The sequence below is a fragment of the Astatotilapia calliptera genome, chromosome 7 (genome assembly GCF_964374335.1).
Source record: "Astatotilapia calliptera chromosome 7, fAstCal68.1, whole genome shotgun sequence".
NCBI lineage: Eukaryota > Metazoa > Chordata > Actinopteri > Cichliformes > Cichlidae > Astatotilapia > Astatotilapia calliptera.
Genome location: NC_137428.1, coordinates 16,780,642 through 17,066,611, shown reverse-complemented (window position 1 = coordinate 17,066,611; position 285,970 = coordinate 16,780,642). Strand labels below are relative to the sequence as shown.

Below are 285,970 nucleotides of genomic sequence, written 5' to 3'. Positions count from 1 at the left end.
GATTATTCAGAAATGGAAGACATACAAAATGACAATGAATCACCTTTGGTGTGGAGCTCCATGCAAGATCTTGCTTCATGCGGTGAAGATCATCATGAGAAAGGTGGGGGATCAGCCCAAAATTACAAGGGAGGAGTTTGTTAATGATCTGAACAATCACAGAGAACACCATTGGTAACTCAGTAAGGACTGAATGGATGTAATCGATTGAAATCCTGCAGTGATCATATGGTCCCTGTACATGAAGACAGGTGTACAGGCCCATCTTAAGTTTGCCAATGATCATTAAATGATTCAGTGAAGGATTGTGAGGAAACGCTGTGGTCACTCGACCCGCCATGTTTAGAGGAAGAGAAATGCTGAGTATAATCTAAAGAACACCCTTCCCACAGTCAAGCATGGAGGTAGAAGCATCATGCTTTTGGGTTGTTTTTCTAATAAGGATACAGGATGACTTCACCATTCAGCCAGAACACTGAAGCTGGATCACGGATATGTCTTCCAGCACGACGGTGACCCAAAACATGTCATAAAATCAACAAAGGATCGGCTAAAGAAGAAGCGCATTGATGTTATCAGTTTAGTTTCCAGAAGATTCTAGTTTATTCTGCCACAATAGGCAGGCCGTCATGGCAGCTGCGTTTTTAATAGTTTCTCTGCTTTTACTTTTGTATTGTGTAAGTCAAAAGCACACTACATTATTGTGACATCAGGTTTCTGACTTGGCCTTTTAACAATATTCCGTTTTTTTCTTTCTTTGACTTAAAAAGAAGGTTTTTTCACACTATGTTTTGGGATAGCACCTAAATGTACAGTATGCTTTGCATCACGAACCTACCTTTCTGTTTAAAAAGAAAGACACCAAACTTTGACCAGTATGTAAATTATACCTTATTATTCTATTATCTAGATTATGTGAATGTGTTTACAGCCTAAAGTGAAGTGTGTGAATTTACATACAACTTGCCATCGGGTATTTTTGCTTACTCATTTCTAACTGACGTGCTTGGCCGCTAAAGTTAGTGCTAAACAAGAACAACAGGTTTTACTGTGTATCTTTGACAGCCCACATGACAGGGTAATCTAAAAAACCGTAACATAACTAGCTCTTTGCATGCTTATTCGTCCATTAATTACTTTTAAACACAAGAACCCCAAACTGAAAGAATAATATGCAGATTGGAGCATTTATTTAACTCACAAATGATAAAAATATAGGCAGACACTTTGGGTAAAACAGTATTTGCATTGTCATTTGGTCATTTTAACTCATCACTGATGCTTCCTTTCAACATCTACTAACCACAGTGTTATTCAGCTGTGTGAGGCCAATGTTTTTTTGTTTCTCATGTCATATAAAGTATTTTATGCCATTGGATTGATGGCTTTGCTCCTAAATATGGCACATCATTTTGTTATCTATATATGAATCGACAAATAACAGTATGATCCCTGCTTTAAAGAAATTGGTGTATAGTATTCAGAATACCATTTTACTACAATTAGAATAGACAAATAAATCTACCAAACACCACATGGACTTGATCAATACACTATGTAGTTGAATATCTACCACTTGTAACCACTTGTATAATGGCATACCAATAATTAGAGGTATGCCATCATACAACATAGCATACCACTTTATCTATCCATGAAGCCAGATAGGACACAACAATTAGTTAAACTGCAGTTGTCTTAAAGACATAAACACCATGGATGGCCTCTAATTTTCTGCTTCTAAATTCACATAAAACTGAGGTTATTGTACTCAGCCCTAAAAATTGTAGAAATATGGTATTTAACCGGATACTTATTCTGGATGGCATTACGGTGGCCTCCAGTAACACTGTGAGGAACCTTGGCGTCATTTTTGACCAGGACATGTTCTTTAATGGACATATTAAACAAATATGTGGTACTGCTTTTTTGTATTACCGTTATATCTTTGAAATTATGAATATCCCGTCTCAGGATGACGCTGAAAAACTAGTTCATGCATTTATTGCTTCTAGGCTGGACTATTGTAATTCATTATTATCAGGATGTCCAAAAAACTCCATGAAAAGCCTTCAGTTGATCCAAAATCAAGAGTACTGGCAGGGACTAGAAAGAGAAAGCATATTTTGCCTATATTGGCTTCCCTTCATTGGCTCCCTGTTAAATCCAGAATCAAATTCAAAATCCTGCTCCACATATAAAGTCTTGAATAATCAGGTCCCATCTTATCTGAATGACCTCATAGGGCTGTATCACCTCATTGGGGCACTTTGCTCTCAGACTGCAGGCTTACTTGTGGTTCCTAGAGTATTTAAAAGTAGAACGGGAGTCAGAGCCTTCAGCTTTCAGGGCTCTCTTCTGTGGAACCAGCTTCCAATTTTGTATTAGGGAGACAGACATCCTCTCTACTTTGAAAATGTTAGGGCAGGATCAGGTGAGCCTGAATCCTCCCATAGTTACGCTGCAATAGCTGCTGGGGGATTCCCATGATGCACCTTTTCCACTCACCATGTCTTTATACACCTCTCTGCATTGAATCATTAGTTATTATTAATCTCTCACAGCAAGAGGATTCTGTGTTGGAATCCGCTGGAGTACCAGGAGTTCTCTCCAGGTTAGTGTATGTATTATCAACTTATAGAAAGTACAGTAAAGGGATATCACGTTAGCTTGGACCTCTGACCTCTTCTTCAAGGTCATACAAGGTCAAATTTTCATAAAAGTGTTGAGAATGAGCTGCTTAGTTAGGAATATACTGTAATATAAAGTTATTCAGTTATCCATTGTCTACTCCTATATAATGTTTGTATAATAAAGAAAACATATGTCATGCTACATTTACCTGATTTTTACTGCACTACAAACTTCTTACAAGTGAGCAAAGAAACAATACAAAAACCTGTTTGTCTGCTAGTCTGCTGTTGACAATAATTAATTATTTGACAATAATAATTATTGGCAAATATATTAAATTGTCATTATTTGGCGACAATTATGCTGCCAAATAAAGTAGCATCCTGCACATAACAGGCCTACTTGCATGACTTTGCCCACTAGGTGTCTCTCTTGCCATACACAAAGTCCATGTTAGAGCGCAAAGACGTTTCTCTTCAACACTTTTCAGAGTGTACTTCCCTGGTGAACAGTATGCTGCGTTATCCTCAGCATAAACCGATTGTTCGGTTTTCATCAACAGTCGATGGGAAAGGGAACTGGGCGTGAGTTCTCAACAGCTCTGTGGCCACCACACTGCACATCAAAAACAAACAAACCAAACAGCAACATCACAGCCTCGAGGATCCTCTGAAGAGTTTAGTCACAGCCAAATGCACCGTCAACGAGCACCGCAGATGTGACTCACACAAGATGCTCACAGATAAAATTGGACTTCCCGTTCCCAGCTCTCCCCCCTTTTACTAAAAACCACAGAGACCTTTGTAATCCTATAGGACCTGACACTGGCTCAATGTGACTCAGTCAGACTTTGTGGCATTTCCTATATGTTATTGTTTCACAATGTCTTGGAGTGGCTGTTTAAAGTCTTGAGTCCACAAAGCACAACACCGGAACAATACCTTTAATTTTCTCTTGACTCTTCTGTCACAATGCTGGGTGGATCCTGTTTGGTCTTCTGAGGAACCACTAAACCATTACGTGGACTGCTGCGACGCAGATCCTGCACACTGTATCAGAATTTTACTAAAGCATTTGCCTTTCAAACCAAGTTAAGCACCACTCCTATCCACGCAGCCTGCTTAGTAGTTACTTTGTAGAAAGATTTAGAAACATATATATATATATATACAGATACGTTAATCATATTAATGATTACGTTAATCATGCATTAGACTCCTCTAATGCATACTTTATTAAGAGTCTGAACGGTCAGAAAGTCCTTAAAAAAGAAAAAAGAAAACTTTAACTGAACTCATCTTTAGCGATTACTTGGTAATTATCTTACACAGTGGGATGGTATGGTACATGTTCTCTTTCCTTCGCTCGGTTTCGGACACACCCACTTGTTTCAGTGAGAGAGAAGTGGGAGCGCAGGAGAAGGAGGAGGACACATAGGATTCAGTCACAAAGCAGCAGCAGCTTTAGAGGAGCTCATCCAAACATCTCCGCTCATCCTTCACATCACAGCTACCATCTATTGATACCCGGCTGCCCAGAGGTCCATTGAAGCCTCGGTAAACTACCTGTAACTCACAATCGGCGTGGATCTCGACTTAGTATTCCGTGACCTTTCGGATATAAATCCCACGGAGTTGCACTCCCCGAGCGTAAGGCTTGCATCGTGGCTCTTGTAGAAGTGGCATGTTCGAGGGAAACTCCGGGCACAATTGAACTCCTGCTTTCACCCAAAGAGGTAAAACAAAACAAAGCATAATAATAATACTGATTATAATAATGATGATACTAATAATGCTAAACCACCTCACTGCATCATGTTAAAGCGTGTGGCTCGATTGTTACATAGTAACTACGAATGCATCCCCCTTCTGCTCCAGGATGGAGCATTAGGAAGCGCAACAATGTTTACATTCGCTGATCACGTTCAGGTTCATTTTATTGATTTATTGATTTATCGATAGCTGATCTCCCCTCGGTCGTCTGCGTTCATGTCCTCAGCTGTTTCCTTGCACATTCGTGCATGCTGGGGATGTTTTGCTTGTTTAAAATGCGACGTCAGGTGTGACACGCTCTTCTCGACGTTACAAAGCCATGATTTTAATTTATTTAATTAGGTTTTTTTGTTTGTTTTTTCAATTGTACGGCGTTTGTTTGTGCATTTAGACTTGAGATCGTACATTTCGATCTTCAACACTGAAGAAGCAGGCGAACACATCTATAGCTCGTTGCTCTTTCCTCTTGTTTTGCATCTTGCTTCAATTACCGCCCCCACTCACCGAGTGGCAGATGTACAGAACGAGGTCCACATAAGCTCCGGTGTTTACTTTTGAAGTGACTCCCCTCCCATCCCTCTTCCTGAGTCCATGGTTGACTGTGAACACCTGGCAATGATTTTTAAACAGGCTGTAGTCAGCCAGGCCCTGGCTCGAGTCCAGTGGCTGCATGTGCATGTCCTTTAACTGTGTGCTTTCTGAGTGAGGCGTGTAGTGTGGGCTTTCTGGGCTGTGTGCTCGGTGTGTGGATCTGATTTCTGTGAGGGGTGGGATGAGGAAGACATCTCTCCCTCTCTCAGCCACTGAGCCAACCACACATCTTGGCACTGCTGGCATTTCTTCCTGTCTGGACCCTTTGGTGTACTGACTGTGGTATTATAATAGAGGGAAGTCCTCCAGAGCAGCGTGGAAACCTCAATGCTGATAAGCTGTCACAAATTATTATTTTAGTCTAGTTGTTTGTATTAACTTGTGCAACAGAGATATTTGCTTTATTATACCACAAGCTGTCACATATTGTAATGGTCATCAAAGGGTTTGTGTTTGAAATTAGGCTGCATTATCTGCACATTTGCGGTAAATTGGGCACCACCTTTGCAACTGTGAGTCTTTCTCTCCACTGTCCTTAAAAATAAACTATAAAAATGACCACTTTGTAAAAGAAATAGAAATATTAATGGCACAGCAGAACTTCTCAGTACTCACAGCAATGGCTTTTATTCTTTCTGACCAACAGTACAAAACCTTCAGGAATTTTCTCACCAATTTGGTTTGAATGGAGGCAGGGCGGGGACTTAAACTACTTGAGGTTGAACCTCTTTGTAGGTTATGTTAATAAAGTTTCATTAACCTAAAAATCTTTGCTACTTTGCTTTGTCATGAAGCTATGAATAAGTAGGAGGAAGAATGTTGCGCAAAGAAAAAAGAGTCAGAAACATCAGATAATCAGATAAATTATGGTATGAAAAACTTGAGTCACCAAAGAGGGAAGTGCATGTTTCCCAACATGTTATGTAAATGTTGTCATTTGCTTATTATTATTATTATTATTTTTACTTTGAAATTGATTATATTTTCCTATATTCTCATGGAAAATGATTGCGTCTGCAGATGTGAAGATGTGTCCAGGAGTTTGTTCTCATTTAGAGCAGGAGTAAGACAGCCTGCATTAGTTCATAGCCGAAAAGGGTTTGTCAGTTTAATCCTAGCTTTGAAATAGTTTTCCTTTTGTAACTTCCATGTAATTTACAGTTTCCAGACAGCTGTCAGGAATTTTTACAGACTTGTCACACTCGTGATGTTTGAATGCGCTCTGTGCCTGTGCCCTGTGGATGATGAGATTAAGCAAATTTAAACAGTGATACGAGTTATCTAATTTCCTCTGTAATCAGTGCTTAAGATCAAAACAAGAGAAACGTGCTTATGTTTCAGAGGTTAGTCTAAGTTTAAGCTTATAATCAGGAAGCAAATCCAACACTTTTAAGCGTAAGTGCAGTCTTCAATTATTCTTTCTCGTTGCATTGTCTAAGATTTGTATAAAACTTTCTTTGTTTTGTTTTATTTATTTCTATTTTGAATCTAGCCGTGCTTGTATATGTCACAGACGGGTTTCGGGACCAGCTGCTTGAGCTGGTAATCCAGGCTTTACCCTTTAATATGCAAATAGTTGAGGCATGTGGTTTACTGATCTTTTCATTGTTCACCTTTCCCGCACTCCCCAGTATGCGGGCGTGAGTGAGCACTTTCGTTTGACAACAGGGAAAATGAAGATTGTGCAAACAGATCACCTTTGGTAATTGTGCTGGCCACCAGTGTTGTTTGGAGGAATGAGTGCATTGCAGTGAGATTAAATGGAAAAGCTGTGTTATGCTTTGCTATTTTATTGCCACTAAATGATTTGTTTGGCAAAAGAACAGAGACGGTTAGCAGCTCAGCTAAGTGTCTATCATTTACTGGTAGACTATAATTAGCTTGTAATCATTTTGCTACCTAGTATGAAGCTAAATTATTGGACTAACTGAAGTGTTTATCTGCCAGCTCCAGTGCCTGAGAGTACCAATGGTTCTATTTATTAATATGCCAATGATTAACAAGTGTGAAACCTCTTCATTTTAGCGCCTGACTTATAAGGATCACATATTTAAATCGAGTCACTTACAACCTCCAGTTAGAAACCCTGAGCTGCAATGTGTCCGTGTGTGTGTGTAGCATGTGACGTGTGCAAGGAGATTAGGTGAGGATGTTCTCCTTACAGATGAGCCAGAGGCCAGGAGTTGACAGGTTGCCAGTTTTGTCACTGCAGGAATGCAGTAAATCCTGTTCAACCGGTGGCGGTTGGTTTTGGGTTTCATTAACTTGTGATAAATAAGATTCTTCCTCTTTATACAAAGACGTGGAATGGCTGTCCTTTGAGCTGTGCGCTGACATCCCTGTGCGAACATGTTCAAAGGGACAAAGCCCAGAATCATTAGGATTCATCCTCTGAGCACCCTGAATGCCAAAAAAATAAAATCAAAATTCATAGCTGTTCATTCAGTATGCATTGAGATATTAAGCCCAAGGTATGAGTGCCACTGCTCACCAGAAATCCCCACTGGACTTGCATTTATACCTGCAGGGATTGGGCTTGATTTCCTATTCATGAGACTGCATTCTGAGGATTTTGGAACAGATGATGCAACTTAGCGAAAATGGAAACTGTCCTTAGCTCTCTGTAGCTTTCTGTTTTTTGAAGAGGAGTCATTTATGACAGCAAGGAACTTTTGAACTCTTTCACTCTTGAAGTGAAAATCCTATCATTCGAACATCAAATGCTCGCCACCTCAGAATCAGAATCAGAATCAGAATACTTTATTGATCCCTGGGGGAAATTATTTTTTGTTACAGTGCTCCATTTTAAACCAACATTAAGACAAGACAGACAATACGCTAACTAAGAATAGTACAATATATACATATATATACATACATACATACATAAGTCACTTATAAATAAATAGTTGGAAAAGAAACATGTGTAGTTGTAGCAGCAAACAGTGTGTTAAGTGGATGCGTTGTACAGGGAGATGGCCACAGGCAGGAATGATTTCCTGTGTCGTTCAGTGGTGCTTTTCGGTAATCTCAGTCTCTCACTGAACGAGCTCCTGTGACTGACCAACATGTCATGGAGTGGGTGGGAGGTGTTATCCAACATTGTCTTTATCTTGGACAGCATCCGCCTCTCCGACACCACCTTGAGGGAGGTGTTTTACAAACCTGTAGGTTTGTAAAACATTTGCTTGCTGACAGAGCTTGACCCCTTTCAGCTACAATAGATTTCACTTCAGGAGAGCCTTTGAAATGCAGAAAAGTGTATATATATATATATATATATATATATATATATATATATATATATATATATGTATGTATACACATCTGTTTTATACCTAGCATATAAATGGAAGTCTGTTCCTTCTTCTGAAGCATTTTATTGATGTTTTTTTTTTCTTATTGAGCCATCAGAACTTTTTAATCATTATAATTTACAGCAGCTGTCAGGTTGTGGAGCTATTTGCAGTCAAGAATGAAATTACAAAACCATTAGAAACAAGCCCAGTCCTGTTTTTGTACTAAAACCTACCCTTACTACTAGGATTAACCAGCCTTCTATCAAATTCTATCAAGACCGATAGACTTAGGGGCAGGCTGACAACTTAAAATGTCTGTCAGCTGTGGATTTACTGGGTCAGACAGAGACTTGGTCCCTCTGTAAATAGAGTGCAGAAGGCACTAGACATGTCTAGAAATTGGTTGGAATAAAAGCGAGCTGTGAGCGAGCACAGGGCGAAGACAGTGAAGATGGGAGCTGTGATTTTCTGGAAGGAGAGTGCATTTCTCAGAGGCTTAAAAGAGCCCCACTGTCTCTTTCTTTTTCCCTTTTCATGAAGAATCCTCTGCAAAGGGAAACTTCATTGTTAATCGTGGCATCTCTGAAAGAGGAGGATTAGCATTGCTCAGAGCTGCAAGGCCTTGCAGTCTCTGCAAGAACACAATTGTTATCTACTCGACCTTCAGAACCCTCAGGTTTATGCTGTTTTGTAATTTGTAATCACTTGATCTCTTTCTGAATATCTTGATCTCTTGGGAATGATTGAGATTCCTCCTCCAAAAATACATTTTACGTTTTTGTTTTTTTATCTCATTGTGGATATCAGTGCCCAACAATGTAATATATCAGCATCAACATCACCACATAGTGCATCCACTGTATTCACTTCACTAAACCTACATTTTTATGACTAATTGTACAGGACAAACAGTTTGTTTGCACTGTAAAGCTCCTGATTAATAGCTACTACATGCCCCATTTTTCAACATAAATTGCATCTAGCTTTAAATTTTAGTGGATGTGTTTAAAAGGTTAAGATACACCATATTACAGACTATTTGAAGACGGAAGATACACGTTGTGGGAAATGTTGAATTGGTGAATAATAATTATGTGTAGTGGGCTTCAAATGTGCAGTGCATTGATGAGAGATTTTTCTTTATCTCTTTCATTTTAGGATTCAATGAAAATGTCCGTGTGCGTCCATGAGAACCGAAAATCGCGAGCCAGCACCGGCTCCATGAACATCTACCTTTTTCACAAGTCCTCCTATGCCGACAGCGTCCTTATGCACCTCAACTCGCTGCGGCAGCAAAGGCTTTTCACCGACGTCTTGCTCCATGCTGGCAGCCGCTCCTTTCCCTGCCACCGCGCAGTGCTGGCTGCCTGCAGTCGCTACTTTGAGGCCATGTTCAGCGGTGGCCTGAGGGAAAGTCAGGCCAGTGAGGTTGACTTCCATGATTCGATCCACCCGGAGGTTTTGGAGCTCCTGCTGGATTACGCTTATTCATCACGGGTGGTCATCAATGAGGAGAATGCAGAGTCGTTGTTGGAGGCTGGGGACATGTTGGAATTTCAGGACATCCGGGATGCCTGCGCAGAATTCTTAGAGAGAAACCTTCACCCATCCAACTGCCTTGGCATGCTTCTGTTGTCAGATGCCCATCAGTGTACCAAGCTGTCAGAGCTCTCCTGGGGCATGTGCCTCAGCAACTTTCCTGCTATTTGCAAGACGGAGGACTTCCTCCAACTGCCCAAAGATATGGTGGTGCAGCTTTTATCACATGAGGAGCTAGAGACAGAAGACGAGAGACTGGTTTACGAAGCTGCTCTTAACTGGATCAACTACGACTTGGAAAGGAGGCACTGCCATCTCCCGGAGCTCCTGAGAACGGTTCGCCTTGCGCTATTGCCTGCCATCTTTTTAATGGAGAACGTCTCTACCGAAGAGCTAATTAACTCCCAGGCCAAGAGCAAGGAGCTGGTGGATGAAGCTATTCGCTGTAAGCTGAAAATCCTGCAGAACGATGGCGTTGTTAACAGCCCATGTGCTCGACCCAGAAAAACCAGCCATGCCCTGTTTCTTCTGGGTGGCCAGACTTTCATGTGTGACAAGTTGTACCTTGTGGACCAGAAAGCCAAAGAGATCATCCCAAAGGCTGACATCCCCAGTCCACGGAAGGAGTTTAGTGCCTGTGCAATTGGATGTAAGGTGTACATCACTGGTGGCAGAGGCTCAGAAAATGGCGTGTCCAAAGATGTTTGGGTCTATGACACTGTCCACGAGGAATGGTCAAAGGCGGCACCCATGCTGATTGCCAGGTTCGGCCACGGGTCTGCAGAGCTGAAACACTGTCTCTACGTCGTAGGTGGTCACACCGCAGCGACAGGCTGCCTTCCAGCTTCTCCATCAGTGTCTCTCAAACAGGTGGAGCAGTTTGACCCCGTGGCAAACAAGTGGACAATGGTAGCTCCTCTGAGAGAGGGTGTGAGCAACGCAGCAGTAGTTAGCGTCAAACTCAAACTCTTTGCTTTCGGAGGAACCAGCGTCACCCACGACAAGCTGCCCAAGGTGCAGTGCTACGATCCGCAGGAGAACCGATGGACCGTGCCTGCATCCTGCCCTCAGCCATGGCGCTACACAGCCGCCGCTGTCCTGGGAAACCAGATCTTCGTCATGGGCGGAGACACAGAGTTCTCAGCATGCTCAGCATACAAGTTCAGCAGCGAGAGCTACCAGTGGACAAAAGTGGGTGATGTGACTGCCAAGAGGATGAGCTGCCAGGCTGTGGCATCAGGGAACAAACTCTATGTGGTGGGTGGGTACTTTGGCACACAGAGGTGTAAAACTCTGGACTGCTATGACCCCACACTGGATGCATGGAACAGCATAACTACAGTGCCATACTCACTCATTCCTACTGCTTTTGTCAGCACCTGGAAACATCTACCTGCTTGAGTTCAGAACCCTCTACATGCACCCTTTCCATTAGGTAAGATCGTGCTCCTGATGCCTTTGATTTTACGTGCCTTGTGGAGTACTGGTATTATGCGATATATGAGAACAGTTGTATGAAGCAGGTTTTTTTTGTTTCAGTTGGAGCTGTAAAAAAATCCAATAAATTGCCTGAAGTAACTGGAAATTTAACTAGAAATACGAAAAAAAAAAAAACCCACCTCAGCAGTACACTTCCCTTCTGTTTGAGACTAGCACCTCGAGGCTATGTTAGCCACTGCTATAAGACACCTGACTCTTTGACAGCTCTGTCAGCATTCGTGTTTGATCTAGGGCAGTCCAAGAGTCGGGTTTTCCCAAGGGAAATCATACAATTTGATCCTTTTTTAAGAACCCTCTATCACAAATCTGACAGTGCTACACTAGAGCGATTCTTTGAAGCAACCTTTGAAGGGTTTGACAGTTTTTGGTAGTATAAACACTCAGTATTGAATTGCATTATTAATGTTTTACCCCCGTATAGATGTATGTCTATGTGAATTGCATTTAGAGTTTGAAGTATCATGATTTTAAAGTTAAAAAGAATTCAGGCCTGTAACATGATGCAATTTTTCACTCTGTTAGGCTTTTAGATTTTCACAATAAGAGTTATACTGGCACGATAAGTGGAGTGGAGGGCAGACCAGTGGGGGATTGATAGGGCTTGTGTGCTTTAGTTAAGTGAGTTATGCGGCTGCGGGGATGGGCCGAAGGACAGAGAGGGTAATTGAAAGAGAATAGGATACTTTTATTGCTCCTGTGGGGGAAATCTCTCTAAGAGGGAAAAAGGGGTCTGCCAATTAGACAAGCTCCACACCAGCAGGCTGCAACACCCCAGCGCGGATAATCCACTCTCAGTTGCCTTCCTTTGATGAGGTTATGGTCTTTACACTGGGTGAGAGGGAGGTGGCCGGCGACTCACGCAGTGTCGGAAACCATTCATCATCAGCTACAAGATGAGGCGACTGCGAGAAGTGGCAGCGAGGGACATGAGGAGGCGTTGTAAAGCTAGACGGCGTGAGACCTACCCCTCAGCCCACTCAAACACACACCATCCTTCATAGTAGTGGCCTCGCTCTGAAAATTTACGGTCTCTTCCGGTTCCGTCTGTGCCTTCCTGGTCTTATTTTTAACTACGGTCTCCGGCTCTGATGGTAAATAGGCTGGACGTATGTGGAGCATGGGTAGTGAGCTGGCAAACCTGATCTTTCTGCGCACTGCAGGCTGGAGGGTCATGATCACATCACATCAGACAATCACTGCAACCTACTCCGATGCCCACGCACACATAGCCTTGCAGACAGTCTTTCATTTTTCTCTATTTTTTTCTGAAATGGCTAGCAGGTATGAATGCAAAGTACTGACACACACAAACGGTGTCCCACTTGATAATCCCAGGAAACTGCTCGGAGTGGCATCACTGCTATAAGGCTGTGATGTTCCTCTTCTTTACTGGATGAAATATTTTGCATTGTTTCTTTTTTTGTGTGTGACTTGTCTCTGAAAGAGAGACTGAAGGCCTGAACTATCTGTAAGCCAGCGCAATAAAATGCTCAGTGAAGTGAATAATCCTGCCACTAATTTAATAGAGAATTTGTTTTTTTTCTGTGTCTGCCTGTCATGGCAACTGACAGTCTACTCAATGAACGCGGTGAAAAGATGAAATGTGGAGGAATGGAAAAGAAGGCTGACTGTTTAGGAATAAAAGGAGAATGAAGGATGTTAGACCTCACAGGAGGAGATTGTAGCTGTGAGGGGAAAAAACGAAGTTTGCAGTCTTTTTCTCCCAGGGGAAAATTCCTAACTCCTCTTTGAGTTCTCCTTTTTTATTTTCTCAGAAAGCTGTTAGCAGGGGGAAATGGTTGAAGAATTACCACCAAAATGCCTAATGTGAGGCATAACAGAATCATTTTAGGCCTCAGTCTTTGTATGGGTGAAGCGAATATAATGGTTGATGGCTTTTGTTAGCATCAGATGAAGCCACGCTAGCTTTTTCTCAATTTTCCACAGTTAGCTGCTAAGCTAAACTAAGATAAGATAAGCTAAGCTAATAATCCCATCTTTTAGAACATGTCAGAGTAATCAGGCTTCAAACAACAAACTATTGACATAAAAGTAAACAAATGGAGATCACACAGTATCCACTGCTTTAAATACTCTAGCAAATCTGTGTTAATCTCTGGACTAAAACAAAACTCAGGACTCCAGTTTTCAGACTACTAATAATTTTGAACAGAAATCCAGTACTTAAATAGGTTTCTGGATCTGAAGGTACACAACAGCACTACCCATACGGGGAGAGTGTAACACAGACATATACTCATATGCACTTCACTCATCTCTTTTCACTCTCTATGTGTTTATGCACTACTTTGCATTTAGTCACGAGTTATTATTATTAGTTTCTTCCTGTTAAAAGGGGGAGTTTTTCCTTCCCACTGTTGCCAAGTGCTTGCTCATAGAGGGTTGTCTGACTGTTGTGGTTTTCTCTGTATTATTGTAGTGTCTTTACCTTACAGTATATAGCACCTCGAGATGACTATTGTTGTGGTTTGGCGCAATGTATAAACAAAATGGAATTTAATTAAACTGAATATACTGCTAACAGAAGGAAACTTGTAACCAACATGTGAGGCACGCTCACCCAAATGACACCAAACACTACACTTCTCTCACTGTGGTTCCCAGCAATACATTCACTGAGTTTGAATTAGATTCACTGATTCTGCAGTAAAACACAACCTGTGGACTGTTCATACTCCTAAATTGTTGTTTAGATCATGTGCATCACTCATGTCTGTCATGATTATTAAGTGAATTAAACACAATCCAATACTGCTCATGTAAAGACAAATACACGTCTCCAAAAAGCTGACTCAACAGCAGGGATACAGTCCACTAGGCAGGAGTTTGGTTTTATTTTGTGCACCCTGACTCTTTAGACAGAAAAAAAATCTTTTATTCCTAATCCATCTTCTGTACTGTTTTGATTAATTAAAAGGTCACCTTTAAACTGTTTAGCACTGTTTGCTTTCAGGCATTTTCACCTTATTAGCCTGCCTAATGAGTCTTTCTTTTCTCTCTCCCTTAGATTTCCCTGTTTTGCATCATCTACTGGTCTCCCAACTGTGAAGAAGCACACATTCTTTTTCTCCAAAAGAGACACTGAGCAGTGATGTACAGACGCCCGCATTCATTTTGATGTTGCAAAGAGGCAAAAAAAGAAAGAAGAAAAAAAATCAGAGGCATGGACAGATGGACGCTTTCACTAGAACGATGCCATCTCTCGTTTTGTGAGATGGAAGCTGAGGCGTACAGTAAAAAGAAGTTCACGCAAACAAACCAAACAAACTGCTGCTTGGCACAAACTCCCACTCTGCGTGGGGCATTTTACACTTGTGCTTTCATGCTGCCACTGGCGTGCTGAAAACATATCACACTACCTGCATTTCTTTCCCCCCGTTCAGTCATGAAATGCTTGTTAGGACTTTATTGTTGTTTTTAAATATTAAGAGAAAAAGAAGAAAAAAATGTATAGCATGACAGATGCCCTGTTTAGATTGCTGGAGGTGGAACACGAGGATAGGTTAAAGTTTGACTGAACATAGATGATTTATAAAAGGCAGAATGAAGGAGCAAACACCCCCTCAGTCCTCTAATAAGCTCTTCCGTTTGTATCTTCTTTTGCGTCGTTTCAAGCTTGTGCGTCTAACAGCTGTGACACAGAAACAAACCAGGCAGTGACAGGGCACTGCCTGGTTTGTGAGGTTTTGATGGCCAACACAAGCTGAGTTGGAAGAGGTTGGAGGGGTAGATCTGTGCATGGCCAAGGAGTGGGATGGGGTGAAGGTGCCTTGAGGTCATGACCTTACATGTTTGCATGTGACGCTCGCTGAACCAACCCACTGTACACAGGGCTGGGCGGATTTCGGCAGGCTCGGAAGGAACGCCGTAACACTTCATGCTGTAAAAGACTGGCTTTGCTTCTGACAAACGCAGCGGCTCGCTCGCCTGAGTCGTAGCTGAACCCTTTTTTGAGCATGTTTGTGGTGATTCGCTAAGAAAACAAACAAAAGATAACAAAAAAACTGGCATGGACTCTCGTCACCTTAAACGCAAACTGAGAAGTTATCAGTTTCTTCTTAAACTTGCTGCAATGTAGTCTTAATTTATATGGCAATGAATACTCTTGTTATGTTAAGATGTTTTAATCGTATTTATTTTCTTCTCTGCCTGTGTTCATTATGTGAATGTATGTTTGGGTTATGTTGTGCATGGTTGTTGTGTTTTAATTTCATCGCAGTTGGGGCGGGCGGCTGTATTTTGGACAGTCCAGTTTTTTGCGTGAGGTACTTGGTTCTTTTAAGAGAAACCTCTCCCAGGGTTTCATGGATGCAAGAGGCAGAATGACTCACACTACGGATAATGTAAAGCAGTCATTAGCAAGACTATAGAGTCCCTTACACTATAGAAGACTGAACAGCTTTGAAAGAAATGTTGTTTTAATTCTCTTTAAGCTCTAATCTGGGTCCAAACTTGCCTTAAATCAGCCTAAATAGGAGACCAAATGAAGTGGGTTAGATGAACCATAAAACAGAAAAGGCTGGCAGATCGGTGCAGTATATGACCCAGTACCAACAAGGGAGAGTAACCCTGACATGGCTAAGATTGTGACAGCTGGACGACTGTCACATGTGCTAACTTGGCTTCTCGTGAGTCTTTGTAATCATTAGGTTAAGAACTCCAGTAAGCTGTGCATTGTTAAGGGCAGACACCACAGTGCTTTTCACCATAGTGTCATTCATACACATTAAAAAAAAGAAGAAAAAAAAAAAGAGGTATCCGAAGACCAAAACATGTGTCATTAAACACTTTCATATGAAACACTTGGCAACATTAATCAGCGTTTTTCATCTGTGTGTCTGTCTGTGTGACCTGAACATTGGCGTTTTACATTTGAATATTAATGGTATCATTGAATTTCAATGTAAGAGGTAATGTTTTGGTGGAATATGTATGTAATTTTTTTAAAACTTCTATGTGCACTCAAATTAAATCAACAGGGGATTAACAGCCCAGTAAATTCTGCTTCAGCGCCCCAAGCCACCCAAAAGTTCCCTTTTATTGTCAATTTCAGGACAAACCATTGTGGCTCCATAAGTTTGACCTCATCCAACCACGGAACACGGAGCCTCCGGCCCCGCCAATCAGACGGGAGTACTTCTTTCCCTGTAGAACACAAGTTTCCCTGGCAACAAGAGAGTAATGAATGCCCCTTCAATTTGCACCTAATTGCTGAGTGGCATTTCCCATTTCAGCTCTTTGCCCTCCTTTATCCTCTTGTTTTATCTGGAAATCCAGCCGGCTCAGAATCGGATGCAGTATCTTGCTTTCATGTGTTGATGTAAATTAAGCCACCGTCGGTGTGCATCGGTTCCTTTCGTCATGTAAGAGTTTTAATTTCTATTTTTATGGCATTATTTTGTACATGTGATTTTTTTCACAATGTGAAATTCATGGCTAAATAAACATGAGAGTTTTTTCCTCTTGACTGTAAAGTGTTGTGTCTTTCTTCTCAGTGCCAAAAACCATTTGTCCATTGGCTTGTTTTAACGCGGTGGTGGTGGTGGTGTGTATTTTAAAGGGCGCAAGGCAGCTTCAGCACAGCATAGGAGACTTTCTGCACTGCTGCATGTTTCACATATTTCGGCAGCTTTGGGGTGAACGCAGCAGCCAGAGCGTCCTGAGGTATTTAAGGCAGTATATCATGCGTACGGCTTTTGTTCTGTGGAGGAGGGACTGAAATCATCTTATCTGTGCCCCTGGCTTCTGAGCTTCCTGCACAAGAACAGCCAGATACTTTCCCTTTCTCTGTCAAGTCACCTTGGCAACAGCAACCTTTTTTTTTCCCTGCCAACTGTGGGGGCTGGAAGACATCATGAAATCTTAAAAAGCACCTCCCCAGCCCTGACTCCCCCTCTCACTTTTTACACCCCCTCCCCCTCCTCTATCTTCCAATGAAATGCATTGCAAAGCAGCACGCTAGTAGTGAAGTCCTTGCTGCTTTAGGACGTCCCCAGGTTTTAACAAGTAACAAGTTTTAACATCCCATCAGCCCGCGACCGCAGAGCGCACCGCCACCGGCTGAGTTCCTCCAGCTCCAGCTCTGCTGACTCTGTTTACATTCTTCGCCCTGACACAACTCCTGACCGGTGACATGTGGTTGAGAAACACCAGTTCTACTGGATCCCCGACCCTCATGCAAGCAAAAACACGCTGGAGGGGAGGGGATGGTGGCTTGAGAAATAAACAAGTGTTTTTTCTGACTGTGTCAGCATGTGCTGAGATGTTGTGAAAAAACAAAAAAAGCTGTGAAAAATCGTACCGGCACCATTTTCACTTTTCTTACAAGAATGTTTTTCTCAAGCACTCTGAGATCCGGGGGAAAAAAACAACATCAAGCTGACACTGAAGGTTAAATGCGAGGGCTTTGTGTGTGGGAGGCCCCTCTGTGCCTCAACAGTCCCTTCATTAATCAAGACAGGAAGTTGGGCTTCCTGTCCGCCAGGATGTCGGCCTTACCCCCACCTCCCTGCGCCTCCCAGACCATACCGAGGGTGGCTCGACCCTTTAACACTGTGAATCCTTTGGGTGCTGTAAGCTTATGCAGAACTTGGCTTGAACAGACTAAAAGTCTAGGATTTTGTGTGGGCAGTCTGTATGTGTGGCCGAGTGTGATAAAAACAATGTACCTACATGTCACCGTCGCCTGGCAACGCAGGCATTAGGCTTGACTCAGTAATGTGCACACACGCACACGCGCACACAGACAAAAACATTTCAGATGTTTTTCCAGTAAAATATAAAAACTGCACATTTGTTGTGTCTTTACCACCACTCTGTGTTTTGTAAATGTCAGCAGATGATCTGGAACATGAATGAAAGATGAATGAAAAAGTATCAAAGGTCTTATTGATTTATTTATACAAATTTTGAGATGGGGCACAAAAATGTTCCTGAACAATTAAATATAATTACGTGGCTATATGGTATCATTATATTTTATTCATCTTGCATTAGAAGGCCAAAACAAACAGTGCATAAGTCTCAGTGCTGGTTTGTCTGGGGTACTGAACTCCAAGATCTTTGGTTCCTATAGAAAATACAAATACATATACAGATATTTAGTTTCATTTTATTTGTAGATTCTTCCATTTCTCAAAACTGATGGGCACTGTAGTTTTTAACTTTACTGCTACTCAAGCATGAGTCAGAGTGCATTTTATGTCGGTGACTTTTTACAGTTGTTTACGAGTACACATGTGATGCACTGATGAGTACTTCCAGCATTGGCACTGTGTATGTGAGATGGCCCCAGAATGAGGGCGAACATTTGGCAAATGATGTTTTTAATTGCCTTTGGAAACAATAAAGCTCCATGGTACAAAGAAATTACAGCATACAATATCAGATTAGTACTATGCTCACAGTAGGGGGAAGGCTTCTGAGAGTTAAATGTGCATATTCTCTTCAACCTAAAGCCATAAATTCAATATCAGGATGACATGCCACAGAGCGGCAGTGTCAGACATGAGGCCTAGGGGGCCAGTATCGACCCGGCAAAGACTCAATTAGCCCAGTGGATGGCTTTGGAAAATAGGAAGGATTTCTATACTACATGAAAGCAATAAATTGATCTAAAATTTATTATTAGCACAGAGGAAGCATACTAAAAAAGAGGACGTTTTCTGTAAATTAACGAAACCCTAATATTTGTTTGATTTTATAACTACAGGACACTCTGTGCTACCAGAACTTTGTGTGCAATTTTACACACATTATCATGTCATTTCACTGGTCAAGCCCACAGTACATTTGCATAATGACTGAAACCAGCCCACTGAAGGAGCAATGGGCTGGGAGGTCAGTTCCTTAATCTTAATTATGCAAATTCTCATGACCATTGATCAACACCACTGACCAAAATCCACTGATCAAAGCCCCCCCAAGGATCGGGTCCCCTGACACAAACAGAGTAACGTAGTGTTTGCTGTCAAGTGCCAGGAGGATTGCCAGGATTTATACATCGGGGAAACCAAACAACCTCTGGCGAAGCGGATGGAACAACACAGAAGAGCCACCTCATCAGGCCAGGACTCTGCAGTCTATTTACACCTACAGGCCAGTGGATACTCTTTCAAGGATGAGGATGTGCACATCTTGGACATGGAGGAATGCTGGTTTGAGCGCGGAGTCAAGGAGGTCATTTATGTGAAAAGGGAAAGACCATCAATGAATCGAGGAGGGGGCCTAAGGGTACATCTTTCGCCATCTTACAATGCTGTGATTGCAGCCATTGCCCAACTCTCTGTGAATGGTACTCATGGCCATTGATCAGTGAGTTTTAGTCAGTGGTTGCTGATCAATGGTCATGAGAATTTGCATAATTAAGATTAAGGAACTGACCTCCCAGCCCATTGTTCCTTCAGTGGGCTGGTTTCAGCCATTATGCAAATGTACTGTTTATAAGATTGGGGAAACCTGCAGTCAGCTGAGACTGAAGAAGTCACTTGGATGAGTGACGAAACGTTTCTCCCACAAAACGCTACGTCCAGATGAACAGAATCAACTTTTGGAGACAGCTGTGCAGAGGTTCAGGTACATGGACACAAAGCTGGAAGCTTCTTTGGTTTTGCCCAACCACGAAATTTTCATGCCATTCAGGGTGGAGCTGGTTCAAACCACCCCAGACAGACACTGTGATCATGCCAGGAATGTTTTCGAAATGAGAGAGCCTTCCACTGGGCTGTGCTCGCTCTGACCTATGAGTTACATCAGCATTCAGGCAGGCAGCTGAAAACCAATCTGCCTCAGGCAAGGGTACTGTGTCAGGGGCCAGTGTGCCACTGTCACATGTCCCAAAATGAAGCTTATAGCAGAAAAAAAATCCACATGATAAAGTTAATCTTTCACTTAAAAATTTAAAAAGTTTTCAAAGTACTCTCTAAAATAACTTCATAGCACAAGTACACCAGGTTTCCCTTTGAAATATTATATTACATTTTCTAGATTGCTTGAAAATGCAATGGTGACATTGAAATGTTTTGGTATTTCTTTTGAACCTTGTTGTTTTCTGTGTCCTTCAGTGAAGTTTAATTTACTTTCAAAAGCCCTTCAGCATATGCTGCTTATCTAGACCACAAAGCAGACTCAGGAGATAACATAACGGGCAGGAAAAAAAGAAAAATGATAAACTGCTAAAGAAAAGGCCATGCAAGGCTCAGGTCACAGAAGACTTTCAAAACCTTCCTCTAACCTTTATCAAGGCTTCCTTTTAACTGCAGACAGGAATGTCTGCAGAGATGTTCTATGGTTTTGGCTTATTGCTGTTTGTCTCTACCAATTTAAATTTCCATTACATGTTTGTTTTTGCTTCTTTCTTTTTTTTAAACGAGTTTATTCCAGTTCATTTAAAACACCTTTGTTCGTTTTATTTATCCTCCACAGCACGGCTCTTGCATTGTTGTGAGAAAGCTGAATGAAAATGGATGGGCAGAAAATAAGTCTGAGGAAGTCTCTCCTGATCCACAATGACTCTGTTTCTTATTCTTTTATTTATCTTTGCCCTGTGCTTTTGTCTCTTGCTTGTGTCATTAATGTAGCCTCCCCCAAGGATAATCCTACTGACCCTGTCCTTCAAATTTTGTGGGTATCCCTGGAAAGACATCCTGCTGATTATGGTGCTTTGCAGCCACAAGCTAATTTACTGCTTTACATCACCTGAAGTGAGATGAGGACATTAAGAAAAGTGCTTTAATTAAAAGAACACAAGGGAGCTACTAATGCATGACTGACCTTGGTTTTGTTCACCTCTCAGTCCAAGTGCAAATTTAGACAGCAAACTTAGTTTGTTAAAGTTTTGCTTCATAAAAAAAGAAGGGAAGGTGCCTGTTGTTGTTGTGCCTGTCGATAAACACGTGAGGTGAGCACCATGACTCACAGGAAGAAGAAGTTGTTGTTAATGACTTGTTCAATAAAGTAGTGTTCAGCAAGAGCTTTCCTGCTCCTGGTTTTGTTTGATTTTGGAAGACTTTAGAACTAGGTTACTATTAAATGTGTTAATTAGTGGGCTTCAGAGGTGCTGTCTGTGTTTTTATTTTATTTTATTTTATTTTATGGACAGAGGCAGGCTAGCATTTTCATCTTGTTTTCTATCTTTTTGCTAAGTTCAGTTACTGACTACCAGCTAGCTTATCTTATCTTAGCACAGCACAACACAGCACAGTGCAGCACATCCATTCATCCATTCATCCATTCATCCATCCATTGTCTTAGCCCCAGAAATGGTTAATGGATTGTCACTTATATATATGAGGACTCAAAGCATGTTCTTCACATAAGTGTGCACCTTGACTAGTAGTCGCACTTACACTCTGATGGCTGCATCTGCAGAAACTCGTCCCAAACTGGTTGAGGATGGAACCATTGGTAGAGACAGTGAGCCCCACCTTCCTATAGTGTCTCTCCGTGTAAAAACTGACACAGACAGCCACTCGCCCACCACATTTGCGCCTGTAGCCATTTCAGAATCAACAATTAGTTCCGATACCTGACTTGAAGGATGCCCCATTTATACACTGATTTATACACAATACACACAATTATTAATCAGATTTATGGTTATGCCTGGTTTATAGTTTTGCCTACACATTCATATGACTTTCAGTGGTTTTAAATCCCTACTGTTGGCTGCTTAGTGAAAATGCACATAACTTACACCGAGTCTTTAGACAAATTGTTACGGCTGGTACGTTGAATGACAATGTTAACATATAGCAGGTTTAATATTTCCAGTCATTTGACCATAAATCACTGGACAAAAAATAAGAATTCACCTGGAGGGGGCATACACTCAATAACATAAATGTCAACCTCGTGGTGCTGCAAAGGGAAAGGTCAGGGGATCCATTCATCCATTTTTTTAACCGCTTATCCAATTTCGGGGTCATGAGGTGTCAGTTGCCGGAGCTTATTTGAGTGCAAAAGGCTGGACATGAAAGGGCCAGCACAGAGAGAACAACGACCGCACGCTCACCCATCCACACCTACAGCCTATTAGAATCACTTATTAACTTAACATGCACATCTTTGAACTGTGGAGGGAAAGGCCAAACCTTCTGTTCTGTGACACGACAATGCTAAGCAGTCCTTTTGGATCCCCTAAATGGCACATATACATTTTGATTCAGGAGTTGCTAGGGTTTTTTAGTGTGGACACACCACCTAATCAATATTTGGCACGGTCTTAACAGGACCTATCCTCCGTACAATATCATTTTCCAGTCCAAGACTTCCACCAGCTAACATTCCTGCACGTGATGAAATAAAATCACCTTTTCTAGACTTTCCAAATGTTATTGGATCGAGTGGTTTGTGATGCTACACAAGATTCATCATTGCACAGCTGCTGCTGTTCCAATGACTGTGTATGGGAGAAAATGCCTTCTGGGACAGAGCACATGTATCATGTGTAATGACACACTCACTTGCATCTCCCATAGGAGCTTGAGAACAACTGAGCAACCAATCTACGGGAATCTTATCTGAATTGTCACTGAGACACCATACCTCTTGACAGAAGCACCCGTGACCCTTCTTAAATCCTCCTCTGCTGGATTTTAAACACTTCACGCTGCTTCAAAGCTGTGAGACAGAAGCAATTTAGATGGTGTAGATGGTGAAAACACAAGGCTTTTTAGTTATGGTTTAATGGTTTTGAAAAGAACACAATCAGGAGATGAAGTTGTACTTAGGTGAGGCCGTAGATAAGACTGTGTTTCTACCACAGCTCAATAACTGCATGTTGCAAGTGTCATGAATACCTACACTCCTTTTTTTCTGACAGCTGCAGATTTACGAGCCTACGAATCAAAACACCACTTCACCCTCTGGTTATGCTGGCGCTTTATCAGGCTTTTTTATGTTGATAAGATGTGTTTGGGAGTCATTAGTACATACTTATTAACCACTCAGGGATGCTTTTAAGGCCACTTAGCTTACCTCAGCTTTCTCAGGCTTATCTCAGTGCTGAAAACCACAGAAAGATGAAATGCCGAACTACTTCATAAGATGTAATAACAGTGGGGTGAGTTACTGCAGGCAGCGTGCTCCTAACATTGTTTATGTCGTCTTTGAAATGGGGTTGGTGGGTCTTTTAATCAGTGTGGCTCAAAGGCATTTGCCCTGCAATTTCTGCTGTTATATGGATTTTCACTCGGGTGTGGTTTGAGGTTGGGAAAGGAAGGGGTGGGGGGGAGTAGTTGAAGAAGGGCCTGGTGGTTTAGGTGGGTTGATGGGGTAAAAGCGCTTAACTTTAAAGTAGCATAGCTCAGGCTGAAGTCTGTAAACATTATTCCCTTGTGACGTGAATGAGAAGCCAAAACAATCAATTAACTCTTGCCTTCTAATTAAGGGAGGGAACAGGGGCGGTGGGGTCTAAATGTGCCCTGTTTGCATCTTCCACTCCTCGTCAGCTGCCCTTTTCAAACAGACAACATTAGGAACAAGTATGGTGGCATGTCACTGTTGACCTATATCAATCTGACAAGATGTATAGCTGCAGAAATCATTCAGAATAATCAGTTATGGGGGCGCTTCATGGCTTAATGGTAAAGAGCACATGTCACAAAACCACTAGCTTGACCTTTGCTGTATGTCTCTATCCTTTCCTACAGTTCCTGTCTGTACCTCCAGTATCACTGTCAATACAGGGACAAGCTAAAAAAAGCTACTTTGAAAGCAGACTTTGAATGTGGCATGGTTGTTGGTGCAGGAAGGATTCATCTGAGTGTTTCAGGAACTGTTTAGTGTAGTGACAGGAAAGCTACTGTCATGGTCCTGGGCCATGTGGGCCCAGTATTCTTAGTTTTCATGTATTTTTGTATTTTGTTCTTTATTTAGGCCATGCTTCCTGGGTTGATCTGTTACGTTGTTCCTTATGTGTTTTCCCTTCGTGACTCTTACACCCTGTGTGCCCCTCTGTGTATTTATGAGCCCTCGTCTCTCTTTGTGCTTTATTCTATGTTTTCCCCAGCCCGTTATGTCTGCGTTCTCCCCGTGCTCTCTCTCCTCCTGTTTGAACCTCTGTGTACTTCCTGCTTTACTTTGCCCATCTCCCATCAGTGTTACGTTCACTCCTGCCGTGTCTTGTTATGATTATCAGTGTCACCTGTGTTCCCCGTGTGCATCCACTTCCCCTGATCATCCCTCATGCTGTGTGTGATTCCCCTGTGTTCCTTGGTGAGCTTTATGTTAGTTTTTCCCAGTTTAGTTTTGTATTGTTTCTCGTGGCCAGCAATAAAGCTGTGTTTTTGAGTTCATCCCCGTGTGTGTGAGTTTTGCGATTGGGTCCTCATCCTGCCTGCCACACAGCCGAAACATGACAGAAGAACGCGACCACAACATGGACCCAGCAGTTCACAACCCCTCCACGGACCTCCAGGACGACACGACCATGTCGGACTCAGCGGACATTTCAGAGGAGGTAGGGGAGGAGCTGAACCGGCTCTGCCGCATTATGGATCGCATCATCGGATGCGCGGATCCAAGTGTGGTTTCCACAGGATTGGCGGCCGTGGACGCCGTTTTGTTGCGGGAGCCACGGTTGCGACAGCTCCCCCACCTCGTCGAGGTGTTTGACTCCCTGGGCCCCCTTAAGGAGGAGCTTCGTGCCCGTGCGCTGGCCCAGAGGGTCCTGAATGCCGCCTCAGCACCCACACCTCCGTCCCGTGAACGGGTGTCATCGCCGCTGTCTCAGGAGCCGGAAGCAGTTGCGGTTGGAACGGTGAGGCTCGCCACCGACACACCCTCCGCTCGCGCCCTGTCGGCTTCCGCGTCTTCACCGCGGTCTGGCCGCACGGCGTGGCACACGTAGACGACGTAGGCCATAGACTTTGGCGAGGAAGAGCGGCAGCAGGTGTTACGGTCTTATCGGGAGGACGAGCTCCGGTGGAAGCCCTGGCTCATCCCGGAGGAGGACCTCTCACCTGCTGCACAGCCTACCAGCCGCTCGCCGTCTCCAATCCGCTTAGACTTTACTTCGCCTGCCTCATTTCTGGCAAGGATGTGGGCGGACGACCGGGAGATCGCCGCTACATCACCCCCTGCATTGGTACCATCAGCGCCCATCGCGCCAGCTACCAGAAGGGGGCGGCGCCGGCGCCGCCGTGGCACCGCATTAACTCCGGTGAGTGACTGCGTTTTCGTGCCTCACGTCCCCTCTATGAAGCAGAGTGAGATGAGCATTGATTTGCCGGGGCCGGACACTATGACTGAATCGTGTTCGGAAACTGACAGTACAGTGTTTAGTTGTTTAGAAAGACCTACTAAGGAAATCATGGAGTCCGGTCTCTGTGAGCAGCAGCAAGCAGCTTGCACCCACGTAGAGGAGGAGCTCCGGGGAAAGCCGTGGCCTACCCCCGATTGTCAGCACATCTTTCGGGGAACACGCCTGGCTCTCGGGGGCCCTCGGAGCCACCAGGGTCCGCAGCCCTTCACAGTTCAGTTAGCTCCCTCGCAGCCACCCTCAGTTCAGTTAGCTCCCTCGCAGCCACCCTCAGTTCAGTTAGCTCCCTCGCAGCCACCCTCAGTTCAGTTAGCTCCCTCGCAGCCACCCTCAGTTCAGTCTCCCGTGCCGCCTGTAGCGCAGGCCCCAGTAGCTCCCGTGCCGCCTGTAGCGCAGGCCCCAGTAGCTCCCGTGCCGCCTGTAGCGCAGGCCCCAGTAGCTCCTGTAGCCCAGTCCCCGATAGCAGTACGGTCCGCTGGTCAGCTTAACATTCAGCCAGGGGTCTCAAGTCTCTCTGGCTCTGCATCAGCTCCTGCTGGGAGCTCGGATGAGCTCATCCAGGACTCCGCGGCTCCCACGCCGCCACCTACCTCGTCAGCTGGAGGGTCTGAGGGGCCCGTTCAGCCTCCTGTCTCCGCTGGAGGGTCCGAGGGGCCCGTTCAGCCTCCTGTCTCCGCTGGAGGGTCCGAGGGGCCCGTTCAGCAACCTTCCTCGTCAGCTGGGGGTTCTGGAGAACCGCACCAGCCTCATGCCACGTCAGCTGGAGGGTCCGAGGGGCCCGTTCAGCCTTCTGTCTCCGCTGGAGGGTCCGAGGGGCCCGTTCAGCCTCCTGTCTCAGCTGGAGGGCCCGAGGAGCCCGTCCGGCCTCACGCCTCGTCTGCTGGAGGGCCCGAGGAGCCCATCCAGCCACCTTCTGCTACGCCTGGTCCGGCCTGTGCTTCGTCTGCTGCAGCTCCGGCCTGTGCTTCGTCTGCTGCAGCTCCGGCCTGTGCTTCGTCTGCTGCAGCCTCAGAGTCTTCGTCTGCTGCAGCCTCAGAGTCTTCGTCTGCTGCAGCCTCAGCCGGTGCTTCGCCTGGTCCCGCCTCAGCCGGTCCTGTGCCCACCGGGCCTCGGCCAGTACGCCTGACACTGGAGAGCCGCCGCCGCCGCCTTGCGCACTGCCGGCCCCCTGAACTGCTTCGCCGCCGCCTTGCGCACTGCCGGCCCCCTGAACTGCTTCGCCGCCGCCTTGCGCACTGCCGGCCCCCTGAACTGCTTCGCCGCCGCCTTGCGCACTGCCGGCCCCCTGAACTGTTCTGTCACCGTGGCCACCTTTCCCGTGGCCGGCCTCCGGATCTGTTCTGTCACCGTGGCCACCTTTCCCGTGGCCGGCCTCCGGAACGGTTGGACTGGACTTTTGTGTTGTCGCCTCTCGGGTTGGCCTTCGAGCCTCTTTGGACATTCGCCTTCCTGTTCTGGACTCTTTTGTGTATTTGTGGACTCAGTTTTGTTCTCGTGCTCCTTGTTTTTGGTTCGTTTTGTTCCCTCCGTCCTGGTCCCCCGCCTCCCGCCCTGGGTGGGGTGTTTTCTGTTTCGCTTGTGTTTTGTTTCTCGGGTTTGGGCTGTCGGGAGCCAGCCCTTTAGGGGGGGGGTGGTGTCATGGTCCTGGGCCATGTGGGCCCAGTATTCTTAGTTTTCATGTATTTTTGTATTTTGTTCTTTATTTAGGCCATGCTTCCTGGGTTGATCTGTTACGTTGTTCCTTATGTGTTTTCCCTTCGTGACTCTTACCCCCTGTGTGCCCCTCTGTGTATTTATGAGCCCTCGTCTCTCTTTGTGCTTTATTCTATGTTTTCCCCAGCCCGTTATGTCTGCGTTCTCCCCGTGCTCTCTCTCCTCCTGTTTGAACCTCTGTGTACTTCCTGCTTTACTTTGCCCATCTCCCATCAGTGTTACGTTCACTCCTGCCGTGTCTTGTTATGATTATCAGTGTCACCTGTGTTCCCCGTGTGCATCCACTTCCCCTGATCATCCCTCATGCTGTGTGTGATTCCCCTGTGTTCCTTGGTGAGCTTTATGTTAGTTTTTCCCAGTTTAGTTTTGTATTGTTTCTCGTGGCCAGCAATAAAGCTGTGTTTTTGAGTTCATCCCCGTGTGTGTGAGTTTTGCGATTGGGTCCTCATCCTGCCTGCCACACAGCCGAAACATGACAGCTACAGTAACTCAATTAACCACTCTTTACTACAAAAGTATGCAGAATACCATCTCTGAATGCTCTTCAGTAGCAGAAGACCCACAGGTGCCACTCCTGTCAGCTTACAACAAGGCTGTGTGGTGCCAGGCGAATGGCACCATTAGACAAAGTTACACCAAATGAACGTCACATCCACTGTCGCAAGATGCCATTTGTGCCGGTCGTGCATCTTTCAACCATGTCAGTTTTTAACACAGTTTCAATGGCACATCAGCACAGAGATTCACAGATTATACAGAGGGAGATGATGTGGAGGAATGTTTTAACTTGCAACACCTACTGTTCAGGAGAATATTGCAGTGGCTAGTTAATGCCAAGCATGAATGAATGTTACTGTGTTGACATTACTGGCATGCAAAGTGACTACTGTGGTATACTGTGGCCTTAAAACTATTGCATGATGCTATCACAAGGAATTATTTCAAGACCTTGCTGAATCTGTCCACCTGGTACCAGCAAGATGTATGTTGCAAAGTGGCTGGTGAGTGAACGTCATACTTTAAATAAATCACTTGCATCCTCTTTTAGGGACAAAAGCAACACCCCATGACATAATTGATTACATTTTAGTATGAAGATTGAGTATAAGGTAATTAGGGGTGCAACGATACACAAAATTCACGGTTCGGTTCGGTTCGATACTTTGGTGTCACGGTTCGATATTTTTTCGATACAAAAAAATGTTCATGCACTTTTAATTTGTCATTTATTAAAATTATAAATATATATTTTAACTCAAAAGTACAGTTTTTAAATTTAACCCTAACCCTTGTGCGTGTTTTTTTATTTTGACAGCGAATGCGCACCTGCGGACCACTTATGTGCAGCCCTGGTTATTTAGCTCGTCATATTGCAGCCACAGAAATTATTTTGTCCAAAGCTGCACTTTCTTTTTGCCTTATAGTCTGATTTGTCATAACTTCTCCGTTTTGTGGTAAGCTTTTCTTTGGCTGTCACTTCTTCACCCTGACCTGTCTTATTTGGCTCAGCAGAACTGAAATGCTTTTACACATGCACTCACATAAGCTCAGCGATTCTCTGCGCGATCAACCTCTCACATGTTTAAGCTTGCTGCGGGAGATTTCACTTGTCATGTTTGCATAGTAAGCTAACGATTAATAAGACGATGTCAGAGGAATTGGTGCACAAATTATCATCACTCACAGATCAGTGCTGTCGCTCTCTATACACAGTTCGCACGATTGCAAAGTGAAAGCAAAAAAACAAGCGCAAATTCAAACGCGACTTCAATATGTCACATATTGACAGTGGCTCACCGATGCCAATGACATAATTACCCAGCTACATTTCTGAAAGAATGCAAAAGCATTGACATATATTTTTCCTACAATAGCCCGACGGGCAGGGAAGAGATAGATTTTGGTAGCCCGACTGAAAAAATCTCTAGCCCCGGGACGTCAGGCTAGCGATATTGCGAGCCCTGTATCTGATTGAGGAATCACTCATCTTTGGAAAAGAGAGTTTATTACAGAGAAATGTCTCTTTCCAAAATAAAAGCTATACTATCCGCTTCTTCTGGGCTATATTCTCAGCAGCATAAGGAGAATCATGTGCTAACAGCTGTCTAAATGACTCGGCTAAAGTTAGTAGCATGCTTGCTTTTTTTTGTCTGCTTCCACTTGTCTTTGCACTAGGATGATGTCAGCGTAAATGTGCAGTCATATTCGTTGTGTTCCCACTAGTGCTTTCAGGTTAATCTCGTTGAAATGACCTTAACGCCACAACACGGCAAATCTCCGTTAACGAGCTACCACCGATCGCCCTGTGCATGGGGCTAGACGGCCAACACGTTAACGAGCTAACTGCGCTAACACACTAGTTCCCACCCATGTAATTGAGCATTGCATGGCACATCCAACATACTGTTTTACTTTAGTCCATGACTCGCTTACCTTCAGGGTCATACGTCACATGAAAACCAAAATAATTCCAAACGCCAGATCTGAATGAGGTTCAATTTGCCTGTTGCAAGGAGAGCTTAACTTCTGTCTCGCTAGCTTGCCCTGCGCTCTTCCTTCTGACTATGCTGTCTGTGTTGAGCGCTCAGTGGATCTGCGCTGGACAGTGCAGCCTAGGCGGAGTAGTCGAACACAGATTCACTGAGTGCTCAACACAGACAGCATCGTCAGAAGGAAAATTGATAAAATAAATTACAAATGTTGTATTGTTCGATACATATGCGTACCGAACCGAAAGCACTGTATCGAACGGTTCAATATCGATACGAATATCGTTGCACCCCTAAAGGTAATATATGGTTAGGTTTGGGTTAAGAGGTTAGGGTACAATGGCATGTTTAGAGGTAAAATTAATTAACTCTTTAATTTAGGCCCCTCAATCCAAAATGGTGCAAATCCCTCGTTTCACTTTTAAGAATATTTTGAATTTTCTGTTTACCTCTGCAATTAAAGTGAAGTAAGTTTTGCATAAAATTGAAAAGTAGCTCAAAACTGTTTACTCTCAGGGACTTAAAACAGTGCACCTCTAGCTTTCCTGATTAACCAAACGACTGGAATTCTGCAATCTTCAAGGACGGACATGATGTGAACTCATTATTACCCACCGTTCTCTGGGGACAGACTTTCCCTGATCCTTTGAAACTACCTGTCAGATAAAGGTCAGCGCTGCTTTTACTCTGACAGACATGTCGGTACAAACAACTCCGGGCTAAGACCTTAATCTGCAAACCAAAACAACCTGACTAAGAGGGAAAAATACATATATATCAAGACAACAATGAAAAGAAAACATAGCTGAAGGAAAAGAAAACAGTGTTTACTGAGGTTTGCTCACAATGAGCTTGATAAATGAATGTTTGCTGATGTAAGGTAGCTTAGCCGCAGCTAATGAATGAGTGTGAGCGGTGTGCAGAGCTGCAATTTCTCAGGCATTTTTATAAGCACTTGAAGTCAGACTGCAGGTTTGAAGCATTTCTCATTAATTAGGAAAGTCTCCTTAATTAAATGCCACGCTTACAGATGGAGCAGAGGTGAGGCTGGGACAGCCGAGGGTGTTGGAGGTGGTCGCAGGGGGGGGATCTGGAAACCCACAGAGTTTGTAATTAGCAGAGTAATGCAGGACGCCTGACAGCTGGTTAGGATTTTGACTGTTTTATCCGTTGCTTGGCTTCCATCATGGCAGGTTGTTATCTGAGCCTTAGAGGGATTTCATTGGCTTCCACTGGCTTCCCTGATGAGGCTATGAAGCTTTATCTCAGGGCCCCAACAGTGGGGGACACCTAAACTTTTAGTCTTAATCGCACAAAAGGATTCCTCGCTTGACTCGGGCATGTGGTCCCCATTGGGGTATCAACAAGCACGCGAGAAGATGAAAGCCTGCCTCTCTTTCCCGTTCCGAATGTGCTCTGCGCACGCCAACCCCGCCGATGAGTGTCCGCTTTTGTTCTGCACCGGACCACACACGCACACATGAACATAAACACTGCAAGCCGCACATGCGCCCGAGCACACTTCCAAACACCCACAGACACACTCTGCTGGCCGCAGTCGCTCACACACCCAGTCCCCAATGCCCCAATGTGCAGTGAAAACTTTTCGAAACACCCAAAGCTCTGCGTCAGAAACGATGAAAAGCGTCTGGCATTTCGGAGGAGCTTTATCACACGGCTTTACTGACAGCTTTAGTGGCCACATCAAACTTTACTTTGGGTCGGCTCCTTAAACATGTTTCCCTCTCCAGCATTTTGCTTCATTTAGTCTAAGCAAAGGAGATAAAGACGGGCAGAAAAGGACCAACATGAAAAAGCCATCTTTTCAGAGCAGATCAATGGCAACAACATAAACTTAAAGCACTGGATTGATCTTTAGAGGACTAAGTGTCCCATTTTCATCACAATTTTTTTTAAAATCCCACTTTTAAACGTGCACACTGGATGTATTTGACAATATATGTGTGATCGGGCTTAATCACATTGGCCGAGCAGAATGTGTATTTCAGCAAAGTAGATCAACATATGGAATATGTTAGGAAAAATTACTGGCTTAAGCAGGGTAAGCTGCTCTTTGCCAGCAACCTGTTTATAGTCTGGAAGCGTGGCCACAACAATGCAACCATTAGGCTGAAAGGAGCAAGATGAAACATTTAGTTAGCATAACCTTGCAGAAAATGTCACACTCTGAATACAACCCATCTCGAATCCTTTCACAGGATTTAATCGCTGCGCCTTTATGAATAATGAGCCTGTGCTGTTTTTAGAAGATTTCGGCAGTTGGGAGAGACATGGACAGCGGTGCTGTGGTCCATGTGGAGCTTTTAAGGTACAGTCGCTGGCAAAATTATGAGCTAAATAACAATTTTGGAGCAGAGCAGATCCAAACACGAGCCCTCTATGGATTAGCCACAGTCCACTTTTTGTTCGAACAGTAATTATAATTGGCCTATGCCAGCTACCACTCAATCCTCAGACCTTGTCATCTTAATCTCCACTAATCCTCCTTTGTGTTTGCAGAAATTAGTTCTTGAAGTGGCCTCAATCTAGGTCAATCCTTTGGGCACTTTGGAAAGAGTCTGATGGGGGTTTTGTAGATGTGTGTGTGTGTGTGTGTGTGTGTGTGTGTGTGTGTGTGTGTGTCCCTGTGACAGATTTGATGTGAGGTTGGAAGAAGGGAGGATGGAGCTGGGGTGCAGTGGTGAGCACTGAGTTGGGCAAACACCTATTATCGCCATTTTAATTGGAGATTAGTGTGAGGATTTAGCTGTAGTCTGTAGGGAGGCAGACAGCAACGGGTGCTGGCAGCACTCTCTGTGGGCATGACTTTGCGCTCTCTACATAAGCCTGCAAATCTGTTTATGCTCAATGTGGAGGGAAATGTCTCTTTGGGGAATAGTGAGAAGACTCTTCCTTGCTTTTTTGTCTTCCCTCGTTCTTTCCTCTGAGAAGAAAAATAACTTAAATGTGATGGAGTGAAGTGACAATTTCAATTATAGTGCCAAATGAGTTTGCCCTTCGACAACGAGAGAAGCAATATTCTTTCAGTGGATTCCCGAGACAGTAATGGAAATGGGTCATGCTGTATCATGAGCAGAAAAATAACACTGAATGTAAAATGGACGACACAATGAGGTTAGAATAGTTTGTAAGTGGCAACACATGATAGGAGTACAACCTAATATATTCTGGCTTTTGATTAATAATTTAAGATATAAATTATTGTCTCCAACACCTCACCCCAACCTGTCGCGACAGAGGTTTCTTCCTGTTAAAACCGAGTTTTTCTTTCCCACTGTCTCCAAGTGCTTGCTCACAGGGGGTCATCTGATTGTTGGAGTTTTCTCTATATCATTGTAGGGTCTTTACCTTACAGTATAAAGCACCTTGAAGCAACTTTTGTTGCGGTTTGGAGTGGCTGTAGCTCAGGCGGTAGAGCAGGTCATCACCTATCGAAAGGTTGGTGGTTCGATTCCTAGTCTGCGTGCCAAATATCCTTGGGCAAGATACTTAACCCCAAATTGCTCTCCAATGCATCCATCGGAGTGTGAATGTTAGTTAGAAAGCACTAAGAAAATGTGCTTATGCGAATGGGTGAAAGTACAAGCTGTGTAAAGCGCTTTGAGTGCTCAGAAGAGTAGAAAAGCTCTATATAAGAACCAGTCCATTTACCCTTTACTATAAAACTGAATTGAATTGAATGTGTATCATCAATAGATGGCTAGGCATCAATCAGTGTGCTTATCCATCATTCCATATTGGATTCTAGTCAATGGATGTTGACCTATGGATATGGATAGATGGAGGATATCCATACTCATTAATAGATTCTTGATTGAGCCACATTTAAAATCTGCATAAATGTTGGAAGAAGACTGTGTATCAAACATTAAAAAAAAGAGTTGTGTTTGTGCGATGTGTTATGTATGACGGTTGTTCTGTGGAGAGCTCTTTTGGCCAACACTATTTTATGGTTTCAGGTTTCAAAACTATGCTATGATTAAAGCAACAAGAATGATCTTAAGATTAATATAAAGCTAGATTTGGTGTGCAAAGGTGGACACATGGTACCATGGTTGTGTTGGGTTGTTTGTATTTGGCTATGCGGAGTGAAGAATTATGGAATGCAACCTAAGCAGATGTGGTTGCGTGTAGTCCCCCCAAAAAGCCACAGAGCCTGACAGGGATGACACAACCTGAATGCTGACTGGTTAAAAACGGGCCTCAAAAGGAAAGGGAGCATCAGCGGAGTTCACCACAGCATGAAAAGCGCAGATAATGCAAAGGGTAGTTTGCATTGTTTCAAACAACCTGTGCCACTTTAGCTCTTTGTATGTTATAACTTACCTTCTCTTCTGACTGATGAACCAACAACAGCACATGGAAAAAGAGTCCACAGACCATTTGTTCCACATATTTCTGACACTGCAACTTGCTTGTAGACAACAGTGCAAAGAATGTATGCATAGGGTCTTTGTAAGAGCAACAGGTCCATAATTGTAAAACAGGCTTTATAAAGAATGTTATTTTCATTCTGCATAGATACTATTATATGAAATCCAAACATATTGAAAGTCTCAAGAAAGTAATACTACACCATCTCCTGTTGGAGCATTCACTGATTGACTCTGTGTGACTACATAATAGTACCTTACATTTAACTCCGTGTTAGAAGCAGCCCTGCAAACCCCTACTGAAGTTATTTACTGACCTGTCGACCGGCCCAGTGAGAGGAGCTAAGCCTTAATTATACTCTTTTAAACCTTGATCATACTCTGTTGCGGACACGGACAGCTGGAGACACCATGGTCGAGTAATCATTCCTGTTATACTTCTTTTAAGTTGGTTTGAAGTCAGCCGCCTGAGGTGCATGCATAGTTGGTGTTTAATTACATGAAATTTCCATGGACAAGTCTGCACGGTAGCGAAAAACTAGCAGATGAAAAAAACTGGACAGATGCTCACACTCTGAAATGAAATCTGTGTTACTTGGACCTAAGTAAACTTGGAGATACGGAAAGGCAAGGCCTCGGGAAGGGTTCACATTTAGGTGTTGCTTCAGTGACAGGTGTGCTTGACATTTGAAGATATTATCACAGCGATAACAGTCACTGTAATGCTGAAATCATCATTCAGCAGTGATAGTGTGCTGGGAGTCCATGGGCAGCCCATCTACTTGAGAGCGTCTGTTAACGATGGTACAAAGTATGCAGTACAATCGGTGTATGATCTACTCTTGCTTACACTGCGACCAGCTGTGAACCGTTATAACATACAAGTGTTATAAACAATGAACACTGCAATCAGTCACTTGTTTTCATGCTATATCCTTTGATTTTTGATGTTGGTTCATTCGATCTCAAATCAACATGGGCCTTTTGCTCAAGCCTTTTGCTTCATACTTTAAAGTATGAAAAAAAAAGCCCAGTACTCCTGCAAAGTCCTATATTTGAGTGTAAACTAATAAGAAACTGCATTCTATTACTACATAATTGTATTGCCACTAGCTGTCTTTTGCAATGTGAAGTTTCTCATTAGTGTAAAATACTGGATTCTGTAGGACAGCATGAATTCTTTTTTGATCTGTCCAAAATTACAGATTCTGGTTTAATTTGATGACGAGAACCACCAGTGAAAAATTTAGGCTTTCATCTTTTAATAGTTTTTGAGACATTCCTGTTAAAACATTACCTCATCCACATCTAGTAACGTGCACCTACAGCGAACGTCTGCTGTCTGTATGGAAATCTGCATGCAAATGTACACACATCAGTTTGCATGTTCAGGTAACACAGGATAATTACTCAACATAGTGATCAACTTCTCCTTTATTTGATGTCAGATTACGGGCTGAAATAATAATATGATTAGACTGACTAGTGGCAGCAGTGGATCACTTAAATAAATGTGGTTTTATTGACTTCCAAATATAAGCGTTTCTCAGCTCTTCAGCACAAACAAACTGAAGGAGCAGATTGGTCCAATACAACAACACATGACGTCACCTTTTTTTCAAGGTAAACAGGATGGAAGATCGCTGAAACCTGAAAGGTGTGCCTCGGAATGTGGCGTTGCTGAAATACAACACACTTCACACTGAAATCAGGTACATTAGGTCAAAAAAGGCGAGGGGCAAATAAGCAAATTTTCCTTTTTAAAAAAATAAACATTTCAAACAATAATGCCGTAGTAAATGAGTTTAAAAGAGTTTAAAAGCAAAGGGTGCAAAAGCACAGCCTCTTTTAAAGTCAAGTCAGCATATTCAGATTGGTGAAAGGACACGACAGATCGGAAATGTCCTCAGGGGTTTCCCTGTGCTGAGCCTGATGAGTAATAACCACAATTTTAGATTTAATTCTAAATTCTGCTGGCAGCCAGAGCTAGAATAATGGCTTCCTGTACTTTATTATTTGTGTCTTGTCATGTTTCAAAAGCATGGCATAATTGCCCTCGATTTTTTTCATGCCAACAGAGAAATCCAGAGACGAGTCAAATGTGACAAAGTGCAAGGAGCGGATTTGTTTTGTGACTCAAAACAAATCCATTTGCACAGCAAATGATTAATATATTTGGTGATAAAACATGAGCGTGAAAAGCCTTTGCACAAGAAATCTTTGAGGGAGAAGAGAACTGTCACTATCAAGGTGAGTTTTGGAAACAAGATTGCCATCGCTATTAAGATTACAATGCTGAGAGAAACTGCAGTGTATTTCTACTTACATTTCATTTAAGGCACAATTAAATTTTACTACCTCTTGGATTCACACCTTCAGATTTATCACCAAGTTCTATATCTATACAACAAACAAGCTGTAGGTTGTAGTCAAGTTACTTTTAGTCAGCATCAGATTAAACTGTCATTCAGAAGACTCAATCACACATTTGTAAACCATAAACTCTTCAATATTTAAAAAACCACACCTCCAACAAACAAAGGATCAAGATTTAAGTAGCTCGAAACGGTCAATAGTGCTGAGACTGAGCACAAACAGGCTGAATCAGCAGCCATAGTGCAGGTGCTCATTGATAAGAGTTTTACGATTACGGTTATCTCACACAGCACAGCACCTTCAGGTGTTACCTTCTGACTACTGTCATATGTCTCCACAGAAAAGTGGACTGTGTTTAATCTTGGGTGTTTAAACTGCAGGAAAATGTGCTGCCATAAAATATGCAGGGGTATAACCTTGGCCAGAGTGTGTTGGGGTGTGATAACACATATGGCCCTCAGCGCTAATAGGCAGAAGAGCTGAGGGGGATCTAACATGATATACTGCAGCTTAACGCAGTTAATGTGCTTGAAAGAATGTCTTGTTATCTTGCTTATTTTGCTTGTTTCCCACAAATTTATCTTCTCCGGCGCTGTATCCGCCACTCTGCCTCTCATTTCTCACTGTCCGCCCAACCATTTCTTCCTCAGCTGTAATTTTCCTCATGTGCGATATATTTAAGCTGGTTGAAGATCACAGAATGAGAAAACCCTCCACTCCACCTTCACACCCCACTTTAGACGGCCAAATTAAAGACTATTGTACATTTGTTTAATTAATAACACTCTTGTATGTGTGCTATAAAAATGTAGCTACAGCTAGCTTAGCTAATTAGCTTAGTTAGCATCAAGGGAATAAAGTGGGGAGGTTCAGCTAGCTTGCTGGATAAGCTATTGGAGATAAAACAGAGAGTTAAAAACTTCAAATTTCTCCCAGGATGCAAAGCTGCTTAAAAATGTTCTTTACAAAAAGATTTTGTAAACTCATGTGAAAATCTCCTTAGCTGTTTCATGCTTTGACTTTTTCGTGTCTCCCTGCAGTCACTGTTTAGCAGTTCACAGTGAGACTAAATATGGGTAAATGATGAGCAAATATCTGTATTTTACCCTATCCTCCTCAGATTCAGATGTGATCCCTATTTCTTTCTGCACTTAAATCTCAAGAGACACTGGCCCACTTTTCAACTTTAAACTCATCTCGACTTTTCTGTGAAAGCAGCAGCAGTAAATCTCCATCTATTACATTACATGCAGGGAGCACAACCCCCCTACTCCCTTATGACTAATCAGCTGGAACAATTCTTCCCAAAGCACTGCATACCATCCTCTCCCACACAGACTGTAAACTCTTGACCTCACCTCACACCATTTGCAAATCACCAGTTTTACCCTGAAAAAATAAATGAAAAAAACAAAACAAGCAAACAAAAAACTATCATGCTGAAATAATTACTGGGCTAATTAAATACCTCAGTCTTTCAGAAAAAGAAATGAAGTGTTAACTGAATGTATTTTCAAACTGATAGAAACTGACATGAATAATAAAAAGTATTGCAAGGTATTAAGGTATAAGGTCAATTAAAATGAAAAATTAATATAAAAAAAGTAGACAAAACACCTGTTTTTAATTCCATTATATTTTGCTAGGATAATGGGAAATAAGTGCAAAGATTTATTGTAACATGTGCAAACATACTTGGTTGTATGTTTGCACATAAAATCTGTTTCCAAGTATTTTCATTGCAGTCTTCTGTAATTTGGCACACCTCAGCCTGTTCTTCCTGTTACCCTTCCATAAGAATACCTTCTTGACAGCTACCCTTCCACTAAGACCATTTCTGATGAGCTTCAGTGAGGAGTAGATGTATCAGCTGAAGGGGCCGATGCATCTCTCAGGTCCTGTGTCACGCCTTTGATGGATATTTTCCTGTTTCTTAAGGACATGTCTTTCAGACCCTAACCCTACCATACAGCTCATCTGCTGTAGATGGGTAGCCTATAACACATGGGAAAAACATGACAGAAAGGATGACAAAATACCTTATTACTGTAATCATAATAGCCAGTCACAATCTAAGCTCTCCTCTCCTCTCCATTAGCAAACTTTAAGTAATGCTGACCTGCTAATAAGTCACCACTTTGGTCCTCTTTGGCACTGGCTATGCAGTGGACCATTAGTGATAGAGCTGCTTCACTGTCTTCCAGATCACTCAAGGTCACTGTTCAATACTTATATGGCTGTTCCCTCAGGCAGCTCATTTACTGTGAGGTTTTTCCTTTCCTGTATCTGAGCACAGAGAGAAATTATTTTTTTGTGTCATCGGATGTCCTGGAGCCAAAACCTGAAGGCTGTAATCCTCATAGGTTTTTATCATCAGGTTGTGAAACCATTTTAAAACACCATGGCTGGTATGTTACACCAAAATGAAAGCCACTTCCTGTGAAGCCACACTGGAATTTTAATTGACCTTGAAATCAGAGCCTTTCCTATTTTGCTTCTGCTGCAGAAATGAACACATTACGCTGTACACAGTACATTTCATCTGACCAGCTTACCTTTATTCAGGCATGAACTAAAACTGAAGCTCATGGAAGCTAATATAAACTAAAATATTGCTTCACTTAGAATCAACACATTTCATCACAAATATGTTGAATGTAATGCATTTAGGCACATAACAATAAATACATTTAGGTCCTGTCATAAATGCTGAAACCTGAAAAAATATTTAGCAGTATTTTAAGTATTAACATATCGATGGTTGCATTAAAAACCACAAATATCTTTGTTAAAGCCCTCTTTCTAGTGTCACAAAGCAGGTCACATATCAAGATTTAACGCTACTTTTTTGGCATACGATTAATCAGACCAGGCCACCTTCTTCCATTACTGTGGTCTAGTTCTGATGCTCATGGGCCCATTGTTGGCACCTTTGGTGATTGACAGAGGCCTGCGTGACACCCTGACTTGTCTGCAGCTATTCAGCCCAATACGCAACATACTGCAATGCTCTGTGTATTCTGACCTTTACCTCTACCTCACTATGTTATAAGAGTAAAATTTATACAATTAAAATGATTCTGAATTATTTATAATTACATAGTAACTATCCTTTCTGCGGATGGCTCTTGTACTGGCTGATAGTATAAGCAGTTGTTTCTACTTTCCAGGCTCTTAAGCTGGATCTAGCATGGCACACTTTCTCTACCACACTTCGATTACAGTCACTTTGTTGTTTGAGCTACCAGCTAACTGGCCTGACGGATTTAAATATGCATCACGTTCAGGATAGTTTCCTGAACATGTTGGACAAATCACAGGAATGATGGTACACAACTGACCCAAATATAAATCAGTGTTTATCTGTTACACACAGTCACCTGCCAATGTGCCTCAGGCTGCTGGCTTGTCCAGTCTTGGAAATACCAGCAGTCATGTCTAATGCAAATCAGCTTGTATAGTTGCATCTGAAAGGGCCACGTAAGACCACAGGTTACAGTTTAACCCTGCTTGTTAAAGCAGTCAGGTAGCGGCACTACTGTTTGCCAACCTATTTCTCCTCCCACCCCACCCCCGCGCTCGATTTCCACACTAAAATCCTAACAAGCCTATTGCGATTCAGGAGAAGGCGTTTAATTTGCCCCGGAGCCAACATTTTTTCCAGCATGTGTACACTGTAATGAGATTTCCACTGCATTTCCCTGAGCTTTGAAACCATTCTCACCACATTTGAATACAGAGAAACTACTGCAATTCTCCCCAGAAATAAAAACTCAACGGTGAATAACAATAAGCACAGTTGGTTTTTGCATCACTCTGCTGTGCCTGGGACTCAAGCCTCTGAGAAAAGACCCAGTAACATAATGCCTTGTTTACTCATTACTGGAAGTCTTCTGCTGAGAAGAAATAATGGTCTAAAATGACTCATCCTGCAGCACTGTGGGTTGAGCAGCTTATTGTCATTTGTTTTTAATTCGTTGTTTGGTGTTGAAATTATTACTAATTTCTGCTCGCAATTACAAAAAATACAGGATACCAAGTGAAATTAAATAAAAGTGTACTGCAGTGCACGAGTACGGGAGGATCATTTATAACACAAATTAAATGGTATTACTATGAAAAGTTTGCAAACATATATGAAGATAATATCACATCAACAGTGTCGTACAGCATGTGGTTATTTATCAAACTGACTGCAAAAGGAAAAGTGCCGCTGCTGGGCAGACAATCAATACTGGAACAAAGAGAGCCACAAATTGGCATTGTATACAAATTCATACGCGTCAACAGTTTATGAGTTATAATAGAATACAATGTTTATTCAGTTTAGAAAGAAAAACTTGTCATGCCACGAGTCTACTCAGAGACAAATGTGCGATTTGCATTTCCCCCCCTGCAAAATGTTGGCCAAGTTGTCAAAAGTTTTGATGTAAGACGAGCCCGAACTCATCATCGTTTCTGTGAAAAATTCAAATTGATGACATTTTTTTTTATCTGCAGGAGGTTAAAAAAACAAACAAACCCATTAGGTGTAAATCAAGAGGAACAAATGCAGACATTAAATCAAACACAGGAACATTTTGTGGTGGTGGTGGAGCGGTGGGGGGGTGTGTGTGAATAAAATCACAAGAAATCCATCCATACATAAACAGTGAGAAAATACCGAAATGCAGACGTGGAGATGTGATCTTATGCTAAGCTAACCATCAGAAGACTGCCAGCTGTTCTTTTTCCTGTTGGCTAAGAGTAAAAAAAACAAATCTCTTGGCTGCAGCCAATTCATATTACAGAACCAGATATCTCATTTACACTCTTAGCTAATAAATGTATTTTCATACATTACCGCGCTTCTCATTTAAAGTAGTAATACTGTCACTGTCACAGTGAGGAAGATTCTGTTGGGATATTTTAATCAGATAATCACAAAAAAACAAACAAAACAAAAACCCTGAGAATTACAGATAACAATGGTTCTGAACAGTGTTTCAGCAGGAATGTGTTTACTTGTAAAGATTCATAGATCACTGATGTTAAAAAACAAACAAACAAACATCTGTGTCTCGCAGAAACGCCTATAAGTAGGACTGTAAAGCATAACAAAGATAGCATGGGGGCGACTAAGAGAGAAATACACTGTAAGAGCTGATCTGTTATCAACAAAATAGACTCCCAGAACTGAATTAGTCACACCAATACATCAGCTACAAAACATTATGAATCATATTTGAACCAGCTTCTCTACAACCTGACTTCACTGCACTACATCATTTTTCTCCAATCCCCATGCGTTGCCCCGTCTGACAAAAATCAGTTACATATGTCTGAAAGGCTTTAGGGCTGTCTTCCAAAAGGCACCAAAACATACGCAACCTCTTCAGATAAGCCGCCATACAAGAGACACAAGAGGCCTACCATGATGCGTCATGGCTTAAAGAAACAGAGCCTGAAGGGACAAAGGGTGGATCTGACTGTGAAGGGACTGACTGATGACTTGTGTTTGAGGAATTTACTGATTAGTTACCTGGTGAGCAACTACCTATCAATCAAGCTCGGCCCACCCATAACAATGCATAATCAATTTAACTGTGTGAATTCTAAAAATAAAAAAAAGATCCCACGCAGAGCCAGGTCATCAGAGTCATCAGAGGTCACAGAGCAAGAGAGCCAAGGGTTGTTTTTCCATGGACTTCTATGCAATCATAAGTCTATTGCAACCAGAGGAGTTGGCTTTAACAAGAATACAGATTTAAGACAGAAGGTAGTGTGTCCTTGGCAGTGTTGGGGAGTAACGGAATACATGTACCGCCGTTACGTATTTAAAATACAAAATATGAGTAACTGTATTCCGTTACAGTTACCGTTTAAAAAGGTGGTATTCAGAATACAGTTACTTTGTTGAAATAAATGGATTACACTGCGGTACTTTCCTGTTTCATTTTGTCGCGGGTCAGGACTGTTTGGGTTTTGTTTGACAGCTACCTTCTGTTGTTCCAGGCGGCAGCGCTACGGTTGCCATGGTTACAGGGCGACGCTCTCTCTCTCTCTCTGCGACTGTGTGTTTCCTGGGTGAGAGAGCGCCTTTTCGTTGTTGTTGTTGTTGTTGTTGTGCTAAGCTAACAGGCAGAATGCTACAAGCATAGCTCTAAAGAATGTAGCATCATGGCCAGTGTAGTCCGTGCTGCAGGGAGAATGGACTGCCATACACATTATGGGTCTGTGAGCGCGAGGAGGGAGAGAGAAAAAGGGGAGTGGAAAGGTTGGAGTTGTCATCGAGGAAAAACGGGAGCTGGAAGCATGTAAATATAATAATAACCACTTCAGCCAAGAAGAGTGCCTGACGAGCCCAGTTGTAAGTAAGCTATTAAGACTCGACTGTACACCGTGTTCGTGTTTTCCTCCGAAAACAATAAGTTCCGTTGGAGCAGTCTTTCAACGTCTCTCTCTGTCTCTCGCAAGAAAAGTTGACCCACACAACAAAGTAAAGCTATTTTTCGGCTATGAGCCGACAGGGACCCCGCCGTATTAGTCAGAGGTCCCTTTACTACAGCTCGGAGTCGCGGACCTTCAGTAATAGTAATAAATCACACAGCAATAGTACATTCACGTTGTTGTAAAAAGCATGATAATATATTAAGTAATCCAAAGTATTCAGAATACGTTACTGTCATTGAGTAACGTAACGGAATACGTTACAGAATACATTTTGGGGCATGTATTCTGTATTCTGTAACGGAATACATTTTAAAAGTAACCTTCCCAACACTGGTCCTTGGGCAAGACACTTGACCCGTTGCCTACTGGTGGTGGTGCCAGTGTCCGTCAGTCTCGCCTCTGTCAGTGCGCCCCAGGGTGGCTGTGGCTACAATGTAGCTTGCCATCACCAGTGTGTGAATGGGTGGATGACTGGATGTGTAAAGCGCTTTGGGGTCCTTAGGGACTAGTAAAGCGCTATACAAAATACAGGCCATGTCCATCTGTTTTATTGTCTTTGGGACTGATGTAATTTTGGGACCAAACTATAGCGGATATTTGGGAACTGAGATTTTTGCTCTTTTTTACTCAAAACTTTCCATTTGCCTCAAAATGTGTTATATTCATAAAAATGGAAGGTCAACAAGTATGTTCTATATAGAGATAGATTCAATTCAATTAAATTCAATTTTATTTATATAGCGCCAAATCACAACAAAAGTCGCCTCAAGGTGCTTCATAGATGCAGAGAAAAACCCAACAATCATATGACCCCCTATGAGCAAGCACTTTGGTGACAGTGGGAAGGAAAAACTCCCTTTTAACAGGAAGAAACCTCCAGCAGAACCAGGCTCAGGGAGGGGCGGGGCCATCTGCTGCGACCGGTTGGGGTGAGAGAAGGAAAACAGGATAAAAGACATGCTGTGGAAGAGAGACAGAGGTTAATAACAGATATGATTCAATGCAGAGAGGTCTGTTAATACATAGTGAGTGAGAAAGGTGACTGGAAAGGAAAAACTCAATGCATCATGGGAATCCCCCGGCAGCCTACGTCTATTGCAGCATAACTAAGGGAGGATTCAGGGTCACCTGGTCCAGCCCTAACTATATGCTTTAGCAAAAAGGAAAGTTTTAAGCCTAATCTTAAAAGTAGAGATAGTGTCTGTCTCCTGAATCCAAACTGGAAGCTGGTTCCACAGAAGAGGGGCCTGAAAACTGAAGGATCTCCCTCCCATTCTACTTTTAAATACTCTAGGAACAACAAGTAGGCCTGCAGAGCGAGAGCGAAGTGCTCTAATAGGGTGATATGGTACTACAAGGTCATTAAGATAAGATGGGGCCTGATTATTTAAGACCTTGTATGTGAGGAGCAGGATTTTGAATTCAATTCTGGATTTAACAGGAAGCCAATGAAGGGAAGCCAAAACAGGAGAAATATGCTCTCTCTTTCTAGTCCCTGTCAGCACTCTTGCTGCAACATTTTGGATCAACTGAAGGCTTTTCAGTGAGTTTTTTGGACATCCTGATAATAATGAGTTACAGTAGTCCAGCCTGGAAGTAATAAATACATGAACTAGTTTTTCAGCGTCACTCTGAGACAGGATATTTCTAACTTTAGAGATGTTGTACAAATGGAAGAAAGCAGTCTTACATATTTGTTTAATATGTGCGTTGAAGGACATATTCTGGTCAAAAATGACTCCAAGGTTCCTCACAGCGTTACTGGAGGCCAAGGTAATGCCATCCAGAGTAAGAATCTGCTTAGATACCATATTTCTAAGATTTTCAGGGCCGAGTACAATAACCTCAGTTTTATCTGAATTAAGAAGCAGAAAGTTAGCGGCCATCCAGGTCTTTATGTCTTTAAGGCATTCCTGCAGTTTAACTAATTGGTGTGTGTTAGATAAATTTCACATTTCAGCTTTGTGTATGCACAGTTTTCCAGATTCTTGGAGTATCATTTTATATTATCCAATGCGATGCACGAAGATTAAGCTGAACTGAAACGAAAAAAAAGAAGATGAAAAAAACCTGCTGACTGTATATTTGTATGAAACAACCAGCTACTTCAGAGAGGTCCCTGGCAACTGCTGCCACTTAATTGGAAGTGGTTGAGTGTTTTGTTTGCGGTGCTCACACCCTAGCACTCTCCCACCTCTTCTCTCCCTGATATATCTCTCCCCTTAACTTCTTCACCCATTCGCCTTTGTTACTGCTGGTGTCACCTGCTGGGACAGAGTGTCATCTACTTGTTAGCTTCTCACCAGGTTGCCCATTTGGAGGAGTAAAGAAAAAAAAAACCCTAAAGTGTGGGGGGGATGGTACGCTGAGGTAGCTTTTTCCAATTTAGAAAGCTCTTCAAGGGGTTGGATGAGTGTGATTTGAGGTGAGAACCTCACATCTCTGTCTTTGTCTGTAGTGAGGCGAAATACCACACCCATAGAGACCACTGTTTTCCTTTATCTCTGTGTCCTGTGAATTTCTATAGCAGAATTATTTGGGATGTGGAGAGTAGTTCTACACACACATGTATCTGCACCTATCTACACAGATATGTCCTACAGTTTAACATGGGTGCAAAGAGTTTACTGCTTGGCAATCTGTTTAATTAGCATTCAGCCCAGTAACAGGTAGACTGTACATGGAAATACGAGGACTTTTTAGTTGCTAGATCCTTTTGTCCCGTCTCCCTCTCCTCAACCCTAACCAGTCATGGCGGATGGTTGCCCCTCTGTAAGTCTTGTTTGCGCCAGATGTTTCTTCCTGTTAAAAGGGAGTTTTTCCTTCCCACTTTCGGCAAGTGCTCATAGTGGGTTGTCTGATTATTTGGTTCTCTGTATTATTGTACAGTTTTTACTTTACTGTTACGATTTAGCGCTATATAAATACAACTGAACAGCTTTTGGTGAGATCGTTGAATGATTGGAGAGAGTCAAGGCACAACGGTGACCCTGGGATCAGATTCAAGATTTCAAGGTGCACACATCTTCCTTGCTTTTGTTGAGCATAAGCCAAAACTGGTAACAGAGATAGACGTGCTAGGAAAGAGAAAAGAAATAAATTGCTAATGCTGTTCGAATATCTCACCCACGATTAGAAAACACTGTCAAAATGAATGCCTGATAACACATACGTCAGAGTAAACAGACAGCGAGTTTAGTTTAGTCTATTCAAACCTAATTAAAGTCGTATTGTATAAAATGAGCATTTGCATTAAAGACAATAGGCTATGCTCATACAGTGCAATTGATCGTGCCATCTGTTGACATCTAATTAATGTGCTGACTAGAATTAATTGTCATAGTTAACACCAACTTGCCAAAATTATGCTATGGTTTCATTAAACAAATAAACAAATAGGAGAATGGTATGTTTTGCAGTAAGCTATGGTCAGAGATGATTGTTTCTATTCCTGTTTGTAGGGTATCATCATAGATATACACACTTTGGCCTGCTGATGTTACAGTTGCTACATTAATCACATTAAATCCTCAAACTTAACAACATTTTGCTGTATCGTGTCCACTGTGCTCTACAAATACTGTTCTTTGTTACTGAGGTTTGGCAGGTGGTGTTTTGAAAAACTAGGCTAGCAGAACCATAGTCCTGAAAATATGGTTTCCAGTACTGTAAGAATCACTCTAAAAGTCCAAACTGTGATAGAATTGGTTAAGAAATGAATGTATTAAGATACTCCTCCCTTTCTGGCAATCCCCTCTACTCCTTTCAGAGGAACAGCAATATATTCCCATGCTTGTCAGAAGACACAACATCTCCATCATGGTCTCCTCCAGCTTCACTTGTATATTCAGCTCTCTCTTCACTCCAGCAGACCGGTACAGTTACAGTCGTGTCTTCAATCTTGGAAGAGGAGACTCACTCTCTTCTTCAGCACACTGACTCAGACCCAGCAGACAGAGTGGTGGCTGCAGCTATATCTACTCCGTATCTTTCAACCTAAAGAGCTAGCCGCGGCTCCTTCCATGTTCCAGGAACTCATCCTCTGACCGCTGTTTGATCCACACCAGACCCCATAGCTCTTTTGCCATGGATCTGTCTAGTGGCTTGGCCATCATAGTAGTCATTTTATCCATTTGCAGGCTTGACTCCAGTGTGAGTCCCCAGTAACCCAGTCCTGAGACAAGTCATAGTCACAGTCATTTTTTTTTTCATGGTGATCTTTTAATCAGACTTTTTGTTTTTTTTGCCACTTTTGCTCAGGGAGATCCTACCAGGCTTCCCAGCTCACCTGGGTGCACAACTCACAATACTCTTTTTTTCTGTGTCCAGTGAGAGACAACATTTTTGGTGTTTTTTGTGTTTGAATGGTAAGAAAGACAAGTGGTCATAACACTTAAATGCCCATGGAACTAGTATTCTTCTGGTACGATGATGATGCAGTTATGTCTGACTTCAGTAAAGCGTATGTGAGTGCAGACAGTATCATCACAAATGCCTATCACCCGCTGTAAGTGTGCATCACTGGTTTTAAATGTATAACTGCTGAAGAGCTTCAATAATTCACTGCACTGTATGTGTCAAAGTTCTGTTGTGTGCAGGGAGGACTTGTGGGCGTTAATATTTGATGTCCTCCTTTCTAACTGTGAGCTGGTGCAGAGCTGATGGATGACCCCTGATGTTTGCGCGTGTCAGTGTTATTCATCAAAATAATGTGGGAGAAGGAAAGAAAGAGATGGAGACTCATCCAGGCCGTCTCAGGTCACAAGTTTTTCTTACATTTTCTTTCACTTTAGCAGCTAGAGTATTCAATTCTTAACAGACCCATCCTACAGATAGATCATGAATAATTTATTGCAAATCTTTCCCTCACCTCTACAAAAACTGTGTCACTCAAGCCAAGCTTTCAATTTACAAATGAAAAACAATGAAAGAAAAACAACAAATAATACACAAGATGAAACTTAAGTGCTCCCACAGTGAAGCTGAGCACATAAACAATGTCAGACAACCTTAAAGCAAAAAACCAGAACCTCTTAGTTCTGGATGGGGATTAATCTTTGTCCAAGCTTGTATATGCGGCTTGTAGCCTATGCATTTAAATGATCCATGGTGAGTACTTTCTGTGAGGTGTTAGTACTGTGATTGTTCTATAAAGTCAGTAGTAACAAATTATATTAAAGTTGTGTTTTGTCCTGATTGGCACGCACTCCTGATTTTTTTCTGGTGTGACCCAGAGCAGCTTTCAGCTGCTAACCCAGTTACGGTTCCCTCACAGAATTAGATCAAACAGGAGGGAAATCTTTCTTGGGACTTCGGTGGGAAACATGTTCTTGCTAAAGACAATAATAGAGTTGACTAATTCTAGTCAAAATTGAGATATTTCAAGTTATGGCGAAGCTTCTGAGGAAACATCAGATTTGAAAGGAACCCTTAAAAATATCCACTTTGACATAATAAGAGAAATGAGCTACTAAACATAAAGTTTGAGGTCAGGTCAAGTGGTATCAAACTAATCGGGGCAGGAATGAGGACACGTTCTTTTTCAAACGCGAGTGCTACAAACCAAAGATATGAGGAAAGGAAAACAAGGTGAATCTTGTGCGAGACAGACACAAGTAGAGGACTTTTTACAACCTTCACCACTGTAGGGTAGCTGATCACCTTTACACTTTTCCACTCGCTAACGCTCTACCTGATATGTAAAAAAAATCCTTCTCATGTGTGTTGTGTACTTTTATTTTACACAGTATTTGAACAATTATACATTTTTAAAATCATTTTACCAGTAATGCAGCAGTCAGTATGTGATTAAAGTGCAGTCTTTCAGCTATCATTCCAGGGGTTCAACACAATTATTGCATTAACTGTTTTTGAATTAAAGGCCTTTTCAGGAGCTCAAAAGTAACTGGACAAACTATCATAAAAACGTTTTTTTTTTTGTTTGTTTGTTTTGTTTTTTACAGTCAATGCTGCCTGAGCTCATGGATATCAGCAAATGTAATTTACTCTTTTGAGATGCGTCGGGCATTTACTGCAGCGTCTCTCAGTTGCTGTTTGTTTGTGGGTCTCACTGCCTTCAGTTTTGGCTTCAGTAACCAAAAACCATGCAATACTAGACAGAGATCGAGTGACTGTCTTGGCCTTTGAAGAATATCCAATTTCTTTGCTTTGAGAAACTATTGGGTTGCTTTTGCAGTAGGCTTTGGGTTATCCATTTGCTCTGTGATGTGCTGTCTGAGCAGTTTTGCATCATTTAGCTAAATGTGTACATTATTCATCTTCTTATGCTCGATCAACCGTCACTAGTCATTAAACCCCAGTTTTATTGGGGCCTTACATGCCAGTGTCATAACACTCCCTCCACCATGTTAGACAGATGATGATATATTTTATTCTAGCAAAATATAATCAGGTTTTCCTTTCCTTTAGTGTAATCCACGGCATACACCTCGTTATAAACCATCTGTCTTCAAATTCACACATACACACATCCTGTTCCATTGTTTTCCAGGCATTTTGGTGATGCTGAGTTGCCCTGTTAATCCCTTCCTTTCAAAAATGTAGCAGATTTATGTTAGCCAACATGGCCTCATTCACTCACACCAACATTTCTTTGACTCTGATATTGAGAACTCGGTTAACAGATACCAAATACGAGCCATTTAACATTTGCAGTCAACTTGAGAGATCTTATCATCTTCATTTGTAACAACTTGTTTGAAAATATGGGACTATGCATAAATATGGTTTCAATTCCAGCTGCAGAGACCAAAACAATTCACAAGAATCACTAGACCTCCTAGAGTACTGGTTGTACTTGTTGCACAAAATGATCAGTTGTGTCCTACAGATGCTGCTAACCAAGAATGCTAATGTTAGCAGCAAGTTGTGTCTTGCAGCTATATCTAGTAATCTATTAGTCCATTTAATACAATCAGGCTAAACATGATTAATTATTCTGTCTATTAATATTCAAAATGTTGCACCGTAATTTATGTTTTCAAGCAGCTTGAGATTGTGGATTGTTAGTGGTTGAGCAGGTAACCACATGTAACAGCCCGAGTTCATTCTAACACAAGGCCCTTTGCTGCATGCTTACTTCTCTCTCTTTGTCCCTGTCTGTTTCCTGTCTCCTCTTTATTAAAAATCCATTTCTTAAAGGTGGGAAAAGTCCTAATTGATATTTTTTGAAAAAAGGTTCAGTTATGATTACTGTGCTCCCAAAATTTTAGAAAAATGTTACCAAGAAAAGAAAAAAAAAAAACGGTATTACCAAATGTACTGAAATAAAACCACAAGTGTATTGTACCTAGAATTTCAAGGCTCCTTTGTTTTCAAAACAGCTTAGTGAAACTTACTGCTGGCTTGTCAAATGTAATTTATTACTGCAAATGAGACTGTTGAGAAGTTGCTGCTGACTAATTTCCTGGCAAGATCCAGAGTTAAGACACAGTGAGAAAACACCTAAAAAATTTCCATGAATTGTTTTATTTAAAACGACCAATCAGTTGTCTCAGCATAGTAATTTTTTCAGCTTTTTTCTAAAGGTAGTTAAAGCCCTGCAGCAACTGTATCTTAATTGTGTTTACTTCATGTTGGCATGTGTGATTGTTTTCACCCGTAGAAGTAAAGCCATGGAGAGAAAACATTTTGAAGTCTAATAAATTGAGACAAAAGGCAGCTGGAGTTACAGTGAAATATTTTATGGGGAAGTGAACAAGGCAGCATTTATTAGACATTTAAAGCTTCGTATTTTCAGCCTTGTGTTTGCTCTTAACACCTTCACAACAAACAAATACAAATGTGAACAAAATGCCAAAAAGTGTAAAGCACTGTGTTATTTTGTGAGAACTGCAATACTAAAAAAAAGAAAAAGTAGAACCCTTAATTCAATATATGCCTGCTTGTAAGTGAGCCTGTGTTTTGTTAGAGGGAGAGAATTCTTGCTTCTTGGCACTCCATTAAGTTTTAACTTGTGTTTACTCATTTTGTGTAGCCAATCTGAGATAACAAGCTCTAATTAGGCATTGCTAATTCATCATTTGAGCCAAAAGACTCCCAGCACAAACAGTAGGATTCATTCTGTAATATCCCACATACCTGGCAGTTGTATTGCATCAAATCATTTCTTCTTTGCAGTTGTTGTTGTTTTGGTCTTGTGGCTCTTTGCTACAGAAGAAAAATTGTTCAGACTGTGCCTGGCTTTTGCCCATAAAGGCAGACTGAGAAATGTAATCAGACTTTATTATGTACTTCGCAATTTTTAAATACGCAACTAAAGAAACATAATCCAACCCGAATAAAGTTCAACATAATGAGGAAATAATTTTCTTCTTTTTATGAAGAAAATGAGAACATTGCTAGCACTGACAATTCTCTGGACTTGTGATAAAAATGTAAACCGTCTTATGCTACAGTCACACGAGGGAAAACAGTTGTTGGACACTGTGGCACAAATTACTGTGAACGTACACAATGAACTTGTAATCTGGTTACATTTGTTGCTTTGAAGAACAGTTGCCTCATGGTGAATTGTAAGGTAAAAGACCCTACAATGATACAGAGAATACAGAGAAAAGTCCAACAATCATATGAACTCCTATGAGCAAGCAATCTGGCAACACAGGGAAGGAAAAACTCCCTTTTAAAAAGAAGAAACCTCCTGTGGATCCAGGCTCAACAGTAACATAATGAATATTATTTAAGTAAAGCAATGCAATGCATTACTAATCAGAGAGACTTCATTAATCTCAGAGCAGCAATCCCTGCAAATATACCACAAACATTAAGCACTCATATAAAATGAGTGTAGAAACAGAGATATTGGTAGATAAATATTAAGATAAACAGATAAATATAGAGATATAGGTATAAATATACATATACATATACATATAAATATGAAAGGACAACAATGTGTGCAAATATATGTCATGGAGTACAAGTAATGTGTAATGAATTTCCTTTTTGAGTAATGACGAGGGAATTGCCAGTCTGTCTCATGCTAGCCTAAATCTAATGTCTCAGACACTTTACTAAAAGGCAGCTTTGTGTAATTTGTAGATTTCAGCAGCTCTAAAAAATTGTAGTATTTGATAGTTGTAGTTAGTATTTGATGGTCTGGGAGTATCCACAGGCTGGGTAGACTGAAGGTCATTGGATCAGGTTGAGCACGAGAAGCTGATTATGCTAGCTAGCTAGCATCCCATTTCCAAAGCCATAACTAAAAAACTAAAAAGCAGCTGAGAGTAGGTACCAGTTTTTATGATACAAACAATTAAACAAGTGACAGACAGACAGAGCTGTATGAAAGACAAAGTTACAACACTGAAAACAATTAATTTCAAGAGTTTTTTCTGTATGCTAGTTTTGCTAGTTATGTCTTGTCTTGTCCATGAAATTAATGAGGAAGGCCTATGTGTAAGTAGTTTTTGCTTAATGTGTCATTACTCAGCCCAAATGCCAACTGTCCAGCTGACTCAAACACTGTGACTTATATTTAGTTCTGTACCTAAATTTACTCATGCACATGACAGGATGACATGGTAAGCGTGCAGGAAAAAATTAGACATGCATCTCTGACACTCATTTCTTTTGCGTGAAAACAGACTTAGAATAGATGAGAATGTTTGAATGCCACAATACATGATCATAATTTAGAGTTTCAGTTTCTTTATAATTATTTTGTTGAATGATGAACGCTGAAACCTGAGACCACTGGAACTGTATCAGGAAACTGTGGCGATACAGTGCAAATCAAGTCAATTTGCAAAGAGAAATTATTATTTTTGTGCTCAGGCTTACATATATTTAGTGGTTGTAGAAGGCAGTGTTGAACCTGTGTCAGGGGCCTCATTCTGATTGCCGTAAATGTTTTAAAAAAAACCTAGTCAAGTCTCCCACCCAGAGCGAAACTTCTCTCAGGAACAAGGACTCCAGATGTTTCTCACTGTTTGATCAACCTGCACCATTCATATATCTTCCAAGGCTATGTAGGTCAGCTCTTTGTTGTAATTGGCCTTAGAGTGAGTATAACAGCAGCACACAGCACTATAAGGTTGACATAATGAGAGCAGACCGCTCCAAGTTTCAGTCCCTTCAGTACCCGCCACCCCCATTATGTTTCCAGCGCAGCAATGAGCTTCAGGTTTCCAAGAGTTCATCATTAAGTCCATGGGATGTAAATCGTAAGCGTACTTTTTGGTGAACCGCTGTGGAATATGAAATATGGCAGGTATGTGAACGCCTCTGCCGTGGTAGTTTATATACTACGTCAACCAGAGTCACTTGACATAGGATCACATATGTGCTTTTTGTAGCTTAAAGGATGATAAAAGGATGATACATGGATGTTACACCATGCAAGAACAGAAAAAGAGTTTATGGCAAGCTGTAAAAATGGGTAAATCTAAGTTACACCTCTTAACACACTGATAATGTTATATAAGCTGTCCATTTTCAGTACATCGTTGTGGGTGTCTATAATCCAAGTTTCACAAGATGTAATCAGCCAGAGTAGGTTTTATTAGTAGCAGACAAAAGCCCTCGGCTCATATAGAAGGTGTTATGTCTCAGCGTTAACACATCTCAACAATGTGAATGGAGAGAAAGAGGAGGAAGAGCACGTGACTTGTTATCCACAAAGGAATCCTTTACTGCTTCTGTTACTGTGCACACAATAAAACACATCCAGTGCAGCAAATTTCACGGTAAAAGAAGATATTGAAAGAGGACGTTGTCAGGAGGCAGGATGACAAAGCAAAGCCTGAGCAGGGGAAGGGGTGTTCATTTCATAGCCAAACAGAGAAAGAGAATCCCTATAGAACTTAGATTCATTCCACAAATTACTTTCCATCACGTTGTTTGAAGTGAAAGTATAATTCTATAACACGCATTACATGAAATAGATGAAAACTGGGCTGCTCCACAATGAAGTGACATAAGGGGCAAATCTTTTTATGTAGTGAGTTATCATCTAACTATGCCCTTTTTCTGCCTTTCCCCATCATGCTAGTACCATTACGTAATAGATGTCAACATTTCCCTACCTACTCTAGTTGTTTATGCATAGTGTCCATGATATAACATTTGTGGCAGATGTTAAGAACACTGGAGACAGTCTGTCTGTGAAGGTTCTCAGTCATCCAGGTCATCGTAGTCTAAGGAGCTTGGAAAGAAAAGTGTCTGGACTTCTTTAAGTTGCTTGAAGACATTTTATCTCTCATCCGAGAAGCTTCTTCAGTTCTAAGTTAAATTCTTCTTCAGTTCAGTTCTAAGCAAACAATGGAGACAGTCAGAGTTAACTGTGTAATTATCTCTGAAAGGCTCACAAACACACACTTCCTGTTTTGAAAATGAAATAATACAGCTATTAAACAGTAGTGAAGCCAGTACACCGTTAAACCTGTTTTATTTAGAGCATCTAGAGCATAAATCAATGCACACACACACACACACACACACACACACACACACACACACACACACACACACACACAAAAAAACAAAAAAACATTAACTTGTATTACTTGTATGATAAGACACAAGGCAAGCGGTAAGTGTTAGTAAGTGTTTTTGTTTTCTTGGGAAAAACACAAGAACAAGCAGCAGACCAAAGACTGTTTAACTGACCGTTCCCTTAATCATAGTGAAACCATAGCAACATGCAAAATGCATAAGCAGGTTAGAAAGTCTTTAGACTTCACCAGCATCTTCCCAAAACCAGAAACACCAAAGTAAGAAATGTGTGGAACAGACAGAACACATTTACATTTAACATTTTTGTGACAAAGACCTTTTGTGTGTGATTTTGCCTGTGTACACTTCCAGCTGAGTTTAAATTGGACTAATAGGATTTGATAGATATGCTAACTTCAGCTTCAAATCGAGGGATTTACCAAAGTATCACATTACCTGTTTAGGAATTACAAGCAAAAACTAACAAGCAGTTTAAAGGCATAGCGAGGCCTCCTCTGTATGCTGTAGTGCTGAACTTTGGTCTAAAGGTTTAGACCTCACATAAGGGTTAGGCTGAAAAACTGAAATGAACCTATCTGAGAAATAGCAAAAACCTTAGGAGTGGCTAAATGAACAATGTGGTATATTTTTAAACAGCAATGCACTGATGAGCTCAGCAACACCAAAAGGCCAGAGAAGACTACTAAAACCTCTGTATGAAAACATCTGATTGATTATAAATAAATACCTTGCACAACAAAGTGCAAACCACTGGTTACACTCAAGAACAAGAAGGCCAGATTACATGTTGGCAGAAATCATTTAAAAGAGCTAACAGATCTTTTAAAAAAAAAAAACCCAACAACTTTGGATGAATGAAACCAAGATTATTTTGTACCAGAATGATTGGAAGCAAAAAGTGTAGAGAAAGAAATTATTCAGATTCAGCCAAATGAAGCCAAAATGATCAGACAGTGCTCTGCGATGCAAATGAATAATAACTCAAAGCCTATTGTAAAACCAATACAAGTGTTTCTCAAGACAAACAGATGGGATGTTTTTAAATGGGCAAGTCATTCATCTGATTTCAGTAGAGTATGGTTTCTAGTTATTAAATATAAAACTGTTTGTACAATTACTTTTGAGCATGTAAGAACTTGAAACATTGTAGTCTGTAATTCCGAAACAATACAATAGTTAAATGCATTTCAATCAAATCTGAAAATTTGCACTTCAGTCACATTGTTTGATTGTTTTTTTCCACTGCCGTGGTGCACATAGACAGAATTACAAACGAATGTGCCACTGTGCATGGACTTACAGACCTAACTGTAAAAACAAGCATGTTTAGCTTGCTAACTTACAAGCAGCTATTTTTCCAAAGCCAATTCCTTTTGTAGGTAACGATCCCTGCCTTTCAAAACTAGCATCTTGATTGTTTAACATTCATTTGCTGGTCAGTTATCATTCATATCAAGGTGTAAATCTAAAACTAAAAGACCGTATTTCACATCTAACAGGATGTTGCTTCCTGAGATTGCTATTGAAATGTAGTCCTTACCACAGCGTCCCTGCTCCTTCTGTCAGCGCGAGAGAGTGACACAGATTAATGAATGAGCTGAATCGAAGCTGCCAGAGAAAAAAGGTGAAAAGGGGCAGAGAGGGAAATCAGAGGTGAGAGTGAGAGAAACGCAAAAAGGGATGCTATGCAATTCCTCAGCTTGGTGGTTGTCGAGTTGAATTCTCCTTTGGGAGATCCACTGGCATCCAAGAAGGATCGTGCCATAAAAATGACAGAGCGTCAGGAGTGTGGTCATGGCCAGGGGAATATACATTACATTGTACATATCCCTGCTTTCATTAGGCCTCAGCCTGCACACAGCTCAGTCTCCTTTTCTCATCTGCATCCCCTTTATTGCCTCCATTCCTCACACAGAGAATTCATTAGAAACTGACCGCGTGACAAGTGTGCAGAGCTTAATAAACCGCTTAACGGATGCAGAAGATAATGGATACTGGCCTTTGTGTGTGGAAGCGTGAGAGAGACAGCTGAGAGGGTGTGTATGTGTCTGCAAACAGTGTTGCCTCTCCAGTGGAACAGTGATGTTTTTTTTTCCATTAATGTATATCACTTCCTTGTGTGAGGTTGACTTTCTTAGCAATCTGAAGGTGCAGAGTCTGAGACGCACCTGCTTGTAATGAAATATGGACTGATAAGAACTTTTTCTCCCCCTGCGCACTCACCTTATCGTAGGGCTGCCGGGCAACTGTGTGTGTTTACCTGTCACACCAAATGCATGTCAAAAGCAGATCATGAAGTTTGGCACTGGGGAGGTGGTGGATGGGGGGGCATCGTCGACTGCAGCTTGCAAGCTCTATTTGCTTTCATACTTGCAGGTTTGAAAGGAATGACTGTTGTATGAAAGGAAACCTTGCCCGCTTGCTCACGCACTGTTTCGCATTAAAGGGCCGGTGGCATGAAAACATGATTAAAACAGGAAATGAGGCAATGTGTAAAGAAAGGCTACGACTGAATGCTTCTTGGAGGTAAATAGGGGTTGTCTCCAAAGCATTTTTTAGAAATTATAAGCAAACTGGTGGAAGTCAAGCATACAGATGACAATCGGGTATCAGATGCTCATAGGGATTGGTGAATTCTGCTTATTTTTGCTATAAAAAGCTCAAGATGAATATCTCCTCACTTCAACAATGCCATAGTCTTGGAGATAAAATGTAAGCGGGTCCCTCGCTTCAGATGAACAATGTAACTAGATAAAATTCCCAGGAGCATGATTCACTCTGCTGCAATCTGATTTCTTCAATAACTTGAACTTGCATAATTTCTTTGGGTGTGAGGTATCTTAAATAAAGCACTATATTGTCATGATGCATACTTATATTGTTTCACCGTTGTGCACTGTAATCAAATTGTCTCAAGCTGGCAGATATATTGCTTTTAAACAGTCAAGCTCTGATATGTTAGCTGTGTTATTTGTGATGCTTACAGGGATAAAATAATCAGATGTTGGCCTTTACAAAGTCAAAAAAAAGACAGTATTTGGCAAGCACTCCTGCAATCTTCAATGTGAAATTACTCTGGTGAGTATGCATTCTCAAAGTTTACAGCAGTGCACTCGGACTCAGGCCCGAGTGATGCTGTGAGAACAATGAATTGTCTGGAGAGTGAGATCATTCCTTAAGGACAGGGTGGAGTCAGCGATAGTGATGGCAGATGGATTTAACCCAGACTGACATTGTTATAACAGCTTGGATAGACTCTGGTAGGTCATAATTCACTCGCACACATATGAGCCAGTGAAAGCGTATCTAAGGTATACATGCACACACATACATAAAAGTGTTTAGCCAATCCGGCTCGAACTGAGTGGGGCCTCAGGCAGAGATGCTTATCTCTGAAAATGCCACACACGAGTTAAACACACTATACTTTCCCCTGCAGTGCTCATCCTTGCTAAAGAAAGCGGGAGGAGAGACTTGTGTTTGCCTAAGCGGGCCACCCAGCCTGACCTCTTCTGGCATGCAGCCAGGGTGGAGACATTTGACTTAATCCAACATGATGAAGTGGTGAGGCTATGCAGTCACACTGGGCCCCAGCACAGAGGCATTCGACATGAGACAATGAAACGAAATCATGGATAGTAATAACGGATCACCTAGGGTTGCTGACTCTTATTGGACAGTACAGAGATGGGAGGGCATGTCAGGTATTCATGAGCCAGAGAAGTCTAAAAAGAACTAGGAGTTAAATTGAGAGATTCTCCATCATGATGCTATTTTTCTGATTCAAGCACAGCATGTGGAAGACGCAAATGTGATTCATAATAGTGCATCAGAGATCCAGAATGTTATAAAGTTTAATAAAAGAAACTTTAGAGCAGATTTTATAAGATTTTGCTGAGGGCAAAGACACGAATACTAACAACACATTCATTACGTAGGGCACGAGTGGATGAAACCTCTTCTCGCTATTCCAATTAACACGTTATGGTATATATAGAAAATTAGTCACAGAGTTTTGACAGGGAGCCATACACAGTTTGACTTATTTGTCCTCTTATGGTAGAGGATAACAACTTTCCACCCCAAACTCTTGCACCAAGCTAGCACCAGCTGGAAGGAAAGCAGAGACCGAACTGATTAACCCTCCGTCAAAGTAGCATTACTGCAGCAGACAAGCTAAGCCCAAAATGTCAAAGGATTGTTACTGAGATCAGTTAGAGCGCGTGTTACAATGTGCTACTTACCAGCAGCACATGAAAGTCAATCCAAGAAACTCACACAAAAGGTTACAAATAAAAGGAAATAACCTAATCCTCGACTCTAAGAGGCACGCCATAATTTCAGAGTCCTTGAATATGCTAGGGTGCCACTTGGGTCCGAGTGATGTCAATTTTGTCACCAGATGGTGAGCGCAACGCTACATGCAGATGTTTGCGTGCGCTCAATTTTTTTGTGACTCCTGGAACTCATCCACCAAAACATTTCACCAACTACGCATGTGCCCTGCAGGCAGACTTGAGTGGGACTTCAAAGAAATATAACAGGAAAGACTACTCATCAGTGGTGTGTTCGACTGTCTGCAGTATTATCCCTCTGTTATTATGCTTTGAGGGATGTATTTATGAGAGTGGAAGTGGTCTCTTCTTGGATGAGGGCATAAAGCTTCACTCAGTGCTTTAATGAGCATGAAAATATGGTGAGTCACATGCAAAGACCTTTAGAGACACCAGATCTTAACCCAACTAATTATCTACGTTTTGGACAAAAGCAACACTCTTTATCATCCTCATTAAAACATCAAATGAGAGAAAAACCCTTAGAAAAATGGTATTCCATCCTTCAAACAGTATTCCTGTGAGTGAAAAATCAATCAGCACTGAAGCTATTCTAGCAGACGTACACTGAGGAACACTTTTAATCAGAGAATAGCATCAGGGGAACTAAACTACTGAGATATTGATTTGGTCAGGTAAGTCGCAGAGAGGGTTGTTAATCAGTTTCAGCTGCTTTGGTGTTAATGAAATTAACAGGTGCGTGAGGGGAACAACAAAAAGACAACCCCCAGCACAAGAATGGTTTTACAGGTGGAGACAACTTGCAATTCTTTCCTCCAAATCTTTTCTGTCTTTTTTTTTTTTTTTTACTCGTTTTGCATTTGGCTAGGGTCAGTGTCCCTACCGGCACCACAAGGAGATTCCTGGACCCTACAGAGGTTGCGCAGGTAGTCCAACTCCTTCAGAATGGCACAATGGCATGGCCCATTGCCAGAAGGTTTGCTGTGAATCCCAGCACAGTGTCAAAAGAATGGAGGAGATTTCAGTTCTTGCAGAGCTGGACAGGGCTGTAGAAGGTCCTGCAGGACTGCTACTTCGTGCATGGGGGAATAGGATGAGCACTGCCAGAGCTACAAAATGACCAGGTCGCTGGGATATATGTCTCTGACCAGATAATCAGAAACAGACTTCATGAAGGTGGCCTGAAGGCCTGATGCCATCTAGTGGGTCCTGTGCACTGTACTGCTCAACTGGAATTTGCCATAGAATACCAGAATTGTTATGCCCAGTACTGCCTCCATGTGCTTTTCACAGATGAGACCCTGTTCCCCCTGAGCACATGCGACAGATGTAAAGGGTATTAAGAAGCTGTGGAAAACGTTATGCTGCTTGTAACATTGTTCAGCACGATCAGTTTGGTGGTGGGTTAGTGATGGTCTGGGGAGGCATATCCATGGAGGGACACACAGACTCTACAGGCTAGGCCAGGGGACCCTGGTGCAATCTGTTCTCGGTACCTCCTGGTGCACGACAAGCTTCATGTGGGAAGGCAGTTCCTTGAGGATGAAGGAATTGATACCACTGACTGGACCCCACATTCGCCTCACCTAAATCCAGTAGAACACCTCTGGAACATTATGTTTGTGCCTATTTTGCAAAAATGAGATTTCTGCAAAATGTACTGTACAAGCCAACATCATTTTTTCACTTAGGTTTTTAGGGTGTCTTTGAATTCAGCCCCCTGTTGATAAATCATTTTTATTTCCATGAAACAATGTAGCATCTTTTCATTCCTAACACATCACCCAGTCCATATCAGTACAGATACCCAGCATTTCCTTTCCCCTGTTAAGATATGATCCATTTTCAAAGTGTTCCTTTCATTTTTTTGAGCAGCCTGCATGTATACTATTATGTTGGTTTTTCCTGAAATTTGTCATTGCTGTAGTCTTTCTCTGTGACACGAAAAGCGCTTTATGATATTTTATTCTTCCTTTCCCCCCTTTTTTCTGTTGCTTCGGTTCATGCAACAGTTTATTCTGTAGTCAAACTGGCATCTTGTTCTACAAATCTTGAGTCAAAGATAGAGATCATGCTTGTCAGGTCCCCGTGTGCAAGTCAGCTCATTTCTATTCAGGCCACGCGTTCAGCCAAGTCAACAGTGTTTTCCTCTGTCTCCTATGGATTCCATGCCTCCGTTGGCCTCGCAAATAGTTTCTCAGTAAAACCCTGTGATGATAGATGGTGACTACATGTAAGAGTTTAGTTTTGCTTTAATTCTTAGCCCTCATCCTGACAATTGCATTCAGTCTTTACAATGTGAAACAAATCACAAGAAAGTTTTGTGAAAAAAAATCAGCTACCTTCATTGCGGTATATCATCGGGCATGTGAAAGGATTTGTATGTTGTAATCACACCAGTCCACCTCTGGTACATACAAACACACAACTCGGCACTCAAGTACAACTACGATGTGATTTATGAGGCCAATGTCAGCTGCAGCTTTGCAGGGTAATCCATTAAAGCTCTTATCTGCCTCTCCAGTAGAAGGCAGCCCTCATATCATTTAGGAGAGGAGAACAGCCCAATAAACCATTGCCACAAGAGATCCATACACCCACAGAGCTGCAGAGAGAGAGAAGGAGCACAACAAAAATATTTTCTTATTGATGGAAAGCCGGTTTGGCTGAGAGCAGTAGGTGGGAGCAGTGTTTGAAGTGTTTGAAACGCAGAGTTAAGTCAGAGAACAGAGGGTGAACTGTTAAAAAATTGCATACATGTGTTCTGGAAGGAAATGCGATATGAAAGGTTACTGAAAAATTCAAAGGCTAAAAACTGCCTTATCTGTACTGCAGAATCTTTGAGGATGGTTTGTGTCTTCAAAGACAGCTGCAAAACACAGCCTGTCTGATTTGGTCTAATAAGCTCTTCCATCATCCTTGCACGCTGGTCTTCTCAGAGTGAGGTGTTGGTTGAATAGTAAAAAAACCACAGAGGCAGCTGAGAGGAAACACAATCAGGTTCACTGGAACATTTTACTATCAGTAAAGCGGATCCGATGTTTGTGTGCAGGCATCAGGGCTATAGAGTACAAAGAAAAGACCCGAGTTTCTAGAACAAGATACCAAAAGCTGCTTGGAGGAGACAGTTTTCTGTGAGTTATGCCTTGATCCGATCACTGCAACAAATCCAAATAAAGGAGAGATTTATATTGTCTTTAAGTCTTCCTGAGTCTTTTAAAGCTGCTGTAACTGAGCTTTTTATAACAGTATATCAAGTGACAGTGAGAACGGTGTTGTTTTTTATTTTTATGTGAAACCTCTGCTTCCCCCCAGCTTTATGAAGCTTTATAAAAGCTGACAGTTCAGCGATCCAACTTGCAACGTTACTGTCAGGGGCTCATGTTTTCTACAAAAACCTGAAACTGTAATCGAGATACTGCGGAGTTTGAATTCTGGGAGTAAACACTGTGAATATCACCATTTCAACCACATGTGGACGGGAGGGTTAGAGCTGTGGAGTCATCAGCTAATGCTTAAACTTACCTGTCTTGGTTAGACTGAACACTGAACATGAAACAATTATGGGGTCACACCTCTAATAATGACATCCATTCCAATAGCTTTAAAGTTATTTTACTATAAAGTACTTCAACAGGTTTGTTGTGCAGTGAAAATAAGTGCAAAGGGAAGGTTATACGCCCTTGTGAAACCCATTTAAAAATAGTTCACATCATTTTAAATATAATAAATTTTTTCAATTGTTTTTATTTATGCTAATATAGTACACATGAAGCATTTATTTCATTATTTAGTAAAAGTAGTTTAAATGCCTATTTTGTTTTTTAAAAGAAACATTTTTTTATTCAGAAACTGTACAAATTGTTCAAACTCAAATTGTTATATATAAACGGTTACATCCTGTTGCTATGACGTACATAACAAAGTCATAATTTTCCCCAATATAAACAAAGGCAGTAGGGCATAGTTTTAAAGATTACAGATCTTTTATTAACGTTTGGCCTTATTTGATCTTGAAGAAGCGGTCCAAAGTAATCGGATATGTAAAACACAAACAATGGCAGCAAGAAACATTTTTATGTATAGACCAGAGATCAGACGTTAATTTTTGAATCTGTATATGGTCATTTCTATATGTTGGCAATAAACGCCACCCTTGTAAGAATCATGGTTTATAAGTTATAGGGATTTTGGTCAGTTTTTAACCAATGAATCATTAAGTTGTAATAATAATAATAATAATAATAATAATAATAATAATAATAATAATAATAATAATAATAATAATAATAATAATAATACAGATTCCTACATAGGATTCTTATATATACAAAAAAGAAAAACTCAATAAGCATATAATAGGGATATCTTGATTAATCCTATCAATCCTTCTTTTTTGTCTCAAATAACAACTTAAAAAAGAAAAAAACTAGCAAAGACCCTGTGCAGTCATTAGAAAAAAGAAGGGAGATGAGGGCGGTTTTCCCACAGACTTCTATAAAACTGGAAGCAAAGCAAAGCATGAAATTCCCCCCACTGGTTATTGCAAAGAACAGGTATAGGGAACTTCACTTTTCAGACACTAATTCTAATTTTTGTGCTTTCAGTGTATTACAGTCAGAAGAAACCTGAAGTGAAGATTAAGGCTCCAGTCACACAGGGATAGAGACCAGTTGGTGACTGCCAGCAAAGCACCAGTTGCTAGGAAAAAATAAGTATTCCCCTGCCAAATGCGAATGGTTGCTGGAAGTGGATAGTACAGTAATTGCTTTTAAATCAACTCCTAAAGGCCCCTCCAAATGCTTAGAAACCAGTCTGTGCACCCCTGGAAACCACAGGTCGCTAGGGAATAACATGTATGCAGTAGTAAGGGAAGACTGTTACTTTGAAGGCAAACAGTCTCTGTTTCTGGCTCATGTGTGACTTTTCAAGTTTCACCACCACTCGGTGCTTAGTTAGCAAGTGTCTGTAGACATATTTGCATCTTCCATGTGAAATATCTGCAAGCCAGCAAAGCAGTCACAACCCACTTTTGGTGCAGCACCCTGTTTGTGACTGATTTCGTCTAGTGACAGCCAGCAGCATCCAGCAAGCACTCGCCAGCTAGTCAGGCAATGCTTCCCTAGTGATCAGAGGTTACCAGAGGGTCTACACCTGTGTGACTGAGGCAAACAGGAGTGGTTGGATAGAGATTCAAACATTAACAAAATCAGATATTTTGTTTTCTGGTGAACAGTTTTAACTAGGCATGAATACACAGCTGACAGAGAAGCACACTCCCACCTTCAGATGGGAGTTTTTCTGCAACTTTCAAAGTTGCAGAAAAACTGCAACTTTGAAACTTGTGTCATGTGTAGCCAGTATTGTGTGACAGATGCCAGGCACCATGTTTGTTCATTGATTTGTGAAAAAAAGAGACTGATACGATATTTAAAAAAATGCTTACAATATGTTTCTTTAACAAATTTTGCTTCAGTGTTCAAAACTCATCGTGTCTTCTTTTGTTTTCTCTCCATAAATTTTGTTCACGTTTAACCCTTCTTCATTTCCCGTCTCTGTGTACATCGCACTACATTTACTGGTGAGTTTGTACACATCCACACACAGATAAAAACCTATAATTAGAGTCCTCCAAATTTCTCATATATGTCCCTCAGGTACAGCAGAGAGGTTGATCTGCTATCTAAAGGCCCCTGCAGGTTTGGAGTGTAGACTTCTCCGTGACCTAAATGTGCTGGCTGGAAATGAAGCAGATAACTCCAGATGGTTGACCGTACCTCTCTCCTCTATCTGTGTAAACACAGACTGAGCAGATGCACGCTGCCCTCCCATGAAATCTACTGTTACTGAAATAGATCCAGGCTTAGGCAATATAGTCTCACAGAGTAGCAGACACGTGAGAGGTGCAACATTGTGCACAAGCAACAGTAGTACAAACAGAAGTAAATGCTTCCTTAGACATGGAAGAGTTAGAAGGTGTACAACAATCTTCTTTTGACAGTAGACCGGACTGAACTGAATTTTACGCATTAACAGTGGAAAAAGTGAGAACAGCTGATTTAAATCAGTGATCAGCATATGGAGCGCTGAGGGCAACCTGCTGCTGTGACCCAAGACAACAGGTCACATTGAAAGAGAGAACATCCGGGTTTTGAAATAATAATCTTTGGTCAATATTTAATATTAATGATGATCATTGATCAAGATGATGATGCACTTCATGCGTTTTCATCTGGAAATACATTTCTGCAGTGTGTTTCTGGGCTCTGCATTTTCTGCCAGGAGCTCAAATGCTTGCAATAGCATGCGGGGATTTAACTAGCTTTGAATGTCTGCACACCCTTTGTGGTGAGTCACGTTCATGTGACCGAGCTATGCTTGGAATTTAGGTTTCATTTGTGTTCTTGTTTAGGCCTCTTTTTTCCCCCCTCAGGTCCACCCAGTTCACAGGTTGACTGATTATAGAAAAGCATATGACCGTCTAACAAAGGCCTTTTTCCATCACTGCTGCCAAAACGCTTACACAGCAGCACATTTCACTGGCTGCAAGTGCAAATGAGACACTCATAGCAAAATAAATAAGTTAATTAATTAAAACAAATAGATAATAAAAATGTATCATAATATAACAAATAATAAAAGCAGTGTGATCACATAATCTATGCATATTTTTTTTCTAAAACTGTCTGGATAAAACAACTGAAAAGGGAAGTAAGTAAGTAATCCAGGTGCTTCTGAGCATGTCGGTTATCATTGGATAATAAAAGTGATCAAAGACCTTAAAACATAACATGATGACAAATTGAAATTGTTGGGCCGGATTATTAGAAGTAATTGAACATGATTTATTGATATACATAATTCAATTAAGGTGTTTGGCGATTAGACGCCGATGGCCCGTCACAGCAGAACGTAATCCCAGCAGTGAGGTAGTAGAGATGAGGATGGAGGAGCCTTAGTAACAAGGTGGAGGTGGAGATGGAGAGGATGTAAGTTGCATGTAGGGAGAATGACAGATGAACAGTGAGATTCAAAGTATGTGGAGTGGAGGCTGATTAGCTTAAAGGAGAAAGATGATTGGACTACACCAGTGATGTCACAATGAGCTTGAAAGCTTAGATTAGCAGACAGGGAAGCAGACAGATGTGTGACTGCAAATCTTCCTCACTGAGCTTACACATAAGCTTCACTACATAATGCTAATGTTCATGACATTGTAACACCATTGCTTCGTGTTTGGAAAACAACTACACCATGCAGCATTGCAGTAACACTATAGAACAACATAATCATGATGTATTTTATTAATGGGACTGTACAGTTGTATCAGAGTAGGGGTCATTTTATAATCCGGAACAGAAGTGTAACGTATACGCAACCCTATTTCACATGTTTAACGTTGCCACAAAGGAGCCCTGGTGTTACTTATTTTTAAATGTTTTTTGACCACTACAAAAAAAGACCAATAAACCAACAGAGGGTGCCCACATTGCATTGCCCCAAATATACTTTATTTGTAATGTTCATGAGCATCATTGACAAATTATATTTTGCTATTTATGAATATTCCCACACCAATATTTTTATTTTTGTTCCCTGCTAGGGTACCTCAGCATGTGTCACAGATCAAACGTTCATATAATGGGTTCATATAATTGGTTTAAGAGGTTTTGAGGACCGACTGAAGACTATTCTCTCTTTAATACTTGATCAGCAGGTGGGTGGAGCCGAAACTCCTGAATGCTGCTGTTTTACATCTAATCCCCGACGGGTCACGGGTCTTTTGGCAGCAAGAAGGAAACCTACACAGCATTAAGCATGTGGTTTTAATGCTGCGGCTGACTGGTGTCACTGTTCACACTGTTCCCTCTTGTGCATAATGATTTCATTATGCATTCACACAAAGGCACTCACCAAAAAACAAAACAAAACAATGAAGCCTCCTTGCAAGAGCTGGATGAGGTGATACTTCTGCAATACTAGAACTGATGAAATAAACATGAAGGACTCCCACAGGACACCAAAGAGAGTCTGAGGCAACAGCATCTGTTCGACAGGCACACAACATGAATACTCACGGAGACACACAAACACACTAGAGATTGACAAATGCTAACAGGCTCAAATAAAACATCAACTCCTGCTGCTCACTAACCTGTAATAGTAACCGGGTAGTCAGTAAATTTTGATGTGAATATTGTACACTTTCAATACAACTGCATGAGTTTAAAATACCAAGGATGGGTGAGGAGCGAGCGTAATGCATGCCTAACTCACCAAATGCCTTTATTTCTATTATCTTTTTTTTATGCTGAAGTTTTGCTGTGTCTGAAAGTGACCAGGACTTTAACGGTGTCTCCTTTAATGAATTGTGCAGGTGAAACAGGAGACTCACAACTATCACCTTACTACCATCACCCACTGGAATACAGTTTCAGACGTGCTTTTTTAAATTTTAACCTTGCATGAAAAAACAACACTGGTAGAATATCACTTACTATAAATGAGGTCCTTCACTTGGCACTTATGCAATATCAGTACAAAAGCACAAAAAACAAAAAAAACCCCACTGAAAAACCAACATTTTTAATGTGGCAAAAAGAAACAAGCACACAGATAAAACTGTTATTGCTGCAGAGACGTTTGATCTTTTGACTGAATAGCAATCCAGCCCATGCTCATCGAAAGGCGTGAAAACAGCAGCTGTTGAAGTCAAAACAGAGGAATGACATGTGAGATGTTGACAAGTCGTGCTGTTTGCCATGTGACCCACTTTTCTATTTGCCACAGGTGATTTATTCATCCTTCATTTCAAGTCCAAGTCTTTACATGAGGAGTTTGCATTATATTATCTACACCCCTCCCCTCTAAATCTTAATGAAGTCAGGCTTTCTTCTCGGTTGGCCACGTCTCACATTAATCAACTTTCCGTGCTGCTTATAAATACAGCCACTGTGCACGACAGCCTCCAGAATTTAATCTACAGCGAAGCAGTAAATGAAATGCCCTTCACAGCCGGTGTGACAGCGCCGTCTGCTATACGTGTTGCGCTCCTTGCCTTGAACTGCGGAGCCCTGAGAAGCGTCACTCAGCTGGAATGGGTATGCTGGGACAAGGTCACAAGATCAAACAAGCACATCTTGTCGAATGGCCACACGTTAAAGTGCTTCAAGTGAGAGCCAGAGGCTGATGAGAGTTTGAGAAAGTCATGGAGGCAAGTGCCTCCTTCCGCCTCCTGGTTCTTGCAAACTGCCTCAGCAGAAGTGCACCTAATGCAGGTGTTGTCGACCCATTTAAAAATAAGGAAACAGCCAAGGGCAAAGAGTGACCACGCCGTGGGCAGCCATTATTGTAAATTTGCTCTGAATTATACTGTCAATCTCTTGGTTTACTTTGTCAGCCAGGGTGTCAGACTACTCTGTAAGTGAAGTAGGTTGTGTTTGAACCTAATTTGTCCTCAGGAGAACTGCAACGAGCTCAGTTTGGTTAGTGGGACTCTCTCCATCACCATATCTCACCTTGCTGTAGAGTCAATTATAGCACTAGTCTGCCTGGCTGCCTGTAATTATTTACTGATCTGGTCAGCTGAGCCTTCAAGTTAAAATGGGCATGTGTAAAAGGGGACTTTAAGTATAGGAAGCGTAGAGCTGAGCAGAGGTTATTCCTGGGGTTATTATTGGAGAGGAAGGTCATGTGTCTTTGGAGCTCATTGTGCTGCATGCCCTAAGGTTTCAGATAGTGCTGTGAAATACTACAAATTTTTGTATCCAATTCCCAGTTTGAATAAAAAGCCAGCATTGCTAATACCAATACTTTTAAGCTATAAAGTAGTGTGATTTTTACTCGCCAGATAATTACAAAAAACCTCCACACTTTACAGTTTTTTATGCATTTTGAATCTTTTCTAATATCAGTGTTTGTATCGATGCTATCGATATTCGGGTCGATCTACTCGCCTCTACTTCCAGCTGCAAAAATCAGACCATCAGAGATGCGCTGAAAATTTGATAACAGGGCAGTGAAGAGCAATGATTTGTTTCCTCTGGGAGACCTAAAGAAATCCACTGTCATGTCATTTGCAGGACTTTGGTAAAAGAAATTGATTTTGGCAACATCAAAAGCCTAAATGAAGGCAGACACATTCATCCACACAGTAACCGCCCTCTGGTCAGGCTGTCAGCATCAGTCACTGAATGCAGTATTTTCATAGGCTGCGGTATGTATAGCCAATAATCTAGAGACCGCTGACATCCTGTTGGCAGACAGTCAGGTGGGTTCCCCTCTCAAAAACTCTCTCTCCCCACTTATTCCGCCTCACTCGCTCGCTCATTACAGCTTTATCACAACTATTAATCTCACACAAGTACTTCACTCAGCAAGTCTTATTGTGAGAACCACCTGCACAGAAGCGTGTGTGTGTGTGTGTGTGTGTGTGTGTGTGTGGCTGAACGCAAAGATGGCTCTCTCTCCATTCGAGGAATCAACACTGCCCTATTTTCTTCTTTTTTTGGACCCTTTTCCATTTTCGCCAGTTTTCCCCTGTGCTCTTAACTTTTGTTGACACAGATGTTTGCGCTCTTGCATGTTATGTCCTATTCATGCTTCACCAGCTACCCTTGTAACCTGATAAGTTTGCAAATCTTTGTTAACTGATATGTCGGCGTGAGAGTCTGATAGCGTCTGGCCAGCTGACATTACTTTTCATAACAATCTTTTTCATTGGACGTGCGGACGAGTGATGAAACAAGATATTGCAGTTATTAAACAAACTATCGCTGAGCGTCATCCTTCCATTTAAAATTTAATACCTGACAGCAGCTTTTCTATTTCCTGTCTGCATGAAGAATCCTATGTTTATGTTTTTTGTGCATGCTGGATCTGTGTCTGTTTTTTTTCTTCTTTTAGGTCTATGTTCTTTTTTTTATGATTAACATTTTATTGATTTAAAACGTGATTTAACACGGATAAGACATCGTATCCAGAATGATTCCATACAAATGTCAGGACTGAACCATTGCTTTGTAATAGTCTTCTTTGCGGATGTGAATGCGGCGAACAACATTTTGCATTGTATTTGTTCTAAGGAGATTTTAGGTCTATGTTCTTCATCCAATTTTTGTTTGGAGGAACACTTTTTAAGATTCCAGCCTTTTTAGGAATAAAGAAAAGCTGTCTTGGTTTAAGTGTGACCAGCATAATTCCTGATTCATCCAGTGGGTTTTCAAAGAGTTTTATAAGACTGAATGTAGCACAGGTTTCTCAAGCCTGGGACGAGCGTGCGATTCTTCAGATTTCGGTTGAAACGCTGAAGTCTGCACTCACATGTTCACAGAACACTTTTGCTGAAGAGACCTTTTTTTAATCAACGCTTGTTTACGCCTACACAGTTTCTTCATGGTTTTCTGCAGAGCCACTTATGCATATGTGAGTTACATTTCACATGCAGAGATAATCAGAAAATATGCTAATGTATGGATGAACGCAAAGCTAAGAGGAAATAAATATGCAGACTGGGATAACATGTACACATGCAGCAATGAGCAGCGTCAAGGCGGCCTATGGTAAAGGTCTGTGTGCATTGAGTGCTGACCCCCCCCCCCCCCCCCCCCCCCCCCCCCCGTTTCCAAAAAGGGGAAAAAGTTCGACTTTTTGTTGAGTTTCAGGGAGACGACACAGAGGCCGAAGGTGCTTTAAGCTGCATCAGCTCACAGATGATAGTTGAGTGGCTGTTGCATCAGATTAAGTCTACTTTGTGCCACTCACTGTTGGCGGGCTTTAGTCAGCGTGTTACACCAGCATGTTAATGCTGCATGAGTAACGGTGTTTGAAAAACCTATCCATACAGACCTGCTGAAAGAACACTTCTACACACAGGTAGCTGCACTCTTTTGTCCAGTGACCTTATGTTAACCGTCTAAATTGTTATTAAAGTGAAGCACCCAGACACAAAGCAAGAACCTCATCATATCATATTTTTTTGTTTCACAGCTTCACTCATTTGACAAAAGTTTAATTTTGTTCACAAATACATTACAGTTACAATTATGTCTCTTCAAAGGTTCTTCAGTTATTGGTTAACCAGGCGAATAAAAAGAACAAAAAAACATCAAATAAACCTGCTGTTTTCTTGTGGTACTTGCGCTACAGTCAGCTGATTCACTTTGAGTGGTCTACAGCAGTGATATGGACATTACTTTGACTTTTATTCAACAAAAGAACAAGATAGTGATGGCAAAGTGCAAAAAGCATCCAGGACATAAACACTGGGATTAAACTACTAACACAACTTTGCACAACAACTCTTTGCAAACATCTTCACAGACAGCATGCTAATGGAAAGCGAGCCAAAACGCCAGAATGATGTTAAAGCGGAGTGTGTGGCGACCTCAGCCCAGCAGCCAGACCCTGAACTTCAACAGGTAACAAAGGCAGTGAAAAGCAGTCAGGCTGCAGACTGGGCCTGTGTGTACTTGGTATTGGATCAACATTTGCAGTATTGCACAGCACTAGAAACCTGACCAGACACTAGGGCTGGGTATCGTCACTGTTTTCTAGAATCGATTCGATTCCGATTTACAAGGTCCCGAATCGATTCGATCCACGATTCAATTCTATTTGATTCAATTCGATTTAAATCTGGGAAATTTTGCCTCAGACAGTCAGGAAAATTATAATTCAGATCAGAACATTTACATATTTTTGTATCTATAACAAGGAAGCTGACACTCGCAAGACTTTATCAAAGGTGTGAGCATCACAGCAGATGCTTCTGTGTCAAAGTAGCTGAAGATAAAACACAGAAAAACATGAAGGTGATTTTCCTGGCCTGGGATTTTATAAAAATATTCTGCAGTACATCAAAAACAAAAGTAAACCATTAATCAACATATGAACATTACCTCTGAAGTTACAGCGGTTTTATTAGAGACACGGCTAAGCATTTTGCATTTTGCATAATTTTAAAAAGTTTACATTTGTTCAGAAGCCCATTGAACAGCAGAAATGAGGTTTTCTTTTCGGAAGTAAAAGGAAAGAAACAGCAGCCGACAGCGCTGTAAACAATGGTAGACTTGTGGGTAACAAGCAAGCAAATAATGCAGAAAACAGATTTTTAGACGGGAAACTGTTCTTGAAGTACAGAGAGAGAGAGAGAGCTGTGCATGAAGTGTGGTGGAAGCAAAACAGCAAAAGTCAGAGGGAATTCATGACAATGTTTATGTGAAGAGTAGTTTGGATCTTCTTTTGCTGCTGGTTCGGTCAATATTGTTTGGAGAGAGATCAAAACTAACAGCTTTAGAATCAGCGCAAAAGGGGCGTAAACACAAAGCGCGGCCAAAAACATCAGAATCAGCGAGCTGTCGGCTTTCAGCCCCGACCGTGTCCGTGCCGTCGGGTGAGAAAGGCGACATCTCACTGATTCTGATCCGTCGGCAGGTCCGCACTTTGTGTTTACGTCTTTGTGCAGAATCCGTGTTCCTGCTCTCATTTACTGTTTTAGCTGTTTGGTGGTTGTTGAGATTTTGTGAGGTTTCACCTGAGATTCTGGTGTTTCGGGCAAAATCGATTCAGGATTTTAATGAATCGATATCACGTTATCCAAGCCAGAATCAATTTTAATCGATAAATCGATTATCAAAACCCACCCCTACTAGACACTTATGCACTGATAAGTAGTGAATTCTGCTAATGATATCATAATGACTTGTGTGCTGTAGTAATTGAAATTCTTTCTGTGTGTGTGTGTGTGTGTGTTTCTTGTTTCTAATTTTCTGGTTTTGAATACACCTCTAGCTCAGACATTTGCACATTTAAATGAAATCCACTGACAATGACACGGCACAACACTAACTAGAAAAAAATACATAAATCAGGAACGGGCACCACTGAGATTTGTCTCATTACTGACCAAGTATAAAACTTCATGCACACATCCACCTGTGCATTCCTGTTTGTGTGTCTTTCAATCCACCAGCAGACGTTTAAATCTGATCCTTACACTGCTGCTGTTTGAGCGCACTCCGTGACCCCCTGTCCCACGCTAGGCACCCTGTCGGTGGGACAAAGAGCACGTTGTTATATGCGAGGCTTTAGATCTGTAATTACCCCAATCTACTCTGTAGGAAGCTCCATAAACACACAAACACATACCTATCTGCACCTGAGAGGAAAAGCCAGCACATAAAAATGGGTGATAGCAAAATCTAAGTAAACTATCTGCAAGTACAGAAGTTCTTAGGAGACAAGAAACAAAGTTTTTTTTTTCCAGTTACATGCAAATTATGTGCTTCATTAATTCTTAACTCATGAGAAGATCTATTCTCAGGAATTAAACTGCTCCCACTGAGGAATCTAGGTTATAATTGTGTGCCTGCTGGCTGTAGGATCCTGATATTTGCCTTGAAATTTACATATTGAGCATTCCATGAAAATTGGTGACCTTTTCCTTTTTGACCCTCAGGGTAATAGTTTACGTTTGAAATTCACATATGAGAGGAAGGGCAATGTGGGGTAAGAGGGAGAAAGCAGGTGTAAGAATAACATTTAAAGAGTGGTGGGTGTGCAGTAAAACTGCCACAGCAATAAATCACTGCTTTAGTGGAAATAATTGATGATAGCTATTTGTGTGTGTGTGTGTGTGGCTTTTTTTTCACACGGTGATTAACACACAAAGGTTTAGTGCGGCATTAAATAACCAGTAGGATCTTTAAAAAGAAAGAACTTGTGCTGCTTAACAAAGAAAACATGATGATGAACGAAGCGTGGGAGACGAAACCTAATTCACATAAAGACACGTCGTCTAAATGAGCAGTCTGACAAAGCTGGATCAACCAGTTGATATTGGCATCAAACGAGTTGCCAAACGTTAACACACCAAGACGGAACAAAACAACAACCGCATTCACACACATACGTGACATAGCTTATTTTCAGAGCATTCAGAACAGATGATTGTTGTTGCCGAAACATGCTCTCACATGCACGAAAATACTTATGACCTCTGGGAAGGATTTGCATTGAAGAGATCAAGGTTTCAAGACACAGCCTGGCGCACAAGGATTTTCTCAGTTCCAAGCTCTCATTCTTCTCTAATCATTTCTTTCACACTCTGCTTTATGTGTGGGCTCGGACAGTGTAAATCATGCTACATGTATTTTAACTGGTTTAAAAAACAGAGCTTAGGGAAGGAAGATTATAGGTTTTGAATATAATTGTGTCACATACTGTGAACTGTTCTGAAAACTGAATTTAGCAATGCTAATATTAATGCATTTTATTTGAGATTTGGCCAAACTAATTGTTAAAAGGCCTGATTATCATTATTACTATTAATACTCTTGTTCACAGTGTGGAAGAGAGTGGGTCTTTCTTCCTCTCCTCACCCCCAGCCGGTCACCGCAGATGTCCCTGAGCCTGGTTCTGCCAGAGGTTTCTTCCTGTTAAAAGACAGATTTTTCTTCCCACTGTCACCAACTGCTTAGTCATAGTAGGACATCTAATAGGTGGGATTTTCTTTGTAGTATTATAGGGTCTTTACCTATATCTTTACAATATGAAGCACGTTGAGGCGACTGTTGCGATGAGGTACTATATAAAAAACATTTAACTGAATTGAAATACAGACAGTTGTGTCTTTTCAGCTATTTGGATACAAAACTGAACAATAGCTGTCAAGATATGATACCGAAATGCAAAACTGTTACCAAGAGCATACTTACTGGCCACTTTATTAGGTACACCTGTTCAACTTCATGTTAATACAAACATCTAATCAGCCTATCACGTGGCAGAAACTCAGTACACACCTGCTTAAGTCCGCGGCAAGCATCAGAATCGGGGAGAAAGGTGATTTTGAGTGACTTTGAATGTGCCATACAGGCTGGTCTCAGTATTTCAGAAGGTGCTGGTCTACTGGGATTTTATATGTGAAGTTGTCTTGTCGATTGCAGAGGTCAGAGGAGGATGGCCAGACTTCCTCAAGCAAATACGAAAGCAACACTTGTTACCGTACCATCTCTGAACATGCAAAATGGCAAACCTTGAAGCAGATGGGATACAGCAGCAGAAGAGCACACTGGTTGCCACTCCTCTCAGCTAAGGACAGGAAACTGAAGCTACAGTTAACACAGGTTCACCAGAACTGAACAATAGAAGATGGAAAAACCATCGCTTGAGTCTCGATTTCTGCTGTAGCATTCAGGTAGTAGGATCAGAATTTAGCATAAACATAAAGTATGGCCCCATTCTCCAATGTCACAAAGGTCAAATTATTTCAAACTGGTTTCTTGAACAATGAGTTCAGTGTACTCAAATGGCCATCACAATCCCCAGATATCAATCCAATTGAGTGCTTTTAGGATGTAAAGGAATGGGCAGTTCACATCACAACGTGCAGCCAACAAGTCTGCAGCCACTGTGTCATGCTATCTTGTCAGTATGAACCAAAAGCTCTGAGAAATGTTTCCATTCCTACAGACACATGCTATAACTATGGTTATGAGGTTATCTACAGTAGATTTCTGCACCAGCAGCAGATGTAGGCATTGCTTGCAACACAGAGATAAGGAATGAATTTAGAGAGTAATTAAAATGTACTTTACTGTACTTTTATCCTTAAGTTTGTGCTGTGTTAAGTCATGTTTTATTAAATAAAGCAAATTGATGGGCTTTCATAGCTTTTTCACTGCAGAACTTTTTGCTAAATAGCCTAACCAACTGCATTACAGTCCATCATTCATTGCTTTATTGTCAGTGTCATTGTCATGGTTCCTGTCTTTGTTCTTTTCCCACCCTCTGTATTGTCTGATAAGGTTCACTTGTGCCTTACTTTACTTTTTCCGTGTGTGTGTGTGTGTTTGTGTGTGTGTGCCTTACCTCAGTTTGTTTTCACACAAGCACCACATACCTGAGCTTTTCTAGACAGAGCTATATATGAGAGCATTGTTCAGTGGAATGAAAAGGCATGCTCATGCATAAAAAAAAGTTTTTTGCACGATTCTGCAGCAGCATTGCATATGCTGTGAGAGACGTTGTGCACCTTGAATCTATGGTTTTAATTCCTGTTAAGTGTGTTATAATAAAGATGAAGGTGTATATTCATCAGTAAGTTCTGTATGCATTAACTGATCATTTGTGTTAATTGACAAACATTGAGTGTGACGAGGTTCATTTGTTTCTATAATTTTTTTAGTGATATTTCCACTTTCCTTCATCCTGCTCCTTCTTCTGCTCAGATTTGATCCGGAATGATAAATCACTGCATCTCTCCACACAGCTGCATCGTCAATCCACTCAGATTCTTCACAGCAACGCCCTCTGACCTCGGAAATTGGTCAAGTTGCAAGCACAGAGTGACTGATCCTCCCGCAGCACTGAATCACCCCATCCTTCACGTCTTGATGTGGAAGCCCAGCTTAGTTGAAGTGCCCTCCCACATTAGCATTCCTTGACTGGACTTAACATTGAGTCAAGCTCCAGAGCGCAAGTTCAACCCTGTTCAAGGTAAACGAAAACACACACAGGCTGCATTCCGAAACATGAGGTTATATCACACCTACCCAATGCCACAAGTGCTTTCATTGTATTTATGAAGATGAATAATCACATGTGTTTATTTGAAACCAGTTTTTTTTTTAGGAATTATCATCTTTTATGGAGAAATACTTCGTAAATTCACAGTTCACAAGCTCACTGAAAGAATTATTTTAGTATATAATAAAGTACAAGATGATGATTTGAATGTGGGAATATGGCGAGATGTTTACAGCGTGGCAAGGCTCTGACCCTGCAGCGGTGAAGTTTTTGACCTGCCGACATTCCTGCAGAAAGTAGAGATGGCGAGAAACATAAACAAAGGAGAGGTGAAAATTTGCAACAGATAGACAGATCATCCCTTGGAAAGAAAAAGAGCGAGGGGACAGACGGGGTTGCGGAGTAATGCACAGAGCTGGCAATGTGAGCGTGAGGTAGTTATGTGAGTGCTGACATTCAGGAGAGGCAGGCGCTGCACAAGGCTTCACTGTTAGAGGGCAAGACGAAGGGCTATAGCAGCTGTCTGCCCAGGCAGGCTGCGCTTCGCCTGCCTCCCCAGCTGTCAGAGCCTGGAGAAATGGTCAATTCACATGCAGGACATTGGGCCAGTGTTCAAGGACTGATGGGACATCACAACTTGCAGCACATATACAGAAAGGTGTGTGTTCTTGAAACGTATAGTAAAGCAGCACAAAGAAACTCTTAAAAGCAAATGCATATGCAGTCGCAGAAATGCATACCTTTTATTCCATATATTTCAAATTCTGCATCAGAATACTGAACTGGATCCCTAATGGTTTACAAGCTAACAAAAATGATGCCTGTTTTTAGAAATGTGTCTCTTAAATCAAAGATATCAAACCTCAGAAAAACCTTGTCTGCTTACAGCAATATTACCCTAACCTAACAGTGTAGCAATAAGAGTATATATAGATATGTATATAATAAAGTATATATAGTATGGATTAGACCTTATGTTACTAAAGCATGTTCAATTCATAACAATTAATACAGAACACATCTTCATAATCAAAGGTCTTTGTGTATGTGTAGGTATAGCATAGATATTTGTGTATATTTCTGAGTTTTCAGGTAAATAGTAAAATGATGTGACATGAAAAATTTTGCAAATTCATAGAACTTATAACTTCACGTGCTGTAGTTTTGGATTTAAGTCTTATTGAATTTTTTAAACTTTTTTTTTTTTTTTACAAATTTTTCAAAATAACTTCTTTCTGACATATTTCATAAAGACACTCATAGTACAGATGCCGTCACAAAAATCAAGTGAACTTGAACTCTAGACAGTTTGACTGAAAGTCCTAGATCAGATGATGAATCTTTAAGATAAATGAAATTCTGATTTTTTTTTCCTTCTACAAAAAGTCCTCAAGCCTAATTTTTTTTAAAGAATTTTTTTTATCCGTGACAGTTCTCAAGAATTGCACCCAGACTCTTGTAAGTCTTGACAGGCGGCACTGTGGTGATATAAACAGTGATAGAGAGCAAAGACTTGCTTGTCAGTAAAGGAACTGCTGCTAAGCCTTGTCAAGACTTAGCTTGAGGTGCAGGGCAGATCTCCAGCTGGAGGTCCCGACCAGAGAAGCATCAAGCTGTGTTTAAAAAAAGGAAAGGAAAAGAAGAGTTGGGTGTCGTTGGCATAAAAATTATTATTGAAGACAAGGACTATGATGGCGGTGCTCACATGTGCACAGAAGAGACAAATCAAAAGGAACCCTGTGGAGAATTTGCCACGGTAAATACAGAAATCCTTTCCACAATCCCTGATAAGAGGATCAGTTTGGTGGAATGGAGTGTGGGAGAAGCAGAAACAGAGGAGCTGTGATAGAAACAGAAAGATGCTAGATATCATTTGAAATTTAAAATTTCTAAGGGGTTTTCTTTACTTCTGATAAAACTCAAGAAATACCGGCTTGGACAGTCTTGGTCATTGTGTCCATGGGCAAGACACTTCACCCATTGCCTACTGGTCAGAGGGCCCGGTGGCGCCAGTGTCCGGCAGCCTCGCCTCTGTCAGTGCACCCCAGGGTGGCTGTGGCTACAATGTAGCTTGCCATCACCAGTGTGTGGATGACTGGTTGTGTAAAACACTTTGGGGTCCTTAGGGACTAGTAAAGTGCTATACAAATACAGGCCATTTACCATTTCTCTATGGAAATAAACATAACATGTTCATTCATTAGACTTTACGCCACATCACACATTCTTTTTAGTCTCACTAGTATCATTAACTGAAACATATGATGGAGAATATTATAATATTTTTATAAAATGAATCTTTTTTTCCCCTCACTGCTGTCTTCAGTAGTGATGAAAGAAGCTGCTCCAGCTTTAAGTGTTTTTATATCATTACCATAGTTTTTCAATCATTCGATCATTTTAGGGACAGTGTTTTTGCATCAGGGAAATGCATTCTAAACATTTTGCACAGAATTTCATGTTGTTTTGTTCCCAGAGAGATCAGGCTTACTTAGATGAAAAGCGCAGCGTGACAAACGTATATTTGGCAGAGCAGCTGAGACAGTAAGTTGTCTATAAACTGTCAAGCAGCCATAACACACACATAACACCATATGCATGATTATATTCACACACTACAAAAATATTATTTGCCTTTATTAACATGAAGCAATAGTTTACATATATAATCGAAGGTTTATTTATTCAAATAATTCATTAGTTTATACCACTGCTGGGTATAAACTAACCTGCATACCATTCAAGTAAACTTCATTTGACTGGATTCACTTAAATATAATGTTTTATATTGTAGTTATGTAACAAAATTAGATGGAAGATATAATCAAATTACTTAAAGTCAGTATTTTGTGTGTGCGCATTTTTTGAGAGTACTGTGTATGGCAATGAGCTGACTGTTGTGAAGGCTAATCTGAATTTTTGATGCTAATCAGTCACAAGCATATAATTACAGGGAAGCTATTTGCAGTCAAACTGCACATACATACAGTACATTCTGCTACATTTTGAGGACCACTTACCCTTCCCAAATGAATAGAATCTATTCTAGAATTTATAGAATCCCAAATACTTCGTACCAAAATATTTCCTCAACCTGTCAGATTCAAATGAGATCCTTCAAAAGGCTCACTGTGCATTTGCTCACATGCAGTTACTGTGCAAACAGACAATGCCTGTTTGTTAAGTATTGCTTCTAAGACGATGGACCATCTATTTGCTACAACTGTCTTTATCTGTTTCAAGACACGTTAATCCAGTTTTTATCCACGTGTTTTGAAAGGCGAGTGAAGCAAATCTTTCTGTCTGTGACACAGTAACACCAAAGATATCATCAAAGTACCCACAGAATTACAACCATTAAGATTAATGGCCTAATGGTGGTGTAATGATCTTTAAGCTATCAGTGTGTAAGCTGTTTCTATTGTAATGGTGATTATTCGAATGGACAGCCCTGGGCAGTCGTGGATATAATCATGCGACATTTATTGCAAAACTGAAGTAGATGTGAGAATCTTTACAGGGTAAGCAGAAATTAGTCAAAATAAAGACTCACCTCGGGTGTTTTTGTGGTTGATTGTTTTATGGATTTTACAGGTTACCCACATAAAGAATGACAAAAGTAGTGGAGTAACCAAGAAGATTAAAGCCACTACTGATTGAGGTAAAGAATGAAAAACATCTTACTTCAACTGAGTAAATCCCAACTCAAAATATTTCCCTACGAATAAGAGTGAAGTGTTGAAAAAAAAAGGAAAGGGAAGTCAGGCAAGTGAGAAAGGGAAAGGAAAGATCATCTGGCAGGAGAAGAAAGATGACTGACTGTGGTTCAGGAAGAAAGAAAAAAAATCCATATAACTTTTTAAATACCAGGGCAGCTGTGAGGATCTGTGGAGGCAGCCTTCAACCCAGGAGAGCACAGACATCAACAGTGTCAAAAGTTCTTGGCTGACGAAGACAAAAAAAAAGCGCTTAAAAAAAAAGGAGGCTTCTGGTAGGTTGAACACTTGACCTTTACGTCACACACAACAAAAGTTATATCAGTTTCATCTTTGTTCCACCTGAAGTCATGTCTGAATTTAAATGTGTAGCCAGCAGGCAGAAGCTAGATCCTTTTAAAGAAACTTGCATCCTGGCTGTCATCTGTTAACCTCTGAGGAGTTATTTTAGGTCGACTAAACCAAGGCTACATGTAAATGAAATGTGATAAAGACCTGCTTATTATGGCTTTATTAATGGCTCATTTCAGAGAGATATTCATATGCAGTAACCACGAAGAATGATACCTTCAGCTTTACCAGAGCTAGTAGTGCAACAATATGACTGATAAGTTTTCAGGTGTGTCTGCTGACTGGCTGTTTTGAGTGGCCTTCTGGCAAGTACAAAACTCAAACAAATCAACATATTTAATGAATATTAACTTCCTAAAGCAGTTCCATAGATCCAAGACGTCATTTGTTTGACTTTTTAACTTAACATCCGAGATCCTTAACTGTATGAGGAGCATTTTGGATTTTGTACTCTCACTGACACCTGTGCTCCTGTATTATTGACTTACATAACACCCACGCTCATTGTGCTTGATGTTTCACTCAACAGCTCAGCTCAAAGTCATTTCCGTCTTTCTTCTACAAAAACACAGCATTTTTGAAGAACTTGTCCAACAGCATGGTTATTAACTCAGTCTTTTGCCATGTGTTTATGTGCGTGAGTCATGGAGTGCTATTTACACAGTCCTGTGGAGTAATCCGCCTTAAAAGCCAGCTGTAGGACACATGAAAAAGCAGAATTTGTTTTTGAGGTACTTCAAAACCACATAACCAAAAAGGTTTCAAATCATTTGACTGTCTGAACCCTTTATGGCTGCCCCACTAAAGAAAGGGTTGCTCTGCACGCTCCGTCAGCATTCTGGGGGAATAAAAGTTAACCGAACTTTGGTAGTGTGGTTCTTCAACTCTTTGACACTATATCATCATTTTCAATGCAGTGATGTGGTAAATAATAGACGAGTAGAAGCGCAAACATCGAACGCCCAAGGCTTAATTCCAGCATAAGGGGGTCTCAGGCTTGCAGGAGGCTTAAATCAGAGAGTGCTGTATACTCCATCTCTGATTTACTGATGAGTCAGCTTTGCAGTCGTGATAAAACACTTCCACCCAGCCCAACGGTGTCCCAGAGTGTCAGTGTTATGTGTTTATTAGGGGTGCAACGATACACAAAATTCACGGTTCAGTTCGGTTCGATACTTTGGTGTCACGGTTTGATATTTTTTCGATACAAAAAAATGTTCATGCTTTTTTAATTTGTCATTTATTAAAATATATATAAAATATATATACTTTAAATCAAAAGTACAGTTTTTAAATGTAATTTTGCTGAAACAACAAAGTAATAAAAAATAAATCTATCTGATCGAGAAATCACTCATCTTTGGAAAAGAGAGTTTATTACAGAGAAATGGCTCTTTCCAAAATAAAAGCTATACTATACGCTTCTTCTGGGCTATATTCTCAGCAGCATATTAAACATATCAGGTCTCCATAAGGAGAATCGTGTGCTAACGGCTGTCTAAATGACTCGGGTAAAGTTTGTAGCATGCGTGCTTGTTGTTTTTGTCTGCTTCCACTTGTCTTTGCACGATGAAGTCGGCGTAAATGTGCTGTCATATTCTTTGTGTTCCCACTAGTGCTGTCAGCGTTAATCTCGTTGAAATGACATTAACGCCACTATAGAATTTACCCAATAAATCTGAGGTAACAATTTGCATTGAGTTTTTTGGGGTAGATTTAAGTCAATATATTGTGTATAAAATAGCTTCAATAAAAAGCTATGAAATACTTAATTAAATTGGGTAAAATTTACCCCATATTTACGCATATATTCAACAGCTACTTACTCATTGAAATTAGGTAAAATTAATTATATAATTACTAATAAAATTTAATTATTATCAGTTGATAAACATTACCTATTCATATAAGGTAAAATGTACCCCCCCAAAAAAGACATTCAGATGGTTCATCATCTCAGTGTTCTTATTACATAGTCCGGGACTGGTCATGCATGCTGACTGATAAAAAGCGCACCACGAACACATTTCATTGCAACTTACCGGCAGATGTCTAGACGGTTAACAGACAGCAGCAGATTCAAAGTTTTATTTCAAGTAATGGTGCATTACACAGACTTAAGCAATACAAGTGAAGTGTAATAGCTCATTACTTCAAAAATTACCATTTGCATACGCTATTATATATTATTCACCCTATGTAAATAGCATACCTTCACTTCTGTGGTTCGATCGGGTTTGTTGGAAGCCGGAAAAAGGACCCAGAATTTGCTTGCTGTCCCGCTTGGTCAAAAAGTGCAGTCTGGCGCATGCGCAATTAGGAACATAAGACTCATTGTTTGGGGGTATATTTTACTGCATTTTTTAATGTAATGTTGTAACTGTTAGGGAAAGGGTATAATTAACCCATTACTTTATAATTCCTTGGCTGAGTGCAATAATAGAGAAAATTTTACATGATTTGCATAGATTATATATACCTCTCTCCAAAATAGCTTTTATCAGTGTGGCACATCTGACATACTGTTTTACTTTTGTCCATGACGAGCTTACCTTCAGGGTCATACTTCACATGAAGACCAAAATAGTTCCAAAGGCCAGATCTGAATGAGGGTGGGGGAGGTTCAATTTGCAACAAGCTTAGCTTTTGTCTTGCTAGCTTGCGCTGTGCTCAGTGGATCTGCGCTCGACAGTGCAGCCTAGGCAGAGTAGTCGAACACAGATCCACTGAGCTCTCAACACAGACAGCATCGTCAGAAGAAAAGTTGATAAAATAAATTTTAAATTTTATATTGTTCGATACATATGCATACCTGAACTGAAAGCACTGTATCGAACGGTTCAATATCGATACGAGTATAGAATAGTATCGCTGCACCCCTAGTGTTTATGTATATTATCTGGTCCTTTTTGGTTTACTTTTTGCTTTATTTTACTTTCTGTGTTTTTCCTTCTGTGTTTTCTCACTTTTCCAAGCATTTCTATGACCTTGATTTCTCTCTCAGTGTTTCTCAGGTCACCGCTTATACTCCATCTTCCAACTACCTTTGGTATTAGTGTTTTGGACTCTCCTGTCACTGTACACTTTGTTCATCGAGATTAGTCTTGCAATTTCTAATATTTGTTGTTGCGTCAAAGATCTTAATTTACTTATTTTTATTTTACTTCACATTGTGCAATAACTAAGTGAGAAAAACAATTTTTGCATAAACAGCATACATCTTCTACTTCAGCTTTCAGTTGCTGCCACAGCAGATTGCCTACCTCCATCATCATCCTCAGCAACAACAACCCTTTGCATGTCCTTCTTCCCTTCCAGGAAGCCCCTCTGTTTTGTTCTGTTTTTGTTGTTTTGTTCATGAACTAGTTCTTACATAGTACTTTTCTACTCTCCTGGAGCCTTCAAAGTACTTTATACAACATGCCTCATTTACCCATTTACACAAGCATTTTTCTACACCTTTCTACACCTTTTTCTACACCTAAGTGCTCTTTCGCTTACTCTCTTGCTTGCTTCCTCTCCTCACCCCCTAGGTTCCTGCAGATGGCTGCTCCCAGAGGTGGGACCAAGTCATTGTTTTGCAAGTCTCAAGTAAGTCTCAAGTCTTTATCCTCAAGTCTCAAGTCAAGTCTCAAGTAATGTCAGGCAAGTCAGAGTCGAGTCTCAAGTCACTGGTGTAAAAGTCCAAGTAAAGTCACAAGTCTGAAATTTTGAATTTCAAGTCCTTTCGAGTCTTTAAAACCCCCCGAAAAAAAGCATGTTGCAGTTAAATGCTAAATGTAAATATTAGACCATGTAATTTTTAAATCTGTGTTTTTCTCAACACATGACAAAATAGTGAACTTAGAAAATATACACAAATTGTGAAATTGCACCTCTTTAAAATGCAGCTCAATTAAACCTAGCTCCAAGAATAATTTTCACCGACAGTTCTGAGATAAGCTGCATGTTATTCTTGGATGCGGTTGTAGGACTGGCTTTAAAATCGCATGACAAAAATATCATACATAAATAAATGATTTTTTTTTAAAATATCATTTAAAAAAAAACTGCATCACCAACGTAGCCTGGACAACATTTGCTAGTTAGATGAAGTCAGGTATCTCATCGTAGCATATTTATATGCATATTTATAATCATACGCTTCTTGGAGTGAGTGCATACACTCATGAAGTTTAGTAACTTCAGGTCACTGCAACAAGCCCAGGTACAGTTTACCGACGGATGGGTACAGGACCTTGAAATGCACCGTGTAGAACGAAAGACCATCGTACCTATCATAAGTTTACCAGTCTCACAAATCGTCGTCATAAATACACATTCGTTAACAGTTTATTAATATAACCTTTGAGCTCAATGGTAATTAATTAGCAGTGGAAATAATTTCTGGTACGCGTTACAGAAATGTAGCAGTGACAACAATACTGTATGCTGTAATCGTACTGGACAATTAGTGATACAAAACAACTGTTTTACCCTGTGAATAAAAGTATATGTTTTTGTCAATGTACCATAATAACAGAAGCGAAACGCAATATTGTGTCAGGACAATTCACTATTTATGCACAATAAATAAAGGAGCATAGCGCGACAATTTCTGTTCAGCGCCAGACTTGCTTGTAACCTATATCACCAATTATGTTAAGAAAAATGACGCATTAACTACAACAGCAGACTGACCTTTGTGTAAATGCTTGGAGCAGACTAACCTGTGAGCTGGAGGGTTCTAGGACGTTATATTTGGTCTTTGAATGGCTGCAATCCAGGCCACCCGTTGCCTCTTTGTTACTTCGGAAACATGGCTCGAACAATTTCTCTTCAACGACGTAATCCGATAACAACCGATCTCTTTACCCGTCGGCTTCCCGTGGCTGTCATGTGACCGGCTATTGCAGTTAATAATACAACAGCTTCTTGACATTTTTGTGTTTCTTTTTATCGCTGTGTGACTGATTTCAATTGAAAGCCTGCGTGCGCTAGTACCGCTTGCCACGAGTTCCCAGAATCCTTTGCGGTTCTACCCGTGAATGACGTCACATTTTCAATCTCTATATAATATGCATGTTAAATTTTATATTTGGGGTAAAATATCAAGTCTTTTCAAGTAAACCGGTTCAAGTCCAATTCAAGTCCCAAGTCATTGGTGTAAAAGTCCAAGTCAAGTCACAAGTCTTAGAACATTTTTTCAAGTCAAGTCTAAAGTCATAAAATTAATGACTCGAGTCTGACTCGAGTCCAAGTCATGTGACTCGAGTCCACACCTCTGGCTGCTCCCCCCTGAGCCTTGTTTGTGCCAGATGTTCCTTCCTGTTAAAAGGGAGTTTTTCCTTCCTACTGTCTCCAAGTGCTTGCTCAAACAGGGTCATTTGGTTGTTGGGGTTTTGCCTCATGCACTAACACAGCTCTTCTCTTGGCATGCGCTTCTAGAGCTTCAAAGACACAGTGAAACTCCTGACTTTCTCTATACTTTCTCAATACTCCCAAAGCAATCGTATCTGTAGGGCTCTTTCTCAGCATAGTGCTGCTTAGTGAACATACCTCGCTTCTTAACCTAGCCTCAACAACTCTTACCCATAGCTTTACGGTATGACTCATTGACTTTATTCCCCTGTAGTTACTAAAGCACTGCACATCACCCTTGTTCTTGAAAATCTGTGCCAGTGCTATAATGTCTCCTTTTCTCCAACAAATTACACATAAGTTTATGCTTCATCTTTTGAACAACCATGAAAATGCTGCTGGTAAGCTTCTGCCGCCAGTTCATAAGCTCGCACAATACTAGCTTTAACAAGGCCACAGTCTATACTCTTCTTTATACTGAGTGATGAATATGCCTCCTGAGCTTTACCAACTAGAAAAAACTAAAACAGTAAGGTCTAGCAATTCTTTGATTACACGTTCAAAGTGCAGAAAGTACTTTTCAACATCTTTCTCGCTGAAAGGGGGGCCAGATTATTGTTTTTACAAATATCAAAATTACTCATTTTTTCATGGTGGCACTTTGGGTTTGAGCTCTAAGCTCCATCTCATTCATTTCTCTTTCATGTGCATGCCTTTGTTTTTTTTGTTTTTGTTTTTTTTGCTCACACCACCTTGCCTGCTCCTTTTCCTTGCCTCAACCCTTAATTCTTAAAGACCCAAGTCTTTATTTCCAGCTCCTTTAATCCTACAACTCTGTCCTGTATCCTTTCACTCTGCTGCAACTGTTCTGTCTCTTCACCTTCAGTGGTTAAGTCACAGAACAACTCAAACACTTCAACTAGTATCTCCTGTTCAGCCAGACCACTATTGCTTTTGACACAAAAAATCTTTAAATTCCTTAAATTACCCTGAGGACCAAAACTGGTCTACCACAGATTGGAGATCTTTCTTTATGCAAACTAAGAGTGCTATGATCCATTTGTATTTGCAGTTCTTAGGTTCATGTTCATTTAGTCTGTTCCCCTTCATGCTCTGGTTGGCTTGGTCTCCTCTGTGTTCTCCCCAGGCAGTCATGTCTCTCGCCCTCTCTATTCCCTCGTCTATCATGTTCCCATGTCTGTTTATCACCCGGTTCCATAGTCAAACCTTTGTCTTTTAGTCTGCATCTCAGTGTGTTTCCTGTTTTATTTTGACAGTCTCTCGTCCTGTGTTCGTTGTGTTTAGTTTTGCTTCCTCCCTGTATCATTATGTCTGATTAGTTCTGGCTGTGTTTCCCTCCTGTTTCCTATCCCCTCGTTATCCTCTGTGCATTTAGTCCCCTGTCTTCCTCTGCCTGTTGTCTCGTAGTCCCATGTTGCGTTGCATGTGTCACCGTGTTCCTGGTCCCCTTGTTACTGCCTAGTCTATTCCCAGTTCATGTTCCCAGCTTTCATTTTCCAGGGTCAGGTTTTTGCTTCCTTGTATTTAGTATTTGGTTTTGTTTACAGTGAACAAAAGTTGACTCCTTTTCTCAATTCCTTTATGTTCCGAGTCCTGCAACTCAGCAATTCCAACCTACCTGATGTGGTAACACATATATGACCTTTGTGAGCCAAAGGTGATGGGGTAGGTTTAGATCATGGGACAAGTCTCCCAAGTTTCTCTATAATGTCTTTAATATTATAATAGAGGCTCGTCCCATGATCTAACGCCAAACATATTAGTAGACACAGCACGACAGTGAGAGTTTACACGCCACTGTTTATTGTAGGCAGATAATCAGATAAATGAAGAGCCTAATGCCAAACACCACGGAGCAGGTTAGAGGGAGTGTGCTAAAACAAAGGACCAGCCTGTATAAGCCCAGCCCACAAGCCAGCACAAGTGCCAATCACCTGCCGTAGCCAGGGTTGATATGGAAACCGAGAACACTGGGATGTAACATATGTTTACAGCAATTTGCAGCATACTCGCATTTCTCACATGAACTTAACTACAAACAGTTTTCGTTATGACCAAAGAATTCAACAGATGTTTTCTAAATACAAGATGCGGCAAGCTTCATGGAGCTTATCAGTAGAGCTTGAGGGGAAATCCCCACCTCCCACCGCCTCCACCTCCATTACATGGTTACATTCCTGGCCTGGCACTGATATGGGTATGGTCTGTGGGCTGCTGACAGCACAAATTGCCAGTAAACAAACAACTGAGCCTTCGCCTGATAACACATGAAAGAGAAAGGGTCTTCACAGTGGCACCGTGTGTGTGGGCAGACAGTATGTCTTCATACCTTTCTGCGGTGCATTTGTCTCTTTATATGCCATCGGCGCATCAGAGGATTTCCACTGAGGGGCCGACACTTTGAAATCCTCCTGGTATGTTTGTTTACGTCAAGCGCTCGCATGTTTCAGGGATCACATCTTTTCTTTTTCCCTTTCTTGAATTCCCCTCCTCGATTGCCTCAAGGAATTTATCAACTCCTTATGCTTCTCACACACACACACACACACACACACACGCACACACACACACACGCACACACACAGCCGCACACTGAGTGGTTAAAACCTCTCATATGGTGAGGACTATATAAGGTTATTAGGAAGAATTTGTGCAATATATGTAATCCAACATCACAAACACAGCACGGAGAGTTAGATCTTGAAATAAAATCTGAATATTGAGAGCTGGTAAAATAAATATAGACAAGCTGTCTTAATCCGTTTTGGCAGTAAACAAAGTGACAAATATTTGTTGCTTTGCAGTGTTCTTTTCAGCACCTTCCATCATCCTTTTGAGTTTAATGGTCAGGCTAATTAGGTCTTCGGAGAATACTGCTGTCAGACGTGTCAGAGTTATCACTAGAAAGGAACCCAGAGAGACCATAACAGACTGAATTGATGTCTACAAGACAATCCCTCCAAGTGTTGTTCATTTTAGACTAAATGAGCCTTTGCTGATATTCCAAACAGAAAGCTAAATCCCATGGGTTCATTTGATATGTATTAGTTGTCTAGAAGCTCCCTCATGGCCAAGCAACCATGCTCTACAGTACATTTTGGACTCCTATACAACTGTTTTGTTTTTGTTTTTCATGCTTGTGAACTCATCTTGTACCTATCTGTCCTCTTGTTTAACCAACACTATTACATGTCATAGATAAACAGTAAATGAGCATTTTTTTAATTTGGGTTTAGTCTGACTAGCTGCTCATTGGTTTGGTTCACTTGGCTGCAAGCAACACTGGCTTTAAATGAGTGAGTTAAACCACTGAAAACATAATGCAGTGACAATAAAAATACATATCAGTGTGAATATTTGTAGAAAGAAGCCCTATGACAGCTGGGATAGGCTCCAGCGCCCCCCGTGACCCTGAAAAGGATAAGCGGAAGCGAATGGATGGATGGATGGAAGTTAATTTCACAGCGTTTCCAAACAGAGAATAAATATTATGAATATATCATAGCCACAATCAAAGACCCAAGTCTGGCTAGTGTTACAAGGTAGTGTACTTTAAGCTAAAACAGACACCAAAAGCACGGTGATTACATCGCCATGTAAACTCACATTTAGTAAGTCAGTGTTTTATTTACGAGAACGATAGGTGCATATTAGGACAAACACTAGTTTTCTCTCTTACACAAAGAGAGCAGGAAAGGTTTCCCATCTACCTCTATGTCATTCAACAAGAATGTCACTGAAATATCAAGTCTTAACATGTCGAGCCATGAAAGCTTTCTTACTGAACCGGAACATACTTTAGGAAAACGGTTATAACAGAGTTTCAGTCAGGTCTGAGTGGACCTGAAAAGCAGTCAGATGTAACTGACAGAAAATTCAGCAGACTCAACATATCCTCACAAAGTCTGGTCAGTGATCTGGACTACTAATGACTCACGGTGATTCATGCAGGAAACAGACAGAGAGGTGAAGTTTGGGAGGGCCAAAGTCTACACTGTCGAATCATTTATGCATTTCAAGTACTTCTCTTTCTTTTCTTAAACACTGTCTAATAACCTTGTCACACGTGACGAATGCTCTATGAAGACATTTGAAGTGGTTCAACATATTATAAAACAAACTTTTTTCTTTTCTTGTCTAAGCAAAGACTGAATATAAAGGATGGAAACAGCCTACAGATCTAAAAGGGGAAGTCAGTGCACTGTAGTCTTTCTAATAACCAGAAGGGGGCGATTCCTCTGGTTTCAAAAATAAGTTTGGGTGTGTAGAAGTCTACACAGTCAGAAATAGGGGTACAGAAGGGGTACATTACTGTGCCCCAAGGTACAAAAATGACATTAATACAGTCTAAGGACAAATATTGGACCTCGGGGTAACTATCTGTACCGTTTTTAGCATCTGAAAGGTACATACATGTTCCTTAATTGTGAAAAGTACTTATTTGTACCCATTCTTTCAAAAGATAAAGTACAGGTTGATTAAGCTCTTTTTGATTAGAGGTTTTTTTTTTTAATTCTTTTTGACAGTAATTTATTTGCAACTGTATTGATTTAAGCATATATTTTAGTGTTTTTATTTTATTTTTTATTATTTTCATTGCTGTTGTTGTTTTTGTATTCCCTGAACCCCCCTTATTTTTAAGCTGCTTTAAGAGCAATGAATTTATTTGAAAGAAAAAAAGTAAAAATGCATTTAAACATTTTTTTAAGAGAGTGTTTTTTTTTAAAGTATAACTATTTGGATGAATTACAAAAAAGCACCCTTATTGAACTCGGAGTGCGAGTTGAGCCCATCCTCACAACATCAAACAAAAGTAGAAGAAGAAACTCAACGAATAGCTGGTGGATTCTAGAATTTTCTGTAAATGCAGCAGGTGCCATTTTGTTTTATCAACGGACGGAGATGGATTACGAACTTGCAAGTCCTGGTGTGCTCTGTTCACTTTCAACCGAGGAACTCGTAACAAAAATACAAGAGTGGGGCTTAGATGTCACCGAAGCTGAAGCTCAGCATTTCAGAGGTAAGTTTTATTTAAAGAAAAATGTAGCGTAATTACTAATTATTGGTTTAGCCTAGCTTAACGTATATTAGCAATTTAGCTAGTTTCGGCACTCTCTTAGCTCAAATTATGTCTCTTTACAAACGTTTTTATAAACGTTTCATGTGTAAAGTTGAGGTCACAGTTCTGAAAAATGAAAAATGTGTACACATAGTATTTGTATAAGTTTGAACTTATATATGTGGTTCGGCCACAGTCTATGGGTTCGGTAACCCCTGCGCAGCGGAACGGCGTGAAATTTGATTCCCTGGTAGCTGAATGCAGTTTACGGTTAGTGTATTAATGGTTTAATAAAATCACGTTTTTACATCCATTCCAAGGCCATCAACACACACTGAATATAACGTTTAAAGGAAATATCTTGACGCTGCACTTGTTTAAAATATAACAAGGGTGTCGCAGCTGGGGTTTGATAGTCGCGTTTTAAGCAATGTGGGAACTTTTTCAGCATGTAATCTGAGCTTGTAATACGGTCCTGCGGGTGTTATCGCTATAAGTAATCGGTCTGAAAGAACAGACGGCAGAAACTGTCGGAAATCTGGAGAAAGGAGTCACCTTAGTAGTGAATATTAACAAATTACAGCATTCTAGTCTTTTTTTTTTCTTCCAAACTTGAAAGGGCACAAAAGCATGCTCAGACTCTGCTCTCCTGTGTCCAGTAGTCCCAAACAAACATCTAAATTTAAAAATGAAAACTTTGCATATCGAGAGGATTCACTCTAAAAATTTGGTTTATTAAATTTACTGATTTTTTTTAATGAATATTTCTTTGAACTGAAAGAAGTTGTACAAAAGGTTTTAATGTGTGTGATATACGGTTCCCTTTCAGTCGATTCACTCGGTACAACACATAAGTATGGGATATCACGCCCTCGCGTGTCCTGGCTGAAGAAACCTTTATTCACGCCTTTACGGCAGATGACGTGTGATGACACGCGCAAGGCCCCGCCCGCACATATAGCCGCTGCCATCACCGTCATCCCTCAGTTCTTACGCTCTTCACCTCGCTGAGAACACCTCTGCTGAGTTGGGCTAGCTAGCTACTGCTAGTTAGCTCCGTTGTCTGCCAACTTGAACCTAGCTTAACTGCCCCTGTTGGTGTTAGCCTCCACCGCCCAGCTGGTGCGTAGGCTGCCCGCGGAGCGCTATTTTCAAGTTTTTCTTGTGCAGCGTTTCGCTTTGCGTTTTGGGAATGGACTCCAAACCGAAGCGAGCAAAGCAGAAATCTTCTGTTCGCCCCTGTCCTCAGGGATGTGGTTTCTCTTTGCACGACAGCGACCAGCACGATGCCTGCCCTGTCTGCCTGGGGATCGTCCACGCTAGGAGAGCGTTGACGGAGCCCGAAGCTTGTGCGTTTTGTCGCCAGCTCCGACGCTCGACCCTGGAAAGACGGGTGACGTTTGTGGAAAGAGTGCTGGGACGCTCGGCTGTCGCACGGCATGACCCTCTTCTTTCCGAGTCTGGAGCCCCGGCTTCGTCCGAGTCCGAAGACGAAAATTTTCAGGTCGATGTCCCCGCGATTAGCTGGGCTGACCACATGGAATACGTTGACGGGTTAGCCGATGACGGACCGGAACCATGCAGGAGCGCTGACGGGCTTCAGCCTGGGTTGAAGCCCGCCAGCGCTCCCCAGGAAGACGATGACGTGCTGGACATCGGCCTGGACATCCATGGTTTGTCGGAGGATGAGCAGGAGAGCTCATTGTCGACCCAATATGCCGCCGCTGCTGCGCCGGTCGGCCACGATGACACCTCTCTTTTCTCCCTGTTTCGCCGTGCCGCTGAGAAGCTGCAGGTGGACTGGCCCTCTCCTCCACCAGCTCGGAAGCCGTCGCGGTTTGCGGGTTTTTTCCTTCCACCGGAGCCCGCAACGGCCAAAAACTGCCTCCCCATGTTCCCAGACTTTCTCTGCGAGCTAACAGCGTCATGGGACAAACCTCTGTCTACCCGCGTCACTGTGCCCGGCTATGGACAGTACATGGAATTGGACGGCGCCGAGGGAGCTGGTTTAGCTAACCCACCCCCTATGGAGCCGTCTCTGGCTGCTTATCTGGCCCCGTCCCATAACCATGGTGTCGGTGGCCCCGCAACTCTGCCGTCCAAGCACTGCAGATTCTCGGCCTCGCAGCTGGAGAAGATTTATCGGGCTCAGGCCGGCACCGCTCGAGCCATGAGCTCCGTCACCATGCTCCAGACGTACCAAGCAATGTGCCTGGCGGAGCTTGGATCGCTGGTTCCGGAGGACAGCCCGCTGTCACCTCTTCTTAACGAGGTTAGAGTCACCACGGATTACATCCTCCGTGCGTCTCGCTGTGCAGCGCTCTCCCTGGGCAGAGGGATGGCTTCGACAGTGGTGGCGCAGAGGCACCTGTGGCTGACCCTCTCCGACGTCCCTGATAGAGACAGAGCTGTGTATCTGGACGCACCAGTGTCTGCGGCTGGGTTATTCGGACATTCACTTGAAGCCATTCAGGCTAGATTCGATCTGAGGAAGAAGCAGACGGAAGCTCTGCGCGACATCATCCCCAGACGCCAGCCCCAGCCCAAGCCCACTGCTAGCTCTCACAGGCCCGCCGCTCCTCTGACAGCTGGCAAGAGACCGGCGCCCACTGCTGGAGTGGGAGGGCCGCCGGCGAGAGCACGTACTCCGGCCCGAGCTCCACGCCAGTCGGCCTGGGGCAGAGGCCCTCCCCCGGGCCCCCGACGGGACCCGACGCCCAGGAGGAAGAAGCCTCAGCCCTCCTAGCTGTGGTTGCGAGTGGGGAAGGGATCCGGCAGCAGGGAGACGCTGCTCTTACCCCTCTGTTGCCGCACAAGAGGTGCCGCTTAAGTTCTGTTCAGGTTGTCAGCCCCAGAAGGCGCTGCACTTCCCTATCGCGGTCTCCCAAGCACATAACCCCTGCACACGGTTCAGATGTGTTGAATGTTCAAGCGGCCACATCGAGTGTTCCCGCTGTTTTTCATTGTTATGCCCCGGAAAAGGTGCACCCAACAAAATGTATAAATGTACATGTTCCCATGTTGCAATCAATAAAGAGTGTTGTTTACTCTCAAACAATCTCAAATGCTCAACCTGCAGGCGAAATGAGCCAGGTCAGGCAGGGGATGCAGTCCCCTGCAGACACACTGGGGGGCGACGGCGCCCCGCCGTCAGTGCTGCAGGCCAGCCGGCTGGCTGCTCACTTCCCTCAGTGGCGCGCTTGCGCCCCCTCTCCGTGGGTGCTGCAAACCGTTGCCATGGGTTACCGGTTGCAGTTCCGGGTCAAGCCGCCTCGTTTCCAAAGAGTCGTGAACACGATTGTCAACCCCGAGGCAGCCTTGGTACTCAGAGAGGAAATACAGGCGCTATTACAGAAGAGAGCAATACGGGTGGTCCCCGCTTCGGAGACGGACAAAGGTTGGTACAGCCGTTATTTTGTCATTCCGAAGAAAGGGGGAGGGCTTCGTCCCATCCTCGACCTGCGAGTCTTGAACACGTACCTGCGAACGTACAGGTTCAGGATGCTAACACTCAGACAGCTCCTGAGTGCAGTCGGCCCGGGAGATTGGTTTGCGACAATCGATCTAACAGATGCTTATTTTCATGTCGCTATACACCCGAAACACAGGCAGTTTCTGAGGTTTGCATTCGAGGGCGTAGCCTACGAATACCTAGTGCTGCCGTTCGGGCTGTCGCTCGCTCCCCGCACCTTTACGAAATGTGCCGAGGCAGCGCTAGCGCCCCTCAGGAAGAGGGGCATCCGCATCTTGGCCTACCTGGACGACTGGGCTCTCGTGGCTTGCTCCAGAGAACAGGCGGAGACGCAGCTGTCGCGGGTTCTGTCACACATTCAGACACTGGGGTTCTCTGTGAACTTTCAGAAGAGCTCGCTAATCCCAGGTCAACAGATCGCTTTTCTCGGTCTGGAAATATGCTCTCTTTCCAGCCGCGCGCGGTTGTCAGAGCACAGAGTGGCCGCGTTTCATCGCTGCCTCGCTCAATTTCAGCTGGGACGCAGACTGCGTTTCCAGACGATATTGCGCTTGTTGGGCATGATGGCATCTATGATCGCCGTAGTGCCGCTTGGGCTGTTGAAAATGAGAGCGTTTCAACGCTGGACTCTCTCTCACCGTTTGTGTGCTTCACGTCACCTCCGGAGGAGGCTGCCGGTGACTGCGTCTTGCATGCTAGCTCTCCGTCCTTGGAGGGAGCCCGGGCTACTGCACCAGGGCTCTCGGATTGGGAGGGTGTTGTTTCGCAAGGTGGTGTCCACAGATGCTTCCCTAAGTGGGTGGGGAGCGCTGTGCGAGGGTGCGTCAGTGAGAGGGATCTGGTCCGCGGCTCAGCGCCAGCTGCACATCAACCACTTAGAGCTGTTAGCAGTGTTCTTAGCTCTAAAGCGTTTCCGTCCAGTCCTGCAGGGCCAGCATGTCTTAGTCAGGACGGACAATTCAACAGTGGTGTCTTATATAAACAGGCAGGGAGGAACACGCTCTCTTCCCCTGTTGCAGCTGTCTCGCTCTCTGCTGTTATGGTGCAGTGTTCATTTTCTGACTCTAAGAGCCACCCATGTCCCGGGCCACCTGAACCTGGGGCCGGACCTTCTCTCCAGGGGGGGTCCTCTGGTGAGAGAATGGAGGTTACACCCTTCAATAGTGGCTCAGATTTGGGATCTATTTGGCGAGGCGCAAATAGATCTTTTTGCTTCCAGGGTGAATGCTCACTGCCCCCTGTACTTCTCCATAATCGACCACGATGCACCCTTGGGCTTGGACGCGCTAGCGCACCAATGGCCAGACGTGCTCCTGTATGCATTTCCCCCAGTGGAAATGATATCTCCAATTCTGGAGAGGGTGCGTCGGCATTCCCTCTCTCTGATCCTGGTGGCCCCTTGGTGGCCCGCGAAGTCGTGGTATGCAGAAATAATCAGCCTGCTTGCAGCAAGTCCTTGGCAGCTTCCTCTCCGCAGGGATCTCCTCTCTCAGGCGGGGGGGGAAGTGTTTCATCCGCGCCCGGATCTGTGGCACCTTCATGCTTACCTGCTGAGAGGTTAAACTTGGTTGCTAAGGGTCTGCCACCTAGTGTGGTAGCGACGATTCAGAGCGCCAGGGCCTCGTCTACTAGAGGCTTGTACGCTTACAAATGGCGAGCCTTCGAGCGATGGTGCCAGGACCGCCACACTCTCCCATTTCAGTGCTCTATTGTGGATGTTTTGACATTCCTGCAGGAGCTGTTGGATAAAGGCCTTTCGTTTTCGACGATCAAGGTTTATTTAGCGGCTATATCTGCTTGTCATATCGGTTTTGACAGGGTGACACCAGGTGCGCATCCCCTCGCCGTGCGTTTTCTGAAAGGGGTTCGCCGGCTGAGGCCCGTGCTTAAGTCCAGTGTCCCGGCTTGGGACTTGTCTTTGGTGCTGGAGGCCCTTTGTGGCCCTCCGTTTGAACCCGTTGAGTCGGTAGATATGAAACTTCTTTCGTATAAGACCGCATTGCTTCTCGCTTTGGCCTCGGCGAAGCGAGTGGGGGACCTTCATGCGCTGTCTGTGCATCCTGCCTGCACACAGTTTTCTCCTGATGGCCGCAAGGTCGTATTGCGTCCGAATGCCGCCTATCTTCCCAAGGTCATGCCTGCATCTTATAGTTCAATGGAGTTTGAGTTGCTGAGCTTTTGCTCCCCTCCTTTTGAATCTGAGGAGCAGAGGAGGGTGCATTCTCTTTGTCCGGTGCGTGCGCTACGCACCTACATTGAGCGCACTCGGGATGTGCGTTTGTGTGACCAGTTGTTTGTCTGCTTCGCTAATCCGAATAGGGGTAGAGCTCTGTCCAGACAGAGGCTGTCCCACTGGATTGTAGAGGCTATCTCGCTGGCATACAGCACCGGAGGTTTTGCGTTGCCCCACGGGGTGGGAGCTCATTCCACCAGGGGGATGGCGACCTCATGGGCTCTTTTTAGAGGGGTGCCTGTGGCTGATATTTGTGCAGCGGCTAATTGGGCGTCGCCGCACACTTTTGTGCGGTTTTATCGGTTGGACGTTACAGCCCCTTCGGTGGCTCATGCTGTCCTTTCTGCTGGGTCTACCACTCACTAAGGATGTGGTGGTCCCGTTCCGGTTCGGTGGCTGCTCTGCGGGGCGTGTATATAGGTCCCATACTTATGTGTTGTACCGAGTGAATCGACTGAAAGGGAACGATTAGTTATGTCTATAACTTCTGTTCCCTGAAGGAGAGGAACGAGGTACAACACAGGGTGGCCCCACTGAGCAGTTGGCTCGGTGAAGAGCGGCTATCGAACTGAGGGATGACGGTGATGGCAGCGGCTATATGTGCGGGCGGGGCCTTGCGCGTGTCATCACACGTCATCTGCCGTAAAGGCGTGAATAAAGGTTTCTTCAGCCAGGACACGCGAGGGCGTGATATCCCATACTTATGTGTTGTACCTCGTTCCTCTCCTTCAGGGAACAGAAGTTATAGACATAACTAATCGTTTTTACCCATGTAAAAATGTGGTGATAAATATCCTTACATGGAATTTAGAGTTTGTACTACCATTTATTTTGCAGACAATGAGGTTGATGGTGACACAGTTGACTGCGGTCTTACTGAGACTATGGTTGCATACCTTTTTCCAAGGATCCTTCAAAAAGCAGGTTAAATTCAACCAATTTGTGTCAAGGATGAAGGAATCTTCAGTGAGGCTGACTCTACAGACTGTCTCTCCAGAAGACTGGCAACCATCTACTTCGTCAACTTCAATAAGGTATTTTCTTATTTATAATGAAGTTAGTATGTCTGAAGCATACATGTTGGCCGTTATGCACTTTTAGGATTTAGTTAATATGATCATTGTTTCTACCATATGTATTGTTACTGTAGTGTTTTATACTTCAATTCATGCAATAAAAACAAACACTTAACTGTTTTCACAGCAATGAAAATACTTTGAGACTGCCAGCCTCTTTTGAAATTCCAAGATTTCCCAAAAATCTGCAACTAAAACTGGACAACAAAGAACCGTGCCATAAAAATCCAAGGGACAGACACACAATAATCAGAGTTCTATATGAAGCTGTGGCACAGTATACTATGTAAGTTAATCAGGGTAATGTTAGCTTGTTGCTTTAGAAAAAGCTGAATCTGTCATATTGAAAATAAACGCTACATTACTAAGAAACAATAACTGACACTTGATAAAGTTTGTTTGCCAGCAGTTGCTCTAACACTTATGTTTCTTCTGATATTACAGGTATCCCACAAATTCTGAATATGTGCAAGCTGTGAAGACGCTGGTAATGAAGTATCCTTTCCTCAAGGATCGTGAGGGAAATGGTTATGTAAGTTAAATTTAAAATTTGCATAAGGTTCCTTCAAGATTACAAAGTAAAAGTGAAGCTTTTTTCAATCTTGTTTTGTTAGTAAGACAATCTGTAGCCTCTCAGTAGGTTTGTATGAAGTATGTTTACTGATTCTTTGTTGGGTGTATTTTGTGTAGATTGTTTTTACAGTAACTTATGTTTCTGTTCAACAAGCACACATGGCATATGTCTTTGAGACGTAAATTCAAATCAGAGCGGGCACCACTAGTCGACAGTGAGACAGTGAGACGTTGTAAGGAGAAGTTTGGTTCTACGAGGAGAGGGCAGCCTAATAAATGTCAACGAACAAGTCAGAGAAATGTTTGTCAGGTTGGTGTGAGGGACATCTTGAGCTATAAAATGTTCTTGCATCTGTTATTGCATCTAAAACTAAGGATTAGGGATGCAACTGTACCCCTTTTTTCAAACCGAAACAATACCAATACTTGGATTAGAGCACTTGCTAATACAAAGTACCAGTGCTAATACTTCTACCTCACAAAAAATTATTAATTGGAAGGCGCTAAAAGAGGGTGAACTAGATTTTAAAAACAAACAAACAAAAAAAAAAAACATTTTAAATATGACTCCAAAACTAAAATTTCAAGTTAACAATTAAGATTTTATGTGAAATTATTTCAGAGTTTCCATATTTTAAATATTGGTTCATGGTATCGGTTAACTTTAACCGATACAAGTTCTTTGTGATGCACAGATTGTGTCAGCTCTAATTGTATATTTAGTCTTATGTTGGGTTTCTAATCTGTTTTGACTTTCTCTTCTCACTCTTGCTTTCTTTCAAGGGACCATGCGTCCAAGGAGAGGATTTATTATCCATAGACGCCCACTTAAAGGTCTTACAGTGCCAATATCAGAAGATGCAACCAGATACCATGGTGGTTCATAACCGTATGCAGCAAACGTTTGCTTGGCGGCAGAAAGAAATTGCAGATGGTATGCCTGTGGAGGATGTGTTGAAGAAGTACCCCTTCTTAGGGATGCCTACTGGTGTAAGTCAGAAAGCTGAATTGAACTTGGAAATAGCTGTCACATTTAACATGTTTATAGTAGTAAATTTTATTTGCCCTTGACCTTGCTTTCTTCATCTGTCCCTCTTTCCTTTTTTTGTATGTTCATGTAACTTCTTACAGTATTGTTGTTAAATTCTATAAAAAAATAATTATGCAGCACCATACATAATTAATATCAACTTTAGATTATTTCATTTTCATACACTGTTATTTTGTACTGAAAATGAATTTTTTACTTGTAGCTGTGCAACGAACTCGGGTGGATCCAACCAACAACGGGTAATGTAAGCCAGCAATTTCGTGAAGGGCTCTCATGTGTTGCAGCAAAGGTGATTGACCTTACACGAGGGAAAACCCCACTCTACCAGCTCTACCTTGATGCAAGAGAGGAGGCTCTCACTGATGACCTACCAGGTATTTGCTTTTTTTTTTTAACTTCAAGGCTTCCATTTTATATAATTTTTATAGGTAACTGGAAATGCCAGATAAAATGCATGGGTAATCTTGTGTTGTTGTTTTTTTTGTTGTTGTTTTTCTTGACACAAGGGCTGCACTTTTATTCCTGCCATACGTCTTTAAGGAGAAACTGGATCTCTTTGTCATACTTGGAGAGGTGTGTGTATTAAAATATTTAGTCTATATAAAACGAAAACAAATGTATCTTTTGTTAAGAGACTAAGATATTGCTTTCCTCTACCTTCTCTTTTGACTTCAAAGGTTCATCCTAAAACCCCCTATCCAACTGTTCAGCTACTTCATGAAGACTGGAAACCAGTGTTCTCCAGAAGCGCTCCAAACATTGTGAAGTTGGATGGCAGTGAAGTGTGCAGAAGCTCGTGTATTTTTGAAGGAATCATCTCTTCTTTCTGCTTGTATTTTGTCTTCAACCTTGCTTATCCAAAACATCTGAAGAACACCCTGATTTTTCTCCAAAAGTACATTGTGAAAATAGATGAGGGTGAGGACCGGCCTCTGCCAATCACAGTCACCAGACAAATAAATCTTCTGTATTGACCACCATGCCATTGATAGTGAATGGACGGTGCTAAAACCTGGACAGGAAATTGATGTTGCAGCTTATGACACATACTCTGTTGATAACAGTTTGTATGTAACAGTTAAGCAATGTATTTAAGAAGGTAATAAATGTGACAAGTATTTTTGACTTTGTATCTTCAATTTTTCAAATCTTGAGAGGAAAAATATAGGAAATCTGTGTGTAGATACTGAACCTTTAGAAAGACATTTTTGTACTCCTTTTAAGGGTTCTTTTTTGTACTTTATACTAAGGGTACAACTTTGCCCTTTAAAGTACAGGTTTGACGTGTAAAAGGTACAAATTACAAGAGTACAAATCAGTACCCACAGTTTAGGGTACAGAACGGTACCTTAGAGGGTACCACCCCAGTGACAAGACATTGTACCCCTATAGGTACATTTCTGTACTTTAATTTCTGAGTGTGTATGGTAAAACAACCCTTCATTTTTCTTGATTTTTTGATCTCAATAAAAAATTTTTATAAGGATGAATTTATCATTCTCCATCACTAGCTTAAAATCATACTGAATACAAAATGAGGTTCACTCATTGGACTGGACTCTGCGTCCACTTAGAGGTATGTTTAAGGCTGTGGCTACTGTCAAGACACATTGTTGCACATCTGAGGGTGCTGTGCCTTTAGTTGCACTGCCAGATGTACCCCTCCTAATTAAGTTTTATCTATAAAGCTGAAGGCTTTACAGTAGGATTCACTAACCAGTGGGTGATGTCATGTTAGCTACATGTAGCTGAATTGTAAGTTTATTCATTTCCAACAAAATGAATGTTGAAGTTTCAGGTTACCAAGTTACCAAGCCAAGGAACCTAAAGGATTTAGAGTTCTGTAAACAAGAGGGGCCAAAATCTCTCTTGAGTTGTATCCAAACATGGGATGCGTTACCAAGGTACTCGCCAGAGAAAAACATGTACTTTGAGGACAGGGTGGCGAGTGTTTACTGGAGGTAGTTGGTTGTTGTCATTTGGTAGATTATTTGCTAAGAGGTATACAGTACTGCTCCAAAAACCCTCTTTTGATTGTTTACGGTCCTAGCAGATTGCCATGGCTGCCTGTAGTTTCCATGAAAGACACTGACTTGTTTGCGCTCATCAGATTCTCACTAAATAGTACTTTTACTTTGAAGGTTGTCAGTTAGTGAGTGTTTGCAGACAAGTCTGGGTCTTTCATGCAGTCAACCGTGGCAATATGATACCAACCAAACAAGGAGGCTTTTAGTGTGGCACCCACTTTGCAACCATTTTCACCCAACTGCCAGCAACTTTCAGCAACCGCTTGCCAACCACTTGGAGAATACATGTTTCCTTAGTGCACAGAAGTTGCCAGCGCATTGAGGGCCGCTTCTTTTCCTTAAATGGAACATATCTGTCACTGTCTTTTGATGTGGAGACTTGAAAGAAAACCTTAAGCTGCAATTGGTTTCAGTGTAATAACATTTGCGGTTACTGCTCCACCCACTGATCAAGTATCTACCTGAGTACTTGTCAGTCATCTTGAGAACTGCATACTTGAAAGCAGTTGGCCTTACCTAATTATAGGTAACACCTATAATTATCAGGTTTTGAAACAGCTGAGACATGCAGGGCGTCCAAGTTATTTTACTGTTAAAAAAAAGAATGCATTGTGGTTATGTTGTGTTATACAGCTGCTATACAGTAAACTAGACCCTGCGTAACACATGACTCTGATTTCCTGCCAAGAAATTTCAGGCTTCAGCAAGCATTTTATTAGCTTAGCTTAGCACAACAACCTGAAGAAAGGAATCAGCAGGAGAGGCTCCGTTCACCTTTGCGAGAATCTTTTCAGCCTCAATCTCACGACAAAAGTAAAATGACAATGAAGGTTAAGTAGGCTTACAAAGTCAAACATCACCTTTTTCAAAATGGTATTGATCCAAAACATACCAGAGAAGCACAAAGAACACAGAGTCTATAATACACCACAGTCCCATGCTCTTCAGGCTACGGCATCAGCTCACTAAAATGATGAGTTTCAAAGAACGGCAAGGCTATCTGCTAAATACAATAGTGAATACAATCCACAGAAGCAGCTGAGCCATGTAAGACGCCCAAGTTATTTTACTGTTGAAAAAATAATGCATTGTAGTTATCTTGTGTTATAAAGCTGCATATTTCATATTCCACAGCTCGTGTTAAAGGTGGTTGAAAAACAAATTCACAGTGGCAGGGTCAACAAGAGGTTCAGCAACACCAAGATCCAGTTTTTAAATGATGTAGCAATTCATGCATGTGGTTTTCTAGTGCTTATTTGAGGTTGGAAAATGCCAATAATTTCGACTCTGGCTATATGTTATAAAGTGGAATTAGCACACAAGATATAATAGTGATAATTAGTGAGTGTTACATGTGCTACATGGTAGATCTGTCACTGCTTCATCTTCTTCTTGAACCCTTCAGGGGTTCCCACAGCAGATCACCTGCTTCAATCTCACCCTGTCACTATCCTCCTGCTCTGCATGTCCTCCTTGACTACAATCAAGAATCTTCTCTGTGATCTTCCTCTTTTCCTCCTGCCTGGCAGCTCCATATTCAACATCCTCTGTCCAGTATATCAGCTATGCCTCCTCTGCACATGTCCAAATCATCTCAACCTCACCTCTCTAACTCTGTCTCCAAACAGCTCAACCTGAGCTGTCCCTCTGATACACTCATGTCTAATCCTGTCTAATCTTGTCCATCCTGGAAAATCTTAGCATCTTCAACTCTGTTACCCCAAGCCACATATTTTTCAGCATGCAGTCTCTGAACTTCGCTGAGATCGCTGCCTGGAATCAGGATGAAACTCTTTGGCTTATATACAAATTAGCAAATACGTTTTTATCAAAAACACAACTCATTTGTCTTCCTCTAAAGCAATCAAAAGTAAATATGTCATTTCTTTCTTCTCCTGACATTAAATTTGGGCAGCATTGCTCCCAGCCTATCCTTTCTTTATTTCAACAGAATTAGATGTAGAGGCTTCTGTAATGGCCCCCTGGAGGCACACAATTATGAGAGTCAGAATAAGAACAAGGTAATTACCATCAAGACTTTTGGGCCTCGACCAAAAGCATATTACCCACTTCAAACGCTGAGAGAAAAATGCAAACACAGGGGCAGGAGAGCTACTTTGCTGCATAGCTGAACCCTCACATCACTCTACAGGAGTTATGTTTATGGAGAAACATTGTTTGATGTACTATTTCTCTTTTTTTTGTGTAAAGATACATTTCGGATGCCTTTTTTCACAAATGTTTGTAGAAGCAGTCTTCATAGGTGCTTAATTTTTACACCTGTGGCCATTGAAGTGATTGGAACACCTGAATTCAATGATCTGGATGGGTGAGTGAATAGTTTTGGCAATACAGTGCATCACTGTTGCAAGAGAAAAAGTACATTACCGTAAATAACCAACTATAAGAGAGGTGCAAATATGTTTTCAGGTGACAGATTGCCGGGGAGAGCCGAACAGTGTGTGCAAATTATGGTGACTGCAAATACGGCGCCTCTTTGTTTCCATACCCATTTATTTTTTCTCGCCTGTGCAAACACACGGAATGTGACTTTTACGACATCTGCGGCGCACTTACCGCCTCGGAAATGAAAGAACACTGTTCCAAAAAGTAAATGCACTCAAGCGAGTGTTTGACGGTTATTGGGCTGAATGTTTTACTATGTTTTTCTACAGCCATCTCAGTGCCTCTTTTGTCCAGTTGGGCATCGATTCGGTGACGCAACCATTATGCTCTTGTTAATCAATAGCTCCCAAACAAAAGCATTAAGTAGATGCACTGTAAAGAAAAATATTTCCTTGAGCACGCTGCTATGAATGGCCCAGCACAGGCAGGAAAAAAAATCTATAAACAATACAAACATGCCCACAAATAATTATGCAAAGAGTACTCAGTCCTGACCCCAGCAGCAACCATTAAAAATGAAATAATGCTTTGCACTGCTCTCAGAAAACTGCTTTCACAAGGGAGCAGAAATTGTTGTAGTAAATAAAATGATAGTGGGAGCCCAGAGACTGTGTGCCGTGGTTATAGCTTGTTTCCCAGACCGCCTGTAGACAATAAACACTTTCCCTTCTCTCACCATGCCTGCAGATCTCTGTGTGCACTGTGAACCTTGTTATTGTACGATACAGCTTCTAAATTTGAATACATGTAATAATGGGGCTGTCTGAACAATGGTCAAAGGAAGCCGATCTATTCACTAAGCACTAATTTGTAGCTAGTGTATAAAATGCTGCCTTGTTGTTAATTATGAATAGTGAACCAGTCATATCCGCAGGTTGGTCTTTATATTACACTAAATGGTGTTTTGTGAGGCACAGCAAAAAAACAGCTTTTATTACAGTTGTGAGCAGGATCGCTGCTCGGTTTCATCTCGTTTCTCTGCGGTCGAGAGGCGCTCTGCTCCAAAGATTCAATTCTAACCAGCATAAAATTGGACTATTCTTCACTCGCACTTAAGCGGAGTGCCTTGACCTGCAGTTTTACTTCGTGCATCCCCTAACAACGCAATGCTGAGCCAAAGATACATTACAAAGACATCAACAGACCCGAGCACAGAGTGCTCCTGAAGGGCCAAGTGAGTCCAGTCAAACCAGCAGGCGGGAAATAATCTGTCGCCCTATACAGGAGTGAACATTTTAATATTCAAAACAAAATGAAAGGTTCAAGTCCAGATTTAATCTGAAAAACTAAAGTTAGTAAATGTAAAAAAAAATTTAATAATAATAATTCATTTAAAAAAATGAAAGGTTATAAATGTCATGGAACAAGCTTAGAGTAAAAAAATAAAAGCTGGTTTGATAAATGCAAGAAAGCTGTCGACTATTGACGAATATTCTTGTAAAAACTAGGTTTTATAAGTATCTGTTTAACGCAATTTGTCTCTGCCTATTTTAAGGATGTGCCATCTGTATTCATTTATTTCAGCATTACATGACGTGATTAAGCACCAGATCTGAAGAGTGTTACACAACCTAGAGATTGATAACCTCGTGTGTGAGTACAAAGCATGAGACAAACCACAGTTCTCTAAATTCATCCCAACAGCTCGATATCTATGTTAATTTATTGAATGAAAGGGTTGTTTTGTGGACATCCTGGATGACCAGTTTATTTGAAGCACTACCAACTTCAGAAGAGACAGATGGAAAACATGAACAATACGCAGCAATGCCAAGTAGAGGAGAAAATAAGAGGAAATGAATATTATAAACTTTATTATGTTTATTTTAATGGATTATTAGTTTTTTGAGAGATCACTGTAAAGACCAGTAATATTCGAGCCCTGTCCAAACTTACACAGGTACACATTTTGGAAAATGAAGCTTTTTCAGTGGAATTTTGTCCATATGTGGTGTTTTATGTTGCTCAAAATGAAGCTTTTGAAAAACTTTTTCCACATGAAGATATTCAGAGACGCTGTTTCGCTGTTTACATGTGGATGAAAATTAGGATTTTGCCTCGCAGTGTCAAAGGTGTGGCCTTTATCCCCTTTGCTGATCGCAGACTCTGCAAGTGTTATTGTTTGTAGGGTTCTAATTGGTCAACATTTTTATATGGTTATATGGTACACTGATTTATTAAAACATGTGCAACCATAAATAAGTGGAATGGAAATATAGAAATCAATATTCAATATAACCATCTTTTTTCTTCAACACAGCCTGAAATTTCTTAGGCACATCATTCTGAGATATGCCAAGTTTATGGCTAAAGGCTTTTTGGAATCTCATTGTTGGAGCAAAAATATCATTTTATTCTTTTCAAACTGTGTTATCTTTGGCGATTTTCATAAATTTAGCTAAACAAATGAGAACAAATTATATGTTTTTGTGACAGGCTGCTAGCAACAAAGTGCCCAAAGATACAATTAAAAAGTGGTATTTTGTCTGTTACGTGCAGAGATGGGCAGTTACTGTAATCCGATTACTTTTTTCGAGTAACGAGTAAAGTAAGGGATTACTATTGCAAAAAAGGTAATTAGATTACTGTTACTTTCCCGTAAGCACGCTGCGTTACTGCGTTACTAAAACCGTGATTTTTTTGCGAGTGTCTCATGACAATGACGTAAGCGAGTGCGACGTTCGTGGCAACAGCTGTGTGCAGATCAAAAATGGATCATATATCGAGTGCAGGAGAGAGTATGACCGTGCAGCGTTTAAAGCGTGGAAGTACTGATCTTACTTTGAGTTTGATTCCATAAAAAGTGACAAAAACATTAGTGTCCGCTGTTCACTGCGTGGGAAGAAAACTTCTTTGTACAGCGAAAAAAACCCTAAACGTCCAAGGAAGCACCAAATACGCTGCCACTGGAATGTGAAATTCACAGAGAAACTTCCACTGACTGCTGCGGCACACCTGCACCAGGGCAAACCTCCGTCTGCCCACTCCTGCTATACAGGTGAAAATAGAGCAACAGGACCGCTGAGTCTTTGATTTTATTTATTTTCTGCTGTGTTTTACTTGCATCTATTTGAAAGAGTGACTGTAAACACAAAAAAATATTTTATTTTATGTGCTGGAATATGCAGAAAATAGGTTTAAATGTTAAACAAATTTCTTCCAGTCAGAGAATGTTGCATATAATTTAATTTTTGCTTGATGCATAAAGTTAAAAGATTGAAACTAATAAAACAAGTTTTGAAAAGAGACTTTTTCATTTGATTACATTTTATATGATGGCTTATGCAGAAAAAGTAGAATTGGGCTGAAAGATCTATCGTTTTATTACCTATTCAGGGGATAAATCATGTTTTAAAAAGTAACTAAGTAACTAATTGCTTTTGAAAATAAGTAATCAGTAAAGTAACAGGATTACTTTTTTGGGAAGTAATTAGTATTTAGTTACTGATTACTTTTTTCAAGTAGCTTGACCAACACTGGTTACTAGGGGTGCAACAATACTCGTATCGATGTTGAACCGTTCGATACAGTGCTTTCGGTTCGGTACGCATATGTATCGAACAATACAAAATTTTTAAATTATTTTATCAACTTTCCTTCTGACGATGTTGTCTGTGTTGAGCGCTCAGTTGATCTGGGCTCGACAGTGCAGCCTAGGCAGAGTAGTCGAATGCAGATTCATTGAGCGCAGGGCAAGCTAGCGAGATAGAAGCTAAGCTCTCGTTGCAACATGGCAAATTGAACCTCCCCCACCCTCATTCAGATCTGGCGTTTGGAACTATTTTGGTTTTCATGTGACGTATGACCCTGAAGGTAAGCACATCATGGACTAAAGTAAAACAGTATGTTGGATGTGCCACGCAATGCTCAATTACATGGGTGGGAACTAGTGCGTTAGCGCAGTTAGCTCGTTAACGTGTTGGCCGTCCAGCCCCACGCACGAGGCGATCCGCGGTAGCTCGTTAACGGAGATTTGCCGTGTTGTGGCTTTAACGTCATTTCAACGAGATTAACGCTGACAGCACTAGTGGGAACACAACGAATATGACTGCACATTTATGCTGACATCATCCTAGTGCAAAGACAAGTGGAAGTAGACAAAAACAACAAGCATGCTACTAACTTTACCCGAGTCATTTAGACAGCCGTTAGCACATGATTCTCCTTATGGGGACCTGATATGTTTAATATGCTGCTGAGAATATAGCCCAGAAGAAGCGTATAGTATAGCTTTTATTTTGGAAAGAGACATTTCTCTGTAATAAAGTCTCTTTTCCAAATGTGAGTGATTTCTCGATCAGATAGATTTTTTTTTATTACTTTGTTGTTTCAGCAAAATTAAATTTAAAAACTGTAAGTTTGAGTTAAAATATATATTTAGAATTTTAATAAATGACAAATTAAAAAGGCATGAACATTTTTTTGTATCAAAAAAATATCGAACCGTGACACCAAAGTATCGAACCGAACCGTGAATTTTGTGTATCGTTGCACCCCTACTGGATACGTGTAGACACAACACTGGTTCATCCCTTGAGTTAAGTGGCTTAAGAAACATTTCTGTGCAATGGGCAGGTACAAAAAAAGCCCGAGAAGAAAAAGAAGAAAGTCTGTCTCCTTGGAAACATTTTTTAAAGAGAAGAGGGATAATTCATGACTTCTGTACAGTACCACAGCATCAAGTTTTAGTAAATTATATTTGGGACTAATTGTTTCCTTGACACACCCAAAAATATATATATACAGAATAATATACAACTATACAAAATTCTGTGCATAACATACTATGATTGCTATCAGTTCCAACAACAATAGAGAGCCTTTAATGAGCATGGTGCTTATAAGAAACTCGCAATTATAAATAATTGACCTGAGGAAGCAAAAAACTGCTTTCATCATGTATTTTTACAAAACAGGTCAAAGTGACGGAGTTGAACCAGAACATTACTGAATGTATGCAGCTGTGTTAAACATCACCAGAGCCGAACATTTCATTCCCAGATGTTTTAATCACTTTCAAAGAAGTGAGTTAAAATGTAGGAAGGATAGTAACAGGAGTCTATTTTGGAAAGCGCACGTAGAAGCAGTTGGACAACGAGTGGACTCAACAGCAAGACTGAAAGCAAGTACGTATTTTCAGCACATGGGGAAGAGCAGAGCAGTGGACTGGCAAAAGTATAGAGAACAGGTTAGTGGTGTTTCCAGTGAATCTGAAGAAATTCAATGAATTGTGCTTAGTAAAAGAAAATAAAGAGCAGGGCCTTCCACACAAATGTGCAGTGAGATAACTTATTTGTCCTCACACCACTTTTATAGAAACATAAAAGAAGGAAACGACAGCCTCCCAACACATTTCCACAATGCTTCACAGGGATTATAAACTGAGGAAGGCAGATTTTCTGACTGATCCTTTAAAAACACTTGGAGAGACTTTACTGGCACGGCACTCAGCCAAAGAGACCGGAGACTAATATGAAAAGTGTCAATCAAAGCAGCAGTGAAGCAGCAGAAAACACGCATACAAACTCAAACTCTCTCAAGCTCTCGGGATTCCCCACCAGATCAGTGGGGGAAGAAAGTACATGTACTTGTATAACTGGACAAAAATAATACTACGGGTAAAAGAAAAAGCCTGTATTTGTTTCTGTTTGCACATACTGGCTCCATATGGGGAGGTTCGTGATGCTTCTAAATTATGCCGAGGAAAAACGGGCTCGGATTTCTCCGCTAGTAATCTCACATCAATAAACAGCTGCTAGCAGTGACCTGCACTGCTTGGGAGGTCAAAGAGGCATTCCCAGATTTTGTTGTCTTTCTTACTTTATTTATGTAGTAAATGCAAGCAGAGAGTCTTACAGTTGATATTGTGTGAAAAGAGTCATTTCTATTATAAGAATAACCACCTTTCTTAATGAGCATTTTTTATAATACCTGTGTTTATTTGTCAGGTGACTTGAAGGATTATATATATTTTTTATGTCTGCGGGTGTCGTGATTGACAGTAGACAGAGCATAACATCTTTGCGTGCTATGAAAGAAGCTCAGCTGCAATAAACAAATAAAAAACACAAAAAGAAAACCCAATAACAGTGCTGAGCTTATTGTGATGGATTATGGTGCTCTGTGGATGATGTTTTTCTTCCTGTACACGAAAACTGCGTCCATGTGAATAAATCTCAGATAATTTTCTGTCTACATTTCCCGTTCTTCAGATAGATTTCTTAAAGTTCAGCATCCACACACATAAATGTCTAGACAAACAGTCAAATCTTTTCTTCTTCTGCTTCTTACAACAACAACAATGTATGTGGGAATGAAAGTGAATCAGACGGCTTGGACAGACACAGCCAGAGGCTAAATTACTGCTGGAGTCGCACTTTCAAATTCAAATTTTATTTGTCACGTACACAGTCATACACAGTACGATATGCAGTGAAATGCTTAGACAACTGTTCGTGACCTAAAGAAAAAATGAAAAGGCTATGAATAAGAATAAATGAATAAATATGAAAATTAAAATGGGTAAATTTAACTAGGAAGGAATAAAATAAAATATAAAAATTAAAGTTAAAAAGTGAAATAACTGTACAACACAAATTAGACTGAAGGGTAAATTTAACTGGGAAAGAATAAGATAAAATATATAAATTAAAGTTGAAAATAAAATAACTGTACAACAAATAACACAATACACAGTATAGAAATATATAAGAATGTATGAAGAAATATCAGAGATCAGGGCCCTGTGCTTCGTACGTCGCTTACTACATCCAAGATCAAATGAAACATCCAAGACCAAATCATCGCGCTAACTCTGAGCTCGCTATTCCGGTTCCCCGAACACACCTGTTGTTGACGATTAGTATAGCTGGATGAAGTAATGTGAGATCACTGGGTGGCCCAACAGGGGCTACGCATCGATAGTAGAAACATTGATCGGCAACCCTTTGATTGGTCGGCGAAAATGTCGAAGGAGCGCGCTCGGTATTTTTCGGCAGCAGAGCAAGAACTCTTGAGTGAGGGATTTCAGGAGTTTCAGAGTTTAATTAAAACGCAAGGGAACACTGCAAAGGCTGCAAAAGCAAGGAGAGAGGGCTGGCAGAAAGTTGCTGACAAATCAAACTCGTAAGTAATTCAATAATAACAATAATAATGGAGTGGATTTATATAGCGCTTTTCAAGGCACCCAAAGCGCTTTACAATGCCACTATTCATTCACTCTCACATTCACACACTGGTGGAGGCAGCTACGGTTGTAGCCACAGCTGCCCTGGGGCAGACTGACAGAAGCCAGGCTGCCATATTGCGCCATCGGCCCCTCTGGCCAACACCAGTAGGCGGTAGGGTAGATTTATCATATCACACCATATTATCCAATATTACATTACATTATATTATATTATAATATGTTATATTATATCCCCTTTCACATTAGAGCCACAACAGGACCCACTAGAACATGGGAACAAGTAAAAGTGAAATATAAGAATATTCTACAGAATGGTAATATTTATCACTTATATTGCTTGTCGTCTCTTGGAAAGAGACCCTGGAATACTCTGTTTGTTTGTTCATAACAGCAACCAAGAAAAGGGCAGAGCAAAAAAAAAGACAGGTGGTGGTCCTGCACCCCCTCGTCAACAAGTTGGTTAAGTGAATAATACCCTCACGGGAAAATCAATATCTCTCTATGAGCACACTGTCGCGCTGAGCTAAAGGATCCTGTCTGTCCCGCAATATACGCTGAATTCTGAAAACTCTCCTTATCAATCTTGCACCTTCCGCAATGGGTTGCTCGCGTAAATGGACAGGACATGGCTGCGACAGACTTCCCAAATCCACCTTCGCTTTTATAGCCGTGGTCTCTCATCTTGATTACACGAAGTAATTTACAATTACTACTCTGAAATATGAATTACATCTGTAATAATCACATACATGTAATAGAATATTAATAGTACATTTCGCTTTTTTAGGAAATGACCTGTATGTATCTGTGTGACATCAATAAAAGGATCAAGTGCTGCATTATCTTTAGTTACATTGATGTTATTTATTTATGGTGAAACAGTGGTGGAATATCGCTGTTGCTTTCGTATGAATGACGCGGACATACCTGCGTGGCCGCGATCTAATCCTGTTTACATAAAGTAAACCTGCTCCCCAGCAGGTTTACGCTTACGGCTCTGTTGCTATGACAGCAAGTCCCGGATGGGCTTCGGGGAACCGAACGATCCAGGATCACGCGAAATCGTCAACAATCTCATCCAGCTAACTCAGCGCGGTACGAAGAACAGGCCCCAGGCCCACCACGACGGTGTCGTCAGCAAACTTGATGATGGTGGTGGAGCTGGTAGTGGCCACACAGTCATATGTGTGCAAAGAGTACAGCAGGGGGCTCAGAACACACCCCTGGGGGGCTCCAGTGCTGAGAGTGGTGGAGGCTGAGACATGTCCGCCCATCCTTACTGACTATGGTCTGCCAGTTAGGAAGTTGGAGATCCACTGACACATAGATGAGCTGAGTCTGGAGGGAATTATGGTATTAAATGCAGAGCTGTAGTCTATGAAGAGCATTTTAACATAATTCCCCCTTCTAGTGTCCAAGTGAGTAAGTGATGTGTGGAGGAGATGAGAGATGACATCGTCTGTGGAACGATTTGGACGGTAAGCGAACTGTAGTGGGTCCAGTGTGTCTGGTAGTGAGGAAATGATGAAGTCTCTGACCAGGCGTTCAAAGCACTTCATCACTACTGAGGTGAGGGCTACAGGGCGATAGTCATTGAGAGAAGCAGGGTGGGGTTTCTTCGGGACAGGAACAATGATGGACTCTTTGAAGCATGTGGGGATCACCGACTGAGATAAGGAGATGTTGAATATCTCAGTGAACACAGGAGCTAGCTGGTATGCGCAGTCTCTGAGGATACGACCTGGGATGCCGTCTGGTCCTGCTGCTTTCCTGGTGTTCACTCTCTTGAAGGCTCTCCTTACTTCATGCTCGGAGATGACGACCACGTTTCCGGTGCTGGCAGTATCTTCCTGTCTGCAGCCGTTAGCGCCGCTAGCACTAGCATCGTTGGAGTCCTTCCTTAGCTGCAGCCTCGAAGCGAGCATAGAAAGTGTTCAGCTCGTCTGCCAGAGTCACGGCCGCGTTCGTCATACCGGTTGTTGGTGCTTTATAGTCCGTTATTGTCCTTAGTCCCCGCCACAGGCTCCTAGAGTCACTCTGTTGGAGTTGTGACTCTAGTTTCCTCCCGTAGCGCTGCTTCGCCTCTTTCACCGCCTTCCGCACGTTATATGACGCGGCTTTGTACGGGTCCATGTTCCCCGTCATGAGTCCCGTGTTGTAGGCAGTGGTGCGGGATCTCAGAGCGTCGCGGATGGTTTTATCCACCCACGGCTTCTGGTTGGGAAACGTTGTGATAGTCTTTGTCTCCACGGTATCATCCGCTAGTTTCCCGATGAATCCCACAACCGCTTCCGTAAACACGTTGACATCATCATCGGAGCGGTTTCTGAACATGTCCCAGTCTGCGTCGTCGAGTGCGTCCTGTAACGCGGCCACTGATTGATCCGTCCAGCGCACAACCTTCCTCTGAACCGGAACTTCCTGTTTCAGCCTTTGTTTGTATTTTGGCATGAGGAGGATGGCGGCGTGATCGGATTTGCCAAACGGGGGGCGGGATTGTACCTTGTAGCCGTCCTTGACCGTAGTGTAGCAGTGGTCCAGTGTCCTTTCACCTCTAGTGGGGCAGGTGATGTGTTGATAAAAGTTCGGCGCTGCGCGTTTGAGGTTGGCACTATTAAAGTCCCCCGTCTGGTGCTGTGTGAGTGCCTCATGCAGCTCGCATAAGGCGGTGACCATGTCCGCTTGTGGTGGAATATAAACGGCACTTATAATGACCGATGTAAATTCTCGAGGTAGATAAAAAGGACGACACATGATGGACAGTAGTTCCAGATTTGGTGTGCAGGAGCGTGTGAGAGGAACAACGTTCGCACTGTTGCACCAATTGTTGTTCACCATTAAACACACGCCGCCTCCCCTTGACTTCCCCGAGTCCCGTGTCCTGTCCATGCGGTGAACCGAGAAGAACTCGACCGGCTGGATGGCGTGGTCCGGCACCGCTGGGTTCAGCCATGTCTCGGTGAAGCAGAGGAGATTGCAGTCCCGAATGTCTCTCTGGAACTTTATCCTGGCCCTGAGGTCATCAAGCTTGTTCTCCAGTGACTGGACGTTGGCGAGCAGGATGCTAGGCAGAGGTGTGCGGTGTGCACGAGCTCTCAGCCTGTTCCTGACGCCGGCCCGTTTCCCTTGAGGCTGTCCTTTGTTCTCCCTCAAGATCTCACTCAGCCAGCTCGGATCCGGAGTTAAAAACTTCGAATTGTGAGTACATTGTATACCAATAGAAACAAGAGTGTCTCTGTCATACCTAATGTACCCAATGGTGATGATTTTGCCGATTTAGAAACGCTGAAAACTAACTTAAAAAACAAAGACACTTTTTTTGTGATGGCATATCTTGTGTTTCAGTATGGCTGACCATAAAATAGAGATGCTGTCATTAACATCTGTTTTTTAAAAAGAGCTGCACTTTCATTAAGCAGCGATTTGGTATAGGCTAATAAATGTGTCCTGATAGCCAAACGCTAACAGTGACTCCGGGGCGACTACTCAAAAGACCTTCAATCCAAAGCGTGTGATGGTCTGATAGCATGAATATAAAGACACTATAGATAATTTTACTCTTAATGTTACTCCTACAGAGGCATAGCTGACATGTCTGTGAAAGCAATCAATCATAGATCTGTGCTTTCAAATGCAACGCCGTGTAAGCAGCACTTCTAAACCAATTCACTCCTGGAGAATTTTCATTGGGGTTCCTTTTCAGGGACCCAAAAGACAATCTCTGAAGCTTTTTGCTTTCCATTTGTAGTGATATCTGTCAGTCATGTCTGAGTGAGATTTGGCCTTTTAAAAATCTATCTGATAGTGGGACTGTAAGCAGTGTGCCATGCAGAGAACAGGAAATCTAGATCCAATTCTCAGTTAACCATTATCCAGGATCTGTTGACTAATATGAGAAGTCTAGTAACACTGGCAGTTAATGTTATCTTTGTTGGCATGAAAAATCAACATGAAGAACACACCTGGTTATGGTTCAAGCCAATGACAGCAAACCTGAAGGTTGAACGGATAATGTAAGCATCTGCCAAATACTGATTAGAGAATGGAGTGACAGCGGAGTTCACTGGAAATGGGAGAAATGTGAAAACAAAATATAGTATGAAAAGAACAAAAAGTGGCTGCAGCGGACACGTTTCATTGTTTTAACACTTAGTTTCACTTTAGCGCTTTTTACGTTAAAACCTCACTCTTCTCTGCACTTGGCTTAAGAATCAATAACAGCACAAGCACGAGTGGCCCACAGACCTAGTTGTACCACACACTTTGAGGAAAACCCAAAGCTCACAGTAAAAGAATGGATGGGTGTGATGACAGACAATATTTTGGTGCTTCTGGTAAATTTTGTGGATATTCAGGCCAAGACTTTGGGCCAGTGATTTAGACGTTGCATTCTGGCAAATGTGCTCTCGCCAAGGACTGCTTACTTTCATGGAGCCACAGCCCGCTCAAACTTTACTGGACTATAGATGATGAGCTACAAGCTCACCACAAACCCAAACCAGAAAGCTTCCAATACCATAACCTTATGTTGCCTGCCAACAGGTTTTACATGTTCATACACAAATATTAGCTTACAGAGATTATTAGTTTAGTAACTGAGCAGGTGTTGATTTTGTTTTAGAAATGCGTATTAAGTTTGTTCCTTATTACGTCCCTAAGCCATGGAAGGACAGAGAGCAGATCCATTGAAACACTCGCTCATGTTGCACACTATATGGCTTTGCATTTGCACTTTAACCACAACGTTCCCAGCTTTATGTCTAAATCAATATTTCCTTTTAGCATGTCTGCAGTTTTGCTGATTAGTCAAAAGGTGGATCATCTGAATAATACCAAACCTCAGATAACAACATACGTGTATCAGACATGTGTTTGTGCAGCTGTTTGTGTTTTTTTGTTTTTTGTTTAGCTAATAAGATTTTTAATGCATTTCTCCATAGTCACAAAAAACATGTGGCTGCTACCCACAATAACTGTTTGTTACCATGGCAATAGCAATTTAAACACCAGTGCTTCCAACATAGACACTCCCGTGTTCACATCAGGAGTACCTTACATAGCACATCTGTGGTAATGAAGTGGAAGCCAGTTGGCTTTGTTTACAGGCCCCAGCAACAGTCTGCTTACAGGAAGCTGCAATAAATGATACATAAAATCCATTTTGTTGATTTTCTGGCCCATAGCACAAAGTTCTTGATATTTATATATTAAATCAAAAATAAACTGGCAAACTCGAGCTCACTATAGGTGCTTTCTAATCAGTTAAGCGTTATACAGCTGATAAAACATTTCACAGTCCCTGTGTCAGAGCAGACCAAATGGATGAGAAAAACGTCAAACAAAAAGAACAGGAAAGGTGTCAAAATACGCAAAGCCAAAACATTTCCGTGGACCAAATGCTCAGTAAATGTTGGCATGTTTATACAAATGTAAGAAAAAGTATGACTGTCTGAGTAAATCCCCTCTACTAAGCAGCATTGTACCTTTGTGGTTTCTGTTAGTGTGCTAGCAAGTGTTTGCGTTGGGAAGACAGAGGAAGAGAGCGAGTGTTGTGGGCTGTATTTGTGCTGGTGACTGTTTGTATGTTCAGTGAAGGTGTCAAATCACTCCGAGCTAACAGTGAAACAGCTGTAGAACGCTCAGGTTCTCATGGAGGATGAAAGGAAGGAAGGAAAAACAAGAAGAACAACACGATCAAAAGCAGCTGTATGGATATTTGTTCCCGAGCCTTTTTGTTCGCTTTATTTTGGAACACCTCGCATGTGTGTGGTATCTGCTCCTCTGTCTGGAAGAAGCTCTGGATCATTATCAAGTACTCGTTTCAGGATGAAGTTGAGGAATTTCAAACTTGGGTGTGATGTTTAGCGAGCCTCTGCTAAACCAGCACAAAGTGATTCCTGTAACAGCTTTGAGAGGGTGTTTGATTGAAAAGCGCTGGTGGTGTATCTGGAGGCATCATGAAATATTCAGAAATTAGATCACAGGAAATGATCAAAATGATCTTATAAAAATGTCTCCAGTGCACAAATATGCCCACACAGAAAAGATTACACTTTAGTGTCATCCAAAACTTCCTAATGTGACTGCCACTTATTTTGTTTAATAAAGTTTAACTTCTACTAGAACTAACCTTAAAAGCAAAAATCTGCCTCATCTAAAGCTTTCTTACAACTTAACAATGGTTGCTGCCCATCATAAAACACCACAGCAAAGTCATGTGTCTTTTGCACACATCTCTGTTTCACACTTCAATATTTTTGTCTCCTTTTCTGTCTTCATTCATTTATTTGCACTGTTTGTATTTATCTGTTCTATTCCTATTGTATATATTAATCGGCATCTGTGGGTGGACAGCAAAGAAAGAATTTCATTGCACAGAGAAATGCCTTTTTTCTTGTGACACATGACAATAAACACTTTGAATCTTGAATGTGTGAGCTAATGACCTACCCAGAACAGGTTTGCCAGAATGGGAAGTTCTGACTCCATTTGCCAGAAATATTACAAAAACAAACAAAAAACCCCCAAAACATAATAAGCTGCAGTGAACCATGATGAGAGCCATTATTCACATATAGAGAAAACTTGGAACAGTGGTGAACCTTCCCATTGTGGAATAGAAGAGTGGGCAACTGTTCCTCCACAGTGATGTTAATTGTCAACGCTTCATTGTGGCACAACCAGTTATTCAGTCTTGGGGGAAATTACTGTTTCTCAGAGGCAGAGCTAGGTTTGCATAACGTTTTTTCCCCTAATATATGAAATCATAATTTAAAAACTGTATTTTGTGTAGTTACTGTTCGTCTATCCATCCGTCCATTCTCTAATGCTTATCCAATTCAGTGGGAATGAGAACACTTTAGCTACAAAAGTTGTATAGTGAAAATCTATTGACAGCCCTAGTTCATACATGTGGAATTCATACACAAACAGAAACATAAAAAGTAAACTGCAGCCTTTTGAAGAGAGAAAGCAAGATGGAAATCAGAGTCTGACTCTTTCCTGTCTCAAAATAACAGAAGTTGGTTACACATACAAGTGTGGGATCAATCTTCCTAGCAAATTCTCCAACAAAACTCCCTGCATAAAGGTGGAAGCAAGTATTTCTTAAAATATTAAACTATTGCTATATTCCCAGCTGTATTACACTCTTCGTAGCTTTTACTATCCTACAAATTTGCCATTAGAGACACAGTGTTCAGCAATATTACCACTGCATATTTAGCACAACCAGTAGCACATTACACTGGGTTCTCATTTCAGAGACAAAGCCATATCTTACAGCAGAAGCCACAGATATAAATGCTGTGTAGAAACCAGCAGTCGCCAGAAGTTTTGGGTGAGAAAATTGGATGGGCCTGCCTCCAAAACCCTTCAGTGTTTTTGCAAAAACTGGAACTATCACCAGAACAGCTACCGGCACAAAACTCATCATAACACCCGATGGAGGCCCTGGCATTCCTTGATAGCTGTACACAAACATACATATTTGGCTGATATAGCAGCAGAAATCAAACTAAAGCAGATTTACAGGCAACAATAATTCAAAAAATAATAACTAGCCAGCTGGAAAGAACAGACTCTTTTCAACAAACTGATAACTCCAGAAGAAAACATGTTCAGAAGGGCTTGTTTTGTGCATATATTCACAAAAGATGAAGTTAAAAGACATGCGTAGACAACAGCATTCACAAGACTGTAGGCGAGACTGAGCCAAATGGCTTTTTAACCTTTCGCATTGTCGGTAAAAAGACTATGACTGACATGGACAGACAACTCATTTAAATTAGGAATAATCGGCTGTTATCCTGTTAAATTCAGATTTTACACTCACTTTTTACAACACACAAATAGCAGATAAAGAGTTGCAACTACACAAACTATTTGCAAATCCAAGATATAAGGATTTTTTTGTAGTTAGACTTTATACTTTGACTTTTCTATTTCAGTAGACTTGCATGCACTGCAAGGCCCCCTTAGTAATATGGCAGCTGAGTTAAAACATTGCTTTAATGAATAGTAGCAAGTCCTGTGGTATCTCCCAAGGATGCACAGATCTGATATTTGGATCAAATATCATTGAGAGTGAGTTGATCTGTGATTCAGACCATTCAGTTCAGTTTTATACTTTGACAACAGCAGCTAGTGTCAGAATTTACGTAGCATGGAAGAAGCTAATGGCAGAATGTCATTGGTTCAGACTGGGACAGGTATTTCACTGTAGCTAAACTAACAGCATCTGTGCATTTGCAAAAGTGGTTTTACTTAACTGCAAACTGCGGGCAAAGTAAGCTGACGAATGAAAAGATCCAGTGATGATGCTGCTGTCTTTCTCTCACTGCACGCTCATTTACTCTCACTCTCATTAATTTTGCTCAGAGACAATATTAAAGAAGCTATAGCTAGCTCAGCCAAACTATTGTTGGTAAGCTTTTGGTAACCTAACGTGCCAATAAAAGTTTTATCACTTCAGCTGTCTCCTGCCAGCTCTACACTTGTGTGAGAAGATCTGAAATAAGACCAGTGCAAATAAATTAAATAAACGCCACGTGCATTTTTTTCTTCTCTGTATTTATCCTGGGTACTCAGTATCAACAAACACCCATAACTAAGAAACTGGTGCTGGATTACTATCCCTAGTACCTCCATGTATACAGTATATCTACTGGGCTGGATTAGCTTAATTAGCCTACTTAGGGTATGCAGCAAAAATAGTTTAGGTCTCTTACAAATATTCCTGAATATGACCTTTATCTTCCATCACAACATTGCCAGGTGGCAAACGTGAGAAACTGTTTGGTTGTTGCTTAAAGTTGAGAATGACCAAACAGTTACTTTGCTAAGCTACAGTTACCATACATACACTATACCCCACATAGCTTGTATTTGTAAAGAAGAGGGTGCTTAAACTTAATTGCATTGTGTAAGATATAATAAAGTGGAAAATAAACATTAAGTAAGAAAGATACTCTTAATGGGGTTTTTTTTGTGGTGTGCTGTGTTTCAACTCCCTTTCTATACACATGGTAAAATCTCTTTTTAGCATTTTTTTTCTAGTAACAATGTAATTGCCTCCTGAATTATTTATTTATTTATTTATAAATGTTATGAAGGTCTTTGTGAAATCTGCAATTCTGTAACACCACAGCAATGTTTTTTCAGATACATGGATGTATGCAGATATATGCTGCATGCAAAATGGATTTCAGTTACACACGGCTATCATGAAACTACTGGAAATATCCAGTACAGATATATATATATGTGTGTGTGTGTGTGTGTGTGTGTGTGTGTGTGTGTGTGTGTGTGTGTGTGTGTGTGTGTGTGTGTGTGTGTTTTATTCACAGATCTAATGAGTGGTCACATAAATAAGTATGCAAATACACAATTCAATAATGACAGAGAAATATAAACCAGGTGTGTGTATGTGACAAAATGGCCATATTTTGTCCTCCTGTCTTGAGTTTTATGCATTTGGCCCCAGGTGAGGCTAAATCAGAGCCAGCAAATCTCACGAAGACGACAAATGTGACAGCATCAAAGACAGGATGTGCCCATTTTCCCCATACATTTGTCTGTTTTCCATAGCTGTGTAAGACTGAATGCAAAAAACAAGGCTCCACTTCTCCTCAACACAACATTACTTAAGGGCTATTATTAAGTATATTTACACATGCAGACACAGGCATGTCTGTGGGTAATCAAACATAGCTCTTTAAAATGACATTAGTGTCTGCTCTTCTGCTCAGTAAAACTGCGTATGGGATTTTGTTGTGAAACAAACCCCCTACTCTCATTTTTCCTAATTTATTTTGTTTTATTTTCCAATCACATAACTGATTGATATAAGAACAATTACCACTGCCCGCTCTACCTCCCAGGCAGCCGCTGTGCTGCAGGCTTCACTAATGAATGTAATTTAAGTGTTATAGAGGATGCGGTTTCATATTGGTGATGGATGGTGGTGCGTGGGGGCCTATTTTGTGTTGTAGTGGAGGTGTATTAATCATTATTAAAGACGACTTAAATGCTTTCCCCATGCACCAAGGTGATTAGGACTCCTGGGTGGACAGTGTGTGTAGCACTGAGGGGACTGCTGCTGGTAGTTTCCATAATGAAGTACTTACTCAACCTGCTGCCAAGGGACTGCAGGGTCATGATAAGCTGTTGTAGTCAAGGTGAAGCAGTTTATGGGCATGCTCAAGGGCAAACACAAATATACACATGGCTACATGTGCATGCCAAGACATACAGCAATGCACTGTATGCATAATGTGGAATAAAGTGACACAATCATTAGACAAGAACAACAAAACCTCAGCAAAAATAATTAAGTTTGATATGGCTGCAGCCAGGAGAAAATAAATGCAATTTATTTATTAAGTCTGTTTTGAAAACCAAAGTGAAAAAAATGACTATATGCAGAGTGCCAGCAGAGACTTGGGGACGTTAGTGGAAAACACAGTAATTAGAGAGCTTCAGAGATACTGGTAGGTGAATTTTATTAGCATCAGACAAAGCCTGTCTAACTGTTTTTCTTCATTTTCACAGTCTTTATGCCAAACTAATTTCATGTATTTGTTTTTAAGTTTAGCAAAAGAGCATAATACAAGTTATTAGCATACGGTTGGAATAAAGCAACAGAAACACATTCAGTGCTCACCAATCACTGAACCTGTGGTGATGGCTTTGGCATGTGGTGCCAAACCTAGCAATATTGAAATCATTCTGTTCAGCATTCATGGATAAACTAGTTTACAGAAAATAATGACCCAAACACAGTGAAGCAAAAAGATTTAAAAAAATATAAAGGACAAAGAGGATACCCTGGACAGAGAAAGTTTGGCATCAATGTGTATATACACTAAAAAGCTACTTTCGACTGCTCCCTTATTCACAAAGGTTCGCCACAGTGGGTAGCTCCACGAGTTTGATTCAGCAGATTTTTAACAAGCGAATATGTATATGAACTAAGAGAAGTAATAAGCTCATTGGGACCAGTTGGTGCAGAAAATTAGCAGGAAAAGCACAAAGGGCTGAAACAAAATGAACAAGGATACATGAAATCAAAGGATTACAAAATAGCACAGGAATCAGCTCGGCAGGAATAGTAGCCATAAGCAACCTTACTTTAATTTAGCAATATAACTAAATACATGTGCTTAAACTTTCACCAATCTGTCTGAGAGTGATTACAGTCAGTCCAAGGCTACGTCCACACGTACACGGGTATTTTTGAAAACGGAGATTTTCCGTTTTCGTTTTAAAAAATAATCCCGTCCACACGTAAAGGCAGAAATGAAGGAAAACGCTGCTAGGAACATGCCAAAGCAGCAGGTGGCGCTATATTCCTAACCGTGTAGAAATGTTGGCCAATCAGAAGTCTAGAAGCCTCGGTGGGGAAAAGTAAACAAAGCTGGGGCATAGAAGCAGAACCGAGTCGTATGTTTGGAGGGACAGTAAATGTGTGTGTACATGTAAGCATTCAAACACTGCAGAGAGTACAATTAACAGTAACAGTATTGTACACTGTAAAAACGATAACTAGCAATTGTTGATTTCACTAAAGTTTTTAAATTAAACTGACTTAGAAATAAAACTTTCCATTTACAACCTAAAAAAGCTTGTCTACCCAACAAATTTCTTTCATTGTTGTCCTAACTAAGATTTTCTAGACAGCATAACAAAGATTATCAACTTTTGAGCAGAGTTTCTGAGTCAAGTTGGGAACCAGTGGGAAACCCCGTAGATGACTGGCACATGTGGTCTGAATCAGAATCAGAATCAGAATACTTTATTGATCCCTGGGGGAAATTATTTAAGACAAGACAGACAATACGCTAACTAAGAATAGTACAATATATACATATATATACATACATACATACATAAGTCACTTATAAATAAATAGTTGGAAAAGAAACATGTGTAGTTGTAGCAGCAAACAGTGTGTTAAGTGGATGCGTTGTACAGGGAGATGGCCACAGGCAGGAATGATTTCCTGTGTCGTTCAGTGGTGCTTTTCGGTAATCTCAGTCTCTCACTGAACGAGCTCCTGTGACTGACCAACATGTCATGGAGTGGGTGGGAGGTGTTATCCAACATTGTCTTTATCTTGGACAGCATCCGCCTCTCCGACACCACCTTGAGGGAGTCCAGCTCCATCCCCACAACATTGCTGGCCTTACGGATCAGTTTATTAAGTCTGTTGGCATCTGCGACCCTCAGCCTGCTCCCCCAGCATGCAACAGCATAGAGGATCGCACTGGCCACCACAGACTCATAGAAAATCCTCAGCATTTTCTGGCAGATGTTGAAGGACCTCAGTCGCCTCAAAAAATAGAGACGACTCTGGCCCTTCCTGTAAAGTGCTGTGGTGTTTTTAGCCCAGTCCAGTTTATTGTCAATGTGTACTCCAAGGTATTTATAGTCCTCCACAATGTCAACACTGACCCCCTGGATTGAAACAGGGGTCAAGTGTTTCCTGGTCTTCCTGAACAAGTTTGAACTAAACCAAACGGACTTTCAACTGAGCCTGAGCAGACCTGAGCTGTGTGATAGTGGTTTACCATGTGTTCTAGACTAAAAACCTCCTAAGAAAATTTGAACCATCGTGGCTAGATTTGGATGTAAAATGCAATTTTTCGACCATTGAGGATTTTCACTTCTGCAGTTTTGGACAGGTGCTGGAGCTGCCGACCATTTACCCTAGCAGGTAAGCTAACTACATGTGTTACTAAGATTTTCTACAAGCGCCTAGGCTGCATCCTCCTGAGGACCCAGGAGGATGGAACTAGTAAAACACTGAAAAAGGCCAACTATAGCATTTTTAAGTTATCTAAGTGACTTAATTGACCCCCCCTTGGCTAGCTATCGAGCTGGTGGGTAACAGACGTCTCCGAAAGCGTCGGAGCACTTTTGCAAGTATATGTTGTCTTAATAAACTGAACAGATATTAGCAATTTACACAGCTACATTAACGCCTGAAAATATCTTAAAAGTTTATTTTGTGACCCAGAAAGAGTAATATTAAAACTAATTCCACAGATAGAATTTGCACATGCGCAATAAGGATCGGGGAGTCCGATCCGTAACTTTTTTCTCTCGTTTTTTTTCTACATTATATTGAAATGTTTCAATATTGCAAACATTTTAAGAGATGCTTATTATAAGGAGGACTTATTTCTCGGACACATTTAGAGGAGTCCACTATGAATTTGGGCAGCCTTCGTCGCGCCGCTGTGTCGTAATCGGGCTACAAGCAGCCTCTGAAGGTTTTAGCTCAGAGAAAGACTTCAGTAGATTCATTGCTGGACATCTCTATAATGACTTTACTGTGAAATGGGAAAATGTTGTATTTTGTTTCTTTCGAAGGCAAAAAAAAGAAGATGTTTACTTTATAATAAACTTATTAGTTATCTTAGCTAAATTTTATTTTCACAAATGCAAATACAGTAACAAAAAACCTAATTTTAAACATTACTATAATGATGTTTTATGTTACATAAAATTGATTAGTGGATCACTTAACAAAAAGGCTATGAAAACTATTACCATTTGTAGTAATTACAAATTATTTGAATGTATGTAATTCTTTGTATTACACCCCCTGGCATATGTTAATTTTGTTCTGATTGTATACATGTTCTGTATACTGTTTCTTAATAAAGTTTAATATTAAAAAAAAAAAAGGTTTTAGCTCAGAGTAGTGGCCAGCGCAAAAAGTAATGTTTAATGTTAAACACTCTGAAATTCAGACAGACATCACTAAATGACGGTATCTCACACTGGCTTTTTACAGCACTTCTGCCATGGTAAAACTTATTAGCTTATTACCCGTTTTGTAACCAGTTTCAATTAGGGCTGAACGATATAACCGCAAAGGCTGCGATTATACTCTGGACATGTCCAAATTCATGGGCTGCATCCTCCTGAGGCCGCATTTGTAGACCGATTACGTCACAGCGACGCGCCGAAGGCTGTCCAAATTACTACCATATCCCAGAATCCATAGCGCGGCCCAGCCAAACTCCAGTTTCCAACAATGGCGGCCGCTACTAAGTTTTAAAATTACTCATACTAATCTTTCTGGGTCACAAAATAAACTTTTAACATATTTTCAGGCGAGAAAGTAGCTGTGTAAACATCAAATATCTGCTCGGTTTATCAAGATATCCCATATTTGCAAAAGTGCTTCGACGTTTTCAGAGGCGTCTGCTACCCACCAGCTCGACAGCTAGCCGGGAGCTCGAGGGTTACTGATGCGGCCGAGAACGGCACAACTCCCGGCACATCATTTTCAGATCACCGCGGAGTTTCGCTGCTCGGGTTAAACGTAATATATAAGTCACTTAGACAACCTAAAAATGTTATTGTTGGGCTTTTTTCAGTGTTTTGTTTGTTCGTGAGTAAATCGGTTTGGCTGAGATTAAAGTTATTAGATTAGATAAAATAAAACTTTATTAATCCCCCGGGTGGGTTCCTCCTTGGTTTTCACACAGCTGACTAAACGTCAAACAGAAAACTGATTAAACAGAAGTATGAGACAGTCGAGAATTTACACCAGTGTCTGGTTATATTTTAGATCGCAAGAAGCAGACGGCCGAGTTTATTAAACTCCACCGAGACAGCGGTGACGCTAATCAGAACTAGACCGTCCAATTTCACGCCTTTAAATTTTAAAGGCGTGTTTGTGTGTGTGTTTATACAATTGCTATTATGTTTGCACTTTATGTGTAATGTTACTGACTGCAGAGATCAGTAAGATGTGTGTATTTTTTATTTATTAGTTTTATTTATTTAATATTATTTTTTTAATTGAATGACTGTCTAGTAGTTCACAGATGTCGAAAAACTGAGTGTGGTAAAGCCACTGATTTTGTTTATGTATATTTCTGCAATCTGCACATTGTACTGACTTTCATTTTAATGTTTACACCAGGGTTCCTTGTCAGCACTTTATGCTCAGATGTTTGTAAGCTAAAAATAAACTATTGTGTATGTTCAAATATACTGTTGTGATTGAAGAAGTTAAATAAAAATGTCAGTCATCAATTCATGCATCACCTCATGTCATCATAACAGAGGTCTGTCTTCCAGGAAAGAACAGTTTAAAATTAATGTAATATAGTATTGGCCATACTATATGATGTATTGCTTGTCTTTGTTTAATAATACAGAAGACAAAGACCTTAAAAAATAATCGCATATCGCATCGCAATATTGGGGCAAAAAATCGCAATTAGATTATTTTCCATAATCGTTCAGCCCTAGTTTCAATGTTATCTTTGCATGAAAACGTTATGTTAACCTTGACAACAAACTGGGCCAAGCACGCGTTGTCATGGAGACTCTTTCATGGGTCGGTGTAGGATATGTGCGCCAATTATATGACAGTGATATAAGTAACTTGCATATTGTCTAATATTTGTCTAATATTGTTTTTTCACTTTTTCAATAGTCACCGTTTATCCGGTGCAGCACTGTTACTTTAAAGTAATGTTTAAAGCTGACTTGACAGTTTGTCAGCTGGTGTAAGATTGCCTAATGTACTGTAAGTTAATGTCACACGCAAATTAAAGTTGTACTTCATGCTCTGTATTATAAGATTGCTACATTTTCAGAGCTTTTTACATAATGGGGAAGGAGACAATATTAAAGGAATGATTGTGTGTTGTTGATGTATACTGTGTTACAGATAGTATTAATTTTTCTATAGTTATTGCATTTTTTTTATCATAGTAACAAAAAAATGTTTGAATTCAAGCTTGCATTTATGTTACATGTCATGTATGTTATCAATCATATACTTGATATAGTAGACAAGTGGTCATATGTAAGTTAATATGATTCCTTACATATTTTTTTCATGATGTCTCTGGTTTTGGCTTGTTGATGTATTCAGCTCCTGCATCTATGGATTCCTTCTGTGTGTTAGATATGGATGTTTTATCCCATTGCAAAAGTGCTTTTGGCAAAATTGACTATGTCTCTTGTGTTTCAGGGGTGGAGTTCATGCAGTGCCGATTTTGCAAATTCACAAGCTCCAGTCAAGAGACTCTTTTGAAACATTTCCGCCTTCATCACGGACAAGGTGCACATTGGCCATGCATTCACACAGACTTTGTATGTGTATTTAAAACACCTGGAGCATTACGATCACACCTCTCAAGGTCACACTCAATAGTAAAAATCCACAAAAATTCCACATTTCAGTGTGAACATAATATATATTTGCATATTGATACTGTTTTTTGTGGAGGGTGTTTCTATTCCTGTGCAAAATGTGTATTCATGAGAGATTTTTGAAGTAGGTTTTGCGGTTGATAACACAGTCAGGCATATAACATGGTGCAGACTGTACAAGGCAGCTACCCAGAAATTTTCTGTGCTGAATAAATGGCAATATTTTGGTTATTGTCTTGTTTAGATATCTGAAGAATTTCATCGGATCACAAGCAAAGACCTCCTGGGGACGTTCAATGCATCCCTGGACAAATTTGTGCCTGGCCTGCTGAAACTATACCGGTCTAAGAAGGGAGCTCTTGGTGAGGAGATGGAAGACATCTTGGATAAACTTGATGAACAGGTAAGTGCTCCTTTACCTGACATTTTTAGAAGAGAGTATACCTTTGTCATAACAGAAAAAAATGTTGGCTTCAGCCAAAACACATCAATGGAAATGAATGTCATCAGTCATTACTTTGTTTTTATTTGGCGGTATTTTATTTAATTTGTAAAAAGAAAGTAAAATTGTTAAAATGGTGTTTTGTTTTTTTAAGTTTTACATGTTGCTGGGCCTGATCTGTATTTTATTTTCATTACTATAAGAGTTCTGATTTTGCATTGTGTGTAGGTACACCACGTTACTATACTAATTTAAATGTCTGTTTTCCACTGAATACTCTTTAGACATCTGACATTGTGTCCCACCAAAAGACAGCAGCACTGAGAGGCCTGCCCATTTTCCTCGGAGAGGATGCAACACAGGTTTTCCTGAAGTGCTTAGTAAGTACAAAAAAGTAATGCAAGAAAAACTAGTTGCTATGAGATGTTTTTAAAAGATGATTTAATCCAAAATGGAAATGTACACTTCCTCAGTGCAGTCCAGATAATTTTATGGTGAGGATTGCAGTTGTCATAACTCTCGCTGCTTTTTTTTCTGCTGAGGAGCACCTGGGCATTGTTAGTGGGTGTTCAACAGCAGAAAATATTTTTGTACAAAACTCATCACAGGGTTGGTTGGTGAAAGATATTGTGCCGTTAATTAAAGGAAAATAAGCTTTTTCTTTTTAAAACCTCCATGAGTCAAATGAGCATCATGGTATAGAGGTTAAAGTTAAGATCTTTAGAAATGTATTTTGTCTTTAATTTTTCTTAGCTTTCAATAATTCATATTTTACTTTTCTTCTCTTCAGGACACTGACATTTTGGAACCAGTGTTGAACGGTGCATCAGTTGCCATCCTCACCATCCTGCAAGATGACGATGCCGATACATCTGTGCGAGAACATGCTGTTGTGTTGGAAGGGGACATCGTGCTACATAACATTCCAGACCTCTCTACTGCCTTGGCATACCTCTTTGGCCTTCTGTATGCCCTCAACATTGATTATCCAAAGCAGATGAGTTTACCTTTGAAGCAATTCAGGGCATCTTTTTTGAACTCGGTGGCTCTCGATGCTCACAGCGCATAAGGTCTCTAAAAACAAAGCTTTTGCTGTGACTGTTAACGGGGAAGCCAGACATGAGTTTAACTTGTTCTTAAACATGTTCAAGTGCATTGTAGAGTCATGTAAAAAAACAAAACAAAACCCAGTAGTTCAACCCATTTCCCTCTATATAATCGTTCATTTTACCTGATAGTTCACTGTTCATTGATGGTAACATTTCTAATAACTTTTGACTTCTGTAGTTCATCATAGTGAGCCCATGTAAAATGTCAGTGTCTGGGTACAAAGGCAATTGTTTGTTGCACTACCCTATTTAGTGTGCAATAGTTAAGTTAAGCTTTTACAGGACAGTCAGGGTGTGAACGTGAATGACTAAGCTGCTGGACACTTTTCTTTTTTTCTGGACTCTGGAATTTTAATGTCTCTGCTGGGGTGCTCAAAGCACCCTAAAGAAACTGGCAACACGTTTTTTTCTGTTTGTTTGCTTTTTTTACAGAAATTCACCCCACTGCCCATGACCTTCTGAAATATACTGAAAGCACTGTTGAAAAAAATAAATACGTTTTTACATAACATTCAGTTGTGCTTTGTTTTATTCTATATCTGTTTGAGTGTTTTTTCAAGTACGATAACAGCATACATTTTTCTTTATTAATATTGGTAAATTTTCAACTCACTGGAGTAAGAATTGTATGATTATTCAACAAGAATATCTGTGTTTGGTGAATTTAGGAATACATGGCCTTGGAGGGAATGATTGTATGTTAATTCAACAGGAATATCTTTGTTTGGTGAAGGCAGAAATACATGGCATTGAAACCAGAATTTCTTTGTTAGACTTACAGGATTATCCTAATTAGGTGAACAAGTAGATCCAAGTTGGCAGAACATGAAAATATTAGTTAAGTCAACTACAGTTGGCAGAAGTTGAGAAAACTCAAAAATCTCTTGCATCATGTTGCCTTGAAATTTTAAGTTTTCTCAACTTTTTCTTTTTTACAGTGTAGAAATTCATTTCACCGAAACAATAACGTGGCGCACAGTGTGACGTCAAAAAAGGCGCACATCTTTGACGCTGCGTTTTCTCTGTTTTTCTCGTCCACACGTAAATGCAAAAACTGAGTTTTAGAAAATATCCACCCTGGCCGGAGTTTTTAAAAATCTCCGTTTTCAGTGACCAAAAACGCCGTTTACATGTGGACGAAAGGTGCAAACGCATAGAAAAATCTGCGTTTTCAAAAATACCCGGGTACGTGTGGACGTACCCCAAGTCGTATCACAAGTGTTGAATACAACTTGCTTCCCACCAGGAGACCTGTGCAATCTAAAGATGATTAAGGCAACCACCAATTTTTCCAAGTCATAAGGATGTAAGCCTTACTCCACTGTAAATGAGTCATAAGGTGCTAGCTGCAAAAAATTACAACATGAATGTGATGTAAAAACGTCTGTGGCTGAGGAGACGCAGTTTCCCGGTGTTGCACTGTTTACCTTTGACACAAAGATCACAGAAAAGCATGCACAAAGTCTCCACATTTCTAACATCCTGCAGAGGACATATGCTCTATAGGCAGAATCTTCACATACACAGGCATACCATGATATATATAGAGAGCAGAACAAGTCTCTATAAAAAGATGTAAGCATTCATATAGAATACCCCTTTATAAACTTCACTCAATGAGGTACACAATGTTATGCAGAGACACAGCAAACCCAAACACAGCTAGAAGCATCATGAAAGACTGTTTGATTCAAACCCAATCAACAGACACATCAGTGACTTCCTCCATTGCTTATGCTTACGGAGAGGATGGTGTGTTTGTGGAAAAATGTAATTACCTCGACTTGAAAGCCACCATCAATCTGTCCTCTTTACAAGGATCCGTATGTGTTTGGATGGAAATGCCTAAATCACTGCGGCGGCTCTCCAAGATAACTTTAATTTTTTATTTCACACAAACAGAGCCGAAATAGAAGCGGAAAAAAGGAAAAGGTTACCATTTAAGTTTTAGTCAATGAAAACAACTTTCACTTTAATAATCAAATTGTGATCAGGTTGACTGGTTAGGATTAAGCAACCAGAAAAAGAAGCTGGACTTTTTGTTTTGGCCAAAATGCTCTTTAGAGGAAGGATGAAATGCAGAAATGTCATATCCTATCATAAGCAACCAAATCTGCTCTGTTTGCTGTTGCCAAACAAGAGTTTGCGGATTGGCTCGCACCAATTCCACCATTACTTTTATTTTTGTGCATTCCAGCAAGAGCATGACAACCGCTGTGCATAATTATTTTGTATGCAAGCTCTTCATACATGAAGACCAAGATAAGTGACAAATGACAGTCAGTTATTCTCTGCTCCTGCTTGAGAGACCTTCGAGCTCAATCAGAAGGTCCACTGGTCTCAAAAAGAAGTGGAGTATACTTCTTTAATGTGGCTTCTTATACTTTGAAGGAAGACAATTTATAAGTAAAGTTGATTTTTGACTAATTAGCATCATTACCACAAACATCCAAGTTGTCCAAATTAATGGACATCAAATGCTGATGTATACATGTACATAGAACATTAGCTTGCCTAATGAGAAGTGAAATGCATTCACTTTGTTCATGCATTTGTTATTAATCAAAGGTTATGAGCAACACTGGAAAATCCCGAGCTACAAAAGCAAATGGCTTAGCATGAGGTAATTCACCGACCAAAATACATCTAATCAAAAAATCCGGTCCTTCCTTTTGTGTTGTTCAAATCCAAATCTTTGTGTCGGTGCCCTGCTACACCTACAAGCTCTGCACTGAGCATTTTTACTGCATACAGTGTGTGAAAATTACAGTGTGTGACCCTGATTGCATGATCACACTAGTGACTGACTCTCCTTTGAGTAACTGTGGATTGCAATCTATGCTCAGCTTCAACAATAATAAATCCATTTTCTCTCCTCTCCTTATATTTTATAAAAACATCAGCGTGTCAAACATTTAGTCTGCAGCTTCTCATTTTTAGCCGCTGCTGAAATTGTCCTTTAATTTAAAGAAAGCAAATAAAAGGGAAAAAGTTATTTTGTGATTATTTCACGGCACTTACCTTCAAAACCGTAAGTAAATACACCCACACCTCCACACAGTCCCATTGAAAAGTGCTGGTTTGAGTGTGTTTAAAAGCAGCCAGGGTGCAAGCTTCTTGCTGACAGCTTTCTGCTCTTTGCCTCAGTCTGTAAACACAGCAATATCCTCGACTACACAGAGACTCAGATCTGCACCTCTCTATACATCAATGAATAACAGCGAGCTAAGAAAAGAGATGAATTTAATGATGTTTTAAGGTTTTTTCTTAAAGACTCCAACCTTCACTCTATGCTTGCTGTAATAGTTTACAAGGCTACACACAAACTGCCCAAAGGATGCAACCCAGAAATGTCCCGCAAAACAAGAAGATATGAGAATACATGGTCAAAGTCCCTACACTCACACTGACTTCTACTGGGTCATAAGTAACATAAGTTACATAAGCGTAAAATTGTCTATGTGTCTATATATTCTATACATTAATCTTCAAGTAAACTTTAGCAAAGGCCAAAACTTGGCTATCTTGTCAATATTTAAGCTGTACAGATATAAGAAGACCCATACAGAAAAGAAACAGTAAAAACTTATATGTGATTACTCATGAAAGTGGCCACTTTCATGAGTAAATCATATAAGGCTTACATGATTTACTCATGAAAGTGGCCACTTTCGCATTACTTTCATACATTGTTTTAGTAAGTATCCAAAACATACAAGTTTCATTATATAATTTTTCAAGGGATCTTATATCTGTTTTCACACTTATATGCTTTTCATACAAGTTTCACACAAGACAGATACAAACTTTGTAAGATTTATATATATCTTTTCCATATGGGGATGTTTCTAGCATCCCAACAGTGTCCACATATTTATATGACTTCTCTGTAGCTTATTGTATCAGGTAACTTTAATCAATACTTTCTGCCTCGGAAATTGAAGGTTGCAGACAATAAAAACGTTTGGAATTTTAATGTATTTTATCTGAAAGCTAAATGTAATAAAGTAACTATATTTATACTATTTCTATAGACAGAAATACTTAAAAAGTACTACTATTTTATGTACTAAGTGACCAATTTTTACATATCATAGAAAGTCATGGTTAATTTAGCAGAAAAGCAAACAATATATTCCATGTTAGATCATAAATGTGGTGTACTTTTCAGGGTGTGGCCATTATATTGAGTACATTAATCTAGCATTTTTACATCATTTTTACATCCTTATTTAATATTCATTATCTTGATGTGCATCGTGGATGTTATGTTATTCAGTAATTGTGATAAGGACTATTCTCCCTGACCAACCGAGAAGAAAGAAAAAAAAATTTGTATGTTTATGCGGTTTAAACTTATGATTGAGAAATTACACAGTAATTAAAAAATACTTGTGCAGTACTTAAAATACCTGCAGTAATTTGTGTCTCCTATCCTGTAAAATTCCTGTGATATGCAATAGTTAAAATTACTAATACACTACCAAAAACTGTTTATACTTTACTTAAATCACTTACAGACTACTAAACATAATTACATTTTAATTTCTGATAAAATACATTGAAGTTGCATTTAATTAAAGGGGAATTACACCCTTATTCACTGTTGGTGTCAGAGTAGGGAAAATTAGCAGCTAATAGCAATATTGGCCGTGCACACTATTTTTCAAAGTCCACCTTAATCACCTCTGCAGCTATACTTTATTTATTCAGCATTTATAACTAGTAAAATAACTAGAGTCTCCCAACGTAAAGCAGCAGCATGGGAGTGAATACACAAGCGTGATATGATGTTTCAATTAAACTAACAAAGGCCTTAAACAATCATTATGACTCTTGTCTACTGGGAGCAGAGGGTGTAGCGAGGTGTGATTACAGAGGCCACAAGGTGAACAGACGGAGGAAAGCTAGGTGATCGGGTGGTTAACAAAATGTTGTGCTTCTCACCTCCTTTCCTATTATGACAGTCGGAAGTAATAAAGACTATTGTACATAACCTTTAGATGTTATTGCTGTTTACCCCCAAAGCTTATTATTTTTTCATTAGGAAATATACTAAAACAATATAGTAAACATATGGTAAAAAGTAAAAATTCACAACCTTTGGTAAAGCCATTACTTAATTAACACTTATTAAACCTTTAGAAAAAGTGCTTTGAAAACAGGACTTTAAAATAAAACCCACTTTTAATTGCAGTATTGATGGTATTGATGGTATTGATGGAAGTGCACTTCCATCAATGCTGCATCAAACACTTGAAAATGTCCTGATGATTGCAGAAAATGTGTCATGCAGCATTATTGGGGCTGATTCCTGACTATGTGTTTTATCAACAACAATGGACTTGGAGTGGGCAGCAATTAACGAAGCCTTCCCTTCTCTGCTTGGAAAGATTGTGGTATGTGCTCATCTTCACCCAGAAGAGAATTTGTGAGGTTAGCCACTGAAGTTGGACAAAAGTGCCTGGCTAACAATTTTCATTTTAGTTTCTCTAAAACGTGTTTGATGCAGAGCAGTCAAGTTCTTTTACACCAAACCCATCAAGTCTGAGGTGCAGTCACGCTGAAACAGAAAACAATGTGCCCCAAAGTCTTGTATTGTATTGTGGCAAATGTCTTGGTAAGCTGAAGCATTAAGATTTTTCTTCAATAAGACAAACAGATCCAGAACAACCCCGTGTTTCAAAATTACATGGACACAGAATAAAACATTATGCAGCTTTCTATTCATTAAGGCCCCATTATATTTGTAACTTCCCGCACTTGTGATAAAGTCATCACACAGCTACATCCATTTATGCGTGCCATTACAATGCAGGTAGCCACTGCAGTATTCTCCTGAACAACAGGTGTTGCCACTCAAACAATGCATCCAGATACAGGAGAAGAAGTATCAAAATACTATTAAAAGACCAAAATTTATGTCCTCCTTTAAATTCTCCAAAAATGTGCAATGGGCCGGATTGGGGTCTCTGTTGGGTTGATTCTGCACCATGGGCCTTATGTTTGACACCCCCGATGTAATCGGTGACTCTGATCTTCCATCATAGAGTCAGAGGTGTGATCCAATACTTTTGTCTCTGTGTCCCTTTAGGCTTGCATCTCTCTGATTTGGAAAGGTTTCTCCACGGCACTCGTTTATTTAATTCACCTGTGAAACAAACAAGGTGATTGGGCCTTCACTTCTGTCTGAACTCACCTGGAAAACCACAGAAACAGAAATAAAGAGAAATTAAATAAAAAATTATGGCTCAGCTCGAAAGTCTTTCAGATTCTCTTTCACTCCTCTCTGGACACTGAGACTGAGAAATTTCACTTTAATCCCTCGACTCCACGTCTGACTGACAATCCAATACCGTCCTTTCTGCAGTCACAGTTCAGCCTCTGACCCTGGATCTCACTGTCCCTGACACAGAAAGCAGTGGCCACTGATGTGAAACATACTGTCACTCATCCATATTTTTTTTTCTTTCTGCAATTTCTGAGAGATAAGTGTGAAATAACCTCAGAGAATGATTCATTTACTGATGCAGCTTTTGATTACTGGCAGACTTGAGTGAGTCAGCCCTGTGAGAGCTGACAGCTCTGGTGACATCATGAGCTGACCACTCATTTCTAACCCTACTGTATTTTGCTCTGCCCTCTTGTTTAAGTGCGGCAGCCTCACTGGGGATGGATGACAGTTTGCTGTTAATAATTCAGCAGCAAATAAAAGCCATATTGCAGCAAATTACCTCACTGCAGCTCCCGGCCTTGTTGCTGGGATTGTGATAATGAAGTCATGGGTTAGATCAGCTGGAGAGACTGTAAAGAGAAAAAAAAAACATTACATCATCAATTAGAAGGCTCGCGGTTTATACTTTACACATTTTCCATATAGATTTATTGGACTAGCTTCTAGCTCCTTGCATCTGACTTGTTTTACATTATTTAGAAATTACATTTTGAACTCAAACTGTGAAAACTGGATTTACTGAAAGAAATAAATGCTGCAGAGGAGAGAATTTATGTATGTTTTGTTTTGCTTTTTTCAAGTAGAGCCTAATTTAAACACTTTCATAGCCCTCATTCTGAGTCCATTCCCTGCGTGAACTACAGAAAGGCTGTTTTATTGCTGAGCCACAGTGGCAACCATGACAAATAAAAGAAACCACTGTAGTCAATTGCCTGTGGAGCAACCACGAGAAGAGAATGAAGGGATCATTTCTTGTGCTGTCTGAGACCTCTGGTCAGATGGCAGAATAGAGTTGTCAGGAGGTAAAACAAAAGCTAAATTAAATAGATGAATCTCTCATCTCTACCCTCACTGATTGTCTGAGAGGCTTCGAGCTGTGCCGGGAGGTCAATGATGGCTCAAACTTCTGCCACGAGACCTCGAGTCCATGACTCTGTTGTCACTAAGAAACTGTAGCCATGCTTGTGAATGCATCGTGTTGTCTAGCTAACCTCTCTCCAGTCAGCCAAACTCCTGTACTGTATGTAGCATAGCCTTCTCTTTAAGAAGCAGTTAAATAACAAGATGATCAAATACCTAAAAGTAACAACATGCGCTACTCTCTCTCCTGCTTCTCTGTCCTTGGAGCTGCAGTGCAGACACGAGTGGGTGGTTATTTCTATTTGACGAAGCCAAATTGAATGAGCGGCTACTGTTTGTGCTTTTGAATTTATGCGGTTTCTGCAAACAATATTGGTTCTGAGCTAGAAGGACTTTGAGCAATTTATACTGAAGATGTATTTTACTGCAGATAATGAACAGGGAGGCTCTGACAGGAACATTACGTGTTTCTGCTGAATATTTACTGATTATCCACTTTTTGTGTGTGTCAGTGTGGAACACACCTGCAGTCATTTTACAGATGTTGTTTTAATACACACTGCACATACACGCAACCACATAAATGGCCACACATGTTGCTTTATCTTATACATCATGCTCTGTTCACCTGTTCATTTTGAATTTGCTGAAGATTCTTTTACTTGAATTTAGAGAACTTTGTCTTCATAATCAACGCTGGCAAATTGCTCTGCAGTCACCTGTGATGTCTTATAAAGGGAGTGCAAACTGTTGCCACATTATGTGGTACCTAACTGAAATCCCTGGTTTTAGATATGTTGTTTAATCACCCTTAGTTATTTGGGATTTTATTCATGTTAAGATAAGTACATGTTGAACTCACTGGTTGGTTTTGTTTGTGTGCAGTTGTTTTATTTGGATTTGTTTACTATGTGTAGGCTGATCTGATGAGCTGGTATTTAATTTCCTCTCTGGGGTTTGTTTGTTAGGCAAAGACACTATAAAACCTGGGTGTAGCTACTGGATAAATGAAGCCTACAAAGAGCTGCCTTAAAGCTGTATTCTCTATCTGAAGGCCACCAGATGGCTACAGCTTTGGCTACAAAAAGACTCCTAGTCCTATTGAAGTCTATGTGAAAAGTGTCTTCCTGTCTCGATCTCTATAAACACTCATTTCAGGTTATGTTAATAATAAATTAAGTCTATTTTGTAAATCTTGGTCACGCTATGATTCAAAATGGAGGCAATGAGCAAGCAGTTTCACACTTCACACAATGTCACACAGTTTTTGTGTGTTTTCTTTTTTACACCATCATAGACTGGCACTTATACACCAGTCAGGCATAACATTATGACCACTGACAGGTGAACTGAATAACACTGACTGTCTCTTCATCATGGCACCTGTCCACTGTCGAAGCAGCAACTGTGCACACATGACCATCATAACTGGACCACGGAGCAACGGAAGAAGGCGGCCAGGTCTGATGAATCACATTGTCTTTTACAGCACATGATTGGTGGTTTGTGTGTGTCGTTTACCTGTTTAGGACAATGTTCTGCTGGGAAACCTTGGGTCCTGCCATCTTTGTGGATGTTACTTTGACATGCACCACCTACATAAGCGTTGCTGAAAAACATGTACACAAAGCAAAAATGTTTCATGGATGGTTTAAGGAGCACAACAATGAGTTTGAGGTGTTGACTTGTGTTCCAAATTCCCCAGATGTCAGTCTATTCAAGCATCGGTGGGATGTGCTGGACAAACAAGTCTTACAGGATTTAAAGAATCTGTTGCTAACATCTTTGAACCGGATACCACAGCACAAGTTCAGGGGTCTAGTGGAGTCCATGCCTTGATGGGTCAGGGACTTTTGTTGCAGCAAAAGGAGGACCAACACAATATTGGGCCTGTGGCCATATTGCTATGCCTGTATATATACTGCATATAGTGCATTTATACTTGAGCAGTAAAAGTAAATTTTTTAGTACAGGTCTTGTTCATTCACTCACACACATGTATACCTAAACATTTCATCAAATATACACACACTCCACGGATACCTCTATCTTAGCCAAGGATACTTTGGCACATGTACAGAAGGAGCCAGGGATTGATTCACTGACTTTCTAATTGATTGACGATCCCACTCTACCACCTGAGCCACAGCCGGCCCTAACATCATAAACGCGTTCACTGTCACATCTCCAAGTTACCATAAAACCATAAATCTTAGAGGCTTCAATACAGGACTTAAGAAACTGTTGGACAATGTCATGGTATCCACGTCCATCTTCTATACCATGATTATGTATATTTTCAGTGTTTTCAAGTGTTTCAAAACTTACCTGTTTGTATTGTGATGCAGAAATTGTATCTTCTAATCATCCTGTATTGATGCTGAATGAAACTATGAATCATCTGAACCAACAGGACCTCAGAAGTAAAACTGCTTATCTGAATGTATCATTCGAGCTGCACTTTCATTCTTCGAGGCAACACTTTTTCATATTGTATACAGACACACAATTTGGTTTATGTGTGAAGTGAGATAAAAAGTCGTACTAAAAATTTGCAACTTGTATGTTCAAGCATGATTGGGAAACCTCGGAGAAACCTGGTTGTGGTGCTTAGTGAGAACTTTAATTCAAAAATGATTCCTTTGAACAATTGTTGGATGAGCCCGAGGAGAAATACGTTCAATATTCACACTTGGAGTACATTTTTGTGACACTTGAGAACAGGCAGGGGTTTGTGAATTAAAAATAATGATATTTATAGATCTAACTTGCAATGTTTCTCATCACGGAGTATTACGGAGCCTCTTTAAACTTCCTTCAGGCGAACATAAATACAGAAGGATAAAAAGTGTTCTCTAATTTGACCAAAGATACTTCTACTTTCACATCTGTTGGATATAGATGGATATCAGCAGTAGGCCATTATATTGCAGCTATTCAGTAGCAGTTCAGGTGAATTCCAGCTTGAGGCAGATAGACATGAGCTGCAGTCACCATCTGTGCGCCGGCCCAAAAGGCATGGTTTTCCTTTCACTCTTTCCAAACATGAGAAAGAGTGCAGGGGGTTGCAGAGAAACCGATCAGACGCAAAGTCCAGTTTCAAATGCAGCTTCTTCTTAGAGCCACCTGCCAGCAAGGTTAATAAGAAAGACCTTTATATTTTATTCAATAGTCAGGTGTGTTGTTACGATCTTTATAAAGGAAGAAAAAGAGCCACTGAGTTGTGCTATTTGATACAGAGTAAAGCCAGAGTGTTACACAGATAAAATCTGGCCTCCAATGTAGTGACTCCCGACCTCAGACGTGTACCGGCATGGATTACAACACGCCCTTGGAGTGTTGTGTTTGCAAAGATCATAGATGGTGATGGTACTGCGGCTGCTGCTCACACGACACATGACGGTGTGTTTCACTTCAAATTTAAAATGAAACTACCATAAAAACTACAGCCTGTTTATTTCTTTGTAAGTGAGCAAACTTCAATTTTCAGCAGGGGATCTGTACCAGCATCTTCGTCTGTTTTAATTGTTAGCATTGTGTGGTGATGTGTGCAGCTGAACACACATGTGCTGGCTCAGAAAAGACTGAGTGCTGCCGCTGAGGATGAGGCAGCGAGCAGTTTTCATTGACCTTTGCGCTGTAGCAATGATTGCTTGTGCTACTTTTAATTAACTTATTATACAGGTACACCACACACCTGGTATGAAGGCTGCGACGATGTGGGGCTGTAATGAGCATGACAGTGAAATTCCTTGAAAACAACAGAGCCTTATAATAACAGCCCTCTGTGTACACTGATGTATACGCGCAGAAGATAAAGATCCGCTCTGCCTATCAAACACACCCAGAAGGAAGGTTAGCCAAGGACTGCAAGCCATCTGATGCTGTGATGTGATTTTTTTTCTAGTCTCCAGCTGAAGCAAAGCATCTCGCTTTCATCCTTAATATATTTACACTTACTCACCAGAAGGGCAAAGGCTGTATGGCTGTACGAACAAAGACTGTGATTAGAAGAATAAATCAACTTTTGTCTACTATATTAAGCAGGAAATGAGGGGAATATTTACAGAAGATCCTCGCTTGCTGCTGCACATGTTTCTGCTGCACATGTTTCTGCTGTCCAACTTCATATTCTGGATTGGATTCAGGTTTGAACATGCACAGGAGGATTTAAGGAATTGCTATTTCCAATTAGGAACATTTTTTTAAGTGACTTAGCAGATTGTTTTCAAAACTTTATCAGAGTCCAGGAATGGAAATATGGATGTGAGCTGGAAAAGAGCATATGTCCACGTAATAAAAGCAATAAAAGTCCACAATTCAATTACCAAAACATGAAACCAGTCTTTTTTAATCTTCGTATAGTAATACAATTTCAAACATAATACAAAATTGGTGCTGTTCTGATACAGCTTTAGTCAAGGCAGATGGGAACAAATGCATAGGTGCATGCACTTGTGAGGAATTCAATTTGCTTCTAATCAAGCTAGGTGCATAGCAGATGGAAAAGAACGGGTGTCAGGGTTTCAAAAATGAAAACAGAAGAAGAAGAAAGGGGTCTTGTGTATGCGAATGCGTGTATGACAGTTCTAGCCCCCAGCCTGAGGGGACAGGTCTGTTTCTGCAGGCCTAAATTGGCTGTCAAACCTGCCACAGACGACTCTTCTCACAAGCCTCAGTCTCATATTTCTGCTGTAATATGAACTGGAGGCGAGAATGGGGGAGGGAAAAATGCAATTACTGTTCTTTTTTTTTGCGTGTCTGTGTGTGTCATCTCGGTCATGTATGAACGCAAAAACAGAGGAGCTCTTGTTATAATGAATCCCCCAAAACTCATTTCCACTCCCACAACAAGCAACGGGTGTGCGGGATCCCATAACATGAACCCGTAAAAGATTGTCAGAAACACTCCACATTACATGCCATTACTCCGTATTCTTCCTCTGTTTTAATAAAGGCTTCTCGGTACATTGAGTCTCCTAAGAGCTTGAATTACATTACATCCTCTTGTCCATGGGTATGAAGGCTTTGTTTTTTTCCTCTGAGAAGTTACAGTATTAGTCTTTGGTTCATCTTAAAAAAGGAGACTAACAAAGCCAAATGATATTCAGCACCTGACATCCTCATTAAAATGAGTTATGGTAATTGGGAAGAGTGACAGCAACCTATCTTGCTTTATGTGTATATTAGTGCACTATGAGCTAATACAGAATAGTTGTTCTCATTACATCACTAACATTAATATAGAATAAGTCCGTGGTATTGCACCAGATTACCATCGGACTGGATGACATGTCCCTTTATTATGGGTACCATGGGCATTGTAGCTCATTTTAAGCTGGCTAACAACCTGCTGCTGTAAGTACTAAAGCTAATATAGTCCCCAGCAAATGTACTGTTTCCATACGCTGAGTACATTCTACGCACTATATCATCAACATCCATCCATCCATTTTCTTCCACATATCCAATTCAAAGGTTAGGGTCAGCCCATACCCAAGACATTAGGTTAATTGGTTATTAATTTGGTATTCTAAATTGACTATAGACATGTGTGTGAGTGTGATTGGTGTACTCTAGCTCTTGCGACAACTGGGATAGTCTCCAGCTCCGCCACGACCTTGAATTGGATAAATGGAAGAAAATGGACGGATGGATAAAAAAAAACAACACAGTTTTGATGACAGCCAGTGCCAGCATAGTTTATTTTATTGTCCTGTTCTTTTGTTTTCCCTCTGTGCTAGGAAAACAAACAGATGATAAACTGTTTTTATAAAGTCTTTTGGTTCTTTCTCACCCTCTCTGCAGACATTCAGCCAGTGCCAAGCTGATGTAATATAAAAGATACCTATCAGCCACTGACCTTGGTAAATATAATCTAATTTACAGATAAGATGATATCAGTCAGCAGGGCCTATACTGCCCTGTATCACTGTTTCTGTATCAAGCTATAACAAAACTATAGAATTTCAACCCAGCTCAGTCATGGAGGGATAGTTTGGTTTTCTTTTAATGTATAATGTATCTTTTATGTGAAAAATGAAATAAAAATCCAAGAAAGCCAACAACTAAATTCTCTGGCATCCCTGCTCAGAAGTCCATCAGCACAATGTTCAATATTCTGTTTAACTTTGCAACAATGCAAAGTTTGAATTCCCTCTGCTTTCTCCTTCTTGTGGTTTAGTGTTTGTTTAATGCTTTGTTTTTATAAGCAGAAGTTATTCTGCAAAACATCTTTCATGCCATGCTACAACTACACTGCAATGGACTGCTTTCCAAAGGCTTGAATTTGAAATGGATTGACAGCCACCCACAGCGACATGCTACTGTCTCCATCTCTCGACCAGACAGATTTCCTCATTAAATGCACTGTTCTGGCACTGTGGAGGTGATCGATGGCGTCGCTTTCTCATCCTTGTGTGCTCCTCACATGATTCATCATTCACTCTGCTCCTAGACCCCACCCTCCACTACCCCAAACCCCATCTCAAAATTCTGCAAGGTGAACCATTTCAATGTGGGGATAACAGACGTACAGTAGGTCAGGTGTGGTAATCAGGTGTGGGGGAGGAAAGCACCAAATGTTTCAAAACACTATGCAGAATAGACCTCTGGAAATGCTACAACTCTGGAAATTTCCAGGCAAGGTCACGTTTCTGTCCCTCCTAAGCTTTGTCTGACATTGTGACTTCATGCTCTGGCAACCAGTTCCACCAACTGATGGATCACAGGCTATGCCCTTCCCTTGCAAGTTTTTTTTTTCTGCTGCTTTTTTCCCTCTTGTAAAATAAAAGGAGGTGATTCACCAACTCCGGGGAGGCAGGGAAGGCCCCTGATATGACTTGTATGAACAAATCACATTCTCATTATCCGCGATCATTATCGTTGACATCCAGCTGACCTGTTTTCCTACAGCTGCGACATAGAGCCTCAACTGACGAGTGACCAACAGATGAATCATAATTAAAAACCAGTTCCTCCCTTCCCTCAATCACCACCGTGGCGGCAATATCACTGAGAGTTATCAGTGTGAGACAAGCTGAAGTATAAATGAAATGCAGAAAGAGACAGAAGCTGTCAGTCACCCTGTTTAGAGTGAGCATATCCATCTGTGTCTCCTACAGGCACCGAGGAGGTGCAGCGGCCCATCAGCCAGTCAGGAACAGTTCCCACCTCCTCCCTTCTACTTTCTGATTACGTTCTTCATGAATAACTTTCAGTATACCACTGTGCTGCACACTCCCGTCCTGGGAAAGGGGGAGATTAAAAAAAAACGGCCATTAATAAGGACAAAGGAATGCAGGGCACACACAGATAACATGTTTCCCTGTGCTGGATAACAGCCGTCTGCTTGCTGTTTTTCTTAACAATCACAATCACAAAAACAGAAACACGTGATGTGTGCTAGGTGTGTTTTTGGAACCCTCAGAGGCACAGAGGCTGGATTGGATTTCCATACCTTGTTTTGGTATAATGCAGATCCTCTTTGTGCCCCAGAAAAGATAGCTTCCCTAGCATTCAGCTGCAGGATTATCACGTACAGCATGATGTTCGTGCATAACTGAGTTGTCTCAGCCGAGACAGCCGAACAACATTTGACACAAATTATAAGTAGCGGGACACAAGTGACATATTTGTGGCTCTGAAGAAAGACATTTTCATGTTATTTTTTTCAGTCTGTCAGCGTAGATCAGGGGTGGGCAATTAAATTTCCCAAGGGGCAACATGAGAAACTGGGACTGTTGTGAAGTGCCAATAACACTATAAAGCATTACAGTTAATACTGAGCTGAATTGAGTTCAGCTCATTGGTGTGGCCCACCACAACAGACCCAGTTTTTCATTAGGGCCCCTTGGAAAAATTAATTGCGCACCCCTGGTCACATATGTGAAACATGAAGTACTCTGAGATCACTCTGTGGGCAGTATTTATTTCTAAGGAAATAGTATTTTATTTTATATAGATTCTTTTTTTTTTTCTTTGCTCTTTTTAAACACCCCTTAAGAAGTCAGATAAGGGTAGCATGAAAGATGTTTACTTTGACTACACTAACATTATGTTATGAAGGTAATTAAAGCTAACTATAATGTGAGATTTAGAATCCCCAATATACCAGCAGCATTTCCTAAATCCTGACAATACAAACAGAGGCAGTAGAATTTGAGCCATGATTTACGGACGATCGTGGCTCAAGAGTTGGGAGTTCGCCTTGTAATTGGAAGGTTGCCGGTTCGAGCCCCAGCTTGGACAGTCTCGGTCGTTGTGTCCTTGGGCAAGACACTTCACCCGTTGCCTACTGGTGGTGGTCAGAGGGCCCGGTGGCGCCAGTGTCTGGCAGCCTCGCCTCTGTCAGTGCGCCCCAGGGTGGCTGTGGCTACAATGTAGCTTGCAAAGACCAGTGTCTGAATGGGTGGATGACTGGATATGTAAAGAGCTTTGGGGTCCTTAGGGACTAGTAAAGTGCTATACAAATACAGGCCATTTACCATTTTAAAGATAAGAGACAGTTTATTAAAGTTTGAACTTATTTATCCATGAAGATAAGGTCGGAGGTCAAAGTAACATGATATTTTGAATCCCCATACAACATTCCCTATATGCCCATATGTTGACAATCAAAGGAATGCTTGAAGGAAACTTAGTTTAGCCCTATACATGCATTATTATCACTTTAACATTCAGATCAATCAATTGACCTTCAAGGTGGGGTCAGAGATCATGTGATGTGGTATTTTAAAGCTTATACAGTACTTTCTATATGTTGACAATACACCCCACACTTGTAATGATCATAGTTTCTAAGTTATAAGTTTTGTTTTTCACCAATAAATCATTAAGCTGACCTTTAAGGCCTTGGTGGATGTAAGCCACATTTTAATGGATCGCTAACATGAGCCCATCTAACCCTAACCTGATAAACCTAAAGGTTTAAACAGAATTCATTCAAAGCTTTTTGAGCTATTGGATTTACACACAGAATGACATGCACATAAACACTACCAAAGAACATAAGTTCCTTGGTTATTACATCCAGTACATTAACATACATTTTTCTACTTACTGTAACTGCTCGGGCTAAATAGCCTCACTTTCTTTCTTTCCTGCTTTTATTCTTGGGTGACAAGTAGCTAAATTGCCCTTTTAAAAAGTAGTACAGCCACTAACACCAATTCATCCATGACCAACTGGGTGGCCACTTGTTATTTAATGAGGATTTCCTTATATTAAGGAAACTTTAACAGGCTACAACTTTGCACATCAAAGTTTCCTCCATAGCCATTTAAGAGGATCCAGTAAGTGTAAAATCCTTTTCCCTCATTAAATGTCACTAAGTTAAGAACACACAAGTCATGCTTGGAGGGTTTCCATCACGTGTGCGTCAAGTGTGTGTCAGGCCTCCTCGTGGCAAACGTGTATTTATATAAATAGACTCTTAACTCATTGCTTATAAAAATTCATATTAAGTCCTGACTTCACTTTTATGAGACAAATGGAGCAGCAGAGCAAACATTTTTTTCTGTATCACATCATTTTAAAATGTCCGATTAATTATCCAAATAGGGTCTATTGCAAGCTTTCACCTTTGTCACACGCTACTTGTTAGCATAGAGAAAGCCTAAAAGGATATTCTTCTCCTGGTCTTTCCGCTACTAATTGGGCCCCTGAAACTGCTGCTGGTAATTGTGGCATTGTATCTTATTCACTTCACCACTTTAAGCTTTTGGAATGAAAATTCATACAGGGCTCAGGGGTTTGTGGTTGTGCCATGTGTTCATATGAGTGTGGATAAATATGGGAGAGGTGTGGTGAACCAGTGGAGTTGATGAGAAAACCCTCCTTCTTTTTGCTTTTAAAATTTAATTGACAGTTGTTGTCTGGGTTCTGGATTAATGCTTCCATGGGAAGGCTTCCTTTGGGCATTTTTTTTAACATTAGGAAAAATTAAAAACAAACTTTTAAGAGAATTTGATGAGTGTTGACATTATGGCTGGCACTTTGATATATTGTGTTGCAGAGATTTTTACTGAAGTATGGGTGCTAACCAGCTTGCCCAAAGGCTCTGCCATCTCCTATTGCCACTTTGTACCCCAAGAGTGAGTCACCATGGTGTCAACTTCAGTTCAACATATGAGGGAAAAGAAATGGAGCTGCCAGAGTGTATTTTTACTCTGTAAAGACTGTCTTGTCAAGCAAACTGTGAGGATAGGTGGATGATAAACGAAACAATATATCCAAAGGAGAAGACAAGGGGAATTAATAATAAATAATAAACTAATAAAATGTATTAGACAGTAGGTGCACTATTTTCAGAATTACAGCCAGATGTGTCAACTAGCAGGCCTGGGGAATAGAACTGGGCAGGCACTGCTCCAAATTGGCTCTCAGGATGACATGAATTTTATGGCCTTCCTTCCTGATGAAGACCACTCACATTCATACTACAACAAAGTCATTAAATAATAGAAACAACTACATGACAGGAAAGAGGACTGCCTGGGCAATAAGCTATCAATTTTAAACATTTCTTTCCTGCAAGTTAAGGCCATAGAGTAGTGGTGACCAGTGTTGGGCAAGTTACTTTGAAAAATTAATTAATTATAGTTAGTTATAGAACCCCCATGCTAAAAACCAAGCCCTTGAATGGTGCAGCTATTTCTGCCAGCTGTCTGCAGACATGATACAATACAATGTACTGTGTATATGACAAATAAAGCTTGTTTGTTTGAAGGTATCTCAGGGATTAACTGTGTTAAACTTCTTTACAATGACAGAAGGGTAAGTTTCACAAGTATGGCCCACTGGGCTGCATGATGATCCATAATGTAAATGAGTTTAACATTCCAAAAGCAACCTCTTCTGAATAGCAAACACCAGCTGTAGGCAAAAGTGATATTGCTTACTTTCTGTTAACCAGGTGTTAAGAAAGAGATTGGACACAAAAGTCTCTGTAACAGTAATTTTCGATAATGGTTTTATCTCTTTAACTTTGGATGCTTTGTCTCAGAAGCACAAGGTCCAGATGAACAAAATGCCCATGAAGCCATGCAGAGGTAGCAATGATTCATTCAGCGTTTGTTCTGATATATCAGGGTGAAATTTAGCAGGCTTGTTCATAAAAGCCAAGAGAACCCAAGATGTCCAGGGGCTATCTTCACAAAGATCCAACCAAACATCCATGACACTGTGAAAAAGGAACTCTTTACAAACTAGTAAAATGATGAACTTATATGTATGAACTAACTAGCAACTTTGGTGTAGAGATGAATCTTTAAACATGTTCTTAATCTACCTTTTAAAATTTTGCTTTTGCTTTTCAAATTCCATAGTTCGGGGTGCTATTGATCTAATCTCAGTTCATGCTTTCCAACTTTCAGCTTGCTATCTCTGTACTTTTTAGCAACACTACAACAATATCGGCCACTAAATAAATTCCCTCAGCCACAGTAAACTGAAGGTGAATTCTCACAGTCCTTGGGTCGTTTTAATATCACGCATATCCTGTTTGTTCTTTGCCAATCAAGTTGTTAAGCCAAAGCTCAGGTTGACTGTTTATCTGGCATCCCCACTCGCTGGGAAACAAAGCCAAGCATTGTAAAAAATTCTACTTCCTCTTTTCACCTTCTTTTCTGTTCCAAGGCAGATTTGGGAGAGGCTGATTTACAGGGCTGTAACGCAGCATTTAGGAAACATTTTGTTTTGATTAAAGACAAAGTTTTCAGTTAAACTGTTGCAGGCATTTATAGCACTGGTCCTGTGCGTTCACTGGAAAATGCATTTCCATTCCTTGCAAGAGGGAAAACACTGTAATCACTTGGAAAGAAATATTGCTTTTTTCCCCCTAAAACTTCTAAAGTTGATAAACATTATTTATCTTTTTTACTTTTTAAGAAATGAGCTGTGTCATAATGTCTCACATGGATATCGTGTCTTTTTTTCTTAGTTATTACTACCACACACAGTATTTACTGTTATGGAAGTATTAACTTGGCATGATGTATCAGCTAAATGACTTCACACAGCAGACACCAGACATCTGTTGCAATTTTCTTGGCAAAGTTTCTACACCGGGTTACAGGACCATCTTTCACTCTCACCTAAACAACTGTCAGAATAAGATGTTCCATGTGTTTTTTGTACAAATAAAATCCAGCTGAAAATGAACTGCGGTCTGTCCGACAGCCTTGAGACACTCCATTTTTTTCAGTGTAATTTTACCTTAAATGGGCTTGATTTGGGTTTCTGACTGCTATCCACCGATGAAGCTCTAACAGCTGCTTCTCTAAGCACTAACTGCAAACATTTAAAATAGTGCTAAAACTCATTTGTCCTGAATTAATAATCATTAAAAGACTTGTGCCCAGTGTTTCCTGAGTTGCTGTTCATGCCCGTTTATGAGAAATTACCTTTTTACATACCGTCTAATGTATTTAGCCCTGTGAGACCAGAGAGCACAAAATATAAACACAGAGAAATGTCAAACATGATCATCTGACAGCTTCTTCATTAATGGGGCTTTGCTAAGGATTTGAATATTTCAGGGTTGTTGCTATACCAATAGCAGCACCATTTGTCTGGGTGTTCATCAGTAATTTGGTAGTCTGGGACTGGAAGTACAAATATTAACCACTTGGGCAATGCAGGCAAAAGTCAAAGACAGCCTAAAATCGGACATTGTGTACCCAGAAAGGTGACCCTCACGTCTGTAGGTTCGATGCTATACATTTGATGTGTTAGACACATGATTAAGTGAATTTATAAATATAGCACACATCATCTGCATCACAATGTGAGGTCATTTTTGACCCACTCTTCCAACAACCTGTGTCCCTAAAAATGCAACGAAACAATTAAATATAGTTATTAGATTTATTTCAATCGCCTAGTGCAAATAATCAAAATAATTACAATATCAGTGTGAATCCAAACAACTGCTGCTCTCTGACAGATAAAGAAATGAAACAAAAATTGATTCAGAGCTATAAAGCTTTGAAATGTGCTTTAAATTTCTGTGAAATAACATTTGATTATGGCTTCACAGTGCAACACACCAACATCAATCATAAATAGCAGTGTGAACAACAAACACGCAGAGTGCCTCAGTAATTCAGCTGAGAGCAGAGGGAAACCAAACACAGAAAGAGGCTGTGATTTTAAAGCAATTGTTCTGTGATTGAAGTACTCTGCTCCCCAGCCCCAGGCTCTCAAATAAAGCCTGATCCCTCTTCCCCCATATCCTCCAAAATGTTTTAATGAGACCAAATCCTTTTAACTCATGCCCGAACTGCCAGAGTTATGGATATAACTGTGTTTGGTTGTGTGCGCGTGTGTGTGTGCGTTTGTATATGAGAGTTCTGAACACTTTCTCCTTCTCCTGGAGTGAAAAGGGAAGAGCAGCAGTTTCCTCTGGAGGGGAAATCACATCAAAGACATCAAAAGATCCAAAAAGGTGATCCAAAGATCCAATTTCAGACCAAATGAGCATTATCTCGCACGACCAACCGTCCGTGACCACCGCCTAGCTTAACCCAAATACACCGAAATGTGTCCGAACTCTGAATAAAATGTCACCAAAATATTACTTCCTGACAGACTTTAAGCTTAGCCTGAGCAGCAGTCCTGATCTGAGTGCAAAACTATCACCAAACTGTGGTCGGGATAAAAAAAATCTGAATGACTCTTAGATGTCATATAGTCAGCAGGCGTTTATCATCAACAGGAAATTTAATTTCAGTGTAGCAACTAAGTATTAAAATAATAATAATTAGCCTCAGCACAAACAAACACATACGGGTGGTACTAGTCTGTGCTCGGCTGTATAAGGAGGAAATGTTTTCTTTTTCTACACTTTCAGAGTAATGTGGAATTTTCTGAGGAACTGTTGCTTAGCACTGATGGTTATCATTCACAACAAAGAAACAACACACTGAAAGGGGATGTTCTAGAGGCTAGAAGTGAAGTAATGTTGATAATACATAGCTTAGCTATTTGCAATGATAGCGCCACAAATATATAAACCTCCATAGTTATTATTAGCCATACCATTAATATGTGAGTTGGACAGTCCAGTATTTCAGTCTGTATTAAATATTTCAAATAGTATTGAACAGCCTGCCACAAAACTTTCCTCCAGCACCACTTTGAGGTTGACATGTGGTTCAGAGTACAAAATACTTAAAAGTTTGAAATAGTTTAAATCATGAGGTGTATTTAAAACTATTTTTACATAACTAAACCTCTCAACGTCCTTTAGAATACCACAAAGTTGTGTTTAAATACTCATTTATCCAAGAGTTGTGTGACCTCCATAAATTCATCATCTTGTTTTAATGAAATATCTTGCTGAATCGTACAGATAGTGTCAAATCAGACTCCTACATGCAATAACAAGTTCTTATAAGTTATCATTCAGTCTTCAAGCATTCCTTCACAATCATATGATCTGTGAATGAGTATTTCATGGGAGAGTGAGAGAGAGGTGAGATAAAATGCCATTTCCTAAGAGAATAACATAATAACATATTCCAATTGCTCTGTAACACAAACAATATGCAAGCTGTGTACCATTGTAATTAAGAATATAGCTTTTAATTCAACTAGGATTGTTTTGAATACCATTTTTTGGGCTCCAGAGATTCACTGGTAATTAGCAGCGAATGTTCAAATGTTCATCCAGCAGAGCCAATGGGGTTTGTTCATGTTAATGGAGAGTCCTCTTCACGCACTAAGGTTAATTATGGAGTTCCACAGGATTCCCTGCTAGGACCAATTCTGTTTACATTATGGATGCTTTACCTTGGCAGTATAATTAAAAGCATAGCATGCAGTTTCTCTGCTAAGCAGATTATGCCCAACTTTATCTATCCATCAAGATAGATTACACACACCAATTAGTTAAACTGCAGGAATGTCTTAAAGATATAAAAATGTGGATGACCTCTAATGACCTCCTGCTTCTACATATTACAGTGAATATGTAGATCTGCTACCCTCCATTTGCGCAATATCTCTAAAATGAGAAACATCCTGTCTCAGAGTGATGCTGAAAACTAGTTCATTAGTTTACCTTACAATATAAAGCACCTTGAGGCAACTGTTGTATGATTTGGCGCTATATAAATAAAAATCAATTGAAATGAATTAAATTAAAAATTGAAACAATCAGTTTGCAAAATTTGTACCCATGTTAATGACCACAAAATCACTGCAATTTTTAATTTTACAATTAGTTAAAACAACAAAATGGACCTTTCAGCTTTTCATATACTTTGAAAGTGGTTTTTTTGGAGACCCTTTGAATGTGCCTGTCTCTAAATCACTTTGGGTCAACTTTTTTTTTTTTTTTCATTTTTAATGTGCTATAGCTATAAAATGAAGACGTTATAGTCAACGCCAGGAGGTTCAGACATTTTTTATAGATTATGTTTGAGCTATATTTTTTTTTATTTCCCAAAAAATAAATTCTTTGTGATGACCGACAGCCACCAGTGATGGATGACCCAAACATTTGACCAACAAATTCAGCCTTCTCTCAGGCAGCTGTGTCTGCAACTAGTGGTAAATGACCCCTCATAGCTATAATTGCCAGTTCCCCATAGTGAACAGGCAGAAGTGACTGACCTTTTTTTCACCTAGTTTAATGACCAAGGAGGGCCAACTCACTATCTGTTACCTGCTGCCTCCGCTAATGCCAAGGAGAATGTTATCAAAGGAATGAGCCTGTCAGACTGTGGCAGGAAGTTCATGGTCCAGTGGAAAAAAGGGATAGATGAAACTGAAAATATGCATGTGAATTCAAATTAACCATGTTAAAGGATAGAAGATGGAGAACCAGCTTCAACAAAACAACGTTGGTGAAGTCTGGAGAGGCCTCAGAACCATCTCGGGCCACAAACAGCAGAACTCTCTGCCTGGGAGGGATGTGAGGTGGGCAAATGAACTGAATCATTTCTTCAACAGATTTGACTCAGCCATGAGGCAGTCTGCAACATCGGCTGCAGACTCACTCACCCCCACTGCTGCTGTTCCACCTCAGACACTTCACACCTCCTCTATTCACCCTGCTCACTCCCCCCCACCCCCAACAACAGCATCCAATACACACTCAACACAAGGCTCCAGCCTGTCTCTCTCAACCACCCAGGTTAGGAGGGAACTGAGGAGGATTAATGGCAAGAAGGCAGCGGGTCCAGATGGCATCAGCTCGAGGGTCGTCAGGTCCTGCGCGGACCAACTGTGTGGGGTGATGGAGCACCTCTTCAACCTGAGCCTGAGGTTGGGAAGAGTCCCACAGCTCTGGAAAACCTCCTGTGTTGTACCAGTGCCAAAGACTTCACGCCCCAAGGACCTCAACAGCTACAGGCCGGTGGCTCTGACATCCCACCTGATGAAGACCCTGGAGCGGTTGGTCCTGGCTCAGCTTCGGCGCCTAATAAGCTCATCACTGGACCCACTTCAGTTTGCCTACCAGCCTGGCATTGGAGCGGATGATGCCGTCATTCACCTCCTACATCGTTCCCTCGCTCACCTGGAGACCGCTGGAAGCACTGTGAGAATCATGTTCTTTGATTTCTCCAGTGCCTTCAACACTATTCTTCCCTCGGTTCTAAAGGACAAGCTGGTGAACTCTGGAGTGGACCATCACCTCACTACCTGGATCCTGGACTACCTCACCGACCGACCACAGTATGTGAGGACTCAGGGCTGTGTGTCGGACAGGGTCGTCTGCAGTACGGGGGCCCCACAGGGAACGGTTCTGGCTCCGTTCCTCTTCACCATCTACACTGCAGACTTCTCCCACAATTCCACCCAGTGCTTCCTGCAGAAGTTCTCTGATGACTCTGCAATAGTCGGCCTCATCACTGATGGGGACGACAAGGAGTACAGAGGTCTGACCCAAGACTTTGTGGACTGGTGCCAGCTGAACTACCTCCAGATCAACGCCAGTAAAACCAAGGAACTGGTGGTAGACTTCCGCAGGCACAAGCATTCTCCATTGCAACCACTGAACATCCAAGGTATGGACATTGAGGCTGTGGACAGCTACAGGTACCTTGGTGTTCATCTGAACAATAGACTGGACTGGACTCATAACTCAGACGCCCTACAGGAAAGGGCAACAGTATACTGATGGTAAATTTCATACTATGAGAACTTTTGCCATAATGTGCTGTACAGAATATAAACATGACACTGTTATAGACTGGTTCTTGTATTTTCTACTGTACTTAAGCACTCAAAGTACTTCATACCACATGTCTCATTCATACAAAAATTCATACAGCTATTTTTTCCTACTTATATTCTAGCTAATATTCACATGATTGACACATTGGGAGCAGCTTTTGCCCTTATCTGATTGCCATTACATCATTATTTTAGTTTTTCTATTGTAATGTCTTTGAAGCATTTATCAGTGTCAAATATATTAAAGTGTTCTAGAGTTATAGCAATAAAATGATTTATACTGCTCAGTTCTCAACTTGCATATCCTCTTTCATATAACTCAAATTGATGTTCTGTTATGTTTTGTTCTTTTCTGGACTATGGAAAGATATCAATCAGTCGCCCCCTACAAAAAAGCACTAGGCATCAGTGGGAAGAAAAAAACTCCCCTTTAACAGGAAGAAACATACTTATTATCTGCTACTACTACTGTAATATGAAAATGTTTGCTTGCTGTTAATATTTGGTCCTTAAGGACATCAGCATATAGTAAGCAATATTCCAGGGGGTCTTATCTTTAGCTGGGATAGGCTCCAACCACTGGATGGATGGATGACAACTTGTTATGTTTTTATGTTTCTGTTAAGTCAACACTTTATAATAACTGCACACTATCAAGCATTAGTTAATCATCTGTTAAGCATTAGTTAATGGTTACTTAATTATCTCTACAGCATCTACAAAGTATTTCACATCATCAATTAATAGTTTACAAGCACTGCTTTAAACTCTTTGTTCATGATGAATAAGCTAATGTATAACACTTTTTATTAATCATGTTGTCATGTTTTAATGTCATGATTAATCATTTATAAACACTACTCTGCATCAGTTACAAACCAGTCATTTCAGGATGTTCAGTGGTATACAAAATCATTGGTAAAAGGTAAGTAGATGGTTAACATACCCTATATAATACTATAAACTCTGCATGTACTACACATACTAGTTTCATACGTTTTATAAACACTGAATATCAGGGTTACACGAGCCACTCAATAACTATAAGGTGTTCTGACAGTAGTATATCATTTCTGTTACCCCCGAGTCTCCAGATTTGCTCCTTGTAAGACCTCCAGGCTCTCTCCAGATGTTGGGTATGGGCACCTGTATGAGGGTCAACATACCACCTGGTGTGGTTAACAGTATGGTGTTCATACCCTAAATTTGGGAGTACACGATAGGCCCGCCATTCATCACTTATCACTGAGGAACCAATCCAGACATGAAGGGTAATCACAGGAACAAGATGTCTTCGAGATCTTTTCTCCACAAGTCGCAAGATAGGCCTTGTGTCTGACGGAGGTTTGTTTGACTTGTCCACCATGTGCTGCTCCACTACAGATCCTATTTTCAAAATAGTAACATGAAACATGTATGTTTAAATATATGTAATAAGTATTTGTTTAAACTAAACTTAATGTGCACTTGCATACAAATTTTGTCATTCCTTGTTTTGTTATAAATTTATCCTTCAATTTACCATTGAGTCTTTTTATCAAATAAGAAAATATTTGTTATGTTAGATAATAAGAAAATAAGAAATATAAAAATAATAGGAAAATGTGATAAAAGGGACTCTGTGTAGTTGTAATGTTAATGACAAGTCTTTAAGGTGATAATCTAACTGACTTCACTTACTTTAATTTGCCAGACAATTACATGTTATGTTAATTGACTTTAATATACTTAAAATGGGCTACTGATTTTTCTTTATTTTATGACAGAAGTATGTATGTACAAGTCATTGTAAATGAGACCACACACAGGGGCTTAGTGCCCTGTTACTGCTGCTTTTATCCCCCTTGTCCAAGGTGCTCCATGCACCTCTGCATGGACAGAGGAGCGAAGACACGCACTAACATGACAGGAGGGTAAGGTCAGGTTTAGCAGGGATAGAACATGTTAAAGAGGTTCCCTGTTAGCTCGTTTTAAGGAGAATTTTTGTGTGAAAACAAATAATAATAATAATAATAATAATAATAATAATAATGAATTTTACACGAAGTGTGTCACTTTGTATGGAGTTGAGTCTAAAAACATAATATGAAAATTAAAATAGATATCTTACCAAGCATATTGGTCTCCGTTGTTCATCCTTTTCTTCAGTTCCATTCCATCCAGTCTGCTAGCAGACTTTGCATTTTATTTTTCTTTTAAGTAGCTTTTTTCTTTGAAGATATTTTATAAGATTCAGTGCGCCTCTTTTCGACATCTCCTCGTTAATTAGATTTTTCAGTTGCGTGAGATTTCGTATTTTTTAGATCACACGATAGGGAAGGCAAGAAGCTGGAAAATGGGCTCACTTTTAATCGTTTCCCCTCCTGGAGGTAACGGGAGGGATTTCATGTATCCGATATGAGCGGATATCGAGTTCTCTGCCATCCCCAATTTTTTGTTGGTTTGTTCGCAGCATTTTCTTTCCAGTGAGTTCTAAATAAATTCATATCTCTCTTAATAGGCTTTTAGTGTATTTCGAATGCGCTGAGGTCATAGATAATTAGATAAAACATCGTAATGTGTGATGCTATAGAATCACGTCATGTTGACTGAGTAGCTTATTATTTGGCATTATTGCAGGCAAACCAGCATATGAAATATGAAACAGAAAAGAAAAGTATGGGGGTTTTTTTATTCAAGATCTGTTCACCTGTACTTAGCAAGTACATACACATGAAATGCAAACTATTTACATGGCAACGCACAGCTGGCAACCTGGCTGTATCTTGGTCATATGGTCAACGTACTCAAAACGTGGAGGCTTAAAAACGGCCAAATCTTGTACCCAACCATTTGTGAACTAGATGTGTGTCTCCAGGAATTTATAATTCCGAAAATGATTCGCCGTGTATGCGCTGACTCCACAGACAGGGTAAGTGAAGATATCGGGATAGGACAACGGCGGTAGGCTGTCTGGGTTTCCACTCCACTGCCTTATTTCATACGGGTCCACATTACCGATGCATGCTATTTTTTCCAAGTACCATCTCTTGGCGTCTGGGTGCAATCGGTCGCGATACAGCCCTTTGTCTTTTGCGTTGATTTTAAGCAAGGTTCTGGCAGTCTCGCTTCCAACACAGTGTGTTTGTTTTGATTTGTGGCCTTCTGACATGGCGCCGCGATCCCACAATGCACTGCGGCGTGACGTCAACTCCAAAGCCCTATAATAACGTGGACAAGATGGATGTTGGTGTTACCAGTGGTGAGTATTTTTTTTTACCTCATTGTATTAGCTTATTTCATTGCTAACACCCACCGCCTATTAGCAGGTAGCTTTTCGCTAGCTGCTATTAGGCAATTAGCTTAGCTTAGAGCTACATTTAAGCTTTAGATATCGGCAAAAACACTGTTCTGTCACTGTTTGCCGGGGCAAGCCGTGTGGAATTATTTAGGACCAGGACGCGGTAGCTCTGGTGCAGGTGAGTATTTATTAACGAAGGAAATACAAACAACAAAGGCACTGGGAACATGAACTGGAACCTAAACTGGGTAAAACTAACAAAACAAACCAGAAACGAAGATGCAGGGAGGTCTGGGGAAATACACATGGAGAGATGCAGGGAGACCGAGGGGAAACAACACAGACGAACCAGCAACTACTAGGACAGAAGACACAACTTAAATACACTCAGAGAACACAGGGAGATTACACACAGGTGGGGAACACAGCTGGGAGTGATTAACGTGACGAGACTAGGGAGGCAAACTGAAAACACATAAGACGCAGACCTTCACAATAAAACAGGAACTCACACATGAAAGGACACAAACTAAGAAACGCGGACTAGATACAGGAACACACGAGCAGAACAGAGTAAACACTAAACAGAAGAACAGAACCAAAATCGCAAGAAGAGAAAACACAAAACACTGGGTCAAAAGGACCCAGGATCATGACACTGTTCAGTTTATTTTATTAGTCGTTTCTTGTGGCTTGGCTCAAGGATTAAATGAGGATTATCGCCTTTGGTGTTACTCTGGGCTGTAACTTATAATTGTGCTTTTTGTAATTTAGTTTGTCAGTCCTTCTCTAGCTATTTTGCTGCATGCAATATGAATTCACAATAAATGCTCTACATTGTACAATTCTAATGCACTATGTTTGAAATACGTTAATATATAATTATAGTCAAATTGGCCAGTTTTTAAATACATAACTAAATATACTTTGTAATGTTACCATTGTAGGCTATTTATCAATCACTGTAATGCTTTTACTGTTATTTAAAGTCTACAAAGTGTACATTATTATTATTATTATTGTATTTGTTTTATTAATTTTATTTGTAGCCAAGTCTCATTTTGTTTTTAATTTTCTCTAGGTGTGACTGTTGCCCCAACTGCACAGCTAGCAGACAGAAGAAAATCACAAGAGTTGTCTGTGTTGTCTTTTTAACTGTTATACTAGCTCTCTCAAAGGAACCCACAAGTTCTGTCCAGGATTCCAGTAAGGTATTGAGCATATCTTCACTTTCCTCTGATGGGTCTTTTAGTGAGAGTTCTGACTCCTCCATGAGCACAACTTTATCAGATAAAGACAGGAAGAAGAGGAAGAAGGGCAAAGAAACATGACCAAAAACAAAGAACAAGAGGTAAAGTGATTAACTCAACAGTTTGATTTTTCATGCGGTGTGGTACGTTACTACACTACATTACATTAATGATTATGTTCTCTCAATTGCAGTCCACAATCCTAAGCAAGTGGTCACCCAGTATAACAAGATTTTGAGGCTGTTCAAACAAGGAGGCACCATGTCTGCTGCCTTTAAACATCCGGGAGTGGACTGGAACACGATTGTGGCAACTGCTCCAATTGCTGAGCTATTCTTTGTTGCACCTGAGAGGTATAAAGAAACAGAAAAAAACAAGCAGGGACAGAAACTTTCATTGTTTGCTACACAGTGTGCTACAGCAATCAGTGCAGATCCAGAAATAGGGGAAAAATTCAAAGCGTATAAAATATTAAAACAAAGAAGGATTAGATTTTTGGGGGTTTTTTTTACATGGTGAAATGTGGTGAGAGTCCACCATTGTTAACAGCTTAAAAAAACTTTTAAAAAAAAGTTATATATTCCAGTTGATTGGTCAGTTGTTTGTAAAAAAAAAAAAATGACACACTTGATTTTTGGTTTGTATGTTTTTTATTATTATTTTACTGTTATAAATTCTGTAGTTTTATTTTGAAGGCTATGGGAGTTTGAATTAGAGGAATCTGAAGAAGAGGAAGCCAAACCTCTTCTAAGGCTGGTAAGACTAGAAAACTCACAAGACTTGTATTCATTTGGAAATTTCTTTTTTTCAAATTCAAATTCAAATTCAAATTTTATTTGTCACGTACACAGTCATACACAGTACGATATGTAGTGAAATGCTTGGACAACTGCTCGTGACCTAAAGAAAACAAAAAAGGAAAAGGCTATGAATAAGATAGGAAATAAATATGAAAAATTAAAAAGGGTAAATTTAACTAGGAAGGAATAAAATATAAATTAAGGTTAAAAATGAAATAACTGTACAACACAAATTAGAATGAAGGGTAAATTTAACTGGGAAGAATAAGATAAAATATATAAATATATAAAATATATAAATATATAAATTAAAGTTTTTTCATTATGTTCACATAACCTTTAAACATAACTGCACTGTAAATGTGTTTTCTGTTTCAGGTATGGGCGGTGAACGTCATCAATAAAATGAGGGACGTTGAATTTCAAGCTAGAATGCTTCTTCAGTTCCCAGAGGCCATAAATTTCAGTAATATACAGTTATTAACCCATCAAAAAAATAACCAGAAAATTCTGATTTTTTGGAACTGAGATGTTTATTAACCCTTTAAACAAAATCCACAAATTTGTTTTTTTGCTATGTCATGTTGTGTATGATATACTTTTATTATGTATTTATTATATTTTTTTATATAGCATTTGATACATTGGGTGTTTTTGGCAACTTCCTGTTAACAACAATGTTAACTTTAGACAAAAAAAAGAGTTTTGTCCCTAACATTTTGAAATTATGGCAAGTATTGATCATGTTGATGAGATTGAGGTCTCAGAAACTCATGTATATATGATACAAAGTATGATACAAGTGATGTAAGTATGATACAAAGGGCATTATAGGGTTAACAGTCCAGCTACAGTGTTTCAATATTTAAGTGATGCTTTGAATATGTTTAAAAGATCATTCTTATAATGTTTTTCTACAGAACACCTAAACTCCTCAGCATGGTGAAGGACTACATTAAAGTCCTGAAAAAGACGCAGCAAGAACAGCGTAACACCAAAATGCTCACCGTGCAGGAGGTAGTGATCGAGGTAGTTCTCCAGGGCTTCTGGGAGCTTCCTCCTCGTCCGCTCCTAAACATGGCCTCCCAGACTCTAAGCATCCTATCCACAAGTGTCATCAAGGCCACTTTGGATCATGTCTCCAAGAGCCTCACGGCGATTGAAACACAGGCCATCTTCACCCGCTCCATCCGAGACAATATGGTCGACAGCATCCTGACGGAGATCAGACACAAATTTCCTCAAGAAATTCTGTCGATCAAAATTGCAAACTTTGCACCAGTGTTGCTTAAGACCATTGCTGATGTAGCAATGATCCGGATATCTGAAATGTTTGAGCCCCCTTCAACTCTTCCTGATGTGAAGAACACAAATGAAGAACGCTCCTCTGACGGTCTTTCAATGGCAGATGTTCCACTAGCCGAAGGATCTTTTTCAGAAAGTGTTCCAGCGCCTGACGTTCTCTGTGAGGAAGTTCTTGCTGAAAGGGCATCCAGTCGGAGTTATCAAGACCTTAAGAGCGAAGGACCTCTTTCAGAAAGTGTGCCAGAGCCTGATGTTCCCGGTAAGGAACTTCTTGCTGAAAGTTTATCTAGTCTGAGGGCTGAAGACCTTACGATCAAAGGGCCTATTTCAGAAAGTGTTGCAGTGGCTGACTTTCCCTGTGAGGAACCCTTTGCAGAGTCCAAATCCAGTCTTAACGGCGAAGATCTTGAGATCAAAGGATCTCTTTCGGAAATTGGGTCAGTTCCTGATGTTCCCTGTGAGGAACCTTTTCCTGAACCCAGTATGAAGTCCAAAGACCTTCAGCTCAATAAGAAGAAGAAAAATGGCTTCTTCAAAAGACTTAAAACTCTGTTCTGCTGTTGTTGCAGACCAAAAGACACTGACTTACACTGAAACTGTCACTGTACTGGGTCTGCGACCCAGTATTGGTGTTCCAGTAACTGTAAATATGTAAATATAAATGGTAAATGGCCTGTATTTGTATAGCGCTTTACTAGTCCCTAAGAACCCCAAAGCGCTTTACACATCCAGTCATCCACCCATTCACACACACATTCACACACTGGTGATGGCAAGCTACATTGTAGCCACAGCCACCCTGGGGCGCACTGACAGAGGCGAGGCTGCCGGACACTGGCACTAGGGCTGGGTATCGTCACTGATTTCTAGAATCGATTCAATTCCGATTCGATTTAATTCGATTCTATTCAATTTGAATCTGGGAAATTTTGACAGAAATATTATAATTCAGATCAGTACATTTACATATTTTTGTATCTATAACAAGGAAGCTGACACTCGCAAGACTTTATCAAAGGTGTGAGCATCACAGCAGATGCTTCTGTGTCAAAGTAGCTGAAGATAAAACACAGAAAAACATGAAGGTGATTTTCCTGGCCTGGGATTTTATAAAAATATTCTGCAGTACATCAAAAACGAAAGAAAACCATTAATCAACACATGATTGTAATCTGAAGTTACAGTGGTTTTATTAGAGACACAGCTAAGCATTTTGCATAATTTTAAAAAGTTTAAATTTGGTCAGTATTGAACAGCAGAAATTAGGTTTTCTTTTCGGAAGTATATAAAACGAAAAATAAAACAAAAAAGTCGGCCGACAGCGCTGTAAACAACGGTAGACTTGTGCATAACAAGTAAGCGAATAATGAAGAAAACAGATTTTTAGACGGGAAACTGTTCTTGAAGTACAGAGAGAGAGAGAGAGAGCTGTGCATCGTGGTCGAAGCAAAACAGTAAAAGTCAGAGTGAATACATGACAATGTTTATGTAAAGCAGTTTGGATCTTCTTTTGCTGCTGGTTCGGTCAATATTGTTTGGAGAGACATCAAACTAACAGCTTTAGAATCAGCGCATAAAGGGCGTAAACACAAAGCGCGGACCCGCCGACAGATCAGAATCAGCAAGCTGTCGGCTTTCAGCCCCAACCGTGAGAAAGCCGACAGCTAACTGATTCTAATCCGCGGGTCGCACTGTGTTTAAGTCTTTGTGCAGAATCCGTGTTCCTGCTCTCATTTACTGTCTTAGCTGTTTGGTGGTGGTTGAAATTTTGTGAGATTTCACCTGAGATTCTGGCATTTCGGGCAAAATAAATTTATATTAAAAAATCAATTCAGGATTTTAATGAATCGATTTTACGTTATCCAAGCCAGAATTGATTTTAATCGATAAATCGATTATAAAAACCCACCCCTAACTGGCACCACCGGGCCCTCTGGCCACCACCAGTAGGCAACGGGTGAAGTATCTTGTCCAAGGACACAACAACCGAGACTGTCCAAATATGTTGCTTGATGATTGTTGTTCATGTTTTTAGGGTTTCTTTAGTTTTCAGTGGGCTGGGTGTGTTTTTTTCCCCTTAGTGTTCTTTACTTAATTCTTGTTCATAGTTCCTGATTTGTTTTCCTAGTTCTTGTTTCTTAGTTTTTAGTTTCTTGAGTCTTGAGGTTTTGGTTTGTTTTTTGTGACGTTTATCTCTAATGAAAATGTTTTCCAGCAATAAAAGCTGCCGATTTAAGTTTCATTCCACGTAAGAGTCCTGTGTTTGGGTCCTACAACCTGCCTGTCACAGCACACCATGACAGAAATCAAATTTTATAAACTCATTCATATTTCTACACGAGTCTCCCATCTATATTAAATAATTTTTTTTCTTTCAAACATTTGTAAGAGTCTTATGGTTCTCAAAATGCTTCCACAAGTCCAGTAAGTGTAGTGCAGTAACATAACATATTGATTGTATTATTTTTTAATACAGTTTGAACTTATTCTGTTAACATATGAACAACAGTAACTGAAACTGGTATATAAAATGCATTTCCTGTAGAAAATGCAGTGTGAAAGCTAATAGCTGAATAGTTTGAGTTGAATTTTTATAATTGCTGAAATCTCTGGTGAAAAACATGTTTAATGGGCTGAAATACAACGAAATATTCACCTGACAGCCAATGCGCAGAACTGAAATTCACACAGAAGAACTTGGAAACTAGCTGAACAGCTTGAAAATGTACATAAGAAAAAGTGTCTAATGGCAAAAGAAAATTTAGAGCTAAAACACATCTGAATGAATATTAGTAGCTCATATTCTTTAAACCACTGGGAGAGAGGAATTATGTATTTTAAATGTCTAAACTCAAGAATCTCAAATGAAAAAAAATGGAACATTTTCTTAATATCTGCTGTTTTTTGCCTTACCCTTGTGCAGTGGTTCCCAAACTTTTTTTGCTAGGCCCCCCTTTGTTTTACAAGAAAAATGTTCGCGCCCCCCCTTCTCACGCGTGCACGTTCAAAACAACACTAAAAGCCTATTAAGAGAGATATGAATTTATTTAGAACTCACCGGAAAGAAAATGCCGCGAGCAAACCAACAAAAAATTGGGGATGGCAGGGAACTTGATATCCGCTCATCTGACCGCTGCAATCCAAGGTCTTCGTTTAGTAATATCAGATACATCCCTCCCGTTGCCTCCAGGAGGGGAAACAATGAAAAGAGAGCCCATTTTCCAGCTTCTTGCCTTCTCTATCGTGTGATCTAACGTTGCAACCGACGTACAACCATAGCTGATGCTTCTGCGTGCTTTGTTTGGCCTACTGTCATGGTGGGAGGGGTCGTGCCCCTCCAAAGCCCTATATGTGGAGGGATAGTAATTGTGCGTGTATATGTAAGCATTTAAACACTGCAGAGAGTAGTAACCGTATTTTGTCCCCCATTGCAGAAATCCATTTCACCGAAACAATAATGTGGCGCAAAGTGTGACGTCAAAAAAGGCGCACACCTTTCACGCTGCGTTTTCCCCGTTTTCCTCGTCCACACGTAAATGCAAAAACGGAGTTTTTGAAAATATCCACCCTGGCAGGCGTTTTTAAAAATCAATTCAGTGACCGAAAACGTTGTTTATGTGTGGACGAAAGGTGCAAACATATAGAAAAATCTCATTTTTCAAAAATACCCGGGTACGTGTGGATGTAGCCTTTGTCTGTGTGAGTGTAACGGCTGCTGCAGGTGCAGCTGTTTGGGCGGGAAAAAGTACACAGCCTCTCTGATTGGTGGATTCAAATTGAGTTCAGACTCATTGACTGGCATAGATCCACACAAGCCCCTCCGTGCTCCATGTCCAACTGCCCTCCAAGGTGCTCAGGAACTTTTACTCGTGCACCATAGAGAGCATCCTGGCGGGAAACATCTTAACCTGGTTCGGGAACAGCACCATGCAGGACAGACGAGCTCTAGAGAGGGTTGTGCGGTCAGCTGAGCGCACCATCCGCTCCGAGCTCCCTGACCTGCACTCAATCTACAGCAGGCGGTGCTGGACCAAGGCCAGGAAGATCGTGAAGGACCTCAGCCATCCCAACAACAGACTGTTCTCTCTGCTGAGGTCAGGAAAGCGATTCCGCTCCCTGAAGACCAACACAGAGAGACTGAGGAGGAGCTTCTTCCCGCAGGCGATACGGTCTCTCAATCACACCACCACACAGTACTGACCCACACATATGGTTCTTACACACACACTGGACTTTCTGGACTTTGGTTTTGCACAACACTGGTCACTATATTCTTCATTTCCGGTTAATACTTGTACAGCTGCTGTTATTGTGTATATATTTATTTATATTTAGATTTCTTCATACATTCTTATATAGTTCTATATTGTGTATTTTGTTGTACAGTTATTTTATTTTCAACTTTAATTTATATATTTTCTTATTCTTCCCAGTTAAATTTACCCTTCATTCTAATTTGTGTTGTACAGTTATTTCATTTTTAACCTTAATTTATATTTTATTCCTTCCTAGTTAAATTTACCCTTTTTAATTTTTCATATTTATTTCCTATCTTATTCATAGCCTTTTCCTTTTTTGTTTTCTTTAGGTCACGAGCAGTTGTCCAAGCATTTCACTACATATCGTACTGTGTATGACTGTGTACGTGACAAATAAAAATTTGAATTTGAATTTGAATTTGTCTGTGTGTTTGTGTGAGTCTCTGTGTGCATGTGTGTGTTCATATGTGTCCATATTTGTAATTTTGTGTATCTGCTGGCTGTTCTTCCTTTTCTAAGGTTTCTGCCAATTTTTCACAGTTGAAAAGCAAGTAGTTTTGAGAAAACTTCAGCTTTTTTCAGATGGCCATTTTGCTTTTCCAATATTCTGCTTAAGCTATTACTTTTCTACTAAATTATACTATTTCTGCTACTATTATACTACTGTATATTAAGTTATACTGTTACACCACTTCTTTCAAACTGTTATGTTTGTGCTAAATATTAACATTTATGCTGAATTACAATACTTATGCTGTGTTTTACCATTTCTGCCAAGTTATTACATTTTTGCCAAGTTGAGCAAAATGATTACAAGTTCAACTACTTTTAAAATACTGACTTCAGCTTCTTCAGCTATTTTCAGCAGACAGCTTCAGCTTTACAGCATTCACACAGCATTTTTACAGGAAATGCTAATTTTTCTAGTATTATGTTAATAACAGATTTGAGAAAAATCATATCTACATTATATCTTACTGTTATTATATTATTATGATCTGCTGCAAGCTGGTTAGAATCATATATGAAAACTAAAAAAAAGTAATTCCAAAATTTTGTCCTAACATTCAAACATTGAAACTACAAAAAGTGATGGCAAGAAGAAGAAGGTAATGTGATATCAATATAGTACCTGATAAAAGAAAAAAAAAAGTTCTTTTCTGATTTGTTCATTGTAAGTTTGATCATATATCACTCGTACATCAGTTTTACAATTCCAAAAGAAAAATAAAGGTCAGACGATACAAAGTTGGGAATGCTTTGTGGTAAATGCTTTAGGATTACACTACATCTGTTAGCATTCCGTGACAGTAACCTATCCTATAGGTTGCACAACACCCTAGTAATACATTATTATCTAGTAATTACGCCACCTCTTGTTAAACGTCATGACACATGGCTACCTGACAGTCCTCTATAATTTAAAAGGACAAAGAAGCAAAATGAGGGTCCCATTGAAAACCTGGTGGGTGGGTTGATCAAATGAGTGAACCTATTGTGAGGGATTACCTCAGTGTCACGGTGCAGGATCACAGTGAACAGCTCATCCACACGGTCTCACGAACAGCATCACATGAGTGTCCGACACTCCTCAAGTGCTGACAGATATGAACCTTTGATGTGTATTAGTATGCCTAAGAGATGATTCACCTCCACCCTGTGCATAAACACCAAGACTGCAATTAAAAGGAGCACTAACAATATGGGCCGTAGATCGCCGACGACCGCAGCGCGTACACATCCAGTTAAAACGATTTTCATCCCTTGCATACAAACACATGCGTGCATGCACACGCCTTACTAATACTGTTGTGCCAACAATATTGCAGGAACGACTGATGACACTGATGACAGAAAGATGAGAGCGCTGACAGGGCGACAGGCGGTGAATACACTTTCATGGAAATAGCTCACGATGAAAAATGATACACTATTCATAGCAGAAAAGTACCCAATTGGTGGCAGATGTTAGATGCAGTATTTTTATGTTATTCCTCTCCTCTCAATTTGAAAAAAGCAATATACAGTATAGCTGGAAACTATTATACAAGTGGACATTTTACCAAATCAATGTAGAAAAAAACTGCCATGAAATGCACATAGATGCACGTAGATCATACTTGTATTGATTTGTGCTCGCCCTCTGGCAGTGTGAGGTATTTGAACACTACTAGAAGGCCATGGTTATCAATTCAGATGCTTTTTTGATACATAATAGCCATTAATAGAAAGTATTTCTTTGCCTTTAGCAAATAAGAAAATCATTTAGTCGTGCCTTTTCTGCTATGAGGACATATGAGTTTCTGTTTTGTCCCTCTCCTCTGTTTTAATTTATTTTAACTTTATCTGTTGTGATGCCTTCAACCATAAGTCTGGGAAACTAGATTCAGATGTACTGTACAGGGATGGGCTTGGATAGACACGAAAAAGAATAGAAACTGATTTTAAAAAATAATAAAAAACAAAAGAGGTTTCAGTTACCCTTATTGAATTCCCTTCCTGTCCTCTCCCAATATTCTGATAAAATATAAATGTCTTTTAAAACAGTTTTTGTCGCCCAGAATGCAGGAATGAGCACAGACTTCTGTCAAATGAGGTAACGCGTGCTCATTTTCTCTACTGTGCACAGCATTTATGTTTCCAGCTGCGGATATTCGACCCCCCCAAAGGCCTTTTCCGAGCCAGGAAAAACTCTGATGTAGGCCCCAAAGCACTTTGCAAAGCAGTCCCGTGATAACAGTCCTGGAGAGCCTGTTAATGCTGCATTTACGTCAAAGGGAAACAACATATTTGTATTTTTTCCAGCTTATAAAACAAACATAGCAGTCCTGGAAGGTAACTCTTACGAGCTGTTTGATGTTTTTTTCCCCCCTAAACCTCTGATTTATCCACCTGTGTTTCACACAAAATTGAAAGGACTGAAAAGCAGCTCAATGCAGTCATGCACATATCCCTACTTAAGTTCAAACTGAGCATCAAAATGGGGAAGAAAGGTGATGTACGTGACTTTGAATATGAAATGGTTGCTCATGCCAGAAGGGTATGGCGTTATTTTTGTGCCACTATTCTGAGCGCACGTTAAAAAAAATTTGCTCTCAAGGTTCTTTCTGTGAAGTTCTAGCTGTTTAGCAGTGAACAGGACTCCTGCATGACTAAGAAGTCCTTCACAAGCTCCAGATGCAGGAAGAGCTGTACTGATTTTGATCGACAGCTTCCTGATGTGAGAAACGCTATGCAATGGTAAGTTTTCTCTAAATCTCTTTTTAGTTGTGATGGGATTTCCGGCTCTTTTTAGAGAACCGGCTCTTTCGGTTCAGCTCACTAAAAAGAGCCGGCTCTTTCGGCTCCGAACTGGCTCTTCAGGTTGTTTTGTTGCTTTAATTAATTTATTATTAACAATAATACAAAATTATGCACAAAAGGAATTACTAATGTAAAAAAAAGTGGTTTTATTTATATATTTATATATGTTTATATATAAATATATGCGGTGGCCCCTAGAGACGTGTTGCTTGGGATGAATTGGTTTCTTCTAAACCCAATTCATCCCTCCCACCTACTTCCCTCTCAAACTGTCTTATTGAGATTAGATCCTGGTTCTCCTCCAATTTTCTCAAACTTAACAAAGTTTTACTTGTTGGTACACCATCTATCTTAACCAAATCCCACAGTTTTTCCATTAACATTGAAAATTCTCCCACCCTTCCCTCCCCTCAGGTTAAGAGTTTGGGTGTCATGCTTGATAATACTCTTTCATTCCAGTCTCACATTAATTACATAACCCGGTCTGCTTACTTTCACTTACGTAATATTAACCGACTCTGTCCCTTCCTTACCCCCCATGCTGCTGCCATCTTTGTCCATAGTCTTATTACTGCAATTCCCTCCTATTTGGTCTCCCTAAAAGGTCCCTTCATAAACTCCAACTTCTTCAAAATTCTGCAGCTCGGGTCATAACTTGCACTCCGTCAAGAGCTCATATTACCCCAGTTCTTCAGCAGCTTCACTGGTTGCCCGTAGAAGACAGGATAAATTTTAAAATCGTACTTCTTACATACAAGTGTATCCATAAATCTGCTCCTTCATATTTGTGTGACCTGCTCCATATCACCACTGTTTCCTGCCTTTTCAGATCATCATCTGCTATTCATCTTACTGTTCCATCCTCACACCTTATCACTATGGGGAACAGAGCTTTCAGTCGCTCTGCTCCTCGGCTCTGGAACTCTCTTCCTCCTGCACTAAGAAATATTGACTCCCTTTCCGTATTTAAGACGCAGCTCAAAACACATCTGTTTAAACTGGCTTATTCGCTTTAATGCCGATTTTATCTGTTGTCAAGCTCTGTTTTGTAATTTTAACTTATTTTATGTATTTTATGACTACTGTTTCTTTTATTAATTAAATTTTTTGTAAGGTGACCTTGGGTTTCTGAAAGGCACTCTCAAATAAAATGCATTATTATTATTATTCATTATTATTATTATTTCCTCAGGCTGAGTTTTTTCACGCTGAAAAGTTGATTTGTTTTGGGTCACACTGAAGACACCGACGCTGAAGACATAGCTGTTCTTTTGTACTGCTTTTAAGCGAAACATTCTTTGTATATGAGGCCAAGGGTGTTCATCCTCTTCAGCTCTAGCGTAGACAATTGGCTCTGCCATGTTTTCATGTGTTTCTTCTTTCCGTGTGTCCGCCACTTTGAAATGCTTGGGCGGCTCTGCCCGCCACAGTTTCAGACTGGTCATGTGACTGCATGGTCACATCTGATTGCTAAAAAAGTTACTGGAAACCCCACTGGCGGCATGTTATCTAATGTGTTAAACTAATTTTTTTTTTTAAAAAGTAACGAGTCGAATTTTGCAAATGTAACGGAGTAAAAGTACCGTTTCTTCTTCACAAATGTACTCAAGTAAAAGTAAAAAGTACATTTTTTTCAAAAACGTACTTAAATAAATGTAACGGAGTAAATGTAACTTGTTACTACCCACCTCTGTTATCCACACACACACACAATAGCAGCCCCTCCTGCTCAGTTTTTGCATTTGCGCTCGCTCGCAATGTGTTGCTCGTGCTCTCAACATTTCTGCCCGTGCGTGTTCAACTCTTTCTGTACACCGTTATATTTGTACCTCAAAATCACACATTGCGAGCGAGCACAAATGCAAAAACTGAGCGAGAGGGGCTATTGTGTGTGTGTGTGGATAATAGCAAACACTGAAATACATTTTTTGCACGCAGCAATGAATTTTGTTCACTCAAATTGAGCTTTTCTTCGCTCAAAATAAATTTTTCCTCAAAATGCAACACTTGCACCTGCAAACCTTTTTTACGTGCGCTCAGAATAGTGGCACAAAAATATCGCCATAGAAGGGCTGGTCTGAGTATTTAAGAAACTGTTGATCTGCTAGGATTTTGCCACACAATCATCCCCACAGTTTACAGAACATGTCCAGTGAGCATCAGTTCTCTCTCGCTTTGCTGATGTCAAAGGTCAGATGATAATGGACAGACTAACAACGAAAGATTAACAGGCATTTAAGTAATCACTTGTTATAACTGAGGTATCCTGAAGAGCGCAAATCACTGAACACCGAACCGAGTGCCACTCCTGTCAGCTAAGAACAGAAAACGGTGGTTAAAACTTGCACAGGCTTATCAAAGTTGGTCAACCGAAAACTGGAAAAACATCTGGCCTGATGACTCTCGATCGCTGCTACAGCATTCAAATGGTAGGGTCAGAATTGGTGTAAACATGAAAGCATGGATCCTTCCTGCCTGGTATCAATGGTTCACGCTTGTGTTACCGATGTAATATTGCAGAGAATCATTTCTTAGCATGAAATGAGCATCTTTTAACTGCCGCAGCCTACCTGAATAATGACGCTGACCATGTCTATCTTTTTCTGGCCACGGTGTGCACATCTTCTGATGGCTGCCTCCATGAGGATAGTGCTCTATTTTACAAAGCTTAGATCATCTCACATTGGTTTCTTTAACATTACAATGAGTTCACCTTACTCCATATGATTGTGCAGCTGACAAATCTGCAGCAACTGTGTGATCATGTCTGTATGAACCAAACTCTCTGAGGAATGTTTCTGGCAGGCTTTTGAAAACATGTCAAAAAGAATTAAGTTAAAGAGTGGTTCAACCCAGCACTAGAAAGTGTCTGATAATTGTACTGTATGTTATTAACAGCGATAATCTTAGCTAGAAAAGAACATTTTGTAAAAGAGTGCCGTACCTGACCTGCCTTTGCTTTGAAGCTCAGACCCGTGGCAATGACACTGAAGCTGCACAGTGTGTAAGTGTTGTAATTAGCACTTATTTTGGATTAAACAGCATCACACTTGGCTTTGACACAGCTGGAGGAGATGATCATGATTTTAAAGGGACGTGATGAGTGAGACCAATTAAAACGGGGGTCAGACATAAAGATCAGAGGATGTGTCAGTTAAAAATGTCTCTTCAAAAGAAGCAACTTTTTGCAAATGCTGCAAAGGCGTGTCATAAGCAAATCTGAACGGAAATGTTTGCTTGCACCAAATACAGTAAAAAAGAGAGAGCAGAAAACACTGAAAAGTACTGAAAGTCAAACAAACATGAATCACGTTGTTATGGTCATTATAGCTGTAGATTTCCCTCTCTGGGTATGGTTTTGAACAGTCTGTATATATACTGAGTCTATCCTGTAACTATAATTCACCCCTAAGAGAAATCTAATAACCTGTATATGTGTTGTATATTGTGCAGGTTTCTCATAAAAGCATCACTCACTGGGATAAGCTTTAATAGCTGTTATTTATATTTGGACTGAGCAGGTTTATTCTGTGTGCCTACAGAAATCATTACACCTCCTCTTGGGAGAGCCTGTAGCAACGTGTGGTTCGACCTGCCAGATGACTCAGCGATAATATGTTTCCCCTTTATCGGTTTTTCCGTCGGTGTTATTGGTCACCTTCCACAGAGGTCATTAAAAAACAACTAGGGAAGAAGGGACAGAAGCCTCGTGCCGTAATAAGGAACAAGCTTTAATTATTGATCCCAGACAAAGAAAAGCTAAACGGATGAAATGCTAAAGAGCTATTACTTTCAGCTCGAGTGTGTTTATGCTTTAAATTATGACACTTTTTGCTCCACTCCTCAGGTAGCCGCAAATGAAAAGTGTTTGTGATGATATCGGGGAACTTTCAGCTGAACTGGAAAAATCTAGATGGTTGATTGACATCCTACTGCTATAGCTCGAGTTAGAGCGTATTTCTCTGTCAAGCGCCTCCCGATTCCGCAGTTCCAAACATGCACCACACCGTAGATCCTCTGCATGGCCACATCACAGCAAGAACATTCCAGTTTTTGACCTCGCTGAACCGGGAATTTCTGTGGCAAGTTTAAGGGCGAAAACACAACTTTACACTCAGTTACTTTTCTAATAGTTCAGAACCGTTTAACTCTTTGTGATGTACATTGAACAACGTGCTGGAAACATTCCGAATTCCTGATCCATGTTGAAATCTACAACAGTGCAGATGATTTCAGTGTATTCATAGTTTTCACAGGACTTCAAATCATTATGGAAAGGACCACCTGAAGAGCTTGACAATTATTTATAAGCATGTAAAAAATTGGGCAGTCTGCCTCACACCTTAGTGGAGCTTAGAAGAAGATAAATGATACCACCCTTCACTTGCATCTAGTTTAAAGGAGCCAAAAGTTCAAATGGAACAGGAGAAAAATAAAGCAGAAGAGCAGGAGGAAAATTAACATCAAGAAGAATGAAAGAGAAGAGGTAAAACAATAAAAAGGTGGAGTTCACACAAGGCGTTAACGGGAAGAAATGAAGGAGAATATGAGTTAGCTCCACAAGGCCATCATTTCTCTTAAAACTTACAACGCCACCCCCGAACTTATTCACTGCCTCTTACTTCAAACCTTTACACCAACACACCCCCTAACTCATGCACCTGCCTATTTAACCCTTATAACATACACATTTACCCCAACCCATGTTTCCCAAATGTAGATAGACAGATATAGCCCAATAAAATCAAAGGAAATAGCTCAGAACAACAGCACAAAAATTGCTCAGAATGTGTAACAAAGAACAAAGACGACCAACAAACCAGGTCTGTTGAAGTGAACTGACCCTGTCTGTAAGGTCCTTTTTAACTAAAGCTCTTAAGCACTGTATTCTAGTGCTTGTTTATATAACATGTGGCTGTGCGAACAATGACACCTGTCACATATACACGCACACACACAGGCACCTCTATGACATGCATACAAAAGCTTGCAATATCATAAAAGGCTGTTTCTTTCTCTTCCCACACCTTTGTCCTAGACAAAAACACAAAAGATTCCTTTTCAAACAGCTGTTTGGTTTTCCTTCAAAACTGATGAGGTAAGGTACACCCTATTCCACTGAAAGCTCCAGAAGGCCTGAGGGAAATGGGCGTAATCTCAATTTTAAAGCAAAGGTAATACATACAATGGATCCTTGATAAGGTCTGACTAAAATGAATTCTTTTTAAATGATTTTTTAAAAAATGCTAATAGTGTTTTACCCAAAAGGCACAAAGTTATTGTACAGTCTCAGTGTCAAAGTAGCCCCTAATTTAATAAAGCAGTGGTAAATAGAAAACCATCAATTTTGCAGCAGTTAACATTTGAAAAAGCTCAGATCTCTCAGCAGCTTGTTTCAGATCTGTACCACAGAGAAGCTAAAGGCGTCATCACTATATTTTATTTCAAAAGTTGAAGGAGAAGCAGTTCCCAGATGACCTGAAAGGCCTCGAGGGTTTATAAGAGCGCAGATCAGAGTATTCAGAATGTCAGAACTGTTTTGGTCTTAAAACATTTAGTGTTTTATAGGACTGAAGTATATATATATTCACACACAAAGGAAAAAATAAACAATCAAGCTCTATGATCAATGACATTACTAGCAGAAAAATTACTTTCTGCTAAATATACTTAAATATATATATATATAGACTCTATATATCATTGCCATAATGATTGTGAAGTATGTGCAGTATGCATGTTTGCTCCTTAACTCCTTTCTGTGCATTTACACATAAAAACTGCACGATCGAGGAAAGGGTCATGAATGTACGCCATATTTATGCACATAAATCCAACGTCACATTTGCACATTCATATACACGCATTTATATTTAACACTCACTGCAGGGGTTCAATTTTAAGAATTTTAATAATGGTTCTACACCATTAATAGAGGGTTAAAGATAATCATAGAAGATGGCAGACAGAGGGGAATCTTTGCTAGCTATGTCCAAAACACCATGATCAGCGTACAGGCCACAGGTAATGGCTGTTTATTCCTTTAAGGTCAAGTACTGATTTCCAAATTTCTACATTTCCAATTAAAAGCTCTTATTATTAATATAATGTGACAGCTAAAGTGTCTGTCCTGCAGCAATATGTTGAAAAGGTGACACTTTATAATACTTTTATGCTATTAAGCATTAATAAAGTATTAGTGGGCGCTTAATTCATCATTTGTATATCATTACTCCTCCTTTGTCATTTTTAAATACAGATATTTTTATACAGCTGTTACTTTTTACACCATGTACAGCTACCACTGTGCAGTCACAGCTATCACTGCTAATACAGCACTGCTAGTAATAATCATAATAGTTGTAAAAATCTTAATAATATTAATCATAATATTAATAATTCTTTTACTAAGCCCAGTTTGATCACCTAGGCTACCACATGCAACCCTAACTCTGAGTCCAAAAAGTGATGAATTACACTGCTGGTCTTTAAACAAACAAACAAAAAAATCATACTTATTAAATGCAAAATGTACTAAGCCAGAAAAAAGACCGGGGCGTGCAGCTGACATGGAATGAAGTGGGCGTTTACAAAATATGCAATAGTCTGTGAAATAATAAGATGCAAATTGGGGGCAGAGCTGGGACCCTGTTGCTATCACAGACATCTGCTCTTCTTAAACCGCGACAGACGCAGAGACACAGGTGGAGCACATGAAATACATTACTTTTATTGTCAGGAAAAAAACCTGGAAGCTCTGTTTTTGTTTTTGGCCTCTCGTGAAAAGATCAATTTTGGTTCGCAGGAATCCGTATTTGAAAATAGCAAATAATGAAATGCCCAAGAAACGTATTGTTTGTTGCAAAACAACATATTGCATTCATCTGATACTGGAGCGGATTTTATGATTGCAATTCAGCAGTGCGCTCACATAGGAAATCATTGACTTTCACGCACCTGGTCTGCCACCTGTCACTGCTGGCAGCTGAACGGGAAGCTCAATCACACATCTGTTTACACTGTTGGAGACACTGCACAAGGAGACCAAGGACATAAAAACTGAAGTGTTATTGTCACCCATGCTGAGCTCTCTGTTTATGATTCAGCTATTTTGCTGTTTCAGTGTAATAAACCCCATCATGTAGCCCCATCAAACAAACCTCAAGAAAAACAAAGCACCGCGGGAAATTCTTTTTAAATGCAATTTTATCAGTAAAGTCAAGAATGTACAAAACATGAGCTCAAAACAAGAAAATAGACCTGGTTACACACGTTCACGTCTTTGTGCAATAGAACCCTTCACACCGCACAGTAAAACATGACTTTTTTTTAATAAATAAATAAAAGCACATAAGTTATGTACATGGTATTAAGTCAAAACTTCAAAATACTCCACTGCCTTGTGGTCTGATTACACTACAACAGAAACCAAACAAGATTCATGTTATAGTGCCTGTACAAACACTAGGAGACACCTAAAGCATTGGCACATTTGATACAAAAAAAAAATAAAAAATCGTCAGGAGAAGCAATATGTAAATGCTAGCTGCATTGTAATAGTTCAGCACAGAGCACAAGAGCATCAATAAGGCAACTTCTTATTGTTCTGGGCACTTGGGAGGATATTTATATTAGGACATTTTTCACCCTATGAAGCAAGCAAAGAAAGACAGCTAAACTGAGCAAACATATTTATGATGCTGAGCTTTAAGCACTGTAGTTCAATGGTTCCTCAGTCTTAGTTTAGGGTCTTAGCACACTAATATTACTAAATCAGCACTAAGTACAAAGAGAGACCCGTTAGGTCATTTTGTTTACAGGAACTGTTCAAAACTGTAGCATTTGCAAAATTAAAGGGACATTTGGTTTTATGAAAGAAGCACATTGTAATGGCTATGAAATGACAGTGTTTAGGCTTGCTGCCAAAAAATATCACTGTAACTATGCAGTTCTTCCTGCCACTGGTACTAAATCTGGACTAAAAAGCAGTAAGCACTTTCCCCATTACAATGCACTAATCAGGCAAGGAATAACTGTGGTCGGACATAGTTGCATGACTGAAATTATTCGAATATGTGCAATGAACATTAGCTACTTACATTCAGAGTGCAGCCATAGATTTAAAACAGGAATGTAGTAGTTACTACATGACAGCAATTTCACTGAAAAGGACACAGGCACTTAAAATCAACCTTGCTTTTATGTAGACGAATAACTAGACTACAACCAGTTGGCAACCAGTTCGAGTACATATTGCAAAAGACAAGACGAATTTCACTTATTGGCACAGACTGACTCGGACTGATTCCAATTTGTTGGCAACTTGTCTGTGTTTATAAATTAGGTGCCAGTTATTTGCAACCCTTGACAAATGTGTCTGAGTGATTTCAATCCAAGCTTGTGACTGTTTGGAGACAGGTATGCCTTACCAGGTGACCTGTGCAATCTTCTTGCAATAAAAAGTCGTCACCCAGAGGTTGAAGGTGTTGCACCAGTTGGTCAAGCTAACTACTTCCAATTAGTCGCTGAATGCACACAAAAAAAAGGAAAGAAATCAATCCAATTATCACTTTAGTCACAAGTAGGATGCAATTTTATTTTTACTAGAGCAGTTTCTTTACTCTAGTGTGACTGAGCCATTAGTGAGTGGTTCCTCTCCCCAGTTAGATGATGTGATGGGTGTGACAGCGGGTGCTGAAGTCTGTTGCCACTTTTAAATGTTTGACCTGAACATGACACTAGACGAAATGCTAAAGGCTCAATTACGGTGGCATTTTTTCCTGTGGAGATCATTAACGTTTGTACCAAAGGTCATGACAATCCCATCAATATATGTCAAGACGTTCCAGCCAAGTGTCAAGCAGGATCACAAATGTCTTTAGAAAATGTTATGGAAATATATCCAACAGCTTTTAGGACATTTCATTTCATTTCTGATGGACAGTTGGACAATCCAAAGAGCCAGGCTAAATTTTGACTTCAGGACTTAAGGCGGTTTGAGCGAGTGTGCTTTTGTGTATTGCAGGAAATAATACTCAAGTGCTCGAAAGCTTATTTCTCATTTCTACTCCCTGATAAAACTGACAGATTAGCCCAGCTGCAACATCCCCACTAAGACCATAACTGGGCTTATTTTTTAAACAAGAAAAACATGCTTCAGATAAAAGGAAATAAATGAGACGGCAAGACTGCAAAACGTGGGACTGATGTTGTCGGCTCTCATCTCTCATTTCTAATGATCTGTGCTCCCCATTGCTCTTTAGCTGGTAAATAAACAGGACCTGTCTGATGAATGAAACAGGGACAGTTTACTCCAAGGGAAAACAATCGCCCACCTGAGAGATCCAGGCTGATGTTTCACTGATATGGAGTATATGCTTTTCTCTCACTCAGTGGGAACAATAATAAATATAGCGCTGGAGGGGTGAGATATGCAGGACCTGAGAAAAGGGAGAGACGGTAAAAAGCAGAGAAGGGGAAAAAGGCTGCAGGGGATTTGACAGTCAATATATGGCCAGATATATACACAGACACACAGACACAGAAGAAGAAGACAGAAAACAAGGAACACTGAACACTCAGTGGTGTTTTGAGCTAAGGTGCATGACAAGTGAGACAGAGTCTGTTTCTCTCTCAATGTTGCCAGAAACTGTTTACAAAAAAAGACCAAAATAACCTTTCAATGGTAGAAAACAAGCATGCCGAAAAACAAATGTAAAAAAACAGAAATGCTTTCTTAAGGCGGCACAGTCCAGTACTGATGCTGATCGTGAATGTCTTTCACCGGGTGTTTTTTTAGAGTTTGAAATGCACCAACGTTCATAGGTACACAATAGTTTCCTCCCTGCCCTCCTCCCCTCCACTGTCGGTCTCCAGGGAAACCAGCTGAGGGTCACCGGGATGCCGGCGCACCGGATACGGGTCAGTTCCACTTGCTGTTAGTGACCAGGTCTCCCCATTGTAGCTGTGATCTGAGTGGGCACAAAAAAACACACCATTTGTAGGAGAAATACAATTACTGAAATTGAACAATGAGACATTATTTATTCACCACTGATCAAGTATCTGACAGTATGAGACACGTAGCCACGTGTTTAATGAGCTCGGTCTAATTGCTTAGCCCCCTTATGTAATCACTAACAGCATACAGACTAGGCGCTGCTGAGCCTGCTGCTCCCTCCTGCACCGTGTCTGAAAATGGGGAAAGAAGAGAATTTCAAGCTATGCATCACACCCCCTCAGCTCAGGCGTGTCACTTTTATCAGCAGCTTTCTCAACACGATCAATTGTCAGGCTTCGATGACATCAGCCTCCTCGCAAGCGATGGCGGACAAAAAGAGAGGAGGAGACAAGGGACCAGAAATGACAAATGAAACTGCTAACACCTACGAGTTGGCAAGCATATGGTTATGCTGAAGTACTCTCACAGCAAAATACTATAACCCTGACCAGCCTGTAGTTGCTGTTCTCATAATCTTTTTCAAGGATTAGTATCATTATTATTCAGATGCAATTAGCTCTTAAAGAGGCTATGCTTTTGTAGGTGGTAACTATCACTTGTCTCTGCTACGCTTGCATTCTTTTCCCTCCATGTGCTGTCTAGCATTAGGGCAGGTGTGCTGTCATGGTAACAGATGGCGTGAACTATAAATTGCCTCATTGTGTCCCTGTAGGAAAGTGTCTGTTTGATTAATTATATAAGAGTCTGTCAGAGTAGCTCTGTTAGCCAACACACAGGCCAGGCCTCCACTAGATGAGATGTAAAGATAAAAATACCAAATCTCTTTCTTTGAGTTTCATCCATGAAATATTAAGATTGAGTGATAATGTGACATGCATGCTGTTAAATATTTAAATTGCAATAAACACAAGGCTGTTAAAGCGTGGCACAGGGTTGTTTTATTTTCTGTCTACAGCAGTGAAAGGTAAATACTACACTACTGCTGTGTGTCATACTTAAACTCACTATTTTGAGTGCAGAAGTGTGTTCACATTATCAACTATGGATACATGAAGTACTTTAAGAGTTGGTGTACTCGTAATGGTCAGAAAGCCCAAAATTCCTGATGTTTGACTCGTCAAAAATCAAACACTACAGAAACAAGTGCTCGCTCTGCAGAAAGTAGTGTACAAAAGAGAAGTATCCACTTTAACAACTTAGCATCGCATTTTAGTTCACAGCATGAAATAAAATGCAGCACAACAAGAGATGAATCTATTTTTGAAGTGTATGTATTTTTTTGATTTGCATACATAAACCAAATGCAAAATTGGTGCTGACAGTTTAACCAGATGATTTACAATCAGGGAAGAGCTCGCACTCTCCCAAGTTCCTGATCAAATTCAAATCAGCAATGATTTTCTAACACCAGCCACCCGGTGATTGTCACCGTTTTATTTTTAATTTAACGATGCTCCCAATGTCTGGCATAATTATTGTTTGGAAGCAGCCACGACCAAGAGAGTATGTGCTGTAATAAATCCTTTATTGACCAATTATGGCTCAGTCACACTAGAGTAAAAACAGCACGCTGACCTCCTTGTGTCTACGAAAAGTCGATGGTTGACTGAGAATTGCAACGAACTTTGTTGCTTTCAGAAACTGATTGCGGGTACTTGCATCCCAAACAATCACCATCCAACTCAGACTGACTGCAGACAGGTTGCTGAAGGTTGCCGTTCAAATCATAAATGCAGGCAGACTGCCAACACAATAGTGGACTTGACTTGATTACTAACAGGTTGTATTCTGGTTACATTCGTATATAAAATCAAGTATGTCTGATTTTACAGTTTAATCAATGTCCTGCAGCAAATACGTCGTTATTGGTGGAGGCAATTCTGAATTCCTGATTGAAATCTACGAGGTTCTGGTTGGACTCTGAATTTTGCTGAATGCTTTTCGGTTGTCTGTTGTATTAAGAGTGTGCATGTGAGGATGGATGACTGACGTCTGCAGATCAAATCTACCTACAAATACAAATAAAGTAACCTCAAAGTGACCAGTTGTTAATATGATTTTTTGTGCAGAAGACAACAGATAAACTGCAGTTTTCAAGAAATTGTTCACACATAATCGACATATTATCACAAAGAGATTTCATTTAATTGCCAATCTGACCCAATTCGGTTGCACACTCATAGCAGACTAACTGCAGACTGACTCCATCAAGCATAGCTTGTTGTTCTATTGCCGTATTGTTGCAGTTGCTTTAAATATATGTCTCCAACTACTGTTTTCCCCGTGTGACTGAAGCATTTACAGATTTCTAGCTTTCTGTAGGGGATATCATTTTCTATGTATAAAAAATGAGCAAAAAAACAAAAACAATAGAATGTTACTTTTTCATTTAAATTCTGACAATAAATAAAAGCAAACTTAAACAGAATTAGGGCTCAGATTAACTTTAGCTGGCCTCAGCACAATGAAATAAAAGGAAGTGAACGGGCTCTCTGTAGATGGGCTCGATGGGTTTGATTGAAGAAGTGGCTGCGTTAAGCTAGTTAAATCTAACCAGCCTGGAGCTGCTGGCCTTAAGCAGAGACAACTCAATTCATTCTTTTTATTTCAGTCTTTTAGTTTTGTGAGCACTTGGACTGACAACAACAACACGCTGGTGTCAAAAAAACGATACCGTTTATTAGGGAACTAATGATGAATGAATAATGTGCCGTGATCGTTGTGTTATATAGGCTCACAGTGTACAAAGAAGCTTTTTTATTGAATGCCAAGGAATTTTTAATGATACACAACACTTGGACACCTTTCCACAAATAAATTGTACACAACCAGTGTTATAAAGGAAGCAGTAAAATGTCTTGATGAAGGGAGGTTTTATTAAGTTTGCACCTTTGCAAGAAAAAAAAACATTCCTAAGTTATGTGTTGCATTATTATTTGTATTGTGTTATGTCCACTGTTTTCTAAGTGTGTGGCAGATTCACAGAAAAATGATCTATTCAAAAGCTACTGTCCACTGCGATGCTTGAGCACAAAGTCACAAAGCAGGTTTTTTGCCTCCTGCAGCACTTTGCACAGGGTTTGAATTCGTCAGCGTGCCGTAAAGTGAAGCGGCTTCACCTTTCTTTTCTTCCTCAACCTCCTCACAGAGCTCTCGTCTTTTGTGTAAAAAGGTGAACAACAAAAACCTGATACGACTCATCAGATGAAGCGTCAGCGTAAAAAAATCCATCCAACTGGTTCTCCAAGATTACACTGAACCAGAACGAATTATTGAAATCCACTGAATTAAAAAAGGTGTGTGTGTGTGTGTGTGTGTGTCGTATGCACAAGAAGAAATAGTCACATGCACAGGTGAGGATGAGAAGAGAGATCATATTTTGATCCCTGTGACTGACAGCACAATGGATCATTTGCATCTGAAAGAGATTCCTTTTCTTTTCACACGAAAAAAAGAAGAATGGAGATACCAGGTTCCTCCACATACCAGGCAGCTTGTGACCCAGAATGAGATCGAGCTCTTAAAATATAAGACTGCACCTAAGACACAAAAACATGTGTGGCGATTTGGTCTTTTATTAACTGTTGAGAAGACCCTCAAGGGACCCACTGAAGAGCCTTGTGGTTACACATCAGCTGGAGCACACCCTGCACTGTAGACTGCAGGCAGACATCCACCCCGGGCTTGTTAACAAGTGACTCAGGTTTCACTGGGGCATTGCGTGTGCTCAATAATGAGGAAAGGTTAATAAGCTGATCAATGGCAAAGAGATTGTGCTGCCTGCTGTAAGCTGGTAAACAATAGCGGGAACACCACATTAGGCTGCGCTGACCCGGTTTTTACGAGGGCTCAGGGAGACAGGCCGAATGTAAACTGTAATTTTCCCCGCCTGCTGAGAGCATCGGGGCGAGCACGCTGATGAATGGATTAGAAATGGAGACGGGCAAACATGGGATTGTAGCCGACACCTCCAGAGCGCAACCTGATTAATCTGTGACTGCATCTCTCATTCCTCCCCACCCCCCGCACGCTCACGCCGCCCCCTTTTCACCTGATGCGATGACAAGCCATGCTATAATGAGTTTTGCAAAGATTTCTTTCAGATCGATGCCCCAATCAGTCAGCCATCGCCTGCAGACTGTGATTCACACGCTGTTGTCTCCCCGGCCACTCGATAGATAGAGAAAGCATTGATTTTCTTTTTCCTTTGGCAGGCTCGAGCATTGTGGGGTGGGGTGGAGTTTGGGGGACTCAATACTGCTGCAGGTGGAGGTGGTGGGAGGACAGGCAAGGCCTCACCGTGGATACGGCCTTGAGAGCGCGGCGTGTTTGTGTGTACAGTAGGCTCTCGCATGCATGGGTGAAACCAGTGCAAGCAGAAGGTTTGTTGACATTCTCACAGGGCGCAGATTTCTAATTTATGTTGACAGGGTGATAACACAGTACGCTACTGTTCAAATACATGAGGTAAATGCAATGTGTAGCACTGTGCTAAAATGCATGTTCTTATTACATGTAGTAGAAATGGAAATAAGAAATTGAGCTATTTGGTGCTATAAAAAATACGATCCTCTTTTGAGAGAATTGTCAAAATATATCCCAGCCTCAACTTTGAGAGGTCTGTTTGAGCAAAACAAAAGCTCTGAAACCAGCACTGTTACAAGTGTACCAGAGACTCAGATGGAGGCCAGCTGAGGGCTCAGTATCATTAGGTCTTCCTCAAAGAGGAAGGTCCCATCTTATCTTAAAGGCTTCATAGTACCATATCCCCTTTGCTCTCAGACTAAAGGCTTACTTGTGGTTCCTAGGATATTTAAGAAGTAGAATGGGAGGGAGAGCCTTCAGCTTTCAGGCCCCTTTTCTGTGGAAGCAGCTCCCAGTTTGGATTCAGGTGATAGGCAACCTGTCTAATTTTAAGACAAGCCTTTAAACTTTCCTTTCTAAAAAGCTTATAGCTAAGGTTGGTTGACCCTGCACTTTCCATTTGTTGTGCTGCAATAGGTCTAGGCTGCTGGGGGCTTCCTGTGAGGCACCGAGTGTTTTTCCTTCCCACTGTTGCAAACTATTTGCTCATAGAAGGTTGTCTGAATCGTGTGGTTTTCTCCCCACTATTGTAGTATCTTTAGCTTTGAATATAACAGTGACTGTTGTGATTTTTTTTGCTAAATAAATGAAATTGAATTGAACGGACAGAGGAGAGTAAGTACACCAGTGTACAGAAAAGAGACGCAATCCCATGAAACTAAAACCAAATCGAGACCATCAGTATATCTCAATTAGAACCACTGAAAGCCAAAATGTGAATGCAAATAACATTCAGTGTATCATACAGTCCAATTACTTCATTAGTTTTTGATCTGTTTGGAAATTAATATAGTAGCAAGTAAGTGACTGGAAAAGTTTAAAAAACATATGAGGCCCAAGCTGGATTTGCATTTGTGTCTTCTCTTTCTAACTTTGAAACTGAACTTTGTGGTAATTCCTACCATGCCTTCCTGCAGGGCTGTAGAGGTATCCAGTCCCCATCATCCATCCCTGGGAGTCTGAGTGTTGGCCGTGGGGAGTCTTAGCTCCAGAAGGCTGTCTGCCGTTGGATTGGGCCAGCAGGGAGTTGAGACAATTGTGTGTGCTAGCATCATTTCTTCTGTGGTGCACATGGCGGTTGTTGACGCTGGTACTGGCTAACGCGGCCTCGTTCACAAACACAGAGCCATTACCGGTATGGGCTCTGGACGGACTTGATGCCGAGTCCTGAGGGAGAGGGAGGAAATGTCAGGGCTCGATCCAGACTAGCAAGATCATCTTCGAGAACCGTGAGAACAGAAAGAGGAAACCCATTTTCGTTCCAGGATAAGGTCATTAACAAATCATGAATGCTGACAGCTGGATGGCATTCACACCTGTGAAATCTGTCAACAATCCACCTTTGAAATACACTCACGCATTTACATAAAAAGACCAGGAAACACATTTGACATACCTGCCAACAACTAGAAAAGCCTCCATTTCAAGATCTCTACTTTCCTCAAGCTTTAATTACAAAAAGACAAAAAGTGAGTCACTCGAAATGACATTTTCTCACTTCATGCAATAAACGGATCTCTTTCTCTGTCTCTCTCTCCAATACAAAGAAAGCGAATGAAATTTTATTTTTTGATGCTCGCAGTACTGAAACATTTCTTTCTGTGGATAATATAAAGACTTCACTGTGAAGTTTCTGCAGAGGCAATTTCTTCCAGAGAAAGCCATTTCCAAGAAAAGTGCTCACAGTATGTTCTGTGGATTTATGTGAATAATGGAGAAGCTGTTTCTGGAAAGACACTCTCGCTGACATTTTTTTCTCCCTCACAAATGATTCACTTATTGTTGCAAAGGCAAAAACTTAAGAGAAAATGAAAATAAAAGTATATCAACTAAAGGTAAGTGAGGGAACATGTTGTCATTTGGGTGAAGCGACCCTTTAATGTTTGGCTAAGGGCAGATTAGGACTCATCTTCACATAAACATGGCCTTTCCCTCTGCTGAGTGCAGGCAGCACAGCTAATTAGATGCAACCAAAGAGTCAAAGTGTGTGTGTGTCATTTGATCTGTCTCTGACCCTATGAACCATTGCCTCTGGCTGAAGCATTAGTGTGTGTGGGGGGGAAACATTAGGACCTGCACTGTCTCGGCACGCTTTTGTTGGACCGACTAAAATAGATGAATGGAAATAAATAAAGACTGCAAAAAGCCAGGAGAGCCTCATCACGTCTAGCCTGGAAAAGACCAAGGTGGGGGTGGCGGTTGTGTGTAAATTAATGAGGGACAGAGGGAATATCGAAACCTGAGCCTGCTCATTTGTCCGTCCATTCTGTGCTCTCTGTGTGTCTTCTGAACAAGTCACACCTGCTGCCGAACAGAGCGACACAAGCCCCATAAGCCAGCGGAGGTTCAGATAGATGTATGTGCTAAATTAGTTTCACCACTGCTGCAGTTCCACGTGAGGTATATTGGGACTTAAAGGGCAGGGGGAACAGCACACCCTTTATCCTCCATGCCTTCCAGCTGTGTGGGACATTTTGCTGGAGTGCTTTTCAAACAAAGTGTCGATAATCTAAGCCCCTTTGGGTCACAATTGATTGGTTTCTTAGGCCGTGTGCCTTTGGTTTTAATTATTTTTGTCAGAGCTTTTATTTGCAGTGGTTTAATTATCATCAATCATTAAGATGTTTACTGGTGAGCAGAGCTGCCGGAGCACTAAGACAAATGGTGCTGAAATTGCTCTCATTATCGCGGGTCATATGTCAAGAGGGGATTGGACTGCTAGGTGTGAATGTGTGAGCCAGTGTAACCCTGGCTGATGGCTGTATGAGAAAAGCTTCTTATTAATGATTTTAGCACAAGAAATACTCCATAGATGCTGTATATCTGCTCCCACTGAGGTCACGAGCGTCAGTGAGGGGCATTACTGGCTCATAGATTCACTGGTAAAAGAAAGGGCTATCACTTCTGGTTCCCCCAATACCTGCTGTCCATCAAGAGGGATGAACATGTGAGGATTCGCAGTTGGAGGGCTGTCCTGCGGCCCGTGCTTCCAGCACTGCAGCAGCTTTTGCTGCTCATCCAGGCGCTCTCGTTCCCTCTCCACGCTCCTCTGGCCCTCCCTGAGTCTCTCCAGGTTCTGCTGGTACTCCTCGAGCTGCTCGTCCAGCTCTACACGTTCACGTCTCAACCTCTCCGCTGCCACCTGGCACTGCCTCTCCCTCTCTTCCAGCATGCTCTCCTGCGCCCCCTGCTGACTCTTCCTAGCCTGGCACTCTCGCTCCCAGCGTTCCTTCTCCTGGCGCAGGCGGTCATGGAGCCGCTGGGCCACCGCCGCCTCCTCCTTCTGCTTCTCCAGGTTACGTTGCTTCTCCTGATCCTGGAGGGCGCTGCCCCGGACACTTGGGAGATGCAGCCGTTGGGCACGAGGGGAAGGGCGGCCGCTCTCTTGGAGAAGGAGCCTCTGGACCTCATAGCAGCTGTCCTGGATGGTCACCGCAGCCTAGCACAGAGAGGGGAAAGTCAAAAGCGACATGGTTCATCAAAATGCAAATGATCAACTGCCACTTTTACCACCGTGTTGCCTCCTCGCAACGTATTTGAATGGCAAAATGTGACGGAGATCATGATCAAGGCTAAAGTGATGACTTTTAATTTTTATGCATTAAGGTCACAGCAACTAGTGACAGGAAGCCACAGCTGCTCATACCCAAAATGAAACTTTGTATATGGAAATCACATCGTGATCAAATCCTCGAGCCTAAGTAGATAGGCAAGAGCGCGCAAACACGTCATTTGCAAATACACCCACATTCTCGTCCTCACACAAATTTTAATTTTACACCAAAGAAGGAGCGTGTGTACAGTGAAACAAAAGATCCTGCTACGTCTCCTGACTGAAAAAACAAAACAAAAAACAGATCAGTGAGATGAGCTCCTGGAGCTCCAGCAGAGTGATGCTTCTGTTTAAAGTGCGCAGGCGAATGAGAGCCTGCTTATGATACAGAACGTATCTGTTCATACTGAGATCACAGGAGGTGTGTTTCTTTTTCTTTTAATTTCTTTGTTGGCCTAATATAGATGAGGGCTGTGAGGAGGGTAAATAAAAATAGCTCACCTGCAGACTGTACAGCAACTGAGTCAGGTTTTGGACACTCTGAGCCACCTGTTAATAGACAGAGTCAGATACAAAATGCAGATTAATGGGTCTTCCGCAGTTTTCATGTGTGAACATCAAGATTTCACTTCCTATTAGTTAGCTACACAAGTAACTACAAGCTGCATTCCTCTTTAAGCTTGAAGTTGCATTGACAGAACACCTGTGCCCCCTGGAGGCCACGCGTGAAATGTCACCACATTGTTTAGGGTTAAATTATCACTCTCTCTTATCAGAGTAATTTACCTCACAGGCCACAGAAAGCTGCAAAGAGCAGCAAGGCAGTTGCATGGTTATTGGAATAAGTCCCTATATCAATATTTAATGCTGCAATACCTCAGGAAACTAAATGGACTTCCTTTATTATGAACTTATCAATGATTCATTAGATTAAGGCCAAAATGTAATTCTAATAGACTGCACTGAATTATTAAAGCAACAATCTTGAGCCACACATCTGTAAAGACGTCGAAAGAAGCCGTGCTCAGATGCAGGGAACACGTTACCTCTGCAGTACAGCAGCGAGGGAGGCATTGCCTCCTGATATCTGCATCAATATTTAACTCAAAAAGCAATTTAATTTATCTTCTCTGTTTATATGGTGAAGTCACAGCACACATTTTAAACAGCAGGTTGCGTACCTTCAAGTCAACGTCGCCTCGATTGTCTTTTTGAAAGTCAGTTGTGGACTGAAATACAAAGGTCTCAGGCCAGCTCCCCTCGCTGCCCCGAGGGTCTTCAGGCGAGACCTCCAAAGAGTCTGAGGGCTCGACGGGTACGGCAGGGCTGACAGGAAACACGGAGTCTGTGTCAGAGTTCTGGCTGTGACTCGACGGTGAACGAGCCTTGGACGATAACATGGCCTTTAGGTTCTCAGCTGGAAAAAAAACAGACGGGACAAGTGTAAAACTCAAACTAGTAAGATCAGTAACAACATTACTGAATCAACTGAAGCCATCAACAGTTCAATTTTGTTGTAAGAACATAATCCAAGTTTTCTCGCCGGAGCCATTGGCCTTTTAAAAATCATGTAACTCTGTTAAATTAAAGCGCCAGCATCTCATACTTTATGAATTTTCCTAAAATGGGTTTATTCATCATGTAGTGCAGCGGTCCCCAACCTTTTTTGCACCATGGCCCGACAATATTTTCATGGACCGGCCTTTAAGGTGTCGCGGATCAATACAACAAAATAAAACTAGCACCGGTACTGAAAAAAAGAAGATTTATTCATAACACACGTGAAAAGACCCAGGAAAACCGAGTTAACGATAAAAACGATAACAAAATAACGCTGAAAACCGATAAAAACCCTGAAAACCATACATTTCACACCTGAGCCTCAACTCCCGCGGCCTGGTACCAAATGACTCACGGCCCGGTACCGGTCTGAGGCCCGGGGGTTGGGGACTGCTGATGTAGTGGATTACAGGGTGTGTGGAACAAAAAGAAAAAAAATCCCTTTCAACCTAGCACCAAAGACGTTACTTTGATCCCATGGAAATTAAGCTAAAACAACAGATGCTGCCTGCCGTGCTGTTTAGCATCATGCATTTTTTGCACCCCTTTAAATATATATACCAAGAGCTAGAGCTAGCTTGCTAAGATTATTTATATCTCTTACTTATATTTGTGATTTTTTGATTTATTCTTACAGTGTAAATATGTTTCTTCTTTTTGCATGTATTGCTCTTTATGTTTATAAAACACAAAAATAAAGGAATTAGGAACATATGTTTTTGGATATTTTTCCTCTGTACTGTATTGCTACAGTAGATTTTTTAATTAAATGATCAAGATATGATCAAGTGCAAACTCTCAGCTTCAATTTAAGGGGTTTTACAAAAGCTTTTCAATAACTGTTTAGGATTTTTACAAGTATTATAAGGAGTACTGTAAGTTGAGAACACTGTGGATATGAAAATATGTTTGCTGAAGTGTGCAGTGCATGTGAAGGTTTCACCTTCTTGCAGCGCAGCGGTCAGCAGCGCAGCAGCCTGGAGAAGCTCCTCTGAGTGTGGCTGCACCAGCAGTCGCGGTTCAGCTAGCGAAGCCTCCATCCTCCCACTCAGAACAGAGAGCTGTGTGTAGATCTGCAGCTTCTCCGCCAGGCTAGAGCAGATCTGCTGGTCCTGGCTCGTCAGGCTCTCTGGTACAAGAGTTCATGTAGTTCAAAGAGCGGAAAATGTTAACAGCTACTATGTTTACAGTTTTTCTCAGTTGCTTTGGCTCATTTCTTAAATGAAAGCTGAACGTAGCCAAATCATGTGTGAAACTCTTCAGAACAGTCTGTTACTTTAGCACTTCAGAACAAGCTTTAATTGTTATTAGTGTTTGCAAATATTTTAGAACATTTAGGCAAGAGACGACACTCAGTGTGGTGTAATTGAAACCATTCAGAGATGCTTCAGTCTTTAATAATGCTTCTATACGCTCAATATTTTTACTCTTGATAATATGTGAGCATCAGTTCATTTGCAGCTCAATGAACAGTGAATAGTCCATCTAACAGTCACAAATATGCTGAGCCAACATGTGCAAGTCATCAGACTCTAAAGCATCTTTTAGAGCTTCAGTGCAACAAAGTTACAACAATGTAACATTTTTCCATTACAATAGATGCAAAACATCATTTTGACAAATGCATAAAAGCGGGCAAGTTAAGAACCTTTGGCAGTTCATCTGCAGTGTTTTAACATTTTAAGAGAAATGCATCTGCAGAGCCAAAACAACAGCACTGAAAAAAAAACCCAACCCTATAATAAATCTACATTTAAAATAATTACGGTCAATAGGAAAAACACCTCAAACAAAATGGTTAAAAATACCTTGTAGCTTTTGGATCTTCTGAAAACGAGCCTCGGCAGCTCGCTTCTCCTCGTCTGATTCACTTGTGTATTCCTCTTCGTCCTCCGGACAGCTGAACAGAAGCGACAGTTAAATCAGGTCAGGCAGGCAAATGTGTACACATCATAAAATCTGTGTATTCAGTTCTCAAAATCCTCCTTTTCCCCACAATTTAAACTGTAATTTAATTCAGTTTAGTTTTATTTATATAGCACCAAATTACAACAACAGACACCTCAAGGTGCTTTATATTGTAAGGTAGAGACCCTACAATAATACAGAGAAAACCCCAACAATCAAACAAACCCGAATGAGCAAGAATCTGGTGACGGTGGGAAGGAAAAACTGGCAGAACCAGGTTCAGGCAAGGGCCTCATACACACCTCTCTACGGCCTCTCTAATGAGCCTCATCCATGTGTTTCGCTCCTCTTTGGACGACGTGTGGACCTCATACATTTCTGGTCCAGCCGCTGAGGCGCTGATCAGAAACATCCCTCTCTCTTCGTTCGCTACTTCCCGAACTATTAACTTCTGTAGTGGAATCACTGGAGGCTTCTGGTCCTTTAACACATTTAAAGCATGGAGAAAAAAAAAACAAAACAAAACATCAATCATCCTTACACGGTGCAGTGTTTATTACTGATTTCTTTACTGAATGCGTACCACAGTTGCAAATGTGTACTTCTGGTCTTTTTCTTGGAGGAAGATGAGGGTGTCTGTGAGTAGCAGCGCCAGGACGTCTGGGCAAAATAACGACGGGTGGAAAAACAGTTAGATCAGATAGGATGCAAAAATGACACATGAACTTCTGAGTATCATGTATCACCTTTGAGTCGCCCGGTGGCAGTCTTCCACAGGAGCACCCCCTGGTGTTTGAGCACTTGTCCGGGCCCCATCATATCCTGCTTGCGGAAGGTGTGTCCGCTCTTCAGCTTAGCTGCGCTGCGGTTCTCCATGCGATTAAAGACTTCCTGTAACCTCTGGTGCCGTTCGTATTCGCTGACCCTCATGTCCACGGCTGCTATCGCCTCTCGAATGTGAGCCAGGGCTTTCGAAAGGTCTGCGTGCTCCTCTGTTTCCTCTGATGGTCAGAGCAAAGGAAAAACAAAAAGAAAAAAAGAGGGTTTTCTTGTTTTTTTTAACTAAAGTAAGGTTTTATTTTTTGTCCCCCCAACACGTAGGTTTAGCAATCATAAGAGCCTGTAGCCAGCAGAGGGCAGTAGATGACTGACCTTGAGTATAGCGTAGGATCCTCTCTAGCAGCACTGGGTACTTTGTAATCCTTTGGGTTACCAGCAAGATGCACTCTGGGATTTCCCTCCGTCGCACCAAAGAATTATTCCCTTGTTGCTTTAAAAATGAAGTATAGCAATTATGAAAGATCTAGTGAGGTGAAAGGGAGTGAGTCTATTTTAATTTAATGATTTTTGAAAGCATGACACAAACGTTAAATACCCTGATGAAGGTCTGAAATCTTTTGTTATGTTGTTGGAGCTCTTTGAAAAAGCTGACAGCTTCATTATGGCGGCTGCAGAATTCCCCGTATACCTGCTTCATCTTCTCCCCGTTCTCATCCGTGAACTGCAAAAAGTAGAACCAGGCGACTCAAACATGACCGGTCTAACCACACCTGAGACAAAGGTATACCCATGAACACCAGCTAACCTGCTGGAGCAAGATGTCTCCTATTCTCTGGATGAGGTAGTTCCTGTGGCCCTGAGGCTGGGTCGAGCTGTGTCGCCGTTCCTTCATGGCGGCAAAGAAGGCGTGGTGAAAGAGGAGCAGCTGGTCCAGACAGGGGAAGACTCGCTCCACCGCTTCGGTGTCCAGCTGCACTTCTTGTCTCATGCCTCGCCGGAAAATCTCGGCCATGATGTGCAGAGTTTGCAGGTGATGAAGCTCGGTCTGCATCAACTCTGGATCAGGGTGGGGGAGGTGTTAGATTTGGGACATGTGCTAAATTATGCCAATAAAAAGCTGAATCTCTTACTCAGTCTTAAAACGGTTTTCTGTGGTTTGACACTTTTACATATGAAATCCTGACACATGCAGAAAGTAAAGCATTCCAGGAGACGCCTTTCACAACAGCAACATCTGCTTACCATAGATTACATCCTGCCTCTTGACAGCTCGTTTGTCTTGCTTCTTGCAGAACTTGTGCTCAACCGTCAGGCTCCATGATTCAGCTTCATATTCCACAGAATCAGCTGATATGTCACTGTGGATGTATGAGTCTGTGCAGTCTGCAGATGGAAAGAGGCATACGAATCACTTTAATTTCTTTCAGTCAGTTTTGTTTATTTTCTGTAACATTTTATTTAGTAAAAAGAGACTCCCTAGCTTCTTTCCCCACAAGTTTGACAAAATGACACCTGCAAGCTCTAACAAGGTGTTCAACTTTTTAACTGTTCAGCATTTTAATTGAGTGATAAAAGAAAGTTTGGACGCTTCTTATCTCACATAATGTTTCTGTACGATTTAATAGCGTAACCTTGAACTACAAAATGTTATGAGAATGTCAACAAAGTGCAGGTTATAATGTTCTCACTACAAGATGATAACAGTGAAAAAAAGCTTCACAGTACAGTGTTCTGAAACCACCTGCAGGATATCAGTGAGGCCTGAGATTTAGAGGGAATCACAGAGAAGTTGTTGGAGACAGATTATACAACAATCCACACTTAAAGTCTTCACATGCGAAAGTCTGGGATCACATTTTTGATCTTCAGTTGATCCTAGCAGCACTGGGTACCTCGTGATCCTTCGTGTAAACGATCCTTAGATGCCATCAGACCAAAACAAGTCAAGTTTAGTGACTATATGTTACTTTCGGCTGCTCTGGACACACACACACACACACACACACACATACACTGATACACACTCATCCCCCCTCCCTTTCCAAACGCCTTCGATGCTTGTCCCCTCCCGGGGAAGATGGCGGTCGACTGGACCAGCGCAGACATGCTGCAGGACCAGATGCGCTGTCTACACCGGCTCTCTCTCACCCTTTTACCCGCTCCTGTTGCTTGTCTTGTGTTTCTGTGGTGTATTGATAGTCATGTGCTTTTTGTGCCGGGGTGTTTTTTTCTGTTATCAAACTGTTCTCCCATTAGGAGCTCAGTCTGAGTGGAGGTTTTTTTTCCTCCTCTCACTTCATGTTATGTATTTTTGTTGTCTTTTCCTGTCAGCCTACCTCTCTGACATGTCTTCCCAATGTGTTGTTTGTGTAAAGTTTGGTCAGAAGGTTCCTTTATAAGTGCACATGCGCCATTAGCGTGCTGCCTGCTGTAACCCATAATTTCCTTCGGGATTAATATTAGTATTAGTATTCTGATTCTGATTCTAACTTGTTACAAAGGATCAGCAGGTACTTAAATGTTTAAGCAAGAAAAATCCTCTAAAGTCAGATGTTGGAACTCTGAGCTTAGTGCATTTCATTAGCAAAGACAGAAAATTAAGGGCTGCTCTAACTTTACAAATCCAAGTTGAGGGGGGCATTACAGATTAAAATCCTCACTTAAATATTAGTTTAACTGGTGTGCATAAATTGGCTAGCTGTCTGTCCCTCTGTGTTAGCCCTTTGATGGACTGGCACACCCTCCAGGGTGTCACTAGTCCCTCTGTGACCCTGCACTAGTTAAGTGGTTAAAAAAAAGGATAGATGCATTTCAAATACTGGACAAATTGCTATGATATTCTGCAAAACAGAAAAAATAGTGCAACCACCATTTCCACTAATGGTTTGGCTGAAAGTTGGAATGCACAAAAGATTTTACAAATGCTTCGATAAACACTGAACGTTAAACATAAATAACGCAAAAAAATCTGGCACAAAATCTTGCCCCTATCATATAGTCTCCATGAAATAATAATTCAAAAGATTAAAACTAACACTGAAACTAATAGAAACGAAATTAAAACTCAACATTTTTAAACAATAAAGACTGAAATTTAACAAGAAATTCCATTCTGGACTAAAGTGGATTCAAAACAAAAAGTCAAAATGGAAAAAAAACATCAACTAATACAAAACTATAATACTTCTGGTTAGGCAATAACATTTTAAAATATTATTTGTATTGTTACAAGGTTATAAAAAACTAGGAATAGTTTTGGAGAATGTTTTCCCAAGTTTAAGAAGAAAGTTTTGGGAAAAAATTAAAAGCGCCACTCAAAACTTTACTAGATCTCTTAATCATAATCATTGGGGGTCCTACGCTATAAGTGTGTCTCAGAGTTGGTAAGGATAACTGCCCTGTGAATATAAAAGTCTAAAAACAGTGGAAGACCCCTGATTTATTTACAGACTGTGGAATGCATGTTAATGGTTCACTAAAGCTGTGTAAATCTGAGACTTGTCTGACACACGCTACATTTCAGTACATTTTCTTCCCCAAAGCATCTTCTCTCGGATGGTTTAAAAAAAACCCTTAAAAAACCTTAAAGTTAGTATTTAAATATGCATTTCACTGTTACATACAATTTTTTTGTATTTGGGGATCCTGAACGCGCCTTTATCACACCTTTCCTACAACTATTCTATTTGAATAGAATTTCTATTCATTGTTTCTATTTAAAAGTCAAATATAATGATCAAAAATGGGTGGAAAGCTACTTTTTACAGTAATATTATAATATAATACTTTAGAAAATAGGAATGTTTTGCAATTATTCTTTGAACACCCATCTGCTTCCAAACATTTCCTGTTTTAATCTACAGTAATGGGAGGAACTGTGATGCCTACTTATATGCCTTTGTCCCCCATAAAAAAAATACTTTCAGTTTCTGAAAAATATTCTTACAGTTTGACCTTTTAAACTGCACTGATCAGCTTTTTCTTGCAGCAGCAAACAATGAAACAGAAACTGATCTGTTTCTTTTTGGGTCTTTTAAACAACAAGCCCTATTCATACCTTACCCTCTCCAAAGGACGACTCGGTGGAGGTGGAAGACACTGGAGTTGGCAGGAGCTCTTCGGATTGGCTGCTCAGCTTCAGGGTATCCGACTCTGTCTCTGAACTCTCAATGAGTTGGCTGTACCAAGAGGAAAAACACAAACAATCGCTACTTCTCGCTATTTATTTCTTTTTAACACAACAAATTGTGTAAACGATAAAGATTAATAACCTTTCCACGTTGGGGAAACTTCGTGAGAGAGACTGCGACACGGCGTCCTTCTTCTCCTTGGGAGTCATGACGGGTAGAGAGGTAGAAGTGGGGATCACTGAGTGAGGAGGGCTGTCTCTCACTGTGAAGTCTGAGGGGGGTGACGGGATAGCAAAGCAAATTAGCCTAGATAACAATAATCATCCCAAGTTTTATAAACAGGAAACTCTTGCATGACATGGTTAAAATCACTGGCGACCAAGTGTTGTAAACTCACTCTGTGGAAGGGATGCTGTCCTGTTCTTCACCATGGACACGGCATATTTTTCCTGATGTTTCTAAGTAATACAAATGAGGGAGTCTGCTTACAGCACATAAACAACCGACAAAGGGACGATCTGCTTTAGGCTAAGACTCACCTTTAAACACGGGGGGACAGATTCCTTACAGCCCTTATGGACAATCGCAGTGCAAGCTGTGATGGAAAAAAACACAATTTTAACGTTTTTATACATGAAGAGAAATTAATATAAATGCTGGTTGGAATTTAAGTTTTACCAACTTGAGCAATGTAGTAGGTCCTTTCCAGAAGCTGGTTTGTCACACACCACACACACCGTGGGGCCTAAACAGGACCCTGTCGCAAAGCGATGTCCATTCGGCTGCCTGTCCTTGCCTTCTCTGTCCTTCCCTTTCCCCTTTGAAAGCCACGCCAGAGACATTGGAGTCAGCAAAGAGGCCATACATACGCGAGGCGAAACGTGACTGACTGTTACACCTATAAACTCAAGCCCATGCAGGACTTAATACAAAAGACGATAAACATCTTTGTGAAAGTTTCTATTTGCAGGGTAAACTCTCCAGCATGCGAGCGGATAAACGAGGCCACCAGGAGGACCCGCCTTTTTCCAAACCGTAAGAAAGTCCACTGACACGGAAACGAAGCGTGGTGTAAACAACAGACACAAGCAGGGAGGGCTTCCACTCTCTGTGCTGACTCAACAACAGGGGATTAATCATTAAAAAGGAAAGAAGCTGGACATGTTTGGTCTGTCCCTCTGACCTTGAGTGCTTCCCAGAAACATTTCCTGGTTCGTGTCTCTCAGAAAGCAAAGACTTGAGTCTAGACGTGGGAATCACCCAATGACAGAAATAGGCTCACAAGAACAAAACACGAATGATCCTTTAATCTACGGATTTCATCACACCAAGGTCTACAGAGCAAACACCTGAAAATACTGCATGCCCTTTTAAGGTATTAGACTGAGAGTTTCATGTTGTAGCTAAAGCCAGCTTTAATCTACAACAAGGTGAAGTTATGAGAGTTATTCTTTACATTGTTGTTGTAAGTAAAACGTTTATAGGTGTAACAGCAGGACTCTTTGTGGCTGGGGTTTACCTTGCTTTTGTTACGTGTACTGGACATCCTGCTCTTGAGAAAACTGAATGTGCGGATGACTTTGTACTTCTCCGACTCCGTTTTGGCTGGAATGTTGTATTTATCCAACTCCTCCTCTTCAATTCTGTAGACAGGTTGATGTAAGTAATGCAGTTATTATTATTTTTTTGTGTGTGTTTGTGTGTGTGTTCTGCTTACTAACTGGATTGAAGACATAAATTAGTCACCGTGATCTGATTTCCTTATTCCTGAGTCAACAAAAGTAAACCAAGCATGACAGGTTTGTTGAGGTGCACACACTCTTACATGCAAAAAGTCTGCAAACCTAACGGATACATGACGTGACAAAATAGCGTTTCAGCTGATACTGTGCAGCATGTTGTTTCTGTTAGGGACAGGAACTGAAATAAAAGGCTGTACAAACATTTCTGTTATCTACAGTGGGGGAAATAATTATTTGATCCCTTGTTGAATTTGTCAAATAAACATTCTCTAACTTTTACGGTGGTTTCCTTTTAAAGCAAAGAGACAGAATATTGAACACAAATTTAGGAAATATGTCAAGAGTTATACACTGATCTGGATGTTATTGGGTGAAATAAGTATTTGATCTCCCTATAGCCAGAATTCTCTCTGTGAATTACAATCACTCAGTCAATTACACATTTTTTTTGTTGTCAACCAGTTTTTTCATTCTAACTTCTCCACCACCATGGGCCTGGCCAGTGAGCTGTCAAAGGACGTCATGGAGAAGATTGTAGACCTGCACAAGACTGAAATGGGTCATCAAGAACACCACACACTACAATGCAATGACTGCAACGATCTCCTGCTTAAAAAGTCACATTTAAAACCCTCTCCTAAGTTTGCCAATGACCTTATAAATGAAGGCTTGGTAGAAAGTGCTGTGATCAGATGAAACTAAAATCGAGCTCCTTGGCATCAGCTTGACAGAGAAATGCTGGGTATGATCCAAGTAACACCATCTCCACAGTAAAGCATGGAGGTGGAAACATTATGCTTTGGGGCTATTTTTCTGCTAAGGTTACAGGACACAAGTGCACTAAGAAACCAATGAATGAATCTATATTGTACCAAGCCATGTTTTGCTTGGGGATCAAATACTTATGACAAGCAAATCATTTTTTTGGTTGATATTCAAAAAAATGATTGAGACTGTTGCCAGTTAGAAAACTTCAAATTCAGTAAGAGATTAAATAATTACTTCCCCCACTCTACAAGCACAGACCAAATAACAAGTTCTCCATTTCTGCAACACTTTGCTGTGAAAGCAGGTAAAAAAAACAAACTAAGAACTGTTAGAAGTTAGAGACATGCATGACAAAGAAAGACATTCGGTGCATATTGTTAAAAGATCCTAATTCTGTTCCTGTTCTGCTGTTAGAGGAAATGTGGTTTGTTGACAGGAGGTACACGTGCTGTAGGTTTTGTTACGTTTTTTAACGGTTAGTCTTTTATGTCAGATGGTTAATGACGCGGGACCAGGCAAACAGAGGTGGATCCCCCACATACTCTTTGAGAAACTCAGACAGGGTGAGATGTTGTAGGGACTCTGCCAGCTCCATGCTGCCTTCATCATCAGCAGACTGGGCACGCTTACGAAACTTGATCTCCCTGTAAAGAACAGCGCCATAACACACCATGTTTATAAATTCTCTGCCACTAGAGTAGCTTTGTATGAGTCACAGTTCAAAATAATCCTTATTTATCCAACACCGGGCTTTGGTAAAACAAAAAAACAAAAAAAACCAAGAGTTTTCTTCTGTAAACAGGAGAGCTGAACATCAGATTGGCCCTCTCTGCTCCTGAGATGATCACATTAAGGATATCTACTCTCTTTGACATCATAGAGATCCTAGAGTAAGGAAAGCTGTGCGAGTGAGTGTTTAGGGCAGTCAGAATCCCAGGAATTTGTCTCACAGGGATTACTTTTGCATAGTTTGTCATCATTATACAAAACTATGAGCATCTGCCATTGTTATAAAACATCCACATAACCAGAAAGTTGAAGCGCAAAGTAGGTCCACTTAAAAGTGATTGATAAGTAATATCAATTGGCTTTTCTTCTTTAATGGAAGAACTGGAAACTGTGCTTTCATATTTAAATCATAAACATTTCAACTCAGTGATGAAAAACACAGAGCAGCCTTGTGACACTGACAAAAAAATCAGGTTGGGTGTAGAGCAGGGTCACATTGATATCTCTGCGTCACTACCGCTTTTGTCCCTAGAAAAAAAAATAGATCAAACACCAGTAATGCCAAAGAAAAGGCTCTGAGTCATCAGGACAAAAGAGCTTCACAAAAACCAGCAGCCAAGTTCACAGAGCGCCTGCTGTCACCAAGCAACCTGGTCATGATAGTTACCTACATATGCTGCGCTTGGGATTGCAAATTTATTGACGCATACGGCACTTTCAATTAAGAGCTCCAAAAGGTCACATCAGTTAGTGCTAGGAAACAAAAGGAGACAGAAAAGAGACCCTGGAACACAAAATGATCCTAATAACGTTGAGTAAATTAAATGCAAAGTATAAATACCTTTTCTCATGAGACTGATCTGATATACTGGAGGCTCTTGGCTCTGTGAACACAAAAAAGGGGAAGATGTTGCTAAAGTTGAAAACAATAAAAAATAGATTATTGATAACCCAAAGAAAAACAGCAGGTAAAGTAATATTTAGACTAGGCAACAAGTTTTGTTGTCAGATTTATCAGATTTTATTTCCATTCTAGAGAAGCTGTTCAGTTTCATATGACAACATTTGAATACAGACACAATTGTTATGCAAAGCAACAAAGATGGTCCTCAGGTATCAAATCAGGACAGGATGATAATATGAAAAGCAGTAGCACAGACAGACAATCACAAGTGCTGACCCGCCAGAGACCCACAAGCAGTCATCGCTGCTGCGAAGCGAAGCTGTGTCGTGATTACGAAAGCCATACACAGACACAAAGACAAGCCAAGGTTATTACAGTTTGGTGATTCTAACTGAATTCTCTTTTTTAACTTTCTTTCTAATTTCTTGTTTCATGTGTTTTGATTGAAGAGCATTCGAGTATATTTTTACATTTTGCTGGTTTTTTAGGTTAATATGTGTTTTTTCTAAAGTCCGTATAAAACAAGAATAAATGTTTTCTGAATTTGTCACATCGCATAAAGTTGTGTTATTAAGTGTTTAATGTATATAATTAAAATATGATGAACAAATGAAGAAACTCAAGCATTGAGGGCATTTGCAAAGACAACAAAACTACGCCCATCTGTGGGAAAGGTGCAGCCTCTCAAAAGTTGAAATACCAGTTGTGATTTGGTGAATGCATAACAGAAAATAAATGCATCCTAGCGGCAGTTTTAGAGTTTAAGCCAAAAAAGAAATTCCAGGCAACAATGCCCTACCCAAGAATCAACTTTTCCAGCAGACTGGTGTGTGGCCAAGTAGAGTAAGGCTGTCAGTAACAAAGACCCAAACATTATTTGGTAGTATTTCTTTGTCTCTCTAGAGTTAGATTAAATTGACAGATATGCTCCAAGCCATCTAAGTTGAAGTGGCAGTCATTGTGTAAACTATTCTCAAATTTCAGGTTCATGTTTCTTTTGTAGTAGTTTATATTTGCACACGAATAAAGACTGTACTTTTGTGCTTCATGGGGGAAAAAAGAATTTAAATATGATACGCATCCAGCAGGCAATGTAATATTACTATAGGTTACTGTTACTAATTGGTTTTCCCTCATTGACAATTTGCATTTTTTGCTCAATATCAGCCCTAATTACCCCATTATATAGATTTTAGGCTAACATTGAACCTTAGTTGATAGTAAATAGCAAGCTATCATAGTACCGTATCATCCCAATGGAGCACTTTGCTCCCAGACTTCTAGTGTACTTGTGGTAGAATGGGAGGCAGAGCCTTCAGCTTTCAGGCCCCTCTTCTGAGCTCCCAGTTGAATTTAAGAGACAGACACCCGCTTTACTTCAAGATTAGGATTAAAAGTTAGGAGCTGGGTCAGGTGTCCCTGAATCCTTGCTTAGTTACGCTGCAATAGGCCAGGCTGCTGGGGGCTTCCAGTGATGTATTGAGTGTTTTTCCTTCACACTTGTTTTTATACACCAATCTGAATTTAATCATTAATTATTATGGACCTCTTTCACAGTGTGTCTTTTGTGCTGTCTCCCTCCACTCACAGGCTCAGAGAGGGGCAGCCGTCTGCTGCCATCTGGTTCCACAGGAAGTTTCTTCCATGCAAATGGGACTATTTCCCTTCCCACTGTCGCAAAGTGCTTACGGATAGTGGGTCAACCGATTGTTGGGGTTGTCTCTGTATTATTGTAGGGTCTTTACCTTACAATATAAAGTGACTTGAAGCAACTATTGTTGTGATTTGGCTCTATATAAATAAAATTGAATTTAAAATTAAATTGAATTATATGACTATTACTGCTTTTTCTCCACATTATTACCAAACTATTACCATGTTGTCACCAAGTTTCAATATAAAATTCTATCAAATTATGACTCAAGCCATTTTTCTTTTTTTTTAAGAGTTGAATCAGTTTACAATAATAACCTTGACTCGCCCCTCCCACACATATGCAAGCATTAACAGTGACAGTGGCATGCAGGCTTTGCTGGGCCTTAGCACAATGTGACGGCTGCAGGTGTCCAGTACTTACTACCAGGGTGGAGCAAAGACAGAGATTTAGACAGAGAGAGGGCCTGAAGAAGAGATCGGCTGTGGCTGACACTGTGGTGCACGGCATCTACAGGGCACAGTGGATAGAGGAGTGCTCATAGATCAACTAAAGACACTTGAGACTATCAGCATGTACAGTCAACTCTAAGCTAAAAGCTGTTAAACAGTACTTAAACTTTAATTTCATTCAGTTTCGTAAACTTGTTTTGACTAAAAACTACTAATAACAACTATGTAAAGAAAAACCTTAAACTTTGATTGACATTTGGGGAAAAAAGTGTTTGCTTGTTTTTGTTTTTTAAATGGTTGCCACTGTTATGTCTACGCATTTCATATGAAGCTGGAGGCAGCAGCCAGTTACCAGCTGGCTCACCATTTTAACAGGAAACAGCTAGCCTGGCTCTGCTGGAAGCTAGCAAAATCCATCTAATTTGTTTAGTCCCCACAAAGAACACTGTTTAAAAATGATAAATTGTGTTTTTCCAGGAGAAGTTTTCTGCCAGACTATTTCTTGTCTAGGTCTGGTACACTCATTGTGATGTCAGGACTCCAGAAATAACTGACTCCAGCCAAGAATTTGTCTGTCACATATAAGCACCCCTTTTATTAAATGCATAACGTACTAATTTGTGAACTATAACTGTTGCAGGTAGATTAGCTTACACCCGCTGTTTCCACCTTTAGATAAAGATAGATATTTTTTCTCTGTACATTTATTTACTATACAGACAAGAGGCTGAATGTTCTCAAATGCAGGAACGTGAACAAGCATATTTCCCATTCAAACCACTAATTTACTTAGAGTTGACTGTACATTATATTAGTTGTAAGGCTATCTAGTTCAGCTGATCTGTCACTTGAAAGCTAATTTAAAATTAGCTAAATAGAATTCTCACCAACCAACGATGTGAGACTACCCCATCAGTGACAGACAAAAAAAGCAAAATAAAAAGGTTAATTGGAAATGTTATTAGTCATGTGTTAAACTTTTATCATGCTCAACGATCTGAGCGTTACTAACCGGGGCTGATATCTGAGGCTTGGTTATCTCGAGTAAAACGAGCCGGACGTAAGCTGATTTTGGAGGAGTAGGAATATGATCGCAATCGAAGGCCCTCGTCAACCAGTTCCTACATGAGAAACAAGTAATGTTTGAAAGCATGAGTATAAAACTTGTAGAGCACTTCATGTACGGATAAGCCGAAGTACTTAATGAGAGGATGGTATATTACTTGTGAAGTGGGTTCATATGCTGATGCAGACTGGCTGCGGGTGCAAGTGAGATCAGGAGAGGGAAGAGGGAAAGTTTCCTCTTTGTCTTCACTTCTCTCCACATCGGATGAGAGTGGGGAAAGTGGAGACTTTGGCCCGACGCTTTCTTCTTCACTGTCCACTTCCAGAGCCACCAGACTGGGACTGGAGTTATAAATGACAAATTAGTTAGACACTATAGGTACACACAACGCACCGGAGAAGACATCTGATTAATACCTGAGGTCACAGGTCTCCATTGGTGGACTGCCTCTCTGATCGGCCTGCTCGGAGGAGGCGGGACGGATCAGCCTTGTGAGGGCCAGATCGACAGGTGAAAGCAGGGGAGAGCCGGATGCAGAGGATGGGTAGAAGTCTTCTGAAAAGGGCGGAGGGGTATCGGTGGCTAAAAGAATTTCCTCCGAGTTGATGGTATCCCATAAACTGCCATCTGTCCCTGTACTGTACCTCGTCACTCCGCTGACATTGTACTTAATGTCAACATCATTCGCCTGAGGTGAAAACATAAGGCGGGACAGGAAAGAGCAAAAAGAAAGAAATTTATTAAGCAGCAAAGCAAAAACTGAAATTTTATAACTAAAAAGAAAGAGAATGACGTATGACCTGTGCGATGGTGTGGCCGCTGCTGTGGATCGCAGAGAGCAGAGGGTGGGCAGCTTCCTGAGTGAACTGGCTCTGTACTTCACTGGACGGCATGCGATCTCCATTTACTATGACAAGCATAAGAGATTCACTTTGGTTTAGAATAATTCAAACAGACTACTTCTTCTTGTCACACACACACACACACCACTTTCTTAGTAAAGATCAACTACTGCACACTCTTGATTACAATAATTCCTCCCAGCATCAGCCCCATCAGCCAGAAACTAGAGAGAGACGGCTCTCAAGGGCAGGATAAAATAATCAGGCGACTTATCCACACAAACAAATCAAGGAAACTTCACCATGACGTGGTCAAAAAAGCATGTCATCAAAATAGACCTTTGAATCATTTTTGCTTCTCTCTCCTGCTTTTTTCTGTTATTTGAAGTCTTTTTTTTTAACCATAATTCAGTCATCCTATTGCTTAAATGTCATGGCTTAACACGCATAAAGCAAAAACGTGATGACCTTTAAGGGGTTGTTTTTATAGAAACTTCCACATATGATCCTTTCAGGCAGCCTGTTTGTTTTCTGAGGGGGGAAAAAAAGCAGATTACTGATTTGCACTGAGTCATGCTCACTATCACTCTCTCTCTCTTTCCTTCAAGTGCTAGGTCAACACAGTGTTTACGAACACTCATTCTTAGCAATATTCAGAAATACAGGCAGTGACCTTGGTTAGATTTTAGATTTGAGCTCATAAAAATCCAATGATGAAAAATAAAAGAAACAATGTTGCCAAAGTTTTATATCCATGTGCATGGGGGTTTTTTCCCCAAAATTGAAGAGGTCATAAATACTTGAAATCAGAGTTGAAGTTGTTAGACTTGCTTGGCACTGAAGAGAGGCACGCATCTCTGTCTTAATCTCACCTTTCAAATCTGATCTGTTTTCCTTTTGTCGCCATATTAATTTTTTGTGACATTTTCTGGTCACTGAGCCTATTATACATGGTTAGGATCTGTTTGCGTGTGCTGCCTCTGGCATTCGGGAGTTATTTTGCCAATTAATAATCTCTTTTTAGGGCGACATAACATCAATATCTACTTTGTCTTAAAGTTTCTAAACACTACATACTTTGGTATTTAGACAGAAGTGAGGTTTTAGGACTGGTCAGAGTTTGTGTAGAAAGGAACAGTTAGTTCCAGGAGGCTGACGCAGGGAACTGGCAGTTACATCAAGGTTCCGATCTTGGAGTTAATGACCAGCAGGGGACGACACCTTTTCCTGCATACAGACTTTTGCTTGTATAGAAGTCTACGGCAGTGTTTCCCAACTACAGTGCCGCGGCACATAGGTGTGCCATGAGAAATGGTTAGGTGTGTCATGGAAGATTATCTGGTTCCACCTGATTTGTACTCTAAGCGATCGGTGTAACGGGCAGAACAATTACATTCTCTTCCACTAGAGGGCAGTACAACCAGTACTACAACTACAACTGCTCTAATTAAATGGGTTGATAACTGCCAATAAAACAGAAGAAGACAAAGAAGAAATTATATAATAGTCATGCTGTGAGTGAGAAAACACAGCGCGTAATAGCAATAGATAAATATTTGAAAAGAAAAAGTAGTCAATCTGACCTGGGTCCTGGGAAAAATTCCAACCCAGATGAAGTCCCTAGCATGAGTAGTGGCCAGAAGAAAGCAAAAACGGTATAATGGGGACAAACGGAGCCAATTCTGCTTTACCTGGTGCGCAGGGGGAAATGATCAATATGCTTTTTGTGACATTTTTGTTTGGTGGTGTGCCGTGTGATTTTTCTAATGTGAAATATGTGCAGTGGCTCCAAAAGGTTGGGAAACACTGGTCTACGGTCCTGTGCTCCCTCACTACGTGACCTCAATCGACATTTTTGTGATGACTCCCAGAGGACAATCACTAGTTTCAGACTATAGTGACTAAAACATGAATTTTATAATGTGAATCAGTCATTAACCGATGAGCATGCGGTGCTCTTTCACAGTCAGAATCATACCATATTCATCAGCTTGGGTTTCAAAACACTAAAATCACAAAAAAAGCTCAGTTTAAGTCTTCATAACAAGATGAACCAGTGGGTAACATACCATTAGGTACTTTTTTATAGTGTCTATGGTCCCAGCAGCTCCCTTATTTTGCAAGGGATCGCCTTAGATACATTCAGTGACTCCCTGAAGAGTTTGTGGGTGATAACAAGCTATTATACTGACCAGAGGTCTGAGGTAATGAGGTACAAATACTTGGTTACTGTACTTAAGCAGAACAGCACAATTCACCATTACTCCACACTTCAAAACATTAAACCAATATGAGTCTAGATGGAGGTAACAATAGCTCATGAAAAACTGTCTCATTGGTGTATCCATTACAAGGGCTTTCTGCCTACACAGAGATGAAAAAGGCAAATATATAAAAAATTTATGCATCGTTTATATCACTATGCTCGAGTTAAAATGGGTCGGAATGATCTGGAATGGCGTTTTTAGTCCAGATGTACATAAGTTGCGGTCACTGTACTTCAGCGTCTAGCTAGCACTACAATAGGAGGAGCAAGCATTTTAAGCATTTTAAGTAATTTAAAATGCAGTGTCACTAACAGTTCAACACACATCAGCAAACACACAAACTGTTTGTGTGCAGTTTGTCACACAGTGTGTTGCTAGCTAAAGGTGCAGCTGTTGCATTTCACAGGAAGAAAAGATAACTTCACTCAGACATGGAGAAAGATGTAAGAAAGAAAAAGATGTAGAAAGACGGGCCGGACAAAGGATGTAATGTCCTCATTTTTAAAAATATGACACTGGATCCGTATATGATGTGAATACAGTAAAGCACTGTACTGGGCTGGTGCACAGCCGGTGACGTGTTCCTGGTCAGAGTTGGTTTACATAAAGGGTAGCAGAGATTAAATTGAATTTAAGATGATGATGCTTTGGTTCATTCAACTTTTATAATACTGTCTAGTATAATGATAGTATAAACAGTACACTGCCAGTGTAGGGAACGGAAATCAGAGAAGCTAGCTCATGAAAAATTTGCTTACAGCTTGTTCAATTCAGTTGTGTAAATCCACAAAGACCAGCAGCAACATAGGTCAGCTGATCACAGCATGTACACAAAGAACACAGCTCACAATAATAAACAGGAGTAGAGCTCAGAATAGAAATGACTGAGTTCCCTCCAGTGAAATCCCACTTTAATGTTGGACTGTACTCATTTCCCTGTTCAAAAAAAGTTTGTATTCTCATGTGTTAATATCATTTAATTATTTAATTACTTTATTAATATAGCACAAGGTTCAGTTTACTTTTTTACAAAAATAGCTGCCCTCCAAAAAGCTACTTTTAACTTTTTTAATCTGAGCACATCCAGAGCTTGTAATTTTTCACTTTTACTTGGGTAAAGAATTTGAATCAGTGCTTTGACTTTTACCAAAGTAATTTCAACACAAGTATGTGTACTAGTAAAAAATGCTTTTACTTTTGACACCCCTGTCTATGACACTGTCAGATATTTTAATCTATATTTTATTGGTGTTCAGATATTTTTTTTCTCTTGCTTTTTTCTGAATCTTATTTTTTCTTCTTTTCTAATCTGCATTAGTGGTTTCCAGTTAACTTCAGATGAATCTTGTCTTTAGTGCCTATTAGAAAATGTGAGCGTTTGGTTTAGATTAAAGGTAAGGCAGATTAAGCTTCTTTGTATAACTCTGCATGTATTTATACAAAAATACACACTATAATGCCTGCCACATGATCTGTATATTGTGCAGAACAAAAAAAACACAACAGTAATGTGACCGTTGACTATGAAATGTAGTAATTTAAAGTAGCCTGAACAATGTCTCAAAGTAAAGTCCTGTTGAACGTGTACAGTGTACATAATTACTTGGGCAACTGTGAGGGAGTGGTGGTTGGCATTTTTATTTTAAACACGTGGAAAATTGCCTTCCTTGATGAGTGCACTTTCCACCCAGACTTTGATGTCTGGACCTGCCATGGCTGCACTAATGTAAAGGAAATCCTGGGCATCACAGAGGCATTTCCTCTTTGCTGCTCTCACACAGTGAAGACATACAAGTAGCGCACATGGAGCTCAAATATACAAGGCAGACTTCTCATATAGTTCCATGACTTTTATCTTGTTTTTATGTATCTGCTGTGACCTTTAAGTAGAACCTTTCACACAGGCAAAAACAAAGAACCACGATTCCAGTACTGGATCTAATGGTGACAGACACAAGCAGCACAAGTCTCGGCTGGTAGACTAATCGTAACACAAGCTAGCTCCAACAATAACTGCCACCGCTGAGTTATGTCAGTGAAACATGAGAAACTGTTATGATCATTTCAACAGATCTGGAAAAAACAATAACTCCAAATGACACTTTTTCACCACAGTAGCCCCAAGACACTGTCATCCCATCTAAAGCACTCAGGCCAAAAGAGAGTTTAAGAACTTGAGGAATATAAGGAGAAATCTGCAATCTGTGGAAAACAATGGGATCGATGCCTCGTGTTTTTCACGCGACACTACTTGACGCTGACACTTTATCGTAAACGCACACACATAATTTCATTTATACAGCATTTACAAGCGCCATTGAGTAGCACCAGAGCCTCTCCAAAGTTTACAACAAACTCTTCATTCTTCCACAGCATCACACAGGAAAATTAGCATTCGCAGTAACCGTGGTGACACCCGAAACACTTTAGCATCCTTTTCAACTTTTTTTTACTAGCCAATGAGCTTCAGCTTATATAGTCTTGAGCAGATGTTGGATTTAAAAGGGAATCAGTGTAAATGCATGTGTCTTATCTGAAATGTCAGCTTTTGTAAGCCGAGGACACTTTAGCTTGTTAACATTCCACCTCTTGCTTCGAGTACACAGCTCTACTGTTTGATCCAGGAGAGAATCGGGGGAGGGGATGGCAGGGCGACAAACCAGAGGGGGGGGGCATCTCATAGCTCAGACAAAGTCTGAGTGGGACAAGCCTGACCCCATTCCTGTCTTTGTCCCACTGACAGGGCAGATTCCTGGACCCCTGGATCGAGTCATTATGGAGCCAGTGCGGGTAAAGACACAACCAGCATCATCCAAAGACTCCCGGAGGACAATATGTCCATTTAATAAACGAATACCACCTCTGTGCCTAATACAGAAGCCCATCCCTGTCTGTGCCTGTGAAGCAGCAACCGCATCGATTTCCAATGATGTGATTCAAAACAGAGCTTCGCATATTGTGCTAAGACCACGAGAGAAACAGTTCCTCCCCAGGCTTCTGTACTAGCTTAATATGTTCTGTTCCCACACCCCGCTGTTCAGTGCAGCCACAAATATGTTGTTGTATTTTTTATGGATTACCCATTCATCATTTAATCCAGATGCTGAAGAGTTACTGCCGTAATATTAAAACGGAAAATAAAAAGTTGTGATTGCTGGGCCAAAACGTTGGACCAGTGAATAAATCATCTGAAAATACTTGAAGCAGAGGTCGAAGAGAAGAGAAGAGAAGAGAAGAGAGTTACCAGATAATGAGGATGAGTACTCTTCTTCATCATCATCGTCATCTAAAGACAGGACGAGCTGCTCTTCAAAAACCTTTAAGCAAACACAAAAAGCATGCACACCATTTCACTAAATTTACATATAGTTTACTTGAAAAAGTCATAAATGCATATGGCTGCATTCAAAAATCTGCAAACATCTACAACGTATGTATGTATACTCACACTGTCCACGAGCACATGCTCTTTCACATGTTGTTCCTTGTTGATGCCTGTGCAAAAGAAAAACACTTAACCAAAAGCTGAAGCCTGACACACAAACACCCTCATCTTCCTCCTCCTCCTCCTCTTGCTGCTGCTGCTGCTGCTACTCTAAAAAAGAGAGTTATGTGGAAGGCACAACATCAGGTTCTCTGGATGTGACTCTGCTATCCAGGAATGGAAAACTAACCAATCAGACTTTGCGCTCGTCCAAACCAGCAGGTCCAGAGAAAGAGCACAAGCTCCCTACTGTGGAGCTGTTATTTCAAGAGGATTAATGGACGGCTGCTAGAGTCGCGACGGGGTTAAGGTCAATACCGTGGTACACTTCCTGCTTCCCTTTATGAGTCGATGCTGCCACCTGCCATCTCTATGGTTACCAAAAAGAGTAGCCACAGGTTGAAGAAACACAAAATGTGTGTGTGTGTGTGAGACACAGATATAGAATGATAGAAAATAATTCGCGGCTGGCATCGAAGATTAGCAAAGATTACTCTCTGCATGTCTGCATGCCAGCCTGAACATGTCACCGCAGGGAAAGAGAAACAATGTGCTTCTTCGGTTTTCTCTGAAGGCTCAGATGTGCTGTGGCTGTGCCTTTTATGGTGTCTGTTGAAAGTGTTTTTCTAGTCTCTTTAGGTCCTAAGTGATGGATGTCTGATCATACCACTGTTTGCTCAAGTGAATCTGTGGCTGTTCATTTTTCCACTGCTCCAGAGTAAAGTCTCCAAACTTGCATGCCACCGCAGGCAGACAACACGCATGAGCTGTTTGCGCACGCGCAGATCAGTGTGATGACAATAGCAGGGTTGTAAGTAATTATTATTTTCATTATTGCAAAATCCTTTGATTGTTATTTTTGACAAATCAAACACTTTGTTTCGGCTACAAAGCATCAGAAAGCAGTTTAGAAATGACCGCTACAGGTTCTCAGAGCCTGGGATGAAGTCTTTATACTGCTAGACTGAGGTCCTTCAACATCTGCCAGAAAATGCTGAGGATTTTCTATGAGTCTGTTGTGGCCAGTGCGATCCTCTATGCTGTTGCATGCTGGGGGAGCAGGCTGAGGGTCGCAGATGCCAACAGACTTAATAAACTGATCCGTAAGGCCAGCAATGTTGTGGGGATGGAGCTGGACTCCCTCAAGGTGGTGTCGGAGAGGCGGATGCTGTCCAAGATAAAGACAATGTTGGATAACACCTCCCACCCACTCCATGACATGTTGGTCAGTCACAGGAGCTCGTTCAGTGAGAGACTGAGATTACCAAAAAGCACCACTGAACGACACAGGAAATCATTCCTGCCTGTGGCCATCTCCCTGTACAACGCATCCACTTAACACACTGTTTGCTGCTATAACTACACGTTTCTTTTTCAGCTATTTATTTATGAGTGACTTATGTATGTATGTATGTATATATATGTATATATTGTACTATTCTTAGTTAGTGTATTGTCTGTCTTGTCTTAATGTTGGTTTAAAATGGAGCACTGTAACAAAAAATAATTTCCCCCAGGGATCAATAAAGTATTCTGATTCTGATTCTGATTCTGATTTTGTCTGACTAAACAGTCCAAAGTCCAAATATGAGAGTAAGTGATCTGAAATATTGAAAAATGCAATGATCAGTTTATTATCTGTCAATCAAGAATTTGGATCATGACTAAGTTCATGGAAGAAACAGTACTGACATGTGTGTTTATGAACCTTTGTGTGTGTGTGTGTGTGTGTGTGTGTGTGGGGGGGGGGGGGGGGGGTTATACAGCCGGAAAGTCCATGTAATATGGGACAAGACACTGCTTTGGTGTGGACTGAGCTCAACCACTGCTTCTGTAGTAATAACATGGGTAAGGACAAACTTGATTAAAGCTATTTCTTATATTTACTGTCAATTAGTACAGTCGAAGACCATTCTTTATTCTAAAATCCATGATTCTAATCCAACATTTTTGGTGAAGACTTCCATTAAAGGTACAATCAGCTGCATTTTGAGGTTATTTAATAGAAGAAATACTGCTGTGCTCATAAATATAGACTGATTAGTGTGTAATTACATCTTCTAACGTACAAATTTGGAATTAATCCATAAAAATACACAGGAACAGACACCGGTTTGTGGATGCTGCCATGTTATCCCACCATCTTGGATACAGTGATAAATTGGACATGTGGTTAGAGACCGGCCCCATACAAAGTACACGAAAGGCTGGATAAACATTGGCCTAATATTTTTCAGATAAAAGCCTGAAAGTAATCAATTTCTCTGATATTATGAACACAAATTGACCACAATGCTACACATTAGTTTAATTCAGAACTTACCTTTGTTAGTCTGAACACCTTCATCTGTATCCCTCTTGCCCACCACAGTATCAGCTCTGAGCACATTGATCTTGGACAGAAACAGATGTTTGAGTAAATTAAAACTGCCATGAACTGTACAAAGAAACATGACATTATGATAAAGTACAATTATTTAGTCACTACTGCAGTCTTACTATAATATGTGTATATACAAACTATGTATGGATGTATGTCCATATGTACTCACATACAGATGGGCCAATCTGAACCAAACTTTGCATGAACAACATCACACATCCATTATTAACATCACTATGTTTTTTATTTGCGTATTCATCATCCAGGAATGTCAAATGTCTCTGTTTGCGTTTGCTTCAGATGTGAAGTTCAGTGTAGGTCGGCCTTTGCTTTGTTTTTGCTAGTATATCAATATCAATGTCAATTTTGTTTATAGAGCGCATTTCATTGCATTTAAACTCAATGTGCTTAACACTATGGGTGGGTTTTGATTATCGATTTATCAATTAAAATCGATTCTAGCTTAGATAACGTGTTATCGATCCTGAATTGATTTTTTAACATAAATTTATTTTGCCCGAAACGCCAGAATCTCAGGTGAAACCTCACAAAATTTCAACAACCACCAAGCAGCTAAAACAGTAAAAGAGAGCAGGAACACGGATTCTGCACAAAGACGTAAACACAACGCGCGGACCTGCCGACGGATCAGAATCAGTGAGATGTGGCTTTCTCACCCGACGGCACGGACTCTAAACAAACCTCTGTAACTTTGCTCTGCTTCACTTCAGCAGCATCAGGTAATGTTCATATGTTGTTTGATGACTTTCTTTCGTTTTTGATCTACTGCAGAATATTTTTAAGGTTATCTGCTATAAAATCCCAGGCAAGGAAAGTCGCCTTCATGTTTTTCTGTGTTTTATCCTCAGCTACTTTGACACAAAGGCATCTGCTGTGATGCTCACACTTTTGATAAAGTCTCAAGTGTCGGCTTTGTTTTTATAGCTATAAAAATATGGAAATGTACTGATACGTGATGAGAATTATAATATTTCTGACTGAGTCAAAATTTCCCAGATTCAAATCAAATCGAATCGATTCGGGACCTTGTGAATCAGAATCGAAACGATTCTAGAAATCAGTGACGACACCCAGTCCTACTTAACACACAGACACACACGTCCACACATAGATATTAATTATAAGCCTGTGAGAACAGAAACTCAAAATCTTTCTATTGGTTTTTCTGAGTGTAGACCCATTTGTAACTGACCTCAGGTCAGCAGGCATTATGTTCCAAAGAACAGGACCACATTGACTGAAAGCTCCCTCAGCTCACTTAGATCTAATTCTGGGAATAGTTAAGAGCTGCACCTGATGACCTGAGTGGTCTGATTGGGTTATCAACAGGAAGCAGGTCACAGAGTTATTGGAGAGGTCGAACCATTGTTTGCTTTATTAGCTCACAAAAGGATTTTCAAGCGTGTCCAAACATTAAAGGTGGACTCATTATATTGATTTTTAACTCCATATTTAAACTCGTGGACACTGCTATTGTAGTTTCACATGATCCACAGTTCAAAATAATCCTTACTTGATGCGACCCCTCAGCTTATCCTCTGCCTGAAACAATTTGCTTTGGCTTCTCGCTCTTTAAGGTAATCCCCTTAAGCCTGTTATCATCAGCTAACATCATCCATTTTCTTCCCTCGTGCCCTTCGTTTTACTGTACTGCAGAGGTAATGTATTTACTGCTTCACTCTTATCAAAACCTATGATTGTTAAAGAGCATGAGTGTTTACACAAGGGTTTACTAAACTTATGATATGGCCTTAACTTAACAACATAACTTTACATCAAGCACAGACAGGCATTGGAACAGTCTTTTGCATTTTCTTCCCTAAATTTTTTAACAGACATCCCCTGTGGTTTATTCTCACCATTTTAGAAACACTGAAGTCTTCTAGTCTTTCTCGCAGGACCATGATGCTATCCTGAGGGGAGCTTCCCGGGGTATGCCTCACAGAGAGGGCTAGAGAGTCGGTCCCAGGACAGAACCTCAGCATGTAAGAACTGTTGGACCACAAGCACCACACACCAGGAAGAGGGCTGACTGCAGGACCTGGAGAGCTGATGAGGAAAAGATTTACTACAATAATCCCCAATATATCAGCTATTGTACATACTTCTCAAGCTCAGTCTTTACAATGTTATTACTGCATGTGGAAATGTTAGAGGTTTATCATATTTAAAATAAATTTTATGCATGTGCATTTTGTGTATATTTCCATCTTAATTTCTTTCATCATTACTCATCATTTACTTCATAAAGCAATTATTTACGATATTACAGTAATACCTTCAAAAGGAAAATACTACTACCTTTCAATAGTCGAAAAGAGACAACAGTAAAATAATAAGAGTCTTACGCTGCTAGCAGCATGAACATGGCATGCTGTCCAGACTTTTGAGCTAATTGGAGGGGTGTGTCTCCATCCTGATTGGGTAAGGTCAATGCCCTTTGACCTCTTGGTTGGTGAATTAAGAATCGGGCAAGGTGAACCAAACCCAAACGCACCGCAACGTGGAGAAGGGTTTCTCTGGGATGATGTTTGACAGCTGGAGAAAAAGAAAAGAAAAGAAAGAATTATCTGGAGGGAGAAAGATGCTGAATAATCTTTCAATCGAGGAGATGTTTAAAAAGCGCTGACACATGTAAAACAGCCTTCTTAGCATGTGTCTTCTGAGTAATCAATGTCAGAATTGTTTGTGTGATTTGTTCATGTAAACAAAAATGACTTTTAGTCAATATGAATGTATTTGGAAATCCCAAATATCAAAAGCGGTATTAGCTTCAAGAATCCAGAACTTTTCCTGCTATTTCAAATAGACTTCCAGTGCATCAACACAGCAGCAGGGCACTGTGCATATAAGGAATGAGTGACTCTGCGTTCTGCCTGTATGCACTATATGAATATTATCATTGCCAACTAAAACCAAATGCTTTCCTAAGCAAACACCTGCTGTGACACAGTTGCTAGATCTAGCCTCCTGCTCACTGGAGTATAAGGGAACATAAACAATGAGTATGAGGACATGTCAGCAGTCGTTATTCCCTATGACTGACTGATCTTTTAACAGTCTGTAGTCTAATGTAGGGCAGCAGGAAAGAGCAAGCGAAAAACCACCAGTAAAATCCTTCTCTCTACATCGTTGTCGTCTTGTAAGCTCAGGAAGAAACTTTAAAAAAGACTTTATCTTCTGGGTCTTCCCCCCGTCTGTGGGTGAGAGTTACCATGGTACCATCTTTCCAGTGCAGAAACAATGTGCAGAACAATTCAACTATTTCTCTTCTCCTTTCCAATTCTTGTTGAAACCCCAAAATGAACTGAAATGTCCTGCCGCCTCAACAATGGTGCCATTAAATTGTGACCCAGTTTGGAGAGGGCTGCGAATGCTGCACATGCTCTTTATGCAAAGTTCAACAAACAAGCACGTCATTGTCAAATTGTTGCCATTGCAAATAGTGCACCACATGGCTATGGGGGCCAAGAGCTACTTTGAATTTGCACCACACCCAAGCTTTGCATCAGCATTTGCTTTTTTTTTTTAAGCAAACCATGACCATACATGCATTGTCAAATACAAGGACACACACACACACACACAGTCTGAATGCAGCCTTTAGCACTACATGTGAATATGCTGCTTTAGGCTGCCTATAGTCTCATTTGCTTTTTCTTCTTATGATGAATACAAACAGTCTGGAATTGTAAAGGCATAACGAAACAGCTGGACCAGTATATGTAATTCCTAATTTCTTATTTTCATTAAAATTTTGTTATACTGTTGAGCATTTTAATCCTTTTCATTACAAAGGATAGCACAAAACATAATAAATAACTCAATCTAAGGCTAGATGCCAGAAACTCTAGCAATGGGAGTGTAGTGCAAAGGGTTGTGGAAGTTGATTTAGCAGCCACGGAGGTCTGCAGGACAACTCTAATCTGACCAAGAAAGAATAATGGCAATAATTACTTTGTCTTTGGAGCAAACCAGCCTCTGCCCGACTGGCTGCCTGGTCCTCTGAATCATGTGATGACTGAGGTGAGCCGCACAGTCAGATCTCATTGGGTTTGAAACCACTGAACACCAGAGCACCGGAGCAATAATGACCTGAAGGATTAATACGTTCCTTTCCTCAAAACTACAAAAAAAAATGTTTTCCAAATGATTCAATTACTTTACTTTTGTGATATCAACGTGTGAAGATAGTAGGCACCTTGTGTGCTCCTTTCTAGCACAATGTTTTATTTATTGTTTTATATTATCTAATACCAGACCTTGCTGCAACCACTCTGTTTCATCTCTGTCTGAAACCAACAGTTTCCCCATATTTCCCTTTAAGGTCAACTTTTCTGATTGGCTGCCCCTTTTTAACAGTGTTGACTGGCAAGTAGGTGGGGTTTCTCTACTCACAGCCAGAGCTGTGTGGCTGAAGTCATGATATTAGGCATATCCACTCTCAGTGGCATCGTTAGACAGCCAAGAGACTGTCCTTATTATATTAAACTTGACCAAGTTTCCATACACTCATCATGCTAATTTGCAGCTTTTAATAATTTTTTTGAAAATTTCTTTTTCCAGGGTGGAATATTTTTACAGCATATATCTTACTTTTTTTTAAAAAAAAAAAAATCTATGCACAAGTTTACATTTATTTTGGATTTTCTCTAAAGCACAAAGGCACAACAGTATTTGGTTAAATTTCCCGATAACAATTGCACATTGACCAGACACTTTAACTAGCTTGTAGCATAATTTTGGATGGATATTTGACCACTCTTCTTAGCAGTATTGGTAAAAGCCTTTCTGATGTGTATTTGGGATTGTGTATCACTCTCCTGTTGTAACACTCAGTTGGTATCAGTACCACAGCAGCAAAACAGCCCCAAAGCATGATGCTGCCACCACTGTGCTTAACAGTTAGTGCAGTCTTCTTGGGTTTAAAAACCTTACCTTTACCTTACCTGCCTCCAAACAAACTCTTGTCAATGTGACAAAAGAGCTCAATCTTTCTGTCTTATGCCCATAAAACTTTTCTCCAGAAGCGATTTGACTTGTCCATGTGGGCAGCTGCAAATTTTAGTTGATTTCCTTTATCAGCGCCCTCTCATTTGTTCATCCATCCATCCATTCGCTTCCGCTTATCCTTTTCAGGGTCGCGGGGGACGCTGGAGCCTATCCCAGCTGTCATAGGGCGAAAGGCGGGGTACACCCTGGACAGGTCGCCAGTCTGTCGCAGGGCCAACACATAGGGACAGACAACCATTCACACTCACATTCACTCGCACATTCACACCTAGTGGCAATTTGGATTAACCAATTAACCTATCCCCACAAGCTGCATGTCTTTGGACGGTGGGAGGAAGCCTCTCATTTGTTGATGACGCAAAACACGTTCCACTGAGAACAGCGACTGGTATTCCTGCAGTTTACAGGTCATGTCAGGCTTGAGTTGGTGGTTCCTGGGTTGTTCTTGAACATTCTAACCAAGTTCCTCTCATCTGAGGCTGGCAGGTTGGGTTTTCTTCCAGACCTTGGCAAGTGCCAACATATCCAAAAAACTTGTGATTGCTTACAGTTGTTTGATCTAATGATCTTGCAATCTCTGATTATTTAGAAATGGCTTCAAGAGACCTCAACTTGTGTAAATCTACCGTTATTACTTGGACATTCCCATTTTTCAGAGTACTGGTCAATCTAATGAGTGCTGTCAAAAAATTTGTTTTATTGCTGGCAAAAAAAACAGTTAATCATGATTGAATCATGATTGAATCATGATTATTAACGAGATGTTAATAGGCCTTCACCTTGTCACATTAAAAGACATAAAAGAATCTTCAGCACCACGTAAAAGTTTAAAGTCAAAGCATGTATATATTTGAGCCTGTGTGGATGAAAGCTTCAAAATAAATTCAAAGTTGTGTACCCACAATTGTACTTTTTAAAGTCATTAAAGATGTGTGGTGTACAATTATTCTACCATGGAAAAAGAACATGAAGCAAAAATAATACGAAAACACATTTGGGCTTTAGAGATAGAAACCTGAGATGCAAGTGGTTACTGAAGTCTCCAGAAACTAACCTCCGACTTAAAGTTGGACGTTTCATTTCATTACCTTCTTTAGGTTGGCCATCTGTTTTCCACTGCTGAGGGTAATCCATGTTAGCCAAAGCATGTGTGATCTTCTCATCCAGCAGCCGAAGATCAGCTGAACTTTTATTGATCTCCACCTCCTGCTCAAGGTGAGCTAACTGTTCAACAAAGAGCTCATCATCCTCTCCCTGTGCGCAACAAGGAAACTTCTTCAGGATCTCTAAGAAGCTCTGGGGGTCAAGCTGGTCTCTGTTTTCACTTAGGTATTCTGCTACTTCCTGGGCATCATCCCTGACGTACTTAAAGGACGCTTCCCCCTCACAAGGTTTGACTTTGTTCTCAATGTGAAAGTAGGATGTGACAAAAACAACTTCCTCAAGGTTGTGGCCTGTGGAATATAGAGAAAATCATTTTAAAAAATCAAAGCAGGAAGTGATGACAACGTGAGAGCCAAAGTGGTTGACTAAAGGACATACCTGGAACTGTGAAGCAGAGACTCAAGCCATCATTGGCTCTTTTTGCTCTAATCACGTGTGCAAGTCTAGAGCCTTGTACAACAATGTAGAAATCTGCATGTTCAGAAACTCTGGTTTGCAGCCTTACATGAGCCTCCACTTGTCCCTGGTTTGAGAAACAGAAAGTCAGGCAATATTATCGCCCTTGAGCATGATTTCTAGTAGAACTGAAGAATATTCTATCACTTTGGCTAGAAATCACCAACTTATGCGATTGAGTCCAATGATGATGTTTCAAAGATGTGTACCAAGTTTGCAAGAACTTGCAATCAGTTGCAATTCAGAGCAACTTTTGTGCATCAAGACAGTGATAAAACAGTAACTAGAAAAATTTGCATTTCCTGCGAAAATGCAGTGTGGATGCTTTAAAGCTGAAGCTGTATGCAAAAAGTAGCTGAAAAAGCTGAAAAGTTGCAGAAATTGTAAAAACTTTGCAGAAGCAAAGGAACTTTGCTAAAATGGAATAACTTAGCAGAACTGCAATATCTTAGAGGAAACATAATACTTGGCAGAAATACAATAGCATAGCAGAACTTAGCAGAAATATTGTAACTTACCAGAAACATAACTTCTCAAAAATACAAGAATTTAGGAGAAATAGTATAAGATAACAGAAAGAATATATTTAGACAAAAATACTTAAGCATTACAGAAACACTATGATTTAGAAAAATAGTACAACATAGCAGAAATACTGTGATTTACCAGAGACACTGTGATGAACTATGAATATTGTAATTTTAAATTAAGACTATGTTTTAGCACAAATATTATAATTTGGCAGAAATACTATGATACAGCACAAATACTCTGGTTTAGCACAAATATTATAACATAGCAGAAATACAATTATATAGCAGAAATGCTATATTTAGAAAGAAAAATATAATATAGTAGAAATAGTATGATTGAGCAGAAATACTACAATATAGCATAATAACAATGATTTAGCAGAAATACTATGATTGAGCAGAAGTACTAAGATGTAGTAAAAGTACTTTGATTTAACAGAAATACAATTATGGAGGAGTAATACTTTAAAATGGGAGAAATATTGATACACACACACACATACACAGAGCCTAAAGGGAAGAGTATTTGTGCCATGGAGTGTTAAGAATGTGAGGTCCATATTAGAAAAGCTGGTAAAATCATAAAAGTTTGCAGAATTGTAATAAATGATGAATATGAATTACTGGTCTGTGACAGTGTATTAATTTGTAGGGAAAAAAACATGTTGACCAAGGTGGAATCAAACCCACGATCTTTGGCTTGCAGACCCGTGTCATTACCAACTGCGCCACTGGGAAAGAGAGGAGCCATTTTGAAAAACAGGGTGATGAGCAGTCAGAATTAGATCCCGGTGAGAGGAGAAAAACGCCGTTTTTTGGAGTTACAAAACGTTGTGTAACTCAAAAACTAGGTAGACTAGAGGCATAATTCTTGTACTGGGTGAATCAGCGGACTTTGGTGTACTTTGACTGCGATTTTCATTGCTCTTTGTACAACCGTCGCTGAGATATGACGAGAGAGGAAACGGAAGACCTCAGACATGATTGGCTGGCTGGGAAGCCGTGCAGGCCCTGATATGTGATATGTGTCTGAGTCCGCACAGAGGATTGGCTGCCTGGCAGAAATATATAGAAATAGTATGATTAAGCATAAATACTACATTTAGCAGAAATACTATATTAAGCACAAATCCTATAAAAAGCAGAAATAGTATATTAAGCACAAATCCTATTAAAAGCAGAAATAGTATATTAAGCACAAATCTTATAAAATAGCAGAAATAGTATGATTTAGCACAATAGTAATAAGTTAAACAGAAAAATTGGAAAAGCAAAATGGACAGCTGAAGAAATGCTGAACATGCTATCGTGAGTGTTCTCGGTGGTCAGGAACAAATGTAATTGCATGGCAGGATGCTGTAAACGGACCAAACTTCAGCCAGGAGAACAACTGAGATAATCCATCCACAATACGAGGTTAGTCATTCATATACTGCTGCATGGGCTGGGCTGTAGTTACATCCTAAGGTTTTAAAAACTGAGCTTAAATAAATGATTAGCGGTAATAAAAGCCGAGGGAGGTCAACAGTGATCGCTGACTGTTTTAGGAGCTTTTTGAGATCAAATAGAAGAAAATACATAACATTAAACATGTTAACAACACAAATGCCATATTAAACGCAGACTACTTTAGACCCGGAAGTAGGATTCGTCGCGTCATCACTGAACAACCGGATTGCAGTCTATTTCTCATAATGACGACTCCCCTCAAACAAATGACCATAATTTCCTAACCGTAGGGGCTAGAGCGGTCATTCTTACACCGTTTTGTTCAGAAGAGATGGGGGAATCTTCAAGTGTTGACAATTTATCATTAAAATAGGAATTTTTAGAGATATATGACATGGATGACTTGTTGACTTAGAAGCCACGAATTCCCCAATATGCAAATTTGAATGTCTCAGACCACATATATGATTGGCTGGCTGGGAAGCCGTGCAGGCCCTGATTTGTGGATTTGAATTCCTCAGCCCTCAGATATGATTGGCTGGCTTAGAAGCCATGAAGGCCCCAATATGCAAATTTGAATGCCTCAGGACACATATATGATTGGCTGGGAAGCCGTGCAGGCCCTGATTTGAAAATTTGAATGTCTCAGTCCTCACAGAGGATTGGCTGCCTGGGGACCTGGCAGAAATATATAGAAATACTATGATTAAGCATAAACACTACATTTAGTAGAAATACTATGTTTTAGCACAAATACTATAAAAAGCAGAAATACTATAATTTAGCAGAAATACTATATTAAGCACAAATCCTATAAAAAGCAGAAATAGTATGATTAAGCATAAACACTACATTTAGTAGAAATATTATGTTTGAGCAAAAATCCTATAAAAAGCAGAAATACTATATTAGGCACAAATCCTATAAAAAGCAGAAATAGTATGATTAAGCATAAATACTACATTTAGTAGAAATACTATGTTTTAGCACAAATAGTATAAAAAGCATAAATACTGTAATTTAGCAGAAATACTATATTAGGCACAAATTCTATGAAAAGCAGAAATAGTATGATTAAGCATAAATACTACATTTAGTAGAAATACTATGTTTTAGCACAAATCCTATAAAAAGCAGAAATACTGTACTATGATTTAGTAGAAAAACTATAAATAATCAGAAATACTATATTTGGCAGAAATACTATATTTTGCACAAATCTTATAAAATAGCAGAAATAGTATGATTTAGCACAATAGTAATAAGTTAAACAGAAAAATTGGAAAAGCAAAATGGACAGCTGAAAAAATGCTGAACATGCTGAGGGTCCCTCAAATATACTTGTTAAATGAAAAAATCAGCAAAAAAATGCACAGGGAGAGAGAAGTAAGTTTCTAGGTCAGCCTGGGAGCTGCTGAATTTGAATCCACCAATCAGAGAGCCTGTGTACTTTTTCCCGCCAAAACAGGTGCATCTATTTACACACGCAGCACAGAGAGGCACAGGATTATTGCAGCCTATTTCTCATAGTGACGACTCCCCTCAAACAAATGACCATAATTTCCTAACCGTAGGGGCTAGAGCGGTCATTCTTACACCGTTTTGTTCAGAAGAGATGGGGGAATCTTCCAGTGTTGACAATTTATCATTAAAATGTGACTTATTAAAGATATTTGACTTCTAATGCACCATAACTGAGTAGAGCGAAGCAAAAACTGGCTTGACTTGCCCTCAAACAACGCTTTGTAACTCGAAATCTATTTGGAGTATCGATATCATTCTTTCACCGTAAGAGACAGCAGGCTTTGGTGAATAGTCATGGAAATTTTCAGGTCTCTGTGGAAATCCAACAAAAAGTTATGACGAGAGAAAAAAGTGGTTCATTTCCAGGGTTTGAAATCTGAAGAAATCTGAGCGACGGACGAATTTCCTACCCTCAAACAAGTCCAACTCATTTCAGAACGGTAATACGTGAGAAAGAAATTCTTGAATTGTGAGCGTCACGAGTGTCTGAAGATATACCGGGACAAGCCTCATGTCTTAACTTTGCTTCGTTAAGGAGATATGACGATTCGAATATGCCTCTCATTACAGAAATGCAGCGGTGATTTTGAACAAACTCTCCATTGACTTTATATGGAGAGTTTTCCGACATTGTGTTGGTCTGAGGAGATTTGCGAAAGTTCTATGAATACCACAACAATGATAGTGACATTTTCGGAAACCCAGCAAAAATACCTATGTTTTGATGTATAATTTGTGGAAGTTGAGTGAAGATTGAGCAAGTAGCAAGAAGTTGTTCGGACATGAAGAGAAGACTGCAAAACCTTCAGTGGCACACTGGAAGCCAAGTGCATAGCAACCATGACAACGCATGTATTTTGTGAAAAATCACAATTTTGCAACTGAAAACTTTAAGAGGCATAAAGGTAAAATGGTAAAAGATTTGAAAAAGCTGAATCATACCTGAATAGCCCAATAATTTGAGAACATTTTAAAGTTTGAATGGTTGTTCTACGTGAAAATATGAGGAAGTAGTTAAGTTTCAGAAACAAGCAAATTTTAGCAGAATTGCAGAAGTTTCCCATTCATTCAATGGGACAAATTAAGCTTAATATTTTAAAAAGTATAATAGTGAAAAATACCAAAAGACATAGCAGGAATTAGCAGAAATAGCAGAATATTTTAAAATTTGAACGGTGAAAATCGGCTGAAAATTGTGGAAGTAGTTAAGTGCCAAAAAGTGTACGGAAGTCCCAAGAGGAACTCAAGAGTGTGGATGCTTAAAGCATCCACACAATAAGACAGAGCCACTCTGCTGTCAGTGTGCAAGAGAATGTGATAACAAAGCAATTAACTCTGATACATCGATGATAATCATGAACTTATTGCGAATCTATTGCCATCAACATGCACAGAATTTCTCACTAAACATTAATTGTGTGGATGCTTTAAGCATCCACACTATTGAGTTCCTGTTTCTCTTTATTCTTTATTATCTTTATTATTATTGTGTGGATGCTTTAAGCATCCACACTATTGAGTTCCTGTTTCTCTTTATTCTTTATTATCTTTATTATTATTATTCTTCAAGTTGCTTCCGTACACTTTTCGCCGTAGAACTACTTCCACAATTTTTGTGCTATTTTCACCGTTCAAATTTTAAACTATTCTGCTATTTTTGCTCTTTCCGGCTATGACTTTTGCTATTTTTTGCTATTATACTTTTTAAAATATTAAGCTTTTTTCCTTTAATTTGTCCCATTGAAATGAATGGGAAACTTCAGCAATTCTGCTAAAATTTGCTTGTTTTTGAAACTTAACTACTTCCTCATACTTTCACCTAGAACAACCATTCAAATTTTAAAATGTTCACAAATTATTGGGCTATTCAGGTATGATTCAGCTTTTTCAAATCTTTTACTGTTTTACTTTTATGCCTCTTAAAGTTTTGAGTTGCAAAATTGTGATTTTTCACAAAATACATGTGTTGTTATGGTTGCTATGCTCTTGGCTTCCAGTGTGCCACTGAAGGTTTTGCAATTTTCACTTCATGTCCGAACAACTTCCTGCTACTTGCTCAATTTTCACTCAACTTCCACAAATTATACATCAAAACGTAGGTATTTTTGCTGGCTTTCAGAAAATGTCACCATCATTGTTGTGGGATTTATAGAATTTTGGCAAATCTCCTCAGACTAACACAAGGTCAGAAAACTCTCCATATAAAGTCAATGGAGAGTTTGTTCAAAATCACCGCTGCATTTCTGTAATGAGAGGCATATTCGAATCGTCATATCTCCTTAACGAAGCAAAGTTAAGACATGAGGCTTGTCCCGGTATATCTTCAGACACTCGTGACGCTCACAATTCAAGAATTATTTTCTCACCTATTACCGTTCTGAAATGAGTTGGACTTGTTTGAGGGTAGGAAATTTGTCCTTCGCTCAGATTTCTTCAGATTTCAAACTGTGGAAATGAACCACTTTTTTCTCTCGTCATAACTTTTTGTTGGATTTCCACAGAGACCTGAAAATTTCCATGATTGTTCACCAAACCCTGCTGTCTCTTACGGTGAAAGAATGATATCGATACTCCAAATAGATTTAGAGTTAGAAAGCGTTGTTTGAGGGCAAGTCAAGGCAGTTTTTGCTTCGCTCTACTCAGTTATGGTGCATTAGAAGTCAAATATCTTTAATAATTCATATTTTAATGATAAATTGTAAACACTGGAAGATTCCCCCATCTCTTCTGAACAAAACGGTGTAAGAATGACCGCTCTAGCCCCTACGGTTAGGAAATTATTTTCATTTGTTTGAGGGGAGTCGTCACTATGAGAAATAGGCTGCAATAATCCTGTGCCTCTCTGTGCTGCGTGTGTAAAAAGAGGCACATGTTTTGGCGGGAAAAAGTACACAGGCTCTCTGATTGGTGGATTCAAATTCAGCAGCTCCCAGGCTGACCTAGAAACTTACTTCTCTCTCCCTGTGCATTTTTTTGCTGATTTTTTCATTTAACAAGTATATTTGAGGGACCCTCAGCATGTTCAGCATTTTTTCAGCTGTCCATTTTGCTTTTCCAATTTTTCTGTTTAACTTATTACTATTGTGCTAAATAATACTATTTCTGCTATTTTATAAGATTTGTGCCTAATATAGTATTTCTGCTAAATTACAATATTTCTGCTTTTTATACTATTTGTGCTAAAACATAGTATTTCTACTAAATGTAGTATTTATGCTTAATCATACTATTTCTGCTTTTTATGGGATTTGTGCCTAATATAGTATTTCTGCTTTTTATAGGATTTTTGCTCAAACATAGTATTTCTACTAAATGTAGTGTTTATGCTTAATCATCCTATTTCTGCTTTTTATAGGATTTGTGCTTAATATAGTATTTCTGCTAAATTATAGTATTTCTGCTTTTTATAGTATTTGTGCTAAAACATAGTATTTCTACTAAATGTAGTATTTATGCTTAATCATAGTATTTCTATATATTTCTGCCAGGTCCCCAGGCAGCCAATCCTCTGTGAGGACTGAGAAATTCAAATTTTCAAATCAGGGCCTGCACGGCTTCCCAGCCAATCATATATGTGTCCTGAGGCATTCAAATTTGCATATTGGGGCCTTCATGGCTTCTAAGCCAGCCAATCATATCTGAGGGCTGAGGAATTCAAATCCACAAATCAGGGCCTGCACAGCTTCCCAGCCAGCCAATCATGTATGTGGGCTCCAGGTATTCAAATTTGCATATTGGGGAATTCGTGGCTTCTAAGTCAACAAGTCATCCATGTCATATATCTCTAAAAATTCATATTTTAATGATAAATTGTCAACACTTGAAGATTCCCCCATCTCTTCTGAACAAAACGGTGTAAGAATGACCGCTCTAGCCCCTACGGTTAGGAAATTATGGTCATTTGTTTGAGGGGAATCCTCACTATGTGAAATAAACTGAAAGAAGCAGGTCTATGTCTCTGTGCTGCGTGTGTAAAAAGATGCACCTGTTTTGGCGGGAAAACGTAAACAGCCTCTCTGATTGGTGGATTCAAATTCAGCAGCTCCCAGGCTGACCTAGAAACTTAGTCCTCTCTCCCTGTGTGTGTGTGTGTGTGTGTGTGTGTGTGTGTGTGTGTGTGTGTGTGTGTGTGTGTGTGTGTGTGTTTAGTGGGAGAGAGAGGACCCTGCCCTTATTTGACAGCATATCATTGTAGGATTTAAATTGAACATAGTTAGACTGGTTGACTGGATTAGAGCCTGTGTTTGTGTGTCCCTCTGTGCATTTGTGTTTCAATAAGTTATTACTATTCTGCTAAATCATAGTATTTCTGGTACTTTTCGGTACTTGTGCTAAATACAGTATTTCTGCTAAATTATAGTATTTCTGCTTTTTATAGGATTTGTGCCTAACATAGTATTTCTGCTAAATTATACTATTTCTGCTTTTTATAGGATTTGTGCTTAACATAGTATTTCTGCTAAATTATAGTATTTCTGCTTTTTATACTATTTGTTCTAAATTATAGTATTTCTGCTTTTTATAGGATTTGTGCTTAATATAGTATTTCTGCTAAATTATAGTTTTTCTTCTTTTTATAATATTTGTGCTAAAACATAGTATTTCTACTAAATGTAGTATTTATGCTTAATAATAGTATTTCTATATATTTCTGCCAGGTCCCCAGGCAGCCAATCCTCTGTGAGGACTGAGACATTCAAATTTTCAAATCAGGGCCTGCACAGTTTCCCAGCCAATCAAATAAGTGTCCTGAGGCATTCAAATTTGCATATTGGGGCCTTCGTGGCTTCTAAGCCAGCCAATCATATCTGAGGGCTGAGGAATTCAAACCCACAAATCAGGGCCTGCACGGCTTCCCAGCCAGCCAATCACATATGTGGTCTCAGGCATTCAAATTTGCATATTGGGGAATTCGTGGCTTCTAAGTCAACAAGTCATCCATGTCGTATATCTCTAAAAATTCACATTTTAATGATAAATTGTTAACACTGGAAGATTCCCCCATCTCTTCTGAACAAAACGGTGTAAGAATGACCGCTCTAGCCCCTACGGTTTGGAAATTATGGTCATTTGTTTGAGGGGAGTCCTCACTATGAGAAATAGGCTGCAATAATCCTGTGCCTCTCTCTGCTGCGTGTGTAAAAAGATGCACCTTTTTTGGCGGGAAAATGTAAACAGCCACTCTGATTGGTGGATTTAAATTCGGCAGCTCTCAGGCTGACCTAGAAACTTACTTCTCTCTCCCTGTGCATTTTTATGCTGATTTTTTCATTTAACAAGTATATTTGAGGGACCCTCAGCATGTTCAGCATTTTTTCAGCTGTCCATTTTGCTTTTCCAATTTTTCTGTTTAACTTATTACTATTGTGCTAAATCATACTGTTTCTGCTATTTCATAAGATTTGTGCTTAATATAGTATTTCTGCTTTTAATAGAATTTGTGCTTAATATAGTATTTCTGCTTTTTATATGATTTGTGCTTAATATGGTATTTCTGCTAAATTATAGTATTTCTGCTTTTTATAGTATTTGTGCTAAAACATAGTATTTCTACTAAATGTAGTATTTATGCTTAATCATACTATTTCTATATATTTCTGCCAGGTCCCCAGGCAGCCAATCCTCTGTGAGGACTGAGACATTCAAATTTTCAAATCAGGGCCTGCACGGTTTCCCAGCCAATCATATAAGTGTCCTGAGGCATTCAAATTTGCATATTGGGGCCTTCATGGCTTCTAAGCCAGCCAATCATATCTGAGGGCTGAGGAATTCAAATCCACAAATCAGGGCCTGCACAGCTTCCCAGCCAGCCAATCATATATGTGGCCTCAGGCATTCAAATTTGCATATTGGGGAATTCGTGGCTTCTAAGTCAACAAGTCATCCATGTCATATATCTCTAAAAATTCATATTTGAATGATAAATTGTCAACACTTGAAGATTCCCCCATCTCTTCTGAACAAAACGGTGTAAGAATGACCCTTCTAGCCCCTACGGTTAGGAAATTATGGTCATTTGTTTGAGGGGAGTCGTCACTATGAGAAATAGACTGCAATAATCCTGTGCCTCTCTGTGCTGCGTGTGTAAACAGAAGCACCCGTTTTGGTGGGGAAAAGTGCACAGCCTCTCTGATTGGTGGATTCAAATTCAGCAGCTCCCAGGCTGACCTAGAAACTTACTTCTCTCTCCCTGTGTGTGTGTGTGTGTGTGTGTGTGTCTGTGTGTGACAGAGAGAGAGAGAGAGAGAGAGAGAGAGAGAGAGAGAGAGAGAGAGAGAGAGAGAGAGAGCCTTTTAATGGGATGATCTCATTGTAAGATTCAAATTCAATATATTTAGACTGTGACTCCCTCTGTGTGTGTGTGTGTGTGTGTGTGTGTGTGTGTGTGTGTGTGTGTGTGTGTGTGTGTGTGTGTGTGTGTGTTTAGTGGGAGAGAGAGGACCCTGCCTATATTTGGCAGCATATCATTGTAGGATTTAAATTGAATATAGTTAGACTGGTTGACTGGATTAGAGCCTGTGTTTGTGTGTCCCTCTGTGCATTTGTGTTTCAATAAGTTATTACTATTCTGCTAAATCATAGTATTTCTGGTACTTTTCGGTACTTGTGCTAAATACAGTATTTCTGCTAAATCATACTATTTCTGCTTTTCATAGGATTTATGCCTAATATAGTATTTCTGCTAAATTATAGTATTTCTGCTTTTTATAGAATTTGTGCCTAACATAGTATTTCTGCTAAATTATAGTATTTCTGCTTTTTATACTATTTGTTCTAAATTATAGTATTTCTGCTTTTTATAGGATTTGTGCTTAATATAGTATTTCTGCTAAATTATAGTATTTCTGCCAAATTATAATATTTGTGCTAAAACATAGTCTTAATTTAAAATTACAATATTCATAGTTCATCACAGTGTCTCTGGTAAATCACAATATTTCTGCTATGTTGTACTATTTCTCTAAATCACAGTGTTTCTGTAATGTTTAAGTATTTTTGGCTAAATATATTCTTTCTGTTATCTTATACTATTTCTCCTAAATTCTTGTATTTTTGAGAAGTTATCATGTTTCTGGTAAGTTACAATATTTCTGCTAAGCTATTGTATTTCTGCCAAGTATTATATTTCCTCTAAGATATTGCAGTTCTGCTAAGTTATTCCATTTTAGCAAAGTTCTTTTGCTTCTGCAAAGTTTTTACAATTTCTGCAACTTTTCAGCTTTTTCAGCTACTTTTTGCATACAGCTTCAGCTTTAAGCATCCACACTGCATTTTCGCAGGAAATGCAAATTTTTCTAGTTATTCTTCAAGTTGCTTCCGTACACTTTTCGCCGTAGAACTACTTCCACAATTTTCAGCCGATTTTCACCGTTCAAATTTTAAACTATTCTGCTATTTTTGCTCTTTCCGGCTATGACTTTTGCTATTTTTTGCTATTATACTTTTTAAAATATTAAGCTTTTTTCCTTTAATTTGTCCCATTGAAATGAATGGGAAACTTCAGCAATTCTGCTAAAATTTGCTTGTTTTTGAAACTTAACTACTTCCTCATACTTTCACCTAGAACAACCATTCAAATTTTAAAATGTTCACAAATTATTGGGCTATTCAGGTATGATTCAGCTTTTTCAAATCTTTTACTGTTTTACTTTTATGCCTCTTAAAGTTTTGAGTTGCAAAATTGTGATTTTTCACAAAATACATGTGTTGTTATGGTTGCTATGCTCTTGGCTTCCAGTGTGCCACTGAAGGTTTTGCAATTTTCACTTCATGTCCGAACAACTTCCTGCTACTTGCTCAATTTTCACTCAACTTCCACAAATTATACATCAAAACGTAGGTATTTTTGCTGGCTTTCAGAAAATGTCACCATCATTGTTGTGGGATTTATATAATTTTGGCAAATCTCCTCAGACTAACACAAGGTCAGAAAACTCTCCATATAAAGTCAATGGAGAGTTTGTTCAAAATCACCGCTGCATTTCTGTAATGAGAGGCATATTCGAATCGTCATATCTCCTTAACGAAGCAAAGTTAAGACATGAGGCTTGTCCCGGTATATCTTCAGACACTCGTGACGCTCACAATTCAAGAATTATTTTCTCACCTATTACCGTTCTGAAATGAGTTGGACTTGTTTGAGGGTAGGAAATTTGTCCTTCGCTCAGATTTCTTCAGATTTCAAACTGTGGAAATGAACCACTTTTTTCTCTCGTCATAACTTTTTGTTGGATTTCCACAGAGACCTGAAAATTTCCATGATTATTCACCAAACCCTGCTGTCTCTTACGGTGAAAGAATGATATCGATACTCCAAATAGATTTAGAGTTAGAAAGCGTTGTTTGAGGGCAAGTCAAGGCAGTTTTTGCTTCGCTCTACTCAGTTATGGTGCATTAGAAGTCAAATATCTTTAATAATTCATATTTTAATGATAAATTGTAAACACTGGAAGATTCCCCCATCTCTTCTGAACAAAACGGTGTAAGAATGACCGCTCTAGCCCCTACGGTTAGGAAATTATTTTCATTTGTTTGAGGGGAGTCCTCACTATGAGAAATAGGCTGCAATAATCCTGTGCCTCTCTGTGCTGCGTGTGTAAAAAGAGGCACATGTTTTGGCGGGAAAAAGTACACAGGCTCTCTGATTGGTGGATTCAAATTCAGCATCTCCCAGGCTGACCTAGAAACTTACTTCTCTCTCCCTGTGCATTTTTTTGCTGATTTTTTCATTTAACAAGTATATTTGAGGGACCCTCAGCATGTTCAGCATTTTTTCAGCTGTCCATTTTGCTTTTCCAATTTTTCTGTTTAACTTATTACTATTGTGCTAAATAATACTATTTCTGCTATTTTATAAGATTTGTGCCTAATATAGTATTTCTGCTAAATTACAATATTTCTGCTTTTTATACTATTTGTGCTAAAACATAGTATTTCTACTAAATGTAGTATTTATGCTTAATCATACTATTTCTGCTTTTTATGGGATTTGTGCCTAATATAGTATTTCTGCTTTTTATAGGATTTTTGCTCAAACATAGTATTTCTACTAAATGTAGTGTTTATGCTTAATCATCCTATTTCTGCTTTTTATAGGATTTGTGCTTAATATAGTATTTCTGCTAAATTATAGTATTTCTGCTTTTTATAGTATTTGTGCTAAAACATAGTATTTCTACTAAATTATAGTATTTCTGCTAAATTATAGTTTTTCTTCTTTTTATAATATTTGTGCTAAAACATAGTATTTCTACTAAATGTAGTATTTATGCTTAATCATAGTATTTCTATATATTTCTGCCAGGTCCCCAGGCAGCCAATCCTCTGTGAGGACTGAGAAATTCAAATTTTCAAATCAGGGCCTGCACGGCTTCCCAGCCAATCATATATGTGTCCTGAGGCATTCAAATTTGCATATTGGGGCCTTCATGGCTTCTAAGCCAGCCAATCATATCTGAGGGCTGAGGAATTCAAATCCACAAATCAGGGCCTGCACAGCTTCCCAGCCAGCCAATCATGTATGTGGGCTCCAGGTATTCAAATTTGCATATTGGGGAATTCGTGGCTTCTAAGTCAACAAGTCATCCATGTCATATATCTCTAAAAATTCATATTTTAATGATAAATTGTCAACACTTGAAGATTCCCCCATCTCTTCTGAACAAAACGGTGTAAGAATGACCGCTCTAGCCCCTATGGTTAGGAAATTATGGTCATTTGTTTGAGGGGAATCCTCACTATGTGAAATAAACTGAAAGAAGCAGGTCTATGTCTCTGTGCTGCGTGTGTAAAAAGATGCACCTGTTTTGGCGGGAAAACGTAAACAGCCTCTCTGATTGGTGGATTCAAATTCAGCAGCTCCCAGGCTGACCTAGAAACTTAGTCCTCTCTCCCTGTGTGTGTGTGTGTGTGTGTGTGTGTGTGTGTGTGTGTGTGTGTGTGTGTGTGTGTGTGTGTGTGTTTAGTGGGAGAGAGAGGACCCTGCCCTTATTTGACAGCATGTCATTGTAGGATTTAAATTGAACATAGTTAGACTGGTTGACTGGATTAGAGCCTGTGTTTGTGTGTCCCTCTGTGCATTTGTGTTTCAATAAGTTATTACTATTCTGCTAAATCATAGTATTTCTGGTACTTTTCGGTACTTGTGCTAAATACAGTATTTCTGCTAAATCATACTATTTCTGCTTTTCATAGGATTTGTGCTTAATATAGTATTTCTGCTAAATTATAGTTTTTCTTCTTTTTATAATATTTGTGCTAAAACATAGTATTTCTACTAAATGTAGTATTTATGCTTAATAATAGTATTTCTATATATTTCTGCCAGGTCCCCAGGCAGCCAATCCTCTGTGAGGACTGAGACATTCAAATTTTCAAATCAGGGCCTGCACAGTTTCCCAGCCAATCAAATAAGTGTCCTGAGGCATTCAAATTTGCATATTGGGGCCTTCGTGGCTTCTAAGCCAGCCAATCATATCTGAGGGCTGAGGAATTCAAATCCACAAATCAGGGCCTGCACGGCTTCCCAGCCAGCCAATCACATATGTGGTCTCAGGCATTCAAATTTGCATATTGGGGAATTCGTGGCTTCTAAGTCAACAAGTCATCCATGTCATATATCTCTAAAAATTCATATTTTAATATTAAATTGTCAACACTTGAAGATTCCCCCATCTCTTCTGAACAAAACGGTGTAAGAATGACCGTTCTAGCCCCTACGGTTAGGAAATTACGGTCATTTGTTTGAGGGGAGTCGTCACTATGAGAAATAGACTGCAAAAATCCTGTGTCTCTCTGTGCTGCTGCGTGTGTAAACAGATGCACCTGTTTTGGTGGGGAAAAGTGCACAGCCTCTCTGATTGGTGGATTCAAATTCAGCAGCTCCCAGGCTGACCTAGAAACTTACTTCTCTCTCCCTGTGTGTGTGTGTGTGTGTGTGTGTGTGTGTGTGTGTGTGTGTGTGTGTGTGTGTGTGTGTGTGTGTGTGTGTGTGTGTGACAGAGAGAGAGAGAGAGAGAGAGAGAGAGAGAGAGAGAAAGGCTTTTAATGGGATGATCTCATTCTAAGATTTAAATTCAATATATTTAGACTGGTTGACTGAATTGGATCTTGTGTGTGGGTCTCTCTGTGCATGTGTGTTTCCTCATGTGTACATATTTGTGATTGTGTGGCTGTAATAAATTTTTTTGCAGATTTTTGTCATTTAACAAGTATATTTGAGGGACCCTCAGCATGTTCAGCATTTTTTCAGCTGTCCATTTTGCTTTTCCAATTTTTCTGTTTAACTTATTACTATTGTGCTAAATCATACTATTTCTGCTATTTTATAAGATTTGTGCTTAATATACTATTTCTGCTTTTATAGGATTTGTGCTTAATATAGTATTTCTGCTAAATGTAGTATTTATGCTTAATCATACTATTTCTGCTTTTCATAGTATTTGTGCTTAATATAGTATTTCTGCTAAATTTAGTATTTCTGATTAATTATAGTTTTTCTACTAAATCATAGTACAGTATTTCTGCTTTTTATGGGATTTGTGCTAAAACAAAGTATTTCTACTAAATGTAGTATTTGTGCTTAATCATACCATTTCTGCTTTTTATAGGATTTGTGCTTAATATAGTATTTCTGCTAAATTATAGTGTTTCTGCCAAATTATAATATTTGTGCTAAAACATAGTCTCAATTTAAAATTACAATATTCATAGTTCATCACAGTGTCTCTGGTAAATCACAATATTTCTGCTCTGTTGTACTATTTTTCTAAATCATAGTGTTTCTGTAATGTTTAAGTATTTTTGGCTAAATATATTCTTTCTGTTATCTTATACTATTTCTCCTAAATTCTTGTATTTTTGAGAAGTTATCATGTTTCTGGTAAGTTACAATATTTCTGCTAAATTCTGCTATGCTATTGTATTTCTGCCAAGTATTATGTTTCCTCTAAGATATTGCAGTTCTGCTAAGTTATTCCATTTTAGCAAACTTCTTTTGCTTCTGCAAAGTTTTTACAATTTCTGCAACTTTTCAGCTTTTTTCAGCTACTTTTTGCATACAGCTTCAGCTTTAAGCATCCACACTGCATTTTCGCAGGAAATGCAAATTTTTCTAGTTTGCATTAACTACCTACATTCAGAGTCCAGCCAGAACCTCATGTATTTGAAATATATATTCAGAAATTCCTTCACAAAATTAGAGACAAAATGGCACAGATGCTCAGCAACCTTGATTGTATAGTCAGTTGGCAACCGGTTGAATCAAGCCCACATATGCAAAGAAACTTGTCCCAGGTGACTTGTGCTCATCTTGACAATCCATCTGCGTTTTTAAGTCAGACAGCAATTATCTGCAAATCTTTACCAATCTGTCACAGTGTGGTTGTAGTCAGTCCAAGTCAGACTGTGACTGTTTGGAGACAAGTTGCCTCCCACCAGGCAACCTGTGGCTTATCATTCAACTTCTAATGATCACTGCAACTACTTACAATCTGTCAATTCAATTCAATTTTATTTATATAGCGCCAAATCACAACAACAGTCGCCTCAAGCCGCTTCATATTGTAAGGCAGACCCTACAATAATACCACCAAACATAAAAAAAGTTTATGCAATTACTGGGAAACCACCAGTTGTTCCTAGGATGCAAAATGTAAAAACAGGCCATCCTATTTTAAATCTAGTGTGACCGAGCCACTAAGTGTGACCTATACTGTAAGAAACCCGAACTTAAAAAGGCAAAAAATGGGCGATTTAGTTTCACAACTTTTACTGCACTCCTTGTACTTAACCCTCCTGTTGTGTTTTCCCAGGAAGAAAACAGGGGCTCTTATGTTCTCACAATCTATCCTATGAAGAGATTCTACTTTTTAACCCACTCTAGCCTTTTTTCCTGCATTATCCGACTATACGACTGTCATAACTTTACCATCTTTTATGGATATCAGCAGGAAACATGACGGCACTGACTTATTCTGTTTGTACACAAACACCAGCAAAAACCACCAAGGTTTTCTTGCATTCCAGCTCATACATTGCAAAGAAAACACAATGACATCGAATCAGGAATATGCTGGAAGGACAACTGTCCTCTGTAAACACTGTCCTCGTGCCAGTATAGATAGCTCAACACTGGAATTCATCTACTTGGTATTATGTTCATCCATAAGAGAGTCGGCAAACAGTTTGTCCGGACTCTGACGTTCCAGATACATTGTGTGCAATACTCTTATCTAAAACATGTCACTTTCTAATGGATTGAAAGTGCCTGCAGTGATTTCACTTTCAAGGAATTTTTTTCTCAGGACAACTTATGTCTTCAAACATGTTTTGACCTATATTATACATGCGAGTATAGGTCAATCTTTCCCATGGAAACAAAAACAAAACAAAACAAAAAGTCTATAATCATTTCAACTGCACTTAAAATCTGGTTCCAGTCAAATTTCTAACCTTTACCCCTGTTCTTTGGAAACCCTTGGGGGTTTCAAGAGTTGCTATCTTCCTGTTGTTTGCGAGGCTGCTATTTGAAAGTGATAAACAGGTCTGACTCAAGCTGCAGTTTCTCCGTTTTCAGCGGTTAGCTGCAGTACCACTTAGTGCACACTTATCTCTGATTGTTTTTCCGCATAACAGAAGATAAGATTTCATCCTGCTGCTTGTGTAGCCTTCGTTATTTCCTGTAAGTCTAACTCCACATGAAGAGTCATTCATAAAAGTACATTTACAAAAAAAAGTAATAGAATTTATTTAGATATTAATGCTATGTGCAGTTTTCTGTATTTTTTATACTGTATTCCTTTGTAAATGTCTATAAAAGACACATCACACAATATTGTTTGATTGCATTTTGAATCCTGCACAGAGGATATAGTTTCCACTCAATTGTCTCAACATTGTCCCATAGCCTCAGACAATATTACTTTAAGAGGGGCAAAATTTGATCAGACAAATCTGTACCTCCTGAGCCTTGGAGATTAGAACAGAGGTTGGCTGGGGTTGCGATATGACAACACACCGATGTGATCTATGGCCTTTTTTCCAGGGCACCGTCATGACACAACCTGATCCAGTAACAATGAAATATTCAACACCTTGTGGTTTTTTACTTCATGCCTTCCACGTGGCAAGGTTGAAGGTCGGGGAGTATATTTAGTTATGAATACAAGGTTTTTCATATATGCCTGCTATGAATCCACAAGGTGCTTTTGCTGTTGTGTGACATAACAACTGGGCTGCTTTGTTTTTAATGTTTATTTTTATTAAAACACTAACACTAAACACAAATTAAAACACTAAATGATACACCAGAGAGATGGTCTTCTAACCTCCGCATGTTATTGTCCATTCAGTGTGGGGGGTGGGAGGAAAAACAACATCAAATCTGCTGCCCGGTCTCCAGGAAACCTGTAGTTGTCAGCTCTACAGCTCTTTGCCATGATCTCCTGAGTGTATCACACGGGTGACGTCAGGGGAGTAAGATCAGTGCCACCGCAAAAACAAAAACAGCTCCAATAACAGTTAGCTCCCCTCAGTGCAAAGACCTACTGATGTCAGCTCTCAAGCATAGTTATTTCAGTTTAATAACCAATACAAATAACATTGGTATCATTAAGAAAAACTGCACTGTGCAATGGAGTCTGCTATAATCATAGAGTCACTATAAACCCTCATAGCCTATTTAATTTGATCAAAGAACAACAGAGGCCACCGTTCCACTTACTTCCACATGCTCTAAGATGATATGCTCATGAACGTTCACACACAAAGGCATTACATTAAGCAAAACAATTGTCCAACCACAAGTATGTGACAGTACGTCACACACTACCATAGCGACACTATGGGCTGTTCACATCTGAACTAACATAAACTCCAGAGTCTTGAGAGTGACAACCAGCTAGTGCTGAAGGCCTTTTCTCATGCTCAGCTGAGACACATACCTCTGATTTAATCTGCTGTGCAAATGGGATACTAATAACTAGTCTACATGTCAAAAGGGGCTGGTGCAGTGCCACAACCATTCATCTCAAAGAAAAGTCCTGTCGGTAGACTAGCTGTTACATAATATTCTCAAGAAGTACTGAAATGAATAATTACGACATCTGAGAAAGCAGCTGTAATAGGAGAGCGTGTCTATTTGGTGAAGTAATGTTGTTTTATCCTTTATGGACAACTTTCTTGTTCCACATCAATAAATATTTGGAAACGTGAGTCTTTCTGTTGGTTTGACATGTGAAAAGCAAACACAATCATCACAGCACTTAAAGGGGAAAAAAACCCATAAACCATTACACACACACACACATATACCTGCTATAGTTTAAAGGAAACCACCATTACACTACACAAACCACACTCGCAATCTAACAAACATTGTAATAAGGGGACACCCAATCTATCTTCATTTGTCAAAATGTGGCAGTACTGCGCTGAGATAAAAGCTGCTGTTAAGGGGAAAAAAAAGAGCCTTGCAAGCAGATGTGTACTGGTTTAAGTGGAGCCCAACAATGCATTCACCAGCCACTTTACTTAGTACACCTTCCTATTAAGTTGGACCCCTTTTGCCTTCAGAAAAGCTTTAATTCTTCATGTTGTAGGTTAAACTAGCGGTCCCCAACCATTTTTGGGCCACGGACCGTTTTTTTGTCCGACAATATTTTCACAGACCGCCCTTTAAGGTGTCGCGAATAAAAACAACAAAATAAAATCAGTACCCGTACCAAAAAAGGAGGATGTATTCATAACACACGGGGAAAGACCCAGGGAACGATAAAAACGATTTAAAAAAAATAACGATAAAAACTGAAAAAAACCCTGAAAACCATAAGTTTAACAACCGAGCCTTAACTCTCGTGGCCCGGGGGTTGGGGGCCGCTGGGTTACAACCAAACAACCAGTCTGATCACCTGCCTCCCCAGTTCTGATGCTCAAACCGAGCAGGTCATCTTAACCATGTTTACATGTCCTGAGTTGCTTTTTGGATTAATGAGCAGTTGACCAAGTGTACCTAGCGTACTGTAGCCCCAGTGACCTAATCCCTAAATTAGGGATTGTGAGTCCCAAGCAGAGTGGCTCAGTAGAAGTGTTCTGGGCCCATAACCCAAAGGTCGATGGCTCAAAACCATCCTCTGCTCGAAAAATATTTAACCACAATTTTGTTGTACAATGACAAAAGGCTATTCTATTCTAATAAAGTGTATGTGCGAGCATATGCTGATATTAACAACTGATACTGGCCTATAACAGATGTATCGTCCTGCCAGGTATGTTGACATGTGCCAATACAAAAGCGTTTTCACAGAAAATAATCCAGATTACAAAAATGGAGCCAATTTTAAAGAATTGTTTTTCAACAAAATGTACCATAATTGTATCAGGCTCAACCTGGGTTATTCTTATTATCATCTGTCAATATTAGCTATTTGCCAATCAATTGGTATCTGCATTTATAATAGCCAGTAAATTCAAGTTTAAAATACAAAGGGAACCAGGTGAAAACACCCTTCAGCTATGTTATGAATGTTAACATTGCATAGTTTGTCCAGCAGAGGCACTTTGCAACTTCCTTGTTGGAACCACATATGTTTGGAAGACCACAAACATAACAACCACGTGATCCAAGCAGAGTCAGACACAGCATAAATGTGTAAATAAATAACTTCACATAATAAATGTTAGGGAAATTTATTTATGTTTCATTTCTGAAAGCCAAAAACTATTGGCCGGCATATTGAATTGGCCGGAATATTGAATATTTATGCTGACTTGCTCACAACAGCACTGCTAACATCCTGATGTTAAGCAGTTGTTATGGTTACCCTATTTACCACCTTATTTGGCAATCCACAGATTTAGATCAACTAAAATGACCTGAAAAATATAAAATAATGTACAAAAAATGTTAAAATTACTATTTACCCCTCCAGAACACAAATATGTCAGGCAGATTTCTATATAATAGCAGTAACAGCAGAATTTTGGGGTTTTTTTTAAATCTGCTGTCTAGTTTATCACATTTAAGCCTCATTAATAGTTTCAGATCCTTAAGCATGAACGAATGTGGTGGCAAACCAAGAAAGAAGCAAGCTGCTGGTGTTGCTACAACTGGAAATGCAGTTAGTTCAGCCTCTGTTGTGGTAAAATTGCACTTTCCATTTCACCAACATGGCCACACATTCTTCTTTCAGGGGCATAAGTTTGATTCAATCATGCACCTGGACAAACAAAATGACTTTCGCATGAACCTGAAGCTAAACTACAGCTCAATAAAATCTCCTTCCACACAGGAACTCCCAACGCTTTTTCCATCCAACTCATGGCAGCCACTTCTCCATTGATCTCGTCCATCAGTATTTGCTATGGGCATGACACTGTGTTGCGTGCGTGGAGGTGCGCCATAAAACTTTACTAGGCATGCTACAATAGTAGTCTTTATATCACAGCAGTGTGCCACAGCTTGTCTACACAAAGCCCAGCATTGAAATCTGGATCTCATTCAGTCCTGAGAGTTGCTCCTGTTCAGCTGTGTCCTCTGAGGGTGGAGACACCACTTCCTCTTAGTATGTGTAAGTTCTAGCGCCCATAATGATTCACATGTCTGGGCCTCGAGACCGGCCCTCCATCAGATTCTGTGAGCGAATGGAGGCAACGATTTCGAAGCGACCCCCACCCCCATCACCATCCCTCTCTCAAACTGGTGACACAGCAAAACAAGCAGACACTCCGCTTACCAGAAATCTGGCAACGCTTCAGTGACTGGCCCACCCAGGCTTCCACATTTACAGGAGAATAGGCAGAGAGAGAGTGAAAGAGGAAAAGAGAGAAAGAGATGGCGAAACAAAACTAAAACGTCCAAAAGTTAAAACAAAAAAAGTTGAAAAGACAACAACTTGACAATTTTAGAAAAGAAAATCCACTTTTCTTTTTTTTTTAAACTTGTGTAACCAGTAGTTTTTAAAGAGCCAAGAATACTCTATTATTCTTAGTCCCATGTTCACTATGGGAGCCATGCTTTCAGAAGCCCTTGTCATGTGGTGGGCGGCATAGAGCCTGGCTTCCCCAGGGACTGAAACCCTGCTGGGTTGGGTTTCACCTGCGACACAAGGCTCACTAGTCAACCAGTGCACACAGAGAGAGTCAGGACTGAGAGAGGAGGAGGATAGCTGGAGGGAAACACTTCTGCTGAGGTAAAAAAAAAATCATGCCTGAAACATAAGGCTTTGGGGTCAGTATCAGCCTGGCAAAGACCTCAATCTGGGCCACTTGATGGCTTTGGAGTATATGAAAGAGGGCATAGATTTTGCACTTTCAACTGTGTTTTCTTAAGGTTCACAGCTTTTCTTACTGATAAAGATACCCCCCCCCCCCCACCCACCCACCCACACACACCCCACCCCACATTGCCATTGTTGTTCATATTACACCAGAGTAATTAATAGATAAACTTGAACAGAAAATCTTCTGTTTTTAATTTTTACTATCGCCTGTAGAAATTTCTGTTTTTACAATGGGTCCACAGAAAAATAAATAAAACCTTTTCTGTATATTAATGAAGACTTTCAGTTTTGCAGTTGCAAGAGAGTCTGGGCAATGACCAATGACAATTTCTTTGATTTACTACAGCATGTCTGTGAAGGTTCTCAGTCATCCAGGTCATCGTAGTCAAAGGAGCTTGCAAAGAAAAGCATCTGGATTTCTTTAAGTTACTTGAAGACGTTTCACCTCTCATCCGAGAAGCTTCTTCAGTTCTAAGGTCAAATGGTGGAGAGTCCCAGATATAAACCTAGTGGGAGTGACCCCCCACAGAGGGACAAAAGGACCCCCTGATGATCCTCTAATCGCCTGAGCCAAGGTGTGAAACTGGGTGTGGGTCCCAATCAGCCAGAGTTTCTACAGCAACTTTTCCATATAGAATAGAATTCAGAATAAGCATGTAAAAAATAAACACCTGCTGTTCAAATTGCACTTCTTGTTCTTCTTCTATGAATTGGAATTAAATGTGTCTTTGACAGTAATGGAAACTGTGGACCATCATGCAGAATAAGTTTGACAACCCTGCATTATGCAAACACCTCAGACACACACAAGCTAAGGAGGTAGTCACTTACAAATAAAGGCAGCTCCCTCTGGTTCACGTCCATTTTCTCTCCATCCACCAAAGACCTGGAGACAAAACAGAGGTGTTACTATGACATCGGGTTAATAACAGCACCGCCTAATGTAACCTATAGCCATGCTACAACTGAAGCATTGAATGTTGCACCAAATTTATTGCACTTATGTTATTGTTTGGCGTGAAACTTTAACCTCCAAGATCTGACCCTCCTCTTAGCCCCACTGTCTCCCAAAGTCAGGACCAAGAGATCGCTTGCTATTTTTGTGTGCCACGTTTCAAAACATTTCCTGAGGTGAGTAAGATGAAGACTCTTATAGGGCTTAGTTCGCTGCCTGCATGAATGGAAAAACAATAGCCTTCAGACAGGATACAGCAGTGGTAGAAAGGGTAACTGTATCATCAGCACACACCTGATCCACTGTGACTTCAGTCTCAGCTGTGAATAGTGCATGACTTCAAAGCTGCACAGCAGGTCTGCAGGCTGCTCTTTGTCTAGACACTCATCTGCATCAGCTGGGGCACATCCAGCAGGCCTTGTGGCTCTGCAGACTTTTTGCATGTCCCAAACAGGCAAAAGTTCCATTAAATGAGCCGAATGTTAATGTAATCCTAACCCATAAATGGCTCCCTTGCATGAATAAACTGTAGCCATGATTTTATTTTAGGAAAATTTTCATTTAATTGTAGAAAGTAAGCCACGTGAATGTCCTGGCTAAAATATCGAGGATTTTTTTTTATGGTAACCATAATGAAAAAACAGCTATAGTTTTGGGTAGATTAAGTACTTCCTGCTTTTAAAAAAAAATCTACCAGTATGCAAGTTTTCACACTTTTGAAGAAATTATGGTTAAAATTGTGTTGTTGGTTTTTTTTAACCAACCAAAATCAGGAATCATGCTTTCATATTTATTAATTTATTAACTGAATACTCTTCTCGGCTTTGATTTCAATACACATATTTTAATGATTGTTGAATATTTTTTGATTATGCCACTTCTTCCATATAAAAGTACGTAAAGGAAAGGTGGGCAGGTCAATTCATTTACAGTGGTGGAAATGATTATTTTAATTTCTAGCTAAATTTTTAAGAATAGAGCAGGATCTAATTCTGATGGTAGTTTAAATTTAATGGAGAAAGACAGGATATCAAAAAGAAAAAAAGACTACATAGAAATTATAAATCGATTTGCACATCAATGGGTGAAATAAGTTTTTTTACTTATATCTATAGGATTACACTACTGTGATGAACAACTAATGATGGTTAATCTATCCTATTACAGATTTTTTTTTAAATGCCCACAAATGCGATTGTTCTGCTCATCTTCCCTTTATAGAAAGTTCAAAACAAGATTCACGTCCAAACACAGAAGGAAGACCTCACCTGAGCTTCACGAGCTCAAAAACAACTTTTGAATAGACTGCAGGTGAAAACAAAGATTGGATGACCAGGAAACCAAAGTAAGGCACACCACCATCTACGGATTAACTTTAAACCCAACGTTTATTGTCTATTTTTTTCTAATACTATGCAAAGCATTAGTGTCATTCATTGTCCTCAGTCTGACTATTCAGTATGAAGGAGAAACCTGATATGAGTCGTGGCCAGGCACGCCAGAACAGAGCGTGAGAAAACAGAAAAAAGATTACACATAACCGCACGCTGTCAAAAAGCATTTGGAAAGCATTTTGACATACATAGATGGGAGTATGTAAACCCTGTCTTCATCAGCCCTTTTTCAGATGACGCACGGTTAAACTATTTAATTTCCGTTCACATGGCAAGCTGCAAAAACAGGCTGTCGAAAGCATTTTTATGCACACATTGAATGACAACTGCATAACTCCACAATTTTCAACATGACGTATTTAAACTTAATAAAAGAGCTCACAAATTCATGAATGATGTATGGCGACTTATGAGCGTCTCCGTAAATTAGAGTTATCGGACTCAGAATGTAAGGTATTACTTAGAGGAAAACCACCTCGCTTTCACACTAATGCATGGAGCAGCCACACAAAGAAGTGAAAACGGGGGACCGCACACATTGTGAGCACTCCTATGAACAATAAATGATCTCCACTGCTACTGTCAGTAGGAAGCGAAACCCCTGCACTTAACAGTCAAATACAGTCAGTAAACGAATCATTTATCTCTCTCCGGGATCACAACAGCGGGTTTGAATAGACGACATAGACAGGGGAAAACGCGCGTTTTGCCTTTTACCTGTGAACGCACCAGCATTTCACTCCATCCACGCCTCACGTGAACAATTAACAAGTAAAAAATATATATATACAAAAATTAAAAAGTACATAAAAACAGTTTCGCTGTCTGCACACTGCTCCTTCCTTTAAGTTTTAATGAAAATCTGCGTGAAACGGAACTTTTCCGAGTGAGGATGAATCAGCTTCCCATTACCTGCTGCGCTTTCCTCCCTCCCTCCGCTTTCTCGCTCCGGGAGTCTATTTGGAAAGTGTTTGAGCCGCTCGCTTCTGCTCCGCGTAGTAGTTGTGACGAATAAACATACTTTATTAATGCACCTTTTATTCCGAATGAGTTGTTTCTTTCCGCTTCTTTCAGGTTTCCATGTTTTTGCTCCGAGAGAGAGCAGGTTAGGAGTCTGCAGGTGTCGCCAATGTTTTTCCTTTTCCTTTGCTGCCTGTCCTTTTTTTTTTTTTTTTTTGGTCCACCCCTTCAAGGACCGGGCAGCATGAGTGAAACCTCTCCGGGAGGCAGGGCCAAACGTGGCGACATGTGCTTAATTCCGTCTCTATAAATGTAACGTCCCCAGCATAGGGAACTCATAATGACATTTAATGCTTCATTTGACATTTCCTTTAACTGAGCTCCTGTGTTTAGTGTTCATCATTTTAATTTTCTCCAATCAGAGATCAGCCTGAGTGATGTCACTGTGATCGAGTACAAAGAAACCACAGCAGCAGCGGTGAAAAGACTATAAGTACAAAGTCAGTTCAATTCACTTCAGTTCAGTTACATTTTCTCACACAATAGTCGCCTCAAGGGACTTTATATTGTAAGGTAAAGACCCTACAGTAATACAAAGCCCCAACCATCAGATGACCTTGTTCAAGCAAGCACTTGGCAACAGTGAGAAGGAAAAACTCCCTTTTAATTGGAAGAAACCTCATCCAGAATTAGGCTCAGGGAAGGACAGCCATCTGCTGCTACCTGCTGGGGGTAAGGGGAGGGAGACAGATGGAAGAGAGCTAGAGATCAATAATAACTGGAAAGAATGCAAAGTGATTAAAGCACATTTTTATTCTACTACACTTCTTCCACACTTTAATTATTATTAACCTTAGAAAAAAATTGCTCCACTTTATCAGCCCCAATGTTAAAATGCACCTTACACATTAATACAACATCAACATGCCACATCACTATTCTTTGAACTTCTTCTTGAGTTGGATAGTTGTAGAGTGTACGTCCTTGGTAGGGATAATGGATCTTTTAAATACCAGGCAGGCTGTTACAGTAAAGTCCAGAAATTTACTGACAACTGTTTTGGATACATTAACTACATTTTTTTGTTGTACTTTTACTTTGTATTTGTAATACAGTCTCTCACTGAGTATTTTAGCACTTTGGTGTGTGGCTACTTTTGGCATTAGCTAACATGGTAATAAATATAGTATAAATACACACACGATAAGTGTGTTTCACAGAATTCTAATGTATTATTAATATTATAAGCTAGACTGCATGTATGAATGGTCATGACCTTACACTGATAAATTCCATGTTGTTGCCAATAGCCAACTTCAGACAACATGGCCAATATCAGCTGAAACAAATCTTATATACTGATGTATCCTCATCAATCAAGGCTAGCTTTCAGTTCAGTTCAGTTTAATTTCATTTATGTAGTGCCAAATCACAACCACAAACCCCATTTATATTGTAAGGTAAAGATCCTACAATAATAGAGAGGAAACTTCAGCAATCAGATGACCTCCTATAAGTAAGCACTTGGCAACAATGGGAAGGAAAACCTCCTTTCCACTGTTGCCAAGGAAGAAACCAGGAAGAAAACTCGAGCAAAACTAGGCTCAATGCAAAGTGATGTATAAACATACTGACAGTGAAAAAAGGTGAATAAAGAAGAAATACTCAGTGCATTGTGGGAAACCCAAGTAAGCTAGATCTATTGCAGCATTACTAAGGGAGGGTTTAGGGTCACCTGATCCGGCCCTAACTATATGCTTTATCAAAAAGGAAAGTTTTATGCCAAATCTTAAAAGTAGAGATGTGCCTGTCTCCCAAATCCAAACTGGGAGCTGGTTCCACAGAAGAGGGGCCTGAAAGCTGAAGGCTCTGCCTCCCATTCTTCTTTTAAATACTCTAAAACCACAAGTAAGCTCACAGGCTGAGTGCTCTACAGAGGTGATGTGCTACTTTGAGGTCTTTACGATAACATGAGGCCTGATTATTCAAGACTTTTTACATCGGCAGGTGCATGAGGGAAAAGTACAAATGAAAGGGCCTTTCTGGACTTTGAGATGATTCTTCTTCTTTTTAGTATTTTAGCATGAACTATTGACTCAATAAACGTGGCTGTACAGCTGTTTTATGTAGTGACATCAGGTGTATCAAGCATAACTCACATTTAATATGTAAGCTGATTGGTGATTTTTGCACAATCTACTTTAGGAGTTATTTTTTCTTTTTTATGAAAATGAACTCAAGTGGAGTTAATTGCACACTGATAGCAGAAGGACAGAGCTGTCTCAAAATAGTGCTTAATTTGTGTGGGACTCTATACTTACTTTTTAACTGGCTCGGGGGGGAAAAAGACCTCTTTCATTTTCAGCTGGATTCTCATCTTAGTTGCACACAGAGGAGGGCAATTTATCCTGACATTTTACATTAATAAGAAACACAAAAAGAAGACAACTTTCCCACAATTCCTGCTCCCTGGTCACTCATAAACCCTGTTCCCCCACTAACTAATAATGAGCAGCAGATGAACTAAAACGATGGTCCAGCTTTCACACAGTTGGCAATATCAGTTAATTTCACCCTGTCCACCAAAAAGTGCTGTCTTGCTTAATTGGGTGATCAAAGGATTATAGAAAGCTTGAAAGAAGAACAAAGCCTCCCTCAAGTTCAAGCTCCGATTTCAGAATTCATAAGACTATGGTGCCATCTGCTGGTGTAACCAAGAAGTGACTAAAATAAACAACACTTGTGCAGGAGGCTTTTCCATACCACATTCCACTTGCATCCTCGGTAATGTCATACACTAAATTCCAAAGTAGTTAAGGTGCAGTAATCTGCTGTATTTTCTGCATGCAATTCCTGTTTCCTGTAGATGGCGAGAGCGGTACACAAAAAGACACACTGAGGTTCACTGAGTCACATTTAACAAGGCACAGCTTCCTCAGTGCAACTGACCTGGAAGGGGTTTTTTTTTCCATCAAGACCCCCTGGTGTTGTTGGAGCAGCTTCATGGACATCCCAGGACCCTTGACCTCCTCATTAGAAGCTTGAAAAAACAAAAACAACAGAACAAAAAGGCCTCGGGAGAAGCATCGCCATCACTTTTTTACTTCAAAACAACAGGAAACAAAGGCGCTAATATTTGAGATACAAAAGCACTTTCCTAAAACAATTAAAACAACAAAACAAGAAGAGTTTCTGTCCCAGCGCAGCTGCCATCGCACTATTTCAATGAAGCCTTTTTTTCCCCAGCTGAAAAAACATTTCAGTTACAGTCCAATAAAAACAGATTTTGAATCATAACTTCAATCTCCAAATCCTCCTCTGATTTCTTAAATATGTAAAGCATTTCAAAAAATCATCCAGGGGTTTCAAAGGCAATAATTCAAATAACTGTATTTGTTTTCTCTCACAGAATTTGTAACGTCTGTGTCTTTGCAGTTTAACACGGTGATAGATTACCAAGTTTAACTCAAACACTGCATAATCATGAGTGAGGAATTAGCCATCAACCAGCAGTAAACATTGCTCACAGAAGCATTAGAGGAAGGCTGCTGGCATGGATACCAGGCAGTTAGTCTGATTTTTTTTAAAGAAATTATACAGTAAAAACACTATTAAACCTTCTATTTAGGACTGCAGGGATAAATACTGCAGGGACTTAAATACTGTTTATCCTCCAAAGCCTAATCACACCATTAAGAAATCTCTACTTTGCAAAACAAACAGAGAAAGTCAAAGAACACAAACGCTTTCAGAACATCGACAGCAAGCAGGGAAGCGAGATATGGAAATACACAGATTGTGAAACAAACAACATAACACGAGAAAGGGGGGACGGGGGGGAAGGATCATTCCACATTTATTTCTGAATAAAAGGATTTCACTGAGGAAATAGTTGTCACAGCCTTTAAATCTGATTATTGTGTTGTAAGGTTGACCTTGCCATGAAAATAACCACGATTGGCAGGACGTTTGAATTCCCTGTCATTAGTGTGGCAAACTGTTTAAAAGGAATAAGTAAACAAGCTCAAATTCTTCAGCTTTTGTAGCTTTTCTCACATAAGCCCCTACTTAATTATATAATTTGAATATTATTTAGAACACGCGTCCACACAAGGTGGGATTCATTTCTCTCAGACTTTAGCTTGAACCAAAGACATATGCAAACTAAGCATTTTATTAGGTGCACCTTGCTAGTACAGGGTTGGATCCCCTTCTGCCTTTAGAACTGATTTAATTTTCATGGCATAGAGTCAAAAAAGTGCTGGAACCAGTCCTCAGAGAATTTGGTCCATATTAACATGACATCAGCACACATGTTGCTGCAGATTTGTGGGCTGCACATCCACGACACCAATCTTCCATTTCAACACATCCCAAAGGTGCTGTACTGTGTGCTAAGAGGTGCTGACTGTGGAAGCCGTCTGAGTACAGTGAACTCAGTGGTGTATTTAAAGACCAAATTTGAGATGATCTGAGTTTTGGGATTTTGCGTGTTATTCTGATGGCAGCAGGCATCAGCAGATGGGTTACACTGTCTTTATAAATGGGCTGAGATGTTCAGCAACAATACTCAGGTAGGCTGTGGTGTTTAAATGATGCTCAAGTGTGCCAAGAAAATATCCCCCGACACCATTACTCCATCACCATCAGCAGCCTGAACCGTTGCTCCAAGGCAGGATGAATGCGATCCATACTCTTTTATGCCAAATTCTGACCCTACCCTCCAAAATTCACAGATGACATCGAGACTCATCAGATGAGGCAGCACTTTTTCAATTTTCTGTTGTTCAATTTTGATGAGCCTGTGCAAATTGTTGTCATGGTATTGGGGGATTTGACCCAGTGGTTCAGAGTTTTTGGACTTTCTAGTGTTTATTTGAATATTCTGTTCTGATTCCTGGTTTGTTTAATGTTTATATTTCAGGTATTCATGTATGTTTCATGTATTCTTGGTGTACTTGCTCTAGCTTGCACCTCCTAGTGACTTTAAAGTGTAAAGTAGCTGTCTCCGCTTCCCTTAACTGCCCTTCTGCACATATACAGTGAGTGCCCCCCATTGTCCTGTGTCAGACCATGTGTTTCTGTTCCTGTCTCTCTTGCCCCTAGTGGTTTTCAGCATGAGTGTGTTTCCTAGTGGTTATACTGTAGTTTTCAGTTTCCCCTTTTTGGATTTATGTTTCACTTTTTGGATTATGGCCACTTTGCTCTCTTGTGAACAGAAAAGGGGCTCACTTTTTGTTTTATTCTGGCTACCTCCACACGAGTGCATGTGGGTCCTTTTCTCTACGTCCAGTCTCTATAATCCACAGGCTGTGACAACTGCAGCCTTTGATTCCTGGTCTTAGCTGATAGGAGCAGTGCCAATTGTGGTCTTGTGACCATCTGCTTCAGTGTTTGTGTTCAATGTATGTTTTTCTGCATACATTTGTTCTAACAAGTGGTTGTTTGAGTGGCTGTTGTCTACAGCTCAAAGCAATCTGGCCATTCTCCTCTGACCTCTAGGATCAAGATGGCATTTCTGCCCAGAAACCTGCTGCACACTGGATATTTTGTTTGAGTGAACAGGATAGACGGTGAATATATTTGAAGCATTAGATAAATAACCTTTTTTTTTCAGACTTCACTAAATGATTTTGTGAACTTGGAAAACCAAATAAAACCAAATAAAACAAAAATATAGAGGAAATATCCTCACTTTTAATATATGATAGTTTGTTAAATAAACTCAAACATTCAACATAAATTCAAACATTAAAAAGGAAAATAAGAAAATTCACTCTGTAAACTAACTAAAACTAAACTGAGTTAAAAAAAATTTTTTTAAATGAAATAAAAAGAAAAAATAAATAGAAGATACAAAACTATGGTAACTTTGCTTCAAACTGTAACAGACCGTCGATTAAATGGCCTACCATTAAATAACAGCTTTGGTATTTTGTTTGTGTGATGTAGTTTCCGGTCGGAACTTACTAGGGGGAGTTTAAAAGATGATGAACCGACGTTTAAAAGACGTCCAATTGCGCATGTGCAAATCTATCAAAACACCGACAAAAGAGCGACGCTTGCATGGAATTTATCTAGAAAAAATGTCTAAAAATGCTTATGGACTTAGATTAATTGATTTTATAAAATAAATATTTCTTTCTTGATAGTTACGGTTAATTTGTATGAAGGTTAGCAATCCGTTCTCCATACACAGCGTACCGGGCCGAAGGTTACATTAACAGTAGCTAGCATGCTAAGTACTGGTTAACCACCATCTGTTGTTTGCTAGTTAATATGTTTCACACGCTGTTGTTTGCAAGGCTTTTCTGTGTCCCTTTAGTACGCAGGCGAGGATAAATGAAAATGACTCTGACGCAGAGTGCTGATTTCCATCGATTTTTAGCATAAATTTCCTCCGTGTTTCAAGCGTGCATAGTACACCGTTTAACCTCAGTGTGAAAGCTCAGTGAGTGATCCGGGGATGGACAACGTTACGGTGTCAGCGTCAGATGGGACCGCAGAGTGCCCTCTGGTCTCCGAGGACATGGAGGGGATCTGTGTAATGCCTGACTTGAGTGCCATAAAGACTGAGCAGTCGGTGGGTGCAAGCCCAGACGACACAAACACCCAAAATGTCGCTATGGGCATCAAATTCATCTTACCCAACCGCTTCGACATGAATGTTTGCTCAAGATTTGTAAAGTCGCTCAATGAGGAGGACAGTAAGAACATCCAGGATCAGGTGAACTCTGATCTGGAGGTGGCTTCCGTTTTGTTTAAAGGTAAGAAAAAAGCAAAACCCTGTTTCTTCGTCTTAGATTAACTTGTGATTGTGTCGAATACACGATACTAATAAACGTGTTTTACTTCTGTCAGCCGAGTGCAACATCCAAACCTCACCTTCCCCGGGTATACAAGTGCGTCATGTTTACACACCATCCACCACCAAACATTTCTCTCCGATCAAACAGTCCACCACTCTCACCAATAAACATCGAGGCAATGAGGTGTCTTCCACACCTCTTTTGGTGCACTGTAAGTACCATCTTTCAACTTCAGTTTCTTTCGTTGTTTTTATGTTAGCGGAATTGTTAAAATGTAATTGTTACACATGCATTTGTTTCCTTTCAGCTTTATCTATTCATCAGCTGGCAGCCCAAGGGGAGATGGTGTTTTTGGCCAGCAGGATTGAACAAGGTAGGCTGTCAAAGGATTACAGTTTTTGTTGTCATGGAGTGCAAGCCATCCAAAATTAGTTAAATGAAAAATTGCACCACGGTAACAACCAAAAACATCACTGTCATACATGCACCGTTAAGCATGCATAAATTATATACCAATGAAGTTCAACACTTTAAAATAGAAACATAAATTAATATAAATGATTCCACTTTTTTTTTTTTTTTTGGCCTGTCCCGTTTGGCTCTTTTGCCATCAGAATTGTTGTCTAAAGGCAAAGAAAGATGCCCAACGGATTTACTTTACCAAACTGACCATCCCAGCCTTGCCGTAATGGTCCATTTGATTCACCTTTTATTGTTTATTTTATTTTCACTTAATGAATACGGGACAGACTTGACTGGGGGAAAGAAGGGGAGAAAGAAAGAGGGAAAGAGAAACAGCTGAGAAGAGGGACGGGGGAGAAGGGCAAAAGACAAAAACCAACAGAACGGGCAGAGAAAAAAAAATGCATATATCAATCACCTGGATCACCTGCTGAGAAAGAAAAAAGAAAGCAAGCAGAAGAGAACAAGAGTAATAGAATAAACAACATCACAATGATATATGGGAATATGACAGTAAATACTAAATGTTAAACATTATTGTGCAGCACATAAGATCAACAGAACACAGTGTGCTTTGAGGTAGGAGCCAAAAAGGGTGTAGTTTGTGGGTGTGATCACCCGTGTGTACACCTGTGAGCATGGACGCGCTTGTTTTTTGTTTTTTTAAAAGGTTTCTCCATGTAATAATCTGCTAGAGGGTGTGGGGGGGCCACAGCCCCGTCCTCCAGGGCATGAAGCAGGTGTGGAGGAGATCAAAACTCCAGACATCCAAAGGCCCCCAGAACACAAGAGACCAAGGAAGACCAACAGAGGGGCAGCTGCGCCACTGTCCCAGAAAGAGCTGAGGAGAGTCCCAGATGAGGGCTCACTCAGCAGCCGCGGAGCAGAAGCCAGGGGGAGTTGCAGTGACGCGCCCGTGAGCTCCGCCAGCAGCCAGCTGCGCCTGAGTGACCGAGCCCCAGGCCGAGAGGCCGGGGGCACCCCACCTCCGAAGTGGCCCGAGCGAGCCCCAGGCTCCAGGCCCCGATAAGCGGCCGCCAAGGAGTGAGCCGGTGTGTACCTGGACGCCCATCCCCGGACACAAAGAACCACCAATGCACCGATGTCTGAGGGGGTCCGCCACTGGCAGGGGAAGTGGTGGTAGGGGGAGATAGGCCTCCAAACCTTGGAGGGCCTGAGATGTCCCCAGAGAGGTGGCGCCTGACACCCAACCTGACATATAGACACAGACATACAGGCACACACAGATACAAACATCCATTCCCACCCTCATGCTCTCATATGCACTTACTCCACACTCAACCAACGTGGAGACAGACATAAAGAGACGTTGTACACACGATCACACTCCCCAAGCGTACTCTACAAACCGGGTCTAGGTGCCCCCGCCCCTGGAGGGGGGAACTGCACCCAGACCCAGGTGGTGTTTCCCTTTTCCCTGCGGTGGGGGGAGGCAGACCGCCCCGACTCCGCAGCAGCAGGAAGGCTCCACACTCCAGACCGCAGTCGGACGGCCAACTCCTCCTCCTAGTCCTAGCCCCCCTGCTCCAGCAGGTCGCAGAGAACGGGGGTGAGAGAAGACTCCAAACCTCCCTCCACCCGCTCATTGTAGTGTTGATGCATGTGTGTTCTAAGGTGCATTTAAAACCCAGGAGGGCTTGGAGCTACCTGCCAGAGAGCAGCAGGTAAGCGCATGGTCCCTCCTGCTAGCCCTCAATGTTTACGTGTATTTAAAATTGAGAGGTGGGCAACGATGCCAGGGGTGGGGTGTACACCCTGATGGTACTTTGGACTCCGTGTATCGTGCCCACCCCCAAGATCCTATATGTATGTGTAATGAGAGTGTGAGTAATGTGAATGTCTAAGTTGTGGGATAAAATTGAGGCAGAGGCAGCCAGAAGGGGACAGAGGGGGGGGTAGCCTCCTCTGCACCCTGGTGACATACCCCTACTCCAAGGCCCCGCATGTGTGGGTGGTTGTGGTGGAGCGGGAAGAGGGAGGCAGCTGGAGATGTGGAGGGAAGGAAGGGAGGGGCAAGTGACCCCTCCCTGGGGCCAGCTCCCCCGCTGACCCCAGTAGGCACCCCCATACTCCGCGACCCGCCAGGGAAAGGGGGCCCAGGCCCATCCAGACCGGGCCCAGTGCAGCAGCGCCGCCCGGCCCCACAGAGCCCGGGACAGTCCACCCAACCCCACCACAGAGAAAACTGCACCCACCCCACCATCCACTCATCTTCCAGACTACATAAGACAATAAACACCCAGGCTGAGATCTTCCTCCACCTCTCCTGTATCTCCCCCTCCTGCAGAGGGAGCTCCTGAGGAGAGGAAAGCTCCGGCAAGATGTGACAATCTCCCCCACCAGTTGAAGAGCCCCCCAGGTGGCTCGACGCACCGGCGGCACCCTGCTCCAGGGCTGGGCCCCCATGCACCCACCCGCCCACAACCCCGGCAACACACCAACCGGACCCAAGCCCCCGAGGCCCGGTCCGGGTCCCAGCCCAGAGACGGAGCGCCCCCAGAACCTCACGCCCATCCCAGACCCACCCAGGGGCAGCCAGGCTACCAGGTCAGTAACCCACGTCCGTCAGCACAGACCCTCCCCTAGCCCCGCTGCACGCAGCTGCGAGGAAACAGTCACCGGAGAGCCAACAGAGCCCCTAACCGGACATGACCGCTACCCCGGGTTGAGCCCCCCAAGGAAGATGCCTCCGGGGAACCCCCCGACGCCCTAAGCCTGTCCCTACCCCCACACCAATCACAACAGTGAAGGCGGGACCAAACTATGACCCCCCACCCCCACTAGGTGATGGAGCTGATCAAAGGAGCCCAGAGCAATTGATCTGATGTGGTGGCAGAGGCTGTATCAAGACTAATGTAATCTAATTAGGGCTGCTCAATTAATCGAATTTTAATCACGATTACGATCTGGGCTTTCAACGATGATTAAAAATGACTGAGCCGATTATTAGCCCCTCCCTCGTTTATCCGCGACACCTTAAAGGCCGGTCCGTGAAAATATTGTCGGGCATAAACCGGTCCGTGGTGCAAAAAAGGTTGGAGACCGCTGATTAAGAGGACCCGAGGGAAGCTCGGAAAGCTAAGCAGAAGTTATTTGGAGAGGAGAGTGACTGCCGTTGGTTGAAAAGAGAGGTAAAAAAAAAAACTTCAGTGGTGTTGCACACTATGTTATATTATTTTTTAAAGTCATTGTTAACCCTTTAAAGCCGGTCAGAGCAGCACGCTCCGTTTTGTGTAACTATTTTTAAATCCCTGTAGAACCTGGACCGTGTAAGCTAGCGCAATAATTTTTTTTGCATATGAAACCAGAGGAGTTGTACTTACATCTCATACCATCAGCTTGTCCTCGGTCACGGTTTCCTTCCACATATAGCTTTGCAAAAATTGCATAAAAAGCTCTTGCAGGAACAAAAACATAATATTCCAGAAACACTCTTCGCTGATCCGATCAGCTGTTCGTAACACTTCCCACAGTGAAACAGGCGTCAGCGCGAACTATCACATGTCCGCCATTTCCTGGCCGAAACCGGAAGTGACGTCATTTTCGCGGAAATGTAGTTTTTTTTACTTGTAGGCCTTAAAGGCCTATACTGGTCATGTTTGACTTTTCTGAATAGTTTCTGGGATGCTTAGAACTCGAATTGCACTGCTGGAAATAGTTTATTTTGATGCACCTGCTGTTTTCTTTGAAAATTTGCATCATAGGATTGTTTTTTTGTTTTTCCTGCAGTATATAAAAATTGGTGTATCTCCAAAATAAAACTATGAACACACTCAAAATAAGTTTCCTGTTGTTGTAAACTATTTTTTGCAACTTTTTTGTATTTAAAGTTTTGAGGGATAAACCTCTTAAATTTCTCCAAGTAGAAATATATGTAAAAAAACAAACAAAAACGATTTTCAATTTTTTTTTGTAGTTTATTGCACTTTTTTGCAATTAATGTAGTTACTATGGACTTAATGCATACATATTATTAAAATATGGGCTATAACAGTTGTATAGCAACTTGAAATGCTCCCATAAATGGCACTACAGCATGTAAAAAAATAATATAAGCTCTGGCGGACTTGGTTCTATAGTAGGTCTTAAAGGGTTAAATAAATATCGTCAAATAATCGTGATCTCAATTTCAGTGAAAATAATCGTGATTATCATTTTTGCCATAATCGAGCAGCCCTAAATCTAATAGATAATTTCTATATTGGTTAGAATTAAGATTATTTTTATTTTTCCAGTTCATGAGGACTGTTTTCTTGGCTATGCATAGGGCAGTGAAAACCATATGGGCGATATTCTTTTCTGAAGTGACATTATCTAAGCTGCCCAACAAACACACTAAGGGGGAAGTTGGAATGTTACATTTCAGACACTTCGATAAGTCTTCACATATCTCGCGCCAAAACTTCTGAACTGGTGGACAGAACCAAAGAGCGTGGATATAATTGTCCGGTGAATTGGTTTGGCAGTGTGAGCAGTTGTTGGTAGACGTAAAGCCCATCTTGAACATCCGATGACCTGTATAGTGCACTCTATGTAATATTTTGTATTGAATTAATTGAAGACTGGGATTTCTAATTAGATGAAAGGTTTTTAAGCAAATCTGAGACCAGAAGTTTAGGTCTAAGTTAACTGATAAATCCGCTTCCCATTTTGCAATAGGAAGTGATATTGATTCATCTGTTTTAGAAAGCATTCTGTATATTTTGGATAGTAATTTGGGGGGTTTAAGAGTAAGAAATTGAACCACACTTGGTGGTGTTTGTAGTTCAACTTGACCCGGTTTAAATTTCTTTTTTACTATGGATTTAATTTGTTGATATTCTAAAAATCTTTTCTTGTTGATCCCATATTGTGTAACTAGTCCGTCAAATGAAATAAATTCTGTTCCTTCTAGTATATGTTCTAAATATTTGATTCCTTTATCACTCCAATCTGAAAAGTTTATCATATTATTGTTTTGTAATATGTCAGGGTTGTTCCAGATAGGTGTACGTTTGCATGGGATTAATGAAGACGCCGTCAATTTTAGAAACTCCCACCATGCTGTCAGAGAAGAGCTGATGTTGATGCTTTTAAAGCATTCATGTCGTTGGATGTTTGAGCTGATAAATGGTAGGTCTGAGATCTCTAGATTATTGCAGAGTGCTTGTTCTACATCTAGCCAAGGTTCATCTAAGAGGGTGTGTTTTAGCCATCCTGAGATAAACTGAAGCCTGTTGGCTAAGAAGTAGTGCTGAAAGTTAGGCAGTTCTAGTCCTCCTTTATCCTTGGTCTTTTGTAGTGTTTTTAAGCTTATACGTGGGGGTTTATTTTTCCAAAGGAATTTGGACATACATGAATCTAGAGATCTGAACCAATCTTGTGGCGGTTTAGTTGGGATCATTGAGAATAAATAATTTATTTTTGGTAAGACCATCATTTTTATAGCGGCAACCCTTCCCATGAGTGATATGGGTAGACATTTCCATCTAGCCAGATCATCTTCTACCTTCTTTAAAAGTGGGATATGGTTTAATTTAGTTAGATCTGCAAGCTTGGGAGAAACATTAATACCTAAATATTTTATATTTCCCGATTGCAGTGGTGTAGAAGAGGAATTATGGAGGGAGCAATTAATCGGTAGGACTGTAGATTTTGACCAGTTAATTGAGTAATCTGATATTCTTGCAAAAGAGTTTATCAATTCAATCACCCCAGAGATATTGGTTTGTGAATTTTGGAGAAAGAGTAACACATCATCCGCATAAAGGCTGATTTTATGTTCCACGTTCTTGCATTTTATGCCCTTAATTACTGAATTCTGTCTAATTGCTGCTGCTAGTGGTTCAATAAAAATTGCAAATAGTGAAGGGGAGAGTGGGCATCCCTGCCTGGTGCCCCTCAAGAGACAGAAGCTGGAGGATGTCTGGTCATTTGTTCTAACACAAGCTGTTGGGGAATTATATAATATTTTTAACCAGTTTATGAAAGAGGATCCAAAACCAAATTTGTGTAAAGTTGCAAATAGAAATTTCCAGTTAACTCTGTCAAATGCTTTTTCTGCATCTAAAGAAAATATTGTAGTTTTAAGGTTTTTACTGTATGAGTAGTCTATCAAATTAAGTAATGATTCCACATTTTTACAGACTAGGTCTACTTTCAATCTTCTATAATGTTTAGTTCGCAGAGGTGTGAACTGTATATGAACCAACCATATGAACAAACTTCTTCCATTTTCCTTTAACAATGTTATTCTTTCCAGACTGATACATTCTGAAAGTTCCTTTATCCCATGTTTCATAGAAGGAGCATCCATACTCTTCCAGCATAGTGCTTTTGTGTTTGTCAGAAGCCCACTGGGTAAATTCCCAGCAGGCACAGTTTAACATTTAGAGGGATGTAGAAGTTGAACACCTCTGACAGACAGTTGATGACATCTTTCCAGATTTTATGAATGTTTGGGTATTCCCATGAAAAGTGAAGAATGATTCCTTTTTCATTTAAACATGTTTAGGTTTAACAGAAGTTATAAGTCCACATCAGCTACTTGTATTGAAGATGCTTTATTTATATTTATGCCTTTAGACAAGCCTCATTCCAGTTTGTTTCATATATGTCCTGTTATCTGCTGCTTCTCGGGGCATTTAACTTGTTCGCTGCTGAGACTTTAAAAGTAGATATTAGTAGGTTATAGCAAATAGAAACTCGACCTTTTTCTTCCAAATCTCCAAAAGAGACTAATTCTATTTTTCATTGCTGTTGGATAAGCGTGTATTTTTTTTTTTAACTGTAAATGTTTAAAGATTCTGCTTTTTTAGAATTTTTAAATCCTTCTTTCTCAGACATTGAATTCACCTTCACATAAAAGAGAAAAACAACAGTTCTTCATCAGTTTACCAGCAGATATTGAATCTTAATAATTACTTGTGTATGCAAAATATAAAGTTTAAAAATGTAATTAGACCAGTAGATGGAGATTAAATACAGTGTTATGTTTTATTTTCCATATTTATTTTAACAGAGACTGTAATCAATCTCCAAGATGAGGAGGGCTTCACCCCGCTGATGTGGGCAGCTGCACACGGACAAATCGCTGTGGTGGAGTTTCTGCTCCAAAATGTACGGAATATTCATTGAAAACTTTTTATTCTGTTTATATGTTTATTATATCTGAGCAAGACTTCTTCACTTACTGTCTGTTTGTCATCCTGTGACACTTTTCGCTGTAGGGTGCTGACCCTAACCTCCTAGCCAAAGGGAGAGAGAGTGCATTGTCCTTGGCTTGCAGTAAGGGATACACAGATATTGTGAAGATGCTCATTGACTGTGGCGTCGATGTCAATGAATATGACTGGGTATGTTATTATAAAAAAGTTAGTTTAAAGTAGCGCCTCCGCTCAGTTTGTGATCTTGGTATTAAATGTTATTATCTCTGTGGGTTTTTAGAATGGAGGAGCCCCTCTGCTGTACGCTGTCCATGGCAACCATGTGCGCTGTGTTGAAATCTTGTTAGGTGAGCAGAAATCTTTGACTTGCAGGAACATCTGTGTTCATATTTGTTAAAGGGTAAGCAAAGCAGTTGTGTTGAGTTCTAACAGAAAATGATGTACAGTGATTGAAATTTTGTATGTTTGCATGTCTTTCAGAGAGCGGTGCTGATCCTACCATAGAGTCAGATTCGGGTTTCAATGCAGTGGACATGGCTGTAGCCATGGGCCACCGAAATGGTATGTGAGAAAAAGAGCAAAACACAGCTGAGAAACATGCTGGAACAGTCTCAGTAATCAAGTTGTCTCTGGAGTAACCCTGACTGTATTCTAATATGTATTAACTTTAGAGTTTGCTGCACAAACCCCAGAACTATACTTTTATTTATAAAAAAATGAGAGAGAGTGTGTGTGTTTCTTTAAAGGAATAAACAACCAGGCACTGTTATGACTTCATTTCATTTTACCTGTTCAGCTAATATCTTTAGAGAGAGTAGGGTTTGGACATGCAGAGGGGAGGTAGTGGATCAATTGAACAAAGGATGTTTAATATAGAGCAGCCAGGCAGGAGGAAAAGAGGAAGACCACAGAGAAGATTCATGGATGTAGTGGAGGAGGCCATCTTCCATTCACCGCATGTGCTGGAACTGGTCAGCACAGCGCTGTTGTTCCATATCTGCCACATAGTTTGTGGTGGATTTTTTCTGAGGGGGATGCTTGAAATATATACAGGCATATTCCCTCTGTAAAAATCTGACACCTTATGGGTTGAGGACAGCGAAATTAGATTTGAGATTTCTTTTTTTTTCCTATAATGAATCATTCGGTCATGGCATGAACTTACCAAAAAAAAAATTAGATTTTGTCCTGCTGCCAAAGCCTAAAATTAGTAATTGTCCTGGCGTTTGTCCTGTAAAACTTGATTTGAGTCGATAAGAATTTGTTGACAGTGCTGCTGTTTCCAAAAAAGTAAAAGTCTGCTAAGATAAACACAAAGTCGCCTTTTCCTGCCAGATCCACACTTTCTCCTTTCTCAGAGTGAAGAATGGTCACATGGAAATGTGAATATTGTTCTTAATTTTCACTTTTAATGCTTATAAACTATCGCAGTAATCAGGATTTGTTTCCACAAAGCCCACAGTTCAGTTAAATGACCTCAGTGTATGTTTCTCTGTTTAGTTCAACAGGTGATGGAGGCACACTTGCTAAAGTTATTGATGGGGATCAGAGAGTGAACTGCTGCACTTGAGGGAGAACAAATACTGAAGAGATGCTGCTGTGCACTGGATAATCATGTAGCATGGCCAGTCTGTCAGCCTGCAGGAGTATTTTGTTCCCTTAAGAGATATTTCATAAGCTTCATATTATTCATGATGCAAGTGAAGGTTTGTGGTGTGTGAAACATCAGTTTTAACCCTCTTAAAAGCTGTTAAGCTCTGCACTTTTTTCCTTTTTTCAACATTGACTGTGGAGTTGCATATCCAATCACTATACACTGACTGGTTGTCAAAGAGCATGCTGAGTTCTTCAGTACAGCCCACCACGCACTCCCCTCCACCTGTAGTATGTTGCCAAATGAGCAGTGCAGACTGGAATTGACTTTGCTCTAAAGTTGCAAAGAGCTTACTTTTTACGTTGTTGTAATTTAATACCTTTTGCCCATCTTTGTGTTCTAAGACTAACCTATTATCTTCTATTACATTATTTTATTGTAATATTTTCACGTTCGCACTCTCTGAACTCGGGATATTTCTGAGGCACGAGATTTTATGACTCTGTCAAGCTGTTTGTGGTCCGTTTACTGAAGATCTTTGTGTTTCATGTATTGAATTTATTTATTTTAATAATTTAAACTGTTATGATGTCAGTTTGTTTCTTTGTGTAGTGATACGAAATGTTCAGATGTGTTGTGAATTTTAAAAGACCTCACACAAAAATTAAATGACACACAAAAATGCTGTGGTGCTGTTTGTATGAAAATAGTAATACTGTTTATTATAGATATTTATCTGATGTGCAAGAGTCAATGAAGTTAAGCAGTTTAACTTAAATGTCAAACTTTTGAAAGTACAACCAACAGCATCACATTCTGTGATTCTGTGAAGCTTTTCTTTTTATATTGTTCATAAGATGGGAAGAAAAGCCTGTGTTGAACAATTTTACCCTGAAAAGCACTAGAAAATTTGAGTTTCATGCTTCAGTGGCCATAATGCTCTGAAAAAAAACAAGCAAATAAAATGTAATGGGGGAAAAATAAAAACATACTCATTACAAATGAAAGGTACAGTTGTGAAAATAGGTTTTAACAGGACTTTGTGGAGTCTTGTGAAAAACAGAACACCCCATGTTCAGAAGCTTGTAGATCCACTGTTTGCAACAATAACTTGAGGTGCTTGTTTTCTGTATCACTGTATTCTTACATCACTGTGGAGGAATTTTGGCCCACTCTTCTTTTAGTAGTTCTCTTTTACTTCAGTTATTGGGCTTTGCAGGCATTCGTTTATGAATGGTTCTTTTAAGCTCCTGCCACAGCGTTTCAGTCAGATTGAGGTCTGGATGTGACTGAGCCATTGTAACCGGAGGGGGGGGATTTGCTGGGATGCCCCCTCCCTGGATCATTTTAACGCACACCTTAATGGCTGGTAAAATTGTTATTTTGCCAAGTTTAATTAATTTGACACATTGTTTCATTTAGCTGCTGTTTCTTTGTATCCAAAATGCTGTATTTCCAAAATTGCTCATGCAGATTGCAGCATCAGCTACTCACAAAACTGGAAAATGGCTTTTTAAAAATAAAATTGTGAAATCAGCATTGCCTCTCTGACCTAAGTTTTAGCTAAAAGAGTCCTTGAAGCAAATCTTGACTCTTCAGCAGCCATCTTCAAAGGCCGTCGGTCTTTTATTTAAAGCATTGTCTAAATTATCTTTAACCATCTTTGTTGTTGTGGCATTTCAAAACAGTTTTCTATTCAACATGCTTTGTGCTTAGCCTGAACTCTCTTAGGGGAGCTTCTGTTTTTTTAAGTAATCTTCAGAAATAGTTCTCCAGCTTCTTGAAAGACACCCAAAGCTCTTTGGATGTTTTGCTGATGATCCCAGACTGCTGACCCCTGTTGCGGTCTGGACTTTGGGGAGGCCTATCCATGATTGTGACCGTGTTTCCAGATGTGTTCTTTATGGTGAAATCAAAATCCCGATCTCCTCCGTATATAGTGATCATGTTTAAGTATGGCTTGTCAAGTCAACCTTCCATACTGACCATGTCTGATGAGGCATCAGTGAAAAGTAGATGGATGACACAAAGGACCAGATGCATATCTTTGATCTTGTATTGGGACTGGATACTGCTCATGTGTTAAGCATGCCATTTCTTTTATCCTCCACTTGTCCAGATTCCCTGATTCCTTTAGGGGCACACTACACTTCATCCAAGGTCTCTGGGAATCATAGTGATGCTGGAAAAATACAATTTTCTGTCTGTTAAATTGTTATTTTTGGCATTTTCCATAGAGACAACTAAACAAATGGAGGGGGAAAAGTGTTTGCAACAGGCTGCTAGTAAAGTACTTAAAAACAGTGCGCTACACTGTTTTGTCACTCAACCAAAATTAAAGTATGGTTCCTTAGAAGCAAAATATAATGATTCAAGACTTTTTCATATTTTTGTCATCATAGATAATTCTGTAGTTGTTATAACTGTATTCTAATATACACTTACGGTCACACTCACCCTCTCCATTTTCTTGACCATAAAGTAAAACTGAGGGATTGACAGCCATGGTTACTCGCCCAGCAAAAACACGCCTCTTACCCTCATTTTCATAAGTGTAAATTGTGGAACATACTAAAGTTTACTGAATACTTTACCTCCCTGTTACTATCTGCAGACAAAGAATGTCTGCAACTGCCCTGACCTTACAGGAACTAAACGATGTTACAAGTTCAACCTGCAGTTCATGGTTTCTCACCAAATCTACAGAAGAGCATCTTCTTGATGCATTCTCAATCATCCAGGTAAGTAAATCTCCAAAAGTTGAATCTGTTCATCTGGACGTAGCGTTTTGTGGGAGAAATGTTTCGTCACTCATCCAAGTGACTTCTTCAGTCTCAGCTGACTGCAGGTTTCCCCAATCTTATAAACAGTACATTTGCATAATGACTGAAACCAGCCCAGTGAAGGAACAATGGGCTGGGAGGTCAGTTCCTTAATCATAATTATGCAAATTCTCATGACCACTGATCAACAACCACTGATCAAAGACCACGAGTACCATTCACAGAGAGTTTGGGAATGGCTACAGAAGAGCAGTTGCAGTGTTTCAATTGTAGAACTGTACTTGACCAAGAACACAAAAAACAAAAACTGAATTTTTAGCTATTTATTGACAGTAGCAAAGGTTTATTCCAGATATGGTGTTTTTAGGGAGGCCACAGATTCAGGGGGTCAGTAACATGGAGGAAACAGAAGGACAACGTGAGCCTTTAACACCACATTTTTACAAACACTCTCTCACTCTGACCACACAGCACAAGCATTAAGGAAGTCTGGTGGCAAAGAGGAGGTGACACACGGAAATACTGCTACTCGAGATTTAATACAGAGTACTATTCTAAAAAAAAGTTACTCAAAAATAATTCACTTAAGAGTATGCAAGTACTTTCAGGTGTTGCACATGTTACAGAATGCTCACAAGCCAAAAAGAATTTGACGTGTTTTTCCATCTTGTCAGGTACTTTAACTGTTACATTTTCCACCCCTTGAAAAAGGACATTACAACATCTTGTGCCCCACATGGTCCTGTCAAGTTTCAACACTCTGGAGTCCCAGCCCCTCTAGTTGGCCTCATCTTTGGATGCTTCATCGAAATTCTCCACCAGATCTGAAACAAAAGATTAGACATTAAATTGATTGATTGGGGAAGAAAGTAAATGCGTATCCCATCTGCACAAGTGACTCAAAGGTGCTGGAGAACAATTCAGGAAGTGTGTGTTTATGTGAAACAGGATACTTGGTGTAATGCAATTCTTTGCTCATCTCTCCCACTCCTACACACAGACGGCAATGTGCTCGACATATGAGGCCCTTATAACTACTGAAAGCAGCTGTAAAAATGACAGCAAAGGGCATCAAAAAGTTGGCTCCAATTACCCCGTGAAATGTGAGAAACCCACCTATCCAACTCAAAGCTCAGAGGGTCGGGGGTTCAAATGGAAACAATTCAAAAGGTCTGAGCAAACATGTTCCTTCAGTGAGAGAACAAAAAGAAATCCTTAACTCCAAAAACAATGTGATGGCAATGGATGTTAACCCCTGAGCCATCGGGCTTCAACTGCTGAGTACATATGTAATCGTTTGTTACGTTAGTGAGAGAAAAAAAAAAAAAAGAGCTGAGATTATTGTAATGGCAACCTCATGTGCTCGGTCCATTTTCTTCACAAAGAAAAGCAAACTGAATCTTACAATCCTATAAACAAAGAACATGAGATTCAAACAAAACCCAGCACTGCACCATTGTCAAAAGTAACTGATGAGTCCCCTTCACATGACCCCTTTTTATGAGCCAGAAAGAAAAGCAAACCCACCATGATTTTTTTCTTTTTTTAGCTAACAGAAAAAAGAAGAAAAATCCCGCAGCAATAAATGACAAGTGTAAAGCAGGATTTCCAAACAGAACCGCAAAAAAATCTGTAATGTGAGGCAAACAGATTTTTCTCGAGAAATGTCGGGATGGTCTTTGATTCTGAGTGGTGGAGCAAACTGCTCAGACACTTGGATTCAACATATGAAAATTGCTCACCTGGAACATCATCTTCTTCTTCTACTGCAGCAATTGGCGCTTTTCCATCTGCAGCTGTAAGAAGAGAACAGATCTGTGAGAAGCCTTAGAGTAGCCACAAACTAAACCAAAGCCTTTTTCAGACACAGCTGGCTTCATCACTCCATCACACTGATGGCATTCTTCATGGCTTCACTGAGACTTTACCAGGACACGGACCAAACTATCCACCGTGCTAGTTCAATATGGTACAAGAAAAATATAACGCATGAGGCCGTGGGTTTTCTCTCTTGCAGATTACATTTTAAAAGTTACTTAAACAGAGCACTGCTGCTTCACAGCAAGAAGGTTCTAAATTTGAATCCACCATCTGGCCGGGGTTGTTCTATGTGGAGCTCTGTGTGTTCTCTCCAGGTACTCCGGCCTCCTCCCACAGTCCAAAGACATGAAATTATTTGGGTTAGATTATTGGATGAGTTTAATTTGCCCATAGGTGTGAATTTGAATGAGAACAGTTGTCTGTCTCTCCGTTAGCCCTGTGATAAGAGTATCAACCCGCCTAGGGTCTTCCCTTCCTCTCGCCCTATAACAGATGGGATGGCCTCCAGCCCCCCGCGTAACCCTGATAAGGATAAGCGGAAGAGAATGGATGGATGAATTTAATTAGATGCAGTGAATCAATCCCACAGCTGTAACAGCTCATCAGTCTGAAGTACACAATGTTGCATGTAGTTACCCTGATCTATCCTGTCTTCATGTTCTATGATATTACAAATAAATTAAATTACTGTTGTTGTGCAATATGTAAATATAAGGAAATCTCAATTGACTAATGGATGGATTGTGTTGCCGTCTGCTGCAGCAGGTTTAAAAAAAATAAAAATAAAATCATACAGGACTTCTAGGAGCAGCTAGCAGCAACAAAAAAAAGCTTCGCCTGCTGTGGAAACTCTGTCAAAACACAGATTAAAAACATCCACAGCTAGTCTTCTTATTCTGTTGTCACTGATGTGGTCTTCACTGCAGTCAGATTTTAGAACTATTGCATTTTCACTCTGCAACAGACCTGAAACTGCAGTACAAGCTGCAGGAGAGACGTGAACCTGTAATCTCAGATATGCATTCAGACTTTAGTTTGCTAAGTATTGTTGTATTTAATTTGATGGGAGGTATGTTTTATTTGGTATACTGGTGTCACCAGATGTAAGTGGTGGTGTTAAAAACTGTAAATTATTGTTCTGGGGTTAAAGTACAGTACCATCAGATCTAACCACACTGTATGATTGACAGCTTACAAGCAGTCAGACGTTGACGACTGACTCAGCGTCTGACTGCTAGTAAGGATTCTTCCTCTATTTCTTTGATTTACTGTAGGTTGGCTGACAGTTTCTATGCATTAGAAACGTTGACTCTTACAAAAAATAGCTGTGCAAGCAGACATGAAGCTGATACCATAAAATGTGTCAGATTAACAGAAACAAGTGGATATCTGAAAACCGCTAAAAGTCTGACTAAACATGCTCAGAGTATAAAGTGTGGTCAACCACACGCTACATTATAACTTGAGGCTACCGACCTTGCTTGGGCAGAGCCTCGGCGAGTCTCCTGAGGCTCGTCAAGCTGTCTGCTCCCAGCTGGTTCAAGATGCCTGGCAGCATCTCAGTCAGCTGTTTGGTCTCAGCGTGGCCGGTGATGGTGAAGGTGTTGGCTGCGAGGGAGGCCTGCACTTTGGGATTGTTGAAATGGATGACTGTTCCTTGATTTGTAAACATGTTGACCTGGAACCGATCAAAACAGATTTCCCATTCTTAGTGATAAAAATGACAATCTGTACTGGTGCATGTAAGAAAAATCACAAGCAAAGGAATAACTCAAGAGTGATTTATGCCCCACCTCCTCAATGCCGGAGATGTTGTTCACACCGAGTTTCTTTAAGGAGAACTGTAGCTTCTTGTCATCTGCGGTTGCTGTTCTGTGGACCACCTTCTTCTTTCTGCGAGCTGTTCCCTGAATGTGGGCATTCGCACAAACATATTTCTTAGTCAACATAACCTGAGTGATGTTTTATGCTCAAATGAGGGAGGATGTTTTTATTCTATTTATATACTGTACACAACGCTGCCTAAAATTACTGCTGCCATGCAACAAAACTATAGATCAAACTGTTGGTTGTCATAGAAACTAACTATAGAAAATTCAGCTGCTTGAGCTCAGGTTTCATGTCCCTAGATTCACATTTAAAGGGAAAAAAAGACAGCAGCAGATTTACACTCAGAAAATGCTTTGCAATAAAAAATCTACCCATTTTCATGTAATGCCAGATTCACTTTGCGTGCATTACCTTTCCACCGATGCGGACTTGTGCTTGTAACTTTGCAAGTTTTTCTTGATTCATTATTGCTTCTTTCATCTGAAAGGCAGGAAAGTTGCATATTATTATGTCAGTATGTAAATGTAATTATCTGAAAACTAAGTAAGCAAAACAAGTTAATCCACCCCAAAGGAGGCACCAAAATAAAGTGCAACATGCAGATAAGAAAGCAGCACCCTGAGTCAGCAGTGCAGTTAAAATGACACCTTTATACTCATCTACACCAGTAAAAAGATTAATAATGGTTTGCCCCATTATTAAGGCAGAGCGTTATCTGGCTGGACACCGACTTGAAACATTTTTGTCTTAACATTTGACCAGATTTAATAAAAGCCAGCTGGCAAAATACAGTCACTTCCCAGTCTGCTGTTTAGAAATTAATTCTAGCTAGTGCAGTCACTGACTGGCTCACACAGACTGTATTTTTGGTCCTTCCATGTGTTGATCAGAGGCCGTCTTACCTACATGACAAAAGCTAACCAAGCACTTACAACAGGGGTGTGGAACTCCAGGCCTTGAGGGCCGGTGTCCTGGAGGTTTTAGATGCGTCCATGATCCAAAACAGCTGATCTAAACGGCCAAATTACCTCCTCAACATGTCTTAAGGTTCTACACAGGCCTGGTAATGAACTAATTCAGGTGTGTTGACCCAGAGTGATATATAAAACCTCCAGGACAGCGAGGCCTGGAGTTTGACAACCCTGACTTACAAACTCCTGTGTATGTGACCACGTGAATTACAGGAGGTCAAACACACACACAGTGGTGTTATTCTAAATAATCTACAAAACAAAATATTTGGTTTGTATTTGTTCTTATTTTTCATTTAATAAGGCCACTCTGGCATTTCCAGCTATTTTCTCTGTTTTGTTTGTTTTTTGTATGCCTTTGTAAACTTAAATGTTTAATAAACCGAGCTGCGTACACGCATCCATTTGTGTTTAAAAAGCACAAATTTGCGTATTAAGAAACTGTCATATTAAATACGGGTTCTGTTGATTACGTTCACACCTGCTGATGGCCTCTAATTAACCACGTGACCATAACTTCGTTTTTTTCCCCCCCACTATACAATTTGGCTAATGACTCACAAAAAAAAAAAAAAATACTGTGCCGCGAAAATTCACAACAACAATGCTGGGCAAGATATCCCTGTGAGGAAATTAGATGAAAACAAACAAACAAAAGTGAGGCGGGTGTGGCTGTGGTAATGGGCGGTAAAATAAGATATTAAAAACAGCAAGCAGACATTTTAAAAAGCCAGAAAGGAGCCGTGAGCGTCACAGCAAGCGCTGCTCGCTTCACAGGTTAATTAGCAAACGCCTTTTCCCTGTAGTGTGAACTACCGAAGGTAGACCAATATTAAGTTATTGTTGCTCAAATAAATTGAGGCGAAAGCACCACCGCTAACAGCAGGTCTGGTTTAGCTGATGAACACTGAACCGAAATGAGGTGTGGTTTAGCTTTTGTGCCAGAACTTGCAGGCTAACTTCTGCTAGCTTCTAAGCTAACTGGGGAAATTATCGGCCTGTCAGTCACAGCCTCTCACAACCCCCTCAGTACGGTTAGCTTCACACCGCGGCAGATTTCAGCCATCTAGTCAGAAAAGGCTTTCGTTTACCTCTTGCCGTCAGATCAGTGGAAAAAAGAGGAGAGAAGAAGGTATTTAAAGCTCCTGACTGACCTGTAAACTAACAGCAAACACATGCGGGGAGCAAGATGGAAGCGAGAGAGGAGGGAGGAAGTGACGTAGTAGAAGAAGAGCGAACTAGCTCGAGTTGGGTTTCCTGCCCTGAGGTTTGCTTTCCAGGCAACACTTTCGAGATTCTTGCAGATTGCCAACCATGCCTGAAAGTTCTTTATTAGGGTAAATTTAGGGATTTGTTATTTATGAGAGTTTAAGGCCTAAAGCCTCTTAGACAATACAGAATCATTTTGTAACTACACAGGCTATTTTATGCCATAGAAAAGTGGGATAATTTTGATATAATTCCAGGTTTGCAACAAACAAGTCTTCTGGAATAAGGTCCTTTAAAGAGATGCAGCCACACAACACAACATATCAGCACAAACACATTATACAAACTGTCGAGCATGATGGTGGAGGGGTGACTATTTGTTTTTGGGTTTTTTTCCAACTACAGGGCTTGGGCACCTTGCAGCAAAGCACACCAGCAAATCTACAGCAGAATGGCTGAGAAAGAAAAGAATTAAGGTGTTGCTATGCTTGAGCCGAAGTCCAAACCCTAACCCAATTGAAATGCTTGTAGGAGGAACCTTAAGAGAGCTGTGCATAAATGAATGCCTGCAAACTTCAATGAACTGAAGCAACGCTGTAATGGAGAGGGGGGCAAAATTCCTTCACAATGATTTGAAAGACTGAGAGTCATTCAGAAAGCAATTACTTCACGTTATTGCTGCTAAAGGTGGTTCTACAAGCTACTGAATAATAGGGTGTGCTTTTATGGGACTCTTTTTCACAGAGTCCCATGAAAACTTTGTTTCATTATCTGCATGTTTAAGAATGACTCTAATTTGAGAAAGATTGAGAGCTCCTTCTATCAACACACATGTCAGTTTTGCTTGCTCTTTCTGCTTATATCTTATTTTTATACCTGCGGATTATATGCAATTATATTTGGTGATCATCACACCATACTGTTTATTTATTGTTGGAAACTTTGGCTAGCTTTTGTTATGGATTTCCTGATGTCTGTCTCTATGCTAGATTACTAATGAATGAAAGTTTATTATTTATTCTGTCATCTCTTAAGTAGTTGCTATGGTAGTTGAACAACTGTATGCACTTGGATTGCAATGAAAATGAGATATCTCAAAGGGGTTTGTACTAATAGATACATTTTTAAACATGACCACAATGTGGCAATGCTTAAAACAAATGAATAGTCCGATTAGACTAACACTATCAGGTAACAAGCATGCCATCCCAACTCAGCTAACTGTGTGAAAGTAATCGGGACTGATTGCTGATTTATAGAGATAGACAGATTATTACACTCTTAAATCTAAACCGACAGTCAGCTTAAATCACCAATTTATTTACCAAGCACTCCAAGGATGTCTTTTAATTGTGCGATGATACACAAAGGCAGAAGCAGAATATGCAAACAGCACAAGGAAAGTCCCCAGCTAACCAGGCAGTTCAAACCCAGCACCTTCTTGCTTTGAGGTGACAGTGCTAACCACTGCACCCCAACCCTGAACAATGTGAAATGGGATAGCCTGTAAAGTGAGCTGATTGCTTGCTGAAGTATGTCTTATAATTAGGTTATTTTCTGTTTTCAGGTCTTTGTAATGAACCGAAAAAGATGAGGGATTATATCCAAATCCTACTTAGAGCCACAAGATTATAATTGGTTTGGGATTAGCTACAACCTCGAAGGTGAAATTCCTCAAAGTGGCTGATGTTTATAAAAGTAACCAAGCCTCAATAGATCTATTCTTAATTATTTAAGTTTAGTTTTTAATGTTGCAAAAATTTTGGAAAAGTGGTGTATCCTATCCAGCTCATATTCACTTTAATGTATTATAATAGAATATGTGATATATCAGTCAGGCTTTAGAACACAGAAACTATTCAAACTATTTAGTCCTCAGGTTAACCACTGATGTCCTTTTAGCAGATGATAGGGAAAAGGGTGTAATTTTGATTCTTTAAGGCATAAATGCAGCCTTTGACATGGTAGATAAGTCATTCTGAATACCAGGTTGGCATTGAGGATACTGGAGTTAGTTGGTTTATAGAAACAAACTGCTGGCTCACCTTAGGACAACTATTCACCAGCAGCAGCTTACCTGTGGTGTCCCACAAAGTTAATTTCTAGGTCCCCCTCTACAGTGGGGCAAAAAAGTATTTAGTCAGCCACCGATTGTGCAAGTTCCCCCACTTAAAATGATGACAGAGGTCAGTAATTTGCACCAGAGGTACACTTCGACTGTGAGAGACAGAATGTGAAAAAAAAAATCCATGAATTCACATGGTAGGATTTGTAAAGAATTTATTCGTAAATTAGGGTGGAAAATAAGTATTTGGTCACCTCAAACATGGAAAATCTCTGGCTCTCACAGACCTGTAACGTCTTCTGTAAGAAGCTTTTCTGTCCCCCACTCGTTACCTGTATGAATGGCACCTGTTTGAACTCATCATCTGTATAAAAGACACCTGTCCACAGCCTCAAACAGTCAGACGCCAAACGCCGCCATGGCCAAGACCAAAGAGCTTTCGAAGGACACCAGGAAAAGTATTGTAGACCTGCACCAGACTGGGAAGAGTGAATCTACAAGAGGCAAGCAGCTTGGTGTGAAAAAATCAACTGTGGGAGCAATCATCAGAAAATGGAAGACATACAAGACCACTGATAATCTCCCTCGATCTGGGGCTCCACGCAAGATCTCATCCCGTGGGGTCAAAATGATCATGAGAACGGTGAGCAAAGATCCCAGAACCACACGGGGGGACCTGGTGAATGACCTGCAGAGAGCTGGGACCAAAGTAACAAAGGTCACCATCAGTAACACACTACAACGGCAGGGAATCAAATCCCGCAGTGCCAGACGTGTTCCGCTGCTGAAGCCAGTGCATGTCCAGGCCCGTCTGAAGTTTGCCAGAGAGCACATGGATGATACAGCAGAGGATTGGGAGAATGTCATGTGGTCAGATGAAACCAAAGTAGAACTTTTTGGTATAAACTCAACTCGTCGTGTTTGGAGGAAGAAGAATACTGAGTTGCATCCCAAGAACACCATACCTACTGTGAAGCATGGGGGTGGAAACATCATGCTATGGGGCTGTTTTTCTGCCAAGGGGACAGGACGACTGATCCGTGTTAAGGACAGAATGAATGGGGCCATGTATCGTGAGATTTTGAGCCAAAACCTCCTTCCATCAGTGAGAACTTTGAAGATGAAACGAGGCTGGGTCTTCCAACATGACAATGATCCAAAACACACCGCCCGGGCAACAAAGGAGTGGCTCCGTAAGAAGCATTTGAAAGTCCTGGAGTGGCCTAGCCAGTCTCCAGACCTCAACCCCATAGAAAATCTGTGGCGGGAGTTGAAAGTCCGTGTTGCTCGGCGACAGCCCCAAAACATCACTGCTCTCGAGAAGATCTGCATGGAGGAATGGGCCAAAATACCAGCTACTGTGTGTGCAAACCTGGTAAAGACCTATAGTAAACGTTTGACCTCTGTTATTGCCAACAAAGGTTATGTTACAAAGTATTGAGTTGTATTTTTGTTATTGACCAAATACTTATTTTCCACCCTGATTTACGAATAAATTCTTTACAAATCCTACCATGTGGATTCATGGATTTTTTTTTTTTCACATTCTGTCTCTCACAGTTGAAGTGTACCTCTGGTGCAAATTACTGACCTCTGTCATCATTTTAAGTGGGGGAACTTGCACAATCGGTGGCTGACTAAATACTTTTTTGCCCCACTGTATGTATATGTTTCCACTGGGCAAATTAGACAAAGTCACAACATCTCTTTTCATTGCTGTACAGATGACAGCAGGTGAGTGAAAAGGGCTCGCTGATGTAAGCTGTTGGATGGCACAAATGTTTCTTAACTCAATTTATTTTAACAAAAACACTTAAAGCACATTTGAATGAGTCTCCAAGCTTCATAGCCAAAATGTTGACCCCCCATATGAACCCTTTCACAGTCCAACTGTGAAGCGTAAATCTAAGTCCTGTTTTTGCCAACATGAAGCCTTAGCTCTGCCCAATAAGACAAGGCTCACAGAATCGGTGACTTTATTAAAATCCCTTCCAAAAACACATTCCTAACGACTTTCTTATGTTTTTCATGTGATGTTGTCTCTTTCAGTCTTCTCGATGTCTGTCATCCTTTACTTGTCTTGCTTGTCATTTCTGTTATTGCTTCATATGCATGGTATTCATTCATATTCACAAATGTCTGCATCGCATTCTATTAATGGTGCTTAGATTGTGTGCCAAAGCTAGTTACTCTTGCTTTCAAAAGAGAACAGTAAGTCAAAGCAAGTCAAGTCAATTGCAAGGAAATATTTATTTGTTTCTGTTATTGTTTCATGCTTATGGTATTCATTAATATTTGTTATTGTTCTTTGTATTTTGTTCTAGTTTCAGCTCAGTTTTATGTCTTTTTTGTTTGGTCTTAATTTGGGGGTTTCTCTTTGAATATATTTATGCTTTCTGTTATTACAAATAGCAAACACTCAAACCAATCAGTTAAAGTTACATATAGTGTGCCACTGGGGAATGTGTCCATATTCATCTAAACATATTCTGCGAAAACAAAGAATGAACAAATTACATTATACACCTGTTTTAAGCCAATTATCGTTATTATTATTATAATACTTCGCACCTTGTTTTGTTTTGTATATTTGTATATCTACTACACCGATCACTGTGTAGTGATCATATACCACTGACGTTTATCATGTATTCTTCAGATGAGTCTACATCTGGTCATTTGTCCTCGTGTAACCATATAAAGTAAAAAGCGTGATTTTGTAACAAGAGTCGCGCTGAAGTGGTCCCAGGACCCGAGAGGGACAGAAAGAGCGAGAGAAAACCCCCACAAACTTGGGAAATTATGCGAACTTCCCGAGACTGAAGAAATCACTTGGATGAGTGATTGAAGGTTTCTCCCACTGAGAACTACGTCCAGATGAACAGAATCAACTTTTTGAGATTTCCTTACCCGGATGATTGGGCATGCATCAAGACATACGCACTGTAACGCTTCCAAAGCCTCAGACGTTGAGATCGATATTTTCCCACTAAGTCTTACAAATGAAGGCACTTAGTCGACTAATTTTCACTAAGTCGACGCATTTGGTTTGATGACTGATCAGGAGGGAAAGTCGAACGATTTTGTGTCAGGACTGCACGGAAAGTGTGCGCAAAACCAAAAACATCAGCATAAAATGTCCGCAGTTAATCTTAAAATATGGCAAATGGACTCGACTAAGTATTCTATCAGGTGTCCTCTCAGGGCAAAAACTCTCTCTTGAATTCAATTTATTGAGTGTTTTTATTTTTATTTTTTTAGCTTATTAATTATTTGTCTATGACGGCTCTTAGACATACATTCCGGGCAACACATCATTGCCCTTTTCTGCATGTGATACACATTAATCACATGCTCCACTCAGACGGAGCGTTTTGGTGACATTAGAAGTTTTAATCAGAGCAAGATCGAGGCAGGCAGGGTTGCCTTGAAACAGCTACTGAAAGTGCTTTCTTGGTTGAACTTAAAGACACTTTAGAGGTGCTTTACCACCCATGCATTTTATAATACTACTACTACTACTACTACTACTACTACTACTAATAATAATAATAATAATAAATTATTTATTATTATTATTATTATTATTATTATTATTATTATTATTATTATTATTATTATTATTATTATTATTATTTATTTATTTATTTATTTATTTTTTAATGATAGTGGATGGTTGGATACGACCATTAATGAATCCACTCTTCCGTCTTGACTCTGTTGGGTCACTTACATTCCGAGTACATTACAGAAAAGAGAGGACTCATAAACTCATCACACAAATTAACAACTCGTAGCGTCAAAGGAGTCCAGGAACTTTGCTAATAAAACGTCACATCTGATGTCAAGTTTCAGGATTTCCAAATGTCGGTGACTCGTGAGTCATCATCTTCTGCGCATATGGTTTCAAAACTGGGGGATAAGCTATGAAAGACTAAAATGCAAAGAGTAAAATGTAATTATTTAATGAACACAAATTCCTCTTCAGTTCATTGAAACTGATTGTGTTTGCTTGTTTGTTTTGAATTCTCTTATACGAAAGATTGGATGTTTCGAGTGTTACCTTATCATTCTTGATGAGAACATAAATATGATCGTTACAGACCGATAATTGGTTATTAATGTAGGTAAACTGGGCATACATTTAAAACCTATAATCGTTTTAGAAGCATCAGTCTTAGCTGTTGCAGTAATTCCTCTCATAGGCCTATTTTGCACCGATAAATAGCACAGATGAATTTATTTGAAATCTCTAATTTTAAAAAGTTCATTTAATCATAGCGAACTTTATCTGTTGGTACAATAACAGTACACATCATTTCAAAGAGGAAAGTGGCAAAAGTGGTAAGCAGGACCACGATCACTGGCGTAAGCAGAGATATCAGAAATACAGTTTGATCCATCCATGACAGTAAATCATTATAAATAATGAATAATCTAAACGGCTGGTTGGAACCTAAAGCTTTATGCGAGGATGCTAAACTGTTCAAAAATGTTGTTTCCCATATTTAAAAAATGCCACACGCCATATTTCTGTCTGTCTGCACAGTTAAAGGAGCTTGAATCCTTGGAGGAGGTAGACGGGTAGTGTTTTGTTAATTGTGAAACAAGTTCACCACTAGATGGCGTTAGACAAATGGGAACGTCTAAAAGGTTCGAGAGGTCCTACACAGGACCTAAGCATCTGTCAGACTTAATGAAGCACACGTTTATACCCCAAGTGGAAATTGCATTTAAAAGTCAGCTGCCTTTATTAAAACCTGAGTGATGACTTCCTTTTTTTAATTTAGAAAAATATTTAAAAATCAAATTAAATTAACTAAATAATTTAAAAGGCTGTTTTGTTAAATGTGCGTGCTTTGTTTTTAGTTATTTGTCACGTCTGCTGTTGTTTCCTATAAAAATGGGTAAGTGTGGCAGGGTGACAACTTGTAAACTGTCACATATGGCGGTAAAGTCGGGTAAAACACAGTCCTTCGATATTCATATTTTAATAAGCCAGACATATTCATCTTGACTTGGTTTACTGCAGCTCCCCCGAAGTAAGAAACAAATAATATAAACTAAACTATATGCTGGTAGAGTCAAACTGTATCTGCAAGGAGAACAATTAGGTTGGAAGTATAATATATATTACTGTGGGTTTTAATTGGCTTACACAAATTCTGCAGCTTCTGAAAATTTTAACTTTATTGACACCATTTTTATCACGTGTTTATACTGCTTCCTAAAACGCAGGCCGATTGATAATTTTGATCTAATAAAGAGTATAAAAAATAAATACATTAAAATAAATTTTGATTAAAAAAAACACCTAATTGCCGCAATTCAGTGAAAATGTTGAAAATTCCAAATAATGTCCAAACACAGGCACAGATACACGTACACACACAGTGCAACGTGCTCCAGACGCACGGCACGGCCTTCTTTCTGTGCCTTGCATGCGTGACCCGTGACTGATTCGAGTTAACAGCTGACTCTTTTCCATTGCAAATGGCTCGCGGATAATCTAGATAACTACCGGATCACGCAAACCGAGCTGCCTGAGTATGGTGCAGCAGACTCTGACAAAGGCTGTCTGATAAGAAATGTAAATATCGTGGGTGGGGGGCGTGTATTTCACGCCTTTATGATTTTATATATACATCGCTGCGTAGTTTGTTTGGAAATTAAAAATCCAGATGTTGCCTCCAATAATTTATGTCATTCGGTAACTTAACAAAGTTCAACAAAGAAAAAAAAATGCTTGTCAAAATATCCTCTCGGATCCTTCAACGACCACACCACCGATTAGACTTTTCTAAAGATTTTTTAAAAAAATGTTGAAAACATTGCGTGGAATAAAAGCTTTAGATTAGTTATGTGTGGAGTGTAGGCCACCGTGAATGGCCACTAAAAAGGATGCAGGCCACACCAAACTTTTTTTTTCCATAAAAACACTCATAGCTCATTTTCAGTCCCTTTTTTGTGATTGAATTTGTTCCTCTCTTTTCATTCGCCGTGCTGACGTTTCCTCGCCATGTGATCAGAGCAGTAGTATAAATACCGCGAGAAGGTCCGCCCCTTGTTTGATTCAGGTTTGGCCCTTTTGCAGGTTTCACAGCACAGTTTCTCAGCCTGCCATCGACGGGGGTCGCTCCTCATAGTTGTTGATTTTTTTTTTTGGAAAAAGGAAACAGCCTGTAAACATATGGAAATAGCGACAAAACGGAGGGACAATTCTCACCGGTGGCGAAGCGTGCTCCTCTCATCTCCCCCTCCTCATACCAGTTGCTGAAGAGGGAGGAAAGGGACAGCTTGTGCATCTCACGGTCTTCCTCATCTGGCGTCGGAGGGGCACGGCCGTGCGTGAGCCATGACTCTGAGCTCAGAGATGTCGGATGCCTCCATCCTTTCGGAAGAGACCGACATAGACGTGGTCGGAGAAGGCGAGGATGGAGACAGCCAGACGCGCTCCTACGTGGATGAAGTAGCGCAGATGCACGACGGTATCCTCCTGGCCGGCTCTCCACCTCCGTGCCTGGACAGCTCCACCTCTTCAAGGGATACCTACAAGCCGGCGGGCAAGAACACCCTGGTGAAGCCACCTTACTCCTACATCGCCTTAATCACCATGGCCATTCTTCAGAGTCCCAAAAAGAGGCTCACTCTCAGCGAGATCTGCGACTTCATCAGCAACCGCTTCCCGTACTACAGGGAGAAGTTCCCGGCCTGGCAGAACTCCATCAGGCACAACCTATCCCTCAATGACTGCTTCGTTAAGATACCGAGGGAGCCCGGGAACCCAGGGAAAGGCAACTACTGGACTTTGGACCCGGAGTCGGCTGATATGTTTGACAACGGAAGCTTTCTGAGGCGGAGGAAACGCTTCAAGCGGCAGCAGACTCAAGACCTGCTGCGCGAGCACAACACTTTTCTGCCCGCGGCCGCTGCCTATGGCTACGGACCGTACGGCTGCGGGGGATACGGCATCCAGCTCCAGTCCTACCACGCACACTCTGCGCTTTTTGCTTTCCAGCAGCAGCAGCAGCAGCACCCGAGGCATTCACACTCACACTCGGGGACCATTATCCCTGCACCGTCCCTGATGCCCACCAGCACTACCACGGACTTAACCAGAAGTAGATTTTATCCCCAGCTCAGCTCCAGTCTGGGCTCAGCCGGCGTGCAGGCAACATCACCGGTCCAGAAATCGAGCTCCCCGGTGCAGCGGTCCCCCTTCTCCATAGAGAGCATCATCGGAGGGTCTCTTAGCCCCTCCAGGACTTCTCCTGTCGTTGTCCCAGTCTTACCGTCCTCTCTGGGGCCTGCAGTGACCAGCCAGTCGCAGACCATACATCCTGGAGCTGTTTTACATCCGGTTGAAAACTTTCCGAGCAGAGTTGTCAGCGGCACTAGCGCCTGTTAAATGTCTTAACTCCAAACTTTTCAAGACACTTAAAAAAAGAGACAGCAACCTAAACAAAAACGCCCCTCTTTGAAGGTAGGATTATTTTTGTATGTTTGTTTTGCTAGCACGCAGCTGAATGATGGACATGCAGAACACTATTTGTGCCTATATATTCATGCTGTTCATGAAGATATATTTATGTTCATTATTTTTGTTTGTTTATTTCGGTGTGAATCAGACTTTCGACCACGAATTTAACTTTGCAGCCTTTTTTTTCCCTACCATGAAGTGATTCGTTTTCAGTCACCGTATAAAGGCGTCTCAGGATAACGGACAGGTTACAAACGATCACGTGTCTGAAACAGGCTTATAATGTATTTGTGTCAAACACATCAATGTTTTCTATCAGCCAATCAAAGCGACCTTTTTTGAAGGTTTTGATTTGATGTTTGTATTAAAGAGAAACGCAGAGCAAAGTCATACATTTATAATAATATGCAGTGTTTATTTCAGTAATTAAACCTTGTACATTTTTGGCAAGTATTGTGTAATTCAAGTGTGATATTTTTACACAGTTTATTGTTTTGTTTTTTTCCAACAAGAATAAATTTCGTTTTGCAAAAAAAGAAGAAAAAAAGCAATTTGTTTGGAAATAAATTTATGAATTGATGTTGAGCTTTCTTGGCGGTTACTGTTGAAACAGACGTGTTGCTGATGTTGTTGTGTCTTTACACTGCGGATGTGTTAACTATAACTGTATGATCCAAATATAGTAACCACTGAATGGCTTTAAGAAACACACACAACTCTTTATAACACACACACACATGTGCGTGCCAGTCAGATAATATTTACAAATGCATTAAATCTGACTGCACTCTAAAGTCATTGCTGTGCCCTTTGGAACATGCGCACACAGGGCCTGCGTGTCCATCTGACCTCTTTCACACTCATCCTCGTAATTACAGTGAGCGGACAGGAGTGTGTCGTAGGGGTGAGACAGGGGCTGTATTTCTGCCTGCTTCAGCTCAGCGATTATCCCGGTGCTGGTGTCGACAGGCGGCCTGGGCTCTTGAGCAAACACTACTCATCCAGAATTTCATTATCTGCTCGTATTAGACCCGAGAGAAAAATGAAATGTTGCTCCTGAAGTCAACAGCGCTCACGATGTTTCGGAGGTTAGAATCACCTTTAATCCACTCACCGTTTTCAGTGTTTGACAGTCTTAATGCAACTTTATTTGCCCCACACGCAAGAACCCACTAACACATGGATCCAAGCAGACTGTGTTGTTTTTAAATACACAGGTAATTTAATTTGACACTTGAAAGAAAAGAAGAAAAAGCCTTCCCAAGCACCTGCGCTGTCGTGATGCTGTGTCTGTCGGAGCTGTGCTTTTTAAAATTTTTATAAGCTTTCATAATGTTGCCTGTACTGTACAGCCCTGCTGCTTCCGTGACTGTAAGTGCGTTTGCCTCCCTTTATTCAAAGCAACGTGTGTGTGCGTGTGTGTAGTAGAATGGCTAAATTGGTGCAGCGCTTAGAGCCAGTTCACTAGGCCACGAGAGAACAGCTATTGCGTGATGATGTAACACGCAATGAGAGAAAAAGGTACACGCACGCGCTTACACTCTGGAGAGTGAGAGTGACTATAGCAGGGAAGGAGGTCAATTGTACTGTGTGGGCTTGTTTACAAATACAGGAGGTTAAACAGCGAAAATGAAGAGATGAGCATGATGTAAAACATTATAATAACGCATGTACTCGAGATTGTGTCTGCTGAGCAGTGGCTTGTAATTAAGGCCTACAGGGTTTAAATAGCATCTGTCTATACGGCCTGTAATATATATATAATATCCGGGTATTCAAAGCAGATTTTTACACCAAATGTGTGTTTGAGTTTCCTTCTCATGGGTCTGCACGCCGTGTTTGACATTAGACATCTCTATTGTACAGGATTTTATTTGAATAATACTAAACTCACTACAGTTAAGCTGCTGTTCTTTTTTAACATAGTTTCTCTGCACATTTGCTCTGCCGATTAACGTTAAGAGTTCTTCTTTTAGAGACTAAGAGTGAATCCAAACTATGCAACAGGGCTCCGTTATAATTTAGAAATTGCATTCATAGGAAGAATTTATCCTTGTATTCAGGGCACTATACTTGAAAAATGACACTGTTTTAATTACGATAATATTACAGATATACACACATATATATGGTAATATATACATGAGTATAATTTTGCCAGTTATGTCAAAAATACAGTGATTCTCAAGAGAAGCTGCTACATAAAGACGCCAGATGGTAATTTATCTATTTATCTAATAGTAAAGTGTGCACTGATTTTCCTGGTTAAGGTAGTTCATGAAAAATTAATATCTACGCGTTAAATTGAAAATTAAATTTTACGATGTTAAGCAGAATAATGATTTTTTTTTTTTAAAACACTAGAAACTTCTGTTGCTAACTCACTACTTTGGCTCCAGTGCCGCCATAATAATAAATATGCCAAATAATATATAAAAGAAAGCGTAAGAGACTGATCAGAAAGTTTGCTGTCTATGTAAAATAAAATAAAAAGAAAAAAGAAAAGTAACTGACAGTGATACTCTTCGGGAGAAAAAGAATAGTTGAATCGCTTAAGAGAGAGAGAGAGAGAAACGTTTTCTAAAGCTTATTTTGTGGATCAAGTAGCCGAACTCAGAAATGATCTCAATGAATGTTTTGCGATGATCTGCAACAGCAGCACACAGTCCTGCAGTTGTGTTAAAGAAGGGTCTTTTCACGAAATGTCACGGATCATGTGGTCATCAGCCTCCGTGAGCATGACTGAAGCTCAGTTTAGCAGCCGATACTTGGGGGTCACAGGTCATGAGGAGAGGGGATAAAGCAAAAACACTCAGCCCATAAAAGACACTAAAACTTTGGGAACATGCGTAAAAGCCATTCAGCGCAGTGATAATAATCTATAATTCAAAGGAAGTAAGGACACTTAACGACTTCTGTTTAAGATGACCAATAAGTTGTTTCGCTCACTCTCAACCTCGACATTTCAGACAGCAGACTAAGCACACACACACACACACACACACACACACACACACACACACACACACACACACACACACACACACACACACACACACACACACACACACACACACACACACAAGGGAGTGCAGCACAGCTACTCTGAAAGGTCATATCGAATGGATTTGAGGTGAAAACCTGATGTAAAATAAGATTCATAGTCAGTTGTATTGGGATAAAATGTGTTTTGCAACCGTACAAAATAAAACAGACACGACAGAACAGTCGGAAAGAGAAAAATATAAGCGTTTGATAATATTCAAGAGGCCTTTATTAATTATTATTAATTATCTAAACGGAATGTAAGAAGCATTTTGTCCTTTGATTAAAAATAATAACAAAGTTTATATCAAAAAATCAAAAAATAAGTTCAAACTGTATACATACATACATACATATATATATATATATATATATATATATATATATATATATATATATATATATATATATATATATATATGAGTCATGTTTTTCATGTTTTAATTTGTAAAATGTGAAATTATTTATATCCCATCTGCGTGAAGCCTTGCCAGAAGTCTTTTGTTGTCAATGAGGGAAAGAACGTTGTTAACGCGTGTATGTGTGTGTTTCCATATAGTAAAAATCACCTCTATCACTATTTTGTAATTATGTTTTTAAAAAAAAAAGTTTAAAAAAGACGTTGTTAACCTCTATAAGACAATATATTAGAAAGACTGTCTTCTACCAGTTTCTATTTATGTTAAATGCCAAAAAATAAAGAAAGAAATAAGGAAAATATGCTGATTAAAAGAATCATTAAAGATTCTGAATTAAAAGCACATAAAACATTTTTTTTAAGTTTTTCAGATATTAAATTAAGTATTTACAAGATTTCATTAGATTTTTATTTAGCATCTGATATAAATGAAGGAAAATGAACAACCCATTTATTAGAAAATGTGGAAAAAGGACACACTTTGTGATCAAAATCACAGTAAATGTGAAAGTGTGAAACTCAATTTCGACTCTTGATCGTTAAATTATGTTTTCGAAATTCTAAGAACAACTTGCCTGAAGCTTGTGGTATCTGCAGATGTGAAGACAGATGTGTATAAAAAAAAAAAACTAAGTAAAATACAAAAAAAAAATTAAAAATAAGATTGCTTGGAAAAGTGGGGAGTTTAAGGAGCAATGTAAAAAAAAGTGAATACCTCCCAGGAGGTGCAGAATCTCTCCATCTGCTATTCAGTGTATGGCACAGTGGCTACACTTATCCACTCTCTCTAAAAGGAGCTCCGCTTTCCACCCCATTAAAAAGTTTGGGAACTAATGCCACCCCTGAATACTACCCTAATTAGAGGCTGCTCAGAATTGCAAGGACCTGCTACACAAGAGTGGCTTTGGGAGAAATTCTGCTTTTCCCCTTTTGTAATGACATCGTTTCTTTCTTTCTTTCTTTCTTTCTTTCTTTCTTTCTTTCTTTCTTTCTTTCTTTCTTTCTTTCTTTCTTTCTTTCTTTCTTTCTTTCTTTCTTTCTTTCTTTCTTTCTTTCAGCAGAACAAAGCTTTTTATAATTTTTTAAGCTCTTTTGATGCCATCCTACAGATCCAAATTGGTGGTGAAAATCCAGTGATGAGCACACACGATGAGACTTTCAGTTACAGTAACAGCTATAGAGATGCATGAGGTGCTGTTTGACAGAGGAATTAAAGACTCTGGCTCCAGGCCACGTCGCTCCAGACAGGCCAGGGAGGAACTCTGAGCTTTCACCACTTCATGAAGTGCAAGCTTACAAGTCCTTGCACATAATTTATTTAGCTGAAGACTTTTCAGGGGTGTTTTTATTTGTTCTACATCTTGCCTGTCTCACCTCAGTGTGAACCCACCGATCCGGGATCTGCTGCAGAATTATGTTGCCTGCCTCTCACCGCATTTTTCACTTTCTTTTCTTTTTTCTTTTTTAAGTACTGCACGTGTTTGCTTTGGCATGTTATCCACTCGTGCAAACAACTAGGATCCGTAGCTTATCCATCACGCTTGTGCAGAATGTGATGATAAAATAACAGGCGGCTTGAAACAAACCATTTGTTGCAGCAGGATTTATTATTCTGTCCACTTGAAATAAAGTACAGAGGTTACCTAGACTTCTCCTACTTAGGTTACAACAATAAATAGAACAAAAATTGGCTACCCCCAGCATCTCCGCCAAGTCTCCAATCTTGGTCATTCCAAATACCTCTGAGTCCAGCAGCTGTGTGATGTCACTGCAACATCCGCTGACGGTTTGCATCCTACACATCATTAAGCATCGTTGCATTGCCTTTCAAAGGGTACTTCCAAAGAAGCATTGCTCGCCTACCAGCGTCAGGCCTGATTAGTTACATGCAACAACGCCTTTTGGTCATAAACACTTCACCGAGCTCCAGAAGCCCGTTCATCATCATGACGCCCACAGGTAATCCACACCAATGGCTGCAGCTGACACAAGGCAGACCCCAAACATTTCCTCTGAGCAGAACCTGCCTCTAAACACAGTCTGCCGCTGCACACAGCAAAATATCCCAACATTTTTTGTTCATGTACATCCTGCACTTTTGTATATGCATGTGTGTAAATTGGTGGAAGGGGTAAATTTAGCAGGTGGGGTGTAATTCAAACTTTGAGTTTGAACTTTCAGTCCTCGTTTTCTGCATCATGTCATTGATTTTGCAGCTATGATGGCCTTGTCACTCAAAAGAAAGAAAGAAAAGAAAAGACACATTAAAACTGGAAGCCACACATGTAGGACCATTTGCTCCTTAGCTTCTTGTCTAAATCTCCTCCCCAGATCATTTTCCTCAGTTTCTACATATCTTTTCCTTCCATCCTCCTTTCTAGCTCTAGCTTCATTGACTCAACCACAAAGTGTCTATAAGGCAGATGCCTTAGATCTCTAAGAGGAACAGGGAGACGCTGGAGCTGAATATTTAAGTGGTTGATTCAAGTCACCGCACCCCTCTCTGTGTCGCCGTATCTTCTCAAGCTTTTGGAGGTCTGCCCAAATCTGCCTAAGCATTTGACAGACGTGCTATTCTCACACAGCAATGGATCAACCCCACAATTAGATCCAGAGATGTTAGGGTACAAACACACAAGCCCTGCAACTCATGGATACGGTCCTTGCTGAAATGTATGCCACATTAAACTATCATTCCCTGCAACATATTAAGAGTCTGAGCTCTGATTCCCTGATCACACACTTCATGGTTTTATGGTCGGAAGTTCCCTTAAAAAAGGCATATTCTTTATTTGTTAAAGGTCTTCAAAATCACAACTCGGTAAGAGCAAAAGATTGAGCATCAACACAGCTTATGCATGGGTGCGCAAACAGCTTTCAGGTGTCTCCTATCAATGAAATATAATCATCTTAGAGAACTTTTCCGAAATCTTTATGAAATTCAAGAAAAGTTTTAACCAAATCTTTTTCCTTTGCCTTCTTTTTCTTCCACAGGTTTGATTCTCTAAAACAGGGGAATGAAAGTGCATAAATGCCGTATTCGGTTCTGATCTTTGCGCCAGTGTTAAAACTCCCATGAATTTTTTTGAACGGCAAGATCACACCAAAGTAGAAAAAAAATTTCTGTTTTATTTGATATTTCCTCCCAAGGCAGCAGGAACTTCCTGTGCTCCGTCACAACATTTTCAGGAGCCTCTATCAAAGTATAGCTTCACCGTCGGGGGTGTCCAGCAACCCCTGTGCTTCAGGGTGGTCAATTCAACCATTTCTGGTGGCTCCACTGGCTGGTAACTGAATACATATTCAGAGCTCAGCAGACTTACTGACATCTAGACTACCGACATCTACTTCTTGTGTTAGTGCAGGCTAAATTTACCATCTGAATCCTAATGTAGTTTTGCCGCTAATGTAAGCTAAATACACTCGATCAGGGCAAAAAAATTAAATAAAAAATCTGCACTGCTACTCAATTCACACAAAGTGCAACAGTTCACAAAGCAGTGAGAGAGGTCCATCTTGTGTGTTTACTGAATTATCATAATCTCAACTTGCTTTCTGTATCCCATTTGAATCTCCAGTTACTCTGGGGGAGGGAGGGGTCCACATGTTTTATCTCCAATGCTTAGAGTGCCTCACTTATGATTCCATTTTGCCCTCTCGTACATGGCTAAGCTGGAAAAGTGGCTTTTACACTCCCACATACCCTCTGTGCACACGCACTCCTAAATGCGAAAACCAAGACTAATTACCACCATCAAATAATGGTAATTCAGTGTGATCATTATACAAGCGGTCTTCTCCAAACAGCAAAATATCTCTTTTACCAGGAATCACTTAAGTTACTCTGTCAGTAACATGCTGATGGCATGGCCACTGGTCAAAGGCACTAATTACCAGCTACTAATTACTTTCATTTGTATGAATTTGTATTTCTAAGCTGTACACACAACAGGTTATAAACAATGACAGAGAGGATATACAGTAATCATACACAATATTAAAACCACCTCATGTTGTGTTGGTCACCGGTTCTGACCTTTTGGGACATGGAAATTGGGTCACTGAGGTATTGTTTGGCATCGTGATGTTTGGAGCCGATCCTCTGGGTTCTGTAGGTCCCTCCCTGTAACTAGCTTGTTCGGGTACATCCCATGGATAGATAATTGGATTTGAATCCAAGGAGTTTGGAGGGCTTTTAAAGGGCTTGTGTGCGTCCTTGTGCTCCTTGAACTGTTTGTGAGTGTAGTTGGACACATTGTCCTGCTGGAGAAATCATTGCTAACATTTTGCCTGGTCTGGGAGTTATGTGGTGATTTCCAACAACATTCAGTTTGTTATATAGTAACATCCATGTGCACAGTATTACCAAAAGACCTTCCATTAGAATTAATCATAAGCACTTCAAGAAGGTGTCAGTGTTTTAAATGTGGCTGAGTAGTGTATTCTAGTGGCATTCAGAGCACTGAAGACACAGAGGTCATGCTCTTATCGTGTTTTGGAATTTGGTTGATTTAACACCCTGAAAGAGTTTACAAATTAATATTTGAACTCAAAATGTATTTTGAGGGAAATGGAAGAATGGATATCCATCCATGCATTGTTTTAACAGCTTGTCCAACCTGGACCACATACACTCGGAGCCCGACGCTGATATTATGGAGTAGGAGGCGGGGTGAACACCGGACAAGCCATCTGTCTCACAAAGAGACACATGCAGGTGCATATATGAATATTTCTAGAATATTTCTCATCTGAACTGTGGACTTCACTTGTGATATTATTGCTTGTCAAATATATGAAAACTACATATGAAAAAATACACTTTTAATTAACACATGGAATGTATAAGTTCAGTGAAAGATTTTTGTGTATTTGGTCAGGTATTCTTACATACTCGTATTATATGCAGCTCTCTGCATATGCCTCATTTCTTTTCTATTAAAAAAAAGGATTACTACAATCTATATCAGGGGTGTCAAACTCAAATACACAGTGGGCCAAAATTCAAAACTGGAACAAAGTCGCGGGCTAACGTTAATATTTATTGAAATATATTTATTCCTCCAGATATGAGAATGAATCTTTTCTTATGGACTCAAACACGTTTTGCTGAAAAACTGAATATGGAACAAGCAAAGCTTAATACTAAACAATATATATATTAGCTGTATAATACCAGTAGGCCAGCTCTGATAGTAATTTGGTATGGCTTCGCGGGCCAAATCTAAGTAGGCTGCGGGCCAAATTTGGCCCGCGGGCCAGAGTTTGACACTTATGATCTATATCTATGCATAATATAAACACTGTGACATGTCCTCATCTTCCTCTAATAATATTTCGGGTGGGCTTTGCTGAACATATGCAACGTTTCACTAATTATGGTCTATTGTATGTGAAGCCTAAGAAAACAACATCTGACGTCTGTATTTGTTTCTTTGGCCTGAGGCAGTTCCTCAAACGATGCCCTGGATGGTCTTCAGTGACTGTTTATTTTTTACTGATTCATGTACAGCTCTGCAGCTCGTGTAGCCAACTCAAACATCTAACAATAATATATGTGGAAACTTTAAACAAAACTGGATTACATGGTGAGCTCTTGCTGTAAAAGCAAAGAAACCAGGTGACAGATAAAAATAGTTTGGAAATGTGATTAGAAGTGAGACAGAAAAATGGCTTTAAAAAGAATAAAAGCATCTTATTTCATGTCCTGAAGGTCATCTGAAGGAACCCATGATGCATTAAGTAATAAAAAGTGCAGCTTTATTCTAGTTTTAAAGGTATCAAAGAGCCCAGAATGACACTGAAGCATACGGCATGGAGGCGAGATTCAGCAGTAGCAGCAGCTCTAACAGCTGTGGCCTCTCTTGCCGTTTTCACAGTAGCCTAATTGATTCATTGGCTGCTCCGGTCTCCTCTTTTTGATCTCTCCATCCTCTCTCGTCACTCTGCACTCAGGTGGAACAAGGCAGTAGGGGGTCCAGGACGGGGTCTCCACCCAGCACGAGCACATATGTTACACAGATCAGCATGCTTCCATTTCTCTGCCCGTCACCAGAAGGGATAGAGTTACTGTGTACTGATGAGAGGGGGTGAAATACAGTGCTGGTTGGATGGCAGTAGGACGTCACATAACAAGCATATATAAATCTTTGCATCTAAACGCTGGTCATTATTCAGCCGTGGGGCTCCTTCTCCTCAACATACTTCATCAGTTCTCTCACACCGTCTTTGGCCACCCTTAAACTGGGTAGTTTTAGACTGGAGTTTACATTTCAGGCTATTAAAATGCATAAATGGCTTTCTTATGCAGAAATCAGAAAGTTGTATTAACAATCAGCCATGAGGTAAAGATAGAGCTGGAACTGGTTCTTTAAAATATAGAAAAGGCCATTTCTCTGTTAAGTTAGTGAAATTTTGGGCAGTCTACTTGTTGTCAAAATGTGACATCGTGCTCATCGTCACGTGTTAAGCAGCTGCAGCAAACTTTGTGCATCTATGACCTACAGTGCCACGAAAAAAGTATTTGCCCTCTTCT

The 285,970-nt window shown here is 40.4% G+C and overlaps 6 protein-coding genes, 1 long non-coding RNA gene and 1 pseudogene across 13 annotated transcripts; 6 read left to right on the top strand and 2 right to left on the bottom strand.

Annotated features, from left to right (window-relative positions):
• Positions 1-4,061: 4,061 nt before the first annotated feature.
• On the top strand, positions 4,062-16,823 carry enc1 (ectodermal-neural cortex 1). The gene is made up of 3 exons (XM_026173293.2): positions 4,062-4,369; positions 9,455-11,270; positions 14,364-16,823. Exon 2 carries the CDS (start codon positions 9,461-9,463, stop codon positions 11,234-11,236), a length of 1,776 nt encoding a protein of 591 aa, XP_026029078.1. The 5' UTR covers positions 4,062-4,369; positions 9,455-9,460; the 3' UTR covers positions 11,237-11,270; positions 14,364-16,823.
• Positions 16,824-89,797: 72,974 nt separating this feature from the next.
• On the top strand, positions 89,798-100,114 carry LOC113035489 (uncharacterized; annotated as a pseudogene). Its single transcript, XR_013910340.1, has 9 exons — positions 89,798-90,770; positions 97,352-97,548; positions 97,718-97,876; positions 98,035-98,122; positions 98,318-98,473; positions 98,947-99,153; positions 99,417-99,588; positions 99,721-99,787; positions 99,892-100,114. The product of XR_013910340.1 is annotated as an uncharacterized LOC113035489 (transcript).
• A 26,874-nt stretch (positions 100,115-126,988) lies between these two features.
• LOC113036687 (uncharacterized) lies at positions 126,989-129,083 on the top strand. The gene is made up of 4 exons (XM_080304149.1): positions 126,989-127,008; positions 127,266-127,424; positions 127,748-127,843; positions 128,254-129,083. Exons 2-4 carry the CDS (start codon positions 127,392-127,394, stop codon positions 128,530-128,532), a joined length of 408 nt encoding a protein of 135 aa, XP_080160275.1. The 5' UTR covers positions 126,989-127,008; positions 127,266-127,391; the 3' UTR covers positions 128,533-129,083.
• Positions 129,084-174,456: 45,373 nt separating this feature from the next.
• arhgef28a (Rho guanine nucleotide exchange factor (GEF) 28a) lies at positions 174,457-242,118 on the bottom strand. Of its 3 annotated transcripts, XM_026173290.2 has the most exons (36): positions 241,735-242,118; positions 239,305-239,359; positions 216,612-216,756; positions 216,158-216,523; positions 212,405-212,594; positions 211,916-212,105; positions 209,976-210,045; positions 207,617-207,663; positions 207,413-207,485; positions 201,860-201,966; positions 201,476-201,747; positions 201,217-201,400; positions 201,006-201,114; positions 199,965-200,051; positions 197,825-197,867; positions 196,797-196,898; positions 195,264-195,387; positions 194,427-194,562; positions 194,284-194,339; positions 194,142-194,202; positions 193,886-194,015; positions 193,677-193,792; positions 190,857-190,997; positions 190,420-190,670; positions 190,210-190,335; positions 189,987-190,104; positions 189,581-189,835; positions 189,418-189,494; positions 189,137-189,315; positions 188,735-188,826; positions 187,870-188,055; positions 186,548-186,783; positions 185,868-185,915; positions 184,734-185,252; positions 182,716-182,980; positions 174,457-177,239 (listed from the first exon to the last, which is right to left on the bottom strand). In XM_026173290.2, exons 2-36 carry the CDS (start codon positions 239,335-239,337, stop codon positions 177,088-177,090), a joined length of 5,286 nt encoding a protein of 1,761 aa, XP_026029075.2. In that variant the 5' UTR covers positions 239,338-239,359; positions 241,735-242,118; the 3' UTR covers positions 174,457-177,087. The 3 variants fall into 3 exon arrangements, with proteins under 3 accessions (XP_026029075.2, XP_026029076.2, XP_080159664.1); XM_026173291.2 differs by lacking the exon at positions 199,965-200,051; XM_080303538.1 differs by lacking the exons at positions 196,797-196,898; positions 199,965-200,051.
• LOC145429685 (uncharacterized) lies at positions 195,264-199,709 on the top strand. Its single transcript, XR_013909961.1, has 2 exons — positions 195,264-195,403; positions 199,478-199,709. It is a non-coding gene; the product is annotated as an uncharacterized LOC145429685 (long non-coding RNA).
• A 5,675-nt stretch (positions 242,119-247,793) lies between the features above and the next one.
• ankra2 (ankyrin repeat, family A (RFXANK-like), 2) lies at positions 247,794-259,350 on the top strand. Its single transcript, XM_026173289.2, has 8 exons — positions 247,794-248,549; positions 248,644-248,802; positions 248,899-248,964; positions 256,075-256,172; positions 256,283-256,408; positions 256,500-256,566; positions 256,700-256,780; positions 257,720-259,350. Exons 1-8 carry the CDS (start codon positions 248,249-248,251, stop codon positions 257,773-257,775), a joined length of 954 nt encoding a protein of 317 aa, XP_026029074.2. The 5' UTR covers positions 247,794-248,248; the 3' UTR covers positions 257,776-259,350.
• A 1,554-nt stretch (positions 259,351-260,904) lies between these two features.
• Positions 260,905-266,468, bottom strand: btf3 (basic transcription factor 3). 4 transcript variants are annotated; one of them, XM_026173287.2, is made up of 6 exons: positions 266,373-266,468; positions 264,659-264,727; positions 264,211-264,324; positions 263,894-264,095; positions 262,339-262,392; positions 260,905-261,420 (listed from the first exon to the last, which is right to left on the bottom strand). In XM_026173287.2, exons 2-6 carry the CDS (start codon positions 264,725-264,727, stop codon positions 261,374-261,376), a joined length of 486 nt encoding a protein of 161 aa, XP_026029072.1. In that variant the 5' UTR covers positions 266,373-266,468; the 3' UTR covers positions 260,905-261,373. The 4 variants fall into 4 exon arrangements, with proteins under 4 accessions (XP_026029072.1, XP_026029073.1, XP_080159662.1 ...); XM_026173288.2 differs by having other exon boundaries at positions 266,310-266,443; XM_080303536.1 differs by lacking the exon at positions 266,373-266,468 and adding an exon at positions 265,180-265,840.
• An 8,083-nt stretch (positions 266,469-274,551) lies between these two features.
• On the top strand, positions 274,552-276,551 carry foxd1 (forkhead box D1). Its single transcript, XM_026176901.2, has one exon. It carries the CDS (start codon positions 274,848-274,850, stop codon positions 275,898-275,900), a length of 1,053 nt encoding a protein of 350 aa, XP_026032686.2. The 5' UTR covers positions 274,552-274,847; the 3' UTR covers positions 275,901-276,551.
• The last annotated feature ends 9,419 nt before the right edge of the window (positions 276,552-285,970 follow it).

Excerpts from the sequence above, each read along its gene's own strand:
- arhgef28a (XM_026173290.2), bottom strand. The coding sequence starts at position 239,337 with ATGGACGTGAACCAGAGGGAGCTGCCTTTATTT. Across the intron at positions 189,836-189,986 it reads GATCCTACGCTATACTCAAG|AGGAAACAGAGGAGCACGCA; the intron begins GTCAGTCATCTA and ends TCTGACCATCAG. Across the intron at positions 189,495-189,580 it reads TGCCACCGGGCGACTCAAAG|ACGTCCTGGCGCTGCTACTC; the intron begins GTGATACATGAT and ends TATTTTGCCCAG.
- foxd1 (XM_026176901.2), top strand. The coding sequence starts at position 274,848 with ATGACTCTGAGCTCAGAGATGTCGGATGCCTCCATCCTTTCGGAAGAG.
- enc1 (XM_026173293.2), top strand. The coding sequence starts at position 9,461 with ATGAAAATGTCCGTGTGCGTCCATGAGAACCGAAAATCGCGAGCCAGC.
- ankra2 (XM_026173289.2), top strand. The coding sequence starts at position 248,249 with ATGGACAACGTTACGGTGTCAGCGTCAGATGGGACCGCAGAGTGCCCT. Across the intron at positions 256,173-256,282 it reads TGGAGTTTCTGCTCCAAAAT|GGTGCTGACCCTAACCTCCT; the intron begins GTACGGAATATT and ends TTTTCGCTGTAG. Across the intron at positions 256,567-256,699 it reads CTGTGTTGAAATCTTGTTAG|AGAGCGGTGCTGATCCTACC; the intron begins GTGAGCAGAAAT and ends CATGTCTTTCAG.
- btf3 (XM_026173287.2), bottom strand. The coding sequence starts at position 264,727 with ATGAAAGAAGCAATAATGAATCAAGAAAAACTTGCAAAGTTACAAGCA. Across the intron at positions 264,325-264,658 it reads AAGTCCGCATCGGTGGAAAG|GGAACAGCTCGCAGAAAGAA; the intron begins GTAATGCACGCA and ends GCCCACATTCAG. Across the intron at positions 262,393-263,893 it reads CGAGGCTCTGCCCAAGCAAG|CTGCAGATGGAAAAGCGCCA; the intron begins GTCGGTAGCCTC and ends CTCTTCTTACAG.
- LOC113036687 (XM_080304149.1), top strand. The coding sequence starts at position 127,392 with ATGGAAGACATCTTGGATAAACTTGATGAACAG. Across the intron at positions 127,425-127,747 it reads TGGATAAACTTGATGAACAG|ACATCTGACATTGTGTCCCA; the intron begins GTAAGTGCTCCT and ends AATACTCTTTAG. Across the intron at positions 127,844-128,253 it reads AGGTTTTCCTGAAGTGCTTA|GACACTGACATTTTGGAACC; the intron begins GTAAGTACAAAA and ends TCTTCTCTTCAG.